The 269,505-nt window shown below is 38.9% G+C and overlaps 7 protein-coding genes across 25 annotated transcripts; 3 read left to right on the top strand and 4 right to left on the bottom strand.

Annotated features, from left to right (window-relative positions):
• Positions 1-661: 661 nt before the first annotated feature.
• On the bottom strand, positions 662-9,406 carry cited1 (Cbp/p300-interacting transactivator, with Glu/Asp-rich carboxy-terminal domain, 1). The gene is made up of 2 exons (XM_069896026.1): positions 9,090-9,406; positions 662-4,575 (listed from the first exon to the last, which is right to left on the bottom strand). Exon 2 carries the CDS (start codon positions 4,547-4,549, stop codon positions 4,067-4,069), a length of 483 nt encoding a protein of 160 aa, XP_069752127.1. The 5' UTR covers positions 4,550-4,575; positions 9,090-9,406; the 3' UTR covers positions 662-4,066.
• Positions 9,407-16,039: 6,633 nt separating this feature from the next.
• On the bottom strand, positions 16,040-70,217 carry hdac8 (histone deacetylase 8). Of its 4 annotated transcripts, none has more exons than XM_069893381.1 (12): positions 69,898-70,212; positions 67,124-67,176; positions 63,465-63,595; positions 55,996-56,137; positions 44,830-44,942; positions 42,108-42,185; positions 41,909-42,017; positions 28,771-28,943; positions 25,668-25,762; positions 22,147-22,252; positions 17,056-17,177; positions 16,040-16,361 (listed from the first exon to the last, which is right to left on the bottom strand). In XM_069893381.1, exons 1-11 carry the CDS (start codon positions 70,006-70,008, stop codon positions 17,104-17,106), a joined length of 1,185 nt encoding a protein of 394 aa, XP_069749482.1. In that variant the 5' UTR covers positions 70,009-70,212; the 3' UTR covers positions 16,040-16,361; positions 17,056-17,103. The 4 variants fall into 4 exon arrangements, with proteins under 4 accessions (XP_069749482.1, XP_069749481.1, XP_069749483.1 ...); XM_069893380.1 differs by having other exon boundaries at positions 16,040-16,313; positions 69,898-70,211; XM_069893382.1 differs by lacking the exons at positions 16,040-16,361; positions 17,056-17,177 and adding an exon at positions 18,381-19,416 and having other exon boundaries at positions 69,898-70,209.
• A 17,316-nt stretch (positions 70,218-87,533) lies between these two features.
• On the bottom strand, positions 87,534-183,713 carry LOC138740550 (phosphorylase b kinase regulatory subunit alpha, skeletal muscle isoform-like). 4 transcript variants are annotated; one of them, XM_069893376.1, is made up of 33 exons: positions 183,494-183,713; positions 176,775-176,933; positions 173,603-173,650; positions 170,880-171,048; positions 164,005-164,087; positions 161,725-161,805; positions 160,181-160,279; positions 157,722-157,868; positions 156,657-156,710; positions 155,024-155,146; positions 153,287-153,382; positions 149,720-149,827; positions 144,861-144,939; positions 141,538-141,672; positions 139,220-139,329; positions 138,291-138,435; positions 135,828-135,906; positions 134,388-134,467; positions 120,522-120,695; positions 113,456-113,547; positions 110,402-110,538; positions 110,128-110,284; positions 109,581-109,660; positions 109,420-109,498; positions 107,782-107,911; positions 106,050-106,151; positions 103,098-103,204; positions 100,004-100,045; positions 96,513-96,557; positions 94,453-94,626; positions 94,298-94,351; positions 89,045-89,245; positions 87,534-88,318 (listed from the first exon to the last, which is right to left on the bottom strand). In XM_069893376.1, exons 1-33 carry the CDS (start codon positions 183,569-183,571, stop codon positions 88,145-88,147), a joined length of 3,621 nt encoding a protein of 1,206 aa, XP_069749477.1. In that variant the 5' UTR covers positions 183,572-183,713; the 3' UTR covers positions 87,534-88,144. The 4 variants fall into 4 exon arrangements, with proteins under 4 accessions (XP_069749477.1, XP_069749480.1, XP_069749479.1 ...); XM_069893379.1 differs by lacking the exon at positions 183,494-183,713 and adding an exon at positions 172,033-172,120 and having other exon boundaries at positions 176,775-176,816; XM_069893378.1 differs by lacking the exon at positions 120,522-120,695.
• Positions 183,714-185,740: 2,027 nt separating this feature from the next.
• Positions 185,741-247,621, bottom strand: leap2 (liver-expressed antimicrobial peptide 2). Of its 4 annotated transcripts, XM_069893371.1 has the most exons (6): positions 247,524-247,621; positions 245,375-245,439; positions 244,531-244,650; positions 215,962-216,030; positions 189,019-189,173; positions 185,741-186,541 (listed from the first exon to the last, which is right to left on the bottom strand). In XM_069893371.1, the coding sequence occupies exons 1-6, from the start codon at positions 247,567-247,569 to the stop codon at positions 186,505-186,507; spliced, it is 492 nt and encodes a 163-aa protein (XP_069749472.1). In that variant the 5' UTR covers positions 247,570-247,621; the 3' UTR covers positions 185,741-186,504. The 4 variants fall into 4 exon arrangements, with proteins under 4 accessions (XP_069749472.1, XP_069749476.1, XP_069749474.1 ...); XM_069893375.1 differs by lacking the exon at positions 189,019-189,173; XM_069893373.1 differs by lacking the exons at positions 185,741-186,541; positions 189,019-189,173 and adding an exon at positions 205,464-205,563.
• LOC138740548 (transmembrane protein 47-like) lies at positions 217,036-241,332 on the top strand. The gene is made up of 3 exons (XM_069893370.1): positions 217,036-217,427; positions 238,954-239,094; positions 240,669-241,332. Exons 1-3 carry the CDS (start codon positions 217,232-217,234, stop codon positions 240,848-240,850), a joined length of 519 nt encoding a protein of 172 aa, XP_069749471.1. The 5' UTR covers positions 217,036-217,231; the 3' UTR covers positions 240,851-241,332.
• On the top strand, positions 247,568-248,915 carry LOC138741980 (putative uncharacterized protein FLJ45999). Its single transcript, XM_069896177.1, has 2 exons — positions 247,568-247,664; positions 248,434-248,915. The coding sequence occupies exons 1-2, from the start codon at positions 247,568-247,570 to the stop codon at positions 248,913-248,915; spliced, it is 579 nt and encodes a 192-aa protein (XP_069752278.1).
• pla2g12a (phospholipase A2, group XIIA) lies at positions 247,803-265,742 on the top strand. Of its 10 annotated transcripts, none has more exons than XM_069893363.1 (6): positions 247,841-247,867; positions 253,183-253,374; positions 255,050-255,604; positions 256,524-256,600; positions 260,695-260,860; positions 265,323-265,742. In XM_069893363.1, exons 3-6 carry the CDS (start codon positions 255,406-255,408, stop codon positions 265,439-265,441), a joined length of 561 nt encoding a protein of 186 aa, XP_069749464.1. In that variant the 5' UTR covers positions 247,841-247,867; positions 253,183-253,374; positions 255,050-255,405; the 3' UTR covers positions 265,442-265,742. The 10 variants fall into 10 exon arrangements, with proteins under 10 accessions (XP_069749462.1, XP_069749467.1, XP_069749464.1 ...); XM_069893362.1 differs by lacking the exon at positions 247,841-247,867 and adding an exon at positions 248,119-248,254; XM_069893365.1 differs by lacking the exon at positions 247,841-247,867 and adding an exon at positions 248,119-248,254 and having other exon boundaries at positions 253,183-253,393.
• The last annotated feature ends 3,763 nt before the right edge of the window (positions 265,743-269,505 follow it).

Below are 269,505 nucleotides of genomic sequence, written 5' to 3'. Positions count from 1 at the left end.
AAAATTTCAGTGACATAATGTATCTCCTGAAACTCCTTACATTGACGAGCCTTCTTTATGATTGCATCAAGAACAGATTTTCAGAGATGTTGACACCCAGGAATTTGAAATACTTGACCCTCTTCATTGCTGTGCCCTTCACAAGGACTGGTTTGTGTTCTCCTGACTTCCCCCTGAAGTCCACAATCCTATCCATGGTCTTGCTAACATCGAGTGCAAGGTTGTTGTTGTGACACCCTCAACGAGCTGATCTATCTCCCTCCTGTATGTTTCCTCATTACTGTCTGTAATTCTTCTGACGATTGTTGTGTCATCGACAAACTTGTAGATAGCATTGGAATTGTGCCTGGCCGCACAGTAGAGCAGGGGGCTAAGCATGCATCCTTGAGGAGTGTCTGGGTTGATAATCAGTGAGGAGGAGATTTTGTTTCCAATTGCTATCAATTCCAATATGAACAGAAAAGGATGACGAGAGTGACTAGTTAAAAAAAAGTCAGATTTAGCAATAAAATGTTGAAGATGTGAAGAGAAATAACATATTGAAAGAATTATTCATTATTTGTACCATTTCTTCATTCAACCATACAATAAGCATTCTAAATGTCAGCCCAAATTTTTAACTACTAAGTGAAATTAAATGAGGCACACAAAGCTCCTTCACTTGAATTCAACAAATGTTTATTAAGTATCATTCTGGTAAATTAATTTTGGTGCAAGCTATACAGTTTTACAACATGCACCGCAGAATAAGTCAAAAGTGCCACAGTTTGTCATTTTTCTCTAGCATGTGTCTGTATTAAACATCAGCAAATGACTTTACAAAAGGAAGTAATTTAATGGTACTGTTTGTATAAAATACTGTTTCACCATTGAATGTTGTTTAAAAATAAGACAATAATCATTAGAATTTACAGAACTTCCTCTGAATAATCTCTGGAAATGTTTCATATCTATCATGTAGACCAGTAGGATCCTTTATTTTATTTCTATATTGCAAAGCCATAGCAGAAAGGAGCTGTAAGTGAGCCATTCATGACTAAATTAGTGTCAACTTTGCACAACATTTTTGTTTAGGAGAAACTACCTTTAAGTCCATGAGAAAGAAGAACTGAATATTATTTCCTTCACAAAAATGTCACGTTCAAGGATTTAATGATCACTTTGGTGCATTTCAGTGTGAACTGGCTCATGTCCATTTCCTGAATTTCTAGTCAGCAATTCCCTATTAAGTATGTAACTGCAGTTAAAACAGTTGTCAGAATTATAGGGAGTTCTTTATTTTACTTATTTGCCCATCAATATGATAGCACTGAAATTCAACTCTCACCCTAATTGTTCAAACTTTTCAATATAAATTTATTCTTATGAGTTCAGACTGCATAGGGTGGGGTCATATATAGGTATGGATAGGCAAATGACTAATAGTAAACAAAGAGCCACATGGATCTGTGCTGGGACTTAACTATTAATGATCTGTATTAACATTTTGGAAAAAGTGTACAAATAAACAATTTTTCTGATGATCCAAAGGATTAGCAAATTGTGAGAAACCTCCAGAAGGATATAGATGGTCTACATGAGTTAGCATCTGGAGTATAGTATAGGAAAATGTGAGGTAAATGAAAGGGTAAATTATTCAAATGTTGTAGGAAAAGAGAAGAGAGAATCTGCAGGTCCTAAGTACATGAAACATAAAACAATAATGTACAACAAGTTATAAGGCCAAGAAGCTGCTTCCCTTTGTTGCTGGGATATGGAGTACAAAAGGGAAATGTGGATGCAAATTTATAGGATGCTCCCTAGTTAAAGAAGGATATGATTGAATTGGTGCAATTCAGAAAGGCTCCACAAGGTTGATTCTTGATATAAATAGTTGATCTCATAGGAGTCAACCCTACCGGACGGTGACCATAGCAGCGGACCTGCAAGGGGCTCAGTGGCTGAAAGACTAACACAGACTGTGGGCTGTTGGCAATTTGCGGTCGAAGGACCTACATAGTCTGCGGGCCTTCGCACACTGGCTCCTGGGAATCATGTATTGGAACCAAGGTTCGATAAGGGTGCTGAGAGCAAGAAGGGCTCCTGATGAGGCTCAGGGACCCAACACTTCCTGATCGTATCGAAGGTTTGGATCTGGAACTCAGGTTACCAATGGATCAGACAGGCCTGAGCAGCTGCAGAGGTTGCAGAAGCGCTGGAGGTGAATCCACGGACACTGACTCTGAAGGGACTCTCTTTTGTTGTAAGAAATGCCAGGAGAATATTTGCCTAACAGCAGGCAAAAGGAAATTTTGTGTAATATTACATTTATGTATTATTTCTTTTACAATAAAACTAATCTTGAAAGATTGAGCAAATTGGGTCTATACTCATTCATGTTCAAAAAAAATTAAGAGGTGATTTCATTGAAACAGATAAGATTGTGAAAGGCAATCAACTGGGGTTTGCTGAGAGGATGTTTACTCTGTTTGGGGTATCTAGAACTAGGGAGCATTGTGTCAGAATACGATGTTACCCATTGTTATCTTAAATGAGAAGGTATTTCTTCTCTGTGACCCTGGAATTCTCTACCTCAGATGGATGTGGAGGCTGAGTCATTGAATATATTCAAGGTATGATCCACTGACTATCGAACCATACTGGAGTATGTTACTCGTTAGATTTTACTTTCTGGTTTTCTGAAGGAACTTGCGTATAACTGGCCAGTTGCTGATGGAATGAATGCTGGAAGTCACGGACTGATTAAACTCATTCTTTATGGAACTGCAGTACCAATTCATGTAGTATTTTTCAATTAGTTTACTGTGTTATTCTTCATTTATGTCCAAGGTCAGGTTGAACACCTTTTCTAATTTAAGACCAGTTGTCACTTGATGGTTTTATGTGGCGATCAAGAGATCACTCGTGCTGCTTCACACAGAAATGGTAAACACTCACTACTGCTGTCTTAAGAATTGTGTGGCGGTATTACAGCCCCAGTGACCTGGGTCCAAATCCCACGCTGTCTGTAAGGAGTTTGTAAGTTTTCCCCAGGTCTGTGTGGGTTTCCTCTGGAGACTATGGTTTCCTCCCAACGTTCAAAATGTACTGGGGGTTGTAGGTTCATTGGAGCATTTTGGCGGTATGAGCTCGTGGGGCAGAAGGGCCTGTTACCGTGCTGTATGTCTAGTCATTCGAATCTCAGTTCAGGGACTTGGCCTGGGGAGATCTACCAATGAAGTGTCTCCTTTGTGCTACTATTCTGCATTCACTCCAAAGAGCAAACATTCTCCTGCATTAAGTCATGTTGTACTATTTTTTAAAACGCAACAAACGAGGGTGAGCAAACCATGCAGGGTGCAAGCGATCGGAAGGATGGGTGGCAACTGTTTTCTCGTCATCAGCCGGGACCCGGAGATGCAACACTGAGAAGGTGTGAAATGCTGCGGTAAAAGCACCGAAATGCTGGAGAAACTCAGTTGGCCTTTTCAGCATGTATGGAGAGATATATTGGCGATGTTTCAGGCCTGAGCCACATGGCAACATGGACTGGTGCGAGAAAGTCCAACCCCAGCGCTGACCACGAACTACAGCAACTTTACAAATCCCTCAGCGGTTCCATGAAGCTGCCCTGCAGAGCAACAATGAAAGGAAGTGGAAAGGTGACTGCATCCATTTGGTCGTATAGAAAAACCTAGGGTCCCGTTTTAAAGTCTCCAGCTCAACAAAGCAGCCAGAATATCCCCAGGCACGGGCTGTATTACGGCATGCCATTCGAGCCTCTGTTTATACCTGGGCTCCCTCGTTAAGGGGATTTAAAATTGACATCTCGGTTTGTGTCAATAGATCTCGTTCTTGTCCTTGGGTAAGAACATAGGCAAGGTTTTCAAGATTGAGAATACTCCTTCGTCGGCTCAGCTTCTCCGAATATCCTTGAAAGTTTGAAAAACTGAGGGTGCAACTCTGGACAATGCAAAGGCCACTTCATTATCTGAGGTTGTTCGTGCAATTGGAAACCGGCTGCAGTTGCTTTAAGTCCGTTTGAAGGAGTTGAGATCGGATGAGTCCACACAGTTCCCTGGCTCTGTCAGCAGGTGACCGACGTCACGTCTGAGGTGAAATCAAACTCATTGTGCCCCAACCAGAGTTCAGGCAGCTCGTCCACTCGATCCAACCCCAATTCCAGCACCAAGGTCATCAGCGCGTCCTCGTCGATGAGGTCCGTGTCCATGATGCCCGACGTGTGTTGGGCTGCCGCTCCTGGGTTGGCCTGGGCTGGGGAATGGACAGCAACCGCGGCGTGGTGGTGGTGGTCTCCGGGCACTGGAGCTGGCTGCAGCGCCGAGCTGTGGTACTGGCTGTTGAGTTTCTGCAGTTGGAAACTGGCCAACAGCTGTGGGCCGTGCAGGGTGAACTGTTGCTTCTGGACCCCGCACGAAGAAGCGATCAGCCCAGCGTTAAACTGCCCCGTGGAGCTGCTGGGAACCCTGGTCCTCGCCACCGAATCCCCATAGTGCAGCATGGTGACGGCTTCACAGTCTGTTCGTTCTGAGAAAGCCAGAGAACTCATAGACCCCGGAGAGATCGTGCAGGGACCTGCATAGGGAGAGGGGGACAAAATCACTAAAAATTAGCATCACCAAGGCAGGTATACGTCAAGAGGAGCAGATATTGTTCAAAGTATTGCAAAAATTCAGTTTACCGGAGAAGTTTATTAATTGGATTAAAGCATTATATGAGGGACCGTTAGCGAAAGTGACAGTAAATGGACATGTATCAAAGCAATTTAACTTAAGCAGGTCAACGCGGCAGGGATGCCCACTATCACCATTATTGTTTGCGCTAGCTATAGAACCACTAGCAGAATCGATAAGAATAGATAATAATATAAAAGGAATAAAAATAAAAGACAGGGAATATAAAATCAGTCTGTTTGCGGATGATGTGATAGTGTACTTAACAGAACCAGAACTATCAATAAAAGAACTATATAAGAAATTGAAGGAATATGGAGAAGTGTCGGGATACAAGATAAACGTAAATAAAAGTGAAGCAATGCCTATGAATAACGCGGATTTCTCAAAATTTAAGGAGGAATCCCCATTCAGATGGCAAATGCAGGCAATAAGATACCTAGGTGTGCAAATAAACAAAAATCTAGGCCAATTATATAAACTCAATTACAATCCACTAATGAAAAAATTACAGGACGATTTAGAGCATTGGAAAGAGCTACCACTAACACTGATAGGAAGGATAAACTGTATTAAAATGAACATTTTTCCAAGGATACTATACTTATTTCAGGCATTGCCAATACAACTGACAGAAAAATTCTTCAAAGAGTTAAAGAAAATAATAAGGAGATTTTTATGGAGAGGGGGGAAACCGAGGATAGCACTAGATAAATTAATAGAATGGTATAAACAAGGAGGCTTACAATTGCCAAACTTCAAAAATTATTATAGAGCCGCACAATTAAGGTACCTATCAGATTTTTATCAAACAAGGGAAAAACCAGACTGGACGAGACTAGAATTAGATAAAATAGGGGAAAAGATACCTGAACACATATTATATAAATGGGACGAAAAATTGGTACAACATAGAACTTCTCCAGTATTACACCATCTCCTCAATATATGGAAGAAGATTCATGTAGAAAGAAATAAAATAAATTACCAAATACCAAACCTAATATTGACGCAAAATAAGCTACTCCCTTTTACAATAGACAACCTTGCCTTTAGAAAATGGGAAAAAAAAGGGATTAAAAGAATAGAAAATTGTTTTTCAGGAAGTAGATTCTTATCCTTTGAACAAATGAGAGATAAGTACAATATAACTGGAGATACAGCGCTGGCATATTACCAACTGAGATCCTACTTGAAAGATAAATTAGGAAGCAATTTGAGTTTACCAGAGGGAAGTAACCTTGAATATGTGATTACAGATACAATGTTAATCAAAAGATTTATAACAAATATGTATATTAAACTGCAAGAAAAGGAGAATGAGGAAACAAATGGTAAAACTAAACAAAAATGGGAACAAGATTTAAATATAAAGATAAAAAAGGAAACATGGGAGAAGTTATGCTCTGGAACGATGAGAAATACAATAAATACGAGGCTGCGTATGATACAATATAATTGGTTACACAGACTATACATTACACCGCAAAAGTTAAATAAATGGGACCCAACAGTATCTGATAGATGTTTTCGATGTAAAAAAGAAAGGGGAACAACAATTCATGCAATCTGGACATGTGAGAGAGTAGAAAAATTTTGGGATGATCTCAATCAGATATTAAATAAAATAACAGAAAACAATATACCAAAGAATCCAGAGATCTTTCTCCTAAGTAACATAAAAAATAAAGAATTTGGAATTGACTTGGAAGATGCACAAAAAAGATTTGTCAAGATAGCCCTAGCCGTAGCAAAAAAAATGTATTATGTCAACCTGGAAATTGGAAGATAATTTGAAAATACAACAATGGTATATAGAAATGAATAAATGTATTCCATTAGAAAAAATAACATATAGTTTAAGAAATAATATTGAAATATTCGAACAAGTATGGGAGCCTTACATTAAATACAATAGCGAAAACCTACCGGGAACAAACATTACCTAAGTTGATGGAAGGAGAAGAAAAGAAAAGAATGGACTCAGTAGAATTTCTGGTGTATTTTTGTTGAATGACAACATTGTCTGACTGAATTAATGCAACCTAGATTGCATACCTAAAATGGATGAGAGGGGGGGGGGTGGGGGGGTGGCTTGGGAGGAGGGAGGGGGGAGGGAGAAAAAGTCACTGTAAATGTGTGGAAAAGAAAAAGTGTATATCATGGCTATTGTGATTTATGGTGTGAAAAATAAAAAATTTAAAAAAAAGAGGAGCAGATATTGTTTTCCTGGGCTTTGATAAGGTAAAGGTTCCATATTGTCATGTAACACTACATTTAGAACGTGGCGTACAGGAGGTTCGAATCCCGCGCTGTTGTACGCTCTGGCCGTGTCTGCGAGGGTTTCCCCGGGGGTGTAGGTTAATTGGGTGTGAATTGGGCGGCACGGGCTCGTTACTGCATGTCTCAATTTAAATTTTAAAAAATATTGGGTCTGCGGACACCTGACATGGTGCAGTTCACATTTTACAGACTGAAGGCGCTGCAGAACACGGACCTTGAATTAGAAACTAAATGATCACAAGGCAGAAACAACGCGGAACCCGAGAAATACCTGCATTGAAAGGAATTCGCAGCAAAAAAAAAGTTGCTTTTCAGCACCGCTCCAGTCCTTCCTTTTATTCTATAAATTACCTCCTTCAAAGATCGTGACGAACGAAATTAAGTCGTTGATACAGGTTACAAAAGTTTACTTCACACTTTTCCCTTCCTCGCTTCTATTTAAAAGCGGGTCCTGCATTTGGATGTTCCTCCTCCTGGCTAGAGTTTTCAAATAATAGGGAAGGCCACTTTGTAGTTTTCTCGGAGAGGTTTAAACCATCCGTGAAAGACAGGAGGACGGCGGTGGTTCAGAGAGGTGGCTCGAGTCACCCCCGTCTCCTCAAGGAATTCGGAATGGGCAATAAAAGTGTCCGGACAGAGGTGCCGACGACCCCCCCCCCCCCCCCCCCGGAAGTTATTTATTTTAAAACGCTTCATGGTTTGCAGTAACAAAATTGAATTCTACTTGTTCAATTACGACAAAGGGGTTTTTTTTAATTATTGGACCCGTGGTTCTGTAATTATCAAGGCAGAATTGCAACACTTTTCTCCTGGCAAGGCCTCTCCAGTCAACCTTCACCACATTTTAAGACATGTTCTTGAATCGCAAAGGTCGAGAGAGAGAGGGGGGGGGGGCAAGCCAGGGGGTGTCAAATGGGATCGGTATTGACGGGCCGAAGAGCCAGTAACTGTTCCAAGGCACTAAACTCCTTTGTGTGAGAACCAATATCCTTTCTAGTTCCCTCCTATTCCATCTTTTCTTTCGATGTAAAATAAAGCCATTCGGGACGTCGAGTCTCAGCTCAATCCCAGTACTTCATTCTCACACTTTTTCTCTCACATTCCCATTAACACCGTGTCGGTCTCCAATTCTTCCGCCAGTCACCTACACGAAAGGTTGTGGAGATCCCAGAATAATGCATTACGTTTAACATTCGCCGTTATTCTAATTTCTCGGACGCTTTTAATGTTAACTTCCCAGGGCTTCAACCTTCATATTCGGTGAATGAGTTGAACTTTTCAAAGCATCGACACACATTTTACGAGCGACCTCCATTCATCCAACGCACTGAATTGATCATCAAAGTGAAGCATTTGCTCTCGTGCACTAGAAAGCAGGGTACTGAGTGAGGATTACGTCTGGACATTTAGAAAGATGAAGGGTTTGCCTGGGTGGAGGTAAAACTCAGAGACCTGCGTGTTAAACATGAGCATCTGCAGGTGCTGGGGTCGAGTGCTGGAGAAACTCGGCAGGTCAACGCAGTCCCCAACCAGGAAGGTTTGGAGCCTGCGCCCATCGGCAGGAATCCCATTGACTTCCTTGGAGTTTCTTCAGCACATTTGTGTGTTAAGAGACCCGCGTGTTGGTTAAACAAGGAGGCGGATGTCCCCCAACGCCGTTGCAGGATGATTTCGGCTCTTTTATTCGAAGTAAATGTTCGATGGGTTTAAATTCCAAACGTAGCTCATCGGCCTGGCTCCAACTGATGTCGAAAGGGCCAGACTCTGGCTAAATATCCCCAGATAGATATTCAACAGAATGGCGAAAGCAGCAGGTAGCGGAGGAGCGACCGGCTCTCTTAAACCACCCAGCCGGAGGCTGCTTCCATTGGCTTTATTGGAAGTCGATCTAGTTTTCAAAATGCACTAGTTGGGCTTCAAACAAAGGGCAATGGGGAGAGTCCACTGACCAAACTCACTCTCCAAGGATGACGACCCGCGTTGATGACTCAAGATTATTTCTCGCAAACGGGATCCGATGGAAGGTGCAAGTTCCCTCTCCCACCCCACCCTTCCCCAAACAATGGACCCCCCCCCCCCCCAAATGCGGAGCTTCTCTGCGACGCGATCCCACCCCTGCTGGACTTCGCTCACCCGCACGACGTGGAGAACTCCCCGCAGATCAAAATCGATTCTTGGGTCCGGGCACACGGTCGAATAGAAGGAATGGGGCGAAGGGGATCTCGACGCAGATTGGATCCTGGTGAACGTGGAGCGACCAAGAGTTCACGCGGGTCCTAAAGAGTGGCCCGCGCTTCATGAGATCCCATCCGCCCTCCGTCAATCCCCCAATTGCAATGCAAGTCCCTTTCCTCGGTCTCCGCACTTGATTCTGTCCCAGTTCCATCAGCTTTCAGGGATACGAAGTACAGATTTCACCGAGTAGGGTGGTTGGAAAAATCTGGTCTGGATTCGAGTGCTCGAGTGGAAAACACACCCCTGTCCTGTCATTACCTCTCAATCAAAGCGCATTCCAGCGGCTGAGATACTTCGAATGTGTGCGAGGTCGCAATGACTTTTCATTCATTCCTCTGATCAACAAAACTAAGCCTTCACCAGAGAGAGTAAAACATGAAAGTCTGCAGACAGCGTGGTTGAAGTAAAAGCACAGTGCTGGAGAAATTCAGCAGGTCGGGGTCCTTTATTATCTGCACATAACCATCTAAAGCACACTGAGTTTCTCCAGCACTGTGTTTTTACTTCATCAAAGGGAGAATATTTCCAATATGTGATGCCAGACTACAACTTGGGGCGGACAACAGCCCAATCCTTCAGTCCGCTTCTTGATTCGAAATGCATATTAAGCGGCTCTGGTTGAATTTCGAGAATTCGACAGAACCAATGCTTTCATTTTTTTTAAATCTAAAATGCCAACTAAAGCTGATGAGGACTCAGAAGGACAACTGATTACACTTGAACGTTTACAACCAGAGGCAGAAAACTCAGCAGGTCAATTTCCTTTATATAGCAACGGTAAAAAATACATAACCAACGTTTCGGTTTACTTCAACCATGGAGTCTACGGATTTTCGAATTTTACTTTCTGCAGAATCCCACGACCTTCATTATTATTTGTTGTTGCTGGTTCCACTAAGAGATCACTTGAATATGATTTTTTTTAACGGGCACTGAAGAACTCGGAAAATACCAATTCGGCCCACAATTTTTTTAAATGGCACTTCACCTGCAAAATATTTATGTTGTCCACCATTAATTTGGATAAAAGAACCGCACACGAGACGTCGACCGACCATTTCAAACTGTGGATGCTGCCTGACGCGTTAAAAGTCCCTTCGTCTGCAATCTTTGTGTTTCTCCGGAATTATTTTCTTTCTCCACCATCCTTGTGTTTATTTTTGACAAATCGGATGTAGAAGATTTTTGAGAGCATTTAATTTCAGTTTGCATTTGGCAGATTGAATACTTTGAGATCAGAAGAAAATAACTAACTTTTATCGTCCTGTGAAATCTAATTCACCAATTCTGGTGAAACATGATCGATCTTTGACCTATTCTTTCTGGAGACACTTGCCTGATCACAGTCTTTTTATTTCTGATTTCTAGCACCATTTTCCACCAGTAACTCTGATTTTGGATTGCCAAGAAACGTCATGTAAAATTTCACGGATAGATTACACTGGACAACACACTTTTTTCCTAAAAGTTTGCTTCCTGAAAAAAAAATCAGGATTAAGATAGACTTCAAAATGAACTCAAAGATAATTTCAGATTTGCAGTATCACGTAGGAAGTTGAAAAAGCATTGCTGTAAATTGACTTTTATTGTGATGGGACATTTTTAAGGTAATTTTCGTGATCAGCTACCCAAAATTTATAAAATCTATAAAAGTGTTCAAGAAGCAAAATCTTCGTTGTCCTGTGTTATTGTCCAAAGCAGTCCATGATGCTTGCCATAAATATGGCTCCATGTTTTGTAACAGCCCTTTTCCATTCTTCAGATCAGGCAGATGTTCAGGACTCTTGCACAAAAGTAGCCGTCTAATCGACACTTCATTAACAGTGTATCTCAGGGCTCAGGACAACTTGGCAGCCCGTTAAACCCATTCACTTTTCAATGCCATATCATTCCAACGCTTCGCATTGCAAACTACGCTTCCTTCCAGCGGGGGAAAAAATGTTCCCTGTAGCTGTGCTTTATCCTTTTGGCACAGCTACCGTGAATTCTTACTTATTATATCAAATTCATACCTATATATCCATCTCCATCGCATGTGTTAATCAACTTTTATTTGCCACATTCAAGTAAGAAAGATGAACAGAATATGTTTTTATTGGCTTCACTGAGAAAGCGAGTTCTCAAAGCAACATGAAATTATTTGCTTCGGCTTTGAAGTACAAATATGGCAGTCTTTTAATATAGATGGAGTCTTGATTCTTTTAAAGGGTTTCAGCTTCCACCCATAATAGGAATTTCCACCATTTCATGAAAGAGTACAATCTGGCTTCCTTCCTGCATCTGGCAGGATGTTTTGTCCTGTCCTGAGATTAAAATGACTCTAGTCTGGAATAGTCGGGTCGAAGGACCAATCCAGTAGCGTCACTGGCAGGTTGCCCAGAGTCATTCGTTTGGATTGTCGAAGCAGTCTGAATCCTCAACATGCGGTTACCTGGGAGAAATAGCTATTCCCAATACTTTGCCAGTTAGGATCTTGTTTACCAGATATTCATCAGTTTTGATTAATTTGTGATGCTTTGCAAGGAGGCATTATTTGAACATCTATCTGTAAGCCTTGAACATTCAGTGTACTGACTTTGATGGATATCAATTGTCTGCAGCCAACTTTAATAGTAAACAACATGGGAAGATGCAAGGAACCCAATCTTCCTCGAGTTTCAGTGTCAGGGGCAGCCTTCGGAGTTAGCAGGTAGCAGATTCTTTGTATGTTGGCATTCTGCTTTTCGTCTGTCAAGAGGGATGTTCACTCCCACCTGGCAACTCGCATCATTAAAGCCACTCAATTATAGGTAATGAGTGTTTACTTATTGCAAATTGCATAAGTTACAATGTTAAGATGTACCAAAATTCTTATCACCATATAGGCACTACTAACAAAAACAAGGGTGCTAAACTTCGAGAACAGATGATGTGGAAATTTCGTGATTTTTTAAAATAGCTACTTTGAAAGTGGATTCATCAATAAGTTCAAAAATCAGAAATGAACCAGCCTGACAATATCTTTTTCTGATACAAAGTGGAAAATGCTGGCAATCCTCGACAGGTCGGACCATATTGGTGGAACAGAATTAATGTCTCAGGTCAAAGACTCTTCCTCAGATCTTTTCCTGATGATTACTCCAGTTTCTTCAAAATTCCATGGATTGACAAGATGATGATGTTATTTGAATCTGTGTTTCAAATGTGAAAACCGCCTCTCCTACAAGATGAAAATATCATTACCAAATCTCCTGGCTCATTTACTCAAAGACTCCATTGATCCAAACTGTCATTCTGACCCAGATTTTCCTGATGAATGAAAATGCCAGCTGTTTAACAAGGAACAGTTGCATTTCCTCTGGTAAGTTTCAGAAAGTCCAGGAAACCTGTGTGCATGTAGGTGTTTGGAGAGTTTTGCTGACTGCTGGATTCCTCAAAGGCTGCAAATTTACCCCAGGAAGAAAGAGAATTCCCACCCATGGAGAAAATGGGTTGCATGGAATTAAGGTGAAAGTAATTTACATTATTCAATGAATTTATTGACTTGTGTTTTGAATGTTTTATCGTTTGAATGGTTTTAATGACTTTTGAATTCATTGAATGTTGTGAACATTCTTGTGGCAATTTTGATTGCCAATAATAATGTCCAGAAAATCCTGCACTCCAAAAAACTACATCATCAGTTTCTGCAGGGAGAGGAGACTCATACAAAATAAATTCAGAGGAAATTATGTTTCAATGACACAGATATTAACTCAAATATAGAACTGCCATGAACATAAGTGTCAAGTTAGAGGAAAGATGCACATTATACTGAGGTTCTTGATTATTGCTCTATTCATATTTCGGGGAAAAAAAGTGGTTACTTGGCCAGTGAAATAGATGTAAATAGACCTTATTGTCCATCTCTCCCATGTCAACCATCATACCTATTAATGCTACTGTATATTCATGTGTAGTAGTGGGTTATTTATAGGACTAGGTGTTTCAATCCCTGACTTATGGACCAATTTTTAGGGTAAAATTTAGAGAGTCAACTGTTAAAAGCTAGTACTTTTGACCATAGTAAGTACCTGTGTCGTTTGAGGTGTTGGGAGCTTGGATGGGTGGGTGGGCATCCAGGACCGGGCAGCAAGTCTGGGGTCAGGATGTTGGGTGCTCCGATGGGCTGAGTCCAAAAATAAGGGGGGTCAACATTTACAATATATGGAAAATACCATATTTGGGGGCCAAAATAAGGGTTTTGACTATTACCCACCTATATACAGTAATCCCATTTACCTGCATGAGGCCAATATCTTAATCTCTGTTCAAATAACTTTTAAAAGATGTAATTGTATCCACCTCCATTACCACTTCGAGCAGCTCACCCCAGATTATCATCACCTTGTGTGAAAAAAATTACACTTTGTATCTTTAATTTCTCCCCTCTTAACCTAAACTTGTGCCTTTGATTCGACTTTTGTCTTGAGAAAAAATATTTTGTTTGATCTATGTCCTTTTTGACTTAACCGCCCCCCCCCCCATACATTCCTGAGATTAAATCCAGCCTATCCAATTTTTCCTTATAACTACAGCCATCCATGCCAGACAACATCTCAGTGAACATCTTCTCTGTTTCTACCACATCCATCCTATAGTGTGGTGAAATGTACACAATACCTTCAGTCTAACTGATGTTCTATACAACTGCAAGGTGACGGTCTCAGCCTAAGAGGACAAACATACCAAATGCTCTTTTCATTATCCTCTCTACCTCTTACAGGGAGCCATGGGTTTGGGATACGTATAATCGTTCAGGAGTAATTTATTTTCAGAAATATTAGACATTTTGAGACTATGCAGGAAATTGCACAAATAGTATGGACGTAGTTTGGTTGGAAAGCTTCTCAGGGTTAAAATGGCTGTTGCCACACACTAGATGAAGTTTCTATGTTAAAAATTACCATGAGCAATTTACTAGGATACCAAAAAGTTGTCACTTCAGACAAAAAGACAAGAGTAAGAATTCAGTTCTACTGTCACATGCAAAAAAGTAAAATAATTGGGTGACTTTTTAAAGAGAAGTGCTGCCAACAGATTGGGAAATTATTACCTTCATGATCGTAATATCATGTTTGATCTTTAAAGGAAATAAATCAGCACAACTTAAATTTATCCATCTGACAGAAGGTAATGAGGATGGATTAATCCCGTAAAGTAGGAAAGAGTTGTGTTGATAGCTCCTGACAGAACTAATCTCTTTCCAATCGCTCACCAATGGAGATAATTATTCACATTACTGCCTACTTTTCTTTAACAAGGAATGATTCCTTCAAACCCTTTTCAAAGCAACCGTAACACTGCACTTTACTGCTTGATTATCTTCCTTGCGCTTTTGCAAGTCTGGCAATCTTGATCCCTGCCTTTTATCCTCTTTGCAAAATGAACATTTTCTTTCCCATTCAGTGGTGAACAAAATATTCACAGCATTCATTGTGCTCACTGAGAACCATAGTATGAGAGCAAAATGAGAGGTCATCAATAAATGCATTCACCAAAAATATATCAATCAGAACATTTATATTCAGAGACTTAGGAATATGTGCCCTCTGCCATGAGAAACATTTGAGCTGAATGGTATAAATGAACTTCAAGGTTTCTTAATTTGTTTTTTTTAAATCCTGGGGGAAGATTGGAAAGGCCAGTATTTATTAGCCATTGTCATTATCACGACTACACAGGTTCCAAATCTCTGCAGTCAAAGTGCAGTATGTATTCAAGCTCAAAAGCTGAACTCCAAGCCATCATTAATACTTCCATTAAACTTGCACTCAACATGTGCAAGACAAATATTTTCTACAAACTTGTCCCTGCTTCATCATACTGCACTCCATATAGATTTGGTAAACCTGATCTCTTCCCACATCTTGGAAGCCCAGTGTCAATTGTGTGTAATTCACTAACATCTTTAATGGAGCCTTTAGTCAATTGACAAGAACATTTGAAAATCAAGACCTCCGACCTAATAGAAAACTCATGGCCCAACTTCTATATGCTTCCAAGATTTAGACTACAGTACTTACAGTTGACAGTGCAAGACACAATGCCAGCAACATTGAAGCTGAAACATCCTTCACACGTACTTGAATGACAACTGAATCAATGTCAGAGTTCTCTCGGTCCAAAACCTAGTTACATTCAAAATATGAGAGACTGCAGATACTGGAATCTGGGAGAGAAAAAAATGCTGGAGAAACTCAATAGCTCAAGCAGCATCAGTGGGAGAAAATGAAATGCTGATGTTCCACTCTGACAGTCCCCCCTCCCCCACCCCTGAGATCACTCCAGCAGATTTTTTCCCCCCTATATTCACATTCATTAGTGCTCTGATGCCCAAAACCAATCTCTCAAAACAGATGCTCTATTCTAAGCTATCCATTGGAAAGACATTAATAGTACAGAGGAAAATATGCAGGCATGCACTTAAAGCCTCCTTGAAGAAGTGCATCATCCCATCTGGCTCTTGGGAATCTCTTGTCCATGATTGCTCAAAGTAGAGGAGCATTCGAGATGGTGTTGAAACCTTTTGGTCACTCATCAGTCACACAGAGGCCCTCCACAAGTGGCAGATAGAGCAAATCACCTCACAAACCACCCACCATTTGTCCCCTCAGCCACCATATTGCCCCATCAATTTGAGAATATGAGTTCTAAACTGTCAACTGGGTGAAAAGTAGTCTAACTGCATTCCATTCTCTTGTTTCTACTTCAGCAAGGCTAAGGCTGATTATGAACTCTTTTCTGCCAAAAACCGTTAAAAAATTTTTTTTACCACTGGTTAAGAATGTGACTTAGATTAACAAATCCCAAAAGAATTCTAAGAAACATGTATTTGATGAAAGTTTATTAGTATGTTCTGGAAAACTGGAAATTTGCATAAATATTCAAGCTGTGAGCCATGAAGGAACTTTCTTGAGTTGAGACTAGCTGCTTGTAGCAATGCTGTAACAGAGTTCTTACATTTTGCAAAGTGAATTAAAAAACGTTTTGTAGCTGTATTGATGTTTATCAAGCAACCTCAGGTCCACTTTTACAAATGAAATAGTCGTCATCCCAGAACCAACAAAACTCAAGTGATCATCCGCAATCCTGAGGCACTGCCTAAAAAGGAGCATTATAATTTAGAAGCCCTATTAAAAGGCATAGTGTCTGAAAGTAAAGATAAAAGATTGGTATTTTTAATTTTGTTTTTATTAATAACTATTCAGTGTACATTTTCTGCTCACTATAAATCTTCAGAAATGAGAAACAGTAACCATATAACCATTTACGGAGAAAATGTAAAAAATACCATTTGATTTCAACTCTCAACATTGATAAAATGCTAAACACCTTAGGATGATGTATAATTAAAATTACATGTTAAAAGGACATTTAATTAGGACCTGGTTTAAATAAAATAAAAAGGCAATGACAAATCAATATTGGTAAATGAAAGTAATGTAAAAATAAATTGATCTTTTGTTTCATTAATTCTACACATTACCTATGACAATACCACACAAGGCATTGTTTCTCCTTGTAATAAATAAGGAATTTCACAGGAATGCTTCTGTGAGTAAATGTTAAAGGAAAATGAAATTATGGGGTCCAAAAATCAACTGTTAGTTGCAGCTGGATTGGATTCCCCTCAAAATCTACGTACGCCCTCAACTACAATAACATCACCAAAATGATGCTGAGAGTCCAATGAGAAATGTGTCTCACAATGTCTCTTTAATTCTTTTCATTTTCATTTTGCTCATTTATTGCCTCATCTGCTCTCTACAGCCATCTTTTATTTTGCTCTCATGGTACTGCATTCATTCGCTACTCTTGTGTTTCAAAATTTTATTCCAGATACCTTGAATGCATCCTGATTAATGTTCAAAGCAAAACGACCAAAAACTGTTCATCCAATATCTGGACATGGAAGATAATCGTGGTTGCCAAAATCACTGGTCATTGCATTCCAAAAGCCATTCACTGCGAGAAGCAAAGAAACATTTTTTAATTAACAATACATTTTTTTTTTTAAACACAAGAGCAAACCAAAAAACTTGTTTGTGTGGACTTCCCCAGTTCTGTAAAGCATTTTAGGCTTCCAAAATTGGAGTGTATCTGTACTACAGCACAACAGCAAAACATCTTTATTGTTATTAATCGACTCACTGTGACTGTTGTGTGAAGATGTTTACTTCAAAAGACGTTGCAAAAATAATTACTAAATGTCATTTTAACTCTGTGCTGACCGTGGAGCAGAGTCTTCCACATTATTAGGATCAATACTAGGAAATGCCCAGCACTCAGTGGTTAAAATATTATCTCCATTGGTAAGTTTGGTTCCTCATTGTTCCTAGGCTCAGTCACATTTGCCAGCCAGTACATAACGACCATGACTACTAATAATTTACACTCAAGAGCAGCTTTCAATGCCCATAACACAAGCAGTCAACTATGATCAACTTGTGAGAATTCTCCAGGATTACATAATGGAATTAACCAAATAAAACCCGGTAAGTTTCAGTAAATCTTGGCAAGTTTATTTTTAGATTTTGACACCAGTATGGTCCCTTTGAGAAATATAAAAATGGCTTATATAATAATAATTTTATAAAGAACCTCCCCCTTCTAAATTAACTGCCTAACCTAACAAGTCTTCCTCATTATGTAAGGCTCAAAGTAGCCTGTTAGTTTCTCTACAGTTTCAGTTTTTAATTCAGTTACCTCATGCGGTTAGGCTTCGTAATTTCTCCACCTAGTTCCCTCACGTTATCAACAGCATCAGCAGTGAAACAATATACTGGTGATACTAGTCATAATTTCTAATGATTAAAACATTAATACTGATACCTGCTCTTTAAAAAGTATTTTTAGTGATATCTGACATTTATCTTAGAGTATTAAAATTTCCAACTCTTGTCCTAACATGCTACATTCACATCCACTTTCGCCCATCATAGAGTTAATATCTGTACAAGTCTCATCTAGGATTTACACAGCAATAGCAACACTTTCCAAACCATCGTCCATGTAAAATGTAAATAGGTTTTATTACAGTTGTTCCAGTTCAAGGATGAGAGACATCTTTCGGTTTTTAGGACACCCCTGTAAAATGGGTTTTGATTACTAAACTTAATAACTAAAAATATCGCTTTTGGGAATGCACTTCAAAATCAAGAACAAAACTTACTTGCAACATGTAACTTTAATTCTGAATTTTATCTCAAACAGCACCAAAATTAATTTTCCCTGACCCTTGTCTGAGTTGAGAATCAATTGTTGCAAAGATGAGAGCATTTTCCTAGACAATCCCAGTGAAGGATGGCTGAGAAACCAGATTCCATGCTATTACAAAATGATTCCCTCAAAAGGATTAAAATATTAAATTTTACACAAAATACCATATCAAAAAAAAAATCCTCATGAGGAAAGTAGGATCAACTTATTGAAGTGACGCCCACAGTAAAGGACTAACTTTAATCTCTTATTTGAAACTCCTCCCAAATGGCTTTACGGCGCAGACACCATTTCCATATGCTGTAGTGCATTCCTATAAAACCAGATTTCATCCTGCATTTTCTGGCCAGACATATTTATTGAAAGGCAGATTCATCCTTGCACATTCCCTCTCTACAAACTTTGTTTGAGACCATGGCGTTCACTGAAGACTTAGGCAAGAAAATTGTCAAGTGGAGAGCTCAAGCTACACATCCAGGTTTTCACATAAAGAACAGAGCACGGGACAGCTAAATGCTAAACTGATAACTTACACTTAATTTTTTTTTTGTTTTTGCAATTTCTTTGTAAATGAAATTGATTAAATAAACGGTTTCCTAATGAACACAATATTATTTGAATTCCTGCATCCATAATTGGCAGTTTCTTTGGCCAACTGGAAATTAAACTGCAACTTCAAAATAACATTGCGAGGAAACAATTAAAAATGAAATAAAAATACATTTACAACATGAAATTAACAAAATAAGCAATTGCAAATATACTAAATCTTGGAATATTCAAAGGTCTTTCCTCCTTAATCGACCAAGAAAGTGTTAACTAAAGCTTCAAGTTTCAATGAACATCTGTTGTCCTGGAACTTGCAAGTAATTTTGACCCAAGTCTCCCCTGCAGCTACAGCAGGCACAGAATGGACTCAGTTGAAAGGCTTCTCCAGCCTTCCGCTCATTCCCCGTCACATATTAAATTACATTCTTCAAATTTCCTGGAAAACACACAAAAGAACAACATTTTTACATAAACTTTTAACCTCACAAGCTTGCACCACTGTTTTACTCATATAACAATTTAGGCTTAAATAATCCCCAAAAAGAAGAGCTCAAAAAATGGACAAGTACAGCTGCATTTTTATTAAGTTGAGGAGACAGTCTTGATGAATATTAAGCTGTATAACAAAAACCATGCTTATTTTGAAAATAAAAATCTGTACATCTACTGGACAGAAATCAGAATTGCTTTGGTTTCAACGGTTCATTTTCGGAGATTAATAATCTGGGGATAAAATCTATGTGCAGATACAGCTTCACATTTTCAAACTGCATTATCTTCAAGCATTCACTCAGATACAAAACCAGGAAATACTCCTATATTCCAAATAATTATTTTGCATTTATTGAAATTGGAAATACTTAATTAACCACCTTCAGCCATATTAAAATGTGCAAATGACCAACATTCATTTACTAAAATCTTGATAAATTTACACAATCCTTTTTAAATTTGTAAAGGCATTCACACTTAACAGGTAAAAATAAACAATTATCATTTTATCACCCATAAAGTTTTAAAATACCCTGCTTTGCATTACTAACAATTTAGCATCTATGCTTCTGCAGAACTGCAACCTCCTGAATTTGATTTCATCCAAGACAAGTTAGCCAAGTACATTCCTGTGTTTAGCCTGTAGCTATTTATTGCCCACCCCTAATTGCCTTTGTGAAGTTGGGAGGTAAGTTGCTTTCCTGAGTAGGTGGTGAATTTGATTCCATAATATTGTTAGGTTCCAGGATCGTGCAGTTCATGGAGAAATTTGAGGTGGCAATATTCCTGTACATTTATTCCCATAAATCATCTTGCAGGCAACACAATAGTACAGCTAGTAGAGCTGCTGCTTTACACACCCAGCAACCAAGGTTCAATCCTAACTTCTGGTGCTGCCTGACATTTATGGGTTTCCTCTGTTACCGCAAGGGTTTTCTCTCACATTCCAAACATATGCAGGCTGTAGGTAATTGGTCATGGTAAATTGACCCTAAATGAGCTGTAGAATTTGAAAAAGGGGAGAGGGTGAGTAGATAGGAATGTGGAAATAATAAATGGGTTAAGAGAGGATTAGGCAGACAGAGAATGAAAATGATAGATCGATTAATGTCCCGGTTAGAAACAGGGGAGGCAACAACTACAATTCAGAGGGTCAGAGAATGTGATGGATGGAGAGACATGATAGCCCACGCCTGAACACACAGGGTAAAAAGGAATGTTGAACATTAATGCAGACTCAGTAGGCCAAAAGACCGGTTTCTGTTTTCTCCCTTTATAACCAAGAGGTATTTTGCAATATTGTAAAGGTGGTAGAAAGAGTAATCAGCTGATATGGTGGATGGGATATCAAAGAAGAGGGCTTTTCTCTCAGATATCATTGAGATCTTTGAGAGTTGTTAGGGCTACAATCATTCTGCTGAGTGAATAATATGAAATTACGTTCCTGATTTCTATCTCACAGATGATGCAATGGCTTAAGTGAGCCAAATTATAAGGCACCGTCATTTGATATACAGTCTGTCACAGGATACCCTACCTGATCCTGTAATAGTAATATTTATGTGGGTGGTAATAATTACACTACTAGTCAGTGGCAATCCCACAGAATGCTGATTGTGGAGGCCTTGATGAATGAATGCCAAGAGGGCATGGTGAGATCTTTTTTTCAATGATCCTAATTCTATTATGTGAACAAGTTCACTGGTGAACTAGCTGGAAAAAAAATGGGTATACAATTTAACCTTGAAGGCTCTTTTAGGCAGTTTTTGTTTGAAAACCAGAAAGCTGGGATCTAGCTCTCTATTCTATAATCTACATCATTAATGCAGCAATTAGTTGAGACCTCAACAGTTTCCTGCAAATATCACATCTGGTTTTGTGATCCATCGTTTTTAACTCTGTGCTAGCTAGCTCTCTTTAATCAACTAAAACTTTTCAAGATGCTTCTTTACTCTATCCTTCGTGCAGTTTTCATTAAAAGTGAAAGCTTTCTTAAATAGACTGAGATGAGGACTTTTTCTTTGTAAAGTAAAAGACCCTGAACTGAGAGGATTCAGGAAGAGCAAAATTTGGACATCTGAACGGTGAAAGAATCGGGCAGCACATTTGGCATAGCAGTTAGCACAATGCCTTTACAGCGCTAGCGATCGGGACTGGACCTGGGTTCAAATCCCGTGCCATCTGTAGGGAGTTTGTACTTTCTCCCCGTGTTTGAATGGGTTTTCAGTTTCCTCCTACCCTTCAAAACGTAGTGGGGTGTAGGTTAATGGGGTGTAAATTGGGCGGCATGGACTCATAGGACCAAATTGGCCTGTTACAGTGCTGTATTTTAAATTTTAAAAATTAAATCTTTTGGTCCTGGGATCTGCCCTTCCTTAATGCCTTAGAATCAGAATTTATTGTCAAGAACTTGTCACGAAATTCATTGTTTTGTGGCAGCGTCATAGAGCAAACACAGGCTGGGACGGAAGGTGGGTCAGAGCTCTGAGCAAGTCACCTGCCATTGCTGGTCATAAGAAGACAGAATTGAGTAACTTCATGATCCCTTTGAAGGATCTGACATGGCTTGTCCTTTGATGTTTAAAGGAAATATTGCTGCAGAAATTTATGCCACATCCATTCAAGAAATTCATTTCTTTCTGACATAAAACTACTGAGAGTTTTTACTGCTCACCTCGGATAGTATTAAGTAACTGTTCAATACGTTGGGGATCATTCTGATCGGTCCTGCAGCTTTGAGTGATCTCCAGTACGTAATCAGGTCCATATTCTGTAAAATACTATGAAAGAAATTAGATTAGTTATGACAGTAAAAAAAAGTCTCCAGGTATGTTCAGCTTCCCTTTGATTTTATTTTTAAAACCAGAATAAATGATGTACTATAATCTAATCAAACTTAAAACCTTTAGACTTTGCACAGAATAATCGATAACTGGAACAGATTAACAAGCTTGAATGTCCAGTTCGGAAAGAATATGGAATTTAACTTGATGGCTCAGATCTCAAAGTGTAATGATCAAATTGAGTATTTTATAACTGTTGTCTGAATAGGACAATTAAATTACAATCCTTAAAGTATTCCTTGGTACTTCATAAACAAAGTACTATACCAAATATTTCAACAAAGTATTAAACATAACTACTTTTCCATCGCTGTGTCCCAAATTTTATGGTGCCCTGAAATGAAGGGACTATGTATAAAAAGTGCTGTAATTTTTACATGATCAAACTAAAATGTATACAAATAACCTTGAATAAAATCTGGAAATGTACACTTTAATCACATGTGAATTGTTTGATTAAAATTTAAAACTGGAGCACAGAGGCAAATAAAGGAAAAAAAAATGTCTTTGTCCCAAACATTATGGAGAACACTGTACCTTATTTTTTGTTGTATGATGAAAATGAATGTTTCTGTAGAAAGATTTTACTTTGCTTAGTTGCAGGTAAAAGTTAGCAAATTAACTGTCAATATTCTGAAAGGCTGAGAATTTACACAGAAATACTATTCAATTGTCAAGGCTTTCAAAATAAATTATAAATATTATAGAATTTTGCAGACTATATGTTTGACAATCATATAGGGTTTTGCAACACTGACTAACCAAGATTTTGGTGTCGAAAAGCAACCTTTCATCTAAATTAATTATTTCCGTCCATTTAGTACAGGTTCCTAACCTTTTATCCGGGATCGTCGGGACTGGACACCTGCCATTATTTAGAATCTTCTGGATTTCAGTCCCTTTAAGAAAATTCCCCACTCCTAGCTCCCAGCTGGCCGGCCGTCCGTCACCCCCCCCACCCACCCCCCGGCCATCTATTACCCCTGTCCTGTCCGGTTATCTGTCTGTCACCTCCCCTTCCCCACAAGGGCCGGTGCCAGACTATTTTTCCCCCTAGGCTGGGCTCAGCCCGGCCAATAAATAATATGAAAATGATGGTTGTAAAATTCCTCAAGAAAAGAAACCAAATATCTACCAATGGTCTGGAATGCAGCAGTCCATGAGGCACCCCCCCCCCCCCCACCACTTCCCCACATTGGTTGTCCACAGGTTTGTTATAGATTGTCTGCTGTAAGTAAAACATTTTTTAAGGAACAAAGGGATGAAGAAAGGTTGAGAACCATTGCACGTGAAGGCCTAATTGCAAAATTAATTTAAAATTTAAACAGGGCACAGTGAAACATTTTCTACTTCATTCACCGGATGCTGAAATACCAGAGTACCAAGAGTCAACAACAGGGTACTTGAAGAGATTATGATGGGAGGAAAATTCTGCTGTACACATAGCCATTGAGATCCTTTGGATAACTAAGAAAAATTATGAAAATAGCAAAATCTGAATGGTCCTTGACTATGAGTGCTACAAAAAGATAAATGCCAAGTCATTTCACATTGCCCATCCTTAATTTTAGATTCATTGACCAAAATAGCAAAACATTTATCACCAGCTTCATTATTCTGGTGCAGAAAAAATCTTAAACATCCCTCCCTCACCCATCCAGCCTGCCAACTTCCTGATTCTAATGTCTTCTTTAAAAAAAGGAGTCCATGGGGCTCATCATTAATACAAAGACCATCCAAATTGCTATCTCTGCCATTTACCCGTTTCTCTGCCATTTCCCTCAGTTTCCGAACACAATGGACCAAACCTCTAGCAGGTCCCTCAACAGTGACCATGAATTTGCATCATTCTCCAGTTTCTCCATTTCCTTTCATGCTTCCTTTGAATTTATCTTGAATACGAGACCCACCTGCTTCTCCTCATCTTTATTCCTTGGTCTCCTTGTTAATTCCTACCTTTAAAGGTTCTCTCACCTTCTTGTCTACACCAAACATGATATCATCGCCTATTTCTTCAACAATAAAATCTACTGGCTACCTTAATTTCCTCTCCAAAATCCATCCAAATTCATACCATCGTTCCCAGAATTCCATCTAATCAGGTTACTGTGGCTGCCAGTATCTTAACACCTCCGTTGAAAGTAGATCTTGACTACTTGTTATGAGACAGATGAGTTCTGTTGAATGTTTGATTGGATTCAAATCAGCTTGGACACATTTTCTAATAAAATACTTAATTTTGGGTCAGGACATGCCTTGACAATCTCATTCAGCACCCTGTCTAATCAATGTGACTTAGCTTGATGAGGAAATAAATTACATCAAGTTGTGCTTCAGATACAAAAAATTCCAAGTACTCAGAGTCAGGATGGGTTCAGATGGGTTGCAGTTAGATTTATACCAAAGCAGATCAAAGTCATTAACAAAATCTTATTTTTTGAGAGGTAACCTATCCCTCAAAGAAAAATGCTGCAGATGTTGAAGATCTGTAAATAAAAAAAGAAATTGCTGAAAATACTTGGCAGTAAATGAGTTCTGGTGAAAGGTCAACAGTCTGTTCTCTCCTAGCAGATGCTGCCTGAACAACATCTTCCAAATTACTAAATCAATATCTATTAATGTAAGCAATATGATAAATTCAAATTTTGTTCATGAGACGCATACATCTATGGCCAGCAAAAATGTAAACTTCTCCACTATCTACAATGCAAACTAAATTAATCTGCAACAATATTGCAAATACACAATATTTGTAAGGTATTATTTATATTTTCAATTCCTTTATATCCCCTCAATTATCAATGTGATTCATTAACATAGTCTTAACATCAAGCAGTAACCTTACAAACTTTTCAATGAACAGTCTAGTATACAGACAGAATATGGATCTGTGTCTGCTGTTTACACAATGAACTATTGATCTCTGCGGACAATTGGTGACAATCGATCCATTCTTTACCAAAAGGACAAAAAGTTTGTTGGTTTTCTAAGATGTGTTTTCATTTCCTTCATGAATTGTAGGACCCACCTCTGAAATCTCCTGCTAAGGAGGGAAAAGGTCAAGTCTGACAATTTTACCCTATCCTTTAGTGCCTTCTTTTTCTTTTGGATAATGCAAAATGGCTAAGAGACGCCTCAGTAATTAAGAATGTCTAAAGACTTTGCTAATCGTCAAATAGTTACCATTTATTTTGATCCAGGGCAGGGAGACATTTGGGGAAAATGGAGAAACAGTACTTATCTGTAGAGCTGTCACTTGACTACAAAGCTGTATTCAGTGTAAAAGTCTGAGGTTTGATTAGCTGGAATGACTCAGCAGTTAGAAAGGAAAAGTAGTCTGCTGCAGTCTTACCTCATGGTCAGGAATCTCTGAAGAAAGAGATTTTCCAAGGATAATGGCAGTGAGGTACGTCCAGCACCGGGCTGTGTTAGCGTGGTTATAGCCCCCTATCACCACCAGAAAAAACAAACCAATATACAAATATCTTATGAGACAAGACCAGAAGGCACTGTAACCAGATGACTTATTTCTCATTTTAATACTACTTTACTGTATTTTTGTGTTATTTAATAGATTACCTTTGAAGGCATAATTATTGGTTTAAGAAAACTATCAATTGTTTCATCTTTCTTTCTTCTCTGCTTTAACTTAGTATTTTGTGGGCTGGTACAATTCATTAAATGATGAATTAAATGCGTATGCAGCCATTCTTGTTTTTACCCCCTTAGTTATTTGTGTGATTAATAGTCCTAACATCAAGCAGCAATTGCGAATAATTCTCAACAAACACTCTAATACACAGGAAGAATATAGATCTGCTTGTGCCAGTCATTGTTTACATAATGTTACTGATTTGTTATACCTCCATGACAACTGATATCAATCCATTCTTAACCAAAAGGACAAAACATTTGATAGTTTTCAAGAAATGTTTTCATCTCTTGTATGAATTCTGGAAACCTGAAATCTTCTGCCAAGGAGAGAAAAGATCACTGACAACTTTTATAATCTTCCAATTACAACTTACCATCCTCTTAAGAGGGTTAAAGTTCATATTTCAGATTTATTGTCAGAGTACATACATGAGATCACATTCAACTGAAATTCCTTTTTCCTGTGGGCATGGCAGAATTACCCCTAATTGGTAGCAAAAATAAACTGTACACAGCGTAAGCATATAAAAGAACTATGAACAGATAACAAATGTAAACAAACTGCAATACTACTATGAGAACAAAGAAAGTCAACCAATAAAGTACACAAGTAAGAGTCCTTAAATAAGTCTCTGATGAGTTTGTTGTTGAGGAGTCTGATGGTGGAGGGATAGCAGCTATTCCTGAAACTGGTGCTGAGACTTGTGCACCTATATCTCTTTCCTGATGGCAGCAGCGAGAACAGAGAGAATGCTGGATGGTTGGGTCTTTGATGATTGCTGCTTCCCTCTGACAGCCGTGTTCCCTGTAGATAGTGGGGAGGGTTTTGCCTGTGATGTCCTGGACTGTGTCCACTACCTTTTGCAGGGCTTTACACTTGGGGGTATTGGTGTTCCCATATCAGACTATGATGCAGCTGGTCAGCACACTTTCCAACACACCTCTGTAGAAATTTGCCAGGGTTTCTGGTGTCATACCAAACCTCCGCAAACTCCTGAGGAAGTAGAGGCTTTCTTCATGATGCCATTGGTGTGTTGGTTCCAGGAAAGATCTTCTGAGATAGTGACTCCCAAGAACCTACATTTGCTCATCCTCTCCACCTCTGATCCCCCATTGATCAATGGATTGTCCACCTCTGGCTTTACTTTCTTGAAGTCAACAATCAGCTCCTTGGTTTTAGTGACATTGAGTGCACCATTCAGTCAGATGCCAGGTAATATTAAAATGGGAAGTGAAAAATGGAGATTTAGGCACACAATTGGTTTCCTGTTCACATGTTTTCTTTTTGATTCTCTTTTCTCCTTCCCATTCCCCTTCACCTGGACTTTGTTATTTAAATCTTACTTTCCCCATTTTTAACATTAAACCTGAATCAACAACTTCTTGTGCAATGGATTGAGCAAGAAAATAAATTGAGTTTGTGGTTTGAAAGCTACTGTATGGCCCTTTTGATGAGGGAGTCTCTCAAAAGTATCACAAATAAATTTGTGTTCATCTCAAATGAAGGAGGGATTTTCTGGCAGAGGCGATTTTAAGTTGATTCAGTACATACCATAAATTTTTTTGGTTGGATTTTCTTTAAAAATCACCTGCGTCTTTTGAGGCAGGTGAAACCCAGAAACCTTGGAGAAGTGCCTTGCCAACACAACACAAAAAAACTGTTTGATTCTCTACAAATGTACCCAACCTCAGAGCATTTTTTGGTGTTTTCTGGTATTTATTTCAGGTTCCACAGTATTTTGCAAATTTGTTTTAAGATGTATTTTCACAGAAAATGAAGAGAGTTTCATTCCTTCAGTCTGGTTTGTATTTAAACAGAGCCCATACCAAATGTTTGGTATCCTACTGTGACAATCATTTTACAGTCTCTCCCTTTCAAAATATTTATTTTATAGATGGACTCAATTTAGTCCTTAGATTATTCTTCTATGTACATACTTGATTATGCACAGAAGCAAAGACTGCTGGAAACAAGGAAGAAGAAAGCAGTATAGATTTTGAAAATAAAAGTAGAGTACTGATGCTAGGAATCTGAAAACAAAAAGTGCTGGGAAAACTCAGCAGGGTCAGGCAGCATTTGTGGTAAGAGAACTAGGTCAGCATTTCAGAGATATGATCCTTGGACAGAACTGAGAAAGAAATACTAACTACAAGTTAGTTTTTAGTAGGAAGAAAAAAGGGGTAGGATGGCTTATTGGGTGTAATTACAGCATAAAAAGCTTCATGGTCTGTGTAATCTATTGTTAATATGAGGTTGTGCATCTTGCCCAGCAGGACAGACTTATGAGAGCTGGATAAGGAAAACCGAGCCACTGTGATATAAAACAGAAAATGATAAAGCTGGAAAATCTCAGCTTAACAGGTCACAGCTTTGGAATCAGAAAAAGTTAATGCTTCAGATGAGAGACTCCTCATCAGATTTGAGAAAGATAAATAAATTAGGATTTAAAATGGGGTGGGGAGGGGCAATAGGTGAAACAAAGGAAATTTCTTTAATGGAGTGAAATCATGAGGTAGGTGAAATCAGATTATGCTCAAATAGTTACAGGACGTAATGTGTTGGCAAAGTGATTCTAGCATATTGTCCAATGGTCCAGTTTATATGCAGACTTCACTATAATTTAATTTTACAATTTTTTTTTGGCTTAAAAACATTCCCAAGTGTAAAGATATGCAATTTTATTTTGAAAATTTTCTTTCCCTACAATATTACTGTCCAATACACTAATTTTGTTTATCTATTTCCAATTACTTCTATAATTATTAGCAAATATCCTTCATCAATAGGCCGATGAACTCACCTCCTCCTAAGATCAGAGTTGGCAACTCCCAATTCAGTATGTAACGCAGGCACTTTCCCACTCCGACTGGTGTCATATTAAAGGAGCACATGGGGTCTCCAGCAATAGTGTCTGCTCCTAGCTGGCAGACAACTGCTTCAGGGTTAAACGAAGCGTAAACCTCTTTCAGCACACTTGAGAGAAAATAGATATTAGGGGTCAATAGATGTTTCTTTCATTTTATGTCACCAAATCACTGTTTTCCTCCCCATATTCATAAAGTAGGAGATGTATACCTCATTTGCGAATCCACATACAGAACAGTAAAACCCCTATTATCTGATATTCAAGCAACTGGAAGCTTCATGTAAAAGGCAAAAAAAATCACAGAAAATAAATAGGTACAAAATATGGAAGTTCAAAATTGGCACATATAACCATATAACCATTTACGGAGCGGAAACAGGCCATGTTGGCCTTTCGAGTCCGCACCGGTTCACTGATTTTGTGCGCCCTCTTCAGGCATTGGTCCCGGTAGATCGTCATTCATTAACGATCTTGCCATTAGTTTGCCAAAAACGCAACACTCAATTATAAGCATCTGGAAAATTCACTTATCTGACATCTGCCAACTCCCATAGGTGCCTGTGCCAAGGGTTTTACTGTATATGGTCCATCTATCAACAAAATTATACCTACTAATTAATTACTTGTCCTTATTAATAACATTTAAACAGAGAGATGGCTGGACAAGCGATATATTGTAACTGCAACTTGTGGGAACTAGTAAATCAAATAGCGATTCACATCTGCAGCAAGGCTAGCAGCTCCAGGAACTTCATCTCAGAGCTCAGGAACAGGGCAGCTACCCACAGTTCCAGAAGGCAGCTACACTCCACGATTAAATAAATTGAATTTTAGATTTCACATTTATTGTCAGAGTACATACATGACATTGCATACAACCCTGAGATTCCCTTTCCTGTGGGAGAGGCAGAATTACCATTGATTGGTAGTACAAACAATAATGTACACATGTAAGCAAATAAAGAAATGTAAATAATTGACTGTGCAATATAGAGAGGTAAGTAAAACAAATAATACAGTGCAAAAGTAAGAGTCCAAAAAGAGACCCTAATTGAATTCATTGTTGAGGAGTCTGATGGTGGAGGGGTAGCAGCTATTCCTGAACCTGGTGGTGTGAGTCTTGTGACATTTATACCTCTTTCCTGATGGCAGCAGTGAGAACATAGTGTGTGCCGGGTGGTGTGGATCCTTGATGATTCAAACTTTTGAAAATATTATACATATATTAGTGTGCTACGGTTGTCAGAATCCATTCTGTGATTATCATGTTAATCCACTCAGTATTTCTGAATAATTGTCAAAGATGCATTGATTGTAACAGTTGTCTTTGGAAGAATGATTAAATATCCAAATTTTTTTTTAAATGTCACACACCTGAAAATCTAAATTGGTGCAGAAAGAAAATGAATAAGATCAAACAAAATGTTGGCATGTATTCCTTAATGTAATAAAATGAATGTTTCCATTTAATACTTCACTAAAGAGAATAAACCTACCCTCTCTAGGCTGGCATCTGGAATGAGTTACAATGGTGTCTCTCATCACCAATGTAAAATACAGCTATTCAGTATTCAAGGAATAATTGTTTACAGGTTCCACAATTTTTTATTTCATTGTAGATATTGCTTGTAAAAAAAAATCAAAAATATCTTATAAATCCACAATTAAAACAGTATTATATAAGCAACATACATTTTCATGAAATCAATTGCTAGAATTAATTCTTATCAGGATTCACAATGGTCAACACTTTTGAAGGATTAATGCTCAGTACAGTGAACCCCATTTTAATGTGAATCCGGAGATAATGTGATGAGTCATTGGACTTGCTGCCAGGAGCAAGTACAAGTACTTGGGGCTGCTGTGAGCTATGGGGACGGTCAGTTTACTAAAAATTAATTTGTGTTTTAATTTTAACTGGAAATACAACAATTTATTGAAACTCCAATTTAGCGCAACCCTGTTTATTTTTTTTGTGATGTGATATTTTGGACCCAAACTATCCCATTAAAATGGGGTTCTGCTGTATTTTTCATCCACAGTAGATTCAGGCGGATTGTATCTCATCAGTAGGAAATCCTATTAGCACAACATTTTTTTAAACAAATGCTTTAATTGTGAAAATATTTGAATGGCAATATGATAAGTGGTTAGGAGGAATTATCAGTGCTGATAGCGACAATGCATATCAGTAAATTACCTGCAGAAATTAGTAATTAACATATAGGATTCATAGGAGTTAAAGGGTTTCAGGCCTGGACCCTTTGTCAGGTTTTGGGCCCAGGTGACCTGCTGAATTTCCCAGAATGTTTTGCAATTTCTGAAGCCAACTGTAATAGCATCAGTACATATTCAATCACCATCACAAATTTCTGGTTAAGAAGTGTTAGTATATTAAAATAAATAGGGATCCAGTCATTGGTATAGTAAATATCACTGGGATGAGACTCCTTGTTGATTTATAGAAGAGAATATGATTAACAGTAGACAAGCAGATCATCGCTTACATTAACTCATCTTTACCATCCACTCTGACCTTCTCCTCTTGGAGACAGAACAATTTGTCCTCAGTGGAGGCCTCCCCTTCATCCTCCTTTGCCCACACCATGATGCCAAACTCTAGTTCCGTTGGCTCCATCTCCAGGCCTACTTGTACAACCAGGATTCTTCACCCCCCACTACAGACCGCTTCTTCTGCCTTAAACTGTCTTGCTCCTCCTGAACTCCTTATTCCGGCCTGCCTGCTCTGGACCTTTACATTTCCAACTGCCGCCGTGACATCAAGCATATCGACTTCCCCACTCCCCTCACTCTTACCCCCTCAGAAAGCCACGACCGATACTCTCTCCAGACCGATCCCAACCTCACTATCCATCTGGCTGTCAAGGATGGCGCTGTTGTGGTTTGGCGCACTAAATCTTTATATGGACAATAACTCTCAGGCACCTCCTCTGATTTAGCACTTCAACAGGACCCTACCAAAATTCATCAAACCACCTTTTCATGCACTATCTCTGAACTCATCATTTCCATGGCCACCTTATTGTTTCCCAGACCCACACTATCTCCTACCCAAGATCAACAAATCCAATTGTTCTGGCAGACCCATTGTTTCCATGTGTTTATGCCCAACTGCACTGGTAACAGGTTACCTTGACTCTGTTTTGTCCCCCTTAGTTCAATCTCTCCCCACCACCATCTCGAACAATTTCCGATTCCCTTAACTCAACCACCTCATCGTCACCATGGACATCCATTCCCCATACTAAAGGCCTCAAAGCCCTTCATTTGTTTCAAGAGAACTAACCCAACCAGTCCCCCTTCACCACCACCTTCCTCCAGCTGGCAGAACTTGTTCTCACCCTCAATAACTTCTCCTTTCACTCATCCCACTTTCTCTAAGTCAAAGTGATAGCCATAAGACTCGCATAGTCCCCAGTTATGCCTGCCTTTTTGTTGGTTATGTGGAGGAATCCATTCTATAAGCCTACACAGGCAAGGCTCCTCAACTATTCCTCTGGTTCACTCATAACTACTTTGATGCTGCCTCACAGACCCATGACGAGCTCCTCCACTTTTTCCATCCCAACCTCACGGTCCATCTCTGGCAATACTCAACTCTTTCTCGATATCTCTGTCTCCATCTGGGGAGACAAACTCTCGAAAGACTTCTACAAATCCACCAAATTCCAGTTATCTTGACTGCACATTTTCACACCCTGTCCCCTGCAGGGATTCCATTCTTTTCTCGCAATTCGTCCGTCTCATCATCTCTCATGTTCTAGGGGCTTGTACAGAGTCAGTGAGATGGCATCTGCTGTAAATCTGTTGCTGTGGTAGGCAAATTGGAACGGATGCATGTCGTTGCTCAGACAGGAGCCAATATGCTTCAACACCATCCTCTTAAAATACTTCATCGCTGTGGATATCAGTGCCTCTGGTAAGAAGTTATTTAGGCAGGTTATCTTGGGCATTGGTATGATTGAGGCCTGTTTGAAACAGGAGGGTACCATGCCCTGCCGGAGTGAGGTATCTGTGAATTGCAATTAATCAGCATTGGTTTCAGTACTCGGCTGGATTCTTTGGACCGGATTCTTTTCTTGGATTCGCCCTCCTGAAGGCAGCCTGCACATCATCCTTGGAGACTGACAGAAGAGATCCATAGGGAACATGGGGGTACACAGTGGCTCTTCCTTGTTCTGGTGGGCATATTGGAATTAGAAGGAATCAAGATCATCTGGGAGTGAAACACTGCTGTCTCCTACTGCATGGACTTGTCCCATCACTCCATCCTGTCCCTCCTGGAGAACGAGGACTTATACACCAGGCTTCTGTTTATGATCTTCAGCTTGGTGTTTAGTACGATCATTCCCCAGAGGCTGATGGAAAAGTTACCCTTGCTGGGACTCCACACCCAGCAAGGATCCTAACTGGATCCTGTACTTCTGAATGGAAAGACAACTGATTGTCCAGGTAAGTAGCAGAATGTCAATTACCGTCACGCTGAGCTATGTGCTCAGCCCGCCCTGTTCACATTACTGACCCATGACTGCATCGCCAGATCCAGCTCCAACAGTGTCATCATTTGCAGATGACACAACAGTAGTTGGCTACATCAGCATCGACAATGGTGCATCCTGAGTCTCAATTTGGACAAGACGAAGGAGATGATCATGGATTTCAGGAAGACCAGGAACGGCCACCCTCTATTACACATCAACAACTCTGTGGTAGAGAGTGGAGAGCACCAAGTTTCTTGGAGTTTACTTAAGTAGTGATCTATCATAGACACTCAACATCTCCTCACTTGTCAGGAAGGAGCAACAGTGATTGCATGTCCTCAGAAGACTGAACCGGGCAAGGATATCAGCCATCATTATGTCAACCTTCTACAGGATCTCTATTGAGAGCATCCTGGCTGGCTGCATCACAGTGTGGACTTTAACCATTTACATTTTTATGAATTATTACATGACAATGAAAGGAACCTTGAAGTGTACAAGACATTGGAAAGGCCTCATTTGGAGTACTGTAAAAATACAAAATGCAGGAGAAGCTCAGCAGGTCAAACAGTGTCCTTTATGTAGCAAACGTAAAGATACAGGACCGACGTTTTGGGCTTGAGCCCTTCGAAAATGCCGGTAGGCATCCAAATTAAAGAGTGGGTGGGGGTGGGGGGGGGGGAGTCCAAACAAAAGAGTTGGGAGGGAGATAGGCTTGACTTGACTATAAACTTGACTTGTGTAAAAGCACAGAAATGCTGGAGGAATTCAGCAATGTCCATAGCAAGTAAAGATATATCACCGACATTTTTCAATGTACAAGCCAAAAGGCTGGGGGGTGAAAGAATAGGCACAGATGAACAGACAAAAAGTGTTAACTGGATATGGATGGGACACAGGAGAGTGGAAAGGTGAGAAATAACTCGTAGAGGATGGTTTGTTTGGGTCTCTGTAGAAGCATAGCTATGGGAAAGGAGACAAAGAGAAAAGGGAAGAGTGAGAGAGAGACAGAGTTGGGAGACAAAGGGAAAGATGGGGGTTGGGGATTGATACGGAAACTGGAGAAGCTGATGTTAATGCCATCCAGTTGGAGGTTGCAGAGACAGAATATGAGGTGTTGTTCCTCCAATTTGTGGTGGATCTCAGTCTGGCAATTCACGAGACCATGGATAGATATGTCAGCCATGGAATTGGGCGGGAATTGAAATGGATGGTCACTGTCATGCTGTATCCTAAGTCCCAACCATATCCAATAGTTAATTCTCACTTTTCCTCTCTCCTCTGCTGTTCTGTACTCCTCCTCCTGCCCATTTTTCCCTCTCCAGCCTTTTAATTCAGGCACCTGCCTGCTTTTTACTCATACCTTGAAGAAAAGCTCAGGCCCGAAATATCAGTTATATATTTATCTCCTATGGGCGCTGCAAGATCTGCTGAGTTCCTCCAACATTTCTGTGTTTTTACTGCAATCACAGCATCTGCAGAGTTTCATGTTTCACTCCTGAAGGCAGAAAGAGCACAGTCAAGTGATCAAATCATCAAAATGCAGTCGCTGGAAAGAACGATTGGCCTTGCTATCTTGGTATAACAGTGATCAAGTGTGTTGGAACCTTTGGTCCACCAGGTTAGGTATTGGTGGTAAATGGGCAGTGTTTTCTTGAGACAGGCCTAGTTAAAGTGCGTCAGGGTCAAAGGTCTCATGCACTGCCACACCCGCAAATTGGAGGAACAACACCTTGTATTCCATTTAGGAACCCTCCAACAAGATGGTATTTACTTTGACTTCTCCAGTTTTGATTGGACATGCCCCCCCCCCCCCACATCCTTCCCCTATCCCTTTCCTGCCATCAGTAAAGAGCTATCAGTGCCACTTACTTGTGCACTTTATTGATTTTTCTCTTTGTTCTCTCTGTATTGCAGTTTGTTTACATTCATTGTTTGCTTACAGTTCTTTGTTTACATATTTTACACTGTGTAGTTTATTTTTTTACATCACTAATTAGTGGTAATTCTGCCACACCAGCAGGAAAAAAGAATCTCAGGGTTGTATGTGATGTCATGTATGTGATGTCAACAATAAATCTAAATAATTAAATTTTCAGGTTCTGGCACCTTTTTCAGAATTGTGAAATTAAAATTTAATTTTGCCCCAGCTTTTATACATTGGATAAAACTTTTATACACATCTCCAAAGGCTTCAATTCGTACCAATTCCCAGAAATCCAAGCTTTTTAAACTACGTTGAGGCACAAGACAAGGCTGTCCTCTGAGCCTATTGCCTTTTCTCTTAGTAATGGGAAAATCCTGATTTTACTGGTTTATTTAGGAACCACTGAACGTAGGTTATCTCTTTATGCAGATGACCTTTTATTGTTCATTTCTAACCCAGTTATCCGTACCGAATATACTGGCATTACTTTCTCGTTTTAACAGATTTGCTGGTTATAAGATCGATCTTCATAAGACCAAATTACTGCCACTGAAGGATGCACCAGAAGTTTGTTCTAAATATCCCTTCAAAATAGTGAATGGTTAAAATTAATATTCTACCAATATTTTTATACTTCTTTTAATCACTGCTGATATTTATTCCCAAGTCCTTTTTTTGATAATTTCTAATCAATTATTATGTCATAGATATGGCAAAACAAGAAACACTAGATTGAATAAAAGGTATCTTCAGGACACTAGAAAAAATGGGGGATTTTACTACTATGCTATAAACATAAAAAATGTTACTTTTGTTGCATTGTGAAAAGACAGATGAATATCCTAATAGGATCGAGATGGAGTTAAGTCCTTCAGAAGTACCTCCCTATGGCGGTATTGGGTTCATCTTTACCTATCTCCATTCAAAAATGGACAAAGAACTTAATAATGACACATAGTTTGAAGATCTGGAATCAATTCAGAAAACTTTAGACTTACAGAACTTAGTTACAAGTCCTATAATATCTAATTATTTATTTCAACCAGCTATTTTAAATGCCAGTTTTCAAGAATGGAATTTTTTTTTGGTATTAATAGTTTTAAAGATTTTTTTTATGAAACAACATTTTATATCTTTTCAACAATTGGGGACGATATTTAACAAATCAAATAGTATTTCAGATACTATCAAATTCAACATTTTGTTTGCTCTAAGCTTTCATCATTTCCTACTCTTCCTGATTCAAATTTTACAATTTATTCATAAAGGCATGATATCTACTTTATATTATAAACTACTGAATATGAAAGCAATTTCTTTAAGTAGAATTAAAACTGATTGGGAGAATGATCCGAATATCTCTTTTCAGAAGAAGAATGGGCATCAATTTTGGGCCTGATTTACGATTCATCATTGTGCGCGATGCATAGTCTTACTCAATTCAAAGTGCTACATCGTGTACTCTTCTCCAAAGTCAAACTTGCTCGAATATATTCTGATATTAGTTCACTTTGTGACAAATGTAAAATATTCAATGCCTCTTTGCAAAAATATTGGACTGACATTTTTAAGAACTTTTTCAATCCAAATTAGGATCACATTAGATCCATGTTCGGTAATTGCGCTATTTGGTTTCTCTAAAGATATAAATATTATTTTATCTTCTAATCAAAGACACGTTAGAGCATTCTCCACTTTATTAGCAAGAAGAGCAATTCTGTTAAAAAGGAAAGATGACTTCCCACTTACACATAAATCAAAGGCTATTAGATATTATGTCCTTTTTAGATCTGGAGAAAATTAGGGGTAATGTCACGAAAATCAAGATTTAATTTGATAAGACAGGGGGTATAGCTCACTTCCATAATTTGACTAATTAGGTGCAAGGATGAATGTCACTGGGTGTCTTATTTGGATCCCCTGAGGCCGATTGTTCAGATTTAATACTACATACAATATGAATTTTAACCTCGAATGCTGTGGATTTGAATTTTTCTTACTTATCTCTCATAACATTGTATGTATTACCATTTATTGGATTTAGAATTAAGTAGTATTGCTACTGCACAATGTGTTATTATTTGTAACTCTGCAAAGGTTTCATTGCAATTGACTTACTTTTTTATTTATTTTTCTGATAAAACTCAATAATTTTAAAAGAAAGACACTTATGATCTCTCATTGAGACAAAACGTTCAGTAATATTTTTAATTTAACTATGTAGCAATGTTGGTGTTAAGAACAGTAGTAGGGCTGGAGATAAGATTGAATAAACAGCCATACATTGTTGAAAACCACATTGTTTCTCTGTGCAAACGGGGGAAAAAAAAAATCGCTGGAGAACTCAGCAGGTTAGACAGCATCTATGGGTTTAATTATTGTTGCAGTCTGGAGCTTTTATTAAAACTGGTGCAACGTATACAAAGCGGGGAAGCATCCTGGCTCTTTTATTTCACCTTTCCTACAAACAGCTGTTGGTGTTTGATGTTTCAAGATAGCTATTCAGCAGACACTAAATAACTCAGCTCCTTTATTACCAATGATTTTCATCCCTTATCACCAGTCTCAAAGAAAGAGGCATATTGACAAAAAAAAAACTGAAAGTATCTTTGTTGGAGTGAACTCTATAGTAAAGGATCAAGATTTCCAAGAAACGTTATTAATTTCATGGTTTGCAGAATGGTTTGAGTTTTCTGTCACAAAGAAGGTTTTCATTAAGGGAAAAAAAATCTTATTGAATCTACAGTTTTGTGACATTTCTATTCACCAACTGTTGATGAAATTTGTTGAAAGAACAATCAACAGAAATGCATTGCAGATTACCTTTGAAGAAGATATTAAATATAAATTAAAAAAATTATTCAGACAGCATGTTAACAGGCCCATAAGCCTGTGCCACCCAATTGACACAACCCCGATATGTTTTAAAGGGCGGGAGGAAACCGAAGCATCCAGGGAAAAGCCACACAGACACGGGAGAACAAACAAACTTCGAAAAGAGCAAGATCTGAACCCCAGTCTAAAATGCTGATCACTGTCACAACACTGCAGTAACCATGCCACCCTAAATGTGTTATTTCATTTTTATTGCAAACAATTTTTGCTTGTCTCCACTTCTAAATTGAGAGTGTTACTGAAATTAATAAGAAAAGCCTTCCATATTCTGATCTGCATCCATCTTTGACGTTAAATTTCTGACCCTCGTGTTCAAACACTTTCTCCAGATCTATAAACATCAATTCTCAAAATACACTGAGCAACAAATGTGATATCTTTAGAAGCAGTTCCATGGGGTTGCAGCTTGCAGTTCTGTGGGATCTAATGAAGACATTTTTTGGGGATTTACACATCCTTCCAGTGAATGGATCATGATAACTTGAAGCTCAGCTTGCACAAGCGACATCTGTGTGTTGGTGACTAAAATGGGAGTGAATTTTCCAGTCATAAAGTCATAGAGCTTGGAAACAAGCTCTTTGGCCAACCGATTCCATGCCAACATCAAGCATGTATTTTCACTAATTCTGTAGCATCCTAATTTAATCTTCCCGCATTTCCATCAACTCCCTTTCATTCTACCAATCATTTACATACATTGGAAGCAATTTAAATTATCGGCCCACACACCTTTGGAATGTGTAAGAAACCTGAGCACTTGAGAAAATCCACATGGTCACAGGGGGAAATGTGTAAATTCCACAAAGGTCATGACTGAACTCTTGTCACTAGGGTTGCACTATTGTGCCATCCTGAGGTGAAGGTGATTGATGCTAAGCAGGTGGGTCATAATGGCAAGGAAGAAAGAGAGCAACAACATAGTCTTAAATGATGTAAAATGGGATTAGGCTGGTGTTGTATTCACTGGTTAGAATGTAGCAGATGTAGCAAGGATGTAGAATATCTGCAGAATTGGAACAACTTCTCTCAATTTGAAAATTGGAGGGACATTGATGAGCATGTGAGAAATGGAGGAAATAGGATTGCAGAGATTTTATGGAGAGCTGGCAAGGACTCAACAAGCTACTTCTAAGTTGTAAACAAATACAAAGTAAAAGTTAAAAGTAGTGAACTTCCAACAACTAGTAACTCTGCAGATAAAAACAAAAGGGACCAATGACCAACATGTCCTTTAGATCTGATGATTTGTATCTTCCAAATCTAGAAGAGTTTGCTGCAGAGAAGTAATAGCATTGGTTTTATCTTCCAAACTTTCCCAAATTTTGAAAAGTACCAGCAGCAGAAAGAGACCAAATATTAGATGGCCATTGTAAAAAGAAAATAGAAATAAAGCTACCTCCTCATCAGTTGTCAGGAAAATGCTGGTCGACATTATAAAGACAGAGAACTTAGAAAAACTGCCAGAGCTCTACTCAAGCCAGACAGTCCAGGCTCCCAATGTCTTTGTGAAAATGATGGAAACTGCTTTGCTGAAGTACCTCACAAGTAGGTGTTAATTGACAATGCTGTGGAGTAATGATTATTGTTTTGGAAAACAACAGATGAACGGACTCAGAAGATTGGGTCTGGTACCGCAGTCTGTCTGAATGCAGTTTGCTGTTCTAAGAGGGTCATGTGGTTTTCTCTGTGTGTGAGAGAGAGAGAGAGATTCATTTCTACATTTCAACAGCAGCAGCTGGGACTGGAACATGAGAAGCTGGCAAGCTTGTGGAAAAAAAAACAATTTTGAAGATGGGTTGTGAGTTCTTAGTTCAGCCTGATCAAAGCCCTTGTGGTCCATACAACAGGAGATGGCTAGCTGTATAATGTTTTACCTGAGATAAGGGAAGCAGAAAAGGAACTCTGTGGTGATCTGAAAGAGATTATCATCTGGAAAACCCTGATGGGGCAAGTTTCTTCAGCAAGACACTGAAAAGGCTGATTGGAAGGAATCAGTTTGTGTCCAACGAGCAACAAATCTCTCTGAAAACCGACAAGAACCTTCCTGTGCGGTACCCATTTACCTTTCAAGAACCAAAGCCTGGCGAAGATTCATAAATGTTAAATTCTGTGCACAGTATAAGAATTGCTTGCAACCAGTGAACTTGGAGTAGTGAGGTTAGATTGAACTGTGAATCAAAGAACTTTTCTGAACTTTACACACATATTACATACACGTGAGCTTAGAATTAGAAGGGGTAGTAATAAGTTATAGTTTGATCCTGTTTTCATGTTTAAAGATAACTAAAAGCAACTTTTGTCTTGGTGAATTTCTCTTGCAGCTGGGTTTTGAGGTCCTCTGGGCCTGTCACACTGTGTTCTATGAGCTTGCCAGTTCCTGCCACTTTAATTCTCCATTTCATTCTTATTCTGATTTATTAGTCTATGGACTTCTGCTTTCCTATAACAAGGCCCAATGCAAGCTTGAGGAAAAACTTCTCATTTTCTGTCTGAATATTTTGCAGCCTTCTGGACTCAATATTTAATGCTTGCACATCAAATAACTCACCCTCTCTGGCCATTTCTTCTACTGGCTCAGTTGGTCTATCTCCATTAGTACACTCCGATTTTCTAGGTATGTTCCATAGCCTTTCTGTTCGCAAGACATGATACTTTCATGATTGCACTGTCATCTTCTGTCCAGTTAACCTATTTGACCATCGGACCTCAACAACTTATTGGCTTCACCCCATCAACTATGTTCGCTTTCTATGGGTTGTCTTTACAGCATCTGCAGCTTTTCTGATTTTTCCAAGGCAAATAGACTGTTTTTAGTTAAATGTCAAACGGAATGATCTCTTAGAGATTACATGACTGTCAGCACCACTTCATCACAAATGCAAAACTCCAAAAAGGGCATATATTGTTATGAATCTCTGCTTCTTGAGTAAAGCCCTGGTATCCAGAATTCAAGCAATCAGCAAAATAAAGGAAAATAAATTTAAAAATTAAAATAAATAAGAATAAAATAATCGATAAAAAAATATGCGTTTAAAATTGTGGAAGTAAATGTTCTCTGAAGTAACACATAAACCTTTGGTGAAGATGGGAGGAAATATTCAGCCAATGGAGTGCCTTGGACGAGCTTTGATCATAGCAGCTGTTTGAATAAAATAGTGTCGCCCAGGATGAAGAGCTGGTTGATGCCGCTCACTGTTGAGGTGACTCTCTTTAAGTGTCTCCTTATCCCTGCTTACTTTAACCTGAAAACTTGTGGGGGGGAGGGGTTAATTATTTATAATGTTATTGTTCATCATTTGGGCTGCTCCATGGAGGGGGAGAAACCTGCAGATGCAGCAACAGTTAAACGCTTTCAAAAAATGTGACTTAAAATGCTTTATATATTCAAACAAAAGAAGCTTGTTCAGTGTAAGAACTGTAGAGTATTTTTGTCTTTTAAACTGTTTATTCTTAATGCAGGTGTATTATTGTAAGAACAAGTCTCAAACAACCATAAAATTTACTTATTTGGCATCTACCAATCCTCATAGATGGTGGATAGCAGGAAATTTACTGTATATCCTCTGCTTTCTCAAAGCAGGTATCAGGAATTCATGATGTATGGAGTCAAAAACATTAAAAGCATTAAATACTGTGGTTAAATTTAGGGAAACTATAATCTAAAAATAAAATTTCTCAAGAAACTACTTTTGATTTGATCAAAACCTAACCCTGGCCTAACCCAAATGAATTCTACAACAGTTCCTACCTTTCACATATATGGTAGTATCGATTATCTTGAATGCCATCTTGCAATGGGACGTTCACAGTATAATATCTTCCCTTCCCCATTCCAATATCTGTCACATCTCCTGTCCCTTGAGACATAACCGTAAGAAATCATTAAAAAATCAGAAAAATTAAAATATCGCAATCAAGTGAAAGGCCTGAGAGAAAGGCAGACCTACCTGGGAAAAATCCAGGGGAATACTTGTGAAAAGACACAGTCATTACTTTTGATGTAAAACTGAATGCATCTTCTACTCCTGGAGATGTTCAGAAAGAGAGATCAGCAACACACTTTTGGACAATTTAGATGCTGGATATTATGTAGATTCAAAGAAACATTTCATACATTATTGATTTGTTTTCCAATTTTTGCACTCTAAGTGACAAGGTCCACAAAATTATAACACTACTGAAAAGTGCAAATGGAGACAAGAACTTCTTCCAAAGAAATGTTAATCATCCTGGTTTTACCCTCTCAGACACACACCCTCACAGTAGGGTTTAATATTTGATGTAAATAGAATGTTAAACAATACTAACAGAGTACAGTACATAATATGTGTATGTGGACATGTTAAATACTATCTAATGACAGTAATGAATGGCAGAAATCAGGACTGAATTGCTTTGCTCCTCCAAAAGCTTGCTATAAAATTACCTGAATTCACCAGTGAAAAGAAAGTTAATTTTTATTAGCTTTATGGTTCCCAAGCTATCTTTCTAGCACTGAAAAATACTTTTGTCTTATTGGTTCAGACTTCAGTTATTGTTGGAATGTTAAAAGAATAAAAAATGGGAACAAGTAATAAACCAAGGGGGTCCAGATATTAAATCACAAAACCAAAATTAAACAGTTTACAACCATCAGTTCATGTGTAAATAATAACCTTAAAATTACTCCCTGATTTAGCCTGGCTACCCAACCCAGGATAAGATCAGGTTATACATCAAAAAAATGATGGTCTTTAAGCAAGGACTGCTCTCCATGAATAAGTGTACTGAGATTCAGCATAATGTGATATGATGCAGCTAATTACCTCTAAATAGTCGGGAGAGTGCAGGACACACAGAAAGCTAGTCCTATTTTTCTCAATATACAGCGTTACAACCAAACCTTCCTTACCTAAACCTTGCCCAAATTAGTTTAGGTTTCAAACTGTTATGAATCATCAGGCCCATTGCAGGTTTGGAATGGTTGCAGCCTTGAATTAAATTTTATACCGAGTAAACCATGACTCAATGAAACCTTTTAAAACATAGGTTACCTTCATATGTTGAATAACAATATCTATTCAAATAGTTTTAGCATTGCTTCCTATCATTGCTTTGATAATTGACTATGTGCTGATTGATATGAATACATGATGTTCCCATGAAGTTTTCTGTTATAACATTAAAATAACAGGATTATGATGGTCTTCTCTTCAGTGAAGTTGAGTACCCATTTTACAATACAAATCTAGTCTTGATATTCCCATGTTTCCAGTATATTCCATTGGAATTGTAGAATTGATTAAAGCTGTGCAGTTTGAAATACAAAATAAACAGTATTTATATAGCATCATCACCTCCTCTGGTTAGTCAAAATACTGTAATAACAATGAAGTATATTTGAATATTATTATTACAAAGGAGGAACCACATACCAATTTACACGTAGCAAGCTGTTGCAAATGACAATGTGTTGACAACCTGTTTCATTGATGTCTAATTAAGTTTAATATCACCCAGAAATCCGGGAACAACTCTCCCACTCTTCTTCAAAACAATCATCCACCTCACCATGAAGATGGGCCTCACTTTAACACTACCTCTGAAAGAGGATTCCATCAACTAAATTCAAGGGGATCTGAACTAACTTCTCTGGATGGTTCAATCAGGCCTTTGGATTACAATTTCAGTAATTTAACCGCATAAATTCTTGATGTATTAGGTACAACCTAAAATAAGGGATATCGTATCTTGAATGCCAAATTACAGTAAATCCTAACAACTCCAGAGCATAGAAAGGCAGGTCACGTTGCAAACATAGTGTACATTCCATAGCATCTCAGCTCCAGTGGGACAATTCTGATGAATGGAATAATGTTTCCAAGATCTATTTCATATCCTTCCATCGATTGATATAGAACTATAAGCACTTTTTTAAAAATGCATAAACATATGAGACTCTCAATAAAGGATCCTGACTCGAAATGCTGTCTGATTGTTTCTACTCATGACTGCTGCCTGATCTGTTAAGTTCCTCCAACTTCTCATTGTTCACACAAGGTGAGTAGTTTAGTGTAGAATGAACACAAAGTAGCAGCTTCCAGGAATCCTGTACCCACAGAAAGATCTTTTTGTGATTAATGTCAGCAAAGCATTGATGGGACAGAAGTCTTTCCTCTTACATTCTAGTACAGTAAGAATCTAGTCACCAACATATTAAACCCTTCTAAAAGGAAGCCTTTCACAAAGTCTTTCATGAAAAATAGCCATACGGAAAGTTTATTTCTGATTAATTTGTTTCTCTCCAAAGCCTATATTAAGAAATCAAACTTGACTGACAAGAGCTATGTGCACATGTAAGATCTTTTATACATTACAGATAAAGTTAATGGCTGTAAAATATATTTGTTTGTATTGTAGTTAGTCATGAGAATAAATGTGTAATTTCCTAGTTTGTTCTGATATCTAATTCACTTCAATTTCTTGTGAAAAGGCACAAACCTCTAATTGACTTCAGGTGCAACAATTAAACTCATGACCCTGGAGAACACCCTGGATTGCACCTACCAGTTTGCAGCTGATGAGTACATTACTACTCTTGCCATTATGAAATAAAATACAATTTGATTTCTATTTACAGTATCATATCATAATGCTGCAAATAAAATAAATTGGTTCTTTTAATCTTACCATCTCCATGATGTAGGTCCATGTCTATGTATAAAACTCGATCAAATTTTTTTCGTAGTTTTAGAATGCCAAGCACAGCATCATTCAGATAACAAAACCCAGATGCTTCATCTCTATAGGATAAAGATATAGATAGATATAAAAATATTATACTTTTCTCTATGGTAATAACAGACTGTATTCCACAAGGAATGGGCAATACCATTGTTTTTGTATTCCAAAGAAATAATCTCAGTAAATGAGTGACTAAACTGTGAATGATAAATCTAAACTATCAAATGAAATAAGGAGATTTAAACTGATCTACCATAAAGTTTATCACTTCTTTCAGAGAAAGCTGCACATACAAGTTAGCTATTTTGAGAAATTATGAGTGTGAATTTTGTACCAAAGTTCCTCCCAATTTTCTAAAGCTTGTTTACATTCCAAATTTTTACAGCAAATATGTAAATGAATTCAACACAATCTGAGTCAAGCACTAAATTCATGTCATGCTACTTCTCTGAAACATTGGACCAGAACTACTTGGGAACTCCAGGTGACTATTCCACAAGGAATAGCTACCAATTATATGTGATCATAACATAATTGGAATGTACTAATTCAAGATAATAGTTACTGCTCAGTAAAATGACCTGTTGTAGGAAGGTGCCATTAAAAAAGGTCTTTCTGAAACAACATGGGCACATGAGAGAGAAATATGTTGCAGGACTGAGTAAAGGGTAAGGGGACAAAACTTTAGGAGAAATGTTAGAGGATGCTTCTTCATTCAGAGAGTGGTGGCCGAATGGAATGATCTTCCAGAAAAGATAGTTCCAGCAGGGTCCTTTATGTCATTTAAGGGAAGGTTGGATGTGTACATGGATATGAGGGGGTTGGAGGGATATGGGCAGAGTGTGGGAGGAGGAAACTAGTGGAGTGGTTCATGTGAACTGGCATGGACTCGAAAGGCCGATATGGCCTGATTCCGTGCTGTAAACTGGTTAAACATATGGTTAATTCCCAACCTTCTCCAGTTCAGAATTCCAACATTAATACATGCTGCCCAACCTCTTACACATGACTAAATGTGAACGGTGCAATCCCACAGCACTAATGTCTGTATTAGAAATGACACTGGAACCACAAATTCATTCACTTGAATGGTGAGGTACAGATGTGTGGGGCAAATTATTTTTTGGATTAAATTTACTTTAGTATATGTAACTGCTTATGCCTTTTAATTGTTATAATTTAAAAATAATTCAAAATTTTAACTATTTAACTGAATTCCAATCGTTTTGATTTTTAAAAAATTCTGAATTGTAATTGGCATACAAAAACATTCAAAAATCCAACACTAATACTGTATAATGATCGCAAAGTGTAGGAGTGTGGCTTTGTTGCCTGTCAACTTTTTCAGCTATTTTGTGGATGGGACTTGTTCAGCATCCTCCCTGTCCCTATACTGCAACAGCATTACATTGCATAAAACAGTGCTTTTGCAAAATGACTTGCTATTTTGGGTGCTACGTGCATGGCCTTCAGCAACATGTTGATATCGGCATTCCCATAGAGGGAAATTAATACTTTGTTTTATGTGGATTGTGGAGGAACATGTGGCTTCTTTATCTGGAACATGGTGGATGGTCAAGTGTCCTCCCTGTGTGAAACTTACTTGGAAGTTGCATCACCTGCCAATCAAGTTTGTACTCTGGCCACCCATTAGTACACACCTTGCCGTTGGCTCATTTAAATTACTCGGTGTCATCACTGGCCAAATGCCCTACCTCAGAATAGTACAAAACAACGATGTATAGCACATTTCTCTCCCTCTGCCTCATGGTCCAAGTCCTGGACATCACTCTACGCCAGGTTGCTACTGTGGACATCATTCGTAGGTAAGGTATGCACTACACTTAAGCTAAGCCATAGTACTGATAGATCAGTATTTGCAGAGAGCCATACTCCCTTTACAACAGGGAATCGGAAGGGTGTTTGAAAGACCCTGTCTATGAAGTGTGTACACTTGCTTGAGCATGTGGAAGATAGGCAGTCACTGGTATCAGAGTTCAACCTGGGTCCGATGTGAATGCCGATATAAATGTCGATTATAGTTCTTTAGTAGTAGAGTAATTAAGTATCATTTGACATCTTTCCATTTGTCTCCTGTGTGTTCAATAAAGTTACCTTTGACTGTAACTCTTTGTGTTCAGACTCTACCAGAATAATGCATTCATTTACCATATTGTTTAGTATATCTCTGAATAAATATACTAATTTACATTTGCACTAAGATTTAAGTAATGTAGTTTTCTCAATCGAATACTGCAGTGTCAGCCTGATTTCCAGAAGGCATTTGAAAATGCGTCATGTTAAAGACCCTTGTGGAAAATTAAAGTTTCAGGTGTGGGAGTAACATATTGTTGTGGATAGAAAAGTGGGCATAAATGAGTCTTTTCTGGTTGGCAAAAGGACTGATGTACCATGTATAGTATAGTCGCTGAATAAGAAAAAAAAACTCACCAAACCAATACCTAAAAGGGTATCTCAAAGGTTCATTAGTATTTGAAACTCTTCTTTTAAGTGTGTGGAAGCAGAGGCTCTGAATATGTTACATATATACAGTACAATGTTAATTTTAACACAATTATTGTCCTTCAGTAGAACTCGACTGACTGATTCAGAGTGGCAGAGAAACATGAAATTAATAGGAGTATCTTTGTATTTCAGAAAAGCAGGCACCTCTTGGTCATTTCAAGTCACACTTCCAGAATCCAAAATTCATCCTCTGTGAAAAAAACTGTTTATAGACTAGCAACTCTGAACATTCCAACAAGTTTATACATTCATGTTCTCTATTCTCAACTTCCATGTAGAATAATATATTGTGATTATTTTGTATGAGGTAAACATCTTAAACATGAGAATTAGATTAAAGGAAACAATGCCAGAAGCATTTAAGTTTCAATAAGATAACATTCTATAAGGTCTTACATAACTAATTAGGGTGATTCCTTTGTTTCTTTTTATTTTTAATTAGATGCACATTTACTCAAGGTGTATAACAAATATTTGGCATAAAAGGTCAAGGAAACTGAATCTGAAATGTTGATAATGTTTCTCTATAGATGCTTCCTGGCCTGCTGGATATTTCAGATATTTTCTATTTTTATTCAGGAAACTTGGGAGCAAATGTTTAAACTGAATTTCTTCCCTTTCTGCCTGTAAGTTCGTCTCTGTCCCTGAATTTAATGAACCAAATGTATACTTACTGGATGACTTGTAGAATATCCCAAGTAGTGTGGACATGTTTTTGCTTGTCAGCTCTTACCAAATGAACTCTGTCCATGACTCCTCAAGGACGTCCTCCCTGTGCAAAAGTCCTTTGGCTCTCCATTTAACTTTTCTCCTTCCTGAACACTTTATCTCTCTCTATCTAGATGTCGCTATCTAGATGTCGCTATCTAGATGTCGCTATCTAGATGTCGCTATCTAGATGTCGCTATCTAGATGTCGCTATCTAGATGTCGCTATCTAGATGTCGCTATCTAGATGTCGCTATCTAGATGTCGCTATCTAGATGTCGCTATCTAGATGTCGCTATCTAGATGTCGCTATCTAGATGTCGCTATCTAGATGTCGCTATCTAGATGTCGCTATCTAGATGTCGCTATCTAGATGTCGCTATCTAGATGTCGCTATCTAGATGTCGCTATCTAGATGTCGCTATCTAGATGTCGCTATCTAGATGTCGCTATCTAGATGTCGCTATCTAGATGTCGCTATCTAGATGTCGCTATCTAGATGTCGCTATCTAGATGTCGCTATCTAGATGTCGCTATCTAGATGTCGCTATCTAGATGTCGCTATCTAGATGTCGCTATCTAGATGTCGCTATCTAGATGTCGCTATCTAGATGTCGCTATCTAGATGTCGCTATCTAGATGTCGCTATCTAGATGTCGCTATCTAGATGTCGCTATCTAGATGTCGCTATCTAGATGTCGCTATCTAGATGTCGCTATCTAGATGTCGCTATCTAGATATCTCTATCTAGATATCTCTATCTAGATATCTCTATCTAGATATCTCTATATATTTATATTATATTGGACTTAAATGTAAGGATTAAGAAGTTTCTCAGTTATGCCAAAATTACCACTGTGATTAATAGTGATCCCACACCTCTGAGGGTACATTATGCTGGGATAGCACATTGATAATAAACAGTTAACAAAAGCTCATTTGAACCAGTTAAAACATTTTATTTTATTTTTTTAAATGATCTTCAGTCGAGGTTTCATGGTTGCAAGAGCCCATACTGGAAATCTTTCCTTCCTAAAAATTGTTCTAATAGTTCCTTATCAATCTTTGGTTCCAATTTAGCCCGAAAAGATCACCTTTTATCTCAATGTAGTTTGCCCTTGTCCAGTTGAGATTTAATTTTAAAATGATCATTGTGTCTTGAAATTTATATTAAAATAAGGTGGGAGGTGGGGGGGGAAGAAACAATCTAAAGCAAAATTAAAAAGTGGGCAGTAAGAAGCAGATGGAGCAAATTAAGATTTGAGACAATGCATTACTACATCGGCTTCTTGCACATGGTTTCTTTATGATCTTGATGTAATCTGCAGGTTTTCAATTTCATCCTTTTCTTTTTCAATATTTTTATTGAAATTTCACATCGAAAAATATATACTAAAAATCAAAAAATAATATATTACACTTAGATCCAAGGTACCCTACATTCTCAATCAAACAAATTATGTTATAGCAATATTTTATTCTTTTATTATAAAAATAAAATCTAAACCCACTCCCAAACATCAAAGCTGTTTGGCAAAGAGATGAAAAAAGAATTACTTATCAGTGTAATAGAGATTACCTTATTAGCCAACACTTCTGCATTAATACTAAATCAGAGATTATTAAAGTACTTCAAAAAGGGTCCCCACAGTGTTTGAAAATATACATTCAAAACTGAAATCAAGCATCTAATCTTCTCTAAATTTAAACATGACATGACGTTAAGCAGCCACTGAGCAAAGTCCTTCCATTTGAGCAACACTGCTCACTTAACCATGAGAGAAATAAAAGCTAAAACATGGAAATCAGGTGCCGCTGAAGTTATGCCTCTCTCACCAACAATACCAAACAGGGTAGTTAAAGATATTTAACAAGTATAGAAAAAGTTTGAAATACTTAATTGCAATATTTCCAAAGACTCTGGCATGTCCAAAGCATATGAATTAATGAAGTTTCTCCATTGATGCATTTATCACAATGAGGAGATATATCGTTTGACTTTGGACATGTGAGCCCTATGGACTACTCAATTTAATTATTACATTCCAAGATTCTCCAAAGATTAAAACCTGTAGGTCCTGTTCCTAGGCTTTTTAAATTTTATCTAAAGAAGCCTCTCTTGTTCCCAACAACATATCATAAATATTGGATACTGAACCATTCTAAAAAGGATGTAAATTAAAAATCACATCTATTAAATTTTTATTAATGCTCTTAGTTAATGTAATTGAGATTGCAAAAATATCTCTACTCTGTAAATAACGAAAAAACTGAGTATTTGGTCTTCTTTGGCTTGGCTTCGCGGACGAAGATTTATGGAGGGGGTAAAAAGTCCACGTCAGCTGCAGACTCGTTTGTGGCTGACAAGTCCGATGCGGGACAGGCAGACACGATTGCAGCGGTTGCAGGGGAAAATTGGTTGGTTGGGGATGGGTGTTGGGTTTTTCCTCCTTTGCCTTTTGTCAGTGAGGTAGGCTCTGTGGTCTTCTTCAAAGGAGGTTGCTGCCCGCCAAACTGTGAGGCGCCAAGATGCACGGTTTGAGGCGATATCAGCCCACTGGCGGTGGTCAATGGGGCAGGCACCAAGAGATTTCTTTAGGCAGTCCTTGTACCTTTTTTTTGGTGCACCTCTGTCACGGTGGCCAGTGGAGAGCTCGCCATATAACACGATCTTGGGAAGGCGATGGTCCTCCATTCTGGAGACGTGACCCATCCAGCGCAGCTGGATCTTCAGCAGCGTGGACTCGATGCTGTCGACCTCTGCCATCTCGAGTACTTCGACGTTAGGGATGTAAGCGCTCCAATGGATGTTGAGGATGGAGCGGAGACAACGCTGGTGGAAGCGTTCTAGGAGCCGTAGGTGGTGCCGGTAGAGGACCCATGATTCGGAGCCGAACAGGAGTGTGGGTATGACAACGGCTCTGTATACGCTTATCTTTGTGAGGTTTTTCAGTTGGTTGTTTTTCCAGACTCTTTTGTGTAGTCTTCCAAAGGCGCTATTTGCCTTGGCGAGTCTGTTGTCTATCTCATTGTCGATCCTTGCATCTGATGAAATGGTGCAGCCGAGATAGGTAAACTGGTTGACCGTTTTGAGTTTTGTGTGCCCGATGGAGATGTGGGGGGGGCTGGTAATCATGGTGGGGAGCTGGCTGATGGAGGACCTCAGTTTTCTTCAGGCTGACTTCCAGGCCAAACATTTTGGCAGTTTCCGCAAAGCAGGACGTCAAGCGCTGAAGAGCTGGCTCTGAATGGGCAACTAAAGCGGCATCGTCTGCAAAGAGTAGTTCACGGACAAGTTTCTCTTGTGTCTTGGTGTGAGCTTGCAGGCGCCTCAGATTGAAGAGACTGCCATCCGTGCGGTACCGGATGTAAACAGCGTCTTCATTGTTGGGGTCTTTCATGGCTTGGTTCAGCATCATGCTGAAGAAGATTGAAAAGAGGGTTGGTGCCAGAACACAGCCTTGCTTCACGCCATTGTTAATGGAGAAGGGTTCAGAGAGCTCATTGCTGTATCTGACCCGACCTTGTTGGTTTTCGTGCAGTTGGATAATCATGTTGAGGAACTTTGGGGGACATCCGATGCGCTCTAGTATTTGCCAAAGCCCTTTCCTGCTCATGGTGTCGAAGACTTTGGTGAGGTCAACAAAGGTGATGTAGAGTCCTTTGTTTTGTTCTCTGCATTTTTCTTGGAGCTGTCTGAGGGCAAAGACCATGTCAGTAGTTCCTCTGTTTGCGCGAAAGCCGCACTGTGATTCTGGGAGAATATTCTCGGCGACACTAGGTATTATTCTATTTAGTAGAATCCTAGCGAAGATTTTGCCTGCAATGGAGAGCAACGTGATTCCCCTGTAGTTTGAGCAGTCTGATTTCTCGCCTTTGTTTTTGTACAGGGTGATGATGGTGGCATCACGAAGATCCTGAGGCAGTTTACCTTGGTCCCAACAAAGCTTGAAAAACTCATGCAGTTTGGCATGCAGAGTTTTGCCGCCAGCCTCCTCAGCGACAAGATCTCCATCCTCAACCGATGGTCAGAACACTTCCAATCTCTTTTCAGTGCCAACCGCTCAGTCCAAGATTCCGCCCTGCTCCAGCTCCCTCAACAGCCCCTAAGGCTAGAGCTGGATGAGGTTCCCACCCTGGATAAGACATATAAGGCAATCGAACAACTGAAAAGTGGCAAAGCAGCAGGTATGGATGGAATCCCCCCAGAAGTCTGGAAGGCTGAGTATTTGGTAAGCTCTATTTAACTGACAGTTGTTCACAAGAAGCAAAATTACATTCGATAAATTAACCATTTAATGGCTAATTCTTTAAAAGTGACATCAATCATGGAAGGTTTTAAAAAAATAACTGGGAAAAAATAGGACTAGAAAGAGAAAATCTCAGCACCCCAAAATGTTTTAAAAATTGTATCCAGATCCTCAAAGTACATTTAACCACTGGGTTATCAGCTAATTTATTGAAAGATATATGAAGTGAGGATAATATCATCCTAATACTCCTTCTCCACTAGATGCATGGTCATGAGCCAGTGATTTCCAGGGTGGAATGCTGCTTTTCTTCACAAAACTTTCAGACCATAAGGTATTGGAGCAGAAGTAGGCCAGTTGGCCTGTCGAGTCCACTACGTCAATCCATCAAGAGCTGATCCACATTCAGCCCAACTTTCCTACCTTCTTATAACCATTGATATTCTGACTATTCAGATACCTATAATTTCTGCCTTAAACACACCCAAGAACTGGTCTCCATAGCACCCAATGTTCACCACTCTCTGCCCCAAAGAAATTGCTCCACATTTCTGTTTTAAATAGGGACCCTTCAATCCTGAAGTTGTGCCCTCTTGTCTGAGATTCCCCTATCATGGAAAACAACTTTGCCACATCTACTCTGTCCAGACCTTTCAACATTCAAAATGCTTCTATAAGGTCCCCCTCATTCTTCTGAATTCCAAGGATTAGAGTCCAAGAGCTTTCAAATGTTCCTCATACGGTAACTCCTTCATTACACGAATCGTTCTTGTAAATCTTCTTTGAACCCTCTCCAATGCCAGTACATCTTTTCTTTAATCAGTCTAAAGCTGTATCCCACACTCCAAGTGAGACCTCACCGGTGTCTTATAAAGCCTCAACATCACACATGTATCCTATTCCTCTAGAGATAAATGCCAACACTGTATTTGCCTTCTTCACCACCGACTCAACCAGAAGGTTAACCTTTATGATATCCTATACGAGGACTCCCAAATCCTTTTGTACCTCCAATTTTGAATATTCTCCCCATCCAAATGTCCTTTTATTCCCTCTACCAAAGTGTAGGACCATACACTTTCTAACATTGCGTTTCATTTGCCACCTCCGCCCATTCTCCTCATCTTTTCAAGACTCTCTGCAGCCCGTTTCCTCCTCACTACCTGCCCTCCGCTTTATATCATGTGCAAAGTCAGCCACAAAGCCATTCCAAATCACTAACATACAATGTAAAAAGAAGTCGCCACAACACTGACCCCTGCAGTACACCACTGATAACCGGCAGACAAGCAGAATAGATTCCTTTATTCTCACTCTCTTGTATCTTTTCTGTAATTCCATGGGCTCTCATTTTGTGAAGTAGCGTCATGTGAGGAACCTGGTCAAAGGCCTTTTAAAGTATACAATATCCACTGCATGTCCTTTGTCTAGCCTGTTTGTGGTTTCCTCAAAAAATTGCAGTAGGTTTGTCAGGCAAGATTTTCCTTTAAGGAAACAATGCTAACTTTGGCCTATCTTGTCACCCAATTCTTCAGAACCCGAGGGTGCATTGCACCTGGTCCAAGAGACTTGGGCCTTTTAGCTTTCAAACAGTTTTTCTCTGGTGATAGTGACTGCACTCACCTCTCTTCTCTGACACCCTTGAAAGTCTGGCATACTGCCAATGCCTTTCATAGTGAAAATCGATTCAAAATACTTATTCAGTTCCTCTGCCATCACCTTGTCTCCTATTATAATTTCTCCAGCATCATGAAGCTTTTCCTCTTCTCACAACAGAGCTCAGAATAGAGTTTCTGTTTCAGGAAGTGGTGAGAGTGTGGAATAGGCTGCCATCTGATGTGGTGAATGCGGGCTCAGGTTTTAAGAATAAATTGGATGGGGGAAAGTCTGAAGGGTTATGTAATGGGAGCAGGTCGGTGGGACTCTAGGAATAATGGTTGGCACAGACTAGAGGGGCCGAATGGCCTGTTTTCTGTGCTGTAGCATTCTATGGTTTCAAATACACCAGTTATTCTCCTTAAAAGGAAACACAGCACCTAATAGCTTGAATACTGTCTGAGATTGTCTGATCTCTGAAGCTAAGCAGGCTCAGGACTGTTCAGTACTTGGAGGGGAGATCACCTAGGAACATCAGGTGCTGTAGGTTTCTGTGAGGGGCCCTGGACAAAGTGGTGACTCTCTGTCTGCCTTACAGTGGGCAAAGTTAAAGAATTTCATGTATGTTACATTCTAAATAATCAATAGCAAGAGGCATGTTAAATCATAAGGGTGCATTTAAAGCATTCCAATGCTTATATCATTTCCTCATTTCCAAATAATGTTTTGTAGCTCTTGTTGCCTCTCTCCAAAATAAAGCATTTCAAATCAGAACCTTGCAATGCTGATGCTAACTCTCGCACTGAAGCCACAGTTCATACTTGAGTCAATGACTACACTTATTTGAAATTCTCCTTATAATGGAACCATTGTCACAGGAAACCTCAGGCCGAAATAATACATCTTTCTCATTTTATGCCCTTTTCTCCTTTGTACTAATATGTATGTCAACTAGACTTTAACTCACAAAATTACATGCAGAGAAAAGGTTCAGATTTTCCAATTGCCACGAACAGTGATTTATTGATGAATGAAATATTGATGCATTCAGCCAGGCTTAAGAAATTATTGAAGGTAAATACTACCATCACAACCCAATATTCCTCTTCAATTTTCATCCCATCTCTGATTTTCCTATTTAAAGTGCTAAAAGTAAAAATCTATTTTAAGTAGGATATAATTCCATTTTCTAAGAAATAACATAGTTGAGGAAATTGGACATGATGAATATAGAATTGTGAATTGGGCTTCAACAATAAATCCCTGTTGCCAAAATTAAAATGAAATAAAACGATGAAAGCACTCAATTTTCATCGCCTACTTTAACGCGCATCTTGATGTCTCGTCCATTTGTTGCTAACTTCTCTCGTCAAATACATCTCCTTTTATGCTTACTGAGCAGAATACAAAAGCTACAGTATGCATCTACTCTCCTAAGTTAACATGACAGTATTTTCCAATTCTACAACCTCTTAAAGGCAAGGGAACCAAGCACATGGGAATATCTTCAATATATAAACTCCCCTCCTGGTCACAAAACATCTTTAATGTCCTTCCTTCATCTTCCAAATCATGGGATAATTCATGGAATCCCTTTCTCAAAGGCATTATAGGAGTATTTTGTCTACCGTAATAGCTAGAAAGAGTCTAGCTATTCAAGAAAGTGGCTCAACACCACATAATCAAGAGTGTTAAAGGTGATCAGGGGTGGACCATGATTGTTAACCAAACCAATGATACCAGTATCAGGAAAGATGTATTAAAAACTATCCAATAATCCTGGAAAATGGGTTACAGTGAATGCATCAAGACTGAACATTCCAACATTCAGAATTCAGATCAAAAATTCACAATTCTATATTCATCATGTCCAAGCTTAAGCTTTGGAAAAGTCTTTAAGTAAATCCTTTAAGTAAAAACATGAAGATTTTAAAAGACAAAAATTCAGTTAATAAAATGTAACCAAATGATCTTCACTATGTAAAAATGATTTTTTGTTTACTGGAAGAGTTTGTTTTTTTTGGGACTCTTACTTTTTAGCATGGTGCCATCCCCCAGGCCAATTTATCGCCACCTGATACTTTTTGTCCATCAAGCACTGGGCTGCAGTAAGTGTGGCTCCAACAACAGCGGCGGCATAATCAAATACTCCCTCAGTTGCAGGGCAATCATAACCTGAAAAATGCAAAAATTGAAGAGAGTGGATAAAATAATCATTAAACAATTCAATAGAAATTATGAAAACTAATCGAAAAGCACGACAAGCATGAAGGATCCAGCAACAGAATAGACTTTTTTTTTTTAAAAATCTCACATCACTTAACTCTATATATTTTAAAAAAAATTTTGTTGCTCATCTTCAGTCATTATTTAAACCAAGTTTGTTCTTTCATGGGAATCACTCAAGTAATGCCAGTGGGCTATGAAAAGATGTGGTATGCAATTTTTCAACTGTTGTACAAATCAGAGCAAAGCCCAATTCTGTCCACAATTGACATGCATCTACACAGGTCCAGTATATGTGTGTGTGTAATATATATAAATATATATATATATATATATATATATATAAAAATGGAGAGGAAAAATGATTTTCACTGAGCGAATTTCAGTTTTTCTAACAGTTTAGCTAATTTAGCAGACACAATGCATATACTCACTGAGCAAACAACTATTTTTGTTTTTAGGCCTTTTTAAAGGCACATATTATTTCCTGAGCTAAAAGAAATTTTGATCATCTGTTCCTAGTCTTCTGCAACTCATCAGCTGGTCCCAGAGAGATGCATAATATCAAACAGAAACAATTCAGCCTCTCAGAGTCACTAATTTTCTCCAGAACAACTTTTTTATTTTTCCCCCTCCAGAGAGGGGGAGCCCGTAGAAAAGATATACATCAAAGTAAACTCAAAGCTACATAATTTTTGTACAATTGCCAGTGACTCCATGATCATGCTAAATGTGCAAGGTTGTTCTATATTAAAAAGCTCCAACTACAGCGGTTTGTGACAATATTCTTCAAATTCAAGCAGAAGCTCATATTTTATATTCGCCTGAATGCCAATGTTTATGTTCCTCTGAAGGAGTATGCCTTCACAAAGATTTTTTTTGGTCAGGTAACAGTCTTATCTGTGTGTAAAAAAAAATGACAGATCATGTTTTAAGTTTTAAAAAGCAGCTGAATATTATTATTTACTATTATAATAAACTCTTCTACATCTTTATCATCTCAGTGAAAAAGACAGTAAGCTATAATAAGATCAAGTCTCCTAAGATTTTCTGGATGTTGCCTTGTTACTTGATGAGTGGATGAACAAGATTAGACACTGGGTACTTGGCCAAACCTTTGCTCAGAATAGTTTAGGATAACAGGAAAAATGCAAAAGGAATTTATTATTTAAATACACTGCATTAAATTGTAGCCTGAAGCAGCAAGGATTTGGAAAAAAATTGCAGATTTCAGATACAGACACCATTTCCTATGGTACCCCCTCCATACCTCTTTCTATTTCATTCAATGCCAGAGCACAAGGTCTTTGTTCGACAGATGATCTGGATCCTATTCCACAGAATGCAACAGAGTTTTTTTTTTCAACCCCTCTCCACAGCCAATTGAGAACTGGAGAGTGGGATTTCAGGGTAGGAAACGGCAGTCTGGTTGCCTTTGTCCTTTCCCAGTATAGGCCGCTAACAGTTCCACAGAAGGTCCTTTGTTAGATCAGGTTTAAGTAAAAGATAATGAGAGTTTTGTAAACTGAAATTCCTCTGTGTTGGAATGCTCCCAGCTTTCAGGCAACCTGACTGACACTAATCCTTATCTAGAGAGTTATTGCGAGACACAGTCTGAAACTACATAACACCTAGCAACAAGAGAAAGACTTGGCTGTCGCGCTCATGTTGAAGATCCTCTTCTGACTCAGGCAGAAGGAGGTACAAAATCTTTCTCAAGCAAATTACTTTAGGAAATCATGAGAAGCTGTGCTTTTAACCATTATTCCTTTTGCAGGTATTGCAGTAAGACGAGGTTAACGTTTTGAGCAGCAAGATTCCTTAGAATCTGGAAATATGGGCACTATAGTGGCAATGGATAATAAAAAGGTTAATTTCTACAATTGTATAATAATGCAACAAAAAATTCAGATAACATTCTTCTCATCTGTTTACTGCAAAAAGGAATATATTAGCTTGTATTTTCAAATGCACGAATCTGCCAAAACTTCTGATGACCTGTCCAAACCATAAACTCTGACTTTGATCTGCTCCAAAGAACCCAGATGAGTGATGTATTTGGCAGCATAAGGACCCTCTCCCCCCAAAAAAATCACCTCAAAAAACCATCCAGGGTCCTATACGCGAAGGTGACATTTTGGTGCCACAATTTTGGGCACCGAAATACAAAGTGCTTAAGCTACTCACCCTGCTTCGAGAAGCCTGTGGAGGTGTTGCGGCTGTCCAGGCCCACAGCTTCGTGGACCACCTTCTCTCGGGTGGCCCGTGCTTTCCAGAGCCACCACTCACTTCCCCCATGAGAAGGCAAACCATGGCAGCCCCCGCCAGCAGTGCTATGGATGTGTATGTAGAACATACTGATAGTACGATCGATCGTTTGCTTTGAAAGGAGCGCTGGGCCTCAGTGATCAGGCTCCACACTGAGCCTTTGTTCAACGAGCACAGCCCCCCACCCCCCCAAGCAAATTGAATGAGGAGCAGGGGCAGGTGGCAATGAGCGAGCTTACATTTTGAAGGGTGGGAGGAAACAGGAGTCCCCTGAGAAAACCCATGCAGACATAGGGAGAACATACAAACTCCTTAGACAGTGTGGGATTCGAACCCCAGTCCCGATCACTGGTGCTGTAAAGGGACTGCGTTAACCGTTAAGCCAAATGTACCACCATTGAATTATTATTTTTATGGCAAAAAATTCATTCAGCTCATCAGATTTGTCATGAATTTGAAACAACTATGCACAAATGTTCTCTTTTTCAAATATTTCATTTTTAAACAGCCAATTTGTCTGTTCAGTTTCCATTACTGTTTCTATTAGGATACATTCGTATACTAGGTGTTTGAAACTATTTCATCTCATGGCTCCCTAGATACTTTTGATGACATTATAAAATTTATACCCTTCAGTTATTTAGGTGACTGGTGAAAATAGCTGGGAAATTTGAACATTTGTAAGTTAATTATCTTCTCGCACTAATTTTTCCAACACTCCTTGTGATTATAAGCTCCTTTCCTCATTCATTCTCTTCTGGATTCTCTCTGTGATCTTAAGTATTGCATCCAAAACCATCCAATATTAGATCTGATTTCTAACCTTTCTTTGCATCAATTTAACATTATTGCGGAGCTTCAATACTTCAGGTTTTTAATTAAAAAAGGTCAGACATATTTTCTTTTTAAAATTTTATCAAATTGACTTTCCATTTTAAAGATCAATATAAATGAACTTTGAATCACTAATTCTCCTTTTAAACATCAACCTTTGGAATGTCATATATTTTCGCATTTCTGCATAAGAAAAGTCAATTTCTCAGCTTTTGTTCCAGTTTTTATACGACAATCACAATAACAAAGCTGCATGTGGCTTCTGCCAGCATTTCACACTTCCAAACATAAATTAGCAAACAAGTTTGTTCTTCCCCTAACCACCATCTTCATAGTACAGCCATGGCAAGTGGAGAGTGCCTAGATGCTTGATACCATTCCACAATCAAGCAGTTAAAATTGAAAACCCAAGCCAAAAACCTGTGACACCCGAGACCTGAAGACAGCAACTCCTTATGGAGCTCTTTACCATACGTTTCTGTTCATGGAAACATGCCATGCTACCATTTTTTAAAATGGCTGCTTCACTTCTCTGACTATCCCTTTTTTAAATCTTTTATTGATTTTGATAAGAAATACAATGCAATGAAGGGAACAAAACTGAAAATACAATATCACATATGTGTGTATACGATCCCCCCTCCTCTGCAAAGGGTGGAAAAAAATTTCAAAAGCATTATATTTAAAAAAAACACCTAACCTATGCTAATAAAAAAAAACAAGAAACAACTGAGCAGCTTATCCCGAGGGTTACATATATTTTGTAGTTTTGGTTCTTCCCATAAATCAAAAAGCAAAGATAAGACTACATCTCATCTGGAAGAGTAAATACATCTAATCACATTAGAAACATTTACATCATACGAAAATAAAACATAAAATCTCACCACGTAACTTCAACTTTCACCAATTAATCAAACACATGATATCTAATTTTTTCTAGGCTTAGACAAGACATTTTTTTTCTTTGGCTTGGCTTCGCGGACGAAGATTTATGGAGGGGTATGTCCACATCTGCTGCAGGTTCGTTGGTGACTGACAAGTCCGATGCGGGACAGGCAGACACGGTTGCAGCGGTTGCAAGGGAAAATTGGTGGGTTGGGGTTGGGTGTTGGATTTTTCCTCCTTTGTCTTTTGTCAGTGAGGTGGGCTCTGCGGTCTTCTTCAAAGGAGGTTGCTGCCCACCGAACTGTGAGGCGCCAAGATGCACGGTTGGAGGCGATATCACCCCACTGGCGGTGGTCAATGGGGCAGGCACCAAGAGATTTCTTTAAGCAGTCCTTGTACTTCTTCTTTGGTACACCTCTGTCTCGGTGGCCAGTGGAGAGCTCGCCATAGAACACAATCTTGAGAAGGCAATGGTCCTCCATTCTGGAGATGTGACCCACCCAGCGCAGTTGGGTCTTCAGTAGCATGGATTTGATACTTGCGGACTCTGCCATCTCGAGTACTTCGATGTTGGTGATGAAGTCATTCCAATGAATGTTGAGGATGGAGCGGAGCATTCTAGGAGCCGTAGGTGATGCCGGTAGAGGACCCATGATTCGGAGGCTTAGACAAGACATAATATCATTGAAACACAGTTGGAGGTCTGGAGTGTTTCCATTTGAATAGGATGGCTCTTCTAGCTAACAATGTAGAGAAGGCCACAACCTGTTGAACAGGTACAAAAAAACACTGTCTGGGTCAATAATCCCCAAAAAGAGCAGTTATTGGATTGGGTGGTAGCTCCACCTGGAGTATAATTGAAAAGATGTCAAAATTTCTTTCTAATAGTTTTCAAAGGATGAACAAGATCTCTGTCTATTCATGCTCTTACTTTTCCTCGGGATCTTTTCTGAAATTTGGATCTGATCAAGATTGTCCATCAACAATTTTGCATCAGCCTCATGCACAGCTACATTTTAAACTTTGAATTTAAATGAAACAAACAAAAATTAGTAACTCTGAACATGGAAAGAGGTGAATATGTTAAACACTAACACAACTGGATCTTGAAAGTAATTCACAAGCCCCTGCACCAAATTAAAAACTACTTCTGTAACACAAACAACCATCACAAAGACAACCTTGGATTTGCTATTTACTTGATCATATTTTGTGTTTATACAAATCCCATCTTTGAACCTCCAAGTTGAGGCACAAAGATCAAACAAATTGATTTCTCCATACGAATGACACTCACATTATAAGAGGTTGCATTCCTAGAAAATAGTCCAAATCTCAATTTTCCATCATGTAAAGCCATGTCATCTGCGCATGGATCAAGAAATGGATATTATTTACATGTTTTACATGAATTCCATATTTTATTCCATGTCTCAATTTTTTAGGTTCACCTCTGGAGGTAAATGTTTTTAAAGGTAGTGGTCTGAAATTAAATGGCACTGTGGAAATAACAGCTGTTAGCTGCTATCATTTAACAGTTATAGCTTGAAAAGGTGGATGCTCTAATGCCATCTAGTGGCTTGTGGAGCATAATGGCATCTAATGCCATCTAGTGGCTTGTGGAGCATAATGGGCCAGGTTGTGTTCTTGGCAGTCAATGCCTCATTCTCACATTCCTAGCTATTCCTGCAATCATATCTACATTATAGAAGAGGTGGCACTAGTAGTCTATAGCCTCAGATGAGGTACTGGAAGATTGGACTGATATGCCTCTATATAAGAAGGGCTGCAAAGATAGGTCAGGGAACCACAGTCCAATGTCTAAAATCAGTGGTGGGAAATTTACTGGAAGGGATCCGAAAAACCAAGATCTAGCAGCATTTAGATAAGCAAATACTAATTAGGAGTCGACAGCATGGCTTTGTGCATGGAAAATAGTGTTTCACAAATGTGGCTGAGTTGTTTGAAGATGTGATGAAGAGGATTGATAATGGCAGGTATGTTGCCTACTTGGATTTTAGCAAGACCTCTGTCAAGGTCCCGCATAGTAGGCTCATTCAGATTAAATCATATGGGATCCAATGATCAGATCAGCTATAGTGTTATTGAATAGTGGAGCAGGTTCAATGGGCCAGATGGCATACTCCTGCTTCTATTTCTTATATTCTTATGAATACAGGTACACGATCCTTTATCCGGAACTCTTGGGGGACAGTGTGTTTCGAATTCCGGGTTTCAGAAAGCCAGATTTAAACCCACCCAAATTGTGCTACCGTATCCACCCACCCCCCCCCTCCAGTCGCGCTGCCGGTTCTCCCCCCCGCCCCGACTCGCACGGCCACTCCCTCGCCTGCCCAACTCACACTGTCGGTCCCTCCCCACTTGCCAGTTTTTGGAGCTTTCCGGATTTTAGACGTCCAGATAAAGACCAGAACTACTTGGGAACGCCAGGCTACTATTCCGCAAGGAATAGCTACCAATTCTCAACCTTCTCCAGTTCAGAATTCCAACATCTTTTGAAGAACATTAAAGTGGATATATCCTCAGGGCCTGATGAGATGTCTCCCAGGTTGTTGAAAGAAGTGAGGAGATTACTGGAGCCTTGTCAAAGATTTGTATCCTAACAAGCAACTGGCAACATTCCAGAGTACTATAGAGTAGATAATGTTATTCCCTTGTTCAAGAAGACAAACTGGCGTAATCCAGAGTACTGTAGACTGGGAGCTTCACATCAATGGTAGGGAAGCTAGTAGAGAGGATATTGGAGGATAGGTTTTACATATATTTGGAAAAGCAAGATCAGATTAATTTTTGTACAGAGCAGGTCATCCTTTTCAAGTTTAAGCAATAGTGAACCATTGAGATGAATGGCTGAGATTGCAAGAATACCTTATTCTACAATGAACTAGGTTTATCCAAGTTCAACTTCAGGATTGAAGGACATCCGGTTAGAACAAAGATGAGGAAGAATTTCTTCAGTCAGAGGGTTGTAAATCTGTGGAATTTGTGGCCAAGTCTTTGGGTGTATTTAAGGCAGTGATTGACAAGTTCTTGATTAGCCAAGCCATCAAAGATTATGGGGGGGGGGGGGGAGGGGGAAAGGCCAGGCAGTGGGGAAAATGGATCAGCTCACGATTAAGTGGCAGAACAGGCTGAAATAAGCTGAATAGCTTATTTCTGCTCCCATGTCTTAAGGTTATCAGTAACACATTTCCATTTCGATGAAAAGCACAAACCAAAAAATTGGAAAAATTTCCAAAAGATCAAAAAAGGTCAGAGTGCTCACCTAGTCCGTACTCTATAGATTCAGGGTCATCATCATCACCATCTACACTGACTTTCTGTAAATGTTCCAGGTAGGCATCCGTATGGAACATTGCCATTTCCTCCATTGAAGCTATTCGGGGCTTGACAACCCTATTAGAAAAAAAATAAATTTACACCTTTAGAGAATTTTACAAGTAACTTGCAAATCTTGGATGGAAGAGGTATGGAGGGCTATGAATTGGGTGCAGCTCAGTGGGTCTAGGCAACAAAAAAAAAATGGTTCGGCACAGACTAGAAGGGTCAAATAGGCCTGTTTCTGTTCTGTAGTATTTTGTAGTTCATGATTCAGCCTCAATGCCTTTTAATCTGCAGGTGCTCATATTTTCAAAGTGCAGTTACAGAAAAAAAAATTAATTGACTGGTCGCCGATGAACCATATATACATGTGTAATAGTCGAATTTTGTGGGCCGATTATTAGGGTTAAAATTTAAGAAGTCTACTATTACACGCGTTCTATTTTTGACAGCGGTAAGTAGCTGTGTTATTCTGGTCATCCAGAGCTCAGATGGGCTGGTAAGCAGCCAGGACCAGGTGGTAAGTCTGCGTCAGGAATTAGGATGGTGGGCAGCTGCTACCTAGTGAGAATCCACAGGCAGGGTGCTGGGAGCTTGGATGGGTGGGCAGCTGGGGCCTTGGCGAAAGACAGCAGTCAAGGCATCTGGAGCTCCAGTAGAAAGACGACCGGGCCAAAATTTGAGGGGGGGGGGGGGGTTGACTTTTACATGTGTTGATGGAAAATATCAGATTTCAGGGCCAAAAATAGGGGGTTAACTTTTACAATGAATTGACTATTATGGTATATGCCCTGAAATTTTTTAGTGTAGTAAATGTGGACACACCAAGTTCATTTAATAAGCACACCATAATATTTAATAAGTAAACATAAATATTGCTGTGATTATACATGATGGAAACCAGAAAAGTCTTAGCTTAGTCTAAGTTTAACTAGTTAATCTCAACAGCATTGAAAATGGCATGAGAAATCAAGGATGGAGTACAAAATACTCAGCAAGGTTTTTCACTTTGTCTAGGTTGTCAATGCTTACATTAAAATAAAACACAATGCACAGTGAAAATAGGTAGAAGAGAAAAGATCAGATTTAATTTGTTGATCGTATCAAAGTTACTGGACATTGACAGTATATTACCAGATTAAAAAAAGATTCACTTTGCAAAAATGGTAACAGATTTAGAAAGGGACAGTTTCGTTATTTAATGGGATAGTGGAACAGAATTCATTTGAAAAGTTAAAAGACACAAGTGTGAAGATCCAAAGACCATCATTTCTCCACATCAGTGAGAATGTATTGAGCAAAAAAAGACAGCTGGCTGTCCAATTACAACAAAAATAATAAAAATCAAGACAAAAATGTTCATCATCTTGGTCTTGGTGACAATGAGAGCAAGATAGTTATTCTGGCATCACTCCTTCCTGTATTCTGATTCGTCATTTCCAATTATTCAGCCAACAATGGTGATGTCATCAGCAAATTTGTAGATTGAGTTGGAGCTGAACTTAGCTGTGCAGTCATCGGTGTACAGGGAATGAAGCAGGGGACTAAGCACGCAGCCTTGGGATGCCCCTGTCAGTGTGGAGGAGGTGATGTTGTAGAGGGATGGGCAGAGTCTTAGTCTTTAGCTTCATCACAAAAATTGCAGCTGCAATGAAAGCAATGAACAGGTGTTCCTATAGTCTAGGTGATCTGGAGCAGACTGGAGGGCCAAGGAAATGGCAGCTACTGATGACCTGTTGTGGTGATTGGCAAATTGGTGGGTGCAGATCCTTCCTGAGATAGGAGTTGATTCATTCCATAACTAATCTTTCAAAGCATTTCATCATAGAGGATGTCAGTGGCACTGGTTTTTTTTTAAATTTAGTGGCACTGGTTGATAGTTTTTGGCACGTCACCATTGAGAAGGATAAGCTAAGAAGATGACACTACAGGATAGTGATCAGAGCAGCGGACCAGCGAGGGGCTCAGTGGCTGAAGAACTCACATATGCCACAAGCTGCTGGAGACTGCCTCATGGGAACCAGGTATCAGATCCAGGATTCGTGAGGGTGCCAAGGGCAAGAAGAGCTCCCTTAGGGCCAAGGGTGCTGAATGCTTCCTGATCATATTTTCAGGTTGGATCTGGAGCTCTGGTTTCCAAATTGATCAAACAGGAGTTTGTGTGGCTGCACAGGTTGCAGGAGCAAATCCCCAGTGTGCAGCATATATTATATTATATATTGTATATAGTTTTGTTTTTGAAGGAGATGGATTGTGGGGGTAGCATGGATCACAAACAAACAGAAACACTTCACAAAACAGATCTCATTTAAAATGCAAGAGCTTTGCTGCAAGTGAGTCATGCAGGCACTGAGAGCCTTTGTAAAGACAATAAAACAAGGAGATAGCTTTGCTAAAGAATTTCAAAGACAGGTGTAAATGGATTATTGTTTTGAAAGCAACAAATGAACGGACTCAGAAGTTTGAGTAGGGTGCCGCCATCTGTCTGGTTGCAGTTCGCTGTTCTAAGAAGGTCATGTGGTTTTGCAAGCAGAGAGAAAGAGAGAGGAGACCAAACAGGCTTTCTCCAAAGGAGAGAGAGAACTGGTTTCGACAGTTATGGCAAGCTGGCAGCTTGTTGAAACCCCATTTTGAAGACGGGCTGTGAGTTCGGAGTTCAGTCTGTTGAAAACTCTTATGGTTCAAACAAGAGGAAATGGCTGGCTAGAGTGTTTTACCTGAAATAAGGGAAACAAACGGAACCCTATGGTGATCTATGGAAAACCCTGATGGGACAAGTTTCTTCAGCAAGACACTGAAGTGACTGATGGAAGTAAATTAGTTTGTGTATGTCCAATGAGCAGCAAATCTCTCTCTGAAACCGACAAGAGCTTGGTGAAAATTCATAAATGTTAAATTCTGTGCACAGTATAAAAATTGCCTGATACCGGTGAACTTGGAAGAGTGAGAAGTGAGATTGGACTGTGAATCAAAAAACTTTTCTGAACTTGGACACATTACATACACGTGCACTTAGAATCAAAAAGGGGGTTAAGTTAGGTTAATAATAAGTTGAAGTTTGATGCTTTTTTTTAATCTTTAAAGAAAATTAAAAGTGACTTTTGTTTAAGTAACTATTTGTCTTGGTGGATTTCTATTTTTGCTGGGTTTTAGGGTCCTCTGGGCCTGTAAGACCAGACATTCAGTAACTCTGAAAGGACTCTCCTTTGCTTCCCTTTCTCTTACTGTAAGGGGCAATACTAATTGCAACTCTGTCTGCCTTTGTCTGTCTAAAGGAAATTTTGTGTAATATAATATTTTCTGTTTTATGACATGATAATAAAAGAATCTTGAATGAGCTTAAGAAGAAAGGATACGATGTACTATATATACTGACAACAAATTTGAACTTTGAATTTACCAGCTGATGAGTTTTGTGCCCGTCCACCCCATTGGTGGGATAGTCTAGGACACAAGTTTAAAATCTCAAGCAATAAATCTGAAATCTGACAGTAATGGATTTTTTTTTCTAGCTAAGGGTATTAAGGGATATGTGTTCAAGATGAACAGAATTAAGAAACTTGTTGGCTGGGAAGCTATTTCAACTAAACAATATAGCTGTACCTCATGTATTTTAGTAATCCATAGGAGGCAATCAATGAGTGGACCATACTAGCCTAGAAAAGAAGAAAAAAGTTAATTAATTTAGCATCCTAAATGAAGATACAAATGTACTGCAAATTTGTCCGGGCTTTCAATAGCAATTGAAGCAGTATACCAAGTGTGCTGAACATGGATTTGTACTCCTATTTCCTTAGCCATCAAGTTTTTGTGTATTCTTTTGGGAAGCTAGAAGCAGATGCCACTAATTTTTCAATGGAACATTTTAATTTTTAAAACAGTACATTTTCTCATGTTCACATGCTTATAGTTTCATTCAGCTAAGTTGGTGATATGTTTGATAAAGTAATATTATATACCCGCTCCATCCAAGCTCCTGATGCCACCAACACGGACAATTATGTAAGCCATGCCCACTAAGGCTAGCAACAGCTTGTATGATTCCTGTCTCAGCCAACATATTTCCGCGAGCCGCAAATTCATGTCAAAGAGCCGCACGTGGCTCACGAGCTGCGATTTGGCCACGCCGGTATGCAACTTGCATTGCCTCTGGATAAGAATTGTGTACCTAAAGTCTATTATATTTTCAAAATTTATGCAAGCCATTTGGATGATTTTAGCCAGCACAGCATTGCCAACGAGCTTAAGTGACAAAATGCATTTGGACAGAATGAGTGCAATGAACCAAAGACACTAATTTTCATGATCTCAAATAATGTGGCTCCAACTTTGGACTGAAAATCAAATAGACCACAACTCCTGCTCCTACCTTGTAGCAGCAATCCACCCATTCTCCCATGGTCTTTGCATTATGCAGTGCCTCAAAGAGAGAGTTATACCTTTAACCAATGTCCTCACAATGGGAACAGATCAGAGAGGGATTAATAAATTAATTACAATAAGAAGAAAATTACAATCACAAACAACATTTCAGTTCGATTTCAGTGAAGTTGGTTGAAAATGGTCAGGATACTGGAACTTACCCATTTCCTTATAAAATAATATTATGATTAGGTCAATGTGCAAAGAGAGTTTCAGTTTAATAATACCTGGAATTTAACACTACAGCACTTCCCTTGTAAATGCATTAGAGAATCACTCTGGATTCTAAATTTAATTATCTCCACACTGGGGCACAAACCAATTTTTTTTTTAATTCAGTGGTGAGATTGCCACTGATGTTTCAAGAATGATATTATAAATAAAATTTAGATGAAGTACATTTGGTTTAAAATTATTCCAATCTCACAACTACAAATCTGCACCAAAAGAAGAGTTGAAATTAAACCATGTGCAAACAATGCTTGATAAAGACCAGACAAACCATTAAATTGTGTTCCATAGATTTAAAAAAGATACATCATTTAATTATTCCCCAGCAGTAAACTTTTCACAAAAGTTAACACTCTGAATCTAAAAACCTTAAAGTTTATTTCCAAAAGTACCCAAGTCTAACAAATGAACAGGATGACTCATAAAACAGTTGGTAGGTTGCATTTAAAACGAAATAAAGGCAATGCTTAGATTTGGTTTTGTATGGTTAATATATTAACTAATCTAATCCATGGGAATAGAATGTTGCAGTCTAAAAATCGATCCCTCAGCCTATTTAGGATATTGGTAATTTCGCTGGAAGAGATTTTGCTTTAATTTATATTATTCCTACAATATTAGATTCACAAAAGGTGAATTCCGAGAGTTCCTGGAAAGATACCTTTAAAATTTATTTTTTATAATGCTCAGTATAGATTTCACCAAAAGCAAATGGCTCAGGTGTTCATTGCATTTTTAATTGTCATTAATTTAAACAATGAACAAAAAGGTTAGAATAGTTTTTTCTCAAAAGAGGTATTAATAACCAGCATATGGCAGTACAGAAATGAATTTGATCAGGCTCAAAAGAATATAAAGGAAGATACTTGTGAGTCGTTCAACCTGTTAAGTGCAGCCCCAAGGTATTATTCCAGTAGGTCCTTAGGAAAGACCAATGATTACCATCATTTACCATGTCTAGAATCGGTCTGTCAACTGATGGCAGGAATGCTCAGCACCATTCCCATCTCTGCCAACCAATGTCAGCCTGCATCAGGACGTGAATACATTCAAGCTCAAGTTGATCCTACAGTGAAACCAATGTTTAACTGAGGGAACTAACAAGCAAAGCTGTCTCTGTTAGCATGTAGCTCGTTGCTAAGTGATTCAGTGAAACAGTCATTGAAAGCAAAGCAAATCTGTGTATTCTCTAACATTTGATTTTCCCTCCAACCCTTCATGGTCTTTTCTATCACCTGCTAAGCTCATCAGGAGTCTGACTGACACTGGGAAGCTCACTCGAATGGCCACAAGGACCAAGAAGCACATCACTATTTGCAATAATGGTGGTAGCTTTCAAATGAATATCCACCTTTTTTCAATTTACACATAACTTTTTTTAGGCAGTCCCTATGGATCAAGGATGACTTAGTTCCCCTTCAATTTTGAGTTCTGCAGTGACTAACAAGGTAAAACCTGAATATTTTCCTGCAGGTGGGAGAGGTGATGGCTGGATGAGTTCATGAGATGGTGCACTCCTTCTGCCTCTTCCATGGGGCTGCTCTGTGCTCCCAATGTATGTTCGCAAGGTTTTTCAATGTGCCCTCCAGCATTTCCTTCTCCACTCTGAGCAGTGGTGGAACAGTGATTCCCAGGGGTCAGTGGGATACAGCCGAGCCCCGGCCCCGAGCGCTCCCCGTCCCCTCAGATGCCGGCAGGCCCGCTGCGTTGCTGAAGCCGCTTACCCGCCGGGAGACCTTGGAGAGTGAGTCGCATCTCTCGATGTAGTCGGGGGTGTAGATGTAAGTGGTGTTGATGGCGGCGAGCGACTCCAAATCCCCGACCTCGGGCTCCATCTCCCAAATAGTACAGCCCCGCAGCCGGCTCCTGGCGGGGTCCGTCAAAGGCTCCGCGTGGTGCAACCTGTCGAAGGGTCCGGGTTCCTCCCCCTGGGCACAGGACCGTTCCGTCACCTCCAGAACTCCCAGTCAATCAAAAAGTGAGCAACTTCTGCAGGGGGCTTTCATAGTTTAAATAGGCTGTTGAAAGGACTCACCGCGGCTTCTTTTCTTTTTAAAATATTTTATTGAGTTTAACAAAAACTCTTTATACAGCGTATACTAATTATAACATAAATCAAATCATATACATATCACAAATCAACTGTAAATTAGAAACATAACCATAATTTCGTTCATAATAATAATTAAACAATTAAATCATAACTTGAACTGTGTTCAAAAATGATAATGCATGCAAAAATTATACCAATAATATTGCACACATGATGTAAGATCATTTATACTGCTCTGATGTTGTTCTGTGACATGATCCGTAATCTGTAGTTACTTGCCTTAATAATAAGGAGGAAATGAAGGGAAAATGGGAAAAATATTTTTTTTAATTATTAAGTCACCAGGAAGAACAGTAGCGTGGATCTCCCCGTGGCCACCCACATTCTTGTCCCATTCTCTGTCTCATGCACTGCCAGACTGAGATCACCAGCAAAGTGGAGGGACCACACTCATCTTCCGTCTGGCACCCTCCAACTGGATGGCATCAACATCAACTTCTCTGGTTTCCATTAAGCCACCCCACCATCATCTTTGACCCCTTTTCCCCCAGTTCTGCCTTTAAGATGCCTGCCTGATTTCTGCTTCTAATTAGAAGGCCTCAGGCATAAAATGTCAGTAATGTAGCGTTACCTCCTACGGATTCTGCAAAATCTGCTGAGTTCCTCTTGCATTTCTGTGTGTTTTTACTACAATCTCAGTACCTGCATGCTTTAGTACAGGATGAGAGAAACCTGTTGTGATGTGATACCATTTTCATCACTGTTCCTTGAAAGTTATGCATCCCCACCATTTCTGGACTATGCCAAACTAGGGCTTTGCAAATTTTTCATTTTGTAAATGTATTAGCCTGTAAGCTTGAGGTTTGGAGTGGGAATATACTTGGAGCCAAGCATAACATGGGAAGACTGGCCATTATTATTGATGGGTTCAGGAAGCAGGGATATTCAGGAATCAGGGAAGCCAGCCATTAATATTAAGGCTTGGAAGAAAGGAGACACCAGTGGCATTGGAAAGATAATTAAAATTCAGAAACATTTAGGAGGGAGAAAACATTAAACAAGGTGGGGTTTTAACATCGTGAGTAAAACACAAAAATCTGCAGAAACTGTGACTAGTAAAAACACACAAAAATGCTGGAAGAACTCAGCTGGTCTCACAGCGTCCATAGGAGATAAATATACACTACCAACATTTCAGGCCTGAGCTCCTTCACAAGAAATAAGCAAAGAAAAGGTAGGCATCAGAATAAATACTGAATACTGGCTAGGGGAGGAGTCCAGACCAACAAAAGGTGTAAATTGGATAGGATAAGAGGAGAAGCGAGAATTGATTTTGTTTCTGTGAAAGGAGACAAAGTGAAAAGTGTGAAAAATGAAAGTCTGCAGTCGATATGATTATAGTTAAAACATAGAAATACTGGAGGAGGAACTCAGCCAGTTTTGCAGGGAAAAGGGAGGTAGAAGGTGAGAAGGGGGAAAGACCACATGAGGAAGAAACAGTGAGGGGGTTTTAAGTTGATGTCAATGCCATTTGGCTGGAGGGTGCCCAGATAGATCTTGAGGTGTTGTTCTTTCAATTTGCAGGTCGTCAGAGTCTGGCAGTGCATAAGACTATAAGACAGACATGCCAGTAAGGGAATGGGACAGGAAATTGAAATGGGTGGCCATTGAGAAATCAATGCTATTGGGGTGGACAGAGCCGAGGTGCTCAATGAACTGATCTCCCAGTCTGTGCCCAGTCCCTCTGATGTAGAGGAGACCACAATGCAGATTCACAAGTGAAAGGACACTTGGAAGGACAGATCAGGGATGAAGACTGACATAATATATTTTTGTGGATGGTGGGTGGAACTGGGTTGTAAGGCTTTGAAAAAGCAGTTAATTTTGGTTTGGTGCATGATCGAGGCCCCATGAATCAGAGCTGTTCAAAGTTCAGATTTACTGCAAAAATTCAGTTTACCGGAGAAGTATATTAATTGGATTAAAGCATTATATAAGGGACCGTTAGCGAAAGTGACAGTAAATGGACATGTATCAAAGTAATTTAACTTAAGCAGGTCAACGCGGCAGGGATGCCCACTATCACCTTTATTGTTTGTGCTAGCTATAGAACCACTAGCTGAATTGATAAGAATAGATAATAATATAAAAGGAATAAAAATAAAAGACAGGGAATATAAAATCAGTCTATTTGCGGATGATGTTATAGTGTACTTAACAGAACCAGAACTATCAATAAAAGAATTATATAAGAAATTGAAGGAATATGGAGAAGTGTCGGGTTACAAGATAAACGTAAATAAAAGTGAAGCAATGCCTATGAATAATGCGGATTTCTCAAAATTTAAGAAGGAATCTCCATTCAGATGGCAAATGCAGGCAATAAGATACCTAGGTGTACAAATAAACAAAAATCTAGGCCAATTATATAAACTCAATTACAATCCACTAATGAAAAAATTACAGGACGATTTAGAGCATTGGAAAGATCTACCACTAACACTGGTAGGAAGGATAAACTGTATTAAAATGAACATTTTTCCAAGGATATTATACTTATTTCAGGCATTGCCAATACAACTGACAGAAAAATTCTTCAAAGAGTTAAAGAAAATAATAAGGAAATTTTTATGGAGAGGGGGGAAACCGAGGATAGCACTAGATAAATTAACAGAATGGTATAAAAAAGGAGGCTTACAATTGCCAAACTTCAAAAATTATTATAGAGCCGCACAATTAAGATACCTATCAGATTTTTATCAAACAAGGGAAAAACCAGACTGGACGAGATTAGAATTAGATAAAATAGGGGAAAAGATACCTGAACACACATTATATAAATGGGACGAAAAATTGGTACAACATAGAACTTCTCCAGTATTACATCATCTCCTCAATATTTGGAAGAAGATTCATGTAGAAAGAAATAAAACAAATGATCAATTACCAAAACTAATATTGACGCAAAATAAGCTACTCCCTTTTACAATAGATAACCTTTCCTTTAGAGAATGGGAAAAAAAAGGGATTAAAAGAATAGAAAATTGTTTTTCAGGAAGTAGATTCTTATCCTTTGAACAAATGAGAGATAAGTACAATATAACTGGAGATACAGCGCTGGCATATTACCAACTGAGATCCTACTTGAAAGATAAATTAGGAAGCAATTTGAGTTTACCAGAGGGAAGTAACCTTGAATATGTGATTACAGATACAATGTTAATCAAAAGATTTATAACAAATATGTATATTAAACTGCAAGAAAAGGAGAATGAGGAAACAAATGGTAAAACTAAACAAAAATGGGAACAAGATTTAAATATAAAGATAAAAAAGGAAACATGGGAGAAATTATGTTCTGGAACGATGAGAAATACAATAAACACGAGGCTACGTATGATACAATATAATTGGTTACACAGACTATACATTACACCGCAAAAGTTAAATAAATGGGATCCAACAGTATCTGATAGATGTTTTCGATGTAAAAAAGAAAGGGGAACAACAATTCATGCAATCTGGACATGTGAGAGAGTAGAAAAATTTTGGGATGATCTCAATCAGATATTAAATAAAATAACAGAAAACAATATACCAAAGAATCCAGAGATCTTTCTCCTAAGTAACATAAAAAACAAAGAATTTGGAATTGATTTGGAGGACGCACAAAAAAGATTTGTTAAGATAGCCCTAGCCGTAGCAAAAAAATGTATTATGTCAACCTGGAAATTGGAAGATAATTTGAAAATACAACAATGGTATATAGAAATGAATAAATGTATTCCATTAGAAAAAATAACATATAGTTTAAGAAATAATATTGAAATATTCGAACAAGTATGGGAGCCTTACATTAAATACAATAGCGAAAACCTACCGGGGACAAACATTACCTAAGTTGATGGAAGGAGAAGGAAAGAAAAGAATGGACTCAGTAGAATTTCTGGTGTATTTTTGTTGAAGGACAACATTGTCTGACTGGTTTAATGCAACCTAGATTGTATACCTAAAATGGATGAGAGGGGGGGTGGGGGGGTGGCTTGGGAGGAGGGGGGGGGGGAGAAAAAGTCACTGTATATGTGTGAAAAAGAAAAAGTGTATATCATGGCTAATGTGATTTATGGTGTGAAAAATAAAAAAATTTAAAAAAAAAGTTCAGATTTACTGTCAGAGTAAATACATGATATTGCATATAACTCAGATTTTTTTGCCTGCAGAATATTAAGGGGAGTTGGGGAAGTACATGTCAAGAGTGGAGCTGGCCCAAGAAAATAGTTACATTTCACTTACCTCCAAACTCCCTAGCGTAGAGCTGTAGTTGTAAGACCCGGTTGTCCTGGGTACCCCCAGGCAGCCTGATTTAGGCTTCTTTGCAATGCCTCTTAATGAAGAAAGCATAAGGGTGATTCATGACAAGATGTGCTCAATCAAATTTCATGAATGGCCCAATTCCACCTGCAAATCGTCATGTAATTTACACCGGATTAAACTGATTTATGGAAAATGCTGGAAAAATAGCACGCTGTGATCCAATTTCTGGGCAGCTTTTTTTTTAAATCATGAAGAATTTTGTACATTAGGTTGGGAATTAATTACATTTAATCTTGCAGTCAAAAAAATAAAGTCAATTGATTAGCTTGGAGTCCCATAACGAATGGTGCCCTCACAAGTCAGTGCTAGAATTTGTACTATCATTGTTTTATTAATAAATTGGATAATAGTGAGTAAATTTGAAAATACTAAAAATTGTGCAAGGGTTAACTATTTGAACATTGGCCATTTTTAACCTTTCATAATATGTACTCCAGACTGGATCCATAGGTAAACTACAGTCCAAACACCAGCTGGTGGTTAGGTATAAAACCGGTACCAGAAAACCAGGGCATGGAGTCCATTTGTTTGTTGGTAGTCTCCGAAGACAGGGTCACAGAGTCCAAAGGCATCAGGCAACAGAGGACAATGAAGGATGGACATTCAGTACTGACCCTGCCAGTCATACCCACATTCCAAATAAAAAGTTAAAACTTGCATAGAGATTTGACTCTACCAGCAGAATAGACCAAAGGGTTTCTCCCGAGAGAAGGCATATCAGAAGAACAGCATGGTCCGAAGGAAATTTTTTTTTTGGTGTGATAAAAAATTCACGTCTAACACAATAAATCAATTGAGTCAAGAGTGTATGGTATTTAATTAAAAACACAGTACTAATCTGTTAACATCCATATTTTCTCCCTCCAAGATTCTCATATTTACAAAACAATATTTATTTATATGTGTGCATACTTGTCCTACATATGTATTGTTTGTCTTTAAGTGTGTTCTGTCTGGTTGTGTGTCTGCATGTTTTGCACTGAGGACCAGAGAACACTGCTTCATCAGGTTGTACTTGTGCAATCAGATGAAAATAAATTTGACTTGACGTTCAGTTTTGGTTTCCTTGCTTGATCGGTGAAGTCCCAGGGTCATTGAAGGATATAGTCATACAGAATGGAAACAGACTTTTCAGCCCAGAGTTTCCTCTAACCATTAAGGACCCATTTATACCAATTTCTCTCTACACATTCCCATCAACTACCCCTAATTTCTATCAAACACCTACACACAAAAACTTCAGATGGCAATTATCAACCTCCAATCTTAGGAATGTAGGAAGAAAACAGAGTATCTGGATGACACCATCAAGGTCATGAGGGCAACATGCAAACTCCCACAGACAGCACAAGAGGTTGTGATTTAATCCAGGTCACTGGAACTAAAAGAAGACAGCTCCATTAGCTGCACCATTGTACCACACCTAACAACAGTCTTGGAAAAGTTTCAGAACTGTAAAAAATGGTTCTTTTCATGATGAGTAAGTAATATCTTCCAAAAGGAGCAGCTAATTATCCTCCAAGACATGAAAATTCTAGCTTTATGTTTTCAATTGCTTTCACTGTGTCAGGATAGGGAAGAAAAAGTTTCCAAACCTTTCTTTAAATAACCCATAATCCTTAGCTCTTTTTGTTTTGAATTCCTCAACAGATGACATAATATGGAAACATGGTACATAAGAGTCCTTTAGGTCTGTTCCACTATTCAACATAATTGTGCTGACCATCCATTTAAATAGGCTGTTTCCAATTTCTTCTCATTTATCTTGTTCCCGAATATATTTATCGCCTCCTTGAATATATTCAATGATTTGGCTTCTACTGCATTCTTTCCACAATTTTAGAGGTTTACCACCCTGTGGATGAACAAATACTCCTCATCACCTGAGAATGACACTTGGTTCTCCAGCTGCCTGGAACATCCTCCCAGTATCTAGTCTGTCTAAACAAACACGTTGAAATTTTATTTTTTGCTATGAATCATCTCATTATTCTATAATTCAATGAATAAAGGCCTAACTCACCCAATCTCTCTTCTTAATCAGTCCTGCCATCACAAAATGCACAAGGTTGTCAGAGATGATCTGTAAAATGGCGGTGCTGGCTCGATGGGCCGAAGGGCCTACTCCAGCTCCTATTGTCTATTGTCTAATCACCTAGTTTGATCATCATAATCTCAATCATATTGGCCCTTAATTTTACTAACCTCAAGGGAGCACAACCTAGTCTCTGTAACTAATACTTGTAAATTTAACATTTACGTCTTCTTGCAGCATTCCTTCAAGGCAAATGTGATGATCATAAAGTGGAAAGCTGATTTTGTTTTTTGTTGTTGATGGCCCATCTGGAGAGAAACAAGCATGGGCAAGGATTGATCATTGCAGAACTGTAAAAGCTATGTCAAGGGATTTTCAAACAACAACAATGTAAAATTAGGCAAGGTTACCTGATGCTACTAAACAACAGGAAATACATGTTGGAGGAGGATATATTTGTTCATCAATCATGTAAATGGTATAACTGGGTCAAAAGTGGACAAAAACTATAGTAACAGAAAATAACTTACATTGTGATGTTTCAGTTCTGTGCCAGTGCAGAAAACCAACTAGCTTCAAACATAGAATTGGGTGTGGCTTTGGGAGATGACAGAAACATTAAAAAGATAACAAATAATTGTTCAGATAAAATATAACCAGCTAATTTTAAAAAATTCTACATACAGCACAGTAACAGGCCAATTTGGCCCTACGAGTCCATGCCATCCATTTTACATCCAATTTACCTACACCCCTGTACCTTTTTTTGAAGAAAAAAAGATACTACAACAACAACAAAATAAACATTTTTATGTTGAATTTGCTGTTTTGGTGAGTTCCATGCTGGTGGTGCATGGGTGGTACGATCTTTTAGCTGCCCCTGACCCTTTCAGGTTTCATGCATTACTTTTTTTAAACAACTTTTTCCTTAATTTTATTTTTTTTGGTTCAGTTGTTCTTCTTCCCCAACTTATTTTAAATTTATATAGCATGGACACCCGCGGCACTAAAGCTGTGAAAAAGGAGAAAAACTTTGTACCTCGGAAGATTTTACCTCCATGATGAAATATGTTAAGACATTAAAGAGTTTTTAGAATATGCTAAAGATATGAAAGCTTCTCATCATGGATCATGACTCCAAAATTAAAGATTTAGAAAGTTGTTGAAGTTCATGAATCACTGCTGGATGGTACACAATGTAATAATCTGGAACTAAGAAAATTTAATGACTTATTATTGAAGAAGATTGCAGACTTGGAAGCAAGGAACAGAAGAAATAATCTGAGAATTATTGGCTTAAATGAGGAAACCAAATCAAGACAGCTTTCAAAATTCTTTGCTGAGTTTTTCTGCGAGGTTTTTGGGCAAGATTTGTTGCCAATTCTCCCTGAAGTTGACAGAGTGCACCAATTGCTCATTCCCAAACCTGCTCTTGGTATGAAGCCTCAATTGATCATTCTCAGACCAAAGATTAGCTTTTAAAAGGGAGTCCTGATGCAGAGGAACCTTACAATATCATAATTTGAACGTTAGGATTGTGGACGACTACCCTCCTGGAGTTAGGAAAGAATGATCTGCATACAAAGAAGTCAAATTCCAGCTCTACAATACCGGCTTGAAACCATAGTTGGTCTATCCAGCGAGACTGAGAAGTGGTTAAACCTCTCGTAAAACTCCAACTGAGTTTCCGAAATAAAATTCTCCAGTTCCAGCTGTTCAGTAAAACATTTATTTATTGACTTTTTTTGCTATTCTTTCTTTTTTGTCTCTTTTTGATGAGTACTGGGGGGGGGGGGGGGGAGGGTTTGCTTATTTTGAGATGAATTTTGATCAATGTTCTACAAAAAAATTTTTTAATTGCTTAGGGAAATCCTTTTTTTTTACATAAAAGTGTACTATGCTCTTTTAACTTTTTTGAAAACTATTTATATTTGTGAGAAGGGAAGAAGGGTTCACCTCATTTTTAAATTTATTTTTTCCCTTATGGAGTAATTAATGCTTTCACTTTATAAATTACTGAATTCATGGGAATCTTAACTGATTTTTTTCTTTATGTAGACATAAAAGCTTTGCAGCTGTTTGAGCTACCTTACCTTTTAAACATAGTTTTGGGATAACTGCCAGTAGCGAGTTTTGGGGAATTATTGCTCTGTCTGTGATCTGCTGCCATGAGCAGAGGTGATTTTCAGGGTGAGGGGGAGGGGATTATTAGGTTAGAATGGGATTCTTTTGAGAGGCTAGGTCAGTTTTTTATTACTGGGCAAGCCATCACTTTTAAAATTTCTAATTTCCCAGATGGCCAAAGGTATTAAAGTTTTTTTCTTGGAATATCTCAGAGTTGAACCACCTGGTTAAATGTTGAAAGATCTTTTCACATATTAGAAAGTTTCAAGCAGAGGTTATTTTTTTTATATCTGATACCTCACACTTTTTGAACTTTTGGAAGGGATAGCAATTTCACTTAGCATTTATGGCTAAATCTAGGGGAGTTTCAATTTCGATCAATCAATCAGTGCCGTTTATTAAACATGTGGTTATCGCCAACACTATTGGTTGATTTCTTATTCTGACAGGAAAACTATACAAGGTTTATGTTTTTGTTAACATTTATGGTTCCAATACTGATGATCCACATTTTTTGAAAGCCTCTTTTCTCTTTTACTGGATTTAAATAGGTACTCTTTGATAATAGGCCATGACTTAAACTGTTAACTCCAACCTGTACTTGACTGCTCATCTCATAAAATTACTAATTTAAATAAGTCAACTATACTTATAATTTTATGCTAAAATATGGTGTTAATGACATGTGGAGATTTTTCCATTCCAATGTTAAGAAATTGTCTACCCCCCCCCCCCTCTCACAGGTCCACTATACATATTCATGTATTGATTACTTACTTATAGACCAACAATTAATTTCTTCTGTGGATTTTTTGTACTTACAAGAGCATATTCATTTATGACCACTCTCCAGTGATTTTGTTTATTAATAGCCTAGATTTACCTAGACTTGCTAAACAGTGGCAGTTGAATGCCCTTTTATTATCGGACCCTGATTTGTTTTTGGAAATTCACGAAGGATCACCTTTTTTTTTTAAAAAAAGTAAAAACTCCTCTACAGAGGTTTCCATTTTAGTTATCTGGGATGCTTTTAAAGCTTTTACTGGAGGTTATATAATTTATTTTATGGATAATGTTAAAAAGGCTAATTCTGAGAGATGATTTGGCCAATCAGCTGAAGTGTTGACCAACAATATGTCTTAACTCCGAAACCCGAGCTTTTAAAAAGGGTCAAACTTAAAACTAAACACTATTTGCTTTTTACGTACCCTACATAGATCCAACTTTTAAATCTAAGTTTTACATGCATGGAGAAAAGGCTAGAAAACTTTTAGCTAGCTAAATTAAAAATTATAATGCTAAACGGCTTATTACTGAAATTCATAGAGATGGCGGTAAGATTACTAATGATCATGCTGAAACAAAAGACACTTTCTCTGTTTTACTCCTAGTTATACAGTTCAGATTCGATCAGATTACGAACATCTCTTTTTTTTTTTAAATTTTTTTTTTTTTCACACCATAAATCACATTAGCCATGATATACACAATTTCTTTTTCACACATATACAGTGACTTTTTCTCCCCCCCCCCCTTTCCTCCCAAACCACCCCCCCACCCCCCCTCTCATCCATTTTAGGTATACAATCTAGGTTGCATTAATCCAGTCAGACAATGTTGTCATTCAACAAAATTACACCAGAAATTCTACTGAGTCCATTCTTTTCTTTCCTTCTCCTTCCATCAACTTAGGTAATGTTTGTCCCCGGTAGGTTTTCGCTATTGTATTTAATGTAAGGCTCCTATACTTGTTCGAATATTTCAATATTATTTCTTAACCAATATGTTATTTTTTCTAATGGAATACATTTATTCATTTAAATTTGGTAGTTTATTCCTTTTAATTTGGTTATGTATTCCATTAATATTTAAAGACATATAGTTCAGCGTAGCCCTTTTATATTTTGTTTATCTTCTCTTTCCGTTTTTCCATCATTACCTTTCCTCCTTTTCCATTTCTGTTTTCTTATTTTCAACTCTTTATAAGACAACATTCCTACAACATCCAACATTTTCCTTATTCTCCTATTTCTATCTTATTTATTCCCAATCTCCCATTCACCTCCTGAGTTGTCCTTTATCCCTTGTCGGACAACCACATCTCCCCTCTCCATTTGGATTTGCGAATCCACTCGCAAGCGTCAACTGATTTTGCAGTGACCGCTATTTCCCCCCACCCCGCCTCCCCCAGAAAAGATTTCACTTTTCATATGTCACAAAGGTCACTCTTTTAATTCCCTCCTTATTCTCTCTATTCCATTACCTTCCCTTATTAATTCTTGTCTATACTATCTATATTTTCCTCTAATTACAGATACATTCACGTATGCTCCTTGTCTCTATTCACTCTTATACCTCTTTACCCGCATACATATCAATCGTGATCATTTTTACTCTCATTACCCGTCTTCATCCCTCAGTCTATTTTTGTCTTTACCCACATACATATCAATTGTGATCATCTTAACTCTCATTACCCGTCTTCCTCCCTCAGTCTATTTTTGTAATTGTTCTGCAAATTTTCGTGCTTCTTCTGGATCCGAGAATAGTCTGTTTTGTTGTCCTGGAATAAATATTTTCAATACCGCTGGATGCTTTAGTATAAATTTATACCCTTTCTTCCATAAAATCGCCTTTGCTGTATTGAACTCTTTTCTCTTCTTTAGGAGTTCAAAACTTATATCTGGATAAATGAAGATTTTTTGCCCTTTATACTCCAGTGGTTTGTTGCCCTCTCTTACTTTTTCCATTGTCTTCTCCAGTACCTTTTCTCTTGTAGTATATCTTAGGAATTTTACTACAATAGATCTTGGTTTTTGTTGTGGTTGTGGTTTAGAGGCCAATACTCTATGTGCCCTTTCTATTTCCAATTCTTGCTGTAGTTCTGGACATCCTAGGGTCTTAGGGATCCACTCTTTTATAAACTCCCTCATATTCTTGCCTTCTTCATCTTCCTTAAGGCCCACTATCTTTATGTTATTTCTTCTGTTATGGTTTTCCATTGTATCTATTTTTTGAGCTAGTAGTTCTTGTGTCTCTTTAGTTTTTTTATTAGATTTCTCCAATTTCTTTTTTAAGTCTTCTACCTCCATTTCTGCTGCTACTGCCCGCTCTTCCATCTTGTCCATTTTCTTTCCCATTTCTGTTAAGGTCATCTCCATTTTATTTATTTTCTCTTCTGTGTTGTTTATTCTTTTTCTTAAATCCTTAAATTCCTGTGTTTGCCATTCTTTAAATGATTCCATGTATCCTCTAATAAGAGCAAGTATATCCTTTACCTTGCCTCTCTTTTCTTCTTCTATTTCACCATACTCTTCCTCTTCTTCTTCCTCTGGGTTGGCCATCTGTTGTTTCTTTGTTGCCCTTTCCTCCTCTTCTTTCTTGTTTCTGTTGTCTTCTGTGGTCTCTTCTTGCTGCAGGTGTTCTGCAGCTGTCGTTGCCGGCTGTGGAGATTGACTCCCCAGCTGGTCCCCCCTCCCGTCGGTGTGTTTTTTTTCATTCGCATCGCGCATTTTTACTCGGCTCTGCGAGCCATTTTTGTAGTCCATTATTTACCGACCTGAGGGAGCGGGTTTCTCTCTCCGCAGCGGGCCTCTTCGGACAGGTAAGGCCTTCACCTTTTTCCTCCTTTGTCTTCTCTTCCTCTCTTCTTACCGTTGCTTTCGACTTTTCTTTTTTTGTCGCCATCTTCTTTCCACCTTTATACTCACTTTTCTGTAACTTTTATTTCTGTGCCTTTGTATTTTCTCTTGTTTTTCCCGACTTTTCTGGAGAGGGCTGGAGTTCACCGTCCGGCCACTACTCCATCGCGTGACTCCTCCAGATTACGAACATCTCTGATGCATTTTCATTTTCCCATTTACTGATACCTCATTTAGATTCAGTCTTTACTTGATCCTTGGTGGGAAGTTGCCAAAACTTTTTATGAAGCCTCAATTTCTCATATTGCTAAAAAGAATAAGGATCCATTGGACTGTTCCTTCCACAGACTAATTTCCCCTTTAAATATTGACATTAATATGTTGTCCAAGTCCATGTAGGTTAGAAAAAAATTATACCTCGTTATCTCTGAGGATCAATCTTGATTTATTAAAGAATGTTATTTACAATTTAATGTTTGTTATTTATTAGCTATTCTCTACTTCCCCTATAGTTTCATCATCAGTATGTAATATTTCTTTAGATGCTGAAAAATCTTTTGATAGTGTGGAAGAGGAATACTTACTTAGTGTTACAGAAATTTAATTTTGGTTTCCAATTTATCAACTGGATTGAATTGATATATTTATCACTTACAGCTTCAATTCTTACTAACTCAATTAAATCTAAACCTTTAAAGGGTTGCCCTTTAAGCCGATTATTATTTAATTTGGCTTTGGAACCGATAGCAGTGGCCTTCCGGCAATCAACTGATATCTCGGGAATCACTAGAGCTGGAAGTGACCATATGGTGTCTCTTTATGTAGATGATCTTATGCTGTATATATAAAATTCTGACTGATCAATTCCATCTATTTTATCACTTCTTTATCAATTGGATCAATTTTCAGGTTATAAGTTAAATTTGCAAAAAAGTGAGATGTTCGTTTTGAACTCTTCCTGCTCACTATTCCTTTTAAAATAGTTAAAAATGAATTTAATTATCTAGGTATTACCATTAATAAGAAATGTAATAATTTGTTTAATGAAAACTTTCTTACCTTAATGAATCATATCAAGAAGTCCTTGACACAGTGATCCCCTCTTTCAATTACATAAATTGAATGCAGCATGATAAATATCCTACCTAAATTTTTTATATATTTTTCAAGCTGTACTATTTTTTATTCACAAAACTTTTTTTATTCACTGGACTGTCTCATCTTTTATATGGAAAAAAAACACTCCCGTCTTAAAAACGTTTTTCTTTAAAATATTAAAAACAGGGGCTTGGCATTACCCAACTTTAGGGTTTATTACTTGCAGCCGATATTAGATATGTTATTTTTGGATTCACTCTCCGGAACATTTAGGTGCTCCAAGATAGATTAATCTAGAAATTAAATCTACTAAAAAGTAATCTCTCCCTTTAATACTGGAGCACCTTTACCTTTTTCAGCTTCCAAATTAATTGACAATTTTGTTGTCAGACATACATTGAGAATTTGCTTTCAACTCAGGAAACATTCTTATTAATTAGTCCTATTTTTGGTAATTCCTTCTTTTTACCTTTGATTCAAGTTATCGATTACCATCAATGGTGAAACTTAGGAATCCAATCTCTTTTAGATTTCTTTATTGACCAAAGTGCAAAATGTGATGAAATGGTTTGAGAGGCTAGTCATGGCCAGAATCAACACGTACCTAAGAAGAGATCTGGACCCACTGCAATTCGCCTATCGTCACAATCGCTCCACAGTAGATTCAATATCGCTGGCTCTCCACTCAGCTTTGGAACACCTTGAAAGCAGCATTTCATCCATACAGCTGCTCTTCATTGACTACAGCTTGGCCTTCAATACCATTATACCCTCAGTGCTGGTCAAGAAGCTACAAATTCTAGGCCTTTGTACCTCCCTCTGCAACTTTCTCATTGGAAGACCTCAGTCAGTATAAATTGGAAACACGTCTCCTCCTCACTGATCATCAACACAGGCGCACCCCAAGAATATGTGTTTAGTCCATAGCTCTACTCGTTATACACCCATGACTGTGTGGCCAGGCACAACTCCAATGCCATCTACAAGTTTGCCAATGACACCACAGTTGTCAGCAGAATCACAAACAGCAATGGGGAAGCGTCCAGGAGGGAGATGGATCAGCTCGTTGAATGGTGTAATGACAACAAATTGCACTCAACATCAGTAAAACCAAGGAGATGATTGTGGACTTCAGGAGGAAGTCAGGGGAACATGACCCAGTCTTCATCAAGGGCTCAGTAATGCAGAGGGTCAAGAACTTCAAATTCCTGGGTGTCAACATCTCTGAGGATCTTTTCTGGAGCCTCCACATTGATGCAATCACAAAGCAGGCTCGCCAGTGGCTATACTTTGTGAGGTGTCTGAGGAGATTCTTATGTCACCAAAGACTCAAACTTCTACAGGTGTACTGTGGAGAACATTCTGGCTGGATGAATCACTGCCTGGTATGGAGGTGCCAACTCTCAGGACAAGAAAAAAAATCCAGAAGGTTGTTAACTTGTCTTATGACATCACAGACACCGGACTTCACTCCATTGAGGACATCTAATGGAGATGGTGTCTTAGAAAAGCAGCCTCTATCCTCAAAGACCCTCACCACCCAGGCCATACCCTCTTCATTCTGCTACCATTGGGAAAAAAGTACAGGAGCCTAAAGATGAACACTCAGCGGCACAAGTACAGCTTCTTCCCCACTGTCATCAAATTCCTGAATATTCAGTGAACCAAAGACACTTCCTTACTTTTCGTCCACTTGTATTATTATTATTTTATTTTTTATAGTAATGTCATAAGATAAAATGTAAGTTTGTACTATGACGCTGGTCCAAAACACCGAATTTCATGACTTGTTCATGACAATAAAACCTGATTCTGATTCTGAAAACCTTGCTTCTTTTGAACAATTATCCACCAAGTTTATAATAAGTTAAATATAACCTTTTTTCATTATTTACAGGTTAGGAGCTCTTGAATTTTTTAATTTTGAGGCTCCCTCAAGATCTGGAATCTAATATGATCATGGAGATTTATAATTTTAAACCTGATCACAAACGATGTTATCAGTCCGTTAAGATCTAGGGATAATTCCCTGGACAGAATTTAAAAACTATGGGAACAAGATTTTCAGCAGTTAATTTCTGAAACGACATGGGACTCTATTTTGAAGTGCGTGCATTTATCCTCTCTTTGTGCTGGACACTCATTATTACAATTTAAGGTAGTACACCAGGCCCACTTTTCCAAAGTCCAATTAGCTAAATTCTATTCCAATCTTTCTTCTAAATGTGATAAATATATAACTGAAGAAGGTACATTATATCATATGTTCTGGTTATGTCCTTCTCTTTCCAATTTTTGGGAAGGTGTATTTCATACCTTGTCTTTACTTCTTAACATTACTTTGACTCCAAATCCTTTTCTTGCTCTTTTTGGAATGTGGGCCAACAGGTCTGATATTGACTGCTTCACAATCCCAGGTTGTTGCCCTTGCTTCCCTTATCACAAGAAGGGCCATATTAATGAGATGGAAAGATGTTGTCCCTCCCACTCGTACTCAATGGTTTTCTGATATGATGACATGTTTGACTTTGGAAAAAATTAAATGCTCCACTACTGAAATGAATCTTAATTTTGTTTCCTTATGGGGTTCTTTTCTTAATTTTTTTCATAATTTGTCAGATTAGTTAACTTTTGTTTTTTGACCCCATTGATCATCATCCTTTTTATTATCAGGTAGTGGACTGTTACATCTAGCTGAAGGGAGGGGGTTGATAATTAGCAAAGTGTTTTTTAAAGATTTTTATGTATTTCTTTCAATGAAATGTAGGTTTTAACACCATTTTTATTATAATGAGATTTGTTAACATTTGTACCTATGTAACCTTTACTTGAAGCCAATAAAAATATTGAAAAAGAATTTGCTGTTTTAATAATTTTGTTTTGTAAAGGTCTAAATTTTCCTGAGGATTGAAGTGAGTCATATCAAGTCTAACTTTATACCTTGGTAGCTTATGATGCAGTTTTCAAAGCCAATGTGAATATGATATTTTCATCATCATCTAAACAGATCACACATCCCTTTACTACAATACTCAAGCACAAGTTTGCACATTTGCTGAATATACACATAGCATTCCAGGTAATTACGCTGCTTCATAGATGCATCTGCAAATCATTCTAAAGTTCAACAGTGTGTTGTGTGGAAATGTTTTCAAAAATTAAATTTAAGTTTATATTTAGACATACAGCACGGTAGCAGAACACTTCGGCCCACGAGCCCGCGCCACTTAATTACACCCAATTGACATACAACACCCGGTACGTTTCAAACGGTGGGAGAAACTTGTAGCCCCTAGAGGAAACCCATGGAGACATGGGGAGAACGTACAAACACCTTACAGACAGTGCAGGATTTGAACCCTGGTCCCAATCGCTGGCACTGTAACAACATTGCACCAACCGCTACGATAACTGATAAAGGCACATTTATATGCTAAACAACTGAACCATAGGCAAATTGTTTAGCAAGTAGCAAAGATAATAATTATATGGACAAAAAATACAAATCTTCCTACTTAAAATTAAAAAAAAAATTAATACAGCATGGTAACAGGCCATTTCGGCCCACACATCCATGCCACCCAATTTACACCAATTAACCCATACCCCAAGAACGTTTTGAATGGTGGGGAGGAAACCAGAGCCCATGGAGAAAACCTGAACAGACACAGGGAGAATGTACAAACTCCTTACAGACAGCGCAGGATTCGAACCCTGGTACTGTAACGATGTTGCGCTAACCACCATGCTAACTGATGAAGGCTTGTTTATGTGCTAAACAGCTCCATCACAAGCAAATTGTTTAGCAAGTAGCAAAGATAATACTTACAGTATATTGGCAAAATAAACAAATCTTCCTATTGATTTTTAAAATGCTCAACTTCAAAAGTCAAATTTCTGAAAGTATAAGACAGTTGTGTTACAATAAACATTATAATCAAAGTGTAAATTTCTTTTAAAATTTACAAATAAAAATGAAATACAAACTATAGGACCAAAATCTCTACAGTTCTTGTCAGAATGAGGAAAAAATAATTTTTCATTACAGTTCTTTATTGTCCTTCAACTTACCATCCTTCAACTTCTGAGAACTATGTATTTTCATGCAAATTCAGTGTCATACCACAGAGAAAATATTCTGATAAGAAACAATGTTGTGGTAATTGTACTGTTACAAGATAGTTTACATCAAAAATACATCGTTTTGCTATAATTTTCCACACTTATAGTCCAAATTAGTTTATTCAGGACTTGAAGTCATCAATTCACAGAAAATATTTGAACTTTTAGCTTATTAGTTTGCAATAAAGTCATGCATAAAGTTTTGCTTTAATGATGCAATTTAGCTGTATTTGTTCTTTCAATTAAAAGATTGATACTAAATCTCAGATCATCCTTAGTCTTTACCAAAGAAAAGGGATTTAAAAAGTATACCATCATGCGTCCATTTCAGTTTAAATGCAAGATTTAATTAATTTAAGTATTTCATTCACTGTCATTTCTTCTTTGTCCCTCCCAGTGACTCAATGTGGACAAAGTTTCTGGATTGTTAGTGCCTGATAACAATCAATTTTTATGCTACACATTGTGCTTTCTTGGTACTCAGCCTCCTGATTTAATTTGAGACAGTCAACTTAATAATCAGCTTATTGTATTTGGCACCCGTCGTTTGGTAGGAATTCTTCCATGTATATTGCAGTAGCCTTCAGGAGATAAGTCATGGTACCAAAGCGGCCGCTTGGAGCACTGTCATAAAGCAAGTTGCAAATTCCTGTCACTTGATCCTTCTCTAACATTTCATCATCAGCTCCCAAAGCTGTCTAATAAAGAAGAAAGAATACAGTTATAATGCCACAAATCAATGCCACGCATTGTTCAGGTTCAATATGAATCTAGAGGAATTTGGTTTTATTTATTTTATTTGTTCTTGAAATGTGAACAGGATTTATCATCGATCCTCAGTTCTCTAATTGAGCTGTCTCCTTATAACTCAGTTCTATTTCAGAGGACATTGCTGTGAGTCACATAGATCTTGTAAAATCAGTAGATCTTGCTGCCAAAGAAAGTGGTAGTGGTGACTACAATTAAATTTAAAAACATTTGACAGGCACATGGTTAGGATCATTTTGAGAGATATGAGCCAAACACATGTAAATGGGACTAGCTCAATTAATCTTCTTGGTCAGCATGGGCACATTTGGCTGAAGAGCCTGTTTCCATGCAGTATGTGTTTCCATGTGGTACACCTCTAGATTTCCTCCCCTGTTTTCCTGAAGGACACTCATAAACCAAACATGTTTTTACAACAATCCAGTATGTTCACAAATATCATTCAAGGTTTTTAAATTGTAAATTTATTAAATTATTTGAATTTAAAAGCTTTGGGAGATTTTGTGGGGAGACAAAAATGTTTTTCATATTGATTGTCGAATTCTTTGAAAGTCTGTCTGATAAATTGACCACTATAGATTCTGACACTCATTCCAAGGATTTGGACCAGAAATGAAAAAAAAAAATCCCTGATATACAAGAAGAAATCAATGTACCTGTTCCTCCACAAATAAGGTATTTGCCATGTGTGCAATGTGTTCAATGTGAATTGTTCGGCCAATGTTCTTTATAATTACGTCTGCCAGCATGGTCAGGACAAGGATCGTCTCCACAAGAAGCTGCCGATATTCTGGCTGTGGCACACAATTTAGGAACGTCTCTACCTGAACGGCAAACTTAATTTCACCAGGAGTCATCTATTCAGGAAAAAGGACACAGATTAAGTAAATAAAAATGTACATCTCCTATTTATTTAATTTTTTAACCTTCATAATGAAATTGAGAATAAGCAAAATCCTTCACGTTCTCAGAAATGAAAACCAAGACCATGAGAGTGTGCAAAAATGGATTTGTAGTGTTACGAGCCCAGAGGACCCCAAAACCCAGCAGCAATAGATATTCACCAAGACAAATGGTTACTTAAACAAAAGTTGCTTTTAATTATCTTTAAACATGAAAACAGAATCACACATTAACTTAACTAACCTAACTTAACCCCCTTCTAATTCTAAGCACACATGTATGTAATGTGTGTGTAAGTTCAGAAAAGTTCATTGATTCACAGTCCAATCTCACTTCCCATTCCTCCAAGTTCACTGGTTGCAGGCAATTCTTATACTGTGAACAGAATTTAACATTTATAAAGTTCACCAGGCTTTGGTGCTTGAAAGGTAAATGGTTACCACTCAGAAAGGTTCTTGTCGGTTTTCAAAGAGAAATTTGTTGTTCACTGGACACCCAGCCACTTCAGTGTCTTGCTGAAAAAACTTGCCCTCTCAGGATTCTCCAGATGATAACCTCTTTCTTTCAGGTCATCACAGAGTTCCTTCTTGTTTCACTTATTCCAAGTGAAACATTAGACAGCCATTCCTCTCTTCTTGCATGACCAGGCTGAACTAAGCACTCACAACCTGTCTTCCAAATGGGTTTTTCTCACAAGCTTTCCAGCTTGTCCTGTTCCAGTCCCAGCTGCTGTTGCTGGCTGTAACACTGTAGAACTGATCTCTGTCTGTCTCTCTCTTCTCTGAGACAGAAAGCCTGTTTTACTCTCTCTGCTTGCAAAACCACATGACCCTCTTAGAACAGCAAGTTCCCTTCCAGAGAGAATGTGGCTCTGACAAGCTCTTTCATTTGTTGCCTTTTTGTAAACAACAATCCATTAGTGAAGTCTGTTGGACACTCTCCAAAGATTTTGCGAAGACTGTTGGCCCTGACATGTCTAGCATGAGCAGAGCTCCAGTATTTTAAATAAGATCTGTTTTATAGTGTTTGTATGTGACCTACTCTAACAAACCTTTCCCCAATTTATCTCCCGAAACATATCTATATTCTGTCACACTTTCCCCCTTCAAAGGAATTTTAACTCTTGAGTTAAAATTCAGTTATAACTAAACTGTCTTTAAAATCTCTCAAGAGATAACAATACACAATATTATAACATGTTATAATAAAGTAACCCAATGTTGAGTGTGTATATATATATATATATAAAAAATTTATATACAATATATATATATAATATTTATATACAATATATATATATAATATTTATATACAATATATATATATAATATTTATATAATATATATATATATATATATATATACACACACACACGATCAATTTCAACATCTTGACAAACAATCTGCTATCGCATTATTTGTACCTCTGGTATGATTAATTTGCAGATTATATTCTTGTAATATTAAACTCCAGTTTAACAATCTCCTGTTCTTATTCATCATTTTATTCAAAAACACCAGAGGAATGTGGTCAGTAAATATCACAATTGGTTCATGAGAGGTACCGAGATATACATAAATATTCTGCACTGCTAAAAGGCCAGCCTGCATCACAAAAGGAAGATGCAATCTACAGTTCCTCGGTGTATGCAAGATGCTTGCACTTCAATAGACACATTCCTGATGAAAAGCTTCCAGAACATCCTGGTGAATAGTCCCAGTAAGAGCCTTTCTTTATCCTCTTTCTCCTCCTCTTCTCTCTCTAGCAGTCTCTGTTTTCTCATTCTCTCAGTATTGAGCATATATTTCTAGTCCTCCCACCCCCAAAAGTAAGACATCGAGCAGCAAATAGGGGTGCAGATTCTAGAAATATGCTTAAATGATAAGGTTGTTGTGATGGGTGGTTTTTAACTTTCCTAATATTGATTGACACCATATTAGAGTGAAGGGTTAAGAGGGAGTGGAATTTGCTAGGTGTGTACCGAAAATTTCCTGATAACATAATATATAGATAGGCCAACTAGAGGAGAGGCTAATATTTTACCTAGTATTGCAAAATGAACCAGGTCAGGTGTCAAATTTCTCAGTGGGCAAATGTTTCGGAGAAACCAATGCCAACTCTTTCTCCTTTCCCGTAGCACAGCGGAAGGTCAGGAATAGATCATTTGGGAAAACATTTAATTGGGGTAGGGAAAATATGATGCCATTAAACAGGAGCTTTGGAGCAGATGTACTTGGGGAAAAGTCGGGCAGAAACGTGGCAAAAGTTCAGAGAATATTTGCATGGTGCTCTGCACCAATATAATCCATTGAGGGAGGGAAAGATGGTAAGGTAAAAGAAATATGGTGTACAAGGGATGTAGAAAATATAGCTAGAAAGAAAAGCTTATGAGAGATTTAGGAAAATAATAACTGATGGAGCACTAGAGAATTACTAGATTACTAGGAAAGAGCTTAATAAAGGACATAGGAGAGCTAGAAGGGGCAACGAGAAGACCTTAGTGAGCAGGATAAATAAAACCTCAAGGCATTCTACAAGTATGTGAACAAGAAGATGAGTCGTGTGTGGGCAAGTACCATCAGGGGTGCTAGTGGAAATGCGTGCATGAAGTGTTGGTCTTTGATGAATATTTTGCTTCAGTATTTACTAGAGAAGAGCACCTTGACAATTGTGATGAGGACTTGAGGTGGACTGAGGCACGAGGGCATTTTGAAATTAAGAAAGGGAATGTGTTGGAGCTTTTGAAAAGCATGAAGTTAGATAAGTCGACAGGACCACATGAGATTTTCCCAAGGCAACTGTGGGAAGCTGAACCACTGGTTATGATCTTTGGATTATCACTGGGAACAGGAGAAGTCCCAGAGGATTGGAAATTTGCAAATGTTCTCTTGTTCAAGAAAGGGAGGTGAGATATAGAGGAAATTATAGACCACTGGGAGATCCACATTATAGTGGTGGACAGATCCAGTTGTGCTATAAAAGGAATATCATAATTTCTGCCAGGTGCTGCCGGAAAAAAAAAAGGGAGTGTTCCTCATATTGTTACAACTTAGAACATAGAAATCTGCAGCACAGTACTCATCCTTTGGACCCCAGGGCTGTGCTGACATAAGAACCTACTCTATCAATTGCCAAGAATTTCCCAACTTCATAACCTTCCATTTTTCTCAGTTCCATGTACCTATTTAATATTGTCTTAAAATATCCTATTGTACTTGCCCCCACCATGCACCCACTCTCTATGTGTGGAACTTACTTCTTGCATCTCCCCTCCTGTTCTTACTCCCAAGCACCTTAAAACTATGCCCCTTTGTATTCGCCATTTCAGCCTTGGGAAAATTCCTCTGGCTATGCACATGATCAATGCCTCTCATCATCTTGAACACCTTTACCAGGTCACTCCTTGTCCTCTGTCACTCCAAGGGGAAAAGACCAAGTTCACTCAACCTATTTTCATAAGGCATGCTCCGGGCAACATCCTTATAAATCTCCTCTGCATCCTCTCTATAGCAATCACATCTTTCTTGTGATGAGGTGACCAGAAATTAATACCATATTCTAAATGGGGTCTAACCAAGCTCTTTATAAAGGTGTAACATTACCACAGAGGCTCCTGAATTTGATCCTTCGATTAATGAAGGCCAACACAACTTGTGCCTGCTAAGCAGCACTATCAACCTGTGCTGTAGCTTTGATTGTCCTTTGTATACAGACCCCAAGATCTCTCAGTTCATCTACACTGCTCAGAGTCCTCCCATTAACATTGTATTCTGCCTTCAAATTTGACTTTCCAATATGAACCACCTCATACTTCTCTGAGTTAAGGTCTAACTGCTATTTCTCAGACTAGTTCTGCATCCAATGTCCCTTAGTAACCTCTGGCAATCCTCCAGACTTTACACATCACCTACTTTCATGTCACCTGCAAATGTACTAACCCTCCCTTCCAATTCCTCATCTCGATAATTTCTAAAAATCACAGAGAGGAGGGGTCCCAGAACAGATCCCTGGAGAATACCACTGGTCACCAACCTCCATGCAGAGTACAAACCATCTACCAACACCTACTGCCTTCTCTAGGCAAGCCAATTTTGTATCCACAGAGCAAGGCCTCCTTACTCTCTGAATCAGCCTTGTGTGGGGACCTTATCAAATGCCTTACTGAAATCTATATAGGCTATATCCAACTGCTCTACCTTCAATGTCTTTTGTTACACCCTCAAAGACTTCAATCAGGCTCGTGAAGCACAACTTTCTGACAAAGCCATGTTGACTATTCCTAATTAATTATATCTCTCTAAATGTTAGTAAATCCTGCCTCTCAAGATCTTCAACAGTTTGTCCATCTCCTTTTGCATAAACATGATCAATTCTTGCCTTGTCCCTTATCATATCCAATTAACACCCTTTGTTGGTCTAGATTCCTCCCTCCACCTGCATTGTCTGAATTCTGAGACTTTCTGAGATCTCCTGCTTATTCCTTAAGAAGGGTTCAGACCCAAAACGTCAGCAATATATCTTTGTCAAGTCACCTTTATACATCCTTCATACTAGACAAGACAGTGTTTCTCCAGGACCACGGAGCATATTTACATAAATACAAGTTAGAATAGAAGGTAAACACATTTCGGGGTGTTTTTTCTATATTTTGTGTCTTCAATTATGGCTTTAGTTGCACCAACATCCATTCTCTCATTTGAATTTTCCTAACCTCCACAGTATTTTGGAGCCTTCCTTTCATTCTTTACTTGCTGAAAGTCTGTTTCATCTCGAACCCTTTCAGTTCTGATGGGGCATTAACCTGACAAATTCATTTTATTTTTCTCTTCAAAGATGCTTCCTAATCAGCAGAATTTTTTGTTGTTGTTTTCACTCTAACTTATTGTGGTTAGTAATTGATGGTTGATGTGATATTACAGTTGCAACACACCAAAGAAGAATTTTTCAAGTTTTAAATTTTTACTGTGGGGTCAGACAAGTTAAATTAAAACAATATAGGCGTTTACCTCTTCAGTTGTTGATGACCAGAGAACATAATTTTCAATCGACAACCCATGACACTGCAAAGTATAGACAAAGTTATGAAATAGGACTTTTTTAAATTAAGGACACATTTACCACAAGAAAATTTAACTTACATTTGTGCATAGTTTACACTGACCTTTTGTAAGATTTTCCAAACTCGTTGATAAAAGCCAACAGGAACTCTGTTGAGTGCACCATCAATGCGCCTTCGCCGTAACCACTGTCCATGGCGCACATCTACAAAATCACTATCTGGCCATTGATCAGTAACAATAGAATCAGCCATTTTAGAGGAATGCCCAAGCAATTGCTGTAATATACAAGTAGATGAATTAATTCATTCATAATGCATTTTTCCCCCAATGTATTTTAAGGTAGGAGAAAGGAATTTTTAATCTGCTCAAGTTGTCCATGTCTAAATCACACATATAATGTGTTGCTCAGTCTAATTTCAAACAGGCATAGGCAATTAAATTGTGATGCAATTGACTACCTGTTAAACTTGTTCATTTACGACAGGTTTTATCAAACATTGCAAGTCCAACCCTAATTATTCAGTTACTTTTTCCAGTTTACGTAACAGTTATTTTCAATTTATGTGACATGAATATTCTGTGCATTTTAAATAATAAAAAATTCAAAATGGTCCCATTTGTGTTGCCAAGGCTCTGAGAATGGCTTTTTGTTAAAAATAGGTAACATTGGGAAAAAAATGGTATCATGTGGGATTAGCCACCTTCATGGGTTATTTGCTAATAATGATGGGTTTTCCATTTTATGATAACTTATCCTATTTGTGTTAGAGAGCAAAAAGACAGTCAGAGGGCATTGGTTCCGATATTAACCACTGACACAAAAGGCATCCTTCAAACCACTTCCACTAAAAGTCTATATCAAATCATGGAACTAGTTTTTAAAAAAATTGATATTTACTGGCAATGATACTGCTGTTTAAACAAAACTTGCTCTCTCATAGAGTAGCAGGGAGCCATTTGTCAACATCCATCCAATGGAAATAGTCAAAAGCTGAATGGGTCAGGCATTAAGGTCACCATGTATTTGAGAGTTAAGGTAGATGGCATCATTGAAATACAAAGGATACACCAAATACAAATACCATGGCCATCTGTCTGAAATCTATGTTAGCTCATTGCATCTAAAAGGTGTAAAACGAGTCATTTTGATTTTTGGGGAGATTTTTCACCTGATCTTCCCTGCACTGTGCTGAGATTGAACGCAGGCTTACTTCAGTAATAATGGCTCCAAATTGTTCTGCAGCCATGACAGTTTAATCCTGTAGCATTGTGTATAATAACTGTGTTAATCCATAATGCACAATTCCTAAACACACTTTCAACAGTATCTTAACCTGAAAGAAGCTCAAGTAATGGTGGTATTCATGAGGATCAAAGTGAAGAAAGATCCTAACTCTCCAATAGATCACAAAGATTTTCATGTTCCGGGTAAAGCCCAAACAGACAAGGTCCCAGCTTCAATAACTTTATCTAATTTTGAAAGAACAGTCAGTAAATGATTAAGCTTAGTTAGATCTAGTGTATTGGTATCATCTCCACTTACTTTGCACAGGAACTCTAACAGGAGCATACAAGCAACGGACTAATATTGGTTTCATTATTTGAGTCAATTTTCATCTTGTGCTACTCTTCTTTGCTCTTGAGGATGTTTCTTTCACTCTGCTGTGCCAGAAAAATGTACTGGTTGACAACAAAGCATTATACCTTGCATAATTTTTCACTGCTTCCCTGTCTGTTTCACTTGTAGAACGCTTTCCCAAACCTGGCCGAGTTGCAATGCTTTTTTGAGGTGTTGGCTTTTTAAATCATGCTCGTTATCTTTAGCAAGTAAATTAAAGAATGTGCTGATCAATCAAATATTAGCACCTGCAAGTTTCTCTCCAAATCACACATCATCTTTATCAAGCCTGAATCTAAATCAGGGAACTCTCCTTTCAACAACCTTGTGGAAGAAACTTCACGAAAAAGATTGCAGAGGTTAAAAAGAGTCACTAACAACCCTTTTCCTGGAACAATGGAAAAATCAGACATTATAGGTCAAAAGACATTTAATGTAGTTAATGTCCAATATTTTTGTCAGAAATTAGGAAGGCACAATTCTGATAAATAATTTGCCAAAAATATAATAATAAATTGCAACATTAGTTACAAAAATCATCACCTCTTGTAGTCCATCAAGTTTGTTGGCTGACCTCAAAGTTCCAGTCTGTAAGGAGAAGAAATAACTTGAGTATGATTTTAAAAATATGATGTTAGCCATATAATTTTGTGGTTTTCTTGCCTGTCAAAGCAAGTTGGAAGATGTGATCTCAAATATTGAGAACATTAAACTTGCATTATGGTAGTTATAATTTCATTTTTTTAAAACATCATGCAAAATGTAGTATTAATGTTACTGGAACAGAAATCTTTGTAATTTGCAATTGATTAAATTTCTACTCGAGTAAAGTTCCACTTAAAATATGAACTTTTTTTCTTAAATATTTCCCCATATTATATTTTATTTCACATTTCTACCATTTAATACCAAAGCAAAATAATATGTATCCTGAAAATCTCAAATGAAAACAGAAAAGGTGCAAATCATCACCAGTTTCATACGGAAAAAAGATTAATCTAGTTGATTGATAACTTCTCATCCCATTGGTCATGAATCCTTCAGAAAATCTCGATGATAAAAATGTTTTCTATGAATGTATATTAATTTGCTTTTTAAGTATTTTAGGTCTGAATGGTTGGTTTCTTTAAATTGATAAATATTTCTTACATTTATTGATTGATTGGCACTACCAGTTGCCCCAATAACCACAAAGACAAAGACTGAGGGGAACGATAAGCTTTATTGTACAGAAGACTTGAGCTGGCCCTGATCCAAGCTAGGGAAGTTCAGGGAAAGGAGAGGTGGCTCAACCTTTATGGCCTAGGCCACAGGGAAGGAGTCCAGGGGAGTGTCATCAGGGGGTGGGCCAGCCCGTGCCTTTACCAGCCAATGTCTATGTACAATCCATATCATTACATCCACCCCTTAATTTTAAATAGAGTCCCCCCCTTTTTTCCAGAAGTGGAACCAACAAACAAACAAAATGTCTAACTAGAGGTTCAGTCACACCGGCGACTTCCTCCTTCTGTGGGACAGGTGTGTCCATGCTGCTTTTCCGGAGGGGAAGCTGCCAGTGGGGGGAGAATTTGATGATGGCTCCCGGGGGACCAACTCCTGAAGAGGAGAGCCAGGCGACTCAGCCTCTGGTATTGAGTTCCAGTGTGGGGTGGTCAGTGGTGGACAGGGCAATTTCGGGATCTCCGGCCCTCGCCAGGTCTCGGATAGGCACAGTGTCCTCATTGATTTTGGACTTGTGTAGCGCCTGTAGCTCAGCCGTCGCACAGCTTCTGGTGTCCTGGAAAGCCCTCTGGACGACTCTTCCCTGTAGAACCTTCAGCCTCTTCTCTTTCAAGTAGACCACTTCAGCAGCGGCCTCAAGGAAGTTGTTAAAACAACTAATCCACTGTTCAAAGAGTTCCAATGCACCTGGGACTTGGGGATCCACCTCAAGCTGATCGGGATGCAGCAACTTCTCCATTACCAGAGACGTTAAAATTTTCTGTACAATAAATTGATGGCCAGTTGCCCCAATAACCACAAAGACAAAGACTGAGGGGAACGATAGGCTTTATTGTACAGAAGACTTGAACTGGCCCGGATCCAAGCAAGGGAAGTGCAGGGAAGGGAGAGGTAGCTTGACCTTTATGGCCTAGACCACAGGGGAGGAGTCCAGGGGAGAGTGTCATCGGAGGGCAGGCCAGCCCGTGCCTTTATCAGCCAATGTCTATCTACAATCCATATTATTACATTGTTTTCCTTTCAAGTTCTAGACAATTTTTTTCTGAAGTATTAAGTTCTGAAAGAGTTTTCATGGATGAATTTATTGGGCTTTGTTAAAAGTTAAATGAATTATCTCAATTTCACATCGCATCTTTTTAATTTTGGAATGAAGGAGTCACTATTAATGTTTGAGTTGCAAGCATTGTGATCAAGATGGTGGTGTGACTGCAGCTGCTATAATGGCAGCACTGCAGTTGGTACAGACCCAGGAAGAGCAGGGGAAGCAGTGATGCAGTTTTCCAGTGCTCCTTTACATGGCCCTGCTGCCCAGATGTTCTGCTCGCTGACCTCGTATAGATTTAAACTGCCTGTCAAGTAGGTCCAGTGGCATTTTGTTCCAAAACCTTGATATCCATGGATTCTGGCACCCATGCTCAGCAACCCAGACTTTAAGATTCCAGACTATGTGGAAGTAGTGGACCAATACAGGACACCAGAACAGGAGAACATTAATTTCCACTCTCTCCACCCCACAAAAGGTGAAGAAGCCTGGGAGAGGATGCTACAGGGTCGGAAACCACAGCTGCACTCAGCAGATGAAGGCCTCACAACAGGCTGTGGGCTTCTAGCAACAAGCTTATGGAATCACATTTTCAAGACCGGAATTCAAGAGGGTGCCATTAAGTGAGCCTCATGTGCTAACCACTTCCTAATCAGTTTGGGTGCTCAGAACCAGCAGCCAAGGAGGGTGACTTGGATTCTTCAAGCTTGGGTTCACTGCTGGACAGAACAGGAGGCCATGTGGCCACAGAAGTTATAGGGGATGCAGGAGGCATCAGAGGTGTTGCGATCCATGGATCCTTATCACTCTGATGGGGCTCTTTTTGCTTTGATAGCATTTTTGTGTCCCTTTTTTGAGCAAAAGGAAAAATGTGTATTTTGTGTACATAACAATGTACTTGAATAAAGGTAGAAAACATGATTGATGCCAACTTCTTCAAAGTAGGTTTTCATAGAGTACAATGAAATGTAAGCAGATAAAATATTAAAATATGCCATTTCTGGATGTTTTAAATGTTGGCCAGGATATATTCTTCAATTTGTAACTTGAATATTGAATCTAAAAAACAGCATCTCTCTCAATCATGCATTGTGTGTATGTCAGTCAAGGTTACATGCTCTATTTCTGTAAAAACCACATTTCTATTGAGCCAATACTGGCAAGAACATGTTAAACTGAAAAATATACAATTCTCTGCACCATTGACTCAACAGTTAAATCAGTATTTTTGACTATTCTTGAACCACAGCCATCAACCTATATATCTTAAGAAAGTCGTGATACATGTACAATTTCTCAGATTAATGATGCACCTTTTTAATTTTGGAATTAATTGTACTGCTGTGAAGAAGAGATGTGAAACAAGTATCTATTCTGCTCCCAGTATTAGACGGAGAGAGAAGTTTATGGAAGTTATGAGTGTCAATTATTTGGGTTATTTTTTTCCAGAAAACAACGTCAGAGAGAAATATTTAGAGAGAAAGTTTGAAATTTTGAAACTCAGCATGAAGATTAAATATGTTATTCTGAGGTTCATGCAATTATCCAATAAAATGGCAATAAATCAAAGCATGCACCAACAATTATAAGACTGATGATATACTTGGGATAATCTGTTATTTCAAATGAAAAATATCAAACTGTTGGTTAAACTGCAACTTCAAAACAATGCCAAGGATTTAGTGTTCTATTAAAGAAGTAATTAGGCATATAAGCAAAATAATGGGATGGAAAAATTGTTAAGGCTTATAACCCTAGCTACAAATGTCACCTCAGTAGTGGTTACACCAGCAGAAAATTTACGCTTATCCATCTACAAAAATGGGGAAAAATCAGATATATTAGTGTTACAGACTGTAAACAGTTTCTGAATTTAATGCTTTAAAAGCAGGATTTCTCAAATAGCAGAATCATTGTTATTAGAATGCCACAACTGGCAAAATGCCAAAATAACCATAAGCAAAAGTGTTCTCTTGATATATATTTGATCTCTTCCCTTCTTCAAAACACCATGATACTAGACATTTTTTTTCCCCTCTGTGCAAGTAAATATAGCGTTAAGAATGCATGAAACAGGAAATCTTTTTTGGTTTTCTTATTTAACTGTTTTTCTCCTGCTCTGTCTCAATGTCTCTTGATTCTTTTAATAGGATTCAATCCATCAATGACAAGTGAGCATAATCTCTGGGACAGGGAATTAACAAGAATCACCAGCTGTTCAATGGTGAAAAATTTCATTTCAATCCTAAATTCACAAGCTCTTCAATTGAAACTGTTCTACATTCTTAGTACTAGTTTCTTTATCCAGAAGAAATGATCTCCCTGAATCAAAACTGCTGAGTGCTCCAAGCATTTTTGTTCCTTTCAATAAGATCACCTCTCATTCTGTAAAACTCTACAGTTTATTGAAATATACAAAATTCTTAAGAAGTTTGACAGGATATAAGCACAATTGAAGTTTCTCTACACTGGAATAGTTTGAGCCAGTCTCAAAATAAGGGGTCATCATGCTTTTAGCACGAAGAAAAGTCTTCACCTAGAAGGTAGTATATCTTTGGGCTTTGTTATCTAGAGCATTGTGGAGTTTCAATAGCTGGGTATATTCAAGACAGATAGATTTTTAAATATTAAGGGAATGAAATACATGTGTTCGTGCAGGAATATTGTGAAATATAAGATTAGCCTTGAGTGAATTGAACTTGGACATGGCAAGAGGGGCTTGATAGTCTTCTACTGCTAATTTCCATGTTCTCATGGACACCTTTTTTTCTGTTGTATGGGTTGTGTGGTGCAGATCTTGCACCTCAAAACTGATCCTTCGGCAGCTCTCTATTTCATAACTTCATGCTTCAGACCTTTTTCAATCTAATATTATCAAACCAAGAAACTAGCAATGAACCATTTGGAATGGCATGGCGACCAGTACTAAACTAACCTTAAAGCCCTGCTTTCAATCTGCTGGACCAAAAAATTGTGATGTTTGACAACAAAGCATTTTCCTTGCATCATTTTTCACTGCGTCCCTGAATGTTTCACTTGTAGAATGCTTTCCAAAACCTGTCCTAGTTGCAATGCTTCCTTGAGGTCTCAGCTTTTTAACCCATGCTGGTTATCTTTGCAAATAAATTAAAGACTGTGCTAATCAATTAAATAATGATAACACCTGCAAGCTCCTCTCCAACTCACACATCTTTCTTTATCAAGCCTGAATCTAAATCAGGGAACTCTCCTTTCAAAAACTCTGTGGAAGAACCTTCATCAAAAAGATTACAGAGGTTAAAAAGAGTCACCAACAACCCACATATCAAAGGCAAGCAGGGTTAGCCATAAAGTATTCATTTTGCCATAATATGGCTGCTCTCACATTGGGCTGCAATGAAAATAAAGTGACCAAGTAAATAACTAAAATGTGCACAGAACACAAAATAATTCCCATTGGGTGCATTCCATTTAATAGATGCAGATGAGTTGAGCACAATCCCCATTCTCATATTCAGGGGAAATTAAATGTTACCTTCATTGAGTTGAAACCATAAAAATGCAAGCTACATTTAATTCACTGTAATTTGAAATAGAGGAAGTGAAAGAAAGATAAGATTGAGGGATAGAAAGGAAAAGTAAAAACACTTTAAATTTAAAATCTGCAGAAATAATTGCAAGCTCAAGTCTCCAAACTTTTAAAAGTAAAATTTTAGTGCCAGACTACTTAGATGCTAACAAACAAGATCTGTAATGAGACAGAAACATGGAAGTCCAAAAGGTCCAGTTAAATTATTTTTAAAATCTTTCTTATGGTGTAACTAGTAGACATGCACAAATTCCCAACTATTATGTATATAATCTTCACATATTTAATCACAAATCTTTCAGCAAGGTACTGTATTACAAAGCTAATGGGAGATCACAAAAACTCACATGGTAATAATATCCTGATTGCTGATCTGCAGACTCAGTTCTTCACTGTCCAATTTACTCAGACAAGTAAAACAAGAACCTAAATGTTATCCCATGTAAACTTTGGGGCCTTGTTTCATGCAGCATTCAATTTGACTGACATTCGCCAAATTCTGCTGCAGGTCTTTTTGAGTGACCAATGGCAGTCAGTATGATCTTTTGATTTTTTTCCCTCCCCAAAAATAGACTTTAATCACAACAAATTATTTACAAAAAAGAAAACAGTTCAGTCTTTTCACACCCATAGTGTCAATCATATCTATACATTCCCATCAATGTACATTGTTACATTTGATCTCTAAGCACACCATTACTACCCCTGTGGCACCACGTTGCTTCTCCCCCCCCCCCCCCCCCCGCCCCTCTGTTCTTCAGTTTGATCTCTTCTCATGATGTGAGCACATGCATTCTCCAGTAGTTGCTGGACAGAAACTTTACCTGGAGTGTGGGCTAATTGTTAACTATTTTTAGTTTTAGGGTTTCAGTTAAGGTTGTAGCACACCCTGGCTACATTTTAGGGTTTCAGTTAAGGTTGTAGCACACCCTGACTACATTTTAGGGTTTCAGTTAAGGTTGTAGCACACCCTGGCTACATTTTAGGGTTTCAGTTAAGGTTGTAGCACACCCTGACTACATTTTAGGGTTTCAGTTAAGGTTGTAGCACACCCTGACTACATTTTAGGGTTTCAGTTAAGGTTGTAGCACACCCTGACTACATTTTAGGGTTTCAGTTAAGGTTGTAGCACACCCTGGCTACATTTTAGGGTTTCAGTTAAGGTTGTAGCACACCCTGACTACATTTGGTTAATTCTGCTGGGTTTCTTTCACACTGACCATTGCATCATTCTTTGAAAGCAATTCTAAACACTTACAAATACATGGGTCACACATCAGTTAAAAGGACTGCGAACCTGCATCATCTCATATTTCAGTTGACTGATTCCGGCCCTCTCACTTTTTGTTGCTCCAGTGTGATCCACATCATGGATAGAAATAAATTTCCTTGTAGAATGATCAACTATGGAAAAACAACAAGGTTTGCTGCTCCATAAATGGCATTAGCTTGATTACTGTTTTGTCTGAAAATAGTTTCTGATTATTTTAAACAGAACGATAGAGATAAAGATGGAGTATCACCTGCCAATAAAGGTTGGACTCCAGCCACCCATTAGTACACACCTTACTGTTGCCTTATTTGAATGGTTCAGCACCATTGTTGGGCGGACGTCCAGCTCAGAGCAATATAAATGCCAACATGTGCGAAAATTCTCTCTTTCTGCCTTTGTCCTGGCTACTGTGACATTACTGGAAGAAGTCATAAGATGTGTACTAATCTTAGCTGAGCCATGTGTGGTGAATGTCTGCCAAGCTGCCTGTCTCCCCCCTCTGGCGAGCCTTGCTGTACTAATATTGGCTGTGCATTATCTCTACCGTTAAGGACACTCCCCTTGGGTATAACTGTGTATGCACCTATTGTCTTTCATTATTGTACCATGAGTTTCTGCTAATAAAAGCCATGATTATTGTATGACCACATCATCTTTGTCTACTTCATCGTGGTACTGCAATAGATCAGTGTTTGCAGGGAGCCACATCCTCATTTGCACAGGGAATTGGGCGTGTGTTTGGAAGACCTTGTCTGTGAATGGGTACATGTGGTAGCATAAACAGTCAGTGGTAGCAAGGATCTTGTACTCAATGTGCCTGCTTACACCGTTATAGTTTTTGTCTCATACCTTGCAGAAGAAGGTGGCCACTGGTATCGGAGTCTAACCTGAATTTAATGTGAATGCCTATATAGCTACTGTATTAAGTAATGAAAGTGATTAAGTATCATTTGACCTCTTCCTGTTTGATTCCATGTGTATAATAAAGTTATCTTTAATTGCAACACTTGTGTCTTGACTTGTCTCTCTGTGAACCCACTGAACCTAATACTATTCCCAACACAATAAAAGGCTTGCAAGAGCTCAAAGGAACATATATTGTGATACAGAAAAATCAAAAAATTGTATAATGCTTTAATTTCATTTTATGAGTTATTTCCTATCTCAATAGTATGTGCAATGGCTGAACAGAAATGGCCATTTGAAACTCAATGACTGACAGACATTTAGAGAGATTAAACGTTTCTAGAATTTCTTCATGTGCCCTTCCTTCATGTGCCTTAAATGATTCATTAATCATCAAAAATGCTAAATACAAATTGGATTGCACTCTCTGAAAGGGAAGGTGTATAATGATTTCATGTATAAATTGAATTCAAAATTATAGCCAGCAGGTCAGACAACCACATTTTAAAACATTTTGTTAAAATATGGTGTGAGACCTGGGGAGGCTCTGGGCTGAAAAGAGGATTGTCACTGAGGACACCTTTAAAACAGAATGAACTTGTACCCATGACTTTGAACAATAACATTTTGGAAACCTGGTATCATAAGGGTATACAATGTGTGGAAGATTGTTACGTGAAAGGACTTTTCATGTCATTTGAACAGCTGAAGAAGAAATATGACTTGTCCAATAATACCTTTTCTGTTACCTTCGGTTATGATCCTTCCTTAGGTTCAATTTGAGCCCTGAAATGACTCTATTGGGACTCACTCAAAAGGAGAAATTACTCCATAAAGGAAATGTACATGTTTATTTCTAGAATGTACTTTTTTTATTGACGAGTGAGAGCCCAAAACCAGGTTTGCATACATCTAGGGTCAGATGGGAGTCAGACCTAGACACAATAATTGACGAACAATTCCGGTGAGATCTATGTCAGTGAAGTATATTGGCTACTATCAGTGCCAGGTACAGATTGCCACTACCCTTCATTCGAATGGACCAATTAAAATGGAAATATATACAAGACAATAAATGTCTCCCTCTGGCCCAATTAATCTTCCCACACAGGAAAAATCAAATGTCTTAATAATTTTGAGGACCTCAATATATTAATGAAACTCATCAAAAAACAACTGATCTCCTTGGGAACTTTTTCAAGCATCTAGGTATCTCCTCCCCTGGAGGAATCTAGAACCAGTCAATGTTCCAGGTAAAACCATATCACTCCTTGATACAAGGAAAGTACTGTAATTCTAATTATATGTTTAAATAGACATCACAATTCATCCCAGGACAGTATCACACACTGGTAAAACTTTCATAGGAGAATGGCAAGCACAAAAGGCATCAGAAAAATTTTGTTAGTTAATCAAATCAGATTAATATTTTTCCTAATTTATAATTTAATTCATGTTAAAGAATGGTAGACAAATCTACTTGGACTCAAATCACTGCCGATCTATTTGTTAGGAGGCCATTCAGCTATCAGGTCCTTGCCATCTCCCAGCCAGAACAATTTCATCATTCTCATTTCTCCTCTCATTTTTTCTTTGAAGTTTAACCATATGTTTAACCAGTTTACAGCACAGAAACAGGTCATATCGGCCTTTCGAGTCCGTGCCAGTTCACATGAACCACTCCACTAGTTTCCTCCTCCCACACTCTGCCCATATCCCTCCAACCCCCTCATATCCATGTACACATCCAACCTTCCCTTAAATGACATAAAGGACCCTGCTGGAACTATCTTTTCTGGAAGATCATTCCATTCGGCCACCACTCTCTGAGTGACGAAGCATCCTCTAACATTTCTCCTAAAGTTTTGCCCCCTTACGCTTTACTCAGTCCTGCAACATATTTCTCTCTCATGTGCCCATGTTGTTTCAGAAAGACCCTTTTTAATGGTACCTTCCTTCAACAGGTCATTTTACTGAGCAGTAACTATTACCTTGAATTAGTACATTTCAATTATGTTATGATCACATATATAGTGGCAAAAGAGTTTATTAAATTTAAAAAAAACTAACCATTTTCCTCAACTGAAAATTCTTTTCCACTCAGGACATGGTGAAGAAGTGTCTTCAGATCAGAGGGTCTCACAGACATCAAGCTTTCAGTTGCTGCTTCACCTAAGTCAATGGATAAAATTGGTAAAGGCAAAAACCATTGAGGTGTGATTAGGCAAACCAAATCCTGGAGTCTTTGGATGTTGCAGAATATTAATATTGCACAGGTCATTCCATTTCTGGAGTACTATATATAATTAAAGCTCTCGAAGAAAATGTATACAAACATTGATAGATTGCCAAAGGTCCAGAGTATTGTATGGTATAAGTTATGAGAAAAAAATGTGTTTCTAACAAAAAAGGTACTTAGGGCATTGCAGGTGCAACAAGAGATTAATTAAGACATTTTGTGTTCAACCTTGAAGGAGAGGTTTATTATTGTTATTAATAATTTAAATAAATAAATAGATGACATTGAAAATGCAATTTGTCCATCTGTTTGAGAGTCAGTGTATCTTTGTTCACAAAGAAAAAGCCAGATTTAGAAAATTCATAAAAATAAATGATGCAGGAATAGTACAATGTTGCCACCAATTTGCATTATAATGGAGGGAGTTACAGTTCAGATAGTATAGCTGCATTTTTGTAACAAGTCAATACATTTGTCTTTTAAAAAAAATTAACTCCTTCACCCTGACAGTGTCAAATCTCTAGAACTTTCTACCCAAGAAGGCTGTGGAGATATTGTCACTGAATATATTCATGACATATAGATTTTTAGATTTTAAGGAAACCAAAGGATAATGTGGAGGAAAATAGTGCTGAGTTAAAAGATCAGCCATGATGGTGCAGAATGGGGCCAAATGACCTTCTTCTACTTGTATTTTTGAGTTGCAGTATTTAAAAGAAAATATGGATAAGAAATTTTTATTTAGAAACTACAGCAGAGGTTTACTTGACTGACAAAAAATATATGGCTCGACACCAGATCGGAGCAACAACAAAAAAAATGCAAAAACTGTTGGAGGAACTCAGCAAATTGGGCAGCATCCATGAAGGGAAATGGACAGTCAACATTTCTGGTTGAAACCCCACTTGACTGAAAAAAGAGAAGGAAATATGAAAGAGAGGGGCGAGTTGGTAATCAGCGAGCAGGAGAGTGGAAAATGAAGATGCAGGTGGAGGAGCAAGAGGGAAGACGTTATGATAGGTGGAAACTGACAGGGGGGGGTGAGAAGGGGGAATAATGACAAAAGGCAAATGGAGATGGAGATGAAGCAGGAGGGAAGGAGGGAGGATGAAGGTGCTGAAAGAAGAAGATGAGTAGAACCCATTAATTTTCCTCCATAAAAACTACCCGATCTGCTGAGTTCCTCCAGCAGTTTGCTTTTTTGTTCCTTATTCCTGCATCGGTAGAATTTCACTTTTGGGATATGACTGAAAAATTTCTCCTTTCAGGAAAGGGGATCACATCTGGAGTAAGAAAAGCCAAAGATTTCCTTCCTGCTCCACAAAGAAAATAGAATTCTTACTTTTTTCCTCTTCTACGAGTAGTTTGTCAACTGTAGGCATGTCCAAACTAGATGAAACATTAGGAGTATATAGAAAGATGGGAGTCTTCATTCTCTGAGGTGATGTTCATGTTATCCACCATCTTTTTTTCATAGTCCAGTTACAAATACAGCAACAGAATTTGAACGCACACATTTAAAGGCAGTTTGTTTTACCCACTGTTGCTTCTGAGAAACCTTACCTGAACACTTGAGACAATTGGCCATTTCAGTTGCCATGACTTGAATAATTAATCCAATTCGGAGTCGAAACATTTCAGCAAAGAGAATGGGTTCTGTCCTCGCATACATTGCTAGATAAACCATGACTTCCTATCAGAGCATAAAAGATCGTGCGTCTCAATTAAAGTTTCAAAATTTGTTCAATTTTCCTATCATTTCAAAATTGGACCACTTCCCTATAATTTCTCTAAGGTCCGCCAAATTTACTTCATTCCTCAAGTATTTATCCAATGCTCCTTTGAAATAAATACTGAACCTGTTCCCTCAATCTTGTCACATAGCTCATTCTAGATCATTACTTTTTTTAATCCCCATCTCTGCTCTGGAACCTTTTACCAACTACCTTCAATCAAGGGAAAAAGAGCCTACCCTTATTTACTTTCCAAAAACGCTTTGAGATCTCCTTTATTATATCTCTCCTGAACCTTTCCTATAGTATAATTCTAAGTTCATTGGTCTCCTCACATGAGCCTATTGTATATTGCGTTCCACCAATAACGCATTTTTTTTCTTACAGATAATAAATTCCAAAAGGGAAATACTACTTTTTAGAATTCTGACAAAAAAAAGTCACAAAAATTAAACAAGATAGAAAAAAAAAAGCGAGGTTCAAGAGTTCCTGCCTGGCACTTCAAATGATACTTAACCCCCATTCCTAATGACAAAGAAAAGCTATAAACGCAAGATTATATTTCTTTCACGGCTTGGATTCACGATGTGTCATTACACTCCTTCTTAAGCTTTCACCTTTATTTCAATTAAACTTGCAATGTCATGAATCTGGGGATCAATTCAATATTTCCACCTCTGCAAAAAAACACACAACAATCTCTACTGCAGTGAGGCATCTTTAATTTAATTTATGCTCACTGGGGACATAAAAGAGTAGAATAGTTTTGTTATTTTACTGTATTCAGAAAATATTCAACCTTTTTTTTTTCCGGAGCTTAGTTATAAAAGGGTTGACTGCCACCTGAAGTTAAACAAGAAATAGCAAATGCAGAGGTTGAGTAATAATGCCCAAAAATATTGGAAAAACGTGGAGTTTTCCAGCATTTGTTGGACTGCTATTTGTACTGGATTGTGATCCCTTAAGCTCTCGTGACTAGCCGTCATTCATGTGGAGTTCCTGACATGCAATGGAAAGGTTGTGAGGTTCATTGGTTTAGGAATGTATTTGCTGTTTTATTTCTGTATTGGTGTACCTATAGTTTTATTAAAAGTGTTACTTGTAATTTTAGTGGTGTTTCATTTTTAATCCAGATTTGTTGAAGTGTTCTTTCCCCATCATTGATCAAATTTATTGGAACCTGTTTGTACTGATATACCTACTATGCCAAAAAAATGTTATATTACAAACATGTTCCAAAGAGTTGGACTTGATATAATAATTCTATTCCATTTCCACAGTTGCAAAATGCTTATCGCAATGTTAACTTTCATTTCATATTTCAAGTACGCACATTTTCTTTGCTTTTCCATTGGTGCATTCAACAATGGAATCCAGTAACAATGAGAGAAAAAAAAAGTCATTACATCTGAAAAGTATACAAATACAGGGTTTTAAACTGGATAATTTTTCTGCTGCATGAACCAACCTGCGTGAGGATGAACAAACTGTTATTGTGTTCACTAGCTTCTTCAATCAGTTTTGTAAGTTCGTCAGAGGGCAATGGTCTAATGCAAAGCAAAAGCATAAATTAATGTAAAAATGATCTCAACTCATGACCTGACATTCAGTGTTTAATAAAGTACTCACGCTGAAATTGTTCTCTCACGTGGTTCAGGAGGAAGGCCAACTGTCAGATGCTTTTGATGTGACAAGAGGGTTGTACAAGCCTATGAAAAAAATATTAGAATCTACCAATAATACAGTTAAAATAATCACAGATCAGGTAATCCACAAATGTGATATCCTTGTAATCAAACAACCATGCAACATTTATTACCCAGGCTGACCCATGAAGAGTAGTAATTTAAACCTAAAAAGAAGTTTTTAATTATAAGAACTGCTACTCAAATCCTTTTTTATATGATAAGAGAAAAGGAGAATTGCGAGCAGCAGAAAGTAGAACACAATATACAGTAAATAGATGTAAAGACTCAATGTGCCATCATGAAAAACTTCTCATAAACCCGTAAATTAAAAAGTTCATCACCTTGAGGTACACAGACATTTTGATAGCACAGTTAAAGGGGTACATGATACTGCAACAGATTTATGGCAACCAGATAAGTTATACATTCAGTGCCATATACATTAAGCATTGTGTAGTTTAATATTGCAGTATTAAATGTTTATCTACCTCATCAAGTTCTTCAACCTTTTTATGTAGCATACCAGAAATATAACGGATTAGTCCCCAGTCCTGTTCATTACCAGCTTTTATATACAGCTCCATTAGGAGGTCACGGACACTCACATCAGGATGATCATCTTGCTGCATATTCCAATCAATACCCCTGTTCATTAGAACAGATAAGTGTTAAAAATGAAACAGAAAAGACAATCAAACCACATATTATTCACAATCTTTAAATAAAACCAACATTTTTTTTTAAAAAAAAGAATGGTCTTACTTCAGGATATAGATTAAACGGATTATTTCAACCTGTTCTTGCAAGCTTGAACACTTTTTCAATAATTCCATTAAGGCTTTGCAATCTACTTCACCAGATACATCTTTAGGCAAGTTTTCTGTGATCATTGACAAAAACTAGGACAGAAAAGACCAAATTACTCAGATTATTTAACTATTTTAGACATGCAAATAAGTCAAGCTCAACTAATTTGTGCACTGCATGATACTGAAGTAATAATCAGATTTCAAAAGTTTATAATCACACACTGGCAAGTTTTGTGTTGTAAACTTATAATTGATATTTGAAATAAAAATCGCAAATGGTTCCAAATCAGGAAAGAGAGGCTGCCATTCCTATTTAGTTTCTTTCTCACTGCACAGTATATCCTCAACATCAACAAAGCCAGGTGTTGATTTGGACTTTAGGAAGGAGAGGCTGAAGGACCATCCCCACTTTCATCATGAGGACAAGTGATTGAAAGAGTTAGTTGCTTCAAGTTCCTGAGTATTTACATACAGAAGGATCGCTTCTGAAGCCAATATAGATGCATCTGTGAAGACGACACACTGATGCCTCAACTTTCCAAGTTTGAAGAGATCCAGTAGGTCATTAAATACTTTGTCACAGAAGGCTGCAGAAAATGGCAGATATTGCCATGTCCATCCCAGGCACTAGCCTCCCAGCCATTGAAGGCATCCAGGAAGCACTGCCTCAAGAAGGAAGTAGAACCAATAAGACAGATCTGTGATGTTGAAGCCTATGGTACGCTAAGGTAGCAGCAAGCATGCACAAAACTCAAAAGACCATACAACAGGCTTTATTCCAATAAAAGTCTGAACACCAGTTCATGCCTTGGTGGCTTCCGTGTGACTGGCTCAGGAGGGGCCAACTCAGGTTTATATTCAGGTCGGCTGATTGACAGCTGGCATGGTGGAGTCAATCCCTTAGTTGGTCTTCCTGCAGGTACAGAGATTGCCCCCTGCAGTAGGCTGGTAGTCATATCACCACATTCACCCCCTTCTTAAAACTGTCCGGTGGGAGGGGGGGGGCAGGTGTAAAATGGTGCCGGGTGGTATTTACAAATTTAGGCAACAGTAGACCACCCACAGAACTAGACTTAAGGGTAGATTTTATTTTTTATTTATTTCAAAGAACTACCGATACATGACGCCAAAATCAGATCAATTTACATTAGTTTTCCAGTACTCCCACGCTGCACCCTCCTGCAACTGTATTTGAATAGAAAATAAAATATCCTGAAGTGTATGGGTTACCTGTACTTACCTGCATTATGATTACAATTGTTGGAATTAACGCTATAATGACAATTGGGTACATAGTTACAGATAGAAGGCAAGCAATGACAGGCATGCGTGTTTCCCTGGTGCTGGCACAGGCAGAATGGTTCCAGCTATGTGGGGATTATGGGTAATGAAGACAGCCTGAGCAGACCTGTTTTTTTTTATTTCAGTAAATAGGTGAAAGCCAATCAATAGGAGCATTAAAAGCTACAAGTTTTTCCAATTTTAAAATACTTTTAATATTGTGGCTTAGTTCCTTTCGGCATTGTTAAAGTAACATTTCTATTGCTGTATCTCTTGTTTCTAACGTTGTTTTATTGGCCCCTCTTAGCTTCCAGGCCCCTAGGCTTCAGTCTACCAGCCTAATGGTTAATCCACCACTGGACACAGAGCAATGTATTAATTTTACATGTCAAAAAAAATGCTTTGTAAACCAAGAACTTGTATCCTAAAAAGGTTAAAAAAATCTATAAATTGAACCTTTCCAAATCAAGAAGTACCTGCAGACCAAAAAACAAACAATCTGCTGTAAGAGTTCAGCAACTTAAAGCAATATCAATGGGAGAGGAAGGAATTAACAACATTTCAGTTCAAAACTCTTTATCAACACCGACAAAATCTGTTTTGTTCAGTTCCTCAGCCACAAATGAGGCAAAAAGAAAGTGACCAGGTTACAAAATGTTCTTCAAATCTGAAGTGTATCGGAAGTGAACAGCATTTAAACATCAAAGTGAAACACAAAAGTCTGCAGATGCTGTGATTGTAGCAAAAACACAAAAATGCTGAAGGAACTCAGCAGGTCACACAGCATCTATTGGAGGTAAAAATATAAAAAAACAATGTTTCAGGCTGAGCCCTTCTTTAAGGTTTGAGCAAAAAGCAGGCAAGTTCCTGAACAAAGAGGGAAGAAAGGGCAAGAATAGTGTGAACTGATTGGCGGGGGGGGGGGGGGGGGGGAGGGGGGATGGGGGGTTGTGAAAATGTGGAGTTGCTATCTCTTTGCCCTCATACTTTGAAGGACTCAGGCCCAAAATCAAAGTGTCGGAGACTTTCATATTTCACTCCTTCAATCAGAGGTCTGCCTACATTTTTCTAACACCTTGAAGAAGGGCTCAGGCCCAAAACATTACCTCCTATGGACACAACATGACCTGCTGAGTTCCTCCAGCATTTTTGTGTTTTTATTTAAGATCAGGACAAGCAGAGGAAATACGCACGCACGCACGCTAACTACACACAATTAGAAGGGTTGATCTTAATCCATTTGATTGATGGAAAATGAAATAATAATTGCTAAGAATTCAAATTATTCTCACCATTTGTGAATTTAAACTGCAAATTAGCAAGGTGCACACTTCAAGTTCTTTTCTTTCCCTTTATCACTGCCTGCCCTTGCAAAAATGCTTCCCATTACCTAACTGCAAGCATGCTGTTCTGTCATACAGCTTGGAGAATGTGCTGACCGTCACACACTGATTCTCACTCATCACATTTTCTACCAAAATCTTCATCATTTTTCTCCGCTCACCAGATCCTACCATTCACGACAGGCAATTCAGAATGGATAAGCAATATGAAAGGAAATGAGGTACTGGAGGGAATGCACATGGGCACACAGAACATGCAAACTTCCCAAGTTGGCAAGGTAGAGGGGGTATGGGAAAGAGGATGGGGTGGGGAGGGGCGGGGTGAACGGGCGGGAGAGGCATCACAAATAAAGAAAAATATATTTTGCTCAATTAATTATTACCTCTGGACTAGCTGGTTTTGAGGATCCAGATATAAAATTAAGTCTGTAATGTGATTCAGTTAACAAGCTGTTGGGTAGATATAAAGAGACATCTACAACACAAAAGAAAAATACATTTGAAATAACACATGCTATTCAGAACAAATATTGTTCAAATAAAGAGCCATCAAATAACGTTGCTCTAAATTCAAGTAGGTTGAACATGCAAATATGGGATATTGGGCTGGATTATGCTTGATCTATTGCACACCTTGCATTTATTCCCTATTCAATTTCTCACACCTACAGTATTTTTTTTGTGATTCAATGGAACCAATCAAATGATTTCTCACTGCAGGCTTTCTCATCTGTGACTAGCAACAGTTGAGGGTTCGAAGATCCATCTCCCAGACAAATAAGCCAAAAATTTAAAATTCAACTATAAAGTTATAAACACATCTGATGTAAATTAATCAAAAAGCAAGGTTTAAATACTTACCTTTTCCATTCAGGTATGTCACTCCATTGAAGAGAATTGAAGAGTTAATGTAAAGCTGAGGCGCCAGAAGTCAATAGTGCTCAGGGTATTTGTGATAAGCTGTTGGATTCAGTGCTGAGTTCAGCAGCAGAGTGCAAGCCAGATGGCCTCCAGCTCACTTTGTACTTCAATGATGCAACATTGGGTACAGGAATCAGGACCAAACTCACTGGTGACTCACTAATGCCAATAGAAATCAGGAGTTTGCTTGTGAAATGGTGTTTGCTTCAGAAACATTTTGCAATAGTAAAGCCTGTATAACAAGAAGTGAAAGTGCTGGTGAAACCCAGCCAGTCACTCAGCATCTGTAGGAAGTGAAGGGCAACTAATGTTTTGGGCCTGAGGCCTTTGACGAGTTATGAGCAAAAAGCAGACAGGTGAGAGAGGGGGAGGAAAGAGGTAGGGGGAAGGGCCAAGGGAAGGAGCTCATGTTAACTGGTGAGAGGTCATATGTAGAAATAGATTGGTAGAGGTGAAAAAGAGCTGAGGAACTGGGGAGGGGATAGCTCTCTGAATGGAGAGGGAAGGAAGAGGATGGGGAGCTGGAGGAAAGGAGACAGGGAGGGAGAGAGAGAGAGAGAGAGAGAGAGAGAGAGAGAGAGAGAGAGAGAGAGAGAGAGAGAGACTCAGGGAAGAGTGTGATTTAAAAAGCCAAAGAAGTAAATTTTAATGCTGGCTGGTTGGAGTCCCGAAATGGAATATGGAAAATGAAATATGAGGTGTCGTTCCTCCAAATGCAGGTAGCCTTGGTTCGACAGTGCACGAGGCCATGGGAAGTCAGTGTGGGAATGGTGCATGGAATTAAAATGGTTGGCCACTGGCAGATCCCTGTTATTGCAGCAGATAGAGCAAAGATGCAAAAAAAAAATGGCATCCCAGCCTGCTTCCAGTATTTCCAATGTAGAGGAGCATACAGCCAGTATTTCCAATGTTCTGGAGACGACAGCCAGTATTTCCAATGTACTGGAGTCTACAGCCAGTATTTCCAATGTAGAGGAGCCTACAACCAGTATTTCCAATGTAGAGGAGCTTGCTTCCAGTATTTTCAATATAGAGGAGCCTGCTTCCAGTACTTCAATGTAGAGGAGCCTACAGCCAGTATTTCCAATGTTGAGGAGCCTACAGCCAGTATTTCCAATGTTGAGGAGCCTACAGCCAGTATTTCCAATGTAGAGGACCCTACAGCGGGAGCATTGGCATAAGTGTGAATTGGAAAAAATAAGTTTGCAGTTGCAACAAATGACAAGGAGGCAAATGAAATGTTGGCCTTCATCGATAGAGTGATTGAATTTAAGAGCAGGGAAGTTCTGCTGCATCTGGTCTTACTTGATTAAAAAGTATACTGTCTTTTGACGCAGTGCAGAGCAGGTTCACCAGATTGATTCTGAGGTAAGAGGGTTATCCTACAAGGAGAGATCGAGTCACTTGGGACCATACTGGCTGGAATTCAGAAAAGTGAGAAGGGATCTTATAGAAACATGAAATTATGAAAGGGATAGATAAGATAGTGACAAGAAAGTTGTTTTCACTGGATGGTGAGACTAGAACGAGGGAACACAGCCTTAATATTCAGGGGAGTAGATTTAGGATGGAGATGAGGAGGAACTGCTTTTCCCAAGGAGAGTACACCATCTATAGAATTCTCTACACTCAGAAGCAGTTGAGCTGCCCTTTTAAATATAATTAAGACACAGTTGGATAGATTTTTGTACAATGGGGAATTAAGGGCATTGGAGAAAAGACAGGAAAGAGGAGCTATTTTCCATGCCAAGATCATCCATGATCTTATCAAATGGCAGAGCAGACGAGACGGGCCAAATAGTCCACTCTTGGTCCTATTTCTTTTGTTATTATTACATGACAGAAATAGTCCAAGAAATTTAAAGATTGGAACAATTCATTACAAAATAGAGAGCAAAAATAATAAGCAGTTAAATAAAATGAATTCAAATTTCTTGACATACCAATATCATTTTAGCATTTCAACTAAAATTATTGCAAGAACCTTGCAAAAGTTGCCAAAAAATATAAATTTCTTATTTGGAAAAAAAAGGTTCAAGCTCTTGAAGATCACAGAATTATCTATAAAACTGTTTAAAACATGGAGTGATAGTTACAAAAAAAAACTGAACTTCTTTCTAGCTGCAAATCAAAACTGGGGGGAGAAACAGCAGGACATGAGGAAAAAGGAGACAACTTCAACACATCCCAAATAAAGGTGAGTCAAAAAGACAATGGAATCTGGAAGAAAGATGCTGAGAAGGCCCAATGCCCTTCATCCCTGAGAAACTGGAGCAAAGCACATCATCACCATAAGACTAGTATAAGTGCAGCATCCCTGCCTTTAGGAGATGAGCAGTAGCAAAGCACAGAGAAGCTGTCAATTCACGGAGTAACAAACGTGAAGACACAAATCAAAAGGAGGGAGCAACTCTGATCGGGAGTCATCCAAGACTTCTCCCAATAACATCACCTTCAGCACAGTACAACTCACCCCCATGAGAATCAAGACCCATACTTCAGCTTTGGGGAAGTACAGCATTTTTTGAACATCACAGGTATACAATGTAATTGGCTGTTGTGATCCAACTTTAACCATATGTTTGCAATGCAATAGATTTAAAGATTACATTAACATGCAAAGCTGTTGAAAGCATGATGCAATTAGGTAGCATAGCGGCTACTGCAATACTACTTTAGTGCCAGTGATATGGGTTCAAATCTGGCACTGCCTGTAAGGAGTTTGTACATTTTCCTCATGTCTTAGTGGGTTTCCTCTGGGTGTTGAAGTTTCCTCCCACCACCCAAAACACACAGGACTGTAGGTTAATTTGGGTGCAACTGGGTTTAAGTGGCCGGAATCTACTTCTACTGTCTGACACAAGCTCAGTAACTGGCTACATCAGCAAGTGCATTGAGGATGTCACTGAGATCAAATGCTTCACAACCAGGGTTAACCAGAAACCATGGTTGGATGCAGAAGTCAGGGCCCTCCTCAGAGCTCGTGAAGCTGCCTTCAGGGCAGGGCTGAATTCTCCCATGCAATGCAGAAGGCAAAGCAGGGGTACACACAGAAGATCCACAGATAGCTGTCCAACACGAGGTGCAGGTGGCAAGGGATCAAGACTATAACAGATCATAACTCAACCTTTGAATTAAAGACAATGACAATTCCCTTCTGGGCAGACAGATCATATTCCATGCAAAGTTCGATGAGAAGAACAGGAGGATACCGAAAAAAGCTCCGTATGCCCCTGCATAACGGAGACTGAGATGAATATAACCCAATCCAAGGTGAGCCCACACAAGGCAGCAGGACCAGACAACATACCGGTTGGGAACTGAAGGACTGCACAGTCCAAATTACGGAGGTTTTTGCAGACATCTTCAACATGTCACTCCTGCAGGTTTTAAGACAGCCACCATCATCCTGGTACCAAAGAGGACGACAGTAACAGCCTCAATGACTACCGCACCATGAAACTGACCTCCACCAGAGATGCTGAACCCATATCAATTTGCCTACAGAAGAAATTATTCCACTGTGGTCTTCTTCCTTCACTTTATCCTGACTCATCTGGAGAACAATGCCAGGCTGTTGTTCATTAACTTCAGCTTGGAATTTAATGTAATCATTCCCCAGAGGCTAGTGGAGAAGCTGTCCTTGCTGGAACTTAACACCTCTCTCTGTAACTGGATTCCGAACTTCCTAACAGAAAGACCACAGTCTGTCTGGGTCAGGAGTGGAACATTGAGCACCGTCACAGTGAGCAAACGGGAACCACAGGGCTGTAATGCTCAGCCCATTCCTGTTCATGCTACTAACCCACATCACCAGATTCAACTCCAACTTAGTCATCAAGTTTGCTGATGACATAACAGTAGGTGGCCTCTTCAGCAACAACGAGGTACACTACAGAGAAGAGGAGGAAAATCTCGTGATATGGTGCGAGAATAACAATCATAGACTCAACGTGGACAAGACAATGGAGATGATTGTGGTCTTCAGGAGGACCAGGAATGACCATCCACCATTACACATCAATAACTCAGTAGTGGAGAGAGTAAAGAGCACCTAGTTCCTTGGAGTCCATTTAAAATTCACCTGTCACGGACACACATCTCTTCACTTGACAGGAAAGCGCAACAGTGACTCTGCATTTCCTTACAAGTGCGAAAATGCATCACAGTGTGGTAAGGTTGCTATAGAGAATTGGATCAGAGGTCTATCCACAGGTCTGTAAGAGTGGCAGAGAGAATCTTTCCACCAACCCCCCACCCACCCCCCCACCCCACCCCCCCATCAACATGATCTACTGGGATCGTTGTCTGAACAGGGCATGCAAAATCGTTGAGGACCCCTATCACCCTGCGCACAGCATCTTTCAACTACTCCCATCAGGAAAGAGATACAGGGGTATCAGAGCCAGCACCATCAGGGTGAGAAACAGCTTCTTTCCATAAGCAGCGAGAATCCTGAACAACCAAAGGAACTGCTTATACTGACCACCCAAGACTCTAATATGTGTCATCAGGTTGTACTTGTGTAACCATATAATAAACTTAAAAGTTGAACTTGAACTCAAGGTCTGATCAACCGAAGTCACACCAATGATCTTCTCAAACTATTTCTTCCTCCAGGTTGATTAATCTTGATAGGCTAGCAGTAGTTTATGGAAGTTGAACAGGAGAGAAGTAATTCTAGAAAATCTCAAGAATTAGAGAGATTGAAAACCATGATGCTCCTCTTAGATTACCAGCAAACATCAAATGGTGCTTCATCCTCAGTGTTCAAGAAATAAAGAATCAGAGAAATGTGCTGCTCAGAAAAGCATGCAGAATCTGCTACTGATGTAATTAATGGGAATCTGTGTCAAAGAGAAAATTCAATCCTTGTTTCTGATTTGGAATTCTCTAAAATTATCTTCCAACCCACAGATCTCAAAACAGCAAGATCTGGGTGGATATGTTTGGATTTCACTATAAGCCTTAGCAGGGAAAGATTGAAGATCCTTAATAGTTCAGGCTCCGAGGATATTCCTGAGCTATCCTAGTCTCTAAGGATGCCGATCTCAGAGGTCTCTTGGTGGAACTGGATAACTCGGAAATGCTGGTATTAATATCATCAGCCTCATCTACAAGTGAAAAGGCAAAGAAAGAATAAATCAAAAGTTGGTGATCCATATCAAGATTAATGCAGATGACAAACTCCTTCCGCAGGCTGAAGCCAATCAAGTTAAGTTTTCTCGGGGATTGGTGACTCACCTATCTCATTCCTACCTGGAATGTCTCCAGATTTATATTGGACAGGATAGTGGACAATTGTTTGGTTAGCTTGGTCTCAGAAAACATATTTGATGGAATATTGCACATGTACATGAAAGGTGTGCTCTCCAAACCAGGGAATGGGAAGAAAATCAGGGGCACACTGTGTGGGCATCAGTGAAATTCCCCATCAAATCTGCTGTTGCACAAGATTGCCCACTTTATTCTTCCTTGATTTTGTTGGATCATGCCTTTCCCAAATTCAGAGGAAGGATGTGAGCAAAGTGATGTTGACCCTCAGCAACAAAGATGCTTGTCAAAAGCTCCTGATAAGTGCTCTATTTTCTGATTGGATCAATGAACATTATAATTAGTTTCAACTGCCATTTGGGGTAAGAGCTAGCTGCAGCAGAAGCAAGGCTGTATTCTTTGGCAAATGTCCGACCAACCCTTTGTTTTCTTCACCATCATGTCCAGCAACTTGAAGGTATTGGTAACGCAGTTTGGAAGTGCCAGGGCATGCAGCAAGAAGCAGAATTATGACTTCCCCTTCAGTGCAGGAAAGAACCTCATCATCACGGCATATGTATACCTGTAACACTGATGGGGAGTTCAAGCATCTATCAACTTCGACAGAAGTCTTTCTTTCAGTAGTTTTATTAGTGTCTATTTGCACCTATCAGCTCATTCCAGACATCTCCGGGGCCCTTTACCAATTGTCTGACCATGAGACCCACCAGCCCACCCCTCCCAGCAATCTACAAATGCTGATTAACCAACCACTTATCTGACCAAACCTGCCAAAGGTAACCACTTTTTCAGTCCACTAATTCCTTAGATGCTTGCCTGATGAAGCTTTCATCCTTTGGCATCAATCTCCTAATCTCAGAACAAAGATGTAATAATGAGGTTAAGCAATAGGTTGTCCGTAATTCCCATCACTGTGTATTGTATGCTGATTTACATCCCAAGCATGGGGGACTGCAATACAATTCCCTGAAATGCATACTCAGATGCCAAACACATTTACAACAATTACAGCACATAAAAATGAACTTTATATTAAAATATTTAATTAGAAATTGAAAACTTTGTAAAAGACTTCAATTGCTATAAGGCATTGAAACAGAAAGGATCCTTTCCCCCAAATCCACATTTATTGAACCAATTATTACCCAGCTCATTACATATACACCTTGCTTAATCTGTACAATAGCTTGAGGTTTCAAGCTCGTCTTAAAGCCATAAGAGAAAATTCTTTAAATAAAAAGATACCAAACTAACTTCGGATGTCAAGTTCTTTTGCTTTATGTGCCAGAGACACAATGTCCCGGGTTGCGTGAGCAGCGGCACGGAATCGATGCAGGCCCATTTTCTTTTGAGGTAATAGCACAGAAGATTTTGATGGCTTCTTCTCAAGCAGTTGGTTTAAGTATACAGTTAACTCATCTCGGTGTTCTGTTGTGGTAATGAAGAACTCAAACTTAATAAGAACTTCTGATATATATCAAGGACAATATGAATACTGCCACACAAAGATTCATAAAGGCAAGCAAGCACAGAGTGGGAGCTCTAATTTTCCCCCAATGTATGCACAAGAAATAAACATTTGGCTGCAACCATGTAAAGATTTTCCCAATCAAGGATGAAAAGGCAGGAAACAAATGCGCATACTACAAAAGTAGAAGGAAATGCTAGGTCATCAAGTTGTACACAGTTTTTGATGAGGCTGCAAACATTTACTTCATCAAGAAAAGCAACATGGACTTCTTGATCCCAAACACAAGCTGAAGAAATACACAATGGTCTAATTTTATGGGAGCAATGGTGGCAAAAGTACTTGTCTTTTCTGTTCAAAATTAGCAAGAACTGATAGGAACAGTCAGGATCAAACTTTGAAATACAAAAAAAATTGCTGGCAGCAGTTCAATGTGAACATGCAGGCTGCACTGTGGAGAAGCTACATGGAGTTCAATAAGGAAGCAAGAACTTGGGTTAGTTGTTTTAGGAGCTTAGAAACATTACAGCACAGAAAACAGGCTCTTTAGCCCTTCTAGTCTGTGCCGAACTATTATTCTGCCTTGTCCCACTGACCTACATCCAGTCCATATCCCTCCACCTCTCCTATCATATACCTGTAAAAATTTGTCTTAAATGTTAAAATTGAGCCCTCATTCACCTCTTCAGCTGGCAGCTCGTTCCACACTCCCACCACTCTTAGTGTAAGGAAATTCTCCTTAATGTTCCCCTGAATCTTTCCCCTTTTACCCTTAAACTACATCCTCTGGTTTGTATCTAACTTAACCTCAGTTAAACAAGGCTACTTGTAATTACTCTAACCATAGTATCATTTTATATACTATCAAATCTTCTCTCATTCTTCTACAATACAGGGAATAAAGTCCTAACCTATTTAAGCTTTTCCTGTAACTCAGTTCCTCAAGTCCCGGCAACATCCTAGTAAATCTCTGCATTCTTTGAATGTTATTGATATCCTTCCTGTAGTTAGGCAACCAATACTGCACACAGTACAAATTTGGCCTCACTAATGTCTCTTTACCATAACATCCTAACTCCTATGATTTGTGAAGACCAATGCACCAAAAGCTCTCTTTATGACTCTCTCATTCAATTACGCTACTTTTAGGGAATTATTTATCTGAATTCACAGATGCCTCTGTTCTACTGCACTTCTCTGTGCCTGACCATTGACCATTGACTTGTCCTTCAAAAATGCAACACCTCACATTTGTCTGCACTAAATTCAACCTGCCAATTTGCAGCCCCCTTTTTCAGGTGGTCCAGATCCCCCTGAAAGCTTTAAAGCGTTCCTCACTGCCTTCGACATCTCCAATCTTTGTGCCATCTGCAAACATGTTGGTGCAAAATGTCCATATCATCATCCAAAACATTAATATAGATGACAAATAGCAATGGATGTAGACAAATAACAATTGATGGAGAACACTAGTCACAGGCCTCCAGTCAAAGAAGCAATCATCCACCACTACTCTCTGGCTTCTACTATAAAGCCAATGTTGAATCTAGTTTACTACCATGAATACTGAGCAATTAAACCTTCCATGCAGGACCTTATCAAAAGCCTTACTAAAGTCCATGGAGACCACATCCACAGCCTTTCCTTCATCAATGTTCTTTATAACATCATTGAAAAATTCTAAAAGATTTGTAAAACATGACCTACCGTGCATAAAGCCATGTTGACTATGCATAATCAGTCCCTGACTATCAAAGTGCTTGTAATCTGTTCTCTAGAACACCTTCCAATAACTTTCTCACAACTGATGACAGGCTCACTGGCCTATAATTTCCTGGGTTATTTTTGAGCCTTTTTTAAACAATAGGACAATATGAGCTACCCTCCAATCCTTGAGCACCTTACCAGTGACTAAGGACATGTTAAATGTATCTGCCAAGGCCCCTGCAATTTCTGCACTAGCCTCCCTCAAGGTCCAAGAGAATACCTTGTCATGCCTTGGGGATTTATCCACCTTTATTTGCTTTAAGACAGCAAGCTTCTCTTTCTCTTTGTTCTGTATAGGTTCCATGACTTCACTGTTCTTTTGCCTCACTCCCCTAGACACTGTGCCAGATTCCTGAGCACATCTCTTCTGACTCCATACATAGTAGGTCACTTTGATCTTCAAGGGGACTAATTTTGTCCCTTATTCTCCTTTTACTCCTAATATGCTGGAGAAGCTCTTGTCTGCTAAACTGAACTCATGTCTTCTTTTAGCTCTCCTGGTTTCCCTCATTTATTCCTGCGTGTTTACTTATTTGATCCTTGTTCCCTGTACATTCTATACACCTCTCTCTTCTTTTTTACCAGATCCCCACTATCCCTTTAAAACCAAGGCTCCTTATGCCTGTTACTTTGCCTTTAATCCTTGCAGGAACATACAAACTCTGCATTCTTAAAATTTCACCTTTGAAGGTTTCCCACTTACCGAGCACATCTTTGCCAATAAACAACCTGTTCCAATCCACACTTTCTAGATCCTTTCTCATTTTGTCAAAATTGGCTTTCTCCAATTGAGAATCTCAACCCAAGGACCAGACCTATCCTTATCCATAATTAACTTGAAACTAATGGCATTATGATCACTGAACCCAAAGTGTTCTCCGACACGTTTCTGTCACTTCTCCCATTTCATTTCCTAATAGGATATCCAGTATTGCATTCTCAATATATTGATTTAGAAAACTTTCCTGAATACATTTGACAAACTCAAAGCCATGGCAATATAGGAGTCCCAGTCAATATATGAAAAGTTAAAATCACCTATCACTATTTTCTGCTGCTGTCTGCTCTCTCCCTGCAGATTTTCCACTCCAATTCTCACCAACTATTGTGTAGTCTATCATACAATCCCATTAATGTGGTCATACCTTTCCCATTCCTCAGCTCCATTCATATAGCCTCAGTGGACAAGCCTTCTTATTTGTCCTGCCAGAGCACAGCTGTGAGATTTTCCCTGATGAGCAATGCCACTCCTCCCCTTTCATCCCTCTTGCTATATCGTATCTGAAATAATGGAACTCTGGAACCTTGAGCTCTCAGTCCTGCCCCTTCTGCAACCAAGTTTCACTAATGGCCACAAAGCCATATTTCCACATGCCAATCCAGTCTCTAAGCTCACCTGCCTTTCCTATAATACCCCTTGCATTGAAATAGATGCACCTGAGAACATTATTTCTATCATACACAACCTTTTATTTCTGTCTTTATATGCAGTCTTTACATCATCTTTTTCCTCCTCCACTCCACTATCTGCTCTGGCACTCTGGTTCCCATTCCCTTGCAAATCTAGCTTAAATCCCTTGGAGCAGCACTAGCAGACTTGAGACTTTCACTTGACCAATTTAATTAGCTATGGAATCACCAAGTTTTTACTTCTCAACTGATTCCAGAATGATTGAATGTTTCATCTTAGAATCTAAGGAATGTATGGACATCAGGCAAGGAGATTACATTGTGGCTGTAATTCATCTCACTGAAAAATAATCACCTGTCAATGTTGACACCTGCATACAACTTTGGAAGGGCCCAACCAGCTGTCAGTGTTTCATATATTGTACTTCAGCATGAGTCTTCAGGAGAATAAAGGAGAGAGAGGAATGCAAAAAAATTCGAGAAGATGTTCAAACCAAAATGAATGTTTTTAAATGCACAGATTGTCTGAATCCAAATGTAATGTATCACAACATCGACACTTTCCTTTCCTCCAAACCTTGCAAATGCAGAAAAAAACAAAACTAAATGTTCAAACTTAATTGCAGTTATATGAATGCAAATTAAAGGATAAGGCAAGGAAGGCAAAAGGAGGAAATCAGGCGGCACTTTTAAACCCAAGAAAGTTGTGAACTCTGATTCTGATATATTAAAGGTAAGTTCGCACTGTATTCTCAAAATGTCTTTCAGATGAGAAGTTATGATGTGAAACATTAATTGTAAATTAATTCCACTTTTGGGATCTCAGTAAGAACTGTGTACATCTTTGCTTATTTCAAGAGTAGAGAAAAGCAAAGGGCAGAAAAATTATGCAAACAATACATTTTGCAAAAAAAAATGACAGCTTGAAACACATCATCTCAACAATAAGCTGAGAATAACATTTTCCTGATACATTTGTATGTTAAGAACCTGAGTAAGTAATAAATGGCAAGGCTTCAAAAGAGGACACTGAATATCATGCATCTGACATAAAAAAACACTTAGAACAAAGCCAATAACTTCAAGCAAAGCAAGAAGCAAAATTATTGTCTTATCCACATATTCTTTCTTAAAAACAGACCAACTCAATGCCATGCCACATTAAAAAAAAAGCAATGATAAAAAGCCTGCTGACTCCAACCACACACAAAATGAAGAATCACCTTGGGGTAATGATGATGAGGATTTTCACAGCCCAGACAATAAATATTCATTCAATTTGGCACAATGAGAGAATGGGTAATTCATTCCATTTCACAAAACTGAATTGCATGATTTCAAAACAATTCATTAATAAAGGAAAAAGGATAGTATTGGCTATATCTTACATATATTATGCCAAACCATTTTTATTCTTCAATTTTGTACAATTCACATCTATTTCTCCCTTTCCATCAGTGTGGGATCTGTCTCATAACAGACTGTGGCCCTGAGATCCAGTGGACAGATTTTTGGAGCACTTATGGAAACAACATTGACAAATATAGAAGTAAAACTTTCCTGAACACTGAGGTTTAACACAAAGGTCTTATTTTAAAAGCAACACTTCTTTCAGAAAACAGCTAGAGAGGGGGACACTTGGAGGGGGCAGGGTTAATTGGAACATTGATGATGGCTGGGTGGTGAAAGTCACCAGACAGTGCAAGACTGGCATTTGGTTGTTTGGGGGGAGTGGGAGAGGTAGGCAGCGGGAGAGGGAGCGGTAAGAGATGAAATGGAGATGTGATGATGAGGACTGGCATGGAAATTAAAGGTATACCTTGAAAACGTCTGTCCTGTGGTTGAAGCAATGTTGTAAATGTAACTGCTAGGTACCTAAAAGTTGAGAAACCCAGGAAACAATTTAAAAATAGATATCTTCTAAAATAGGAGGTATACAGACTCCTAATAAATACAGTTATATCTTGCCAACAGATCTATTCTCTGCCTCCGTATCTCACTAGTTACAACCAGAAGATAGGAACCATAATTAATTCCTGTTTAACACATTTAAAACAAATGGATATATTTTAATTTTTAAATATTCTCAATGATTATTCAAAACATCCAACGACATATCAAAAGAAAACACAAAATTACCAATTATTTACAGGAAATCAAATGTTTTGTTTCTATGTTGAAATTAAACCGCTGGAGGAACTCAATGGATCAGGAAGCATCTGAGAATGAAAGAAATAGTCAACATTTCCAGTTGAAACTCTTGCTTTGGACCCTAAATGTTGACCATCTCTATGGATGCTACTTTTCCTGGTGAGTTTCTACAGGAGTTTGATTTTTGCTCCAGATTCCATCATCTGCAGTTTCCACTCTCTCCTTGGTTCTTTGACAGTATGAGGCCATGGACAGACATGTCAGTGTGGCCTTCTCTACAGTAAAGAGTCGGGACACAGACTTGGAGAATTCTTCACTGAGCACTTTCAATCTGTCTGCATTACCGACAGCCATCTCAATTCTGCGCCCCACTCCCATGCTGACGTCTGTTAATGGTACTGTCAAACCCAAACCTCTGTTCGCACTGCTACTATCAGGAAAGAAGTATAGGTGTCACAAGACTCGCACCACCAGGCTCAGGAACAGCTGCTACCCCTCCACCAACAACAGACTCAATCAGGGACTCATTTAAGGATTCTTACATGTGCACTTTATTGATTTTTTAAAATTCTCTCTATACTGCACAGTTCATTAACTGTTTATAGTTCTTTATTTGTTTACATGGGTTTGAGTGTATAGTTTTCTTTGCACTGCCAATAAGTGGTAATTCTGCCTCACCTACATGAAAAAGAATCTCAGCGTTGTAGGTGATATCATGTATGTACTCTGACAATAAATCTGAAATCAAATCAAAATACCCATAAATTGGAGGATCAACACCTGATTTTCTGACTGGGCATTCTCCAACCTGATGGCATTAACATCGATTTCTCTAGCTTCTGCTAACCTACTCCCTGTTCTCCCTCTCTTCCCCATCCATCTGTCTTCTTTCCTTCATCTCTTCACTCCATTCCCTCTCCCTTTGCAGACCCAACCCCCCCCCTCCCCTTGATTGCTGATGTGCCTTCCCTCCTTATCCATCTATGACATTCTGCCTGTCTGACTGTGCTCCTCCCCCACTATTTTGTTTGGGCACCTGCCCACATTTTGTTTCTACCTTGATGGAGGGCTTAAGCCTGAAGTGTTGGTTATGTTTCTTTATCTTTGCAATATAAAGTACACTGTTTAACCTGCTAAGTTTCTCCAGCATTGTGTTTTTATTTCAATCACAGTGTCTGTGGACTTTAGGAATCACAAGTTCAAATGCTTAAAAATTGTGAAATATAAAATGAAATATCAATGTTCACAATAAATATCACTTTTTTGAATATATTTACAAATCTAACCAAGTCACTCTTTGTACTCGGATCTTCATAAAGATGTTACTATCACTTGTGTTGAAGTCAGCAATTCATCAGATATTGAAGTTTCATCCAAATCTGCTTACTGACATCATCTCAAATTAATGCATCATATCAAATTGATTCTCAACATTCATTTCAGAAGCATTTCAATATTGCAGTTTTCTTTGCTATTCTCCTATACCATTCTGACATAGCAATCATTCACCACCAAGAGATAAATATCTCACCACTACCTTCTTACTAAATGCAAATGTTCTGCATAGATTTCTTCGTAAATTTTCTTCGCAATTCCTTCATTACCCTATGCCATTATCAGTGCCCTAAGCCTCCACGTAATACAAATCCTAGTTACCAGACAAATAGCAATGGTAACAAAAACCAGTTTCATGTCCCATTCAGACCTGCGCCTGAATTTGTCCAGATCTCATAGCCTTGCTTAAAAAGAAATACTTTCTGTGCATCCCAAGTTACTTTAATTGCTGTTATAGAAAAACCATCTTCTGCACACTGAAGGATACATAGTTAAAGACATAAAAAGATGAATGATGAATTCTGGAACAAAAAACCTGGGTAGCTTACAACCCATTGATATGAACATTGAATTTTCCAATTTCAGGTGATCCACACTCTTCTGTGCCTTCCCCCCACACACACTCACCAATCCACCTTGTCACCTTTTGTTTAATCTTTTCCATTCCTTCTCACCACCTGGTTCCATCTGCCTGTCGTTCCCTCCACATCTGATTCTACCTTTCATTTACAGGTCTCTGTTCCAACCTATTCCTCCACACTGCTATATACTGACAACCAACCTTTCCTCTACCCTCTCAGTTCTGATGCAGATTCCCGACCTGAAATGAAAATGTAATGTTGTTGAGGCCAGTTAGCACAGTTGGCATAGCGGTTAGCGCAATGCTTTAAAGCGCCAATGATTGGGACCGAACTAGGGTTCGAATTCCATGCTGTCTGAAAAGAGTATGTACATCCCTCCATGTCTGTGTGGGTTTTCTCCGGAGCTCCAGTTTCCTCCCACCATTCAAAATGTACCGGGGGTGTAGGTTAACGGGGTGTAAATTGGGCAATACGAAATCATGGGCCAAAATGGCCTGTTACCAAGCTGTATTTCTGCAAATGGATGATGAATAAGCTTGAACTTGAAAATACATTTGTTGTTGCAATTATCTTAACACAGCAATACCCAATGGCTTTCTTCCACCATAATTGCTACAATTAGGAAGTCATTCCAATGAAACAAACAACTTTTGCCCATTTATACATGATCCTTGAAATATGTTTTACAGGATTTTCTTGCTTTCCACAGACTTCTATAAGGTTGTAAAACTTTTTGGGTGTTAGTTTTTGATTGACTATCATTAATATTTAGCAGACATAGGCATGGTGGAGAACCAACTTTTGGTGAAGTTATTTTCTCCGATAACTTGATGTACAAGTCCTGAGAAAGAGAAATGGGAATTGCTTGCTTCCTACCACTCTATGAATTATACTTTATAACTTATGCTCCCATACTAGTCTTAGGTTTCACCATTAAAACTATCACTGTGTTAACTGTTATTTGCACAAACATTCCGTGTCATTCAAGTTCATCTACTTTGTCCTCTAATCAGGTTTTTAGATCATAAGGTAGTGGTCTGGATTTACAGTAGGTTGGCCTGAAATTTAGTCTATGTTCTTTGATTTTTTTTTTAAGGTTGTAATGTTCACAAACAAACAATTAATTGAACACTTCTTCATGTTCCTCCAGAACTGTGCCTGCTTAAGCAAAGTTTTCGTGCATCTATAGAATGAGATTTTTTTTTCCCCCATTCTCAATCATTGCCATACAGAAATAATATGTTGGCTAATCAGACTTTATACTCAAAAGCCTTGGTCTTCTGCCCAACACATTCCATTTGTCCTAAATTTATTCAAGGTTTCACAAAAATAAAATCTTATTTTTAATGTGTCACTGGCTAAGGTTGCCAGTAAATATCTGGTAAACATATCCATTGCCAAGATGGAGCAATGATATTTTCATATAAATATTAATCAATGATTTTTGCTCTAATTTTGAAATTTTTCTTTTAATACCACTTGTGACATTTATACCACGCAAGATACTCTCACTGTATTATTCATTCAATATTGTGCAAATTTCCTCTCCATACTTATTTTTAAACTTTAACTTTATTCTTTCTGTTGGGATACTGGTGAACTGCCCATGTTTATTGTAATCAATTTAGCTATGAACAGACCTACCATGTGCTCTAGCTTCCACAATTAAAACAGCTGGCACTTTGAACTGACACACTGGTATAAAGTGATCCCGTCATCAATTTTAGCAATGCTTCCCAATAGACTTGATCCACACATTAGTCACATTTAAATAACCCAGAGTCTTCAAGGGCAGCACAGTTAGCGTTGTGGTAAGCGCTACACTGCTACCGTGCCAGTGACTAGGATTCAAATCCAGCGCTGTCTATAAGGAGTTTGTATGTTCTCCCCGTGTCTGCATGGATTTCCTCTGGGTGCTCCAGTTTCCTCTCACCCTTCAAAATGTATCGGTGTTGTAGGTCAATTGGGTGTATTAGGGTGGAATGGGCTTGTGGGCCAAAAGGGCCTGTAACCATGATGCTTGTCTAAATTTAAAAGTAAATTATTCCTGCCTTTGGTCCGTATGCCTCATTTACATTAATGTTTCCAGAGATAACATTTTTTCTAATTTTAGAGCATTTCCATAAGCATACTGCATTTGTTTTTTCTACCTATTCAAAGATTAAACCTTAAATGTAAAGCAATTTCAACAGAATATGCTCAACAATTAATCCATAAGCAAATTCTTTGCACACAATCCAAACAATACACCACTGATAATTTCCGAACATGTCCAAATTCTAATCACCTTCATGGACTTCCAGGTGGAATTCCAATTCTACAGCTTTCAAGAATCTCCTTAAAGATAGAGGACATAAATTATTTTGTTAACTTCTATATATAATGAACTTTAATTGTTCCACAGTTTGGCATTATCTGATAAATATTTGACCTGATTTCTGATATCAAAATCATCTTGTGTTCATGCACAGTCTATTCGGAGCATCTCTGTACTCTATTCCAGTATTAAAGAAAATCCCGTTATTGGAGCAGCACGGTTAGTGTAGCAGTTAGCACAACACTATTACTGCACCGGCAACCGGGACTGGGGTTCAAATCTCTGTCTGTCAGGAGTTTCTCCCCGTGTCTGCATGAGTTTTTGCCAGGGGCTCTGGTTTCCTCCCACCATTCAAAAACATACTAGGGTTCGTAGGTCAATTGGGTGTAATTGCGCAGTACGGCCTCGTCAGCTGAAAAGGCCTGTTACAATGCTGTATATATGTCTTTCTAAATTTTATACTCACATTAAAAAAGCTAACCAGAGCGATAGGACCATTCAAGGACAAAGGAGGAAATTTATGCTTGGAGTCAGAGAAAGTGAGTGAGGTACTAGATGAGTACTGTGACAAGATTATGTTATATTTAATATTGTATATAGATAGGTTTTAAAGGAGATAAATTGTATGGGGTTTTTAGTTAGGTCACACACGGATACAAACACTTTAAATTGATCTCATTTTAAATTCGGAAGCTCTGCTCAAGACAGACAGTCCAGGCTCCAGGTGCCTTTGTAAAAACTTTGAAGACTTCACAAGTAGGAGTTAATTGGACAGGCTGTGGAGTAATGGATTATTGTTTTGGAAAGCAACAGATGAACAACTCAGAAGATTGGGTATGGTGCCACAGTCTGAGTGTGGTTTGCTGTTCTAAGAGGGACATGTGGTTTTCTGAGAGAGACAAGAGAGAATTTAGTTCTACAGTTCAGCAGCAGCAGCTGGGACTGGAACAGGACAAGCTGGCAAGCTTGTGGAAAAACCCCATTGGAAGATTGGTTTTGAGTTCTTAGTTCAGCCTGTTCAAAGCCCTTGTGATCCATACAGGAGGAGATGGCTGGCTGTATAATGTTTCACTTGAAATAAGGGAAACAGAAAAGAATCTCTGTGATGACCTGAAAGAAAGAGGTTATCATCTGGAAAACCCTGATGGGGCAAGTTTCTTTGGTAAGACACTGAAGTGGCTGATCTGAAGGAATCAGTTGTGGGTGTCCAACAAGCAACAAGTCTTTTTCTGAAAACTCACGAGATCCCTCCTGAGCAGTAAGCATGGTGAACTTCATAAACGTTAAATTCTGTGCACAGTTGAAGAGGTGCCTGCAAACAGTGAACTTGGAGAAGTGAGATTGGACTGTGAATCAAAAGAACTTCTTTTTGAACTTAGAAACACATTACATGCATGTGCACATAGAATTAGAAGGGGGTTAAGTTACGTTAAGTTAATAGTAATAAGTAAGAGTTTGATCCTATTTTCATGTTTACAGATAATTAAAAGCAACTTTTGTTTAAGTAACCATTTGGCTTGGTGAATTTCTATTGCTGCTGGGTTTTGGGGTCCTCTGGGCTCAAAACAGTACTTTGTACCAGTATACAAGGACATAGAGATAGTGATAGGGGTATAATATAGAAAATGTTCAAGTGTTAGGGCATTTTCAGATCAAGAAAGAAATGGTGATGGATCTTTTAAGCAGCATTAAGGTGGATAGGTTCCCTGAACTTGATGGGATATATCCCCAATTATTGAAAGAAGTAAGTGAAGAAATTGCTGGGACCTTGACAAAGATCTTTGTATACTCACCAGCAACAGGAGAGGTCATAGAATACTGGACAGTATCTAATGTGCTCTTGTTCAAGAATAGTCCAGGAAATTATAGGCCAGTAAGCCTCACATCAGCGAAACTATTGGAAGGGATATTTGTGGGTAGGATATATGCACAAATGGAAAGTCAGGGTGAGAAGAGTCATGTAAAGACATGACTTGCTCTCACAATTTTATTGAGATTCTTTGAGGAGGTGGCAAAGGTGGTTGATGAGGGTAGGGCAGTTGATGTTGTCTACATGGACTTTAGCCTGGCTTTAGACAAGATCCCTCGTGGTAGGCTGATATAGGAGGCACAGATGCACTTGATTGATGGAAAGTTGATAGTTTGGATATGGAATTGGCTGGCCCATAAATTGTTGAAGTTAGCGGAGAAAGGCTGTTTTTCGGGCTAGATCCCTGTTGTTTGTGATCTGTATAAATATGAATGATGGATGAAAAAGGAGGTGGGTGGGTAAGTACATTTTCAGATAATACAAAGATTGGTGGAGTTCTGGATAGTGTATGGCTATCAAAGAATAAAACAGGATATGGATAAATTAGAGATATGGGCAGAGAAATGTCGGAAGGAGTTTAATCCAGACTTTGTACTTTGGAAGCTTAAATGTAAGAGGGATGTATATAATTAAAGGAAAGTATCTTGAAAGCATTGATATGCAGAGGGAGTTTCTCATTGAAAGGGTTATGCAAGTAGACAGGGTGGAAAAGAAAACATACGTCATGTTTGTCTTCATTGGACAGGGTAGTGAGTACAAAAGGAAATCATAATGCAGCTATATAAAACTTTGGTTACGCCGTACATTTGAATACTGTGTGCAAATCTTGTTGCTCCATTACAGAAAGGACATGGGAGTCTTGGAAAGAATAGAGAAGTGGTTTAGAGGATATGTGTAATGGCTGGAGATTGGACAAACATGAGGTTGTTTCCTCTGGGGTACAGAAGGCTGCGGGGAGACCTGATAGAGGTTTATGAAATCACAATGGATAATCAGAATCTTATCCCAGGGTAAAAGCATCAGACAACAGAGGACAGGCATTGAAGATGATGGGGAGGAAATTTAAGAGAATTTTGAAGGGGTAAAATACTTTACAAAGAGATCAATGAGTGCCTGGAATGAGTTGACTGGAGTAATGATGGAAACAGATACAATAGTAGCAGTAAAGAAGCTCAAGATAGACACATGAATATTGAAAGGGATGGAAGGATATCTATCTAGCTCAAGGTTTTAGTTTGATTAGGGTATCACATTCTACACAGACTCATGGTCAATATGCCTGTTCTTGTTCTGTTCTATTTTCAATAATTTGTTTGTTCCATACATGAATTGAAGACTCTCATGTGATCTGGTAATAACCAGTATAACAAGTTTGTGTCTGACCAGCCATTTGTATTATCTGCAAGTACTAGGCTTTTGTTTAAACTGATCTCAATTTTTGATGTACAGAAACACAATCTATTGTCCGGAACCCTTGGGGGACAGTGTGCTCCAAATTTCGGATTTTTCCGGATTTCAGAACAAAAGCCAGCTGCCCCAGATTTAAGCCCATCCGAGTCACACTGCCATCTCTCTACCCCCCCCACCCCGCCCACCCAAGTCACACTACCTTCTCTCTCTCCCCCGAGTCATGCTGCAGTCTCTCTCTCCCCCCAGAGTCACGCTGCCATCTCTCTCTCCCCCACCAGAGTCACGCTGCCGTCTCTCTCTCCCCCCCCCACCCACCTGAGTCATGCTGCAGTCTCTCTCTCCCCCCAGTCACGCTGCCATCTCTCTCTCCCCCACCAGAGTCACGCTGCCGTCTCTCTCTCCCCCCCCACCCACCCGAGTCGTGCTGCCATCTCTCTCCCACCGCCCACCCATCCGAGTCGCACTGCTGTCTCTCTCTCTCTCTCTCTCTCTCCCCCTCCGTTGTATCAGCACCAGGAAAAAAATGCCGATTTTTGGAGCTTTCCAGATTTTAGATGTCCAGATAAAGGATTGTGTACCTGTGCTATTATTTATTCTGTTATGTTTCAGCCAAGATTCTTACTAAATATTCTCTGATTATGCAGCCAACTATCATAAAATCATAATACACCTAAATTAATCTAACTCTAAAAAAATGACATTCCTAATTATAGAGAAAACAATGTCAGTGTTAGAATCAAAGTTATATTGTTAAATAAATGGGAATTGTGTAGATCCTCATCCTTACCAAGATTAATATCCATAAATTCATGCAGCTTCTCTGCCGTTTGCAGTGCATAGAACGATTCAAACCAGTCATCAAGAGTCTTACCATCAGGTCCACGATCCATGAAACTGAGTTGGGTGCAGCATGAGGTAACTATAAGTGTTGACAAATTGGCTGCATGAACTCTGCAAAGAAGAAAGAACTATGAAGTGTTCTGCTGTCTTGCTTGGTAAGTAAGCACCCAAAGAATACAAAAATCCCAGGAAACAATCACTATTGTAGTATGTACAGCTGAAGGCTATAAAAATGATGAGCTTTGTGGACCAGAATAATTTTGTTTCAACTTAAAGCAGGGAAAGGTTTATACCTTTGGTTTCAATGTCCTGTGCAAAAAAAAAGAGAAAAACAGATAAACTTCAAATTTCTTACAGCTATCAGACTCTCAAGGACAGTGAACACATACAGAGATTGACATAAATCAGATTCAATCATCATCTCTTCCATTACAATGTATGAGCAAAAGCAATATATTTCAGATAAGATGGGGAAAGATTGATAGTATTAACAGTAATCCTTTCTTTCCCCATTAACAATAACCATTAGTAATCATTCACAGTGCCGATTATATGTGGGTTGAACAGGGTAATTTACTGGGTCTGTACCCGGTAATCACGCAGTGTGAAACATCCCAACCTGGTGGGGCAAGTTAAATTCAACCGGGCTCTGACACTTGGTGGGGGCAAATGTCAGAGCCTTGCCAAGTTAACTCACTAATCGCCTCCTGGCAGTGTGAAAGCAGGTATTAACCAGGTAAATCATGGTGCAGCATACCCAGGTTTTTCTGCTGCCTAGAGGGTTGGCAGTGGAAAAGTGGATCAATTGTTTTCACCCACAGGAGTGTTTGTTCATTAATTAGGTTTATTATCATGCCTATACACAGAACAAAGAGTATAAAAAGGAGACACAAGACTAGTGATGCTGGAATCTGCCCCTCTTCCTCTACCTGCTCAACATTTCTCCCCGACACCCCCCCCCCTTATCTGGTTCCATCTACCAGTCTCTGTCTCACCACTCTCTTCTTTCTATATGCTTGTAAAAAAAGGCCATTTACCATCAATAGTCACATTTAAAAGTTAAGGTTCCATTATTGAAATGGAATACTACATTTAGAATACAAGATACATAAAATTCTTTAACTTTAAGGAAGACAAACAGTTACCACTTTGTCCAGCGCTCCTCACAGAAGTGGGGCCCCAGTGAGGAACGAACTCGTAACCTCTGGCTTACGAGACTAGTGCTCTACCACTAAGCAATGGAATTTTAGAACTGCAATATCCAGTGCCACGTTATGAGATTTGAGGATTTCTGATTTTCTAACAACTACTTGCATCTCAGACAGGACAGTAATTATAGGTTTAAGATTAGTCTTATCGCACACAGCTAAGCAAAAATAGTCAGTTATTGCTTCTGTTCTTCATAGTTAAACAACAACTTTTCGTGGAAAATGTGCAAGGTTTAAATTTTTTAGATTCTCAGATTACTTACCTAGCTCCTCCAAAGTATCCATCTTGTAGTTTCCTTAATGTTGACAGAACATGTGGATCTATACTGGTACCATTTTCAACTGTAACATTAAAACAATTTTTCAGATTATAATTATTATGGGATCATGGTTACAATCTACATTTATACATTATGGGATCATGGTTACAATCTACATTCATATATCAAACTGACAACATGATATCCATTTCTTAGTCCAACTAGCTTCCCTTTTGTAAATAAGTGATTTTTGCTAAATAGTTACCAGTAGTTCACAGGAAACTCTTTATCTCACCACAGTTGGCTTTTATTTTGTTTATTGCAATAATTTATTTGAAAAAAAATCAAACTTTAAACCATTTAATCCAACGTAAATAAAATTTGAAATCTATGCACAAGATGACAAACACATGATACCACAAATGCAATTGCAAACATACTGAATATTCAATATTAAAATCATTTATTTCAGTCTATATACAGTGCCCTCTATAATGTTTGGGACAAAGACACTTTTTTGCCTTTATTTGCCCCTGTGCTCCACAATTTTAAATTTATAATCAAACAATTCACGTGTAATTGAAGTGCACATTCCAGATTTTATTTGAGGTTATTTGTATTCATTTTGGATTGACCACATAGAAACTACAGCACTTTTTAATAAATAGTCCCCTCATTTCAGGACACCATAACGTTTGGGACATTTCACAGAAATACAGAGGCTACACTGCAAGATGCAAACCACTAGTTAGCCACAGAAAGGATGGCCAGATTAGTTTGCCAAGAAGTATTTAAAAGAGCCTGCAGAATTCTGGACAAGGCCTTGTGGACAGATGAGTCCAAGATTAACCTGTATCAGAGTGATGGCAAGAGCAAAGTGTGGAGCCCTAAAGGATTGCCCAAGATCCAATGTATGCCATCTTTCCCGTGGTTTGCATCTTTCAGTATAGCCCTGTATTTCTGTTCATTAAGTTTTCTGAGTACAGAAGTCATTGACATATCCACACCTACCTGCTGAAAGGTGTTTCTGATCTGTCAGACGCATCTTTGGGGATTTTTTTTCATTATGATGAGAATTCTTCTGTCATCAGCAATGGAGATCTTCCTTTGCAATTACTGACTTCATCTTCTTAATGATGATCCAAACAGTTGATTTTGTTAAACCAAAGGTTTGGGTGATATCTCTTACTGTTTTATTCTTGTTTCTCAGCCTCATAATGGCTTCTTTGACTTTCATTGGCGCTACTCTGGCCCTTATGTACAAAAATAGCAACTACAGATTCCAAAGCTGATCAAAAGGTTCAAAGCAAGCCTAGCTGTCTTACACCTGCACTAATGAAGCAATTAAACATACCCGAGTGCTCACTGACGCCTCTGAGGAGAAATGTCCCAAACGTTATGGTGCCCTGAAATGAGGGGATGTGACGGCGCACATCGCTCGTGGTGAAATGGCCCCACTTGTAACACCGCCCTGGCGGGGTAGCCACGGGAAGATGGCGCCGTTGGGGGTTTTGCAGTACCTCATGGCTTAGGCCACAGCGCGAGCCTCAGGCAGCGTGATGACATCACTGCCTGCGCAGGACGGAGCTCATGCCTGCCCTTAAAGGGGCGCGCGCGAAGTTCAAATAAATCAGTTCAACTGAAACCCCGCTGTGTCTTGTGGTGTGTTTCAGTGCTTGCAGCTGTCACTACAGGGACAATGTACATAAAGTGCTGTAATTTCTACGTAGTCAATCCAAAATGTATACAAATAACCTCGAATAAAATCTGGAATGTGGACTTTAATTGCATGTGAATTGTTTGATTACAATTTTAAATTGTGAAGTACAGAAACAAATAAAGAAAAAAAAGTGTCTTTGTCCCAAGCATTATGGAGACCACTGTATATTACATTATTTGTTTTATTCTTCCATGTAAGTGAGGAAGTTTGACCTACCATTGTTTAGTTGCGATCAGAAAGGCCGATTGGAGTGCTGAACTCCAAAATGTCAATGTCTAGGCCAAAAACCATTGTTGCACACTGATTGTCACCATAATCTTCCATCAGGCCTACATACTAACATCCTGTCACCAACCAGGTAGTCCAGCAAGAATCATCATATAAACTATCATTCTCTATTGCTGGTGGTGGAGAACTGTAAGAGCACTCATGACAAGCAAGGAATGAGAGCAATAGATCATAAACTAGCACCAGCTAAAAATGATTAAATTGTATGATCAACTTGTAATAGAACTTGGTTCCTAATCTTGAATATAAATTTTCAGTTACATGATCAGCTAGATTGCTTTGATGGTCATATTATTGGCAAACACCCACTGACTAGCTCAAAAATGAGGAACTTAATGTCTTTTGGTATCTGCAAAGCCACAAATCAACTTACAAAGCAAACAAATTTAAACTTTTGTAGCATTTTATTAAAAATAAGAATTATTTACAGCTCAATAGGAATCAAAGGCTTAACTTACTGAGCATGGACTGTAAAATTGGAAATGTTACAATGGGTCGCCCAGTCTTTCTCCAACAACGACATAAAAATGATAATTCAGTTCGAAGCATCTCAATGATCATTCGATTATCAAGTGCAAGATAGAACTGTTGCTGATCAACAAACTGTAAATACACAATTTTTAAAAAAATACTAGGTGCACATATATAAAGGCAAGAGAAAGTAGTACCATCATTTCCCTTAGGAAATTGTGCAATTGTCAAGGAAATATTGTACTTGAAAAGCCAAATTTTAACTTTTGAAGAGGCAAATGAAATAATTATTTAAATGAAAGAGTACAACTAAGGGAAATGTATTGCAATGGAGGCAATTGTATGGTCATCCAACAGAATTACATTAAGGAGTTTGAGTCCTATTTGGATCTCACTCTGAATTGTTCCAAGCTCAATATTTTGAGGATGTATTGATCTTGGAGTGAATACAGCACTTACTTGAGAATAATACCTGGATGGCATATTTTAGGATTACATAAACTATGGCTGTATTCCCTGGAATTGAGCTTTCCAAGGTGTGATCATTTAACAGCATTAAAGGGATCCAATAAGATAGAGAGAATAGGAGATATAGCCTTAAATTTAGAGAGAAACCTTTCAGGAGCCAATTTAGAAGTTTAGATTATTACAAATTTATTAAATGTCTGGGATCCAAGGATGTTAAAGTTTACAGGCAAAATATATCATCAGATCATAAATTATGATCTCAATAGATGGCCAAAAAGGCTAGTGAGACCAAAAAATTTACTTCTGCACACAAGTTCAAATAAATCAGGGATCTCATGTGAATAGAGAACTGATGAATCATCTGTACCATGAAATGATGTATTTTCATTAAAAGACACCAAAACAAAAATTCTCAAAAGGAATTGAAGGCAAGGTGCATCAAATTTACCTGAGGAGTGAAAGCAAAGATCTCATTCCTTATGAGGTACAATTTTGATGTGCCGAGGATACCCATGTGACGGTAAGGCCGACCACTTAATGCCATTCTTTTATTGCAACCTGTCAACAGAATGAGGTTGTGAAACATAAAATTCTGCACACATTATGATTGTGGTAAAAACACAAAAACGTTAGAGGAACTCAGCAGGTCTCACAGCGTCCATAGATGGCAAAGATGTACAGCTGACTTTTTCGGGCCTCAGCCTATTCATACCTTTACCTCCTATAGATGCTGCCAGACCTTCATTTTTGTGTTTTTACAGAATGAGTTTGATATGTCAGCTAATCCACAAACCAGGCACAACAAAATATAGTATTACTCGAGGAAGTTACCAAGAAAGTTGATAAGAGAAAGGCCGTGGATGTTGTTTACATGGACTTTAGGAAGGCCTTTGACAAGGTTCCATTTGAGAGGTTGGTTCAAAAGGTCAGGACATTAGGTAATATATAGAGAGGTTGCAAACTGGATTCAAAATTGGCTTGGTAGAAGAAAACAGAGAGTGGTGGTGGATGGTTGCTCTCAGACTGGAGGTCTGTGTCAAGTGATGTGCCTCAGGGATCTGTGTTGAGACCATTATTGTTTGTTATCTGTATAAATGATGTAGATGATAACATGGTGAATTGGATCAGCAACTTTGTTGATGACACAAAAATAGGAATCGTAGTGGACTGTGAGGAAGATTTTCAAAGCTTGCAGAGGATCTGGACCAGCTGGGAAATTGGGCCAGTAAATGGCTGATGGAATTTAATGCAAATAAGTATGAAATGTTTCACTTTGGAAGAGTGAATCAAGGTAGGACATACACAGTAAATGGTATATCCATTGAGGAATGTGGAGGACCAAAGAGATCTGGGAATACATATACATTGTTCCCTGACGGTGGTGTCACATGTGGACCGTGTTGTAAAGAAAACTTTTGCCATCTTAGCCTTTATAAATTAAGGTATCGAGTATAGAAATTGGGATGTTATGTTGAAGTTATTCAAGTCATTGGTGAGGCCACACTTAGAATATTGTGTGCGGTTCTGGGCGGCCAGCAGCAGGAAAGATAATCGGCAAGATTGAAAAAGTGCAGAGAAGATTTACTAAGATGTTGCCGGGTCTTCAGGAGTTGAATTATCGAGAAAGATTAAACAGTTTAGGACTATACACCTTGGAAGGAAGAAGTTTATAGAAGCTTATAAGTGGTACAGACAGAGTAGATGCGAGTAGGATGTTTCCACTTAGAATAGGAGAGATAGAGAGGTCATAGTTTTATGCTGAAAGAGGAGAGGTATAAGGGGAACATTAGGGTAAAGTCTTTCACTCAGAGAGTGGTTGGAGTGTGGAATGAGCTGCCATCTGATGTAGTGAATCCAGATTCAATCTTGAGTTTTAAAAATAAATTGGATAAATACACAGATATGAGTGGAAGGTTATGGAATGAGTGTAGGTCAGTGAGACTAGCTAGTTTCTTTGGTCAGAACAGACCAGAAGGGTCGAATAGCTTGTGTTGTAATGTTCCATAGTTCTAAAATGTAGTGGAAGAGATGCTCAGACTTAGGAATATTATTTGGATACATTTCAAAAGTTAGGGGAAGAAAGTTTAATCTTGCTCAACTGTCTTTGTGGATTGGAGGAATTTTTAAATTAAAATTTTTAAAATGTAGGCATACAGCACTGTAACAGGTCAATTTGGCCCTATGAGTCCTTTAACCTACTCCCCCAGTACATTTTGAAGGGTGGGAGGAAACCAGAGCCCCTTGAGAAAACCCATGCAGGCACAAGGAGAATGTACAAACTTCTTGCTTAAATGCAGGATTTGAACCCAGGTCCGTTCCCGATGACTGGCTCTGTAAAGACGTTGCACTAATTGCTACACCAAACATGCCACCCATATTTCTCATAATATTTTTTTTCCTGCTTGGCATGGGAATTCATCTATGCTCTATATGGTTAAAACATATTTATGGGTGGGTCTTGTATTTGTATTGGATAAATGCCAACTTTAAAATTTTAATTCCGAGGAAGGGACCTGTTTTTTTTCAGATGCCAGTTGTTAGCATCAAATGTAGCAAATAATTTCAAACAACTGGCATCTGAAAAAAACAGGTCCCTTCCTCGGAATTAAAATTTTTACGAGTTCAAAATAAAAGATTACCCATTCCCTTGCTAATTTGGTGCTAAGTGTGTTCCACAGAAAAACACTATCATCCAGAAAATGAACAATGTAATCTTTAATGGATAATTTCTATACAAGATGCAAATAAAGGAACTGATTCTCTCACCTAGTCTTGTATAGATCTGAGAAAGAATACGAGCTGGCTGTATGTGGATCGGCAAAACTTCTGCTACCGTTTCAACATCGATTCCATGCTTCTCTAAGACTTCCTTTATTCCTGTCGTTTCTGCTATTATTGCCACTGATATTTAAACAGAAAAGACATTTTAGAAGGAAATAAAATGTAGAATATATTCACCACTGTTCACGGAATTCAAATCCAGCCCCAGCAGGAGATGATCTTTTTATTGTGCTTATGTAACATGACAAATTTCCACCTTTCAAAACCTAGTTCCATCAAAGCTCTTATTAAAGAGCACAAACCTGTGTCTAATTTATTATTCAACTCAGAGAGACAACTCCGACTTCTAAGTTATAGCTGTCTTCGTGGAAAATGAACATTTACCATGATAGTAGGAGAATTCCTTGCTGGTCACTTAAAAATGTGCAATCTTTCTTAAAAGTCACACAAAACTCAGATTATGGTCTCAGAATCAATGTGACATCTCCACCACCCAGTCTGTGTTCTTAGACCCCTGCTCTACTTACTTTACACCTACGACAATACCAATTTGCTCATGATACCACAGTAGTGGGTGTATAAAGGAAGGGGATAAGTCGGCCTACAGGACTTTTGATGAAAAATTTCCTGGAATGAAAACTTGGCGGAATGGTGCACTAACAACAACCTTGCACTCAATGTCACCAAAACTAAGGAGATGATTGTTGACCAGGAAAGGAAAGCCAGGGGTATACATCCAGTGATCATTGGGGGGATCAGGAGTGGAGAGGGTGAACAAATTTAGGTTTCTCAGGAGTTACTATCTTGGGGGATCTTTCCTGGACCCAACACACTAATGGCATCGTGAAGAAAGTACGTCAGTGCCTCTACTTCCTCGTGAGTTTGCGGAGGAAACCTGGGAAATTTCTATAGAGGTGCAGTGGAAAGTGTGCTGCCTGCTGCACCACGGTCTGGTATGACAAGACCAATACCCCAGAGCGTAAAGACCTCCGAAAGATGGTGAACACAGCCCAGGACATCACAGGTAAAACCCTCCCGACTATTGAGTTCATCTGCCGTTACGTTGCAGACTAGCAGCAAGAGAAATTCACAAAGTTATTTTTAAAACAATATTATTAATTATTACTAATAATAGATCATCTTACTTAAATCTACCCAAACTATGCACTAATATACATGTGTGTATGTGTGTGGAATACCCAAACTATAACAGCTTAGGTACCATTCTGGAAAGTCATTCTGAAAGGTCAGTCTTAGAAACCCTGTATTGAAACTCAGACTTTTAAACTGATGCTCAGAAGTAATTACAAAGCAGGTGAGAAACTGAGTGATCAGACTGCTGAAAATTCATGAATTCTTGTTGAGTTGCTTCCAGAGTAATGTCCTTTCATACTAATGATTGTCTCAACTCCCCTTTTCCTTGTGCAAGGGAAACAAAATGGACGACTTCCATGATGCTTTCAAAACCCAGGCACAGGTCAGTTGAAATGACCACCATAATGGTCACGTTCTAATGCAGGAATTATCTTCTTTCCTTTACCCAGATATGGGCCAATCAAAATGGTCACAATGGTTCAATAATTCCCCTGACAAAGAGAATCAGCAGAAATGTCCATTTCCACACAGAGACATTCCACCTTTGTGTTTATTAAATGGCTGGCTGATCAATACAATTCTGTTTCTTCAAGTGTCCCAATCACATGACTCATAATCATATTACTCTATCTCACCATCTGTTTTTCTTGAATAAACAACCATTGTTCTTAGTCTTAGTTGAGAGCATCAACCTTGTTTATAGTTTGGACCTGATGGTGCACGCAGTCTGTAAATGTGAGAACTGTGAATAGATGTCCCCAGGTGACAATCACTAAATAAAACAGGAGTTTGTAATACTAGAGAGAACGCTGCCGGCACAGAACAGCAGCAATCATCAAAAACCCTCACCACCTAGCACACGCTCTGTTCTCGCTGCTGCCATCAGGAAAAGGTATAGATGCCATGAGACTCACATCACCAGGTATAGGAACAGCTGCTGTCCCTCCACCATCAGACTCCTCAACGACAAACTCAATCAGAGACTCATTTAAGGACTCTTACTTGTGTACTTTATTGATTTTCCTTTTGTTCTTTATGTTTATGCACAGTTTGTTTACAATAATTATTCAGTCTGCAGTTCTTTGTTTACATGCTAATGCTGTGTACAGTTTATTTTTTGCATTACCAACTAGTGGTAATTCTGCCGCACCCGCAGGAAAAAGGAATCTCAGTGTTGCATGTGATGTCATGTATGTACTCTGACAATAAATCTGAATCTGATCTGATGTCCCCAGCTGAATTCAGTTGCAACAAAGGAGGGAAAACTGGTCCTCTTGATTGGTTCTCATCCATCATCATGAACACTAGCTTATTCCACCACTAGTGGATCACAGTTCACTATCCTCCATCACAACATCAGCTGAAAAAAACAAAGGCATCAGGCCCATGGGAGCACAAACTCTTACAAATTGCATCCGAGACACAAATTGTCATGTCTTGAACCACGTCATTCTTTCTTTAAACACCCAAACCTCCTACCTCTGTAGCACCATGGAAGTAATCTCGGAACAAGGATTACTTTGGCTAAAAAGCTGTGCTGGAAACTGGTTGGATTGTAATTATTAGCGGAAAAATCTAATATCAAACACAATGGCTTTTCTTTTCCATTGAACTTTCGGCACAAAATCATGGATCAATGTCAAATAAAACTTGGACAAACTTATTATGGTAAATTCAGAATAGTTTTGGAAAAGTGAACTCCATACTCAACATACATACAGATAAAGTAAATGCATCTAAAGTGGGTCTGTGTTATTAAAGTTGAAATCCACATGGCGCAAGAAATATATGCAAACTCTCCACCCCTTCCCTTCACGGAGCTACCCTTTTTTAGGTCTCTACCCTGCCCCCTATTACCAGAGCTTTTTCTTTTTGACCACACCTATTAGCCCATGCTCCTCCTCCTACATCTCCCTCAGTTCTCTCCTCTCCCAGCACTTTTTAAAAAAAAAATTTCAGGCAAAAACTGTTTTTCCTGATAAACGGTTCAGGCCCAAAACTCGGATTCCCTTTTAGTCCCTATTGATGCTGCATGCTGAGTAATTCCAACACTTCTGTGCATTCCAAGTAAATGCACCTCCCATTTTCTAATTCTTGGTTGTCAGTGTTACAATGCAGCATTTTTTTTAAAAAAAAAGCAGGCCCCAGTCAGATTTCTCATTGGAAAACTGTCATAACAATGAATAAAGTAGAAGTCATTTCAAAACACCCACCTTGTACTACAACATCTTGCCTTGGAATAGTTGCGAACCTCCTGTTCAATGGGTCTATTTCACCAGTAGCAAGAAACCCCTGGAAGAAACACATTTTTTAATAAGAGACAAGTTGTAAATTGCAGCCCCTCAATGCCTAGACTCGAACCCAGGGGTGGCCCAAACCACATGCGCCACATGCGGCTCTTTGACATATCATGTACGGCTCGTGGGGAGGGCAGGTTCGCCAGCGGGGAGGGTGGCTGCCAGCGGGTCGCCAGCTGACTGTCAACAGCCTGTCCACTGTTAGGCACCTGAAAGCTGCTAAAGGGGCAAGAGAGAATCATTTAATGTTTGGTGTGTAGACTTGATTAGAAAAAAATCTTTTGCAAAATTGCTCCCTTTGAAACAGTCCTCCTTCACTATCTGCAGTGTATCAGCATTTTGCAAATGGATGATTTCCCCAACAAAACTGTACCGGGGTGGGCAACCTCCCATGCCGGCCGCCCCAGCCCCGATGTCCTGTCCCGCAGGGAGTTGGGTCACTGGACAGAGAGGGGGGCTGTCAGGTGCGGGGATTTGGGTCACCAGCTGATTGTCATCAGCCCGCCCCCTGCTAGGCACCTGAAAGTTGCTAGCTGCTTTCAGGTGCATGGGGGAGCGCTCGGAAGCGGAGAATATACCTCCCTGAGGTGGGTTGCTTAAGTATACCTCGGGGGGGGGGTTCTCCGCTTTCAGTTGGCCTCCCGACAGCCACATTCAGGTATTTTAGGCGACTTTACATTCAGGTATTATGTCCACCTGAAAGGGGCTAACGATAGTGTTAGTGGGTATGGCTTGCGATCGCATGATTGCTAAGGCTCTCAAATATCTGAAGTTTAATGTATATGGCTCTTATGTTAAGCAAGTTTGGCCACTCCTGCTCTAGCCTGTGGCCCTTCCCCAGAGCAGCCTCAAGTTGGCTACACCAAGCCTCAGTGCATCCCTCAGCATGTACTTTTACTGCCTGGAATGTGCCAGTCGGCAGCAATCCTTCACTGAGTTCTCAGTGTGCTGAAAGAACAGCAAGTTTCGAGCAGATCAAAGAGTATCTTTCAACAAGTTGTGGTCTTCCAACAGTTTTAGATGTCCGTCTCTCCGTGCATCCCCGAGAATAGCCCGTAAATCAGAGAGTCCTCTGTCACGCTGCTGCCAGGGATGAACTGTGATGAAGATCCTTGTATCCTTCTCCATGCACTTTTAGAGAATTAACATTCTGCAACGAGGTGGGCGTCTATCTCCACGCCACTACAATCATTTTGGGAACAATGTATATTGTGGGTGATATTCCTTTTGAATAGGAAGGATCTGACTGGGAAGGGTCCTCTCACCGCCTCCCAGGCCATGTCCTGGTGATTGTTTGTGAGCATGGTGATGAATGAGGCATTCCGCCTGATGACCTGGATAATCCACTCAAGGAACCACCCCAAACTATCCATTGAGTCCTCGTCTTTTAGTGTCTGCAGGATGTTCTGTGCTGATCACTGCCTGATGGACTTGTGACCAAAGGTGTTTGTCTGGAAAATCCTTCCCACAAAAGATAGGTAGTGTGGCAAAGTCCAGCTGACTGGTACATTGAGCGGCAACAATGCCAGGCTCATTCTTCAACACCTTGGACGGTTAGAATCTCAGCATATAGCAACACTTGCTGTCTTTGTACTTTGGTTCCACACATAGCTTGATGCAGCCATACACAAAGGTGGTCATCAGGATGTGGGCCCTTGCCCCCATTGTCAGGCGACTTGTATATGCCAACTGTTTGGACTCTTTCCATCTCAGATTTCCATATGAGCCACAAGTCTACTTTAGTGACCACCAGGGTGGAGGTGTGGGGAATAGGCTACAGTAGTACCAAGAGCATCGCACACCCAATAACCAGTTTCTTTCCTGTTATTGAAAGGGAGCATAGGGCCACAGTCCCAATTTCTGTTTGGACCTTTGCAATCCTTTTCCATTAATTTTTGTTAAATGACTCGACCCCTCCAAACCAGATCTCCAACACCAACAGGTAGTCAGATCTGACTGTGAAGGGGATAGTGAACCAGTCTAACCAATTACTGAAGAGCATTGCCTCTTTTGGTTTAACCTGGGGCCAGATGCAGACTCAAAAGTGGGTGCAGAAGTTGATTAGTCTGCAGATCGATCATGTGTCTGAACAGAAGATAGTGACATCATCCATGTACAGGGAGCCTTGAACTGAGTCCCTCTTCTACTTGCCAACATCACCCCTCTTATGCCCTCATCCTTCCTGATGGATTCATCAAAGGCCTGTATGCAGCACACAAACAAGACTGTGGCCAATCCTGCCTGACTCTAGACTTGATGGGGAAGCTATCTGTTTCCCAACCATTGATATGGACTGTGCTAAAGGTGCCCGTGTAGAGCAATTTCATATTCCCTCTGCAAAGCCCATTTTGGAGAGCACATCAATCACGTATGTGGGCAATATCTGGTCAAAAACCTTACAGTCTAAGCTGACCAGGCAAGTGTCCACCCCCACCCTTCATTGCAGTCCTGCTCATAGGCAATGGTATCTCTGAGCAGGGTGAGGCTATCAGAGATTTTCCGGCTTGGAATTTGGTCTGGATGGATGGATTACCTGACCCAGGATAGACTTGACATGATTAGCAATGGCTTTGGACAGCACTTTCTCGTGAAGGAGGAGCTACAGGTCAGTCTGGAGTTTTTTTTAGATCCTTCTGCCTCTCTCATGCTCTCCGTACACTTTTGAGTACCAGTTCCGGCACACCCTGGTCCATCCAGTATAGACCAAGTACCCACAGTTCCAGCCAATGACGAACACTGAGAGGAATAGATGATGGCTGCTTTGCTGTCCTCTCTCAGCTTCAACTTTTCCCTTGAGAGGACCCTTCCCGGTCTGTGTTAGAAGAATGGTTGTACCTTGAATAGCAAGAGTACATGTGGGCTGAAAGTTGTAGCAAGAGTGGGGCCATGTTCCCCTTCTCCTGGAAGTCCCGGAGAATCCTCCGCCATCCTGCCAGGCTCCTGAAGGTCACATCAAAGCTACTGCTATCCGTGTTGTCCTCGAGGCAGTAGATGTCTTTTGCCTCAAATTTTAAGCAGTCTATTAACACATTCCTGATGAAGAGGTACCAGGAAAACAAGGCACCTTTCCTCACGTCCTTCACTGCCACCCTGAAAATGTTCCAGATTCTTTGTCTTCCTGAAGAGTTTGTTGCCTCAGCCATCCTCATGAAACTAGTGGAGATGGGCTTACTGGAAATGGCTTTAGATTGATTCCACAATCAGCATGGATCCGTCCCTGCATCCGCAGGCTAGCTCCAACCGTCCTCCCAGTTGTCTTAATAGTATAGCCAAAGACGATTTTCAGTTTGTGCTCTTACCTGATTTTGAGGTACTGATGTCCTAACTAGCTAATAGCTAGGATGGGAAGCATTGGCCATGGTTATTTTTGCAATTCCCAGTTCTTATTATTTCCAGGTATATGGGCTAAGTATTCATGCATTGTACAAAAGAATATCTGGGTACATTTAGTTCAATGCATTAAACATTATCTGTTTAGTGAGCTCCCAATTGGAGGCATGTCTCTCCAGAGTCCAAAGAAAACTTGTAAATATTCAGATAGAAATAAATGACTAAAATTCTTTAGAGCAACTAATAATGCTATCCAAAAGACAACTGGGGAAACAGAATAAAATTCCTGTTGTGGTTCATCTCATTACAAATATTAAGAATAACATTTTATAAAGTAAGCTCTGAATAGTAAAATAAACAATCAGGCTGATAATCTTTCCAATTATCTAGAACTACTTTCTCTAAACCCTGGAGCACTCCATACACTATGGGAGAACCCACACCATAAAAATTCCAGGTAGTCATGATGGACTAACATCCCTTCTTGAATATATCAACGTCTGCTTAAAATATATACCAATGACAGGTTCCACAGCCATCTGCGCCAATGAATTCCACAGATTCACCACTCTCTGCTTGAAAAATGTTCTCATCTCTGTTCTAAAGAGGCTTTCTTTTATTCAGAGGTTGTGTCCTCCAATCCGAGACTCTCTTCTCCATGGTCACTCTATTTCACTCTATCCAGACCCTTCAACATTCAATATATTTCCATGAGATTTCCCCTCCCCCACCACCTTTTAAACTCTATTGAATACAGGCCCAGAACCATGAAATGCTACTCATGGGTTAACCCTCTCATTTCCAGGATCATTCTGTTCAACCTCCTCTGGACCCTCTCCAATGCCAGCACATCCTTCCTTAGACATGGGTCAAAAACTGATCATTGTACTCTAAACATGGTCTGACCAACATTTATTAAGCCTCAGCTTATATCCTTATTTTTACATTCTAATCCTCTAAAGTGAATGCTTATATTGCACTTCCTTACTCAACTGAACCTGCATGTTAACATTTAAGGAATGGATTAAGACTTTATCTGCTTTTTGAATTCTTTCCCATTTACTCTTTCTACCATACACTTCTCTATGTATATTCCAATTATTTGTCCATTCTCCCACCTGTCCAAGTCCCTCTTCAGACTTTCTGCCTTCTCAACACTACCTACCCCTCCACCTCTCTTCGTATCATCCACAAACTTGGTCACAAGGACATCAATTCCGACATCCAAATCATTAACATATAATGTGAAAAATAGCGGACCTAGCATTGGCCCTTACAGAACATCAGTCATCACCATCTAGAAACATGTGGAATTCTACGCTACAATCACACGTACACAAAACATTGTATAAATTGACCGATACACAAAGATTAATCTTAGCTATCAAAATCAGAAGAAATATCAAGTTTTAAGTATTGTGTTATTTTGTATTTGTGATGCTTACCTCTGCAACAAGACTTCCTACTATATACAAGGACTGCCCCCACATATGTGGCAACTTCCCTGTGTGGACCCTTGAGACAGTGTGAGGGTTTTTGTATTCTTCATTCATCTTTAAAACAAAATGTGAAAGTTTCTAGTTTTGAAATATTCTCTACTTTATTAGATCTACTCATGCACTGAGCACTGAGAATAGTAAAACAGAAAGACAAGATTGCACTGAAAACAGAATTACTTTATAAATCTGAGGAATTAAATATACAGCAAAGTCTGAAAATTGATCTGATCATCAATGCAAAATGTTATTCTGCTTTGGGAAAGGAAGACAATAAAGCACATTGAATAAAACTCAAAAAATATAAAAGGGAATATTAAAGGAGAGGATATTCAAAATAAAAGAGTATAAAATAAATCAGAAAGTTTCCACACAAGTAATTTAAATATTGGGTTTAATAAAGTGTGAACAGTGTGAATAATGCACAAAGAGACTAAGAGTTACTCTTATAAAATTTTATACATAGCTAAATGTCCAATAAATACAATCAGACGAGCATAAAACAAAACTGAATACTGAAAATAATCTTTTTTTTTTAAATTGCAAGTTCAAACTGGGGCAAATATTGAATGTAATTGCACACTGAAAATTACATTTAGTATCACATTCATTTATATGCAATTTATACTTCACAAGAGCCCAAATTAGCTAAAGTTTAATCATGAAAATTACCTATTTTGACTAGGTACCAGCCCTCTTGACCATGTACTTATTACTTTAAATGGGTCACTGTATTAATGAGTTGAAAGTTACCTACACAAATAAGTCACTTGCCAGGTTAAAATTTGTCCATTATTATTAATTAGAAAATATTAATTATTAATTTACAAAAGGAACTGAATATACTTACAGTACCTAAAAAAATGAATTTTTAAAACTGAATCTATTCAACTATTAAGGAAATTAGAAAAGCCTTCAATTTATAAATTTGTTTCTTTTTAAAATCATATTCACAGATTAGAAACCCTGAAGAGAAAGGAAGCTCCTTCATTAGACACTCTTTAAAAAGTCTGTAAAGAAGTGGAAGGAAATGAACAATCCACATTTTGGGTCAAAACTCTGCTTTCTCCAGCAATTTGTTGTTTTTTTTTGGGGGGGGCAGGTCTGGATTGTAGCATCTGCAGTCTTATATCTCCCAGTGATATTAGTTATAGACTTGGAGATTCCTAAGGCCTAAGGAAGACAAGAGCCTTACAACATTCTGAGATTAGGTCATTTTAAAAAATACTAACAAGGTGTGAGATAAAAGCTGGGCAACAAGGGATTGTGTATCATACAGAATCCACATGATTAAGAAAGGGGGTGATGGAAGGGTGAAACTTTGTTATGTAAAAGGTTCTCATAAATTTATTTGTTGGAAATCCAGAGAAGAGGCCTTCATATTCACATGAACACATACGAGAAGCGATCGCTGTGGATTTCCAAATCCCCATTCAAAATCCTTCCTGTGTGTTGGTATATAATGAATAAGCTTAATTTCCAGGCTCAATAATACATTGCACTTCCAGATTGGCCTTCCAAAGCAAAAACTTCTGATAATTTCAAATTGCATGTTTAGCATCCTGTTTTCCATTGGAGGACAATGAGCACTTAAAAACTCAGTTCTTGCTACCAGTGAAAATAAAAGAACAGCTGGATTAAAACAAATTGTTTGAGTACACCAAGAATATGGAAGCCAATCGTAAATGTTACCAAGTTCTCTGCTTGCAGTCTCTTCCTGACAGATATTTAACTAACCTATGAACCAGAATATTATGGACCTGGTTCCTTACCCAGAATGACATCAAAGTGAGTTACAATTAGTTTGGATGAGGATCCAGAACACACCAAGTAATGACATACATCAAAGTCAGAGAATGTGGAACAATAGAACACCACAAAACTTAATTAAGTGCTTGATTCATTAGCCCTTTGGCACATTTGCCCTGCAGCAATATATCTTTAGAAGTAGCATGAAGGATAAAAGCAAATCATCTGAAGGTATTGCAGATTTGTACCTAACAGTTTGATTAGCAGTGGCATCCACTGCTTTGGGATATGCCGACACCTAATAGGTAGGTCATCTGTGTGAAAAGTGCACTGAAATGAGTATTTTGAAGTACATGTCTTAGAGGGTAGGTGCTAAAGCTCCTTCAGTTTTGCAAAATTACTCCCCAAAGAGGTCACCTGTGATTGTTAATGTTTTCTTCCACAAGGGGGGCACAAGGCACATCTATCCCAAGTGGCTCATGCCTTGGAGAAGTTGTATTCTCTTCACATTCCATTCCAAGATAATTTTGGAATAGAAAACAATCCCTGGTGGATTCCATCTTCTGGGTGCCCCTGCCTACATTTGTGCTCAGCCAAATACTTCCTTCCTGGCCAAAATACAAAAGTGGTTTTCACGATGTCAAACTAGATCAATTGTAATATTTTATGACAGATTTCTGAATTATTTCATTCAAGCTAGAGTTAACGGAACAAGCCATTTCCACAAGCTCCCTCAGTTTATAAAACAAAAGCAGTTAATAATAATAGTTTTGTAGTCTTGTGAGAAAACAGGGGACTTGATGGAGTTTGTCAGGAATAGGAATTTTCTGCAGAAGGTTAAGCAATTGCTGGAAGTTGGCAGTTTATTGATTAGCTGAGACTAAGAGATAACAGCACCATATTTATCTGGAGAGGTGTACCACATTAATCTAATTCTTGCATTTGTCAGTTATAACCAGAATAGTAGTTGCTGGTAAGGAGAAAATTTGGAACAAACAAATTGATTATGGCACCATCATAAGCAGGAGATTTAACTATATCTCAATAAACAAATAAACACAAGCAAATTTATAATGAAGAGAGTTGATATAAAAATAATAAGAAATAGGAGCAGGATTAGGCCATACAGCCCAAAGAGCCTGCTTCGCCATTCAATGAGATCATGGCTGATTTGATAAAAGGCTCATCTCCATCTACCTGTCTTTTCCCCATATCCCTTAATTTGTCTACTTTGTAAAAATCTATCCAACCTTGTCTTAAATATATTCAGAGGTAGCCTCCACTGCTTCAATGGGCAGTGAATTCCATAGATTTGCCACCCTCTAGTAAAAGTAGTTCCTCCTCATCTCCATTCTAAATCTACTATCCTGGAGATCTTGAGGCTACGTCACCTAGTTCTTGTCTCCCCCACCAATGGCAACAACTTACCTACCTCTATCTTACCTATTATTATCCAATCATTGCAGTATTCATATCAAATGACTTAACTGATATTTCTATACACCATTTCTCCACATCTCAATTTATTGAACTTTCATGGAGAATGTTAAGCAACAGATTAGTAATGCATCAGAAAGAATATTAATTGAAAGAATACTCTGGTAAAACAATATTGTGACAGAAATGAAAGAGTGGTGAGAATGATCCTTCTCATGCCATGTATCCTTATTGTCACCAGATATAGTAGAATTTCTGTAATTTGAAAGTACCAATCCTGAAAAATAACAATGGATATCCAGTGTTTATAGAAAAGTATTGTAAAGCTACCTTATCAGCTGGAACAGCATACAGTTCTGGTACTAATCGGATACCACCTGGATGTGTTACAAGTATTTTATCCAGAGCTTCCCTGTACTCCTCAACCTTTAAGGATGAAGAAAAAGATGAATAATCTAACAATGCTCAATGATAATTTTATTGCATTAACATGTTTTACTTATTGAGAAGTAGGACTGGCAGAAATAAAAGTATAAAATACCCCTTTTTCTGCGCCTAAGAGATGTAAATATGACATACAGAAATAATACATTAGTTTGTTGCTGGCACATGCAGGCAGTTTTATCAAAACATAACTATTTAATGTACTCATATTACATTCACACATAAACCATAATTATTGTATGTTGGTGTGGTGGGGGCAAGAGCAGTTGAAAGGAGAATGGAAAATAGAGTTTGCTGCTAAATGTGTCTTAATGTAGCAGCATTGGATTAGAGATGGTGATTTGGTAAAATTGTTGTGGAATTGTGGCATGATTTTTGCACGTCTTCAAAATATTTTGAGATGATAGCACATGCATTGTGTATCAAGCATGCTCTTTTGTTCTCTCGATGAATTATGAAGGAAACTTGGTATTAATGGAAATTCTGTATTATTAATTATGATTTTTTTGTATAACAGATATGTGGTTGATGTATGATTTTAATATTTGAACTTAGTTTTAAAGTGGATTTCATTTGTTAAATACATGTATTATGTTTGATTTAAATATATGTTTAAGGGTATTATTTTAGTATTGATATTTTTTTGTTGTTAGTAATTTTTTTTGTTGTTAAGTTTTATCTTTTTTTGTATGTGGGGTTTTTTTTATTTTATTTACAACATTGTTAATTAATTCTTCACTCTTTATTTTGGGGGGAGGGTTGGACTAATTTTAAATTAGATGATTAATGATGTGTTATAATTATTGGGGGGGTTAATTTGTGTAGTTTAATGATGTAGTATTCTAATTTTTTATTATCTTATTTTTTATTATTTCTTTAAATGTAATTTTTATTTTATTCATGTCATAAAACTTTAAATAAAGTTTAAAAAAAAACGCATGCTCTAAGTATACAGAGGAGGTAGTCATGTTTATTCATATCCAATGCTGATTTGATACAATGCTGCTCAATTCTGCTGCAATGCTAAGCTAACACTGCATTAATCGTATGATGGATTGGAGTTTACCATCAGGAAGAACTACCCACAGAGATAATTGGAACGAAAATCGTTGCATTGAATTCATATTTACATCGCACCTTTCATTATGCAGGAAGTATTTCTGTTACAAAGGGAAATGCTGCAGGAAATTTATACAGTTAAGTCACATGAACAGTAATTAGATAATTTGTTTTGCAGATGTTTGAGGAATAAATTTTGGCTGAGATAGCAGGAGAGTTATTCAAATAATGCTATGCATAAATATACATCTATTTGTGAGTGTGGAATGACTTCTATTCAATTTCTCTTTTATATAATAAAAAAGCCCCTCCTGCAGCACTACAGTTCAGTCGAAAATTCAAGGAAGATTTGTTCAAATTTCTAGAATAGGTAAGCAAACTAACCTTGAACTTGGCAGACACTCGCAGGGCAATAATTCCTTGCTGCCTCATATCAGCTGACATCAAATTTTAATGAAGGAATTACATGTAAATGTTATTCATTTATGCCCCCCCCAAAAAAATTAATATCCAAATATCCATTGTCTTTTTGTTAGGATTTGCATATCTCACATTTTCTTTTACCTGCTGTATGTTCTTATTGAATAATCCATCAAGTATCAGATAGGTCCAGAACAATGGCCATTCACATTCTAGGTTCTCAAACATCTTCAGTTCTGCATTTTCATAATAAAGTCTGGAAGGATCCTAAAAACATAGTAACCCATTATTGCTGAAGTACTGAAAACAGAGGAATTCTGTCCAAATATTAAAGTAACATATTAAAGTAAATAAGTTGCAGTAAAATGGAGGATGGTTGCCCCTTCCTCACTATCTGTTAGTAAAGCAACCACTGTAGTGCATAAGAATGCAACGGATTTTTGTTAATCTTTAATTGAAATATATATTTCTAAGTAGGTTAGTTTGTGGGCTGGATACAGGGTCACACAAAGGTCACATTACATTTACAAAAACTCAGAGGGAGAGTTCATTTTCGGAGTCGATACATCTGGAAAAACAGAGCCATAAAGCTGAAGTAGTTTCTTAATTGAAAGCTCAAGTATTATGTGTGGTTCTTAAAAGCATTTTTGAGTACATTCAGCATTATACTGGCAGCAGTTTCAAAAACTCAATTACCATTGGAATGACCTGTGTAGACTTTTCGGAGTCATATAACCACTTAAACAGAGATGAGGTCAGAATTTTGTGGATGTGAACTGACAAGTTGTGTTTTGGACAGAAAGAAACTGAAACAGTGGGGATGTTATGTCACATGATTTCAGAGCAACATAAATGAAGAGAGATTTTGAAACCAGTTGGAAGAAATTAACCCTCCTGTGAAAGACACAGGGGTAAAACAGAAGTTTCTGGAGAGAGAAGGAGATGCTGTTCTGTATTGCATTATCCTTATCATAAGAGATGCACAAAATTAGTGGTCACAAAGAATGGTCATTTCCCTGTCTCTTTGAATAAGGAGGACAATTTCAGAATTGAAGATACAATAACCAGAAAGGTACTGTTGTGTGTTACTCCTGGAAAAGGGGATGCAAAACAAATGGCTGTAAAGTAAGACAGACCACTTTGCTCTTGATTAAGAAAGAAATCAATGGAAAACAGACTCCACAACTCTTAGCCAAGATAAATGGGAATTAGTGAAATCACTCAGAGGAAGAAATATTTCTCAAAGACAACTCATCAAAAGACTCACAAGTTTAAAAAGATCTGAAGACAAAATGTTTAAAAGTGCTTCATAATTACTTCTGAATTGGGATTTAAAAATCTTCAAGCAAAACAAAAGATGTTTGATGCTGAAGTTTAAAATAGACTCCAGACTTAAGATTAATTAATGTTTTGAATTTTTACACACACACATATATATATTTATTTTAAATTATATATTTACTTTAAATTATATATGTATGTGATTCCTATGTGCTGTGTTTCTATGTGCACAATGGTTTGGAGAAACGCTGTTTCATATGGTTATATTTGTACAGTCAAATGATAATAAACTTGAACATTGCCTCAGTTGTTATTAATAATATAAAAAAATATTAATTTTAAAATACCATTATCTGTGGTATATTCCCATTGTTGCTGATTTAGTTCATAACACTCACAGACAGCAGCAGATTGTGTATGATACGGAACGAAAGTTCCAATCAAGAATTGTTACAGGCAAGAGAAAGAAATTTGAGGAAAATAACTTCAATCATACCTCAATTGGAGTTTTATAACCATCTCTGAGAAACCGGCGGCAGCCATAACGACCCTAGCATAAGCAATAATGACAGATTCAAATTATTATCACTGCACAATGACATTCTTCTTTGTATACAATTCCAAATGCAAACTGCTTTGATTTCTTACATGATGCAAATGTGAAAATTGAATCTATTTTCTTTAAGTTTCATAACATCCTTGATGCCTCAGAAATTGGGATTTACCCAGGAAGCTTTCGATGAAAAATAAGGAAGAAATCAATGGAAAACGGAAGATATGGGGAAGAAGCACAAATACTGATCAAAGAAATCAGTAGCACTGAAGACATTTTGGGTTGATGATCATTCACAACATTTTATTATTTGGAAGCATATGGAAAGCTAAGGGGGAAAAACGTGTTCATGTTAAGGGTCAAAGTAATTAATTGGCAAGCTACGTGGAGGATTACAGGAGAATCAAGTAAAGAATCAATGGGTCTGGTATAGGAAAGCCAAATGACTGGAAACATCTGAAAGCAATACTTTTCTCAAACTTCCATAAAACAACATTAATGCTTCTACCAACAATGTCCCAAGCACATGGAGTGGAAGAGGTTAGGACTACCAAGACAAAAGAAGCCAAGTTGTCATAAAGTCACTGACAACCAGTGAGACCCTGCCCTAGCCTCAACATGGTTGTCACTGTTATTGAATGCCTCATTCAGAAATATACAAAATCACTTGAGAATGGAAGTGATGTCAAGACAACTGGCCAGGACATCTGACCTGCCATCTGCCAGCATATTTGCTCATTCTTAGCACAGGACATGGCATTCAGTAAACCCTCATTCACCCCAGCACATTTCCAGTGGAGTTCAGCAATGCACTCCCATTGGCAAAGCCCATGCTTCATTGTTCTATTGTGGTGCAGAGGTAACACGTCCAGCCTGCAAGCTGATTGATGTCAGCCTTCAGAAATTAACCACTCCTCCCACAAACAAAGAAACAGCCTTGCCCATTCCACCCCCACCCAGGTTCTGTAGAATTTTGGTCAGACAAAGATTTAAAAGACAAGCAACAACCTGTAGCTTTATGATGACTTCTTGTTTCGTTAACTCAACAAGTTCAATATCTTCAACTGCAAAAGCTGGATAGGAGATGACTGAGAGCAGACCAGCATCAATCTCTTTAGATGGTGATGCTCTTGGCAACATGGACTGCAGGATAAACTGGAAAATAAACAGATTTTCACCAGCAAAATACTAAAAAGTATGAAGCTATTTGGAGTCTGATACTGGAATCTCCAACTGTTAATTCAAGTGCATATTCAAGTGCCTTTATCTATTATGTATAATGGAACAAGCAATGTATTGCAGCACAAGAAAATCATACTAAAGCTTTAGAAATACTTGCTTATATTCTTTGGAATCAGAATGGACTGCCACCACCCTCACCTGGTCCTACTGTTACCTAGACAATTGTGGCTAGTTTACCTGCAAATTCTTTACCTATAATGTGCACAGAAAGTTCCTCTATTGTTGATCTGGGAAAACATCTCTATCCCTCCATATTTCATTCCTATCCTTGCTGTTCACAACCCATACTCTATACGAAGATTGCCTGATTCTGTTCCCATTTACTGCCCTTCACTGCCACAAGCTCATCTCCTGCCGAAATACTTATCCATACTGTTCCAATTCTCTTGTGTCAAGGCTTTCACATTCCCATATTCCACCATTAACTTGAACATCCTGTACCCTTTAATTCATACATTAATTTTTGCTATTCACTCATCACCTGCTTTATTTACATTTAAATCTAATTTCTGACTTTAATTCCTGCATGATTCCCTGCAAGCGCTGTAACCTCCCACATCACTACAATCCTCAGATTTCACTACTGCTATTTCCATCTTGTTGATAATCCCATAATTAGCAGAAATACCTTCAGATGCTTGGATGTTGAAGTCTAGAAGTTCCATCTGAAGCCTATTATATTTTATTGTATTGAAAGTCCAATATAAAGCAGAGGGTAATCATAACTTTCATTTTGTTACATGTACCAGAACACAATGAAAACTATGAAAAGTGAAAACCATAAACATCCTAATACATCACATGCTTTACAAAGAAGTTATCAACAGAAGAGAATCCTATCCCCACCCACCAACCTCACAATTTATGGCATGTATTCCCAGGGTGAAAGCACATTCAGAATGATTCTTTATCACATTCTGCTGAGATTTTCTGTTGCCTATTTCACAACAAGTAAATTGCATAAAATGGTTAATACATATCACAACATGCACTGGTTTCTGCTGCTAAATTCTGATTAGTACAACAACTGAAAAACAAGGGAAAAAGTGCACAATTCTTACAAAATCTTTAATCAACTCTCTTATCTGCCCAAATAAGTTCCAACATTGAAATCTTTTCACATCAGGAAAACAATAGCAAAATGAATCTTAACAGTACTTGGAAAAGTAGGTGAGCAATTTTTTTCTTACAAATTAAAGCTGGGGAGCAAAAGAAGTAATATAATAAAATTCCTTTGCTCAATGGTTAAGTAAAGTTTTTAAAAAGTAAATTTCATATCAGCACAATGTCAATCAGACCATCAGTGTCATTAATGAAAGCAAAAATGTTCAAAACATTTATGGTTTTTAGACTGCAGGCATGTAATGGCACAATCAAGAAATTTTGCCACACTACATAGGCAATCTAAAAAGGAATCTGCAGGAATTTTGAATGAATTCTTGTACTGTGATTTAACCTGCAGGACCCCAACAACTTTTTGGAGGAAGTCTGCATTGAAAATTGTACCAGAAAAATTCTTTGATGGTCATCCATTCTACTGCACGTCCAACCACCGGGACTGTTGTACTCAGGTATTTGCAATCTAAAATGGCGCCGTATGAACGAACACACGGGCAGTAATTATGTTAATTTTTTCCACAATTTTCCTGACATTGCAGTCTAAAAACCATATTTGGATAACAAAAAGAGAATGAAAGTTCAGAACAAGGAGCAATGTTGGCATTCTCAGTGTCAGTTGTGTCTTCAGTGTTCTAACCAGTTTTTAAAAAAAATGTATTTCTAGCTCCAGAACCCAAGCTAAGTGTTGCTTTTTGGAACTGTATATTCTTACTTTATACTGGTACCTCCAAATTAGATTTACAATCTCAGAGAAAACTGTTATATGAAGATGGTGAAGAAATTCACTTATGGCAAAAAGTCAAGGATAGGTAAAGGCAAATTGAAGTGCTTTAATTTCTTTGGTGAGATGGGAAACAAGCGAGGGAAGATGAAGTTTTGACACCAAACTGTTTCCAGGATAGGAAAACAAATGTTGACACAGATATGATCATCTTTGCACTCCAAAAATGCCAGCTGGCAAATTCTGAATTAATTTGAATTTAAATAGTTAAATTTGTATACATTGATAAAAATTACAATTCTACTCAATACAAAATACATATATAAATTGCTATTAGATTTGCAAGAATGCACATTTAATTGAAGGACATTTCTGTAGATCTTACTTGACAGAGCTGTACTTCATCAGCCATGACGTGGATGACTGATTTCGGACCTCCATTCGCACCAAAGAGATTCAATTCATCAAGAGCTTCCAGAGCTGCCTGTGGTTAAAATAGAAAGAGGTTTCTTTCAGAATAGTGCTTAAGCTGTAAGGACCATAAGTATCCAAGGAAACATTTGTTTCTACAATGGAATGAAACTTCATTCTGTTTCTCGTGCACAGAATTAAAGTTACTTCTACACTCAGGAAAATATTTTAAGATTTTTATCCCCCAGTAAACTGGATTTTCAGTAAATTTCAATGCCTGCAATTGTAGATGACAGAATAAATGGATGGCAGTGGAGATTATATTGATCTGTGAGGACATCTCTGATCCCTCAATCATCTTAAGCCTTAACTAATTTCTTCAGCAGAATACACAAAAGTGCTGGAGAATTTCAGCAGGCCACACAGTTTCCTTTAGTCTCTGTGATTTGCTGAGTTTCTCCAGCACTTTTGTGTATTGCACCACATCTGCATAATAACAACAATAAAATGATGCGAAAGAATTCTTCAATACAAGAGTCTCAACTGATGGATTTGTAACACAGCTCTATAAGAAACAGTTTGTACCTCTGGTGCCAAATTTTGATCTGCAGAATAAAATAAACTCACCCTGGTGGCTGAGAAGCATACAAGGAAATGTGAAATGGAAAGCTCTTTTCTGTAAGAGGCAAGGAATTTGAAAATAGCAGCAGGTTGCCTTTATACTTGGGGTAACAACACTTCTGAATAAGACGAGCCAGAACATATTACTTCCATTGAAACTCTGAATACTGAACTACTTGGTTAATGTAAAATGTTTGCTCTAATCAGTAGAGTGACTCTCCCTATTGGCATTTGCCTGTGTCAGGCTTGAAACTTTGATACCCCACAAGATGAATCCGTTAGTCTTGCTTTTGCCTCATCCGTAACTCCATTTGAATTGAAAGACAAAACAGCAAGCTAATTTAGCAACCGCTCTGGGTATCAAGGATGTCATGTTCTGTTTATCATTATTCTAATTAATGCACCAATCATAATTGACAAATCTAATCAACTCCCCAGATATTCTTTCTCTTCTCCAGTCCTGTTTATATAAACAATTTCCACTGAACTCACACTAAAGCATCAGTTTAATTGATTGTTAGATCTGTCTGAAGGTATTAATATTGGGATCTCTCTTTTCCTTGTATGCTTCTCAGCCACCAGGGTGAGTTTATTTTATTCTGCAGATCAAAATTTGTCACCAGAGGTACAAACTGTTTCTTATAGAGTTGTGTTACAAATCCATCAGTTGAGATTCTTGTGTTGAAGAATTCTTTCGCATCATTTTATTGTTATTCTTTTCTTTGTATCATTTCCTCCATGACCATGATACGTTGTCCACTACCATTACACATGTTTCAATAATGTATGCTACTAATGTATGCCCAAGTCACAAGAAGGAGGGATGACAATACTCTGAACTGTCCATTCCATTACTTTGTCCATCACTTATATTATAAAACTATACTTACTACTTACTTTGGCCATACCGACAGAACTGGCATTGAGCTCCGGAATTCCTCTGTTCGTCTTGTCCCCGCGTTCCCACATCCCATAGTCCTGTCACAAAACAATAGGATATATCCAGCACATGAAAGAAAGGCTACCACAGGCTAGGGGAATACAAGTTGAAGTAAGAGTCTGAAATGGGATTCCAAACCTGAACTTCCTGAATCAAAAGAAGCAATGCTACCAGATTCACTCCACACACCAATAAGGAAGAAACCAAAACTTACTATTTGAATCTCAGGGATGTAAAAGACAGGGAATCTCAGAGATGTAAAACCAAAGATCACTGCAACTGTTTTCAGCTATTATACATTATCTACTCAATTTAGTGCAATGTAATGAATCAATCTGGTCAATCCTGGTCAGCAGAATCACCAAAAACAAAATTCTTCAACCATTTCTATTCATTGCAAACATGATCGATGAAAATTAATATCTCAGTTATATTGCTGAAGGCTTGCGCTCCAGGAATAGCTGAGTCTCTGGCCAAATTGTTCTCAAGCATGAGAGTAACACAAATAAGTAACACAGGTCCTAAATCATAAGCAAAGTGTGTCCTGTCCTGGCCAATTGTCTATTCTCAATTTAACCAACATAATGAATGGCATAATGAACAAGGCTATCAGTAATAAAGATCTCCGTTCAATCTCAATCCAAACATGACCAGAAAGACCTTAATTTCCGGGATTAGAGAAGAATGACAACCTTTAATATCAAGAATCCCGAGACTAATTCAGTTAATAGGAATTCTCCATGAATTGGAATCATATCTAGTCACTTCAATTTCAGCTCATCTGCAGGAATTCCTCAGGGCATTGGCCAGGTTCAAACTCAAGCTGCTGCACAAACAAGTTCTGCTTTGTCTCCAGTTCACTGACAATCGCACAGTGCTCAGTTTCATTCACAACATTAAAGATAATGATCGAGTCCTCGCAATATGCAGAAAGACCTGGAGAACCTAAAGGTTTCCAGCTTCACAACAACATCAATATCAAAAAAAAATTAACTGGCTCTGTTCACGTTATACAGCATTACCTTCGACAAAACCTCATCAATATTAGTGCTTGCAACATCAGATCAGAAACGCCGGCAATAAATCTTTGTCTCTGTTAGGCGATGAGAAGACCAGCTGAGTTCCTCCAGCATTTTGGTGTGTTTTTACTAGCATCAGATCAAGAACTGCAACGAATGCACTTTCTTGTTTCCCGAAGTATTTCCACCAAATGCTGTGCACATTAGATGTGTGACAAATCACGCTTGACCTAACAATTGTGGTAACACATTCACTTGATTCATACATTATCTCCCTGTTTTAATATTCATTCTTATCACCATCAGTGTACCATGAAGATACATTACAGCAACTCACTGAGACTTTAAGAGTTTCTCCCAGACCTAGAACCTTTACTACATAAGAACATCATTGGGCCAATTTATTTCATGTCATTTATGATCCTTCACTTTTGCTGGAGCAGAATGCTGAAATGCACTCTACCATCTATAGAAGTTAAAGGCAGTACCTCACCACCACATTCTTACAGCACTCTCCTTTCAAACTTAGGGAGGACATCAAAAGCTTTTAAATCTTCCCGTACAGTTACTAATTTTCTATTCAAGACACCAGAAGCACGGTAGCATAAATTCACCCTGTTATGTTCTTGGGTACATCACACACAGCACATATCCAGTAGAGAACCTAAACAAAGCCTAGATTCAACACAAAACATCCAGAGAAATTCATCTGCCATCCAAATATGCACAGATCAGGGGCTGCTTAATTCTCAACACTGTACCCCATATCAATGAGGCTATAGATTGGTTGCAAGAATACTGAATTTTCTTGCTTATTGGATGGAAAGCCAAACAACCTGGCTCCACCAACTCCCTCTCACAAACAAATCAGGTGATAAATCAATAACTTTGAGACAATGCACAACTATAATGCCAAATTGCAACAAGATTCAATAAAAACATGCATATCAGGGTAGCAAGGAAAGGCTGCTCAGAAGGTTCTTACCAAATCTTGACTGTTTCAGTAACTCAATGCTGAAAGTAAACTAGTGCAGCATAGCAAAGAGAAAATGACAAAAACATCCAATACTAATAGGTAAAACAGGTTGTCTTTAAATGATACACTGTACCAATAAAAAAAAAATAAATTACCTTCACCACCAAAAATAAAGCCCACAATATTTCTCCCTACAATGCTGCAAAATTAGAACAGAAGGCTTGATGTATCTGGACACTTACTGCAACTTTGTAGGCTACTTCGATATAAAATACAAGATTCTGTACAAAATTCACTTCATCCAAAGTAAAAATTATATGAAGCCCTGGAGAGAGAAAATAGGCATTATTAATGTCCTGATTTCCATAGGTTTTTCATTGTATAACATGTAGCACTGTGACTAGTCCCTCTTTAGTACCAAGAAACTCAAATTTATGACAATATTAAAACCTTATAATGTTAAATATAGATTATTTACTGATTCTTTGGAGGTGAAATTTGTAAATTACACCTATTTTCCAGGCAGTAGTGATATCATGTGAACAGATTTGCCACAATACAACACAATTCAATCAGTGATGGCAAACATTATATTTCAATATTCTGGCTGTGAGACCTGCTAGTGCTACTTAGAAGAGTTTAAACTAAACTGGCAGGGGAATGGGGCACAAAGCAGAGATAAGAAGTTAGGGGTTGTACTGTACACAAGAGAGCAGGTGCAGTAGGAATGCAGCAAAGGGGGTGGTTTAACCTGTGGTTTAAACACATTTATTTCAATGCAAGAGGCCAAACAAGCAAGGCAGATGAACTTAAGTGATGGATTGGATTGGGAGATTGGGATATTATAGACATAACAGTAACAGGGCTGAAAGAAGAGCAAGATTGGCAGCTAAATGTTCGAGGATACAGGTGCTACAAGCATGATCACAGAGTTGGGCTTGTTGCCTTTTTGATAAGGCACCAAGATAACTACAGTGCTTAGAGAAGAGAGTCTTGAGAAATTGCCTATTGAAGCTATATGGGTAGAAGTTAGAAATGAGAAGGGAATTATCTCTTTGATGGGGCTGCATTATAGGCCTCCAAATAGTCAATGGGAATTGGAGGAACAGATATGTTGGTAAGTTGAAGATAATTGTAAGAATAACAAAAGTTATATTACTGGGATATACAGTATTAACTTGCCTAATAGTGATCGGGGAACACATCGTACAAAGAGGGATTGGACGTAATGGAATAAGTTAAGAGTGTCCAAGAGAGTTTCCTCAATCAATATATAGAGGCCCCACTAAAGAGTCCACAACACTCAACCTCCTCTGGGGAACATGATATAGCCAGTAACTGAAGTGACAGTAGGAAAGCACTTTTAGTCCAATGACCATAACTATTCGTTTTTAAATATTTATAGAGAAGGATGGGATTAGTCCACAAGTCAGAGTCCTAAACTGAGGGGAGGCAGATTTTAGAACAATGAGGGAGGAACTTGCAGCAGTTGATTGACAGAGTATGTTTACAAACAAGTGAACTGCTGGAAAGTGGGATGTTTCTAAAAGTGTTCAGATACTGCATGTTCCTTTGTTAGGGTAAAGGGCAAAGTTAGTAAGTTCAAGGAACCATGGTTGAGGAGGGATAGAGACTCTGGTCAGGAAAAGGAGGCTTATGCCAGATATAAGCAACCTGGATCAAACAAATCATTTGATGAGTGAAAAGGGAAATATGATGAGATAGAGATGGAGCTAGAGGGCAGGATAAAGCAACCCCCCCCCCCCCCAAGAGATTCTACATGCATATTAAGAGTCAGAGCATGGCTAAGTAGAGAATAAATCCCATTAAAGATCAACGAGGTCCTCTTTGTGTGGTGCTACAGGAGATAAGTTTTGGATTCATTTTTTTTTCATGTCTTTGCTCTGGATATCATAGAGCCCAAGGAGTGGAAGGACACGAGTGGCAATGCCTTTGATATTTTTGGAACTTCTGGGGAGAACGTTTTGGTAGCTTGGACCATATTAAAGTGGATAAATCTCCAGGGCCTTATGAAGTGCATCCTTGCACTTGTGGAAAGCTAGGGGGAAAAAAATGGCAGATGCCCCTTGCGGAGATATTTGCATCTTCATTGGCCTTGGGCAAAGTGCCTGAAAACTTGAGGATGGCTCATGTTGTGCCGTTATTTTAAAAGGGTAGGAAAACTAAGTCAGGCAACCATTGGCCCACGAGTCTCAGGTCAGAGGTCAGAAAGTTGCTGGAGGGAATACTGAGGGACTGAATCTACCAGCATTTGAGTAGTCATGGACTGATTGAAGTTCATTATCGTTGGATCGTACATATACAACCTGATGAAACAGCATTTCTCCAGACCAGAGATTACACACAAAGCACATTACATAATATATACATATACTCAGTTACAGGATACTGTTTACAGCCTGCAGGAAGAAACAATTTCCCAAACTGGCAGACCTGATTTTGATGCTTCTTGATGGTAGTTGGTCAAAGATACTGTGTGCTGGATGAAAAGGATCATCTACAATTCTTTAAGCCCTATTTAAGCAACACTCCCAGTACATTTTGTCAGTAGTGATCTACTTGGTCACTTTGATGATCCTCTGTACTGACTTCCGGTCCAATGCTTTGCAGCTACCTTACCACACAATGACAGAGCCAGACAGGACACTCTCAATCATGCTCCTGCAAAAAAGTTGTTAAGATGGAGGCCGGTAGCCTTGTCCTCCTCAATCTTCTTTGGAAGTGTCGGCACTGCTGCTCCTTCCTGATGAATGAGGAGGTGATGTGGGTCCAGGATAGATCATCTGTATTATGAACACCAAGGAACTTTGTGCTCTCCATGACAGAACCATTGATGTGTAAAAAGGTCATCCTTAGTCCTCCTGAAATCATGTCCTTTGTCTGCAAGGTCAGCATGGATTCATGTACAGCAGATTGTGTTTGGCAAATCTGATAAGAGATTTTTTGAAGAGGTAGCAAAGATGGTTGGTAAGGGTAGGGCAGTGGATGAAAGTCCCACATGGGAGGCTAGTCAGGAAAGATAAATAACATAGCTGGTGAGCTGGCCTGTTGAATTCAAGACTGGAGTCAGAGAGTAGTAGTTGAAGGATAGAGTCATGGAGTCATACCAAGTAGAAATGGGCCCTTCAGCCCAACTTTCCCATGCCAACCAACATGTCCCAGCACACTAGTCCTACCTGCATGTCATATCCATGTATCCATCAATGTCTCTTAAACAGTGAAATAATACCCACCTCAATCATCTCCTCAGCCAGCTTGTTCCATTCACCCATCACCCTCAGTGAAAAAAGTTAGCCCTCAGATTTCAATGAAATCACTCCCCCCCCACCCAACTTTAACTCATTTCTTCTGGTTACTGATTCCCCTACTCTGGGCAAAATACCCTCTGCTTTTTCCCAGTCTATTCCTCTCATGATTTTGTGCATCACCTCTCATCCTCCTGCACTCCAAGAAATAAAGGCCTATAGCTTAGGTCCCATGTCCTGGCAACGTCCTTGTAAATCCTCTCTGCACCATTTCCAGCTTCACAACATCTTTTCTGTAGCACCAATGTCTTCTACAATTGCAACATGATCTCCCAACTTTTATACTCAATACTTTGACTGATGAATGCCAAAATGCCAAAAGCCTTTTGATCATATCATTTTCTGATTGAAGGCTTGTGATCAATGTTGTGCCACAAGAGTCCATGTTTGTCATCTCTTATCAATGATTTGGATGGCAATATAGTTAACATGATGAATACATTTGTAGATGACACTGAAATTGGAGATACTATGGACTGTGAGGTATGTGAAGAAGGCATTTGGTATCTTCATTGGATGAGATGTAGAGTACAGAAGATGGGACCCCATGTTTCAGCTGTACAAGGTATTTCGCGAGTCCACACTTGGAGCACTGTGTGCAGATCTCTTTGCCCAGCTTTAGGAAAGACATCAATAAATTTTAATAGTCATAATCAGCTTCTACTGTGTTGTGCAAATAAATTTTAAATTGGAAGAGGTGCAGAGGAGATTCACCAGGATGTTGCTGAGAATGGAGAACTTGAATTACAAAGAGATTTGGATAGGCTGGATATTTATTCCTTAGAGGTTGAGGGGTGATCTTTTTGAAGTTTACAAAATCATGAGGGGCATGCACAATGAGAATGGCCACAGTTTTTTTTCCCCCCAAGGTAGGCAATTCTAGAACAAGAGAGTATAGGTTTAAGGCAAAAAGGGAAAGATTTAAAAGGAACACAAGAGACAACGTTTTTAAAATCAGAGGTTGACTCACACCTGCAACAAACTACCAGAGGAATCTGTAGAACAGTGGTCTCAACCTTTTTCCTTTCCACTCCCATACCTCTTTAAGTATTCCCTGTGCCATAGGTGCTCTGTGATTAGTAAGGGATTGCTTAAGGTGGTATGTGGGTGGAAAGAAAAAGGTTGAAAACCACTGTTTTAATTGTACCTAAATGACTCGTTATGTGCACGGTTTCATAACTCCAAAGGAAATGGGCCAATGACAATTTTTCTCAAGCAAAATATTTCAGTAACAATTGAATCTAGAGCAGTGATTCTCAGCCTTCTCTTCCCACTCACATACCATCTTAAGCAATCCCTTACTAATCACAGAGCACCGATGGCATAGGGATTACTTGAAGTAGTAGGTGAATGGAAAGAAAAAGGTTGAGAACCACTACTGTAGAAGCAGGTGCAAAAACAATTTTTAAAAGTCATTTAGACAGATTTATGGATAGGTGTGGATTTTAAGCATATGGACTAAATTCAGGTAATTTTTAAAAGTTTTTAAATTAGATATACAGCACTGTAACAGGCTGATATAGCCCTAAGAATCCATGCCGCCCAAATTACGCCCCATTAACCTATACCCCAGTATGTTTTTGAAGGGTGGGAGGAAATCGGAGCCCCTGGGAAACTCACACAGACGGCATGGGATTCAAACTCAGGACCAATCCCAATCACTGGCACTGTAAAGGCATTGCACTAACAGCTTTGCCAAACGTGCCACCCTAAATGTAAATTTAGGTAAATGGGATTTGGCCAGAATGCCAACTTAGTTGGCATGGACTAGTTGGACCAAGGGGCAGGTTGCAAGCTGCATGACTCTCTCCAACATATATACTAAAATGTTGCAATAATTCAAAAATATTTAACTATCATAAATGAAACACAGGTGGTTACATAAAATTAGGCATGAAGCAAATTGCAGGTTTTGTAATACAAGGGCAATGGAAGTGTCTCAATTGAACGATCAAAAGTAATAAACTTCCTCTATAGTAGGGTTGAATCTGATTGTCCAGGTCTCTAAATTCCCTCCTTCAGTTGTAGCAAGAGGTTAAAACAACATCTTTACAAGTCCACTGTTTTATGGTTTGAAGTTGATGCCAAGCTCCAAATAACATGTGTTCAGCACTCAAAGTAATGCAAAAGAACATCAGGATAGCAATTGATAGGGAGTGAATTTCATACTTTCGTTGCACAAAATGTAGCAACCTGACCTTGCCTCTTTTTGGCATCAATACAATTATCAAGAAACTTGAGATGCAGCATAGTCATCTTAGATGCAAATAAATAAAGAAATCACACAAAAAAAAGTACTTGGAAACTTTGCAGTGTATAAATTTACAAACTATCAGCTATAATTTCAATGGTTATATAATGAAAATTATTGAAAAATTAAACACAGGCATAGAACTATGCAAAACATTAAAAGAGAAAAGTACAATTGTGTTTAACTGAGTACAGGTACTCAGATGTCCTCTATCTGGACATCTAAAATCCGGAAAGCTCCAAAATCCGGCAATTGGGGAGAGAGACAGCAGCGCGAGTCGGGTGGGCCAGAGACCGGCAGCGCGAGTTGGGCAGGCGAGGGGTAGACTGGCAACGTGAGTCGGGCAGGCGAGGCGGGGGGGGTGGGGGGGGGTTGGGGGAGACCAGCAGCGCGAGTCGGGCAGGCGAGGGGGGGAGAAAAACAGCAGTGTGACTGGAAATTTTGTTTTGTGACTTCATTTGACCACCTTGACCAAAACTGTTTCTCTTTCTCAATCCTGCCTGATGCTGCTTGATCTGCTCTGGGGTTCCACGCGTTTTAGTTTTACATAAAAGAGGAAATATTGAAATGAAATTAGAAAACTGAAAGTATCCCCAAAAAATGGTCCAGAAATGCAGAACCCTATGTGGAATTTTGCATTGCTACTCAATTAGCTTCAGGGATCACAAGCAAAAATTGATGGAAAAACAGCCATAGCTGACACCAGTGTTGACAACTAAGACTAGGGATTGAGGGAATGGTTAGCAAATGGAGGATTAGAGTTGATGAGATGTGTGGCTCTAGGATTCATGGAGAGAGAAGAGTTACCATCCAGAAGTGCACAGAGGAAGGGAGTCTGCTGCAAGGTCCCTCTAGTCCAGTGGTTTTCAAATTGCCCCCCTGAACTCACATTCCACCTGAAGCAATCTCTTCTTAATCATAGAGCACTTATGGTATAGGAATTGCTTCAGGTGGAATGTGATTTTAAGGGGGCATCTTGAAAATCACTGTTCTAGTTTATCGTAAGAAAACATCCTATTGGTATTTGCAAAGGCCCTTGCACCTGGTTCAGTTTTGGAATAAGGAGTTCCTGAATTGATTTTCTGCAAGATAACCTGCCACATATAATCAGACAGAAACAAACACACATTTACAGTCACAGAGATTAGGCCTAATAATATAGCACTGGAAATACCAATTTCTAGTCCACTATAAATGAAAACTATCACAAAACCTGAAAAAGCTACAATTATATTTAATGAGGCTTATTCAGCTGGGGACCATCATCTTCAAAACATTGAAGTGGGTAAGGGGTCAATGATAACATTCTTATTAGAAGCTCACAATTATGAATCAAAGTAAATAATAGTCTGGAATAAATGAAATGCGAGAATGTCCAAATTAGAACTCATTAAAACATATCACCTGAAATCCGTGCAATTGTGATATCAGAGAAATTGCCCTATAATTTATTGCCAAATAGAATTAACAGGACTGGTGAATCGGAATGATTAAAGATTTGTAATTGACCCATGTTCAGGGGGATTTCAGGATTTCTTACCTGATGCAGTCATTTGTGCAAGATAAAGCAGGTAAAGGGAGGTAGCATCAATCTGCAGGTGACCCCATTTGTCATCTTCAACCACTGTATCGCATGTTACATTGTTATATTTTGCGTGAAGTGCATCATTTGTGTTTAGGGACTGTTTGAATTTTTCAACTTTATTCATCTATGTGAATAAAAGAATATCATGAGCAACAGCAAAATATTACACGTTTGACACATGAACACCTGACGCAATGAGGAGTTCTTCTGCGAGCAGACTAACAGGGTATCTGTAACATGCATACAATCATGTATAGAGCAAAATTTACAGAGTATTGAGTTAAAATGAAGATAGCAATTAATACCAAGTAAGGAGAGAAAGGTGATACTGTTGTCTCCTGTCTGCAGTGAAGAAACCGAGTATCAGCTTATTGGTGCCCACTTTCACACTCTTGAGCCTCCCCAATGGAAGGAAGGAAGAGAATATGCTGGGTCCTTCACTATACTGGCTGCCTTCTCCCCAATGGAAGGAAGGAAGAGAATGTGCTGGGTCCTTCACTATGTTGGCTGCCTTCTCCCCAATGGAAGGAAGGAAGAGGATGTGCTGGGTCCTTCACTATGCTGGCTGCCTTCTCCCCAATGGAAGAAAGGAAGAGAATGTGCTGGGTCCTTCACTATGCTGGTTGCCTTCTCCCCAGTGGAAGGAAGGAAGAGAATGTGCTGGGTCCCTCACTATGCTGGCTGCCTTCTCCCCAATGGAAGGAAGGAAGAGAATGTGCTGGGTCCTTCACTATGCTGGCTGCCTTCTCCCCAATGGAAGGAAGGAAGAGAAGGCAGCCAACAAAGGAAGGAAGAGAATGTGCTGGATCCTTCACTATGTTGGCGAGGCAGCAGGAAATGTAGATGGAGTCCAGTTTGCATTATGTTCTGAGGTGCATCCATTACCTTCTGTAGCTTCTTTCAATGTTGAGCAGAGCAGTTCCTACCCCATGCTGTGATGCCTCAAGTAAGTTTTTTTTAAATAGTGCCCCTAACAAAGTTGTTAAGAAACAAGTGAGACATGCTGATCTTACATCATCTTTGAAATAAGTAGAAGCATTGGTGTCAAAGTGCTTATTGAGGTCAGGTCATTAAAGATGTTTATTCCCAAGAACTTGAAGGTATCTACCTTTTCCAATTCAATGTCTCTGATGATGTGCACACGAGTGTGGTCTCCTCTTTCACTCCTGCAATCAATGATTATCTCCTTCGAATTACTGACAGAGAGGGAAAGGGAGAATTAAGTCTCTTTCCTGGAAAGAGAAGTGGAGATAATCCAGGAAATTATAGGCCAGTGAGTTTTCAGAATTGGCTTGCCCATAGAAGACAGAGGTTAGGGGTTAAAGGGTATATTTTGGCTGGAGATCAACGATTAGTGGTTTTCCTCAGGGATTGCTGCTAGAATTTCTGCAGTTTGTGAGATCCATGAATGACCTGGATGGGTTAGAAAGTATGCAGATACACAAAATTGGTGCAATTGTGAAGAGTGTTCCTAAATGAAGAGCGCTACTAAAAGATACAGCAGGATATAGATCAGTTACAGATATGAACAGAGAAATGGTCGATGGAACTTAATCTTAGCAAGTGTGAGCTGTTGCACTTTGGGAGGTCAAATGTAAAGGGAAAGTGTACAGTTAATAGCATTGACGTATACAAGGATTTGAGAGTGTAGTCCATAGCTCCCAGTAAGTAGCCACACAAGTAGGTAAGATAGTAAAGAAGGCATGTGGCCTTCATAGATTTGAGTGAGAAAGTCACACTGCAGTTATATACTACTTTGGTTAGGCAATAATTGGAATACAGTGTTCTATTCCGTTTACCCCATTACAGGAGGAAGTGGAGGGTTTTAAAAAGTACAGGGATATTTTCTCTGCCACATTGGAGGACTGAGGAGAGACTGATAGAACATTATAAAATGAGAGTCATAGATAGACAGTCAGAATCTTTTTAAGCATCAGAAACACATCAAATACTGGAGAGCATGCATTTCAGGTGATAGGAGGAAAGTTTAAAGGAGATGAGCAGGATGGTTTTTTGTTACACTGAGAGTGTTGGGTGCCTGGAATGGGCTGCTGGGGACGATGATGGAAGCAAATACAATAGTACTGCTTAAAAGGCTTTAACAGACATATGAAGATGCAAGGAATGGAGGAATATGGATCATGTGCAGGCAAAAGAGATTTAGTTTAATTTAGCATTATGTTCAGCACAGACAGGACCTGTTCCCATGGTGTACCATTGTATAAACTTACCTAAGATGATTGACATCCTGTGCAAGGACAAAAAGGCTGCTGTAACTTCAAGACAATCACAGAATTCTTTAGGAGAAATTATACTCAATTGGTTAATACTGACAGTCACTTCTCCAGGTCGTATTTGTTTTTTTTTAATCTCCAGTCACTCCACAAGCATTTTTCCGAATTCAGAATAAATAATTAACACTGAATCCTAATTTGAGATCTGTTAGATTTTTTCAAACTGCTTTGGTTTTAAAAATGCATACACAAAAGCTCAGGAAAAAATAGTTTCAAGGATGCAAACAAGGATTAAATGCTCAAAGTTTGCTTTGGGAAACATGACTGGCTATTTTTCAAAGTAATCGAGATATGTTACAACATTAAGTATCATGGAACAGTATGAAGTGCTGAATATAACTAATTACTTTACAAGCCAAGGATATGATGTGAATGATTTTGTACCTGTTTCATCATGCAGTGTAGCAATCCACGCATCAGTTTCACCACACTCTGGAAGATGAAATATAAACCAGTTCACGTTAATATGCAGTCAGCAATTCCTACCAGGCCATGACCCTCAAGTAACCCTTTTCTGGCACTTCTGCATGCACCTCAGCTTTCACATGACATTTTCAAACTGTTCAGAGATTAAATTACAATAACTCAGTCAGTCCAATATAGTGGAACAAACGCAATGCACGCAGTAAGAAAATAAAATTAACTTGAAATTCTAATTACATAGGCAGCTTTAAATAATTTCAAACTTTTTAAAAATGTTTAACTAACCAAAGATTTTGGAAATGCAAAGGTGCCCCCCTGGAAAATATAACTTATAATCTTAGAAAGAAATATGAAGTATTTGTTAAAATATGCCAACCTTATTTGAATTCTACTGGCTTAAGGATATCATTAACTTTTCCAAGAAGGTTTAAATAATAGTTAGGTTAATAGCCTTGAATTCCTGAAAATCAAGATATGGACCAATTAATGAAGGCATGCTCAAACATCCCTTCTTTTTGGACATTTTTTTAATGTTAGCAGTTGGAAGGGGGTGGGGGTGGGATTTGGACAATCATATAACATATAACATAACAATTACAGCACGGAAACAGGCCATTAGGCCCTTCTAGTCCGCACCGAACCAAACACCCCTTTCTAGTCCCACCTCCCTGCACAATGCCCATAATGAGACTCTGTAATTTAAAAGTACTCTTTATATGAAGTATGTAATAATGTTCTATGAGTCTTGGAAAAGCTACAATATTAAAAAAACAACCAAAGGTTGATTATCCCAACATTATATTATATCTTTCACTCATTAATAGTCCAAGCTTGGCAGTTACTTTCTGTATGGCAGTTGGCAGAATCATAAACGGCAATGAGGAAGCATGCAGGAGTGAGATAGATCAACTAGTTAAGTGGTCTCACAACAACAACCTTACACTCAACATCAGCAAAACCAATAAGCTGATTGCAGATTTCAAGAAAGAGAAACCAGAACAACACAAACTAGTCCTCATTGAGGGGGTCAGCAGTGGAGAGGATAAAGAACTTCAAATTAGTGGCACCCATGTCAATGCAATCATGTAGAAGGCTATGTTTTGTTAGGAGATTGAGGAGATTTGGTACGTCACCAAAGACTTGCAAATTTCTACAGGAGAGCATTCTGACTGGTTGATTCAATGCATTGGACAGGAAAAGGCTATGGAAGGTTGTTAACTCGGCCATTCTCATGAAGGGCATTAGTCTTCACTCTAACCTGGCCTCTATTATTAAGGCCATGCCCTCTTCTCATTGCTACCAATAGGAAAGAGCCTGAAGATGAACATCCAACGGTACAAAAATAGCTTCTTCTCCTCCACCATCAGATTTCTGAATGGATGATGAACTACAGACACTACCTCACTTTTTTTCCTTCTTTTGTACGAATATATTTTTTAAATAGTGTATTTATGGAATGTAATTTATAGCAATTTTGCACCTGAAATACAGAATATTGCTGCTGCAAAACAACAAATTTTGTGACGTTATGTTCATGACAATAAACCAGATTCTGATTCAGTTTCCAAAGAAGTCCCATTAGAACAAAGCAAACTGTTGTCTTGTTGAGTAGGGAAGGGGATTGGAGGTTGTGAAATGCTGTATCCATACATCCTACTTCCTCAATTTGCTCCCTTTAACTTCCTGTGATAAGTGATTGAATGGTTTTCAAAATCTTCTTTCAAGCAACCATTTTTCATTGAACTTTAGCCATGAACAGATTATTCAAATGGACTGAAGCAGACAAACTTTTTTTTTTGCACACAAACCCACAGTCATACAGTGAATAATCACCAGCAGGAATCCTGGCTAAATTTCCCATCAATTCTAATATTCCAGAAATTCAAGGTCAATTGTATTCCTATATCATTCTGCAGTTTCATCTTAAATGTATCAATACTGTGCCAGAAGGCACTGAACAGGTATATTTCATTCACACTTTTGGCATTGCAGTGAAGAGAGATAAATTAATAAAATATATGTTTAATAGGATGAATAAGATTTGGTAGTTTAGGTCACTTTTCACAAGAAAACATCACATTTCAAAAACAGAGAGAGAGATAAAAGCTCCAACAGTCATTGCAAAACAAGAGTAAAGAGGATGCAGAGTGAAGAGGCAGCAAAAGACCCCATTTCAAGAAGGGTTTTGAGTTCCAAGTTCAGCTTATTCGAAATCTCGTTAGTGGCTGGTTATTGTGTTTCTCCAGAAATAGGGGAAACCTGGTAACCTGGAAGAAGGCAAGTTTCTTCGGAAAGACACTTTAGTTGCTGATTGAAGGAAATCAGTTGATGTGTCCAACAAACCACAAACCTCTCTGCACCCACCAAAGACCTTCCTGTCTGCTAACAACTTAAGCTAAGGCACCAGAGCCTGTTGAATGTAATGACTATTTAATTCTGTGCACAGTACTGAAAACTGCGTGATACCAGTAAACTTGGAGAAGTGAACAGTAAAAGAATGGACAGTGAAAAAGAATCGTTTTGGCATACACATACATGTGCACTTAGAATTAGGAGGGGTTTAAGTAACTTAATAGTGATAAGTTAAATATTGATCTTATTATTCTGTATTAAGAAAATAAAACCAATTTTGTTTAAGTAGCTATTGTCTTGGTGAAATTCTGATGCTGCTAGTTTTTGAGTCATTGGGGCTCGTAACAGCAGTGTCCTTCTCATTAAATGACTGTGACCCATCACTAGAATAAAGCTCCTCTTTATACAATATACATTGGACAGTCTAACACAGAATTAGTCAAAGTTCAATAATGGTGGGAATAGTCAATGAATTTTGCAAGATTGTGATAAGGAAATGCCCAGACAAAATAGTTCACATTTTTGAGTAACTGGGACACAAAAGAGATCACAAATCTAATTCTGTGAATAAGGATCGAGTTGTCACCATAAAAAGAGCATAGGCTCCAATCTAATCTAAAAATTATGGTTCTGGGCAAATATAGGAGGCAAATAAAAGTTATCCTATTAAACCTTGCATGTGGATAGTAGAATCATTATTTGGTCAGTAATCATTTCTACAACTCTTTTGATACTGCCCACATTTTATAAAAAGAATTGCCAATTATGTGCAACATCTTACCTGCTCGAGCTCATAAGCTTTTGCTTTATCTTCGTCGCGATCAGCATTTTTGCGATAGGCCATTCCCAGACCCCAGACTGCCAGGATGCTGTACACATTATCACGCACCCAAGCATGCTTCTGATCAGCACTAGCAGGAAGTAACCCAGTTACAGAATTCTGCACAAAAGGAGAAATGGTCATGAATATGTTTTAAGCAACAAGTAAATAATCCCTTACAATTAACAATTCAGGTAGTAAAGGAATGATATCAAAAGTGAAATTATGGCAAGATTTTAAAAAAATCAGCAAATAAGATTAAAGAAAATACAATAAACAATAACAATTCAGGTAGTAAAGGAATGATATCAAAAGTGAAATTATGGCAAGATTTTAAAAAAATCAGCAAATAAGATGAAAGAAAATACAATAAAAACCCTGTTATCTGGAATTCAAGCAACTGACAGCCTCAAGCAACCGATTTAAAAAAATGGTGGAAAATAAATAGGTTTAAAATTGGCACGCATCGCTGTTAGTTCACCAATCACGCAATATGCAATCTCAAGCAACTGGAAAATTCACTTATCTGGCACCTACCAATCCCCATAGGTACCAGGGGTTTTACTGTACATATACTTTATAATTACATGCAGAGATAAAAGAATAACAAAGGAGAAATCAGATCCTTTCAAGAGGCAAAGCAGTAACCGACGTGCACAGGTAGAGAAGGTTGTTACAGATCTTAATGAATATTTCAAATACACATCAGTGAAGACAATTGGATGGGATAAACAGGAGGAAATATCAAGTGGATCAAACATCAGGTCTATTGTCTGGCAACAAAGCGGTGTCGAAGGAATAAAGGAAAGCTTAAATTGTACCATCTTTAAAAAGGAAGAAAGAGATAAAATGAATTAATGAAGGGGGAGTTTTTGTATTTAGTGGTGGGCAAATTACTGCCATCAGTTCTAAGCGACAGAACAAACTTTCATTTAAAAAAAGCATACATTCCATAAGAGCAACTTGCACGGATTATTTAAAAAAAAAAGCTCTGTTTCACAAACTAGATCTAATTTTTGATGAGCTAACAAAGGATCAGAGGTTAATGTATCTGACATATTCTCAGTGGATTTTTAGCTAGGCCAAACAAGCCAAGACAAATCTAGCTTATTGTACAAGTACAACCTGACAAAACAGTGTTCTCCAGTTCTTGGTGAAAAACATGCAGACACACAACCAGCCATAATACACATTCAGGCAAACAATACATATCCAGGACAAATGCACATAGATAAAAATAAATTAATTAATCTTGTTTTGTACATAAGAGTCTTGGGTAGTTAGTGTGAGCAGTTCCTTTAGTCGTTCAGCATTCTCACTGCCCACAGAGCACTGGCTAAAACAGTCAGATCTGCAGGAAAATAAATTTTAGAGGAAAGGGTGGGTGTTGTGGAAGGAAGTCAATGACTAGGAGGATGGCACAGGGCTCATTTCACAGTCTCTTGTTTTACATCATATTGATTTAAAAGTGAATACAAGGTGCATAACAAAGAAGAATGAGATGCTACTAAATTTGGACTGTGGGCTGATAATGAGGAGGGAAGCTTTAGATTAATTGGAGACATAGGCAACTGGTCTGTTGGGCATGAGATGGCAAATGGATTTAATTCAGAAGAATGAAGTAATGCATTCAGTGGTCTTGCAACTATGCAAAGGTGTGTGTGTGTATTGAGTGTGTACACGCACACACAAAATAATTGGGAGTTAAAGAAATGGGATGGCACAAAATGCACAAAAGCAGGGTGCATATATTTAAACATCATCAGAAGGATTAAAGTCTATATAAGGAAAATGTCAAGTTACCCAGTGTATCATTCATTGCCTGAATGAGTGATAGAGGCAGAAATCTCAATTTTCATAGCATCTGAAAAATAATCTCCTAGAAACAGGGCATCTGGAAAGAGGGAACATTGCTGGACAAAGAGACTGCAGAAGCTGGAAGTTGGAATAAGAAATAGAATGCTAAAAGAACTTAGCAGGAAATGCAGTATCCGTACAGGTTTGTCAATGTTTCATGTAGAGATCCTGCATCAAGACTAAGAGGAAAGAGAAAATACTGTCAGTGTATATAGCAGAACAAGGGGAGGGTGTGGAGAGAGGATTGAAAGGTGATGTGGAACCTGTTGGGGAGGAGATGGGGCTGGGCGATGGGGATGATGAACAAAGGGAAAAGAAAACCAGGTGGAGAGGTGAGTGTGTGCAATGAGGCATATACTGGGCATGAAGGTTACCTGGTTTCAGAAAATTTGATGTTCATACCATTGTGCTACATGTCAAAAAGAACAAGAGATGTGGTTCTTCCAGTTGTGTTTGGCCTCTCTGTAGCAATGGAGAAGGCCAAGAACAGAAAAATTAGTGCAGGAGTGGGAAGCGGATTTAAACAGTTGTTGTAGAGTAGCGTTTCCCAAGCTGGTTTCCACAGAAAGGCACAGGGATTCCGTGGAAGAAAGGGGTATTGATAACTAAAACTTGTAAAAAACTGTTTTTATATAATTTAAATTACTTTTTACTTTTGTTTCTAATTAGTGGCCTTGACGCTAACAAAAACAAAATGGCGTCTTGAGGCCTGACATCAGCACAGATGTCAGACCTCAAGACGTCATTTTAAACCAGACATGGATTTCTTTTGGCGTGAGGCTGGTCACATTTTCAAAATTTAAACTGCCTCCTACTCCTCTTGCTCACTTGCTCGCTCCCTCCCTCAACCATTCACTCCCTAAGCAGGGAGCGAGGTGCAGTGGAGGCGGCCTGAGCCACGACAGAGAGCAAGGTGCGGCAGAAGCGGCCTGGGCCTCACTGGGTAGTGAGGTGCTGCAGTAGCGGCCTGGGCTGTGGCGGAGAGCTAGTGCAGCAGAGGCGGCCTGGGCCACAGCAGGGAGTGAGGTGCGGAGGAGACGACCTGGGCCACAGTGGAGTCCGAGGTGCTGCAAGAATAGCCTGGGCCTGTGGCAGAGCAAGGTCGGGGGGGCCTTACTAAAACTCAGCCTAGGGCCCGGGTGGAAGTTAATCCACTACTAGAGAGTTTATTTTCTTTTTATATGCTTTATATTTATTTATTTATATGCTTGTGTATATACCAGGTCTTTTAAACTGTATATGACGATTGGGTTCCGGAATTTCCAAGTGCTCCCTAAAGGGTTCTGTGAGTTAAAAAGTTTGGGAAGCCCTGCTATAGATCATTGGATCGAAGGAAAATCCACTGGACCACAAGAGCGGCAGAGAGCATTACTGGGGAGCATTCTGCGCATCCCCCCCCCCACCAGCATTGACATGTTTTACCAGGATTATTTGAGGAGAATGCACAAAAATGTTGGGGAGCCCTATCACCTCGCACGCAGTATACACCTCGCATATAGTATACTCCCGTCGAGAAAGAGATACAGGAGAATCAGAGCCAGAACCACCATTCTAAGAAACATCTTCTTCCCATGGCGGTGAGACAGCTGAACACCTCATACAAATCTTCTGATACTCTATTATTTATTTAATAATATTTATTTATTTTTATATATGTATATAGGTACTACATATGTATCGTTTGTTTGTATGTGTGTTTGCATGTTTCTGCACTGAGGACTGGCGATTCCTCTTCCATCAGTTGCCTTTCTTTGTATGATCGGATGATAATGAACTTGAAAATGACATGCAGTTTAGCACAATGAAACTTGACTGTTTCAGTGACCCAGGTTCAAATCCGTGCTGCCTGGAAGGAGTTTGTACATTCTCTTCATGCCTGCATGGGTTTCCTCGGGTGTTCCTGTTTTCTCCCACCCTTTAAAACTTACTGGGGTTAATTGGTATACAGGCACGAAGGGCCTATTACCATGCTATACATCTAAATTTAAATTTAAAAAGCTTGAGATAGCCATTGTGGACAGCAGGCAGGTGCTCAGTAAAAAGTCGTCTCGTTTATGCTTGGTTCATTAATGTAGAAGAGGATACAATGCATTAAACTAGTTTGGACAGGAACACAGGTGCATACCTAAAGTGAAAGAAAAATGTGATGTCATAGCTATTGTAACATCAGTGGTGAAAAAGAGAAATAGAAGTTTAAAAAAAAACTAAAAATAACCTCAGAAATTTCTAATTATAATTCTTTAGACCAACTGGAGAGGAATGATACAGTACACTGCAGAACAGTTTTCCCCCATGATTATCAAAATGAATTTCCCACATGATTATCAACCTGTACATTACAGCACGTCCCTAATGAAGTCTATTATTACTACATCATGTAACTAATCAGTGTTGCAAGGTCAGCTCTCACCCAAAAGCCTTGTGATCACAACAATCAACTGAAAACAAGTTCATACTTTCCTCCTTTACAATCAATGAGAGCCATTGCTATAATTCAAAAATAAATACTCTTATCCAGCCCATTTTTAAAGATTACAAATGCCTTCAGAAAAGATGGACAAGCTTTTTGAAATGTGCATAGAGCACACATAAGAGTATAAACAAATAAATCAGACTGTAACTGAGAGGGCAGTGCGGTTAGCATAATGCTGTTACAGCGCCAGCAACCAGGGTTTGAATTCGGCCCTGTCTGTAAGGAGTTTCTACGTTCTCTGCATGTCTGCATGGGTTTCCTCCAGGTGCTCCAGGTCCTCCAAAGTGGGGTTGTAGGTCAATTGAGTGGCTTGGGCTCGTGCGCCAAAAAGGGCTGTTACCGTGTTGGATGTCTAAAACATTTTTTTTTTTAAATTAAATCAATACCTCCCAGCTACAGAAACAGATTACAAGTACAGGAAAAGGCCATTCAGCCATTTGAGTCTGGAGCATCATTCAATATAATCATGGCTGATCCAATGACTTCAGTCACCTATTCCTGCTTTTTTTCTATATCCCTTCATTCCTTTAGCCAACAGGACACATCCAACTCCCTTTGAATATATCTAATGAACAGGCCTTTACAACACTTTGAGGGATTTTCACAAGTTCACAACTCTCAGAATGAAAAAGTTTCTCCTAATCTCAGTCCCTAATGGTTTACTGTATGTCCTTCGACTGTGAGCCTGTGTTCTGGACTCATAAACTTCCTGCGACTCTTCTGTCTAGTCCTGTTATAATTTTATTTGTCTCAATTAGATCCTCTTTTGTTCACAATTCCAATGTGTATAATTCTAGTCTAATCAGTCTTTCCTCATACATCAGTACTGACATCCCAGGAATCAGTCTGAATAGCAAAAATGTTCTGCCTCAAATTAGGAGACTAAAACTGTGCACAATACTTACATTGTGGCCTCACCAAACCCCTATACAAATCTAGTAAGACCTCCCTGCATCTATTTTCAAAACCTCTTGCAACAAAACCTCTTCCAACATGCAATTTTTATTTTCCACATCTACCTGTACCTGCATTCCAAACTTCAGTGCACGATGCATCATTAAACCAGGTCTCGTGCCTCTGGTTTTCCAAATTTCTCATCATTCAGATAAAAGTCTGCCTGCCTATTATTGCCTCCAAAGTGGATAACGTCATATGTATCTACATTATACTGCACCTGTCATACATTTACTCATTCTTCTAATCTGTCCAGTCATCCTGCAGTCTCTTGGAATCTTTCTCACAGGGCACACTGCCAACCAGATTAGTGTCATCTGTAAATTTCGAGGTATTACATCTCCATCAAAATCTAATTTTCTTCCCATTAAATCAGAAATGTAACACGAGGCCTTTTACCTCTTCTCTTCCCCCCCCCCCATCTTGAGCATCCATTCTCAAAATGGGCCCAATGAGGCCCCCCCAGGAGGTCAGAGCATATTTAAGTAAAGGCCTTTTCATCTCGTGTAACATCAATATTTTTTCTTTTTTTAAAATGCAGTCTGTAGGAAAGAAATAATGAAGAAACAAAGACTTGACTGCTTCGCAGGGAAGGGGCCCCATAAACTTTGAGCAGAGTATTAAGGGGGGCACTGCCAAAAAAAAAAGGACGAGGATGGCAAATCTCAAGATTCAAATGTTCCTCCAGGTGAAGGAGCAATTCAATTGCATTTTTTTTCCAATTTAATTTCAAACATTTGATCTCTTCCGCCTAAAGGAAACCAATGAAGGGTGGATAAGAACTTTTGATAACACTTCTGTGGCCCAAGCTCTTCTATGCTTGTCACTTTAATCCTTTTATTTCTCACTATGATCTTCCTTGATCTTTAATCCTTTTATTTCTCATAAGATCTTCCTTGATCTTTAACTTTTTTTGCAATATAAACCTGTGAAAAATAATTTTCTCTTCCCACCAGAGGCATTACAGATTTCAGAACACAAAAATCAACAATTTCGGATGATCAGGCTTTTTCACTTGTATCAGAATTGACCAGTATTTAAAACAAACTTTGAAGAAGCTTGCAGCCTCAAATTAAATGCAATATTTTAAAATTTAATTTTTTTTTAAATTTAAACATAACAGGCCATTTCAGCCCACAAGTCCACACTGCCCAATTTACAGCAAATTACCAGTACGTTTTGAGTGGTGGGAGGAAACTGCCAGAGCCCCCCACCCCGGGGAGAACATACAGCCTGAGTGGGACTCGAACCCCAGCTTGGGCCAACCTGGCTCCAGGCTGACACTGGTGCGCTTGATTGATTGACTGACTTACACGGGATGACCACCACGGGTGGGTTCCAGGAGACCTGACCCAGCTCGTTCTGGGGAGGTGCCCCTCCCACTGCAACCACCCACCTGGTAACGCAGGATGGTGTTAGTCACCAGCCGGGCGTAGTAGTCCAACCGCACCCCGGAATTGCTGCGACTCCTCATCCTCAGCCCACCCGCGCCGGCTCCGTCCTCGAGACCGAACCTCAGCACTGACGTGGGCGGCGCCAGCCAGCGGCCCCTCCGTCTCCCTGCCCTGACAGCAAGCCGGCAGGGGAGGACGCTGCTTCGGCTCCCTGCACATGCGCACGCCGAGGCCTGCGCGCGCAGTGACGGGGCGCGGTTTGCCGGCAGCCCGCTGCTCCCATCAGGGGGAGGGGTTCTGTGGGCAGCCTGACTTGTGCTGACTCAGCGTTGTTGTCGGAGAACAGACGAGGGTGGCATCATATACAATCCTGAGATTCTTTTTTCTGCAGGAGAGGCAGAATTTCCACTCATGTAATACCAAAAAAAAACCTGTACACAGGGGGTACATGTGAACAAATAAAGAGCTGTAAACAGGTAGCAAATGTAAATAAACCGACTGTGCAAAACAGAGAGAACAAAATAAATCAAAGTCCACGAGTCCTTCAGCGAATCCCTGATGGAGTTTATCGTTGAGTCTCATGGTCACGGCTGATCCTAAACCCCGCTGGTGCCACCGATAACCTCTTTCGTGATGGCAGCAGTGAGAACAGAGCGTGCGCTGGGTGGTGTGGATCCTGGATGATGGCTGCTGCTCTCCGACGGCAGTGTTTCCTCGCTCGTGGGTGGGGTTTTGCCTGTGTTCTGGGCTGCGCCCACTACCTTTTCCAGGGGTTTACACTCAGGGGTATTGGTGTTCCCCCTACCAGACTGTGATGCAGCCGGCCGGTCAGGGTTTCTGGTGTCACACCAAACCTCCGGAAAATCCTGAAGTAGAGGCACTGACGTGCTTTCTTCACGATGCCCGTAAGGTGCTGGGTCCAGGAAAGATCCTCCAAAATGTAGGGTGTCATTTTGAAGGAGCAGCTATCATCACATTTCCCATAGTTCAAATTAAAGGGATTCAAGTTTTGGGCATTTTTGTTTTAATTATTACTCCCTGAGAATTTGATCTTTTCCACCACAATTACTTGACAGTTTTTTGGACGAAGAGCTGAGTGGTCCTGGCACAAACCAAACTTAGCACTGATATTTTCCATCTCTGGAGTGATCATTGAAAATCTACTGATGAGGGGGAGAAAAATGGCTGAATTAATTGGTCCTGCTATTTTTCAGCACAGTCATTTGAATTCAGTCTGTTGCCAACATAAATGTTTTTATAAGTTTGTTTAAGCAACGAAGCAGGGGTTGAAAATTATAGTAAGTCAGCCAGGTGTGGTGGGCCAAATGGCTTTATTCAGTTCCTATGTGTATGGAACCCAGGGTCTAACTGTTAAAGAAAAAGTCTCTCATGATCCCAACAGATAATAAGAAAAACAATTAGATTAGAATGTTGTGCAGTGGCACAATTCCTTCTAATTTTCAGTTATAAGTAAAACAAATTAATGTTTACAATTTTTGGCAGATTAGTCATATCATAATAATGCTAAGAATATGCATTGTGGAGAAGAAAAAATTACATTGGAAGCCTTAGAAAGAGGTGAACAATAAGTTGTATGTCCCCCAGGCTCTGAAAAGAATTTTTAAATTATTGGCCTGTCCAGTCTATACCGTGAGCAAATTAATCTTCTCCAAAGGATGTTGGACAGAGGATTTTCTGGGATTCTGCTCTGCATTTCTGGTGTAATCATTTCTCATGTATTGAAAGATTCCCTTCTATTGAAGAAAGACAAACAGCCGTTAAATATTAATCTTAAAATATCTTAAATGTTCTTTCCTGATGAGAAATTACATTGCAGAAATTTTACTCATTTAAAAACAAATTGGCTTTAAAAATTAAGAAATTGCTAAGTTTTCACCTTCTGATCCTTCTTGGCGTTGACTTAGTTGTCTGAGTGATGCTTTTCCCAGAATCTTCCATTGAGGAATTGTGAGAACTGTTGTTTGCAAGTTGCCTACTGGATACTGGTATCCTGCAATCTCCTTGTTAATTGTCCAGAGCTCCAAAAGGATTGAAATGTGTGGAAGAAATAATACTATAATTTGATTAGTTCCTTTTGACTTTTTTTTAATGAATTTTGGTTTTTGTTTAGAAATACACCTATTTCTGATAGACATTTCCAATGAATTAAATTCAGGCAAGCTGGTTAAAACAAAAGGGAATCACTTTTTTTGGAAACAAAATTAAGCATAGCTCAGAGGAGTATAATTGAAATATATTTTATTTACAGACCAATATTGAAATAAGCACTTCTGGTTACAATACAACACATATTTCGATCAAAGTCCAAAATGAGAAATTTTCTCTTTGATGACTTAATATATTTGAAAGACTTTATGTCAGTGCAGTGATGTTTAAAAAAATACTAAAAGGCATTGCCTTAATTAATACTCATTTAGAAGTTCACAAATTTCTCAGATTACTTTTAAACTTTTCTTGTCTCCTGCAGAGCTCAGCCTTTCAGATTGGATTTGGTCCTGGACATCCTACTTGATAGCTTATTTTCATCATTGTTGCTGAAAGCCTCACTCAACTGCTTGAAAATGTTGCAAGCTACCAAGCCTGGTCTTCCAGGAGACATAAAAGACTGCAGTGAAACACAAAAGTCCATCAAAAACTGCAGATGCTGGAATCTGAAGCCAAAAAAAAGACCAAGTTGCTGGAAGAACTCAATGAGTCCATTAGCATCGGTGGAGGGAAATGGAGAGTTAACGTTTTTGGAAGAGATCCTTCATCAAGTTAGTCTTCCATATTGTGCAAGGTAAGCATATAGATGAGGAAATTCTAGGCAGTTGGTCCAGGGGAAGGCAAGATCTGTCCCAAAGTTTTTATTTGCAGATCATAAGATCATACACATGAAGGAAGAAAGGAGAGTAAATAAGACTTGTGGTGTGGTTATAGTCCTTCCTCTTGGTCCACACATGATTTAATTTTCTTAATCCATTTCATCTTGATTGATAAGTAGAACTTTTCATCAGGACACAAATTTAGAATATGTGCACTGCCCATCCCTACGGAATACAGAAACATAGATTATACATCAGAATGTGTAGCATTTATGGAGTCTCTTATAACACTGGACAACAAATATTTTGCTTCCTGAACACTTTTGGGTGTATTTTATGGATTTTGGGCTGCTGATCACCTTAACATTTTCCTATCACATACCGTTTTTTAGATATAACCTATTTTTTGTGATTTCCTGTCCTATTTTAAGCATGCTTCAAGTAAGCAAAACCATGAAGTGGAACACGTCATTGAAAATTAATTTTCTGCATTCGGAGTTGGACTTCTTCCCTGCTGATCTTGGTGCAGTGAGTGACGAACATGGTGAAAGGTTTCTCCAGGACATTGCGACCATGGAAAAGCGGTATCGGGGCAATTGGAATCCATGAATGCTGGCCGACTATTGTTGGAAACTGACAAGAGAGGGATCAGGTGCTGAGTACAAACAAAAATCAGCGACATAACATTTTTAGGTCAGTTGATCTTACATAATGTGTCAGTATCATTATGTGATTAAACACGCTAAATTTAATAAAAGTTAATTTTATATTTCTCCAACTTCCTACCTGATACAACAAATCTGAAATTATCTTGAAGTTGTCCATTATAATCCCCAATTTGTTGTCCAGTGTAATCAATGTTGATCATCAACAATTCTTTCTACAGTATTGCTACATCTTTTCACTGATAGTGAGGAAAGTTACTCTTTTTGCCACAATTTCTAAGAAACCTTAAAACTTTTTTTTTATCAGTAGCACTTTACACAAGTGAACAGGCAAGCATGCAATTTACTTTTAAACTCTTAGTGCTCATGAGACAGAAATTTGTACATGAACAAATAACAACAAATGCCTTTTTATCCGCGCAAACAAAATGATTCCAAAAGTTTGATTCAATCTGTTAGTAAACTACAATTTATTTCCCGTGATTCTTTGAAAAATAAGTTAATTAAAAGAAGTAAACCTTTCATTTGAGCATTTGAGCACTTGACCAAATTAAAAGTGTCATTATCAATCTCATTGGAAGATTCAGTAGTAACAATACTGGGAAAATTACCTCAATTTTCCATCATTACGTCATGAAACTGAGAGCAACTTTGCAATTTTTTTACAGCTTTCTGATATCGAGTGGAAATTGCATGAACATATGAATATTTATAATATCCCTTATACATAGTTAGAAGAGAAAAACTTGCTGACTCCCTACAAATGTTCCTATGTATTTTGTTTCCTTATATGAATATCTCAAAATAGAATGAATTTTATAATTAAAAGAACTTCAAAATTTCAGCTGCAACTTTAAACATACATACATGATATAATCCTTATTTATTACCTTATATAATGTTTAAATAATAAGTTTCTGGTTTCCTGATTGAGAATTCTTAATTTGATTCTCTGCTCAGGCCATTTGATTTATTTTTAAAAATTTAAACATATAGCATGGTAACAGGCCCTTCAGCCTACAAGCTTGAGCCATCCAATTGACCTGCAACCCCATACGTTTTGAAGGATGAGAGGAAAATGGAGCACCCTGAAGAAACCCACACAGTCAGGGGGAGAACGTATAAACTCCTTACAGACAGCGCCAATTTCAAACCTGGGCCACTGATGCTGTGACATTGTTGCATTAACTGCTATGCTAACTGTGCCACCCCATTTGATCTCTCTCTTGTTCAGCAGCTGGGATATCTGAAATAATTTCAGTACACACTGAATCAGTGGATCTAGATTGGGATTTTTTTTTAAATTCAGTGGGTGAATCGTCACTGCAGGAGGCACATCCTGAGTATGAAACTTTTCACAGATAGTTAGTCTGGCATGAAAAGTGGCATTTGGTTCTGCAACAAGTTAAAAATAATAATAAATGAAGAATTTAACCAGTGTACCTGGAGAGGATGAAACAGTTCTTGGTATTAACTCAGACATTAATACATCGAAACAAGCAATGCCATACCCTGTAGTGGGAGCAAGATTACCAGGGAAAGAAAAGCTACGAGGAAACTCACTAACCTCCTCACCCGCCACCACCTCTGGGAAATGGGTTGAAAATAGATCAAACACAGAAATCTTCCAGTTTCAATCCAAGACCAAATGCATATGAATATGGAGCAAAAACTGCAATTTGACAGTAATTGGCAGAAGAGTTTGGGGAGTAAAAGGTTTCAGTTGAAAAGATTTGCTAATTTAAAATAGAGAGTATAATTGAATGGTTATGAATTTATTTTATCAATTCAAAGCTATCAACTTTTAAGCAAAGGGATTGGATTAAACTGCACAAAAGGAGCATTAACTCTTAAGCCTTCCATAAAAGGAGAGGTTCAGCTGTTTATTCATTGCTATTTTGCACGTGGAAGGTGGTGTGAATTGCAGAGTCTGAGACGCTACACGACACAGTACATGACTTGTAGTTATAAAATATGATGGAGGTTATGTACAAGCAATTATTTGTTCCCAGAATAATTACCACACACTAGCTTTACCTGCAAGTTTTTGTGCTGCACTCATAGTTGTGCTGACAATGGGCATGAATGGGTTTACTGCCTGTGACCATCCTCCAGAAAGGAGTGTTCCTGGAAAGACGTCTAAGATGAGGAAATCTCTGGGAACCTTCATTCTGTGTGGGCACTGAATCCAGCTTGAAGTAAAAAGAAGTACCAGATATTTATTAAAGGAAAAATAAATAAAAACTACAAACAAAGGAACAGATTTAATTCATAAGTGACACCTGAAATTAATTATTTCTGATGCCTGAGTGGAATAAAACAGTTTAAGAAATATGCCGTTAAATATGAAAGTCTTCAGATGCTGGGGTCGAGAGCAATACACAAATGTGCTGGAGAAACTCAGCAGGTCATGCAAAATCTATAGAAAGTAAAGGGTAAACAATGTTTCGGCCTAAGCCCTTCATCAAGGTATGAATCCTTACTTTAACAAAGGGATCAGTCCCAAAACATTGGTTACCCTTTACTTCCTATTGATGTTGCATGACCTGCTGTGTTTCTCCAGTGCATGTGTGTATTGCAACTCAAGAAATATACATAGGTCACAAGGGAAGTTTGTGTAAAATGGGATAAGGACAATTCTCAGAGAATAGATCACATATTGATTTTTTTTTGTTCAGGAGTCTCTTAATGGGAATCACATGAGGCCATCAATCAATCCATTGATATAACTTTATTTTGATCCACCTTCACTGAGTCTCCACTACATTTGGATATTTTTACCCTAAGAATGTTAAACCTGTTTGTAAGCAATAGAAAATGAATTGGACTAGAAAATCTACTGCAGAGTTAAATATCTTTGTACATTACATGATGAAAATATACCAAAAGCTCAATTACTAAACTGAATCCAATGCTTAATGAGCCATTAATGTACCTCAAAACTGTTTTTCCGAGTCCTCTGTGCCGATGGCATGTTGAATGCAAAGGCCAACAGGTACAAACCATGGTATCAAATGCTGACCAAAGTCCATATCAAGCATTATTTGTCCTGTAAATACAAGGCCAGCAGCCAGCAGAAGCTTTGCAATCTGAGATAGACCTGAACTAGAGGGTTGTGACTAGCTATTATTTTAAGGGGAAAATCCTCCACCAGCTCTTCCCTTGATTCATTCTACTCCTCCATGTCTGATTGATGGATCCATTCCTCAACACTCCCCTGATCATACCTAATTGTCCATCATTGCTCACCCCTGTCCTCTTTGCTCTCATGATCTATTCTATTTACTTTCTGATCCTCTCTTGCTCTGGATCCTTTCTTCTCACCCCAACATCTCCACTCCCAAAAGTTCCTTCCATTATCCAGGTTCATTGCTCAATTGACTTCCGCTGGAGTTTCTAGAGTGGGTGGGAGCTTGAGTATTTGAAAGGCCAGTCTAATTGAATACAATATACCGAGCCTTGCTGCACAAAAGGATATCACTATTTTGCTCAGAATTGGTGAGGTTCTTCACATGTCATGATTTGATCTGAAAGCATAACATTCCTTTTGATATCTGATAACAGACTGTTGATTAGGAATATCATTTTCTCTATAGTTATTTTCTGCGTTTTCTGAAGATAGATGGACTAATTTTGACATGGGAGATAGAGAGATCTGTGGTGGAAATTGTGCTGACCGGCTGCATCACCATCTGGTATGAGACCTCAATACCCCAGAGTGTAAAGCCCTGCAAAAGGTAGTGGACACAGCCCAAGAAATCACAGGCAAAACCCTCCCTACTATTGAGAACATCTACAGGGAATGCTGCTGTCAGAGAACAGCAGCAATCATCAAAGATCCACACCACCCAGCAACCGTTCTGTTCTCGCTGCTGCCATCAGGAAAGAGGTATAGATGCCACAAGATTCATACCACCATGTTGAGGAACTGCTTCTATCCCTCCACTGTCAAATTCCTCAACAACAAACTCAATCAGGGATTCATTCGAGGACTCCTTCTTTTGCATTTTATTGGAATTTTTTCTCTCCTCTCTACATTGCACGATCAGTCGTTTACATTTGTTTATTGATTGACATGTGTACATTGTGTACAGTTCTTTTTTGCACTACCAATAAGTGGTAATTCTGCCTGACCCACAAAAGAATCTCAGGGTTGTATGTGATGTCATGACAATAAATCTGAAATCTGTTGTCTATTTGGAACTCTTACAGCCATTGGTACAAATCTCTTCTGACTCTCACCTGCAGAATGAAATATGCTCCAGCAGGGTGCAGCTTGTAGCACATCTTTTAGATCAAGAGGTCCTGGATTCAAGTGCTACTCTAAGTGCCTAACCAGGAAACCTCAGCTCGCACCACAGTGTAAGACTGATCAATAGCCTTGCCCATCTTCTAGACCCTTTTCTTTCATCCAACTTTTTGTGTATTTTTCCCAGTAACTTAACCAATTATAATTACTGGTCACAATCATATTGCTTTCTCTGAGATCCAGTTGGCTGTCATACTCAACTCTGTATGAGAAAAGTTACTATGCTTTAAAACTACTTAATTGGTTATAAAATATACAGTGAAATCTTGAAAGGGATAAGCAAGGCACTATGTAAATTTAAGTCTTGTTACTGTGCATGTGTGTATTGCAACTCAAGAAATATACATAGGTCACAAGGGAAGTTTGTGTAAAATGGCGTGAAGCAAGGCTGTGTTCTCGCACCAACCCTCTTTTCAATCTTCTTCAGCATGATGCTGAACCAAGCCATGAAAGACCCCAACAATGAAGACGCTGTTTACATCCAGTACCGCACGGATGGCAGTCTCTTCAATCTGAGGCGCCTGCAAGCTCACACCAAGACACAAGAGAAACTTGTCCGTGAACTACTCTTTGCAGACGATGCCGCTTTAGTTGCCCATTCAGAGCCAGCTCTTCAGCGCTTGACGTCCTGCTTTGCGGAAACTGCCAAAATGTTTGGCCTGGAAGTCAGCTTGAAGAAAACTGAGGTCCTCCATCAGCCAGCTCCCCACCATGATTACCAGCCCCCCCACATCTCCATCGGGCACACAAAACTCAAAACGGTCAACCAGTTTACCTATCTCGGCTGCACCATTTCATCAGATGCAAGGATCGACAATGAGATAGACAACAGACTCGCCAAGGCAAATAGCGCTTTTGAAAGACTACACAAAAGAGTCTGGAAAAAAAACCAACTGAAAAACCTCACAAAGATAAGCGTATACAGAGCCGTTGTCATACCCACACTCCTGTTCGGCTCCGAATCATGGGTCCTCTACCGGCACCACCTACGGCTCCTAGAACGCTTCCATCAGCGTTGTCTCCGCTCCATCCTCAACATCCATTGGAGCGCTTACATCCCTAACGTCGAAGTACTCGAGATGGCAGAGGTCGACAGCATCGAGTCCACGCTGCTGAAGATCCAGCTGTGCTGGATGGGTCACGTCTCCAGAATGGAGGACCATCGCCTTCCCAAGATCGTGTTATATGGCGAGCTCTCCACTGGCCACCGTGACAGAGGTGCACCAAAGAAAAGGTACAAGGACTGCCTAAAGAAATCTCTTGGTGCCTGCCACATTGACCACCGCCAGTGGGCTGATAACGCCTCAAACCGTGCATCTTGGCGCCTCACAGTTTGGCGGGCAGCAACCTCTTTTGAAGAAGACCGCAGAGCCCACCTCACTGACAAAAGGCAAAGGAGGAAAAACCCAACACCCAACCCCAACCAACCAATTTTCCCCTGCAACCGCTGCAATCGTGTCTGCCTGTCCCGCATCAGACTTGTCAGCCACAAACGAGCCTGCAGCTGATGTGGACTTTTTTACCCCCTCCATAAATCTTCGTCCGCGAAGCCAAGCCAAAGAAAAGACTGTGCATGTCTATGCTTGATCTGAGTAATCAGTACTCATTTGGAGAGTGAGATGTCAATCAGCTCTAAGCCATGGAATACTGTACTTGAGATATGCCCTCTCCTTGTCAGACATGGGAATGCTACAATATCCACAAGGGATCATAGGACAGGAATTTCTTTTGATTTTTGCCCCTTCGCAGCCCAGGATGCTGAAATCTTAAGTTTCAAGTTCTTAACAACAAATCTTAAGTTGAGGTTGGTGACTTCAGAACAGTCCAAGGAGCAGCCCTGGAACCTTCCTTGGCTTCTTGCACAGTATCATGTTTTACCACACATAAAGCACAAATAGTACGGCTGCTGTCGAGACATTTGTGTAATAAAAGCACCCCCCAGTTACAAAAGTCCTGACTTATTTTTGAACTTTACTAAAAATTTCCAATGAAATTTTTATCCATTTTTTGAAACAAGTTAAGCTTGCCTAATGTTATAGAATAACTTCACAGGTGAATCTGTGAGATGAATCAGTGCCCAACAGTGCAGCTGTACTGAGGCAGAGGCGATATTTTCAGCAGGGGTTAGTGGTTTGTGTGGCTGTTCGGAGGTCTATACACGTATGGATTTGACAACTGCTGCAAAGCTGCAGACATCTGCCAGGTGGGAAAGGGGCATTTTTTGTGTGCCTTCTCTCCCCACAACCCCCCACCTCCCCAGCTTCAAATTTCAGGACTTCCTCACTCTCCTGTCACAGCTGTTTCTTTGATCCATTTATTATTTCCATCTTACAATGAACTTAGGTTACAAACAGTCTTCAGGAACAGAACTTTTCCATAACCTGGGGACTGCCAGTACCTTTTAGTTTTGCAAGAGACCAGATTAGACCAACATTAATCTCACCTACCTTGGGACACATCAACAGTAAAGTGATGTATGCAATGATTAGTCTCACTCTCCAACCTCCAGCTTCCATCTTTCAAAACTGTCGAGCAATTGCTTCAGCCCTGGTGAAGTCTGTGAGTTGTCAGATCAGGTGTGCTTTAATATCTGTTGTATTCAAGGACAGTGTCTGTTTTATCTTTTATCTACACAGACTGGGCTTGCATCAGATTATTTGCCAAGTATTTGGCAACTTTAAAGATTTAGTAATGATCTCCTCACAAGCCATTCCTCAAACAAGGGAGGGAGGAAAAACATACACTGTTCTGACAACTTTTTTGGTTTTACTAACAAAATGATGCGCATTATGCGCGTAGCTTCTGCTCTGAGATGTCAAAGATTTTGGGATTCTTTCATATCCCTAGGGAGAAATGCCAGACTCTCAAGGAAAATAAGTGAAGTTCTTCCAAAAATAAAACTCACCCAAACTCTACCCTCTTCCTTGCTGGAAAATATGTGGGTCAGTGACACCTGATGAGAGAATATAGCCTTGTGTGAATGCTGATATGTAGCTATTCCACAATGGCAGGAAACACAGATCTCCACAAGGGAAGCCAATATCCTGTCCTTGCCTCAGAAGGCTACATGGACTTTCCAATCCATGCAATGTAAGAAGCAGAAACCCCAACATACAGTTCCCTTCCCAGGCTGAGGGGCCAACTCCAGTGCCCCAGCAGAGATCACCTCACCAAGCAAATTGAAAATTGACCCTTGGGCTTTTCACATTTCTCTGAATTAATATTAATTTAAGCTGCAACTTTACCCAAAAAAGCACAGCACCTGTCGAATATGATGAGAATGCGAACCCCTGTAAGATTACTACAAAGGTTACATGCCTTTTTTTTTTATATCATCATTAGAAGTTAAAACAACGATGAGTTCAGATTTCTCCCAACTGAGTTTTGCTGAATAGGTAGAACTTAAAAATAGAACTCTTAATCTGCCTATCTCTGTGACTTCCCACATGGGAGATATCCATGCCCTGGTGGAGCAATCCCTATTTTAAGAGTTACAACACATGGGTTCAAGTGTTAATACCCAGTTGGCTTCTTTATTTAAAATGCTACTTAAAACATTTTTCATTTACTAAACTTTTGATGATTTCCCTTAATCTCATTGAGACACTTGTTCCAAATCTGTGTAAAATAGTAATGCAATGATGGAAATTACTGATGTTATTATCATTAAAGTCATAGAGTAGTTTTCCACATAATCCAAAATGTGGCCAGCCTGCTTCCAGGGCCAACTTTTGATCTGACCTTTTATAACCTACGAGTTGTGTCCAGTTCTCTCCTTGGTTAATAGCCAACTAGCAAAACAAATTGAGCACAGACAAAGGTTGAAAACTGGAACTTTCTGGACTGAATGTTTAACTCTACGTACAGGTAGGTCACCTGAGTATCTGTGGGTACTACATTGTCTCCTTCTCCTCTCTTATAGCAGTGTACCACCACTATAATCCCTCATGCCCCCATATATCAGAAGCAGTACATTTTAGAGCTCTACCTGGATGAGACCTTTAAGCTCTTTCAGTGGGTACCCTATGCCACTAGTTACCTTCCATCGAAACAAATAGTTCCATCTCAGTTTCCCACATGGTTCCCTTCATACATTTTTTCAACCAAATCTGAAGTTTTGACATGGAATCTAATTAATAAACCTGGAAGAGAATTCCGTGACTCCCAAACTTCCTGTGTAAAGATGCTTTTTAATTGTTTCCTCTTTTATTTTTATGTGTTCAATTTGAGGAGGATGTAAGGGAAGTCAGTTCATAAATAATGATTGAAACTGTGTGAGTCTTCTCTTTATGGCTGCATCTTCATTATTAGTTGATTCAGTGTAAGTTCTATGAAATAGGACTGATGGCAGATTCTTTTTAACTTTGACATTCCTTCCTCCATCCAATGAGATGTCCTGATTTTTAAAAAAATGTAGACATTCAGCGCGGTAACAGTTCCTTTCGACCCATGAGCCCGTGCTGCCAAATTACACCCAATTGACCTACAACCCCTGTATGTTTTGAACAGTGGGATGAAACCGGAGCCCCTGGTGAGAACCCACTCAGACACAGAGAGAATATACAAACTCTTTACAGACAGCATGGGATTCGAACTCCAGTCCCAATCGCTGGCGCTGTAACAGCATTGTGCTAACTGCTACACAAACCGTGCCGCACACTGAATCTGCTCAATAGACTACCTAAATGTCCAGAATGAGGGCATTCAGACAAGAAGGTCATTTATCAACCGAAATCTATCAAATACTGTCAGGATGTTAAGTTGAATTTTGAGTGCAACCTCCAGCAAATTTTTTCTTCCAACGTAAATACAAGATGAAAGTTCAACAGATTATATTTAAAGGATCTTGCAATGTATCCATGATTCATGTGGGGATCATAACTTACGTTATCACTAACATGTTTATCGAGTCACTAATTTCCAGATTCCCGGAAATGTGTTCCAGTCTCTGAACCAATTTTGTTAGTATCCAAAAAAAATGGTGCAACATCGAAGATTCACATTCCCATAAGGTTATCTATCACTCAAGAATGTTCTGCTAAACAGCTATGAGAAACTTAGCAGGAAATGCAGCATCTACAGGTGGCAAAGGATAACTAAAATTTAGAACGTGAGCCCTTCATCTAGGTAAGAACAAAAAGCAGACTAACACCTGCTTAAAAATGTGGGGGGGGGGAAGAGAGAGAGGAGGGGAGAGTAGGAAGGGGGAGTGGAAAAGGTATCAGCTAATAGGTAAGCGATCATTGGTGGATATGGGTGGGAGGGTAGAAGGAAAAAAAAAGCTAATCGGAAGAAGAGGTAACTCTGAATCGATAGGTAAAGGAAGAGGAGGGTGGGGAGTTAGAAAGGAGACAAATGGATAGGGAAGGAGATAGACTCAGAGGAAGGGTTGAACAGAAGGTGGAGAAGTTGATGTTAATGGTATCTGGTTGGCAAGTGCCCAGACAGAAGATTAGGTATTGTTCTTCCGATATGCAGGTAGCCTCAGTTTGGCAGTGCATGAGGCCAAATTGATAGACATGTCTGTGTGAGAATGGTGCATGGAATTAAAATGGCTGATCACTGGGAGGCACAGATACCCCAGGACTTCTGGATGATTTTTGGGACTATTGTTTTTACATTGGTGCACACCTGCAAACAGAGTGGACAATTATTGTGACACCTCTCAATGGCCTTCAGTTAATCTATGCAAGAAAGCAACTAAAATCGTTGCTCAACAGAATATTGGCACCAAATACTTTTCATTGTTTATTCCTCAAGCTTTAATATCACCTTTAATTTTACTGATTCCATTGTTTCTTTGTGACAGGCATTCAGTAATTCAAACCACACAAGTATTCATAATTTTGAAACGACATGCTTCAATGTTCCTACAATTTCCTCTCAGACTTTTATTTGTAAGACAATTACTATTCTCTTCATCAAACCATCTACTTTTTATAAACATCACTGTAAAATATTTCATAGAAAATTTATACACACAAATGATCCAAAGTTAAAATCAACTCTTGCATATATTAAGTTCAGACATCATCTGAAATGACACTTGGTGAGAGCAATTTTCCTTCTGCCATGTACTCTGTCATTTAACCACATGGTGGAGACATTGAGTCATGTTATGCACTGTTTAGTCTTGTGAAAATTAACGGCTGCTTCAGGGATCCCTTGACAACGAGCTTTCTAACTATTTTTTCCATGCTATGTGCCTGCCCTCCCCACCTATGCTGAAGTCAGAATACATTTCCTGGAGAGCGATTTGTGCTCTACTTTCCTCTGACCATTATTCAATTAGGCTTAACAGTATATTAACCATGATTTCCATATTAAAAATATTATTTTGTTACTGTTTATTTGTCACATACTTAGAACAGTGAGAAGGGTTCTTCTTTGAACCAGATGTAGAGGTTGTCTCCAGCATTCATACAGACGTGTAAATTGCACAGATTATGGGATTACACTGAGAAGAAAGCCCAATTAGCACCAGCAAGGGTTAAGGGGTTCATTCCAAGAGCCTAATGGCTGCAGGGAAGAAACTGTCTTTAAGTCTATTTCTGCATGCTTTCACGATCTTAAACCTCCTCCCTGATGGGAAGGGAGAGAAGAATGTGTGTCTGGTGTCTGATGAGTCCTTTAGTACATTAGATGCCTTTCCTAGGCAGAAGGAAATGTAGATGGAGTCCATGGTGGGGAAGGAACATTGTGTTATGGTCTGAGCTGCATTCACTGTGCTTTCTGTATCTTCTTCCAGTCTTGAGTAGAACAACTCCCACACCATGGTGTGATGCATCCAGCAAGTATGCTTTTGATGGTTCAACTGTAGAAATTATTGGGAACAAGGAGGGCATGCCGAACTTTCTTAGTCTTCTGAGAAATTAGAGGCATCTGTGTACCTTCCTGACATTCATGTCAATGTTCAAGTTCAAGTTTATTTCTCATCCGATGGCACAAATAGAACCCAAAGAAAAAGCGCTCTCTGTCCTCGGTGCAAAACCATGTAAACACACAACCAGACATAACATACATAGAGACAAGTGATACATATGCAGGACAAATACAGATATATAAAAAGAAATATTGTTTAATAAATAGTAGAGTCTTAGAGGGTAAGTGTGAGTAGTTCATTTAATCGTTCAGCATTCTCACATTCTGTGGGAAGAAGCTGTTTCTCAGGCTGGTACTCAGACTCTGATACTCAGAGTCAGCTTCAGAACAAGTCTAATCGGGGGCTTTAGGGTAACTGCAGGATGGGGGGAGGGAACAAACTGACGCTCGAAAACTCTCTCAGCGGGGGAGGGGGGGGAGCACGGATGCCATACCTGCATGAACTTTCTCCATGCACTGCCATCACACTTCCCCCTCCCTCCAATGTAACAGATAAACACGCATGCTTATAATATGTGAAGACAAAACCATGTGATGATGCCTGGCTCCACTTTATAAGTATATCATGATCACATGCAAATTGATGTCTTAACCAATGGATCCACAGCAGAATTAATTTAATACAGAACAGCATCAAACAACATTACCCCACACTTTAGTCAATCTTCCAGGCCACAATGATGCACTTCACTTCTAACAAGCTTCACACTGGAGTGGAACTAAGCTACAGGACTAATGAGAGGCTACGTTTATGTTGCCTTCGCTCTGGAACAAGATTAGCTCAGCCTCAAACTCTGCTCGAACTTTATGGGCCCCCTTCCCTGTGAAGCAGTCAAGTTTTGGTTTCTTCCTTACATCTCTCCTACCGACGAGATAAAAAAAACCCTTTAAAATATTTGTTATGTGAGGTGAAAAGAACCATAGAACATTACATCACAAAAAAAACAGGCCATTCAGCCCTTCTAATCTGTACCAAACTATTATTCTACCAAGTCCCACTGACCTGCACCCAGTTCATAGCCCGCCATACCCCTCCCATCCATGTACCTGTCCAAATTAAATGTGAAAATTGAGCTCACATTGACCACTTCAGCTGGCAGCTTATTCCACATACCTACTACTCTCTGTTCCCTAAATGTTCCCCCTAAACCTTTCCTCTTTCACCCTTAACCCATGTCCTCTGGTTTGTATCACAACTAACCTCAGTGGAAAAACAAAATATAGATTGACCTCATAAATTACAGTATTTATTCTAACATGCACCCTTTCTCCATAAAATGTAGAACTGTGAAATAATTCAGATGAAAGAATATCTCTTTTTCAAATGGGTTTTACTTGATGGATCACTTTGTATCTGCTGTCTGTTCAGCAAAAAGCTCCCACAACAGTACTTTTGGCAGAAAGATCATGGAATTTTCTTCCTGTCACAATCTATAGTGTTAGGTTAACTCCTTCCCTTCACACTATAACTGGAAGCTAAGTACATCATTCACATTGACCCTCCCTATTCCAATCTACTGCTTTTGTGATATTAAACCATACACGTTAGATGGGTTTTAACGTTCAGTTGTTTGTACTGAATTAATTGAACTGTTGGTGTAAGCTACTGCAATAAACCTTACAAACTTTGGTTAGGGAGGAGGATAACTATTTAGACTTCTACTCACATTTGTCAGTCAGTGACACCTGATCAGACACGGACATGATGCACAGTTTTTTAGCACCCACTATCAAGGCTTAAAAAAGTCAGGACTGCTTCACTGAGAACCTTTGCTCTGACTGTACCAGTGATAGGTGTAAAGGTCAAAACCTTGTGTTTTTGCTTCTTAGTTAATTTTGTGCTTGTCTCTTTAAGAAAGACTGTTTGTAGTGCTACCATAGTGACGGTGATGCAATATGTCATAATATTTGTGCAGTCTAAGAGCTTCCATCTCATTCTTTGAGAAACTATGAAGCGAACGAGAGCTTGAGATCATTTTCTTTGAATTTGTCTTATTGATCATTATGAAAATCTTAACGTGAAGTTTTGCAAAATGTTTATCAGTTTTATCAATGAATTAAAGCTACATAAAGCTGCATCTACAAAGTTTGGTTTATTGGATTAATAAGATAGTAATTCAGAATATCATCCTCATGTTTCCTTGACACGTTTTAAAATTAGGAAATACTAGCACTTGGAAAGTATTGTCTATAACAGGGACCATCTCAATTCTGCATCCCACTCCCATACTCACTTATCTGTCCATGACCTCATGTACCATCCAACCAAGACCTCCTGTAAATTGGAGAAACTACATCTGGTTTTCTGTCTGGACACTCTCCAGCTGGTTGGCATTAACATCGAGTTTTCTGGTTTCTGCTAACCTGCTCTCCCTTCCCTTCCCCATTCATCTTTCCCTCAGCTCTCCACCCCTTCCACCCCTTCCACCTTGCCATCCCTCCTCCCCTTGCCTATTGCTGTGCCCTCTTTCCATTCTCCACCTATTATCTCCTGCCTTTGCTACCATGCTGCCCCCATACACTTCCCCATACCTTTTTATTCAGACACCTGCTGACATTTTTCCATACCTTGATGAAGGGCTTTGTGTTTTTTACTTCAAACATGTTCTTTGCAGACTTTTGAGTTTTACTGCTGTCAATTTAACCTGAAATAATTAAAAGGAAAGCTAACCAGAGCAAAATTAACCATGAAACTACTCTATTGTTGTAAAGTAGCTAAATTATTCATCTAGTACACACATGTCCTTCAGGAATTGGTCTAGTCTATATATGTCAGCAGATATTAATTTTATTAACTCTTTACTCCCTGTTCAGCTCAGGTGCAATTCTGGATGTATAATAATCGCATGATGTCCACATTGCATGAACACAAAAGTCGTGCCACACAGTTAAATCAGTCCAATTGTAATAAAAGGCCATAGAGCCAAATTGCTTCCTTTATTTCTCCTTTCACAGATTATGTCTGATATGCTTCTTTGAAACACCTTTCAATGTTTTTATTATGTAATTATATTAATCTATCTTTTGTTGTTGAGAAGTAATGAGGTCTTTCCTTTTCCTTGATCCTGATACTAACATTTAGATCCTGAAAACTGAGTTTTAGCACTTACTCAACCAATAATCTCCTCTCTGCAGCTGGTTCTCTTGATTTGAATTAAGAATGACCTTCAGCATGAAGTAAGGCATCATTCTTTCGGGGACTGCATGCAGCTGGAGATCAAATTCTTTAGTATCACGAGCATCTGCCCATATATTTCCACTGTTCATATTGTGAATAATTTAGCTATTTTTCAGTCCCATCACAATAGTCCCACTTTTTGATGAACTGCAGTCATTTAATAGTTGCCACCTTGCCAAAGTTTTTAAGTCCCAACCATGAGCGCTGCATTCCATCATCTTAGGCAAGATGTATCCATAAAGCTATTTGTATATTATCCATTTGCAATGCAGGTATGTATGGAGCTGAACAGCAATCTCATACATACAAGACTTTCAATGTGCAAAGCAGATTGACTCATGATTACCTTGCCAAAGTTTAAATGAAGAGGTAAAGGTAAGTTTATGCTCACCACAACATTGCACTGTAAGAGATTCTCACAACATATGGCATAACATATGCTTCCAGACTAACAGAAATGTATTTGCAGTTAAAATTATTTTTTAAGCTCAGAGTCTGCAAATTTTTGCAGATCTGACGGAGCTTTGGCATAAACCCCGTTAACAACATATTTCCAACTGAAATTTTAAAAAAAAACAAAAAAAATATTTCCAACTAGATAAGGGAATGTAGTCGAACAATGGGTTTCCATCTTCGTGCTCAGAATTTTTTTTCATGTGATAACTGTTCCACCTCATATTTCTCAGCCTGATAAGATAACATCATTGGAAGATCCTGGAGTCAGCTTGCAGAGCAGTTGAGCAACTCAATTTAAAAAAGGCTACAGTGTGTTTGGGCAAAAGAGAAAAAAAAGTCAGTTACACCCATTCTCCATGTGGCAGGTCAGTGATCCTTGTCTTATGATTGTCATGTCTAATTTCTATCAACTGAATCAAGAAAATCACAGCCAGTGAAAGAAGATAAAAAAACATAAGAAGCAGTGGCAGGGCAGAACATATGGTCCCTCCAGTCTGCTCTGCTATTTAATAAAGTCATAGCTGGTGTCATCTTGGCCTCACTCCATTTTCCACATCATCCCTTGCATTCCCTATAATCTAGAAACCTGTCTTTCTCAGCTTTGAACATATACCAAGATTATTTGGATAGCGAATTCCTCAGATGCATGGCCCCTCTGAAAATAAATTCCTCATCTCTGTCTTAAACGGCTGATTCCTTATTCAAAGCTAAATCTCCTGGTTCAAGAGGCATAAGAGTCGGCAAAAGCTGGAACCTGGAGCAAAAAAACAATCTTCAGTGAGTGAACCAGCATCAGGGGGAGAATAAAAAAGTCGTTTGAGGTTGGACCCCTTCACCGTGACTTAAAGGGTTCCGACCTCGAATGTTGACAATTCTTTTTCTCCCACTGATGCAGTTCGACCTATTGATTTCATTCAGCAGGTTGTTTTATCTCCCTTAGTTCTACATTCCTCCATAAGAGGAAACATCTCTCAGCATCTAATCTTGCAAATTGCCTTCAGAATAATACTTTTTAATAAAATAATTTCTTCATCTTCTAAACTGCACTGAGCATCAACCCAACATGCTCAACCTTTCCTCATAATTCTGAGATGGGGATAAAAACATAAAATGCCGGGAATATACATAGGTCAGAGAGAAAGAAACATTGTTAACATTTGGAGATGGAATTATATTCTTGGTCTTACATTTTGTGTCAGCTTTTACTATTTTGTTACAGTTGCTAAAATATCCATTTTGTTACGGCTGCTAAAATTAAAACCCTGAACTTTAACTCTTCTGATCCCAGCTTTCAAACAATGTTCTAAAAGAGCTGCTTTCACTGAGCATCAGCAATTGCTCCTTTAAAAAATAAGCTTGACTTTTTTTATATTTCACACGCATTACAAAGTCTGCTTCACTCTTATTAACGCTGCTTACCCAGGTCCCATACCTTATCCCAGACAGTATCTGGAATTGTGAAATCAAAAAAAGCACTGGAAATCTGAAGTAAAAGGAGACACTCAGCAGGTTGGACAGCAAGACCAAAGCAGACAAAAGGGACAGGCTTTCTTCATTCACTGAGTATCCCTGATCTGGAAAGCAATGCCTAAAAGAAGAGGAAGTAAATTAAATTATAGCTTTAAAAAGCTTTTTGGATAAATCAAGATTTTTTTTTAATGGCAGGATTAAAAGGAAAGGGGTGTGGAATAGGACTAACCTGATATTCTTACCACATGCAAATGGGCTCCTGAGCCATGATTCCTGCAGTGAACTGGAATTCACTGTCTGTTGTTCAGATGGCTGGCTCCTCCCTTGGCTCCACCCTCACCTACCCCAATATAAACCTTGGTTTTCCCACTTTACCTCAGATTCACCTGAGGAGTATTGTATCTATCGGCCATTGATTGTAAGTATTAAAACCGTGTTTGTGCTTCTCACAAGACTCTGAGTGCAATCAGTCATGTTACAATTTTAATAGCTTACTTTGAAGCAGGATGGAAGCCCTGTTGAATCAGGCAGGCTCCAGGTCAACCTTCTATCCCCAGAGGCCCCAGAGGAATTTGCCTACTGGCTGGAATGCTTCCAGTCTTACCTGATGGCCATACAAGAAGTCTTGAACTCCAATAGTCTCCAGAGTTCTGCACTTCTCTCTTGGGTCAGCCCCAAGGGGTTCGCTGTCATCTGGGACTGTGCAACTTATGAGTCTACCATAGAAGGCTTGAAGGCCCACTACACGAGGACTCAGAACAATGTGCTGGCGAGACACCAGCTCTCTCAACATCGGCTACATCCGGGTGAGTCAGTGGACGATTATGTCTTTGAACTATGGGCCTTGAATAGGAAATTCCACTACGAAGCGATCATGGACCGGGTGAGAGAGGAGGAGCAAATCCGGGACACCCTCGAGGCAGGAGTGAGGATGAGGTACGTGAGGCAGCAACTGCTAGAGTTGGGGAAGAAAGACTTGGCCAGCAACTTGGAGCTGGCGAAAGTGCTCGAACAGGCCCAAGTAGGAGCTGACCTTACAGGCAAAAGCGGCGGCTTTTCAGAAGACCAGGTCAGTGGGGCGCCAGTGACCCCTGCAGCCCCAGTGCTGACTGCTGTGGCCACACGTAAATGTAGATGCCACTTCTGTGGACAGGCACAGGACCCCCGCGCCCGATCCTCCATGAAAGACGCCGTGTGTTCAGGATGCGGTAAGCAAGGGCACTAGGTGAAGGTCTGCAGGGCCAAGGCGAACCCAAAGAGGGTGATCATGTGTGTGACCCATGAATCAGCGTTCGACCTGTGCACTAGTCCTGAAGAGTCGGCCCCAAGCTGCTCGCCGTCAGCATCTTGTTGTGCCTCGTGGTGAGACCCATCACCAGAAGTAAAGCATCACGGAAAGCAATGGCGGCCATCTTGCCATGCCTTGTAGTCGACACCACATAGTCCTCCCTCAGATCAAGATGGAGGGTGGCCATCTTTCTGTGCCTCGTGGTCAACGCCATCTTGTCTGCCTACAGGACAGGAGGAGAAAGTCGACATTGGGGTTTCCAGAGCACTGGCATCGATCATCCTGGATCAGGCAAACCTCGCCAGTTGAATAACTCAACGATGGAGGTGAGGGTAAATGGACACTTGACTGATTGCTTGCTAGATACTGGCTTCACTGAGAGCTTTAGAAACTTTGCGACTGCTCTGCAGCGCAACTTAAAAGTGTATCCGATGGACTATCGTATTTACCTAGCATCACACATGCACCTGCTGCATGCCAGCCCAACGTATGCCTACGTGGCTTACCCTGATGACAGAGACGACACCGTCTTAATCAGAGACCTAGCACCTGCTGGAACTGAGGATCCAATGCCTCAAACTACCCAGGAACCACCAAGTACCCCACCCAGGGTACCAGATGACACTGCTCAGGAAGTGGGTCAATCTACTCCACGATCAGAGCCGGAGCCCTCGAGACCCAATAACCCTGCACCACAGGGGGTCCAGGAAGTTCAGGAAGCCCAAGGTCCTCCAGTACTGAGGTGCTCAACCAGAATAATTAGACCTCCTGACAGACTCTCTGTTTTTCCTTGAGCCAATATTCATTTAGATCACAAATACATCATGTCTCTATAAAGAAACCTGACCTGAAATGTTTGCTGACCATTTCTATCCATGGATACTGTTTCACTTGTTACATCCCCCAGCGTTTCTTTGTTCACTCAAGGTTTCAGCATTTGCAATTGTTGTGTTTATTCAGAAATGCTCAATTCCATGCAGCAAACAAGGGTGGTTCTTCCTTTTATAGCAAAAAAAAACAAAAGCAATGAAATATCATATAATATTCACATAATATTAATATATTACATTAAATTGAATTCAAGAAAATAAAATCAAACATTCTTAGTTGTGTTGATGCTTACAATGTACACAGATGCACGATATTCTACTTCAGAATTTATGGTAGCAAGAAACAGCATTGAGTTGCTTGCCAATATTAAACTCAAAATCAAACTCCTCTGGTCTTATGTAGCATAAAGCTCTCCTTTAACCACAAATTTATTCTCTTTCCTGCAGATGGACTTACTTATATAAATCAGCAGTTCTCCCAGGAGCAGGCAGAATGCCAATGCCTGCAATGTTCCAAAGTGCAACATTCAGTGCCAAATATGTGATAGTGGAGGAGTGTGCTCATATTCAGAGTCAGGATCTGAATCAGGATTAATTGTCATGAACAAGTCATGAAATTCAGTGTTTTGCGGCAGCGTCGTAGAGCAAACGTACATATTATAACCATCTTACAACATTACTATGAAAAAGTAAATAATAAATAACAATACTAGTGCGCGAAAAGTAAGGCAGTGTCTTTGGTTCATTGATTATTCAGGAATCTGATGGCAGCGGGGAAGAAGCTGTCCTTGCACTGCTGAGTGCTCGTCTTTAGGCTCCTGTACCTTTTCCCCCAATGGTAGCAGAGTGAAGAGGGTGTGGCCTGGGTTGAGAAAAGAGGCTGCTTTTTTAAGACACCACCTCCTGTAGATGTCTTTGAAGGAGGGAAGTCTGGTGCCTGTGATGTCGCAGGCTGAGTTAACAACCCTTTGGAATTTATTCTTGTTCTATGATTTGCTGCCTCCATACCAGTCAGCGATGCAACCAGCCAGAATACTCTCCATAGTACACCTGCAGAAGTTTATGAGAGTCTTTGGAGACATACCAAATCTCCTCAGACACTTCACAAAGTATAGCCACTGGCGAGCCATTTTTTTGTGATTACATCAAAGTGGAGGCTCCAGGACAGATCCTTGGAGATGTTGACATCCAGGAATTTGAAGTTCTTGACCCTCTCCACTACTGACCTCTCGATGAGGACTGGGTCATGTTTCCCTGATTTTCTCCTTAAGTCAACAATCATCTCCTTGGTTTTGCTAACGTTGAGCGCAAGGTTGTTGTTGCACCATTCAATGAGCTGATCTATCTCCCTCCTATACACTTCCTCATTGCCATTTATGATTCTGCCAACAACTGTGGTGTCATCGGCAAACTTGTAGATGGCATTGGAATTGTGCCTGGCCACACAGTCATGGGTGTATAACGAGTAGAGCAGTGAGCTAAGCACACGTTCTGTATTGATGATCAGTGAGGAGATGTTGTACTGACTGTGGTCTTCCAATGAGGAAGTCAAGGATCCAGCTGCAGAGTGGATTCTTCCACGAATTAAATCCAAAGTTAGAATTACAACTTTTCTATTATTAAACAGTGCTTCATTCTGTTTATTTTAACTCCAAATGTTATTTTCTCTCCAACAGAGGGCGTTTCTATACAAATCAATCCTCTCCAACACATCGAATCTTCACTTTGACAGAGAAAGGTAAAAATTGCAGATGCTAGAATCTTGAGCAAATAATGAGATGCTGGAGGAACTCAATAAATCAGATATAGCCACAGGCATTAATGGTCAGTCAACATTGGGGATAAACCATGACAAGGACCTTTACATCCTTCCCCACACCCTCTTAGCAAATTCACAGTCTGCAAAGAGGTGAGTGACTGTCTCCTTTCTGCTGCAGTTGTCTCAGGCCAAAGTGCATATTGGGTGATATTCTGGTCATGCGGAAAGGACCTGACTGCGGGAGGCTCCTCTCACCTCCAGCATGGCAGCAGGCCACCTGCATTTTAAAGCTTGCCACAGGCTAGCCACATCTTGACATGTGCCTTGGAGTGATTTGGGGAGTTGCTTGTGGGTACCATTAGCAGTGAGGGAAAGCATATAGGTAACCTGTCTCTTATATGTCCTTACCCTAATCTGTCCCCATGTAATATTGGAAACCATAAAGAGTATGTACTTAGGGACACATAAGCAAAATTTGGCCTATGAACAGGGATCACTGAGAAGATCATTGTGCAAGGTCATCACCCCTGTGTTTTTGGAAAGATAGCATTAGAGCATGCAGCCTAGTAATCATTGTTGTAAAAATGAGACTTTCCTGAGTACACCCAACAATCAATTGGTTTGAATTTATATTGCCTGAAATTCTGCCTTTTAGTTTCTCACCATAAAATGTGTTTTTTTTATATAAAATAACTCTACAATTTTGCAATAAGAAAACGCAACATGAATTTAGTTTCTCTGCTCAACTACAATGAAGTTTAGTCATACTACCAGTAAAAAGGATAATACATAGGCCTGGAATGTGTCATTTGATCCAGACATTCTGTACTGCACTGAAGTTCTCTGTATAGTAAATTCTATGTGCAACTTGATCCTGAATTACCAGCAAATGCTGGGTGGCGTACCCAAGGTAAATGATTGAAATGCTGTTTCATTTAGCATGCCATGTGTATTCTGCTGCACACGTGAAACTTAAGTTACAGCACTCAGGCCTTGGCTAAATATTTCTTCCACGCTCCGTTAGAATAAATCTTTACTTATATGTCACTTTATATCCTTAATATCCAGTTACATGACACTATCTGGCAGCTCAACTAAGTTCCTTTGTTACAGTAATTCATTTATGACATTTAACATGAGCCCTCCTGTGCTATTTTGAGCTTCATCCAGCAGGAGAATAGGCTCATTCAGATCACGAGACCGAGGCTATATGTTACAAATTGGGTTCATTGAAAGTAAAAATTATCTAATAGCAGAAAAAAAACCAAATCAATCACACTTCAATCACCTTCTTTGTAGGTAGTCCCTCGGGATCGAGGACAACCTGCTTGCTCTCAGTTCTGAGGGGTTGAAGATGCCTGTCTATTAGTTTTTTTAGTAAGTCATGCCCACTTCACAAGAGCTACCACACGAGCTTGACTGAGTGAGATCTTGATGCAATGACAAGAAGGTCCAAAACAATTGGAGATCAGGCTCTGTTCCACATGTAGACTCACTCTGCCACCATCCACCCCACACCTATTGCGCGCGCACACACACACACACACACACACACACACACACAATTACCTTCATTCTTTTCATGCGTTGCCCACCATCCTGCTACTTTGATGTCTGTGCCTGCCCCTCTATCACCATCAACTCAACTTTTACCCACCTCTCCTCTTATTTGCTGCACATCTGCACAGAGCCCCTATGTCCCTAAATGCAATAAAGTTAAATTCCCCCTGTCCTCACCTACCAGCCTCCGCATCCAACATATTATCCTCCGGAATTTCCGTCAGCTAAAATATGATTCACCACCGGAAACATCTTCCCCTCTTCACCTTCCATAGGTACCACTCCCTCTGTGACTCCCTCGTCCACTCATCCTTTCCCACTAATCACCCCTTTGGAACCTTTCCCTGTGATCGCAGGACGTGCCACGCTTGCACCCACACCTCTTACCTCATCACTGTTCAGAGCCCCACACAGTCCTTCCAAGTGAAGCAGTACCATGTTTGTGAATCTGCGGGAGTCATCTACTGCATCTGGTGCTCCCACTGTGGCCTTCTCCACATCGGATTGTCTAGATGAAGACTGAGAGATCACTTCATTGAGCACCTTCGCTCGGTCTGCATCAGTGCCAGGGATCTCCCAGTGCCAACCATTTTATATCTGTGCCCCACATCTGCACCAACATATCTGTCCATGACCTCTTGCAATGCCAAACATGGGCCACTGTAAATTGAAAGGGCATTACATAATATTCCGTCTGGGCACTCTCCAACGAGATGACATTAATAGCGACTTCTCTGGTTTCTGCTAGACCATTCTTCGTTCTCCATCTCTTCCCTATCCATTTGCCTCATTTCCTCTAGCTCTCTACCTCCTTCCCTTTCCATTCACAGAGCCATCCCCTTCCTCCTATTTTCTCTTGTGCCTTCCCTCCTTATCAACTGGCCTGTGGGCCTGTGCTCCTCCTGCAGCTCTCCTCCTCCCCACCATTTTATTCAGGTGCCTGCCTATATTCTGCTCATATCTTGATGAAGCACTCAGGCCTGAAACATTTTCTTAATGTATCTTTGCTATATAAAGTACATTGTGTGACCTGCTGGGTTTCTCCAGCATTACGCTTTTAGTATAATCACTGCTCTGCAGACTTTTGTGATTTACTCTCCATATCCTCCCACTTACAATTCATTCTCCCTCAGTTTCTCTACCTCTGTTCCCCTTACCCTATCCACCTCCCTCATTCTCACTCCCTTGCTCCTTCTCCTTGTTGCCTTTCCTTTTCCTATCCCTTGATTTCCTTGCTCCTCCTTTCCTTAAACCTGGACTTCCATTATTCTCCCCCTCTATGCCTGCCTTCCCTCAACTCTTGAACAGCCGCGGGCTTGTCCCTTCAAGACCTGTGCTATTTGCCCTCTTCAGGGGGATTCCCCAATCACTGATTGCATCCACCAAACCATCCCCACTACCCCAATACTGGCAGCTGAGATTTTATCCAAGAAGTCCAGTGGTTCTGGGTAGAATGCGAATTTTGGGCATCATGACTACTGGGATCACATTTCTTGACACAACTTTTAGCTTACAGTTTCTGTGAACTGGCATCACTAACATTTATTCTCACTTCTAATTGCCTGGAAGGAAGTTTCAGTAAGCACCTTGCATCATCGTGGTACTTCTACTGAAGATACACCCACATTGCTAATGGGTAAGTTCAAGACGATGGCTCTCACATCAACAGCGATGAAGTATTTTGAAAGGCTGGTGTTGAAGTATATCAGTTTCTCTCTGAGTGGCTACATGGATCTGTTCCAATTTGCCTGCCATAGCAACAGGTCTGCAGTGGATGCCATCTTATTGGCTCTGCACAAAGCCCTGGAACACCTGAACAGCAAAGACTCATTTATCAGGATGCTCTTTATCAACTACAGTTTGGCATTTAACACCATCATTTCCTCAAAATGGATCACCGAACTCCAAGATCTGAGTCTCATCATCCCACCATGTAAATGTATTCTTGATTTCCTCACCTCCAGACCATAATCAGTGAGGACTGGTAAGAACATCCCCTCCATAATCTCCATCAGTATCAGAGCACCACAGGGCTGAGTTCTTAGCCCTCTACTCTACTTAATTTACATCTATGACAGTGAGCCTCAGTATGACAACAACACCATCTAAAAATTTACTGATGATACCATGATAGTGACAATGAGTCAGCAGACAAGAAATAGATAGGAAACTTGGCTGAATGGTGCACCAACAACAACTTTGCACTCAATATCACCAAAACCAAGGAGCAGATTGTTGACTTCAGGAAGGGAAAACCAGAGGGGTACGACCTAGTGATTATTGGGGGATCAAAGGTGGAGAGGGTGAGCAAATTTAACTTTTTGGGAGTCACCACCTCGGAGGATCGTTCCTGAATGCAACACACTAATGGTGTCATGAAGAAAACACATCAACGCCTTTACTTCCTCAGAAGTTTGCAGAGGTTTGGTATGGTATCGGAAACCCTGGAAAATTTCTACAGATGTATGATGGAAAGTGTGCTGAATGGCTGCATCATGGCATGGTATAGGGACACCAATAGTCCCGAGCATAAACCCTGGAAAAGGTAATGGGCAGAGCCTAGGACATCATAGGTAAAACCATCCCCATCATTAAGAACATCTACAGGGAACTCTGCCATCGAAGAGCACCAGCAAACATCAAGGATCAACATCACGCAGCACACACTCTGTTCTCACTGCTCCAACGTCATCTGTTGCGATTGGATTGGCCCTTACCTGGCCATGCACATCCAGAGCATCATCACAATATTTCCTCCCATATCTCTGTATCGTAACTTCTGCTGTCCATCGAGGATATAATCCTTGATATTTTTTATTCTTACCTGCAAGTGCCCCTGGCCATCATTATCAAAAGGCCATATCAACATTCACATAAGTATTAATGACACCCAAACCATACCACACTGTTAAATGCTTGACTGGTATCCTACACTGGATGAGCAAAGATTTCCTTCCATTAACTACTAGAGTAATTAAGGGGTGACATGGTTAGCAAATGGTGCAATGCTATTACAGCACCAGCCACCCATTTTTGAATCCAGTTTGCATGTTTTCCTCATGTCTTTGTGGGTTTCCCCTGGGTGCTCCAGTTTCCTTGCATGTTCTAAAGACATACCAAGTGGCTCTGTTAATTGGGTGTATTTGGGCAGCATGAGCTCATGGGTAGTAAGGCCTGTTATCGTGCTGTATCTCTAAACTTTAAAAAAATGAACACTAAAGCCTTTGGTCTATACACAAACTGTTTCTTAGCCACTATCATTTCCCTGACATTTTTTTAAAAATCTCTTATGGGATGTTTCTGTCTCAGGTAAGGTGGATATTTATTGCCCATGTCAAATTATCCTTGAAGAGATAATTCAACCATTGCATTTTGTACAGTGAGAGCATTTACCAACAGGTGAAACATGGCCTGTCACTTACTGCAGTCTCAGGTATTGCAGCAAGCCTCACATCATTGTTCATTGTTGTTGGCTTTCTCAGTGATCAAACTTCTCAAGGCCACAACATCTGTGCTCCTGCTTTGGATTCCCTCAAGGATATTGATGGTAGAAAGTACCATGATGGTAACACCATTCATTGAATGCCAAGAACAACTGATTAAACTCTGTTGAAATAGTCATTCTCAGACAAATGAATGATGGTTTGCTTGCCACCACTCACTCCACACCTGTAGGTAGCCTGTGTCTTTTTTAATGCAGGCAGCAATTGCTTGATTTTCTTTTAATTGTGAATGTAACTGAACATTTTGTTTCCATCAATGAAATGGCACATTTATGATTTTATGATGGAGGAAAGGTTATTAAAGTAGCTGAAGATAGTTGGACCTATGACACTACAGTGAGGAAATCCTACAGTGATGACCCTGGGTTGGGAATGATTAATCCCCCACCAACAACCACAACCATTTTCTTTTATGTTATTCATGATTTCATCAGTGGAAATTTTCAGTTAATTCCATTGTTCTTTCTGTCACACTAGTCAATTGCTATCTTGGTAATCATTTCTGGAAGTAAGACATTTTTTTCCATTTTTGAGCAATGGCTTTAACAAAGTCTGGTTGTAAATTGTCCTAGCCAACCCCAAAGTAAGTATCACAGCAGTTTATTGATGAGTAACAGAGCATCTATGGCATCCCTATGTCCTATGGCTCGTAAGGGATTAAGGTGGTATGTGAGTAGGGGAGGGGGGGGGTGGTAAGGGTTGAGAACCACTGAAACATTCATGATTTTAAATAACTATATCAGACCTTGTCATCACCTCATGACTTTCATTCATTATGTCTTCCTTGAAAGCTCCTATGTGTTTTTAAACCACTTTCTCAACCTGGCCTGACACAATCAACAAACCAGACACAAGCTCCAAGATTTTTCTTTCTTTATGCCCGTTTAGAATTGTATCCTCTCATTTAGTAATTGAGACGCACAGCATGGTAACAGGATCTTCCAGCCCATGAGCCCATGCCACTCAAATACATCCAATTGACCTACAACCCAGTACATTTTGAAGGGTGGGAGGAAACCAGAGCATGAAGACGCAGGGAGAATGTACACATTCCTCAAAGACAGCGCTGGAATCGAACCTGGGTCACTGGTGCTGTAATAGTGTGCCATTATCCACTATAGCACTATACAGCATCGAGTCCACGCTGCTGAAGATCCAGCTGCGCTGGATGGGTCACGTCTCCAGAATGGAGGACCATCGCCTTCCCAAGATCGTATTATATGGCGAGCTCTCCACTGGCCACCGTGACAGAGGTGCACCAAAGAAAAGGTACAAGGACTGCCTAAAGAAATCTCTTGGTGCCTGCCACATTGACCACCGCCAGTGGGCTGATAACGCCTCAAACCGTGCATCTTGGCGCCTCACAGTTTGGCGGGCAGCAGCCTCCTTTGAAGAAGACCGCAGAGCCCACCTCACTGACAAAAGGCAAAGGAGGAAAAACCCAACACCCAACCCCAACCAACCAATTTTCCCTTGCAACCGCTGCAATCGTGTCTGCCTGTCCCGCATCGGACTGGTCAGCCACAAACGAGCCTGCAGCTGACGTGGACTTTTTACCCCCTCCATAAATCTTCGTCCGCGAAGCCAAGCCAAAGAAAGATCCACTATAGTTTGATGGTACTGTTGACAGCAGCCTCTATTTCTTGGCTGATTATTGATGGTAGAATGACAGTGTAGTGATGGGTCTGGCCAGATTAGCATTACTCTATATAGATAGAAACTGCTTGAACAGTTCTTTTATTTTGTCAATGGATTCGGAGATTGTAAATGCTCTGAAACCATTGGACCAGAAGCACAGGTTGTTGTGGAGTTCAATTTTCAGCACTGACAACAGGAAGGTGCAGGGCTAATTGTTTTCCCTGTAAGTAGTACAATGGGTTCTGAATTTGAATAGCGATGATGATTGGGGCCTCAGAAAGAGGCTGAGATGCACAAACACTGAGCATATTAGTAAGGCTGGAGGATTAGTTAATGGACAGAAAAAAGGGAGTAGAAATTAAGGGGTAATTGTCAGGATGGCCAGATGCTCAGGCTCAGAGGAGGAGACCAATGGTAACATACCCAGTTGTTGATGGTATAAGGAAGGCTACCACGGAGGTCACTTTGATCAAGCTCAGCAGCAGACCTTGCCCACACTTGGATATGGAGGCATGCATGCTCTGAGCACACATAGACACATTCTGATCACACAAACCCCTGGGCACAGCTGTGGTCTTGGTTACATGCTTTTCCTCAGCCTTGCTCCCTTCCTCTCTCCAATCCTGGTCTTTTCCCTCCTTGAGAATTCCCTACCTCTATCCCATCCCCTAAATGCCTCCCTCAATCTACTCCCTCATTTGTTTCCACTCTCTCTCATCTGCCCTTTCATTCACCTCCTTTCTTTATACCCCCTTCTCTTTTAATTCCATTGCCCGTCCTTCTCCACGCCTCTATCTTCTCCCTCATCTCCAGCTGGAATTAGCTCACTTTCTGGATACCCACTGAACACTTCCTTTTCACACTTTCCAATCAACATTCCCACAATCCCCATTGTGCCTAACTCAGTGAAACCCAATAGCCATGGCATGTGGCTCATTCCATTCTCCATCAGCCACTCTCAGAAAGAACTTCAAAAAAATCTTCAGCCAACCAACTTATACTTCCTGATGCTGGAAGTATGCTGGATTGTGCTCTTCCGCATCTCTGTAGGATGATTGACAGATCTACATGGTACTTTACCACTGTACAATGGATTATTACTGACACAAAACTTGTAGGCACAGTCCTAGTAGGGGCCAAAGAGTATTCTAATATACATATATATATGCATTTATAGAGGCAAGCACTGCATTGGGAATATGGGAGTAGATGAGTTTTGAATGACCTCAAACTTTTGGAAGGGAGAACAAGAAAGGTCAGCCTTTATTAGCTCCAGACTTGAGTATTTATTAAGGCTTAAACTAAAAAATTTGGGCGTATCAGTGAAATAAGGGATACAGGCATTGGGCAGCAAAGTGAAATAGAAGACTGATTATGTGGTTGATAGTATGTAGAAAAAGGATGGTTACTCCTCTTTGACTGCTAGTGCTAAATACACAACCACAGTGGGTACGAACATTGCATGAGGTAAGTATAACCAATGGTCCATCATTGGCATGTGGTTCATGCAAATTACCAAATTAATTTTTCTCAATTTATTGCTTTTGTAGTTATTTCCTGCTGTAGCACATTGCTCACATTTCATTACATCACTTGTAGGCATTAGATGACCATTCCCACGCAAACCTTTGGTATGACATTTATCTTTCCCACACCTCTTTGTCAGACCAGTTACTTGTCATTTAACATTCAATTTTGAATGGGTTGTAAGATATCATGAAACAAAAGTTGGGAGGCTGAAACTTTGGAAGAGCAGGGAAATTTGAATTAAAATTGGTGACTATTTGCAATGCAGACAAAATGAAGCATTTCAATGTATCCCATGTTAATCAATATCTGCACCAAATAGAATCTACAAAGAGAGAAATGTTATAGGTCAATAATCTTTCATCAGATGGAAATTGACATAAATAGCAACTCTTTTCTTTTTGCATGTGTGTTGCCTGACCCACAAATTACTCTGGATTCAATGACTCCATATTTTTCTGGAGTAAGTCATTGGATAAATTGCTCCACATTTTTTTTTGATCCACTACAAATAGACAACAAAATCATGCTCTGATCTATTGCCAACCATTATAAAGGGGAGAAGAGCTCAAAAGACTACCTTGTAATGTTGTTCCTGGGGTTGGTTAAAGAGGCTTTTCACAGATCCCACTTGCCCATTTGCAATATTCTGAAAGAGACATTTATATAAATGTATTTCAGCAACTTATTGTTCAATTTTTATTCTTGACAATTGGAGCAAACAGAGAAGTCAGGATGCAAACAGAAACCCACAAGCAATGATAAAAGAGTTGGCAGATGACACAAGGCAGAGGCGTAGTGTAATGCTAGAATAGGCAAGTAGATAGAGACAAGATTGGGTTTTGACAGGATAAGTGGGATTTGAAAATGTAGTGCTGAGACCTGAAAAATATAAATGAGAGGATACAATTCTAAACGGGCATAAAGAAAGAAAAATCTTGGAGCTTGTGTCTGGCTTTTTGAATGTGTCAGGCCAGGTTGAGAAAGTGGTTTAAAAACACATAGGAGTCTTCAAGGAAGACATGATGAATGAAAGTCATGAGGTGATGACAAGGTCTGATATAGTTATTTAAAATCATGAATGTTTCAGTGGTTCTTAACCCTTACCGCCCCCCCCCCTCCCCTACTCACATACCACCTTAATCCCTTACTAGCCATAGGACATAGGGATGCCATAGATGCTCTGTGATTAGTAAGGGATTACTTAAGGTGGTATGTGAGTGGGGGAGGGGGGGGAAGGCTGAGAACCTCGCTTTAAATAGATAAACAGTAGGAGGGAAGATTGAATGGAGGTGATGGGCAAAACAACAAAAGTAAAAGAGGAAAAAGTTTACTTAGACAAATGGTGGATAAGGTCTGGAATGCACTGCAAAAGTGCTGAATGGAACTGGATAAATAATTGAAAGAATAAGGTCTTCAGGGGTATGTGGAGAGGCCGGGGAGTACAACTAACTGGATGGTTTTTACACAGCACAGGTACAGACTCGCCGAGGCGAATGTCCTTCCTTACAGAATCTGGTAAGAAGGGAATCTATGAGCTGACCAACCAGAGCAATTTTTCAAATAAAACTGGGTTGCCTCGTTTATTTTATTTCCAAAGGCATTGGAATCCGAAAAGCCCGCCTGAGCAATCACTTCAATTTGCTGGATGATCAACAGAGCACACAGCAGTTCGCGGCTGCGAAGGCGTTCCGATCCTGCAGGCAGAAGGCTCAGCTAATCCGTTCCAGAAGGACAGCCTCCTGCGGTTCGCCAAACTGCTGGAAGAGGAGGAGGAGGAGGCGGAATAGGAGGAGGAGAAGCTGAACGTCCATCCATCTTCCTGGCCAGGAAAATACTTGCAGGAGATCATGGCTGCGGACGAAGTGCGCATAGTTCGCCCCTTTAAGTTGATCGCTCTGATCTGCGTCTTCGTGGCGCTGAGCCTGGACGTGGTGTCTTTGCTTAGCCCAGCTTGGGTCACTGCCCAGCGGTCCTCGCTTTCTCTCTGGGATGACTGCAAACAAACCATGGCTGGCTGGTACTGCCAGTCTGTACTCCACACAGGTACGCATGACCAATAAGCGGACTTTCACGATTGCTGCATTATTCCCAGGCTGTTTAAAAAAAAATAAGTTTGACCTCCAACTTAGAAACGAGCCCCTTTGTGTTTACTTTGTACCAGCTGACGATTGAAACTTCCTCACCCACCATCTGCTCTAGTTGGAGAAACTTTCGGGATCTCAAGCCGCACAGAGTGTTTACCATGGCTTTGGGCCACCTTCCCAGTGCTTGTGTTACAGAAGGTGTTGCTTTTGTTTGTGAAGAGAGTCGCTCGGGGGATTGATTGTGGGGGACCCCCCCCCCCCCCCTTTGTTTAGGTGAAACTCGTGTAGCAAATGTTCAGTGTTTTTTTTAGGGAGGCGATGTGGAAAAAGAGGTGGGAAAGAACGAGCAAACGGAGTCTGCAGGGGTCAAATGAGACCGGCTGGGTTCCTCCAGGTGTTTTTAGACAAACGCTTTTGACGAGTAGAGAACTGGGGCGCTGTAACTTTTAGTAAACACGAAAGTCTGCAGTCACCGTGATTGAAGTAAAAACACAAAGCTGGAGAAACCCAGCAGGTCAAACAGCAAAGATACGATTCAGGATTCAATTTATTGTCATGCAATAAAGACATGGCAATATTACACGAAATTTGTTTTAGTCTGCTGTTAAGGCAGTCAGATTCACCATCACCGCCCCTTGCAGAGAAGCAAAATCCCCCTTGGATTCTCCTCCAGTGTTCCCGATGAGTCCAGTCCAAACCATCAGCAGCCCGGGCTCCACGACTGAACTTCCGACAGGATCAGGAAACCTTCAGCGCCCTTGGCACCTTGTCGCATCTCAGTTCCCATGCTTGGCGCCCCTTCAGCCAGCCCTGAGCCAGTCTCCAGCAGTCCGCTCGCTGCCTGGTGTGAAATCCTCGTCAGCAGACGCAGCCTGCATGGGTTCCTCAGGCACTCTGCAGCTGCCTACATTTGATCAGACCTTGATGAAGGTCTCAAGCCTGAAACATTGGGTTTGTATCTTTATCTTTGCTATATAAAGAACACTGTTTGACCTGCTGAGTTTCTCCAGGACTGTGTTTTTACGCTATAAAATTTGTTGTGTTTAACTGGCCGTTAAAATGAATTGGGAGGAGTAAACTTTAGATGCAATGGCCCTCTTTAAGAGTAAAGAGCTCAAACTCCATGGTCGACTTAAGGGGAGTGAGACCTTCTGTTTTGAAATAAAAAATAGCTACTATTAATTTTTTTTAAATTAGACAACATGGTAACAGGCCATTTCAGCCCACAAGTCCGTGCCGCCCAATTTACACCCCATTAACCTATACTCCCGATACATTTTGAACGCTGGGAGGAAACCAGAGCTCCCGGAGGAAACCCACGTAGACATGGGGAGAGCTTACAAACTCCTTACAGTCAGCATGGGATTGGAACCCTGGTCCATTCTTGATCTCTGGCGCTGTGAAGATATTGCGCTAACTGCTACGCCAAGCCTGATGCCCACAAACACTAACATGCATTAACTAAGATAATATAGTATGAAGTAATAGTATTAAATCTAATTACTTTATTAGTGCTCATTTAATTCTGAAACTAGGTATATTTGGCAAGTTAATGACACAATACTCAAGTCAAATGCACTGTGTAACAGGGGACATCATGTGTGATATTCTGAAAGCTCAGTTGATTTTATTTAATCCACTGTAGAAACAGGCCTATATTCCCAACATTTCACCCTAGTGTGGCATCAAAATGCCTAAGTTTCATTGTTGGATTTCCTTTGCTGGTCAAAAAATTGAATGAAAAATATTCACTGATCCCAGCTGCTACTGTGAAGTGTTTTTGTTGGACTTTTATTTAACAGTGAATGCAAGAGCATGGTTGGACTTTTTGACTTTTTTCCTTAATGACTCACTTGGTTGGACTTCTGCCTCTGTTAGAGTGTAGATTCAATTCCAGTTCCAGAAAGTTAAGCACAAAATCTAGGCTCAAACTGAAGAAATGGCACCTTTCAGGTGAGATATTAAATTGTGATCCAGCAGTTTGTCTGCTTTCTCATGTGGACATAAAAATATCATGGGGCTACTTTGAAGAAGAGAAGGAATGATTTATTGTGCCAATATTTATCCAAGACAACATCACACAAAACAGATTAACTGATTATTATCACATTGTGGAAGTTTTAAAATGTGACCACCAGTGTTTCCCACATTACCTTTGCAACTAAAAAGGTTAGTTGGCTGTAAAGCACTTAAGGATGTCCTAGGGTCATGTATGATGCTTTATAAAACATCTGTTGTTTTCTTTCTGTTTTAACCCTATCCTGTTATTCACTTCTTGGTGCGATGTGTTTTAGTGTTTGGCACCTTGTCCATTTCCATTATTTACGTCCTTTTATGTACCCAATTTTGCACATAGAGGAACAAAGAGATCTTGGAATACATATGTAAAGATGGTTAAGAAGAGATACCTTCCTGTGTTGGCTGCAACACAGAACATAAAAGGAAGGAGGTTGTGTTAGAACTATATAAAGTAAAAACACAAAAATGCTGGAGGAACTCAGCAAATCTTGCAGTGCTCATGGGAGAAAAAGATATATAAGTTTCTGGCTGGTGAAAGAGAAAAATGGGAGGGGGTGGAGTACAGCTGAACAGACAAAAAGTGTTAATTGGATATGATAAGAGGAGAGGAGAGAGGAAAGGTGAGAATTGATTGAGGGAGGGGACAGTTTTTAGCTCAGTGAAAGGAGACAGTGAATTTGAATATCCTCCTTCTTCAAACAATGTGGCTTCGCCTCTACCACCATACTTTGTCCACCTTGCTGCTAACTTGACCTCAAATTTATTTGACCTCTGGAGGAGTCACGTGATGGAGGTCAGGAAAACCAGCCCTCTCCAGGAAAATAGGAAAAAAGTTAGGAAAAAGCAAAGCATAACAAGTTATCTCAGAAAATTGATATGTTGGAAAATTATAGTAGATGAAACAATATAAAAATAGTGGGCCTGAAGGAGGGTGAAGAAGGTACAGACATGAAGGAATTTATAAAAGGATGGATCCCAAAGGTCCTGGGAATGACAGAAATGCAGGAAGAAATGGAAATAAAAAGGGCACACAGAGCATTAGCTCTGAAATCACAGACACATCAAAAACCAAGATCCATCTTTGTAAAATGTTTGAGATACATGACAAGAGAAAATATACTGGAATGTGCAAGGAATAAGATAATAAACCATTGGAATACAAGGGTCAAAAAATATTTTTTTACCCACACATAAGTTTTGAACTCTTAAAGAGGAAGAAGGAATTTAATACAGCAAAATCAACTTTATGGAAAAAAGGTTACAAATTCATATTAAGACATCCAGCCATGTTTAAAATATTTATACCCGGGGAGCAAAATAGACTGTTCTCGAATCCAGAGAAAGCACAAGAATTCACAGAACGTTTGCAGGACAGAAGAGATGAGATGTAACAAGAATGAAGAACAGCGATAAAGTATATATAAAGATGTAAAAACAATGTATATGTAAAGAACTAAGGAGGGAAAAGAGAAGGGAAGGAAGGGAGTAAGGGGGAAAAAAGAAGAGAGAGTGCTTTGCTATATGTGTAAAAATAAGTATTTTCTGGAGAGGGCTGGGTAGAGGGGGAATAACCGTCACTGCAAAATCAGTTGATGCTGTGAACAAGATCGCAATCCAAATGAAAAGGGGAGTTGTGGTTGCCCGGCAAGGGATATGGGGCAACTCAGAGAGGGGGGAACTTTTGGGGTTAAGGTATTAGTGGATGTGGGAACTGCGGGGGTACTTTATGTCTTAAATGTGTTGTCATACACTAAGTGTAATAAGAGAAGACGAAGAGATGAAAATGGGGAAAAGGGGGATGGAGGTGGCGAAGAGGTGGAAAAGAGGTTTATGCAAGATACAAGATGGCCATGTTGAACTATATGACTATAAACATTAATGGAATACATAACCAAATTAAAAGAAAGAGGCTACTAAATTTATTGAAGAAGGAAAAAATAGATATAGCATTTGTGCAGGAAACGCATCTAACTGAAACGGAACATAACAAGCTAAAGAGAGACTGGGTAGAACACGTAATGGCAGTATCCTATAATTCAAAAGTTAGAGCTGTAGCCATACTATTTAACAAAAATGTACCAATCAAAATAGAGGAGGAAATAATAGATCCAGCATGGAGGTATGCAATGATAAAGTGTCAGATATACTCAGAATTTTGGAATTTGCTCATTATATATGAGGAGGATTATTAACGAGGAGGATCAAAAGTTTATGCAGGATATTTTTTTGAAGATTGCAGACACACAAGGAAATATATTGATAGGAGGGGATTTTAACCTTAAATTGGACCCAATGTTGGATAAAATGGGACAAAAGACAAGTAAAAAGAATAAAGTAGCCAATTTTATGGTTTAATCAATGCAGGAAATAAAACTTATGGATATGGAGGAGGCAACACCCAAGAGAGAAGGAATTTTCATATTATTCGAGTAGGCACAAAACTTACTCAAGGATTAAAAAGTACAGAAAAAATATGAAATACTTCCTTCCAGTATTTCCCAAGACTCGGATATGTCCAAAACATATGAATTAGTGAAGTATCTCCATTGTTGCATCTATCACAATGAGGAAATACATCTGCTTAAAAACTAGATAGTTTGACTTTGGTCACATGGGCCCTATGGGCTACTTTAAATTGAAAGTGTTTGCTAATGTCTATGCTCCGAATGTGGATAACCCTGGATACTTTGAATGTTTTTTTCATCCTTGCCTGATCTGAGGCTTTACTCATTAGTGGTGGGAGGAGACTGGTTAAATCCAGTTTTGGACCATTCATCTTCTAAACCAGCCATTTTGAATAGATTGGCTTTATTTATTCAATCTCTTTTTATTAAAATGTGGTATTATTTATGTCTGGTGTCTTTTTTCATCCAGAAGATAGGTAATATTTGTTTTTTTCTTATGTTAATCACATACTTTCAGATTGATTAATTTTTTTTTATTGACAGTCAAATTATCCCATTAATTCAATCTTGTGAATATAAAAATGTAATAATTTTTACCATGATCCTCTGTTTTTATCTTTAAACTTCCATGATCTTCCCCAAATAAACAGATATTGATGTTTTAATTCTACCTTACTTTCTGATAAAAAAAATTTTTTAAGTTCTTGGAGGATCAAATTACTTTCTTTTTGAAAAAAATACTGAGGAAGAGATTTCCACTCTTATTGTCTGGGATGCTTTCAAGGCTTTTATTAGGGGGAAAATTATTTCTTATACTGCAAGTATTAGAAAAAGGCCAATAAAGAGAAAACTGATTTAGCTAACCAACTGAAACAATTAGATCAAAAGTATGCTCTGGCTCCAGACCCTGCTTTATGTAAACGAAGTGTCAAAATTAAAACTAAATATGATCTTTTTCTAACAAATCTAATTGAAAGCCCATTCTTAAAAGCTAAATGTCAGTTTTTTTTTCATGGAGATAAAGCAGGTAAATTATACCATGAAGAAGGGCTCAGGCCCGAAACTATATCTTCACCTCCTATGGATGCTGTGAAATCTGCTGAGTTCCTCCTGCATTCCTGCGTTTTTACTACAATAACAGTGTCTGTAAACTTTCATGTTTTACTCCTTAGAATTATTGTATATAAAAGCACTAGTTTGGCCACAGCTGAAGCATTGGATACAGATCTAAACACTGTGTGGCAATGTGGATGTGATGGTACAGGGAGATTCATAAGGATGCAACAAGGCCTGGAAAGATTGCCTAACGTAAGGTTATTTTGTTGGCCAAGAATGCTGTGAGTACATTCAGCACTGAATGCAACTGAGAAACTTTAAAGGTTCTTTTCTATTCATCCGATTTAGCTTGGTAAAGAGGACAATTGTGCAGTTTGCTGAATTAGGTGGAAAAGGCTCCAGAGAATGTTTGAATCTCATCCTGTTTGGACTAACTAAATAAAATATATAGTAAAAGCTAATCTAATTCAGTACTACTGTTAAGAGTAGGAAATCACCATATAAGCCTATCTCAGTTATATGTGATTGACACTTAAAGTGCTTTCTGAAATGGTCAAGCAAGATACTCAGTTTAAGAGCTGTAATCCCAAAACAAAATACTACAGATGCTGGTAATTTAAAATGAAAACACAAAAATCTGGAAACATTTAGCAGATCTGACAGCATTTTTCAACTCTTGAAAGATCATCAATAGGTAAAAAATAATTCTATCTTTCTCAGCAGATGTTGTCTGGCTAGCTGATTACTTCAAGAATTTTTGTTTTTATTTCTATTAAAGAGTAATTTGGTATGGACCATAAATGTGAAGCCCAGCTCCTCTGAGGGGTGGTGGAGGAGCATTTGAAAAGAGTACAAGTGTCTTATAACTTGCAAGGTCACAAGATTGAAAGCTGGGAAGTGGAATTAGTCTGATAGTTGTTTTTCAACCATCATGCAATGGACTGAATGATCTCAATTTGCACTGTAACTTTACTTGAATCACCAATGTACTGGTAAGATCTTGGAGCACTGAAGCTGAAGACAATCCTCCCCTTATTCACTGTTCATTCATTTCTGGTAGGGACATTACATAGCAATAAGAAGTTGGGACCCTGGTGTGCTTTTTATAACATTCTTCATTCCCATGGTAACTAATATCAATTTAACTCCCCTGCCATTAATCTGTCAGAAACATGTTCATGTGAATTTGAAATCAGATTTTGGAATTTCCTGGAGTGTATAGCAGCCACTTACTGAATTATTCTATGCTGATCAAAAGGAACTGTCTTATATTGACAGGAGAAGCTATTTAGTGAAAGATGCCCAGAGAAGATGCTGTGATGCACCAATGATGGATATGATCAATGAAAGGAAAAGCTCTTTTTGAATATTGCAGCCATTCTTGGCAATTCTCTGATGATGGTTATGCCATAGAAAATTCTTTGAGCCAATAATTGTGGCACTATTCCCGAGCACGTCCAATGTTGCAATCTTTTACAGAATTGCAGAAAGAGTTTTGTTTCATTCTGTCAATGGAGTTCTACAATACAATAAGTTTGAGAACGTGGTGGTAACCAAGTACATTTGTCATTAGAGCCTTTCTGTGAACAATAGGCCTCTAAAAGAAATGTAGGTCAATTTATTCTGGCAGGAGATTTTGAAGAGGTTTGCATTCAGGTCACATCTTTTTCTGCCGCTACATTTTCAAATATATTTCATTCTCAAGTAGTATTGTGGATACAGAAATGTGTCAGGAAAGCAAATGTCCACATAAAGTGCAAAATGCAAAAGTGCTGAAGAAACTCAACAGCACACACAGCATCTATGCAAAGGGAAGGGTAACCAACATTTCGAGCCTGAGCCCTTCATCAAGATATAAGCAAAAAGCAGCCAAAGCGCCTGAATAAAACAGTGGGGGAGGAGAGTAGAGGAAGGAGGAAGGGGAAGGGGGAGGAGCACAGGCTAACAGGTAAGTCATAAAAGGTTGTAAGAGCTCCTCTCCTCCCCCCACCTTTTTATTCAGGAGCCTGTCTGCTTTTTTGCTTATACCTTGATGAAGGGCTCAGGCCCGAAATGATGATGACCCTTTATTTCCTGTAGACAGCTGAGTTTTTCCAGCACTTTTGTGTATTGCACTGGACCCCAGCATCTGCAGACTTTCCTGTTTAGCTGCCCACATAACTAATGTGATGGCACCAACAAAAACTATAATGCTTTTTCAAAGTATATTAGCCAGAAGAAGTTTTACTTTTATTCAAAATAACTCAGATGGATCTTTTGTATTCTTCTGCAAGAATAGCTGAATTCGAGGTTGAACATATATCATGCCTCTTTTGTAAGTGGGAGGACAAAATAAAGCACTTCGGGAGACGCGATTTTACAGCTAACTTTCTTGTAATTAGCTACATTTACTGCCGTGTGTAACAATACTTTAATGCGGCTGTGCACATCCACCACTCGTGTGTGATTTGGCCATTACAGTATTCATGCTCCTAGCAACAAAATAGTCACAGGTATCTTGAGTATAGAGCATCCCTCCTTTAAAAAAAATAGTTAGCGCTTCTTTACCCTTTACTTAAAATGTGAATAAAACATTTTAACTATAAAATAAAATGTCCTAATTTCACGTATTTTCAGCGAAATCACACTGGCGGCAGGATGTTGCTTCTCCACTTTGTAGATTTTACCCAGTCAGTCGGCTCCATTACTTATGCTATCACTTGCTTTTTCTCCATTTCCTTCAGTTCTTGTTCTATCTTTTTTTTTAAGCTCTAACGGCACTTCCCATGGAGCATGTGTAGCGCTATCCATCAACCACATTAGACAGAGAGTTGTGATTAATAGCATTTAATCTCCTTAAGACGTCAACACATCTCGCATGTTGCTGGCCCAGTTCCAAGGCAGATACTGAGGGAGGAGTTTAGGCGTTACAGCCTTTATAGGGATTTCCAGGAGGGAGGAGTCACAGGTTCAGGGGGTGGGCTAGCTTATAAAATACATACAATATAGTGGTTGCACCACAGCATGAACTACTGGTTTACAATCTGGGCCTACAGCGATGTGGTACTCAAAGTCTCCAAAGCACACAACGGTATCAATCGGAGTATTCAGGGTACTCGTTCATGAGCTCAACCTTGTTTGTGATCGGGGGGCGGTGCTTAAGCGGAGTGTCAATGTTCATTCTCTTGGACATTTTCTTCTCATGGATCTCATGGTTTTACTGAGATTAATTGTAACTCCTGACAGCTATTCCGACCTAGAATTGCTGGTCCGTCAGCACCTGCCGTGAAGAATGTACACGTGATGTTCTTTCCTTTATGGTTTTGGTTTGATCACAAGTCCACTAGAGACTGTGAGTGTGATGTTTGCAGCCTTTCTTCGGGTATCCATTCATTATGTTTTCAGGGAACATCGGGTGGTAGTCTGAGTGGAAGGACATTGCTTTGCAATCCAGTGTCCAGCTTTACTTTCAGGTTGAATGTTGTACACCTATTTCTGATTATTCTCTTTACTTGGATTGTAGTGTGCAACTCATTTCTTTCTCCATTTTCACTCTTTACCATCTCGTGTGAAATTTCTATGTCTAGCGTCAGTGTATTGGAGTCACCGTTGTCACTTTCATCAACATAATGTATTTTTTTCTTGTATCCTTTCTTCATTCTTGCTTTCTTCATACCAGATGTGCACATTTTTTCCCAGTGATTGGCCTTCCCACAGGTCTGCATTTAGAATCATTTGCGAGGCATTTCTTTGAGGGGGTGTAGTCTGCCACAGCTCCTGCAGGTCTTGGGATTTTGTGCCTTTCTTGGTGTGTGCTTCATAGCATCAGCCCTTCCATCTCTTTGTGTGTAGCCTGTATTGAGAGGGACTGCATTTTCCTCCTGGTGGCCTCAAAGACCCTAGGTGTGTCTACTGCATCTGCCAGCTTTAAGCTATCCTTCCCTATAAGAGCCCTTTGTACATCGGGATGGGCGCTTCCCCAGATCAGTTGGTTGATTAGCCTGTCTTCAATTTCCTTGAATTTGCATTTTGTCGCAACATTCTTCAGCCAATCCACTGTCTCATTGGGTTCTTGTTTTAGGCTCTGGAATTCATTTAATTTAATTCTGTGGTTAGATCTAGGTTCCAGGAAAGAGGAGAATTTCTCAAATATATTCTCTGGATCATTCTCTTCCATCCCGGCAAGCTCCCAGCTGTTGAATACGTCTAGCTAGTCTTTGCTCCCTCATCCAGAGAAGGAAATAACTAACCTTTTCCTCCTGTGTGGCCCCTTTGAGGAAGCTTTCAAAAGCCAGGTTGCACTTCTGCCAAAATGTCTTGAAGGTTTCTACGATGTCATCAGCTTCCCAGTCCCCTACCGAGTGCAACACCGCTGCCGCCGCGTTTGCCATTTCTTTCCGCACTGGCAATCAAGAGATTTTTTTTTAAGTATATTTCTAGTGTTTGTAGGGAACTGTATGGCATGGTCTTCAACATCATTCACTGATGCCACCATGTCGTGTCCCTTTTGTAAGTGGGAGGACAAAATAAAGTACTTGGGAGACATGATTTTACAGCTAACTTTCTTGTTGTAATTACACCATGTTTCTTCTTCTTTGGCTTGGCTTCGCGGACGAAGATTTAAGGAGGGGGTAAAAAGTCCATGTCAGCTGCAGGCTCGTTTGTGGCTGATAAGTCCGATGCGGGACAGGCAGACACGGTTGCAGCGGTTGCAGGGGAAAATTGGTTGGTTGGGGTTGGGTGTTGGGTTTTTCCACCTTTGCCTTTTGTCAGTGAGGTGGGCTCTGCGGTCTTCTTCAAAGGAGGTTGCTGCCCGCCAAACTGTGAGGCGCCAAGATGCACGGTTTGAGGCGTTATCAGCCCACTGGCGGTGGTCAATGTGGCAGGCACCAAGAGATTTCTTTAGGCAGTCCTTGTACCTCTTCTTTGGTGCACCTCTGTCACGGTGGCCAGTGGAGAGCTCGCCATATAACACGATCTTGGGAAGGCGATGGTCCTCCATTCTGGAGACGTGACCCATCCAGCGCAGCTGGATCTTCAGCAGCGTGGACTCGATGCTGTCGACCTCTGCCATCTCGAGTACTTCGACGTTAGGGATGAAAGCGCTCCAATGGATGTTGAGGATGGAGCGGAGACAACGCTGGTGGAAGCGTTCTAGGAGCCGTAGGTGGTGCCGGTGGAGGAGCCATGATTCGGAGCCAAACAGGAGTGTGGGTATGACAACGGCTCTGTATACGCTTATCTTTGTGAGGTTTTTCAGTTGGTTGTTTTTCCATACTCTTTTGTGTAGTCTTCCAAAGGCGCTATTTGCCTTGGCGAGTCTGTTGTCTATCTCATTGTCGATCCTTGCATCTGATGAAATGGTGCAGCCGAGATAGGTAAACTGGTTGACCGTTTTGAGTTTTGTGTGCCCGATGGAGATGTGGGGGGGCTGGTAGTCATGGTGGGGAGCTGGCTGATGGAGGACCTCAGTTTTCTTCAGGCTGACTTCCAGGCCAAACATTTTGGCAGTTTCCGCAAAGCAGGACATCAAGCGCTGAAGAGCTGGCTCTGAATGGGCAACTAAAGCGGCATCGTCTGCAAAGAGTAGTTCACGGACAAGTTTCTCTTGTGTCTTGCTGTGAGCTTGCAGGCGCCTCAGATTGAAGAGACTGCCATCCGTGCGGTACCGGATGTAAACAGCGTCTTCATTGTTGGGGTCTTTCATGGCTTGGTTCAGCATCATGCTGAAGAAGATTGAAAAGAGGGTTGGTGCGAGAACACAGCCTTGCTTCAAACCATTGTTAATGGAGAAGGGTTCAGAGAGCTCATTGCTGTATCTGACCCGACCTTGTTGGTTTTCGTGCAGTTGGATAATCATGTTGAGGAACTTTGGGGGACATCCGATGCGCTCTAGTATTTGCCAAAGCCCTTTCCTGCTCACGGTGTCGAAGGCTTACTGTTTACTGCTGTGCTTAATGCATCTGTGCACATGCACCACTCATGAGTATGATATGGCCATTACAGTATTAACAAAATAGTCACAGGTATCTATACAACAATATATTCAAAAGATAATTTCGTCATCTTAAATCTTAAACTTCTTCAGTGTTGTATTGGATTTCTGAACTTAAGTCTTTGTAGTGCTACTTGAACCCACATTTTTCTGACTAGGAAATTAGAGTTTACCAACTCTCAATGGTTAACACAACTGATCTAATATGAAGTGATTTTTGAGACTATTTATTAACACACAGTTCTCGTTCAAGTTCAAATTTGTTGTCTGAGTACATCCATGACATCACATAAAAGCCTGAGACTCTTTTTCCTGCAGGCCAGGTAGAATTTTTACTTATTGGTAGGGTAAAAAAGAAAAAAGATATGTATACAAAAGTGGAATATATAAACAAAGAAGGAACTGTAAACAAACTGACTGTGCAAATACAGAAAAAAATAAATGTTCAGCAATAAATAAAGTGCAAAGTGAGTCCTGAAATGAACCTCTAATTGAGTCTGTTGTTGAGGAGTCTGATGGTGAAGGGGTAGCAACTGTTTCTGAGTCTGATGGTATGAGTCTGTGGCATCTATATGTCTTTCCTGATGAACGTAGCAAGAACAGCATATATCTCGGGTGGTGCGGATCCTCGATGATTGCTGCTGCTCTCTGACAGCAACATTCCACTTAGAATTCCTCGATGGAGCAGAATATCTAACAGTAATATAGCTAGTATAATTACAAAATAAAGTTTAAGGGATAAAAATGAAAATTAATAAATCTATTTTTAATTCTTGCAGCAAGTTGCAAACCTATCCCTAAGTTTTGTGCAAAAATGTGCCATAACATCTTTCCAGAGCATACACTGATCAAATTCGGAAATGTATTGATGTACCTTCGTTGTCTTTAGCATTTCCTGCTATGCAACATTGTAGTAATATCTTCACCACACAAAATGTGGGGCAGCACCTCCTCGCATTCTTGAAATTATTTGGGGATGGGCAATAAAAGTCGTGCTTCTCAACAGGTCCCATGGTTGCAATTTAATTTAAAATCTCTGGTACCTCTTTTCTCTTCAATCTTTTGTCATGATAAACACTGTATAGTTTGGAGCATGAATGGTGTCAACAGCAGTATCTATTAGGGACAGGCTGCTTACTAAGTATATACGAAGTTCTGTTCTTGATAAAGAACAGGTTTGGGGCCAGAACAAAATGCTTACTTGTGTAAGGTTTGACCTCACAAAATAAATATGGATCAGGGTTACCATCATGGTCAGAAACTTTGGCTTTTGAATTATTCAGAATTATCTCTAAATCCCCATTGGGTAAATTTAGAAATTAAACCGATACAAAATTTTTCAATTAGCTCTATTTTGGGAGCTGCTCTCCCTTTTACTCTTACTAAATTATATAAACAAATTGATAATCCAATGGCTAAACATACACTACGTATATGGTTTCAATTCCGGAGATTTTTTGGCCTAAGTCATTTTATCTTGGAAACTCCTATTGTACTAAATTTCCTTTTTCATCCCTCTCTAATTGATCAAGCTTATTTACTCTGGAAAGTTAAAGGTATAACATGCTTTTCGGATTTATTCTTGGATAACTCTTTCATGTCATTTGAACAATTATCCATGAAATATGATTTACCTCGATCTCATTTCTTTCGATATTTGCAGATTAGGAGTTTCTTAGTTTCGACTTTACCCTCTTTTCCCAATCGGGAGACTACGACTGTTTTAGAGGATATACTATATTCAAAATTCCCTCCAAAAGGTGTGATATCTAAATTATATAATATAATTACAAAAATAAATTCTGGGACTTTTGAAAAGTTTAAAAATGATTGGGAAAGAGAACTCAACCTTCATATTTCTAATGAAAATTGGAATAAAATTCTGCGACTGGTAAACTCTTCTTCTCTATGTGCAAAACATTCACTAATACAGTTTAAAGTTGTTCATAGAGCTCATATGTCTAAAGATAAACTCCATCGCTTTTATTCTCATATCGATCCTATATGTGATAAATGTCAATTGGAAATAGCTTCCCTTACACATATGTTTTGGTCCTGTCCCTCTTTACAGAATTATTGGAAGGAAATTTTTTCCATTATATCTACTGTTTTGAATATTGATTTACAACCACATCCCATTACTGCAATTTTTGGATTACCTATGATAGATTTGACTTATTTATCTCTTCCTGCGGATCGTATGATTGCTTTTCTTACACTAATGGCTAGAAGATCTATACTATTAAATTGGAAAGAGGTTAATCCTCCCACTGTTTTCCAATGGTTTACCCAAACTATACTATGTTTAGATTTAGAGAAAATTAGAAACTCTGTCTATGAATCCCCTTCTAAGTTTGAGTTAACCTGGCGACCATTTATTCAATATTTTCATTTGTGGTGAGTTGATCTGGCTCTGTTTTCTTTCTATGATTATGTATGATAATTGGGCTGTAAGATGAGATCGGAGTGATCGGCGTGGTTTAGCTATATCTGTAGGTTTTTTTTAAAAGTTTTTTTTAAAGTTTTTTTAAATTCAGATTTGTTTTTTCTTCTTTTTTGGGGTTTTTTTTTCTCTTTTTTCATATATTGTTATTAATTATATCTTTTTTTTAGAGATAGTTCACACCCTAAACTGATCAAAAATTTTTTTTATGATATATTTTTATTCTGTAATATTATTGTTTAATATCCCTGTATTAATTCATTACTTACTATGTATTTTTTTTATATCTCTTTGAACTGTATGTGTTTATAAATTATAATAATAATAAAAAGATTGAAAAAAAAAGAAACTTTGGCTTGTATTCCCTTGAGAGTGTTGTGATAACATTATTTGAGGTATTTAATGATACAGGGACTTGATAGATACAGAAATACTAGTTCCTTTAGTAAGGAATCCAGAAGAAAAACACATAATCTTAAAATTAATGTGATGATATAGGAATAATATCAGTTAATACTTATTCACACAAAATGCAGTTGAAATTTTTAAGATCAAGTTTGGCAGATTTTTATTGGATGAGGGTATCAACAATTCCATAAAATTAAGCCACAGAAATACAGTACTCTCATTTCAAGGCAGTAAAAAGGATGAATTGACCTTGCGTAAAAAGCAAATTGGTTTACAAATTAGCACTGATTAACAAGCAGATGCAACTATGGGCCCTCTGGTTTCTACAACAGCTGCTAAAGAATGGCTTGAATTGTTCAAGAACCTTAATGACCAACTTTTCCTTGTGGACATGGCACACTGTAAAGAAGTGCCTTCCTTTAGAAAAGTTGTTGAAGTTAGTCTTACATAAAGTTGATGATCGGAGAACGTAAAATGTCTATAGGTTAAAGATGGTCTCTGTCTTTTACTAATATAATTCTTTGTTGGAAAAGGCCAGAAATTGGAACTAGTGTAGAGTAGCTTAGTATAGTTTTACGGGACAGATTCGATGGGCCTAGTGGCCTGGTTCTGTTCCTTTGTCTTGTGATCTTGTGAACATCACCTTAGTGCTTGGAGGCAAGGGGTGGTAGTAGATGGTTGTTTCACAAATTGGAGACCTGTAACCAATGGTGTGCCACATGGAATATTGCTAGGTCTTTTGCTAGTTGTAATACAGTTCTCCGGAATTCAAACAATTGGCAAAGATATTACAGAAAATAAATAGGTAAAAAATATGCAAGTTTAAAATGGGCATGTTTCACCATTAGTTCACCAATCATGAAACATGCGGTCTCAAGCAACTGTAAAATTCACTTACCCAGCAACTACCAATCACCATAGATGCAGGATACCAAGGGTTTTACTGTGTATATTAATGGTGTGGAAGAAAATCTAAATAATATGATAGTAATACCAACATTGGTGGTATTGTGGACAGTGAGGAAGGTTGTCCAAGGTTACAAAAAGATCACAAACAGCGAGCAAACTGGTCAAGGAAATGGCTGATAACTGACAAGAGTGAAGTGAGGCAATGTGGGAAGATAAACCAAGCCAGGATGTACATAGTGAATGGTAGGGTCCTGGGGATTTTTATTGAACAGTGAGATCTTGCGGTATAAGTGCATAGTTCTTGAAAGTGGCAATACAGAAAGACAGGGTGGTGGAGAAGGCAATGTTACATTTGCCTTCATTGGCTGAGGCATTGAAAATAGGAGTTGGGAAGTTTTGTTACAGTTGTACAATCTGTTGGCCGGGCCATATTGCATGTTGTTCCGGGGTTCGGAATGCTGTAGGAAGAATGTGATGAGGCTAGAAAAGGTACAGGAACATTGCCAGAACTCGTGAAATTGTTGTAAGGAGAGATTAAATAGGTTGAGACTTTTTTCCTGGAGTAAAAGAGGCTGAGGAGTGACCTTGTCAAAGTCTATAAAATTACGATAGGCACAAATAGGGTAAATAGTCTTTTCCCGGGGCAGGGATGTCTAAAACTAAATTTAAGATGACAAGCAAAATATTTAAAGGATACCTGAGGAGCAAATTTTGTGGGTGAATGGAACAAGCTGTGTGGAGAGGTGGGACAATTACTGTACATTGTTTGAAAGACATTTGGACAGGTATATACTGTAAATAGGAAATATTTAGATGGGTATGAGCCAAATGGGCAGTGTAGATCAGCATGCTGGTTGGTATGAATGAATTAGCTCAAAAGTTATTTTTCCATGCTGTATAACTCTATGCACCTTTTCATCTATAAATCTACATATTTTCAAGCAGAAGTCATTGTGCAGTCAGCAGCAGTTTGGAAAATGTTTCTCCTTCCTGAGGGCCGCGGTGAATTACAGCATCCTGATTGGCAACCTATCTGTTAGCAGTGTAACATGGTAGAACGACAGTTGGAATGGGTTGACAGCTGTTGTAGCTTTGCCTTCACTTTGATTGAATTATGAAGTGTTTGATTAGCCTTAAAACTATGCTAATAGCTGTGTCATTTCCATGGTGTCCTGCACTTCAATTCCAAACAGCTGCAAATTCCTAGCACCCGAAGTAGCAGCTGTTGCAGAAACCACAGTGCCTCAAGTTGCATCTGTTTCTGTGTGTCTGTTCAATTTTGCTGTATTTAACTCCACAATTATTACGACAGTTTATGTACTTAATTGTGTAAATAAATGTTCTTGCATTCAAATTCCTTAGGTTCTACAGGATGCAGGATTCAGTTATGATCCCCTATTATCCAACAATTTATGTCACAATGAGAAGAGCACAAAGGGTGGAAAATATGAAGATGCACTCCTGAAATGCGTTAGCCTATTTTATGTCTTATTTAAGATTTCCATGATTAGTAAGGTAACAAATAAAATTTTGTATTTGCTGAATTAATTCCTCAGATTGTTTTCCAGATTTGTTAAGGTTCCTTTATTGTCACGAAATACTACATTTAGAATGTAACATACATGAAATTCTTTAACTTTTGTCTACCGTAAGGCAGACAGAGAAGCGCCACTTTGTACAGCGCCCCTCACAGAAACCTACAGCACCTGATGTTCCAGGGCGGTCTCCCCTCCAAGCACTGACCAGGCCTGAACCTGCTTAGCTTCTGAGATCAGACAATCTCAGGCATACTCAGGCTCTTAGAGTAAAGTTGGGATGGGGTGGATGGGAATGGAAAATTAGCAGTCCTTCCATCAATGAAGAGAAATTATGACTACTTCCGAAGCCTAATAGCCTGAATAAGCCTGAGATTGTCTGATCTCAGAAGCTAAGCAGGCTCAGGCTTGGTCAGTACTTGGAGGGGAGACCACCTAGGAACACCAGGTGCCGTAGGTTTCTGTGAGGGGAGCTGTACAAAGTGGTGACTCTCTGTCTGCCTTACAGTAGACAAAGTTAAAGAATTTTATGTATGCTATATTCAAAATGTAGCATTTTGTGACAATAATGGAACCTTTACCAAATTCACACCAGCTTTCAGTCCATATTAACTGTGATTTAAAATTGGCTACTTCTTCCACTGGAAAGGATTTTTTTTTCCTTGTGCCATGTATTCATCACAATCACTCCATCAGACCTTTGGCAACTCTTAGTGACTTGAGCGCGGATTTAAAGAAATATTTGAACAACTCTCCCAATAGTTTTTTTCACACATTCATACCCAATGATTTATCAATGTTGTTGGCAAAAGATCACAGGAATGAACTGGGATCCTAGCATCTAGGGTTTGGTGTGAAGACATTGATCTTCAGACGTTCTTTTCCTCTGTCAGCTTTGCAAGCTTGCTGGAGGTTATTATTAATATCTGCCTTTGCTAAGAGATGGCCGCTGAGATGGGATGTGATCTAACTATTTCAGGATCTTGCCGTGAAATTATTATGGAGGGTGTTATTGTATTGCAGGAGCAGACTGGTAAAGGACCTTGGTAAAGTGGACGTTAAATGTATGTACTGTCCTGGTATATCTCAGTGAGCAAGGCAACAGTGACCTGGAACTCAGTTAAGATAAAGGTGTTAAAGATCAAGGCCTCAGACATAGGTATTTGGCAGACTGAGGAAAAGGGTTCATGGATATGCTTATATCCTCCATGAAAAATCATGAAACCATTACACTACAGTGCAGGCCTTTCAGCCCTTGATGTGATACCAACTTGCATATTCCTGCCAAAAATATACTAAACCTTTCCTACTTTGTAATCCTCTATTTTTTTTCGTCCATGTGCCTGTTGAAGAGTCTCTTAATTGCCCTAATATTTCAGCCTCCACCCCCATTCCTGGCAAGAATTTCCAGGCACCCAGAACTCTGTGATTTAAAAAAAACCTTACCTCTAATGTCTCCCCTAAATTTTCCTCCTTTCGTTTTGTAGAGATGTCCCCTGGTATTTGCTATTTCTGCCCTGGAAAAAAGGTGCTGGCTGTCCACCTTATCTTTGCCACTCAGAATCATGTAGAATTCTATCAAGTCTCCTCTCATCCTTCTTTCCTCCAAAGAGAAAAGTCCCCACTCTGCTAACCTTGCCTCATAAGATATTTTCCAATCCAGGCAATATCCTGGTAAATCTCCTCTCATCCTTCTTTGCTCCAAAGAGAAAAGTCCCCACTCTGCTAACCTTGCCTCATAAGACATTTTCCAATCCAGGCAATATCCTGGTAAATCTCTATACTTTCTCCATTGCTTCCGCATCCTTCCTATAACTTTTTCCATTAGACCATCCAAGGTAGAAAAGGACTATTCTTTGATGGGAGTGAGAACCTGGAGTCCATGTGCCAAGACTACACAGAAATCCTACATAAATGGTAAAAGAATCACATCCTTTCATTAACTATCCAACCACTCATCCCATCAGACATTTCCTGCCCCATCTGTGGAAGAGTTTGTGATTGCCACGCTAGCCTCACTAGTCACCTGTGAATCACAGGATCAGAGAGGAAGTAAGCCATTCTGAGGGAGTGGTCAAGAAAAAGGTATGTGTGAATGAGGATTGGAATCTGGTTTGCATACTCATTCATCTGAATGTTTTAAGGAAGAACTTAAAATAATCAATGCCAATCAGAAGACAGAGAAACCCTGCCAACTACTAAATTAAAATTTTAAATTAAAAAAAAAGTTTGCAGACACTGTGGTTAGGTAGATTTACACACAAAAGTGCTGGAGAAACTCAGCAATACTTTTTATGGCAAAGATACATAACCAACATTTCATGCCTGAGCCCTTCGTCAATGTATGAGCTAGGAATCTTGATGAAAAGTCAATGACCTGAAACTTTGACTGTTTTCTCTACAGCTACTGAGCATTTGCTGAGCATTTCCAGCATTTTCTAGAATTAAAAGAAATCATACATCAATCATTTGCCTCATCTTGTTTTGGTTTCTCAACCCTGCTTTTCCCACCCGTAGTTAACACAGGCGAAAAACAGACATGGCACAGCAGTGGTTTTTCTTTTCCTATCACCACCTCCCCACCTGCTACTTTTTCCCCCTCAGTTGACCTGTTAATGGTTCCATGAAGAATGCCTGAGGATTGTGAGGGTGAGTTGGAAAACAATATGATTTCAGTGCACTCTTAAGAAGGTGAGAAAAGTTGTAAAATCCAAGGGATTATCACAGTTGCAGTGCATCCAGAGTGGCTATTTTCTTAACAATTATAACTGATAATACTAAAATAATTTCTCTACTAACATGAATGATAATCAATTATGTGTAGAATTGCTGAATTATGTCACATCTTCCTGAATCTTTCAATCTTTGCCAAAGAGAGCTCAGAACTGGCAAAATGTCTTTAGCCGGAAAGGTTGTATCAATGTTTCTTCAGACAGATCCAGTAGTTCCTGTTTTCATTTTGGATTTCCAGCATTTACAATTTTTTTGTAAATTTTTAAGGCATGTGAAGTTAGTGGAGAAGCATGGTGCTGAAGATGTCATCCATGATTTATTGAATGCAGAGGAGGTGTGACTGCATTGTTCTTTATATTTTTTGTATTTCTTCTACAATGTCACTTTATTCTGAACATGAAGGATGTGAAAAGGGGAAATAAACTGGAGGAGTGAAATGATTCTTCTTGGTTTTCTGTTTTGTTTTCTCCCTTTCCACAATCAAAAGTTGATCAAAATGTGGCTTTTAGGCAAAAGGGATTGGAGCTACAGTCTCCTTCTTTGAGCTAGATTGTTTGAGACCCAGCCCATTGTTCAGACACATTGCTAGAATTCTTGCATTTTCCCTAGATGTGGAGGACTATGCAAGATGCTTTTGGATACTCATGGGCATCCACTGAGCAGGTTCCAGTTATCCTTGGGGATCATATTTTGCAGTCCTGCACAGACAGCCTTTGAAATTCAAAGCTTCTTCATGATTTTAATTGAACAGATTTAAACAATTAAAATGGGTCAAGGATTTGCATTTCTCCACAGAACAGCTATACCACTTAGATGAATGAAGTCACGATTCCTATGCCAGTCCTCCTGGCAAAAAGCTGTGAAGTGCATCTGAACCCTCTTCAGAGAGTTGTTGCAATGCTACTGGATTAAATGACCACTCCAGTGGCCAAGTTGACAATTAGATGAACTGGTGTCTGATCTCCGTCTCAAGTTATCTTACTTTCACTCTCACTGGCTTTGATTACACGAACTCAAAGATGACACTGGATCTGCTATATTTTGGAGGGTTTTTTGTGTTTTTAATAAAAAAATCAATCTCTTGAATTTGACATTCCTCACACCACTTACTGGCAGATCTATAGCAGATGTTTGGATGTGAGTGTTTTTAGGAAATGTTATGTTTATTATTCAATTGTGTATTCAACAACAGAGTCCATTCGTATTTCCAATGATGGGCCACTGGACTCTGATTTGAGCAGGTATTCGTTGCTGCGGGATTGTGATTTTTCTGTCAGACAAAGCTAGATTTACAATTCTATTGTATTCAGGGCAGAGCAGATGCTGTACCTGTTGTTTTGTGGTATATAACTTTCACTTTGATCCGGACTTTTCAAAAATCTTTTAAATTTAATGGGCTCTTGTGTGTGTGCATGCATGCTTAAGTGCCACAGATGCACAGCAGCAACAAGTGATCATGAAGGTATGTCACTAAAAAAATTATTAATTTGTATAAAATAACTGCTTTCATTTTCATACCGTATTATTTTTAAAAATGTTAATTTTAAACAATTTTAAGAATTACACATTTTTGTAGTGAAAAAAATTCTAATTTTACATTTTTGTCAAGTGTTGACTTTATTTTTCTTTATAACTGCTTATTTTGATAAATGAATCATGCTTTATTTGCTAATGAATAGAATATCAACATTTATCTGTTCATCTCTTTATTATTCCTCCTTAAATTTGGAAAATTTAAGAATCTGGAAAATCTCACCAACCTAATCTCTGAGCAGTCCAGATTTTAGGACTTTCTACAGTAAATATATTGTAAAATGTATCCAGTGCTCAATATATATATTTTAAATAAAATATTGCTAAACATGGTAGACACTTCCTCTTGCCCCACACCAAAATCACACCCACCTTCACCCAGCACTCAATGCTATCTCAATCGTGCCTTCTAAAAAAAGATTTTCCCTGAGGATAATTTGAGATTTTTAGAATTGTGTTTCTTTCTACAGACTGGCAGATCGCTACACTAGTGTTACTACTTGCTGGAGGATCTATCACTCTCATTGCATTCCTCTTTGCTGTGATCTCACTTTGCAAGGGTGCTCATAAACGTTGTTACAGGATAATCTCTGTTATGCTGTTCATTTCAGGTGAGTTGGTATGTAATATTGACAAGATCTAGCTAGGAAAAAATGCAGCGTAATTTAATTGCTACTAGCTCATTGTAGGATTAGCAGTTCACAATCAATGCTGGAAATGGACAATTATTGTGGGTTACATAGTTGTTTATATAAGATATTTCCTGTCCATGGAATCAGAAGTTCAAGTTTATTGAACCCTAACCCTAACCCTACTGTGGTACTATGAGGAAATTTCTTTTGTGAGCAGGCCAGCAAAGCAACCAATTTATTGTACAGCATGTAGTCCAGAACTACAGAGATCAATTAGAACAAAGGCAACATGTTTTTTCTACCAGTGTGAGGTTTAATGTGGGACAGTTTTCTGGAGGTCAGCTGCTTTAGAGAATAGTTAGGTGTCAAATATTGATTTCTTAATGGTAATTCTTCAATTTTATAAAAAATCTTCCACTTTCTCCTGTCACAACAAATTTGGGAGTAGGTTTTGAGGCAGTTCTCTGGGGATTTGGTGTGTTATGTGCCACATATAAACTTAAATGATTTCAAAATGTTGGCATATCACACCATGCCTGATTCTATGCATACCTAACAGCCGAAGTTCCTTTGTGATGATCAGGCAAGGGAATTCAGCCTGTCTCTTTCTTCTCTCTCCACCCTTGCATTCCACGAGTACTTGGATTTCTCTCCTTGAATGACTTTACCATATTTGGATATTGCACCTTGGGTGCAAAACACAAAGGAGCATCTCAGTTAACATTTGGCTTACAACCATGTTTTTCACTGTTAACACAGGTGTTAAGATTTATGATTACAAACCAAATGTTCATACCATCAAAGTAAATGAAGTTAGCTCATGTAGCTGATGTAGTGCCAGTAATCTTCACATTGAAAAAGGGATATAAATTGTTGAAAATTATTTTAAGAGTAAGGATTTATATTTCTGAATACTGCCGAACGTGCCTTTGTTATGTGTACCCCCTCCATAAATCTTCGTCCGCGAAGCCAAGCCAAAGAAAGAAGATGTTTCAGAACTGAAGGTTGATCTTAAGACTAAATACCAAAGTAATAAAGACTAGAATCCAACAAATATTTTAGCATTATGTGGAATAACACTAGCAGTACTGATCATTAAATGACCATTTTCACAATGTAGACAACCTTTCCTATAAAACCCCATCCAAATTTAATCACTCTGTACTCTCAAGTGTGTCACTGTAGAGAATGTGTCAGTGTTAGAATGAGCGGCGTGTTAATCAACAGATACTGTGGACATAGGCATTTGAACTGATGGGTGGACCCCCTAGGAAATATAGGAGAATGCAATTATAAAAATAAATAGTTTAAATCACATTTATAATTAGAGTAGAGAATTAAAGTGGGTGGAAAGAGAAAAAAACAACAAATCTCTGAAGTGGAGCACAGCAATATATTGGAAACTAACCTGCATATACCAGATTTAAATGTTTCCCCAACTTCTAATAACTAGTAGGAAAAAAAAATATTGTTGGAAAATTCCCATTATTTTGTATGGGATGGGTACTGTGCAATATCTCCCTACCTTCTGTTGATCAGTATTTGTCTTTTAGTTGTTTTGCAGGTTTGCGCCCTGGTTCTGTATCCTATCAAGTTCATTGATGCCAATACACTGAGGACATACCATGAGTTCAACTGGGGTTATGGCATTGCCTGGGGTGGTACTATCTTTATGCTTGGAGCAGCCATACTCTATTGCCTGAATACAGATACATACGAGGAAGAATATTATTAGCTCCTCTTTATACTAAGTGACCTTATTAATCAAGATTTAATGGCAAAATGAAGCTTTGCTGCTCAAAGTTCAGTTGGAAAATGTGAATTTGAGAATACGTGTGGAACAAGATCACAATGGACAGCATACATTCCCAGAACAAACTCTTCAGCAAGTACAGCTTTTGGGAATGACAAAAGGTCCAATTAAGAAATGAAAGCACCAGTATGAGAAATGACTCCTAATTGTCTTCTGCAATCTTTACATTGTTTGCTTTTAGGTACAAATAATTTCAAGATGAATAATTGGTCATTATATGCACATTGTATCTCACTGAAGCAGTATTCTAATTGAGCAATGATAGCTTATCATTTAGTAAGTGCACTATTCCAGAATTTAGGTAATTAATTTCTTTCAGCTATCTACTTGTGCTCTGGCCTTCATTTTACTCATTTGTCCAATTGTCTTATTCATTTCTCATAATAAATGGTAGGTCTACTTCATATTGGCCTTGCTTGTGGTAAGTTTATTCATTCAAAATGAGAAATATTGCAGCCAAATGGCCACATCTATTCTAAACATTATGAACACTAGCATCTGTAAATTCAGCAAAACAATTTGTGGTTGTTTTACGTATATACATGGTCATCCTTGAGTACTGCAGACCATGCTACTGTTCCAATAACAGCAGAAACCCTATGGTTCTAAACATTTGTGACTAAACATTTCACCTGCTGTTCCAAGGTCAGTTGTGTAGATTTTAAAAATGGCAATATTCATTTAACACTCAAGGATTAATTGTAAATGCTGCCCTTCATCAACTATTGGTCATGGATAGGTAAGGAATAATTTTCCATGTTTGAAGAGGAGTAAATTACAACTTTTAATATGCCATCTTTATTTTTAATTTAGTCTTAAAAATAATTTTAGAGCTTACAGAACACAGAAACAGGCCCTCCAGCCCACTATGTCCACACTAAATCGCTATTTATACTAATCCCATTTTATTTTTCACAAATTTTCATCAATTTCCCACAGATTCCTCTACTCTTGAGGCAGTTTACTGTGGCCAATTAATTTACTAACAGACTAATAGGTCTTTGGGATGAAGGGCAAATTGGAGCATCTGGATGGAGACTGATATGATCATTGGGAAAATAACTAATTTAAGACAGAACTGGACATCAGGATTGAAACTTGGTTGTTGAAGCTGTGAGATAGCAGTTCTACCAACTTCACCACTGTGCTGAGTTTTTTTTCTCTATGCAAGGAAATACTTCCCTTGGAACCCGAGCAGCCAATTCACTGGATCAAGTCATGGGATGAGGTCATGGTTCCATGAAGGAGATTGAGCATGAGCGGGTTATACACATTGAAATTTAGAAGAACAAGAGGCAACTTCATTCCATGTGTGACTGATAGAGTAGCTTCCAAGAGGCTCTTTTCTCAGGCGAGAGAATCTAAAATGTGCAATGTTAAAATAGGGTTTAACCAGCAAGGAATAAGATAGATTTCTTTACTATGAGATTGTACACCTTTTGAACTCTCTAACCCAACATGATGTGGTAATTGAGTATATTCAATGTTCCTAAATCATGCTCGTTTATAATTTTTTTGATGAGAACAAAGAAAAAATGCAGCGAAATTAACCTAAGATATCAGTTCGACCATGTTCTTACTGAAGGTTGGAACGGGGTCAAGGTACCACATTAACAACACTTGTTTATACTTATGTTCTTGTGTGATCAAGCTGGCTAAGCAGGGAATTACTTTCAAATATTAACAGACAACAAAGTTGGAAATAAAAATAATATTTAAAACATTTTATGGAATAACAAGTAAAATTTGAAGTATCAAAAAAGTTATCAAATATTTTTAATGTATTGACAGGGGTGGGCTGTAAAAGACAAAGGCACCAAATGTTCCACTTTAAAAGTTGTACATAAGTAGCAGCTTATATTTAGAAAGACCCTGTAGCTGTAGTGGTTAAGTTTTTACAAGAAATCATTGCATCATTCACTAGTTACAGTATTATCCAAGGCATCTTTAAGCATGACCAAGAATGGCTTAAGAATATCAAAGGCTATTCTGTGTTAGCCCGACATCAAGCATATAGCAATCAGCAGTCACAAAGAAGGACTGGAGAATACCTGACCTCTTTATACAGAACTGGTAGCTGAACTTAAAGCAAAGCAAGTGAAAGGAAAAGTTCAACCAGTTGAGGCTCTGTTTTGGAGGCAATGTTGATTGACAATGATGAGGGAAATACTATGAAGAGTTTGGTTCTCAAAGGGAGTTGTGATATGTTGTTTAAATAAGCACAGCATTTCACTGCTGACCACAAAATAACAGTATTTCTAATCAATAAATAACATCTGCTATCATTTAGCTATATGGTGACCTTTCTAAAGCACTCAACAATGCCACTTATGAAGTGGACCTTTAGATCGATGAAAGAGATAATCACGAGATCTGGCTTAACTTCTAACATCTGCAGATGAAGATGAATCCATCTTGATTCTGGATCCAAACAAATGAACCAGAAGTGGACCTTTCTGGAGATGCAGGACAAGTTCAGTGGTTTGATTCAAATGAATTAAGATATTTTGGTGTCCATATCGCCAGGATGACTGTGATCAAACTGCCTAAGGGAGATGGGAACTGAACTCCGAGGCTAAATGCAAATTCTTCAGTGTCTGGTTCTTCATCTAAGTGATGTAGTTGATCAGTTTAATAATTAAGCTGCAGTGGAAAGGTTGCAGTTCTCCAAGAACCAAAAGTGACAATAATTTACTTTAAATAATACCTACAATGCAGGAATGATGTTCAACTGTTTATTTACATGTATTACATTAAAAACAATTAAAAAACATAAACTCTTGTTGAATTTTCTCTGGATGAAAAGAAATAGTTCTCTAGCATAATCATTATAGAGGGGAAAGGATATACAAAGGAGTTATTGTTGAATTTTTTTAAACAGCTAGTGAATATATTTCTTGCAATTATTATGTGTCCTACTTACTCCATGCAAGGTTTTACTGAGAACCGAAAATAAATTGATTTTACTTTTTCCCTTCAACCATAATAATGTGATAACCAAATTTAGTTTGCAAGGTTTTACTGAGAACCGAAAATAAATTGATTTTACTTTTTCCCTTCAACCATAATAATGTGATAACCAAATTTAGTTTGCAAGGTTTTACTGAGAACCGAAAATAAATTGATTTTACTTTTTCCCTTCAACCATAATAATGTGATAACCAAATTTAGTTTTTACAGGTGGGTCTGTGTATATAGGCTTATCTATTGTGCTGTTGGAAAGGGCAAAAGCAGCTTCCTGGAAGGGTCCCACCATTGAACCTCTGGTCATCCAGCCCAGATCACCCTAAAAATAAAGACAGTCATTTTCACATCTGCAATTTCTTTGAAAAACATAGGAGAAACATTTAATAATCATGTTCAAGTCTTGATGTGGTAAAGTTGCCCAAATAACCAGGCTGTACCCTTTAATTGTGAACTTAATTGGCACAAAGCAATAGTATAATAAGTTTATATACATTGGCTGAAATGTCAGTTCAACATTCAAACTAGTGTCTTGACTAAGCTTGTAGTCACATACATTTAGTAACAGAAATCTTTACAAAATTTAAACCATCTGTGTATTGAATCAAATGTTAACATATTTTTCATTTGGTACTTACTCCTTGTCTGGCTTTGTCTTCACTGTATTGGCTCGCTACTTCATTAAATTTCAAGCCCGATTTCAACTTCTCCATGGCTTCCATGATTTTACTATGTTTTTCACAGAGAATGTGTCTCACCTACAACAATGCAAGGATTGTAATGCTTTTAACAATATTTAACAGCTGCATTCTTGAAATATGAAATGAAATAATAAACAAAAGAAAAACCCCAAATATTGCTGATGGAATTCAGAGTAAATGCACCAGAAAGTGCACGCGTGAGTATTTTTAATGAGAACAGGATTGCCTGGTCCTCAATAGTTCCATCACTGAATAGTTAACATTCTACATTAAGTGTACACATTCAGACAGACATTTAGACAAGTCATGAGGATGTCCTGACACTTACCTCTGCAATTCTCAATATGTTCATGAATTTAGCAGTGAAAATAGAAACATTTGAAAAACCGAACTAGATAGCTGAAACATATAATTTTCTTTCAAAATATGAAACAGAGCAACATAGATTAAAAAAATTAGAGAATCTCAGTAGATTTCATAAGGTTTATATTGGAAAATATTTTGGATAAATTACATTACACCTCTATTGATCGTCTTAGGCTATGCAATTTCTATGATGAACCGGTCAGATAAGCACAGGACTTGCTTAGCATTATACATTTCAGTAGCAGAATGTGAAAATAAAATAAACATACTTGATAGAAATTCAAAATAAAAGCATAACCTGTTGGAAAAACTCAGGAGGTGTTTTGTTAAAGACCCTCATCAAAGTGGGGGTGGGGGGAAAAGGGGAATAGGATAAGACCAAGGTGGCAAACAATGACACACACCAGGATCTTACCTTAACTGCATTACCTCCTTTGGATACTTTATCTTTCTTATCACCATTATCACCTCCAGCTGCACCTTAAGACACAAAATGAAATAGGTTTCTTTGTCTTTAAAATAAATGCATTAGTAACTCACAATTTACAGGCAATCATTGAACAGCAGCATAATTGAGTAATACAGCCATCTCATTTGTGACTATTAATAAACCAGTTTTAGTCCCTCTAAAAGCAAATAATAATAAAATGGTTAGCAGTCTCAATATTTAATAAACACCTTATACCATTGAATCTCTGTGCTTTTGCATTGAGCTGGCAAATAAAAAAGGGAAACTTGATTTAAAAAGTTCCAAGGACAAAATTTCTATACAAAACTTCAAAAGAAAAAATAAAATGCAGGACAGTTAGAAGTTTAATTGGATCACTGCTGTTTAAAATCATTCATAAAAAGCAAAATTCACCTTCTTGAAAGTGCTTGCAGAACATCCACCCATTTAAACAAAATTGGGCCAGGGATTTCCTATCATGATTTCCCTTGACACTGGTTTCATTTGGTCATTGGTATGCATGTGATGAGGTCAATGTGCATTTGTTTAAATTACAGGAATTGAATCAAACAACCTACCACTTTCATAATTTAATCACAATAAAAGGAGGAATATACTAATTTTGAAAGTTGTCAATTTGTCTGTTTTAATGAAACATTGCAGATATATTATTATTTACTCATTGTTTCCTCAGTGAATATTATTGCATTAAAATATCTGACACACAATATATAGGGTGTGACCAGAGCCCTGGATTAACCCTAACCTGTTACAGCTGGACTATTTTCTGCCTAATCACAATATTTAATTACTAGACTGATTTCCCATTGTCTTTCAGTAATCTCAAGGGCTCATTCCCTTCTGGACTGTATGATTTGTTCTATCTCCAACAACCACTCTTCTCATTATGGCACTTTTCCATGCAACCAAGAGACATACTACCTGTCCTCTTAATCTCTCCCCATCACCCAGGTACATGACAAATTAAGCAAAACAAAAATTCACTTACATATTTTGCAATCCAGTATACAGCATTCCAAACCCTCAATGAGGAGCCTATGTTGGAGGAACCCAACACCTCTGTTTAGTCCACAGGAATTCACCTACACCTTAATTCTCCATCAGACTATGACCCATCTGTCTGAAGCCTCCTGCACTGATTAAACAAGGCCTAACATAAATCTGACAAATAATAACTCATAATTAGGCTTGTTGCAACCTTCAAAACTCAATTCAACACTTTTCTATTGCAAAATTGGTTGCTTCTGCTGAATCTTAAAACAAATGCTCCCTTTTCCCAGTTCTGCAAAACATTAACTTTCTTTTTACAGATTCTGCCTGACCCTCTGAATCCAGCATGTTCGATTTTACTTCTGTAAATATGCTGCTTCATAGCTCAAAAGGAATTATGCACCATTAAAACCCTTACCCCACAATCCTTGGGTGACATTGGAGAGAACCCTTTCATTTCCCAGTTGTTAGTACACAAATGCATTGCTTATGTGAGTCTAACAAAGCAGTGGTGACTGTGAAACAAGCAAGTTAGGTATTAATGTCTCCTAAAGATTATAAACCATTCTGAAAGTTTTAAAAAATCAACTACACAACAATTTTTGTGACTTTAGAAATCCTATATGTGTAAGGCAGCTGTGTTAATTATATGCAAAGTAATACTGAATTAACTGATTTCAATTATAACTGTTCTGTATAGTTTTTGATGGAAATTAAAACAGATTAGGACTTTCTGCAGGTTATTTCCCAATATTTTTCTTCAAAGGATTAGGCCAGTCCATGCAGACCTTGGCAAAAAAAAGACCCTGGTGATTGAATTTCCGCTCATGGCAACGTGAGATTCACTTACAGAAGTGACTGTAAGTGAGGTAGCGTTGTGGTTTAAACCGAAAGCAAATGTTGTCACACAATAGCCACGTGTGCAGTTTATAGTGACAATAAATAAATATATTGCCCGGTTCCTCCCTGGCATTTATTGCACAGTTTAATAATGATTTTGAAAACTTTCCTATTACTTGATTACGACACAGCATATTATCGAAACGTTACGCATTACATATCTTAAAAATCCCCCCTCCATATAAGATGCATCATTATATCACACCTTTCCTTCCCTTACTGGCTGCCTTCGATTTTCCTTTCGGAGGCATGATCCAGAGTCGTCTTTCGCCCAGAACAGAGAAAGACCCCAACAAGTGTTCGGCTCAGTGCCCGCTGAATATCAACGGCGAAATAACGAAAGACAGTAACTAATTTACACTAATCGAGATTTTAAAGGTCAGATTCGCAAGGCGTGAGGGTTGATTTACGGCGTGACTTTTTACAAAAACACTCGGTGCAACCGCAACGGTGGCTGTGGGTGTCATCATCAAGCCGCGCTCCACGGACGAAGGACCCGCGGCCATGGCTGTAGTTTTCGGGAGTAGAACAACGAGCAGTTTTACAGCGGTGAGGGTGTGGGATTTTTTTTTTTCTTGTGCTTGTTGTGTATGTGTTGGATTTGTGTTGTTATTGTTGTTAGAGGGGACACAAAAGCGTTGGCCTCAACAGTACTTGGGGACTGATTTGCAAAGAAAAGGTTGGGGAAGGTCAATGGGAGGCGACAGTTCATTGCGACATGCGTTTCTCTGAATTGCAGCCCGAGTGGAGTAGGGGAGCTCGATCAGTGAGGAAACTGTTCATACAGGAAAGTGCGTGCTAACGGGAGATGGCTTGGATTTATAATGTTTGACTTTACCTGAAGGAGTGTTGCCTACATTATTTCCTGGTGAAGAGATTCGAATACTATACCTGAAGGAAGAATCTGGGTAACCTGGAATTAGAATTCCCTGTTTGGTGTGTGTGGTAACAATCTTATTTTGGTTTTGCTTTACCCAACTGGAGAAAATACTGGTCAAAAAGTGAGCTCCAAGCTATCGTTAACACTTTTCATTGAAGCCATTGAGAGGATGGGGCTTAGGTAGATTCTCTACCAATCAGCCCCTGCATTCCACACTGTTCTCCCAACATTAAAGGTTCACAGCAAGAGCCTAGAAAGTTGGATTCACCCAACATTAAAGGTTCACAGCAAGATCCTAGAAAGTTGGATTCTCCCAACATTAAAGGTTCACAGCCAGATCCTAGAAAGTTGGATTCACCCAACATTAAAGGTTCACAGCAAGAGCCTAGAAAGTTGGATTCACCCAACATTAAAGGTTCACAGCAAGAGCCTAGAAAGTTGGATTCTCCCAACATTAAAGGTTCACAGCAAGAGCCTAGAAAGTTGGATTCTCCCAACATTAAAGGTTCACAGCCAGATCCTAGAAAGTTGGATTCTCCCAACATTAAAGGTTCACAGCCAGATCCTAGAAAGTTGGATTCACCCAACATTAAAGGTTCACAGCAACATCCTAGAAAGTTGGATTCTCCCAACTTTAAAGGTTCACAGTCAGATCCTAGAAAGTTGGATCCTCTAACTTCTAATGGGGAGCTACCTCTTAGCAGAGACAGATATTGATGAAGGTGATGGTGAATTACAATGTGCCAGCTCAGCTGGTTGATTGCAGAAAGAAGGTTTTGAAGATCAAGGCCTCTGATTTGCCACAAAGTTCTAGTGGGCAGCCCTTGTATGCTTCTGAGACCTGAACTACATCAAGTAATTTACAATCACTGGAAAATACAATCAATGCTGTCTTTGCTAAATCTACTAAGCCCATTAGGAGGAGAAGTGAACCAATGTAAGTATCTTGTTCCAGACCAGCATTCCTAATATTAAGGTCCTTGTTACACCCATTTTGACAAAATTGGGGAGGTCACATTGTTCTCATGCCTGACACTAGATGGCTAAAATAAATGCTCTATTCTGAACTCTGTCAAACTGACAGAGGAAAAGATTCAAGGATATATTCAAATCTTTATCTCCACTGACTCTTGTGAACTTCATTCAATGTGGGGAAAGAGGATTTGGGATAGTTTGAGAATCTTGACGCTTTGCATTGGGAGCACATAGATGTCTTGTGTAGGCAGTGGTATAAACATGTCTCATAAACAACCTGTCTGTTCACCTTCAACCACCACTTCCCCATCTGTGAAAGTGTTTGCATTTCCCACACTGGCCTCATTAGTCACTTCAGAACCTACAAAAACCAGATGCAAACCAGTCATCCTGAGGGAGTGATGAAAAATATCTCAGAGGGATTGAAATTTAATGCCCCTTGTGACAGACATGTTCTGTATAGGGCTTTTAATCTTGTCCTGCAGTCCATCATGATGTGCTAAATTTTTTACAAGCCAAGGTCATTGACCTAAAAAAAGCTACAACAAATACCAAATTAATCTGTCACTTGCTACTGATTATCTAGTTTTATGGAGTGACTTCTGTAGCTAAAACAGTTGTACAGTGAATTGATTCCCCTTTTATATTTAAGGAAAACAGGAAAAAGTATGGAATTAAAAAGGCAACTTTGTAAGTAAATATTTTAAGAGCAGTGTAATGCAAACACCACTAAAATATGCACGCTTGGCCTCAGGCATGGGTGCTCTTCTCCACTTTGTCCTTGCACAATTTCCTTGACCTGTCACAGCCTAAGTTCTCCCTGTACCTGATCCCTTTCTCATAGTTTCTTCCAGACCTCCTCCAACCATCCAATAACCTTTAACCCTATACTCTTTGGGCATTCCTGCTCATGTTCCCAGCCACATTTTGGTTTGCACTTCTGATCCTGGCCATTCTTTGCCTCTCAGCTTCCAGCTGCACATCCACCCGACCACACTCAATCTTCATCATGAAAGAGGAGGATAAACCACCAGACCTCATGCGGACATCATGCAGTATGAACAATTGGTAGAACAGGGAGCTGGGAAAGAGGTTAAAGAGGTAGTGTCACATGATAACTAGAACAACAGAGAAAAATGAAGAGGAGAGATTATGAGGTGGAGTACTTTAGATCTGAGGCTTTTTGAACCATTCGTGGGAAAGGTGAGATCTATACAATTTGGATGGCTTGCACCTCAACAGGAGCAGGACTGACATCCTTGCAGGGAAAGGCAGGTATGAGGAGCAAGTTACTGGTGCTCGGGAGAGTTTTAACTAGTTTGACAGAGGGTTTAAAACCTTTCAGGATGGAGAAAAAGAAAGTGGGAAGTGAAATTTTAAAAAAGTAAACAAAATAAAGATGAGAAAAGAAAGGCAAATTGTGTCAAAAGAGATGCTACATGTAAATGCTTGCAGCATTCACAAACAAATAATAGCACAAATGGAAATAAACAGTGTGAGCTAATTGCGGTTGGGTGGTGAAAGCTGAATTTTCAAACATATTTGACATTTGGGAAGAATACGCAAAAAGGATATTTAGCTGGTATAAGCTATAAATAAGGGAAGAGTGCATTGGCCAGAAATAATCTTAGCTTGGCAAATTGATGTAGAACTACATTCAGTTTGGGTTGGCTAAAACATAACAAGAGGCAGAAAACATTGGTAGGAGTTATTTATTGGTCACCTAACAGCAGTAACTGTCATATTGGGCATGGCATAAATCAGGAAATGAGATGTGTTTGAAACTGATATACAGTAAATGTGGAGGACTTTTATTTACATATAGGCTAGTCAAGTTAAATTAGCAGAAAAAATGTAGAGATTAACTGTGTACAACCTGGTTCTTTAGACCAATGTGTTGAGGTACAAACTTAGTAGCAAGTTATTTTAACCTTCACTTTTGTGCAATGAGAAAATGTTGATGCTGCAAGCATCTGCAGTTCTTGTGTTTCTCAGGGTTAGTTGATAATCTTGTTCTAAATGGAGCTTTAGAAAAGAATGACATTATTAACGTAATATTTTACAGTGATAAAAATGATGTAGTTCAAACTGAAATCATCGTTTTAAATTGATCAAGGTACGAAGGGAGAGTAACTGTGGTTGATTTTTTAAAAAATACATTGAAAGGTTTGAGAGTGGACAGATGATGGATGGCATTTAAAGTAATAAATTTTAAAACAATTCTTTAATGCATAAAGATAAAAATAAGAGAAATTAAAGTTAGAATTAAAGTAAATGAGGAAATTATAATATTGATAAAAATAGCATTAGGGCTAAGGCCTGGGAACATTTTAGAACTCATCAAAGGAGGACCAAAAGTTGATATGTATATAAAAAAGAAAATAGAGTAGGAGAATAGAATGGTAAATGTAAAATTGACAGTAGGAACTTCTGTAGGCATGGAAAAAGGAAAGGGAGAGGAATTGAAAATATACAGTCCATTGTGTCTGACTTCATCATGGAGATCACAAATACCAGTATTAGATAATGAAGGCTCTATCAAGAATGTTGAAGTGAAGGAAATGTGCAAGTCAAAAAATAGTACTAGTGAAGTTGTTGAGCTTGAAATTCCAAAGACATAGAGGAGTTTTGAAAGAATAGCTATAAGGAGGGTGTCATCTTCCAAACTTTTATAGATTTTAGAACTACTCCTCTAGATTGGAGGGTTGCAATGCCTAACTACTTTTTAAGAAAGGAAGTAAAGAGAAAATAAGGAACTACTGACCTGTTAACCTAATATCAGAAGGAAAAGTGCTGGGATCTGCAATGAAGTATGTAATACAGTATGGTAGGTGCTTGGTGATCTGTATTGGCTTGATGATCTGAAGGTCCTGTGTCCATGTGGTATGTCTCTGATTTAACTTGAACAGAATATAGAGTTGAGAGAGTCTACATGGATTACTAAAATCTAATCTGCTGGAGTTCTTTTGATACGATTAGTAGAATAAAGAGGAACCAGTGGATATAGTGCAGAGGCATTTTTGGTAAGGTTAATACAAACGATTCATCATCAAAGTTTGAATACACCGATGTGGATTGAGAATTGGTTATTTGACGAAAAGCAAATAGTGGGAATAAATGGATCCTTTTCAGATCAGCAGACTGTGTTTAGAGGGGTGCCATGAGGATTGATTCTTGAGCCCCACAATCTATATCAATAATTTAGTTGAAAGGACTGAATGTCATGTTTCCAAGTTTGATATTATTAATCAAGCTGGATTGTTACTCCTCGGGGGGGGGGGGGGCGGGGTCATAACAGTAAGTGGTCAGTAACTTGGCAGGTAAAATATACTGGAAAAATGTAAGGTGATCCAGTATGCTGCACAAATCAGGAAAGTGTTCTTTTTTTTAATGCTAGTGATTGGCAACCTGAGACATTTGAGGGGATGTAATTGGTATATTAATTTATTACAATAAGATTTGAATGTAGAGGTAAGGAATTGTACAGAACCTATTGAATACTGCGCAATGTTTTGGTCTCCTTACATAATAAAGTGATGGTTCACTCCATGAAGTCCAGGGATGGCAGTGGAACAAAAAGTACTTTAAAATTTTTTCTCCGCTGTTTTCTGATTCAGCAACAGGGGGATTTTGCAAACAAGGGAGACCCTATGCACTTTTTAAAGGTTTAAAAAATAACTTGATTGTGATTAGGGGATATGGGGAGAAGGCAGGTAGGTGGAGTTAGGTCATAAATTAGATCAGCCATGATCTTATTGAATGGCGGAGCAGGCGCGATGGGCCATTTTTGGCCTACTCCTGTTCCTACTTCCTATGTTTAGAAGAGTTGCATAAAACTACTCATTAAACACAGATAATCTTTCCCCAGCCTAAGGAACCTTGAAGGAGGGTTGAAGGGACTGAGATTGGGACTCAGCTTTGTGGCTCAATCATGAATTCACTGGATGATGCAGGGATTTGGAGATCATATTATTTTCTTGCACTGAAGATGGCTCACTCTTGCTCCTAGGCATCAGGACAGGTGAACTTGCCTCATCACTGGTTTAAAATATTTGACCGATTTCCCTTATAAAGGAAAACGCTGAGATGGTGTCGTTATTGGTGAGCCAGCCCGAACCCTTGGAAGAAGGGCATCATGTCCTCTCCGGAAAGGAGCCATGGCATTCATTGAGGGGCAGCGTGCGCGTCTTTGACATCCGGAGTAGGTGGCAGTGTATGGGGTGAGGTGGATCTTGCTGGTTGCGACGCGTGGGGATGGGTGCACGCAATGTCGGCCACGTCAACACAAGGGTCATGTTGAGGAAATGCAGGTAAAAATCGGGTTAAAGAGCAAGGGCAACCCGATCCGAAATTCACGTTAAAGCCGCTTTGTGTGATCGAAGCTCCGTCCACTTACAAGTGGCTTGTAACCACTTTACGTTTGTAACCTTCCTATTTAACGGGTGGCGACGAGAGGAGGAACAATGGTAGGGGGATGTCGGATCGCTAAATGTATATAATCTGATTATTTCTAATGATCGAAACCCTCTCTTCAAATCAACTGGGTGGAGATTTAGGATGGAAACAAAATGCACAGAACACGGGCCCTTCCTAGACTCGAAAGTCGTCCATTCACTGTTAAAATAAACACATCACACTTAATTGGTAGGAATAATTGGACCTTTGCTGAGGATTAAAGGTTAATTAGGGGACCGTCAAAAATGCCCAATCATTTTCTGTTCGGATCGTGTCCATCTCAGATAGGTCACCCTTTTAAAACTCAATTCCATTAATGCAACGCTCTGAAAGTATTATAGAGGTTAACGCCGTCTCTGGATTCCCCCCCCCCCCCCTGCACAGATCAGCAGAGAATCACTTTTTTCAGGGGGGAGGGGGAGGAACAAAAAGTGTCACCTTTCAGAAAGATCACCTTTCCGGGCCAAAAAAGCTGCACGTCGATCTGAGATGCGCATAATCCGAACAAAAAGAGAGGCGATCGGGACCGGGCTCGGGTTCGAATCCCGGGCTGTCTGTGAGGAGTTGGTCTGTTCTCCCCTTTCTGTGCGAGTTTTCCCCCGGGGCTCCGGTTTCCTATCTCCGTTCAAAACGGACTCCGGTTAATGGGCTGTAAACTGGACGGCATGGACTCGCAATGTCACCTTGCTGTATGTCTCAATTAAAAAAAAAAGGATGGGCATTTTTGAGGATGTCCTAGTGAACGCTGACTCTCATTTTTTTATATGCAATTGGATAGCATTCATTAAAAAAAAATGTGTGAGATGTGGCAGAGCATAAATGTAGCAATGCAGATTGTGGATGTGCAAAAGAACGGAGAGGGAAGGTAAATTAGACCAAATGGAAATAGAAATGTTTATTTTTTTTAACTGTTTGCTTTTGTGTTTCATGCCATTGCATGAAAGTGAATGCAGGACATCTCTATGAACATGGGGCAGACGGCGATGGAGTAGAATCATGAGTCATTGTATTCTTGAATTTTTAAAAATATTGTACATTTTGATATTATGGTAGGTGGGAGGGAAAAAGAAACTGACATTGAATCTGATTCATGGCTTTGAGGATGTTTATGTTTAGAGAGGAAAAAAAATGCTGTTTCATCCAAACTCCTGTAGTGAGGAAGTTTAGATCTATTATTGCTGTGTTTATTGAGAGATTATGTATAATTACTGTAAAATTTTTCTTATCCAAGAAAGCATAGATTTGAGCTTTTTACTCCAAAGAGTAATGATTGAGTTTACAAAAAAACCCTAAAGGTTAATTAGAGTTATAACGATCTAAATCCTACATGACATTCATTTATAGAACTATGAATTTGAGAGAATATATCTTGCATGTTTTTGTTCCATATGCAGTCAGATTATTTTCCTCTCCTTTTCTAGTTCACAAGATTATGGCAGCTGTGACCTTTCCATCCAACTTGACTTATTGTTCCCATCTATATGACCAGCAGTGATGCTTGTGGACTTTGACAGCACTGAAGCAGTTTTCAAACTGATGGAAATATGCAGCCAATGCCCTAAAATTTGAGGAATGGTTGCAAGTTTATCTGAAACCAGTTATCCTGTCATTCTCTTCATTTTGGTATGCAGTGCCAACAAATGCTTCTGGTTTGGACTTCTCTTCTAATACAATAACAATAATTTATATTGATTTGTAAAGGAAAACACAGCAGAAGGATTGTGCATTGTAGCTGAAAAGCTAAAGTGGAAAAATATTCAGTAGAATAATTTTGAGCATGCATTTGCCAATCTATGTATTTGTGGGGATTATTTTGAGGAGTGGTGGATGCTTTTCAGAAGACCCAGAGCTCAAAAATTGGCGGGGAAAATTGAAAACAATTCGGAATGGAATTCATAAAATTGACACCTATCTGAATGCAGCACTGGATTTACTAGGTGGTGAAGATGGGCTCTGCAAGTACAAATGCAGTGATGGTGAGTAAAACGCAAAATAATTTTGCTGTTCAATAAATAAATCTTATTTTAAAAAAAAAATAAGATGAGTTGGCCAGTCTTCTCCCATTTGCCATATTAATCATGTGTAATACTGATTTCTCTAAATTCTTCCTAAAATACATTTTTATCCTCTTGTCTCTTGAAGTTGATGACTTGGAACAATTTACTGAATTTATAGACATGCTTGCAAAGTAATTTAAGTGGTTATGTTTCATGTCTTTAGATTGTGAATGTCAATGGATTATTTACCCTTGGAAGGTAACAAAATTAAGCTTGAAATAATTTACATTTGATAAGCCAAAGGCATCTTTTCTGGTAGGGAATTCTGAAGGCTGAGTAAAAGCAAACATCCATTGTTAACTACTCTCCTCCTGAGACTATGATTACTTTGGTCATTATGTATTGAAACTGGCTGAGATTAGTCATCTCTGAACCAATGACCTCAATAAATGAAGCATATTATCACACTGTGCAGTGTATTTAATAAATACTAATCAAAGTGTGGATACTAATTCTGGAGAATTTTGAAATACTGTAGTTCCTTCTGTTTTTTAAATGACTGCATACAATTCTGAATTGATAAAAATACTGTTATTCTTTTTGCTGATCTAAGAAAGGTTTGGTGAATTTTCTCTTGGTGGCATAGGTTGTTGCTTTCTTCTATAATTTGCTCCATGTGGACCTTGTGAAATTATTTCTCATTTCACAATATAACACAAATTGTATCATGTACTCCGTGTTTGGATATAGAGCACAAATCATCAAATCACAGTTGAGGTAGCATTTAGGTGATTTTTTTTTTCCCTTCCTTATTCTTTGTAAATTTTGTGAAACCAGTGACATTAGTATTTTAGGTGATGCCTGGAAATGATTTGATTATTCTAAATGTCTTTTTCAGGGTCCAAGCCAGTTCCTCGTTATACTTATAAGCCTCCTCCACCCAATGGATGTGGCTCTCCAATATTTGGAGTTCATGTAAGGAATATTGTATTCTTGTCAAGTTCATTTAAGCTCAGTAATATTGCAAGTAATGGTATGGTTGCTATATAAATAAACAATATAAACATGGAACAGATAGAGGACTTAATTATGTTTATTACCTAGAGGCTTTTTGCAAAACAGCATGAATGGTATGCTTTATTAAGGATTTTTTTTGTATTGAAATATAAAGATCAATGTTTTTAACTTAAAGTCAAGATTCCAATTTATGGAGGATGATATATTGGAGGCAGAAGATGGTAGAGTGGTGGGTATGGACAAAGGGAATCCTGTTTTGCATCTGCATCCAACATATTACCCTCTGCAATTTCCGCCACCTACAATGTGATCTCACCACCAGACACATTTTACACTCTCCACTCATCCACTCATCTCTTCCCACCAATCGCCCCCTATGACTTCAGGTAATGCTATCTGCACCCACACCTCCTCTCTCACCATTCAGGGCCCCAAACAACCTTTCCAAGTGAAGTGATACTTGTGAATCTATGGGGGGGGGGGGGGTCATCTACTCCATTTGATGTTTCCATTGTGGCCTCCTCTACATCACAGACTGGATGCAGTATGGGACATTGCTTCATTGAATACAATCACTCTGTCCGCTGAAATAATCATGACCTCCCAGTGGCCACCCATTTCAATTTACCACCCAATTCCCATGCTGACCTATCTGTCCAGGATCTCATGGACTACCAGACTGATACCACTGCAAATTAGAGGAACAACACCTTGTATTCCATTTGGTCACCCTCCAATCAGATAGCATTAACATTGATTTCTCTGCTTTCCATTACCCCACCACCACCACCCTTCCTCTCTCTTTCCCTCTGTCTTCTTTCCCCTAGCTCTGCATTCACAAAGGTATCTCCTCCCCTGATCAATTCTCAGCTCATCAATGCTCCTGCCCTCCCATCCATGTACATCTTTGTCCTCTTGGCTGTTGCTCTGTCTCCCTTCTTTCCTCTGCCCCTTCTTCCCTCCTCCTCCCCCATCTTTTTATTCAGGCACCTGCCTGCTTTTAGCTCATACATTGAGGAAGAACTCAAGCCAGGAACATTGGTAATATATCTTTGCCTCCTATGGACACTGCAGAACCTGCTGAGTTTCTCCAGCACTTTTGCGTTTTAACTACAATCATACCATCTGCAAACTTTATTATTTCACAAATATTTATCTACTGTATATGCCAGTGTATAAAATGCCTCATGTAAAAGACTACCTCAAGTTTGGCACTTGCCGCTGACCAGTGGCGTGATGCTGCCAGGTGCATTTAATATACTAATTCACAATATTTTAAAAACAAATTACCCAGTAAAGATTGAAATTTTATTGCCATATTTTAAAACAAACCACTGTTGGCTCCTTTAACAGGTTGTTTAAAGCCTGTATAAAGCTAATGGTAATCAGCCTGGGTGGATGGACCCTACAGAGGAGTGCTGTCTTTGCTGTTAAGCTTCAGCTTTTAAACTTGGTATGGGGGAGCTCTGAGACTTCACTGTTAAGTTTTATATTTTATCCTTGGGGTATAAAATGACCCCTGGTTTTTGGGGTGACATTTTTAACATTCAAGGACTGTTTTATATCATTTGTATTTATTATATCTTTTTAAGTTATTATTGTAATTTTTTAATGAAGTATTTGTTTGGCTGCATATCTACATTGTACAATGTAAAAGACAATAACATCATTATCAACTAATTATCCATAAATTCTCCAGTCCTATTTCATGCACTGCTGTCAGTCAGTTCCAGCTGATAAACAAACCTGGGGTTTTCCAACATATATGGCCCAAGACAGCACATTACAGCGTGGCTATTGTTACCACACTTGGTGGTATTACTTTCTAGTTATCTTGGAACTCATTGGTCTACTCCCATATCTATTTTGCTTGCCATTTTCCTGATCTTCCAGAAACCCCCTCAAATGTATCTTTCTGTACTTTTAATAACTTTCCAAATGTTTCCATTCCAGTTAACTCCATTCTCTCCCTTGAAGTGCCTTTTAAAAAAAAAAAATTGTAATAGATGCTTTATAAATAAAAGTTATTGTTACAAAAGAAATTTATGGATTTGGTCAAATTATCTAGGCCATCTCTTTCCCCACAGTAAACAATGGGACATTGGAGTAGAAGGTTAGGTGAGTAAAATTTCTTTTGGCTGATGACCAAAGAGAGTGCCTACTTGCCGAATATTCCCAATCCCTGACACGGGAAGAAAATTAATAGATCGCTCTAGAAAAGAACATAGTATCAATAAAGAATGTACAGTATATCTTTAACTAAATTATTGTTACACATTCTCTTAATGGCCTCCTGTTTAAGATGTACTGTTTTGAACTCTTAATATAGAAAACCCCAGAATTGTTTGTAAGCTATTACGTTTGAGTCTGTAGCTTTTAATTAAAAAAAAAACTTTAGACATACAGCACGGTTATAGACCATTTCGGCCCACGAGTCTGTGCCACCCAATTTACACCTCTGGAGTAAGAAGATCAGTTGAGCCTTTCTTTCCTGATTGCTGTATAGTATCTCAATTGAAAAGGGAGATAATATGTTTTGAGGTTGGGCACCTAATTTGTCACCACCCCCCCCCCCCCCCCACTTACCCCCATGATTGAATAACTATCGCTGGGCTCGCGCATAAAGAATTGCCATGAGGGACATGCTGATGTCCATTAAATTATATTCCCTCAAACAGCTCCAATGAGGAAGCGAAGCAAGAAATTGCCAAGTGCTTTGTTGATTATTTATCTTCACACCTTCTTGTGGTTCATTCAACTTTTATTTTCTAACGTACAGATTGGGTTCTTATAATCATGATCAGTGGTCCCATCCTTCTTCTAGTAATCTCATTAATTACTAACAGGCACATGATACAAGGATGACAAATCTTTGGATGTCTTCTATTATTGGTGTTGTTTCATCACATTTCCAGTTCAGTTTGGATGGCAAATGATTATTACTGTCTGTTGCCTACTACTCCAGAGATCCAATATACACAGGCTGATCCATCTGTCCTTTTACTGATTGTACCATCCAGCCCTGATTTTAATGTTGAAATAAATTGGTATGTCACTTACTGTTATACAGAAATATTTCTTATTTTTTAACTATCCATTGAAAATGCTTTAGTTTTGGCATTTAGTCCAATTTCTTTGTTTTAGCTCCACTTGGAGTCATAGAGTTGAACAGGTCCTTTGGCTGACCACATCCATGCTGACTGTCAAATACCCATCTTTGCTAATACCATTTTCCAGGAAGTGGCCGACAGCATTCTATATCTGGTGAATTGATTGCTTGTCTAGGTATGCAAATCTTCTGAGAGTCTAATCCCTCTTCCACTACTCTGCATGTGCCCTCACCCCAAGACCATTTCTGGTTTCAACTACCACCTGGGTGAAAAATAAATTATTTCTTGAATTCTTTCTAATCTCTTCCCAGAAATGCACGTGTTGTTTTAGACACCTTTACTGTGGTGAAAAAAAATGCTTGCTATCTATGCCACACATTATTTAATCTGGTCTCCCATCAGATTCCTGTGCTCTAAGGAAAACCAATCAGAACCATAACTGAAATGTTTTACCCCAAACAAAATTTTGATGAATCTCTCTGATCTCTCTCTAGTGCATTCATATCCTTCCTATAGCGTGGTGACCAGAACTGCATGCTTTTCTTCAGCTGTGGTCTAACCATTGTTTTATGAAGTTGTATCATAACCTTGCTGCTCCCCAGAGGTTCTATTGTTCATTGTACTTGTCTTGATAGTCCTTCAAAAAAGCATAACTGTACAAACTTCTTGAAGGTCAAGGAATGGTCCCAGGCTGAAGTAGGTGGGAATGCCTTTAAACACAACAGATAATGAATGAATCAAAACAATGTTGAATACCCAAGGTAACTTGTGCCAGTAGCCATTAGGTAATTTGAAAGAATAGGTTACAAAAGCAACTAATTGTCAGCACCAACACTTGCATAATTTTAATGTTGTCCCAGTTGCTGAATCCAGGTTTTGTGAGATTAAAACCCATGTTAAAGATTGTGCATTTGTAATATTTATTATTATTTTTGTGAATAGTTAGATGTGGGCATTCCTTCCATGACAAAGTGCTGCAATCAACATGATCGCTGTTACGATACTTGTGGGAATACTAAACAGGACTGTGATGAAATGTTTCAGTACTGCCTTTCCGTAATTTGCAGAAATGTACAGAAAACATTGGGATTGGATGCAACTGTACAGGGTAAGTGTTGGTAAAATTGCATTCAATTGTAATTGAAGTATTGGTATTGCCCATGAGAATTTATAATCACAAAGTGCTGTACATTAGAGCAATTGCTACAGTTTTATTGCCTGGGAAATAAAACACTCAGTTGTATACATTGATGCACAGCACTGTAACTAATTGAGGTGTCCCTGGTACAAGTTCAATTTTGTTTTGAACTTTTTAACTTCATGCGACCTTAAAGGTTAAATTCAATGTGGTCATGACACTCAGCACCAAATGTTACCACAATTATAGTAAACAGTAATTCAAGTCCGTTCTCGTGTTCTGTTTCCTGCTGCCTGCTCCTTGCATGTCTGGAAGCATCAACAGTGAGGGGCGAGACTGATGTTCCTCTGCTGTCTCTTGCTTTCTCCTTTGTCTAACTCTACAGGCTTGTGAAGAGCTTCTGCCAATGTTGCTTCACTTTTTTGGGCTCGTATTGAACTGGGTTTGGTCACTTGTTTTTATTCTGAATGTACGTTGATGCACAGGACTTAACTAATCGAGGTAGCCCTGGTGCAAGTTCGATTTTTTTTTTTTTTAATCTATTTTTTAAATTTTTTTTTAAAAACTTGAACTTCATATGACCTTAAAGGTAAATTCAATGTGGTCATAACATTCAGTTCCCTACTGAACTTCCTTGGACATTTCTAGAGTGTTCCATATTGATTTGCATGGAGAACAGACAAACAGACAATCAAGCAGATGATTATTCTATCATCTCAATGAACAACCTGATTTAAGTTGGAACTCGTTCCACATTCATGCTATGTCTACCAACACAACAGCTGACATCCAAGATCCAGAACATTTGTTGCATAAGGTCAAAAGGTAGAATATTTTCACCATGAGACTTGCATTAAAGTCTTGCCAATTTGTTACCAAACTACAAAAGATCTATTCAGTCATTGTGTTAGAAATGTGAATTCTTAAGCCTTGAACAAACATTCATACTAACTGTCCAATTAGTCTTTTCTCCACATTCTGACATTAATAGAGACACACAGGCACCTCTATTTTCTAAGAAGTCTGGGAACGTTGTCAAATACTCTTATTGAATCTCTTCAGGTGTACTGACCTATTCTTTAATGACACAGTAAGGCACTGTCTTAAGAAGGCAGTCAATATTATAAAGGACCCCCATAACTCTGGTCACAACCTCTTTTTGTGACTTTCAGACAGAAGCCTGAAGTCCAGCACCTCCAGGTTGAAGAACAGCTATCAGGCTCTTGACCCCCCCCCCCCCCCCCATACTATATAACCATAAACTAGTCCAGGACCACCAAAAGATCTGTGTGATTGAAGCATTACTTTTTTGCAATGACTGCAACTGTGAATATTTATCAATCTATTCTTTTTGAATTTACTGTCTCTCTGTTTGTCATATTGTGGCAATTTAATGAATACTATTTTAGTTGGTGTATTGTATGTACCTGTTGGCTGCAGCAAGTAAGAATTTGAATGCAAACTTGTGTTTATGACATTAAACCCTCATTACTCATTAAGATTGATGGAATTTTTTTAAAAAAAAGGAAGATGGTACCACAGCTTTAGAGAGATTACTGGAGTATTGCATTTAGTTTTGAATTCCTTTATTTAATGAAGGATGCACTTGGAAAATGATAAGATTATAACTCATCCAGTATTTGTCTTAACATCCCTCTACCCCTTGACTCTGCCATCACAGCTATTTGTGGTAGAGAATTCCAAAGATTCTGCTTATAATAGTCTGAAGTGGGCAACCTTTTATTCTGAAATTACGGGTCCCTCATTCCAGTGATCACAAAAGAGGAAACATCCTCTCAGCACGCATTTGGTCAATCCTCTTTAGAATCTTGTGTTTTATTAAGATCACATCTTGTTTTATTTCTGAACTCCAATGAATATAAACTCAGCCTTCATGCATCAGTCGTGTGAACCTTCTCCAATGCAAGCAAATCCTCTTTAAATAAAGACTTCAAAACTATATGTGGTTGCACTAGCTCAATGTGAAATTGCATTAAAACATTCCAACTTTTATATTACATATCCCTTACAATAAAGAACAACAATCCATTAGCTTTCCTAATTGCCTTGCTAAACCTGCCCACTTAGTTTATGTGGCATATACTTGGACATCCCAGATACTTTTAATACCACACAAGCTTATTTCCAAAATGTACAAATGTATGAATTTTCCACATATTCCATCTTTTTGTCCACTCGCGTAACTTATCAATATCCCTTTGCAGGCTGTTTGTGTCTTCACAACTTGCTTACCAACTAGTCTTACAATTAGTAAGTATAGCTACAATGCACTCAATCCCTTCATGCAAGTCATTATTATAGATGGTAAATAGTTGCAGATTGATCGCTGAAACACACTGCTCGTTACTATTACTAATTGCCAGTCCTAAAATGACCCTTTTATATCTGCTGTTTATTTTTAGTTAGCCATTGAGTGTTTGAGCCTTAACCCAGTGCATTCATAACTTGTGCAGTAATGTTTACGTGGCACTTTTTTAATGCTCTCTGGAAATCCAAGTCTGCTAAATTCAGATTGTCCCTTGTCTGCCCGATGGTTACATCCTCAAAGAATTCTAGAAAATTTGTTAACCACTATTTCTCTTTCTAAAAATAATGTTGACTCTGCTTGAATGTGGTGATTTTCTAAATGTCTTGCTATTATCTCCTGAATAATAGACCAGCATTTTCTTAATGTCAACTTAAGGTTAACTGACTTATAGTTTCCTGCTTTCTGTTTCCCTTGATTAATGCCTCATAGTTTGTGGGTTTTTTGGCCCCCAACAGATGAGGACTTGTATTTTGGTATGTTACAAATCACCATCCAATATCTCTACAACCACTTCTTTTAAATGTAACTACTTATTTTAATAAAAGTAAAACCTGAAAGTCTGCAGACTCTGTGGACCATTGATTATGTATCTTTTTCTTTGCAACATTAAGTTCAATGTTTGACCAGCTGAGTTTCTCCAGCATGTGTTTTTACTTCTTTTAATGCTTGAAATAGACGTGTAGGAGCCTGGGCCAGTCTTTCTATCCGAGTTTGTGTAGTACATTTTTTCAAGTACTTTTTTTAAACCAGAGGAAATCAAGAGTTAAGGAGATTATACAAAAAAAGATCAAATCGAAGCTGGTCTGATACTAGATAGAAAAGTGGCTGATAGGCAGGAAGCAATGGGTTGAAATTAAAGGTTCCCATTCTGGATGGCTGCCTGTAACTAGTGATGTTCCGCAGGGGTTGTTATTGGGGCCACTACTGTTTACAATTTATATTAATGATTTGGATTGTAGTACGAATGTTTTTGTGGCCAAATTTGCGGATGACACCAAGATAGGTGGCGGAGTAGTAAGTGTAGTTGAAACCATTAAATTGCAGAAGAATATAGACAGATTGGGAGATTGGGCAAAATAATGGCAGATGAGATTTAACAAAGAGAAGTGTACAGTTGTACATTTTGGCAGTGGAAATAAATAGACAGAATACTATTTGGATGGGGTGAAAATTCAAACCTCAGATGTGCAAAGGCACTTCGTGCAGGGAAACCTAAAAATTAATGACCAGGTGAAATTGGTAGTGAAGAAAGCGAATGCTATGTTGGCCTTCATTTCAAGAGGAATAGTGTATAAGAGTAAAGAGGTGTTGATGAGGCTCTGTGGGGCACTGGTGAGACCTCATTTGGAGCTCTGTGTGCAGTTTTGGGCCCCTTATCTTAGAAAGGATGTGATGTTGTTGGAGAGGGTGCAGAGGAGATTTACTAGGATGATTCCCAGAATGCAAGGGCTAATGTACGAGGAGCGTATGGCAGCTCTTGGGTTGTATTCATTGGAGTATAAGAGAATGAGAGGAGATCTCATTAGAGGCATTTTGATTTTGAAAGGTTTAGATAGGGTGGATGCAGATAAGATGTTTCCCTTGGTGGGTGAATTGAGGACAAGGGATTATAGTCTGAAAATTAGAAGTTATCCATTTAAAACAGAGATTAGGAAGAACTTCTTTAGCCAGATGGTTGTGGATCTGTGGAACTCACTGCCGTATGCAGCAGTGGAAGCCAGATCACTGGGAGTATTTAAACAAGAAATATCTCATTAGTGAGGGCATCAAGGGATATGGGGAAAAGGCCGAAAATTGGAACTAGTAGCTTAGTGTAGATTTACGGAACAGACTTGATGGGCCTAGTGGCCTTCTTCTGTTCCTTTGTCTTGGTGATCTTGTGATGAGTTGGAAAATAATGCAGATATGCTTCCAATGTAGCAGTTGTCTTTTGTAAGAAAACCTCATACTATTGACATGAATGTTGTGAAGTTACTGGATGTAATTATTTAAATTTCTATCCATAATTTGAAAGTAAAAAATACAAAATGTATTGGTGTTCTCATTTAATAATTTGCTTTATCTAAGGAACAAATCTAATTTTATTTTTCTCTCTCTATATAGCTTGTGAGAATGCTGTAGAATTGCTTTTCAACACAGTTATGCATTTGGGATGCAAGCCCTACCTGGATAGTCAGAGGGCCTCTTGCATGTGCGCTTATGAAGAAAAAATCGACCTTTGAAAGGCTCTGATGTGAAGATAGTGAAAAATCAAATATTTAAATAAGAACCAGTTGTGTTCAATTGACCTTAAAATGCTTTTTTTTCCAGGAGAACTTTAATTATTTCAGATTTCTACTAACAAATAATATTATGTGGCTATCTCAAAAGAAAATATTCATTGTTTTTCTTGTGAAATGCTTACATAATTTGAAAATTGAATTATTACAAATAACTATACCAGAGATACATTTTAGACATACTGTCCTGCATATGACAGGTTCCTGTTCATGTACTGAAGAGCCATTAAAATGTATAAACTACTTTTAATTTTGCCATTTCTTCCCACAAGTCGTAATGAAGAAAAAAAATCGAAAACTGAATTGCGAAATCAGTTTCATACACCACCTACTGGCAAGGTATTGTGTGACAAGCCAAATGATCAACTGAAAATAATTCTGGGATTTGTTGTAGAAATTGTAAATATATTTGTTTTAATTTTAAATGGGTACTTAAATTATGATTAATTTAATCAGAATAAAATATGCCTTGCATTGTGTAATTAGACCCAGGCTATCTATGGCAAACAACTTGTTTCTGTGAATGCTGGAAATTGGAACTTGTATACACCAAACATGTCAGAGCTAAGGTTTATCTTGGTAACCACAAGTGTAAATTGGTTGCCCTCATTTTTATTGATTGCACTGGCTAAAAAGCTGAGTTGTTTGAAGAGAGGGATACTAACTGGTGACATTAAAATTGTCAAAAAAATACTTTAGTGACCAGTCCTCCTCATACAATGATAGTCGATGAGCAATAAAATTGCAAGGATGAATCTCTCTTAAAGGAAATATTTACTGAATTAAATAACACTGTAGATTCATAATGATCTTGGAAAGAATTTCCATACTCTAATTACAATTTCTAGTTCCCTTTGTGAAAGGGAATTCCCAATTTCTTTTTCTTTCTTTAAAAAAAAATTAAGATACAAGGTATTTTTATTCAGCACCATTCAGATTTTAAGGATGTCTCAAAATATTTTGCTAGAAATTGATTATTTGAAGGTCAAACAATATTTGTGGAGAGATTTAAAAAAACCAATGCTTCAGGTGAGAGTAGCGTTTCAGGGCAATCACTTTACATCAGTTTTTTTTTTACATTCAATTTTCGGGATGTGAGCATTGCTGATAAAATCAGCATTTATCATCTATCTCTATGTTCCCCTGTACAGATTGTCTTGTGAGGCCACATCTGAGTTAGTGGAAAGAAAAGTTAATTAAACTGTAGGGATTTTTTTTAGATGTAAGAATAATAACTGAATTTAAATTAATAGCTGCCATAGTGTAATAAAACCGATCTGTGGATTGTTACTCGAGTTCTTTCTAGACACGTCCATTAACTTTGTGAAAGATTAGTAATCTGAAACATACTTTCACCACCTTGTAGCTTCAACAGACAATTCTCTTAATTTTTGAGACCTGCGAGGTGATCTAACCAATGAGACATGGCTTCCAATTCCCCCTTTTCTTTTAGCTTTCTTAAAGGACCATTTCCTGCCATCTGATTCACAAATTTCTACTCAATCCCACTGGAGTGGTCGTTTTTACCTACTTCCTGCCTTTAATTCCCCCATCACTTTTCAGCTTTCTTTTTTACCCTTCTACCCACATTCCTTCCCCCCCCCCATACCTTTTTATTTAGGCATCTGCCTGAATTTTGGCACTCCTGAAGAATGGCTCAGGCTCAAAATGTTGACTGCTTTTTGCTTTCAATGGATGCTGCATGACCTGCTGAGATTCCCAGCACTTTTGTGTACACTGTAGAGGAGTGATCAGGTGAAACTTTAAAATGAGTAAAATTTAAGACAATCAGGTAATGATGAACAGTTAAGTCAGCGAGTTAGCATATTAATTAATTCATGGGAAAGATATGATCTGATTTAATAGGAATGGTGGATATCATTACACAATGATGTAGGCTGGGAATTAAATCCAGGATATTTGACTTGTTTAAAATGCTGGGGAGTTGGGCAGAAGAAATAATAAAACCATGTAACCAATGATGTAAGGACAGTAGTGAAGAATGATCTTGACTGGAAAAATCAGAAGCTAGAAGATAAAATTAATATGGATGATAACACAAAATTTATTGGAAATTTGAAGATCACTAGCCATCTCGTGGGATGAACACTTTGCAGTGGTTCTCAACCTTTTTCTTTCCACTCACATACCACTTTAAGTATTCCTATGCCTTAGGTGCTCTGTGATTAGTAAGGGATTGCTTAAGGTGGTATGTGAGTGGAAATAAAAGTTTGAAAACCACTGTTTTAGAGACATAGACACATAAATTATACTTTCGAGTTCCAAAGTGACAAACTTAACCCCAAAACTGGTCTTAATTAAACCATCAAGTTGTGACTGAAGAATTATCCAGGATAATTTGAAAATTAGCTTTTAAAAAATTTGTTGCTAAATTGCAAATAGTTAAAAATAAATTTTTACCATTCAGTTAATGTGCATTCAAAAGATGATTTCTTCATGATCAGCCTCAAATATGCAAGTCATTCTCTACCTTTTTTACTTGTACAAGCTCTTAAAGTCTTGTATTTCTTGACAATGCAGTCATTCCATTTCCCTTCCTTTGTCATTTGTTGATTTTTAAACTCTCCTAATTCTTTTGGCAACTAAATCCATCCAAGGGTTAGTAGAATTTAAGGAATGGTGTCCCAGGATAAATAATGAACGAGGATAGGGATAGTTTAGAAGCCAAAATATGGATAAGAAGTGAATGGCATACAAGAGTAAATCAGCAAATTACCTCAGGGACATTCTTGAAGGATGGGTCCCATTTCCTATTCTGCAATCCTCTTAACTTTATTTATGCAGGAATAATTTCTTGCATTGACAAATGGAACTCTAGTTTAATTTATCGCCTTATGGGGGCATACAGATGCGTGACAATTCAGAACTATAAATACCTTTGTTAATTGTTTGATTGGCGGCATGTTGGCGTAATGGTTGGCACAACACCTTTACAGCACCAGTGATTGGGGCCTGACTGCGGTTCAAATTCCACGCTCTGTAAGGAGACGCCCTTCTGCAGTTATACAGGGCCCTGGTGAGACCCCACCTGGAGTATTGCGTCCAGTTCTGGTCTCCAAACTTGAGGAAGGACATACTAGCTATAGAGGGTGTGCAGTGCAGATTTACAAGGTTAGTTCCAGGGATGGCAGGGTTGTTATATGCAGCAAGGCTAGAAAAACTGGACTTGTATCCATTGGAGTTTAGAAGGATGAGGGGGGACATGATTGAGGTATACAAAATCATCAGGGGGATAGACAAGGTGAAATCTGATTACTTGTTCCCAATGATGGGGGAGACGAGGACTAGAGGGCATAGTTTAAGAATACAGGGTAGGCCCTTTAGGACGGAGATGAGAAGGCATTTTTTTACCCAGAGAAGTGTAAATCTGTGGAATGCTCTGCCACAGAGGGTGGTAGAGGCGGATTCACTGACTATGTTCAAAAGAGAGTTAGATAAGACTCTTGTGGGTAATGGAGTTAAGGGTTATGGGGATAAGGCTGGAAAGGGGTACTGATGGTAATGATCAGCCATGATCTAAAATGGCGGTGCTGGCCCGACGGGCCAAATGGCCTACTCCAGCTCCTATTGTCTATTGTCTATTGGTACGTTTTCCACGTGTCTGCATGGGTTTTCTCTGGGGTCTCCGGTTTCCTCCCACCATTCAAAACTTACTGGAGGTGTTCGTTAATTGGGCGGCATGGACTAGTGGGCAAAAATGGCCTGTTACTGTGCTGTATATTTAAATTTTTTTTTTAAATCACATTTAAAATTTAACTTAAATTTAAAAGAATGTTAATCATTAGGCCTAACCATTGCAATGAGTTCAGTTTTAAGAAAGCAAGCAAAAAATTCTTGAAACTTGTGTGGAGGTAGCCACAAGCTGCACAGTTTATGAAGGCAATCGTGGAAATTATACAGCAATTTGTGGCGATTTGCATCTCTGCAATAAATTGTTAAACTATTTATAACATTAAAAATATGAGATTGTAATGAACTTCAGAATG

This window comes from Narcine bancroftii, chromosome 8, assembly GCF_036971445.1.
Source record: "Narcine bancroftii isolate sNarBan1 chromosome 8, sNarBan1.hap1, whole genome shotgun sequence".
Taxonomy (NCBI): domain Eukaryota; kingdom Metazoa; phylum Chordata; class Chondrichthyes; order Torpediniformes; family Narcinidae; genus Narcine; species Narcine bancroftii.
Note: the sequence above shows the minus strand (reverse complement) of the source record. Positions and strands in the feature narration are given on the sequence as shown.

Bases quoted from the DNA above. Each gene is read 5' to 3' on its own strand.
- cited1 (XM_069896026.1), bottom strand. From the start codon at position 4,549: ATGAGTTCTCTGGCTTTCTCAGAACGAACAGACTGTGAAGCCGTCACC.
- hdac8 (XM_069893381.1), bottom strand. From the start codon at position 70,008: ATGGAGCCCGAGGTCGGGGATTTGGAGTCGCTCGCCGCCATCAACACC. The intron at 25,763-28,770 runs GTGAGTTCATCG...TGGTGGTGATAG, and splicing joins AACTCTGATCTTAGGAGGAG to GGGGCTATAACCACGCTAAC. The intron at 17,178-22,146 runs GTGAGCAGTAAA...TGCTTCTCGCAG, and splicing joins GTTACTTAATACTATCCGAG to TGAATGGCTTTTGGAATGCA.
- LOC138740550 (XM_069893376.1), bottom strand. From the start codon at position 183,571: ATGAGGAGTCGCAGCAATTCCGGGGTGCGGTTGGACTACTACGCCCGG. The intron at 141,673-144,860 runs GTGGGTGTTTTG...TTTAAATATCAG, and splicing joins GCAAGATGTTGTAGTACAAG to TGGCAATAATAGCAGAAACG. The intron at 88,319-89,044 runs GTACATTGATTT...CTTCTTTATTAG, and splicing joins CCTTATTTGTGGAGGAACAG to ACAGCTTTGGGAGCTGATGA.
- LOC138740548 (XM_069893370.1), top strand. From the start codon at position 217,232: ATGGCTGCGGACGAAGTGCGCATAGTTCGCCCCTTTAAGTTGATCGCT. The intron at 217,428-238,953 runs GTACGCATGACC...TTCTTTCTACAG, and splicing joins CCAGTCTGTACTCCACACAG to ACTGGCAGATCGCTACACTA. The intron at 239,095-240,668 runs GTGAGTTGGTAT...TTTGTCTTTTAG, and splicing joins TGTTATGCTGTTCATTTCAG to TTGTTTTGCAGGTTTGCGCC.
- LOC138741980 (XM_069896177.1), top strand. From the start codon at position 247,568: ATGATCCAGAGTCGTCTTTCGCCCAGAACAGAGAAAGACCCCAACAAG. The intron at 247,665-248,433 runs GTAACTAATTTA...CCAACATTAAAG, and splicing joins CGGCGAAATAACGAAAGACA to GTTCACAGCAAGAGCCTAGA.
- leap2 (XM_069893371.1), bottom strand. From the start codon at position 247,569: ATGCCTCCGAAAGGAAAATCGAAGGCAGCCAGTAAGGGAAGGAAAG. The intron at 216,031-244,530 runs GTAAGTACCAAA...TGTCTCTTTCAG, and splicing joins AAGACAAAGCCAGACAAGGA to AATATTGCAAATGGGCAAGT. The intron at 189,174-215,961 runs GTAGTCTTTTGA...TTTTACTTCAAG, and splicing joins CCCAGGAACAACATTACAAG to CTGGATTCAGTGCCCACACA.
- pla2g12a (XM_069893361.1), top strand. From the start codon at position 255,406: ATGCATTTGCCAATCTATGTATTTGTGGGGATTATTTTGAGGAGTGGT. The intron at 256,601-260,694 runs GTAAGGAATATT...TTTTGTGAATAG, and splicing joins CTCCAATATTTGGAGTTCAT to TTAGATGTGGGCATTCCTTC. The intron at 260,861-265,322 runs GTAAGTGTTGGT...CTCTCTATATAG, and splicing joins ATTGGATGCAACTGTACAGG to CTTGTGAGAATGCTGTAGAA.